At 38.9% G+C, this 267,878-nt stretch overlaps 5 protein-coding genes across 7 annotated transcripts; 1 reads left to right on the top strand and 4 right to left on the bottom strand.

Moving 5' to 3' along the window:
* Window positions 1-12,619: 12,619 nt before the first annotated feature.
* polrmt (polymerase (RNA) mitochondrial (DNA directed)) lies at window positions 12,620-91,374 on the top strand. Of its 2 annotated transcripts, XM_041791976.1 has the most exons (21): window positions 12,620-12,809; window positions 14,011-14,100; window positions 15,856-16,688; window positions 18,898-19,031; window positions 27,390-27,576; window positions 32,664-32,813; window positions 35,851-36,018; window positions 36,495-36,665; window positions 37,511-37,750; window positions 40,584-41,369; window positions 41,693-41,815; window positions 48,205-48,327; window positions 52,894-53,073; window positions 54,155-54,241; window positions 56,520-56,633; window positions 72,089-72,141; window positions 76,247-76,345; window positions 79,509-79,581; window positions 84,105-84,196; window positions 87,234-87,307; window positions 90,560-91,374. In XM_041791976.1, exons 1-21 carry the CDS (start codon window positions 12,671-12,673, stop codon window positions 90,607-90,609), a joined length of 3,966 nt encoding a protein of 1,321 aa, XP_041647910.1. In that variant the 5' UTR covers window positions 12,620-12,670; the 3' UTR covers window positions 90,610-91,374. The 2 variants fall into 2 exon arrangements, with proteins under 2 accessions (XP_041647910.1, XP_041647911.1); XM_041791977.1 differs by lacking the exon at window positions 14,011-14,100.
* A 15,352-nt stretch (window positions 91,375-106,726) lies between these two features.
* On the bottom strand, window positions 106,727-179,319 carry hcn2b (hyperpolarization activated cyclic nucleotide-gated potassium channel 2b). Its single transcript, XM_041791906.1, has 8 exons — window positions 178,496-179,319; window positions 176,611-177,034; window positions 162,663-162,824; window positions 145,445-145,663; window positions 122,090-122,236; window positions 120,367-120,607; window positions 114,610-114,774; window positions 106,727-107,688 (listed from the first exon to the last, which is right to left on the bottom strand). Exons 1-8 carry the CDS (start codon window positions 179,317-179,319, stop codon window positions 106,727-106,729), a joined length of 3,144 nt encoding a protein of 1,047 aa, XP_041647840.1.
* A 3,219-nt stretch (window positions 179,320-182,538) lies between these two features.
* bsg (basigin) lies at window positions 182,539-195,034 on the bottom strand. Of its 2 annotated transcripts, none has more exons than XM_041791034.1 (8): window positions 194,811-195,034; window positions 188,140-188,308; window positions 187,232-187,320; window positions 186,967-187,103; window positions 186,528-186,804; window positions 184,803-184,815; window positions 184,640-184,712; window positions 182,539-184,499 (listed from the first exon to the last, which is right to left on the bottom strand). In XM_041791034.1, the coding sequence occupies exons 1-7, from the start codon at window positions 194,872-194,874 to the stop codon at window positions 184,652-184,654; spliced, it is 810 nt and encodes a 269-aa protein (XP_041646968.1). In that variant the 5' UTR covers window positions 194,875-195,034; the 3' UTR covers window positions 182,539-184,499; window positions 184,640-184,651. The 2 variants fall into 2 exon arrangements, with proteins under 2 accessions (XP_041646968.1, XP_041646967.1); XM_041791033.1 differs by having other exon boundaries at window positions 184,803-184,827.
* Window positions 195,035-199,663: 4,629 nt separating this feature from the next.
* LOC121512755 (E3 ubiquitin-protein ligase RNF126-like) lies at window positions 199,664-208,712 on the bottom strand. Its single transcript, XM_041792188.1, has 9 exons — window positions 208,600-208,712; window positions 207,070-207,128; window positions 205,633-205,693; window positions 204,959-205,194; window positions 204,762-204,830; window positions 204,591-204,660; window positions 203,872-203,965; window positions 200,934-201,049; window positions 199,664-200,800 (listed from the first exon to the last, which is right to left on the bottom strand). The coding sequence occupies exons 1-9, from the start codon at window positions 208,672-208,674 to the stop codon at window positions 200,615-200,617; spliced, it is 966 nt and encodes a 321-aa protein (XP_041648122.1). The 5' UTR covers window positions 208,675-208,712; the 3' UTR covers window positions 199,664-200,614.
* A 21,681-nt stretch (window positions 208,713-230,393) lies between these two features.
* On the bottom strand, window positions 230,394-234,895 carry fstl3 (follistatin-like 3 (secreted glycoprotein)). The gene is made up of 5 exons (XM_041792136.1): window positions 234,661-234,895; window positions 233,997-234,182; window positions 232,137-232,352; window positions 231,818-232,045; window positions 230,394-231,713 (listed from the first exon to the last, which is right to left on the bottom strand). The coding sequence occupies exons 1-5, from the start codon at window positions 234,728-234,730 to the stop codon at window positions 231,661-231,663; spliced, it is 753 nt and encodes a 250-aa protein (XP_041648070.1). The 5' UTR covers window positions 234,731-234,895; the 3' UTR covers window positions 230,394-231,660.
* Window positions 234,896-267,878: the final 32,983 nt, after the last annotated feature.

A 267,878-nucleotide genomic window follows, 5' to 3' on the forward strand; every position in this document is an offset into this window, starting at 1 on the left:
CAGAAATGTGTTTGCACAGGAAGCTGAGAACTTGGATGAGCCATTTTAAAACTATTGCTGACTTTTGTTATAGAATTAAATCAAAAGATTGATTTCAATTTCCAAGTCACCATTCCATGAATGCAACAGCAATGCAAACTGACCAATTCTGTGATCTGTGTGAAATTTGCAATCTTCTGAAGTCATTATAACTTTTCTATAGTTTTCTTGATAAATCCTCTCACTTAAAGACATTTATTTTTAGAGGCTCTTAAAGTAAATAACCTCAACTGAAAAACTACAAAAATCTCTTCAGGTTAATTAAGTGACTGCATTAATATGTATCCTCCCTTTGAAGTGACTGACCTAATTCATCAGAGGTCAAGCCAACTGGTGCAGTCTTACAATTAATGAAATGGGGATCAGCTGAGTGAAGTGAATTTGTCTCAAGTGATCATAGTATTAATACACCTTTGTCAGGAGGGTCCAGTCACTGGTTAATCAGTATTCCTGGCCACCAGTACACCATGAAGACAAGAGAACACTCCAAGCAACTCAGAGAAAAGGTGAAAGAAAAATATAAGTCAGAGGGTGGATACAACAAACCTTACAAGGCACAAAACATCCCCCAGAGTTCAGCTAAATCCATCATCAAGAAATGAAAGGAATATGGTACATATGTAAATCTGCCTGGATCAGGCCATCCTCACAAACTGAGTGACCATGCAGGAAGGAGACAGTGAGATAGGCCACCAAGACATCTACAACTACTCTGAAGGAGTTACAAGCTTCAGCAGCAGAGATGAGGGAGACTCTGCATACAACAACTGTTGCCAGGGATCTTCATAAGTCAAAGCTTTATGTGAGAGTGGCAAAGAGAAAGCCACTGCTGAAGAAAACTATTATTATATCTCGACTCGAGTTCTCCAAAAGGTATGTGGGAGACTCCATGGTCAAGTGGAAGAAAGCCGTTTGGTCTGATAAGACAAAAATGGTGCTTTCTGGCCATCAGACAAGATGCTATGTTTGGGAGACACCAAACACTGCAAAACATAGTGGTGGCAGTATCATGCTGTGGGGATGCTTCTCAGTAGCCAGCCCAGGAAAAGGAGGACAATCTTATTTTTGTCTGCAAGAGAACTATGGCTTGGGAGATTTTTTCCAGCAAGAAAATGACCCAAAGCATACAGTAGCAACAACATGGTAATGTTTTAAAGACAACAAGGTGAATGTTCTGGAGAGGCCGAGTCAGAGTCCAGACCTCAATTCAACAGAGAATTTGTGGCTCTTCTTGAATTAAATTTCTTGAAAAGGGCTATTCACGCCAGGTCCCTGTAACCTGGCAGAGCTTGAGCAGTTTTGCAAAAATAGAATGGAGTAAAATTGCAGTGTGCAAATTTGCAAGCCTGACTGAGGGTGCTTTCCCACTGTGCCTGATTGTTTTGAACCACGACGCATGATTCCCACCACCTCTATCTCCTCCACTAGCTTGTTTTCAAACTAGCAACATCCATCTGTGCCCTGGCCCACTTGCATATGTACTCAGTCTGGTACAGCAGGTGGCGGTGTGTATGTAAGTGGTTTGCAACCTGTCAAGAGGGGTAAAGAAGAAGATACCATGGCAACCACTAGGGGTAGGACCTGGGCAAAGATTGTTTATGATTTAAGCCGGCAAAAAGGTCCATCCTGTCATGCTGCGCCAATACCGTGGTTTATGAGGTTACTAAAGGTAACTACATGGTTTAAAAACCTGCAAAGCTATCATTAATGTTGAATAACATTAATTTCAATTGATGGTGGGTTATGAAGTTCCTTCTTCCTTCTAGAGAAATATATACACAGTCTTGTATCTTGCCTTTTCTCCATTTTTGAACATTATTTCTTGTTCCTGATTGGCCAGACGCTAAGACAAGTGGGGCATATTTGAGCTTTGCCTGATGACAGACATGGATTCTGGAGAATCCATTTGCTTTGCAAGGTTAATAAAGTGCAGCTAACTGTGATAAGGTGATGTGTGGGCACTTGCACAACACATGAACTGAGGAGAGAGCTTTCAGTTAAGCAGGACAGAAAGCAACAGAGTATTTCTGACCATCTCTATTTTGGATTCTTAGCAAATTGTGGTTGTTTTTTTTTACTTTTGTAACTGAGGTGAGAGAAACAAAAAATGTCAAATTCATTTTTTAACTGTGTTTCAAAATAAAACATCAGATTGTTTTACTCTACAGCATCCCTTTTTCTTCATATGGATAAAATGTTCATTTGCCTTTTTTAATGTACAAAATTTCAATTTATAAATGGAAAATAATAATAATAATTGTGTTACAGCTTATAAAGCATAAGACCAAGAATGGAGAAAAACGCACATACATGAAGCAGGTGTTGTTGTGATCAGTGCAGGAATGGTTTGATGAGTCACAAAGTCTTAAGCTCTGGTTGCGTTTCTGAAGACAGGGAAGAAGATAAAAATCAAATTGTGAGGCAAAGAACATGCAACAATCAGGATCTAAAGCTCAGTGCAGTTTTTATTTCCAAAGAAGCACAGAGGTTGAAAATGTAGAGAAAAACAGACTGAAGGTTCTCAAGTGTGGCTGTCCAGTTAGTGCTGCCAATGACCTCCTTTTTACAAGAGTCACTGTTTCAATTATGAGTACCACCCTGAGGCAAAGCTTGTCCGGTGCTTTAAGTGTGTTTGTGATGTATGTGCTCAAAGAGGGTGACAGTCACTTCACACTCTTTAGCTTGTTAACTGCCCCCAGAGACTCGCTGTCCCCCTCACCCCTATTTAAACCATACCATCATAAAAACCTGTGAGAAAGACACCAGTCCCCTTTCTCCAAACTCCCTGCTCCAGCCCCTATCTCCCCCAAGCCTTTTCCGACTACCTGCCGCTATGTTCAAGTCTTTGGTGCCCACCAGGCTCCTCATCAAAGCTACTTTCAGCATACATCTATGTGGGCCCTTCGTAAAATTCACCCTCTTTCACCCTCAATTAAACTACGCTGCCGTGTCTGTTAACTTCCTCTAGTTTTCCGGTCTTAACTTTTCTCTACTCTGCCTCTGTCATTGACAGTTTCAGCCACTCTGCTCAGGATAGTTTCTACTCATAGGAGCTTCCCTAGTGGGTTTCAGAGAAAGAAAAATGGCGAGAAATGTCAATGTGTTTTTTGTTAGTGTTGTATGAAACTGTTTCCCCATCTTCAAGAAAACCTCAACATGTAAATAATTTTCAGGACATCTGGCCGCTTGGAGGCTTGGCCCTGTAACAGAGTTAGGCTCCATCTCTCCATCAGTAATGTAAGAGGAAGTAATTCTTCTTAAAGTTGTTTGAATAAGAGCTGAAATGCTTTATGATAAACAATAGTATAAAATGTTGTAAGTGGAATATTTGAGAAAAATGAAGCAGCATCATCATCATCATCATAGCCAATCATTTTCTAAGTAACCAAGACATTATTGTTTCTTAATAAGTTAAATTTCTTAAGCCTAATCTTAAATAAAGTTATAATTGAAAGTTTATTATTATTTGTGCTTCTTGCTCAAAAGTTGCTCTGTACCACTGAAGTAAAATGCCTAATTTCCTAGATAGGACTTCTCATTCTTATAGGCTGATAAAGTGCATTTTTATTTTTCATGTACAATGACAAGTTTAAGTTAGTTTAAATGAACTGCTTTCTAGGTTAAAAAGTGTCAAGGAGTCAGTGATAAATGTCAAAGATGCCATTTAAATGCCTTTTCCCCACTAATTACCCTGAAATTATATGGCTATGTTGCTATTTAAAAAACTTAATTTTCTATCAATCTAATTCAAGACCAGTTGTATTTTCCATTGGAACGGTGTCTCTCAAACACACGTGTAAACAATGGAACACATGTTCCAGTCGCCCTTTCTCCTCTGAAATTCCCTGTAATTAAAATCATACAGTCATTCTATGTACTGTAACTCCTCAAAAATCAGATTGGGCCCTGAGGTCAACAACAAAGCCGGGGCCTCATGTGAGTATCAGATGTGGTGGCAGATTGCTTTGTGGCGTCGGAAGCAAATGTTAAGGCTCTGAGCTCACTGTGGAGTAGAAACAAGGATAATGTATTTCTTTGTTAAATGTTATGTGTAGTGTCTTTCAGATTTACAGTCAGCATCTCTAATGCTGAATACTGCAGTGATTTACAAAACCTGATGGTTGTAACACAAATGGTTGCTTTAAGCTTACTAGATCAACAACTGTTTAGTTAATTTTTAAATAAAGTTTAGCTGTAATGTATTGTTTAGCTTCTCATGATAGTTAAAAACAAAACATATAAGGCTAAAAGCTTTTTGAGACTCCAAGGGCCTGTGTCCATAGCGAGAAGTGGTGTTGAAAGATGTTGCTAATGTACTAGTACAAAAAGCTGCAGTTCCTCAAGAGTCCACTTGAGGCTGGATGCAGAGAGCGTCACATTTACATCCCATGTTAAATTGCCCATATTTGCAGCAGAAATAAAGATATACACGGCCTCTGTAAAAAAAAACTAATTTGACTTAATTGGTTCATGTCTTAAGGGGTTGTTTTTTATTTTTAAATTGTCTGTTTTGGTTTTAAGAAAAATACAGACAATGCAAAATCAGTGACCAAATGGCTGACATTAGAGTCCTGCAGGTCTGCACAGCGTCGCAGGGGTTAGTGCTGTTGCCTTACAGCAAAAGGCTCCTGGTTCGCTTCCAGGTCAGGGCCTTTCTATGCAGAGTTTGCATGTTCTCCCCGTGCACGTGTGGGTTCTCTGTGGGTACCCCGGCTTCCTCCCACCACCAAAGACATGCTCGTTAAGAAATGGGTGACTCTAAATTCAGTTTAGTTTTAATTAGTTTTTACTGCTGGTTTGTTAGTTAAGTTTCAATTTTTCAAAAATACTTCATTTTAGTTTAGTTTAGTTTCAGCGTTAGTTTTAGTTGTTTTGGATACATGGCAGGGCTGAGTGACATTATACATTTAAAAAAAAATATTCATCACTTATCCTTTTATCTATTTAAATATTATGTTTGAATACAACTCCAGAAGTAAAACTACCACTGTGTAAAGTCTTAGCCAATCAAATCAGGCCATTTTACATGCCAGAGACGAATGACATTTCATCTCTATTTTTATTTTATTTTAGTCAGTTTTATAAGCACACTATGTGGTTTTAGTTACTTTAATTTTTTTGGCAAGGCTAAGTTCGTATTTATTTTCAGTTAACTAAAATTATTTTCATCTTTTAGTTTTGTTTATTTAGTTACTTTTAGTTAACTATAATAACCTTGCTGGACGGATTCGGGTATTAAATGGGGAAAACTGCAGGTAATGGGCTGGGTCTCAGTTCTGAGCCCTATGGGTATGGTTGGATGTGAGTTTCCAAAAGTGGACCTGTGCAGGACTCTGGCTAATGTCACTCAATCTTCACCCAATACTTTATTCAGTCCATGGTTCATAGCCACTGTTTTGAAGTGCTCATTTTCCATACAAAACCAATGCATTTCAGAGTTTAGAGCACCCCACATCCTGAGCACAAAAACCACTAAGATCAGCTGTTCAGGTCCAGGGCTGCTGCTTATGTCAGGTCATGACTCCTTCGCATCGTTTCATGTTTTCATTTTTTTTTTTTTTTTTTTTTTTTGTTTCTTCTTGTTTCTATTTCCTTGAGCAAGACATTGACAGTATTGTTAAAGACAAGCTAATTTTTCAGCAAAGTCTTTGGTCTGTATCCTCTGGGAGTCATGAATATATGTCAGTAAGAAATTGTAAAAGACAGTACACATAACAGGAATTGCCATTAATGTGCTTATAAAATTACCTTTGAGGCCATAGTCAATGATTTATATATATATATATATATATACACACACACACACACACACACACACACACACAGTGCTTAACAAATTTATTAGACCACCTGTCATAAAAATGAGAAAACATAGCCTAAATATTTTAGAAATCTTTCAAAAACTTGTTTAAAACTAAAAACATTATTATTTATTTGGCAAATAACAAACTGAAACAACTAAATAGTCCTTTTTCACACATTATAACCAAAAAACTTCATATTTTGTATGGCCTCCTTTGGCCTTGTTAACAGCTTGCATTCTTGCTGGCATTGTTTTTATGTACTTTTCCACAGTCTCTTTTGTTATTGAGTTCCAAATAGTTTCTAGCTGTTCCCACAGACTTGCTTTAGATGAAACTTTTTTGCAATCAATCTTTGAATCTACTAAATCCCAAATTTGTCTAATAGGATTCAAATCCGGACTTGGACTTGGCCAGTCCATCAGTTCCAGTACTCCATATTGCTTTTTCTTGGTCAGATAGTCTCTGCACAGCTTTGAAGAATGCTTGGGGTCATTGTCTTGTTGGTATATGAACCCATGACCAATCAGATTCAGTCCAGAAGGGATTCTATGATGCACTAAGATGTTGTGGTAGACATCCTTGTTCATGATACCGTCCATTTTCACTAATCTGCCCACACCGTATCCACAAATGGAACCCCATACCATAACCGTGTTTCACTGTGGGTGCAATGCATCTGGCATCAAAATGTTCTCCAGCTTTTCTGCGGACATAAACACGACGATGCTGACCGAAGAGTTCAAACTCGGACTTGTCCGTCCAGAGTACCTTCTTCCAGTCATCAACAGTCCAGTGTTTGTGCTCCCTGGCAAATCTGAGGCGTTTCTGGATGTTTGCAGGCCTCAATAATGCTTTCTTAGCAGCTTTTCTTCCCTTTAAGCCTTGTTCCGTCAGTCGTCTGCTTATGGTCATTCTGGAGACTTTCTCAGACTCTGATCTAGAAGCATTCATCTTGGCCTGAAGATCAGCAGTGGTCTTCCTTCTGTCTCTAGTACTTCACATCTTGAGGTGTCTGACATCTGCTTCAGTTAGCTTTCATTTCCTGCCTCTCCCTTGGCACATTTTGTAAGTACCAGTCTCGGCAATTGACTCCAAAGCATACTTGGCCACACTGTGAGAACACTTTATGTCTCTCCCTATTTGTCTCAGAGACCATCCAGCATCATAAAGTGCTTTAATGCAGACTCTCATTTTCAGTGAGCTCTCTACGTTTTACCATTTTGAACAGGAATGAGGAATTTCAAACTGAATTCACCTTTTTATACCCAAATTTGAGCCGGCTCACTGGGCTTAACAAATTTATTAGACCACCCTAACCCTAACCCTAACCAAAGTAAGGTTTATGCCACAGCTACCCTAAATTAACAGCATTGGTAATTACTAAAATCATTTTTTATGTTTCTGCAACGGTTAATACACCAATATGTAGAAGCTCTTTAACCCAAATGATAAACATGTAGCTTTAAACATGTAGCCTAAAAATATTGCATGTTTGTCTTGAAACTTTCAGTTTGCTTGCGATTCATCCAAAATCTAAAACAATCTGCTATTAGTTGTTGAACACGAATTCTTCCATCTGTATTTTATCAGAATGGGAGGGCTTTGACCCCTTGACATAGAGATATTTAGACACACATCTTGCACAACTCCACTTTTGGTGTGATACTGCCATTTGCAAAGATGTGCAGCTAATTTCTCTGGCTGCAATTCATTGTTTTCTCTGTCCACCACAGCACACCCGGTACCTGATTGGATCTTTATTCTCTGAGTTGAGCTGAGCTGAATCAAGTGGAATCGAGCTGAGCCATGCCATCTGGGTGTGCCCTGAGCTGAGAACACTGCTCTGTGAGCCAGGCACCCATGGATGATGTTCTCAAGTTGAGGAACCTAATCTGTCCCAGCAGGAATCCAAGCAGCTCTGTAAGTGTATGAATAGAGATAATATCTCTATAATGAGGCCTGTTTTGTACCATCAAAGTCTTCAAAAGGGCCTGAAACCCGACCTCCCTCCTAGCACTGACAATCCCTCAGTAATAGCTCCCCATTATTAATTGTTTTGCCTGTTTGCTAAGTCCTTGTTCCCCTCTTTCACTCTCTTGCTCTTATGGATGTGTGTTTGCTGCTCACCCATGACCTGAAGCTTTTAAGTGTGCGGACCTTCTGACAGTTTTGCCATGCATATTTGGTTTACTTGTTTTATTTTGTTTTATTTTTTTTTTTTTTAAGAAAATGTATTCATTATACATGTCTGGACTACACTTAATATGAAAACTGATGAGACAATTATTCACAGCATGTCACACGTGGCCTGTATAATGTGTAAGATCCAGCACAGGTGTGCATGAATTATGAAAGCTGTGTGTTGTGGTTGGCTAACAAACATCCGGGCGTGGTTGAAGGAACTGACCAGGCCACCAAAACTCAACCCCACTGTCAACACAGCCCTTTTGCATATCCTGCTTCGTGACCATTGTCTATTGTCAGCGGCAGTATGATAAGTAGAGTCGTCTATCTGATGCTGTGAAGCGTTCTGAGACCCATCCTCCCTGGTTCTTCATAGGACAGCAGGCAGAGATCGAAATGACTGATACTGTTTGATGACAAAAATGTGACTTGTCAGAGGTGACTGAACATCCAAGCAGTGCTAATCTGAGATCAGGGGGACAAAACAGAGGACGCAGATGGAAAAGGATGGTGGTGAGGATGGGAAGGCACTTTTACTGTACATCCTTGCTGCCACGAATTTTGCTGACTCAGCAATTCTCCATATTCCTGTATGTGCTGAAGCTTTTACTGAATGTTGAGGCTGTCCTCGCATCATTCTCTCAGACTATCCTATTAGGATACAAATTGTAGCATGACACATCTCTACCGTTTCACTGAATGCATCTTAGGTTGCTTATTTAAAAGAATCCTGTAAGAGCTGTGTGAGTCACAGCATCCAGTAAAGGCCTGAAGGATAGCTCTGATGTCAGTCTTTTAATGGACTGTAATGGATGTAAAGTGAACAATACGATGACTAATGATTCATAATTAAAGTTTGTATCAGTGATTAAAATGTTTACTGCAGGCTTTAAAAACTACTCATGTGCTGCATGTCTCAGCTTGAACCCACAATGACAACGTTTCCAGATGAGACTGCTAGATAAAATCTCCAATTTCACATAAGTGGAGCCTCCAAAGGCAGCTTCTTAAGAAGCATTTTTTCCCCACATGGTGACAGGTCACTAATTCCCTGTAAGTGATGCAGAGACGCACACAAGAGACTCACACGCACACACAAACATATGCCAAAAGCATTTACCAACACAAGCATCTCACAGAGAAGTATCTCCATCAAAAACAAGCCCTCTCTCCATCTGTTAAACAAATAGGGAGCCCCTACAAAGGTGTGCAAAAGAATCCCCATGATCAAAGTGTATGAGAATGGCAGCCTTGTCCCGGCCTGGCCATTATCAGGCCCCATGAATGCCTGTCTTCTCCTCTTTTGTCGGCCGGGGCATTGACAGTCACTCACCCGGCAATGACTGTCACACCAGCGCAAAGAGCCAGCCGCCGACAGGGGCCAACCACATCAAACGAGGCTGTCAAGGGGCCCTGCTCATGAACCGTGGCAACAAACACCTCCTGATCCTCACCTACAGCAGCAGCAGACACCCACCGCTGTGCTCTCAGCCACTGCCTCCACTGAGAAAAGATGTACTGCCTGGACCTCATTTCCCTCTCTGCACCCCCTTAACCCCACCCTCTTTCTCTCTCTCTGTCAAGTAGTGCTTGTGTTAACCTCCAGCCTGCTGAAACATAAAAAAAGGGCCGCTCAAATATTTAAGCATGCTTTATGGATGCATGACAAGGAGAGGCTGAGGCTGCTGGGGGTCAGAGAGTATACAGGATATGAATGAGATACAGTTTTAGTTTCAATTCAGGGCTGACTTACACTTGAGTGAGAGTGAAAGATGCTTGAAATTCAGACGTTTATTAAAAGAAGAAAAGCATCATTTTCATTAGTCAGCACGGAGGCTTCTTGCATGCATATTCTTCCAGTTTCAGATTTACTTGATGGAAATACCTTTCAGCTCCTAGGCCATGTAATTTTTTAGTTATTGAAAAGTTTATATTAAATTCAGTAATTACAATGCAATAACTTAGAGTGTTAAATAATTTTTTTGCACAGTCAGTACTTCCAAAACAAGTTCAGTAACTCAAAAATAATCGTTTATCATTTTCCAGCAGGAGTATAAGATTTTTACTGGATCAAGAGCTTGATCATAACCTTTTCTGTCTATATGTATGCACCACACTAATTAATTTAAATTTAAAGACCAAACTATTCAACATCTTATCAAATAACATGATTATGTGTGCTGTATAATACACAAATATGACATAAAATATTTTTCTTGTTTCATGTAAGACATTCAGTCTCTCCATGCACTGTGGTTTAACCATCAGTCTTTCTCTGTTCAACTTTGGTTAGACTGCCACCTGCAGGTTAAACATAATTCACTGTCCATTCCAAAGTGTTGTGGACATGGACATCTGAGTCAAAGCAGAATAGATTTAATAGTCCACCATGCTGGTATATTTAGCAATAAGACCAGCTTTTTCTCCTGTAATAAACTGAAAACAGATTTTAAAAATACGACTACATCAATATAGTTTGGCCAATAACATCTTTTTTGTTTTAAAATTACTTACCTGTAAATATTCAACTTGAAGAAAGAAACATCTGCAGAGCAGCAAGTAAAGACAGGAGTCCCAAAAGATCCTGGCTGCAGACAAAAAGGCAAATGTCAATCAAGTAAGTAAGTGAGGTTTATAAAGCACCTTCCACAGAGCAAGGTCACAAAGTGTTTCACAAATTTTACCATGACGGTCCTAACAATAAAAGCCTATAAAAGACGACAAATAAAATACAGAAAAAAATACTGCACAAAGTTGCATCACAATCTTACACCCAGATTTCATGTGGTATAAAGCCAACTTGAAAATGATAGTCTTAAGATGCTTATTAACAGCAGTGTGCACAGGTAAGAAGTTTCAGAGACATAAAATCCAAAACATGATTGCCTTGGTTTTAATCAAACACGAAGAGTAATAGATAGACTTTTGTCAGGATACCTGAAGGGCCGACAGGTGATGGAGTGGTGGAGTTGTTCAGTGATATATATGGTTTTAAAAGTAAGGATCTTAAAATAAATCCAACATTTCAGTTGAATGCAGAAAAAATAACAGGTGTAATGTGGATTGACCTGCTGGAATGAGTTTACAATCTTGCAGAAGTAGTTTGGATAATTTGTTGAAATCAAGGAAAGACTTCCTTATACAGGTGAATTGGGAACTGTGGTCAAAGCAGGAGACACAAGTCTGTATTAGTGCTAATTTGGCTTCTAATACCACGGGTTTAAATGATGTTTCTGATCAAAAAGCATTCCCTGATTTAAAAAAAAAAAAAAAAAACATACAGTACCGTGCAGAACGTCTAGGCATGTTTTGGCCAAAAATTGAGGCTGTAGTAAGGTATAGATGTGGCGAGTACACCACCTGAGGGCGCCATCTGGCATGAAGGAGGACTGTGACAACCCAGGTCATGCTCTGAAAGTCCTTGCAAATTGTCAAGGGCATGGGAAAATAAGCTGCTTAAAAGAAAAAGTCTACACCTTTAGGCTGGCATTCATGGTTGATGTGGCAAGTAAGCATTACCTAGGGCACCGTTCGGGGGAGTAGATGCTATAAGCCCCAGGTGCTGTGGATGTTCCAGGGGCTCAAAAAATGCCAGTGGTTTCTGGGTGTATCACCAAATGCTGTTGAACTTGAACTTAGCTGCAGAGTCACAGATGTGTGTGTGGACATGTGTCCAGCTTGACTATGCCACCCTCCCCCTCTCTTATGCCCTGGGATGTGGCATATTGTCTGGGATGAATCCTTGATGCCCTACATGCCCAAAACTTATGCACATGTACATAAATACTAGTATATTCAAAGATTTTGGATATTTGAAGGTAGAAGGGATTGAATGGTCATTCACATCACGTGACAGCTAAAAAGGGGTAGCTTATTTTGTCACTTAACAAAAAATTTGGCTGAACATTTTTTTAAAAATGGCTAGGCCTTTTAAAACTACTTTAAACTAAAAAGCAAAAGAAATTCCTGCCTTTCAAAATGTATGCTGACATGTTCATTTAAAATAAAACAATAAATTAAATAACATTTTATAAAGTAAAACAATCAAGTATCTTTTTTATTTAGTGTTGCCTCTTGCTTTTATCCCTTGTATCAGACAAGAGAAAATGTACAACTCTTGCTGTATTGCTAACCAGCAACTTTTTATAGTTTACTGAGTTTAAGTCCCCATACAAGCCTGTTTATGTCAGCTGACTAGTATTCGTTGATATGTACCAATAATACTTTTGGTAAAACCAATAACAAACGTTCATTATATACTTTGACACCGGTGTCGACTTACCTTTCATATTTTATTGTACGCTAACCCTTTAAAACCGTTGCAAGCAAAGACCTGCTAACCCCTGTGGTCATAAGTTTGTTGAGTTCACATCATAAGCCACATTGTATCCATTTTTAAGAAGAAAAAAAAGTACTTTCTCATTATCAGGGATTCTCGCACCGATAACATGAAAAGTGGTTTGCGCAGGGCTTCAGGAAATCATAAAGTAGGCTAATATTAGAGTTCGGAAAAATCGATTTATCTTTAATCTACTAACAGTGTCTCAATATTTGACGATCGCTCCTCTCGACTAACCATGTCTTATTTAAGATGGCTGCCTAGTGCTCGGTAGTAACGCGGTTATGGATTATAACATGTCAACATGTCACTTCTTCGTGTATCTGCCTTTGCTAAATGTCTAAATCGTCGCAGTTTGTTTGAAAAGTGTGCTATCCGCGTGTCTTTAGCGGACTGCTGTCAGTGTGTGTCTTTAAGGAGCGGGGCTGTCAGGAGAATCTCAGGTGAGCCGAAGGAGACTGCCTCACATTAATATCACATCGAGTACTATCACTGTGATCGACACGTTGGACTAGTTTAACCCACGAGTCAAATGTCTTTCTACTAACATTTCCATTAAATCAAAGCTATACTGAATAGTGTGTATGTAATGTTTGGCAAGCACATTGCAGAGTTAGCTTATGTAGGGATTTTATCAAAACTCTTAAATGTTTTGGTTTGACGAGTGACCCTGTTAACTGGTTACTTTGAGCCTAATGGCCACGTGGTTGTTTCAGCAGTTGAAAAGTCTCTTTTTTCATACCCTATGAGTATATTTTGACATTATTCTAATGATAATACAACTTAGCAAAGAGACATTTGTGATGACCCTCTGTTTTAACGCCTTTTGTAGTGGCTGAATATCCCCGGTTAACATGGTCACTGGTTTAACTAAACATCTGACTCAAACTGACAGTGCACGTGTATGTTTACAGTTATATGAAAAAATATGACCTCATAATATTTTCACATATCTAATATTCATATATATTACACTTTAATTTGTATAAGTTTTTGAATTTAAACATAGACGAACATTTAGATATATTTAATAAAGGTAGAGAAATCAGCCATCAACTTATGTTGTTGATAGTATGTCTATGAGAAGTCTAATTTAAGTATAGTTAAATATGTACTATAGAATTACACAAAATTATGTGTTTGTTAGTATAAATGTGTTTTAGATCTATATAATGTAAAAAAGAAATATTTTTTTGTTTATATCTATAAGGAAGCTGGAAAATTAATGATCGATGAATTATGTAGAGAAGGTTGGAATAAATTAGTCCACGCTTCTCCCCTCTCCTTATCAGATATGTAAAGCAGGGTTTTGCATTTGACATTTTGTATTGTACTGTCTCATTTTTTTTTTTTGTTTTAGGTTATTATTATTATCATTAGTAGTAGTAGCAGTAGTATTTTTTATTATTATGGTTATTATGTAAGACCTTTTTTTTCTCTTCTCACATACTAAAATTAAATTTTAACATTTTCAGTAAGATTTGAACAAAAATATTAGGTCACTGTAAATTGCTAGGAATACTTTAAACATCACTCTTGTCTGTATTGTTGAACACTGTCATCCTAGTTTGTCATAATAATGCATAACCATTGTCAATCCAATTTTAATATCTTGTAACATATATAACTGTTTTTGGTTTTCAGAGACTCCCCTCCAGCTTCAGCGAAGGAATGTCTCGTTAAAAACAGAGGTTGGAAAGAAACGTGTGCTAGAGCAGTATCAGCTGTTAGATGGTATGTTATTGTAGACCTGTGGTTCTCATCTGGTCTAGTGTCAGGACTCACAACCGTCTCCTTAATAGCAAAGCTCTTACATTTTGCAATCATAACTGTTTTGGTACAGCTTTGCTCAGAGATGGAACAAAAGATGTAATGAAGCCAGGGTTCCTGAAGATCCTTGAAAAGTCTTAAATAGTCTTACATTTCATTTTTGAAATTTTGTGTTTGAAATTTTACGGCCATAAAAACTCTTAAAAAGTCAGTTTTTTACCAGTTGGAGGTCTTAATTTTTTTGGAGGCACTTAGACTAAGACATTTCCTTGTCTATTCTTTGTTTTTTAGCCAACCTTTACGATTTTAATCATCTTCCTCCAAAAATTGTTGCATGAATATTGATAATTCAGGAATTTGGTGTTGGGAGGACCCCCAGACCCCTCTCTGATTTTGTCTGACTCACTGTAATTTAATAAACTCTGTACTGTTGTGAAACATTAATCCAGTTCTCTAACATCTGGGCTCCTAGGTTGCAAACTTAAAATCAAACTTATTTTAACAGGTCTTCTCTGAGAAAAACAAATTATTGTGCTTGAAATAGTTAAAGTCTTTAATATCAGCTCAGCACACCTGACAAAGTGCATCAGTATTCATATCACCATATACCATATTGATAGAATAGAGGCATTAAATATGCCAGAAATCATCAAATTTGGGCGTTCATGAGTCAAAAATGCATTTTGCCCTATACCATTTGACATTTCTTAAAAAGTTAATTAAATCAGAAAACTCAGCCCTGGTCTTGTGCACTGAGAAATCTCATGCCTTCCATTTTTGACTGTTTACTATGCATAAAGGGGTCATAATTTTTATCAGTTCAGGTCTTTAAAAGGTCTTAAAAGTCTCAAATTTGATCTCTAAAAGTGTATGAAACAAATGGATTGAGAAATATCCTTCAAACTAAAAGCACAGAATTTTTGGCACACATTCGTGACTTACTGAAAAGGGCTTCACGACCCTTTTGGGTCCCAACCCATCAGTTGACAACCAGTCTTAGAGACAGTAGCCAGGCTGGCAAACTACTGATACAACTTTCTACATGTTGCAAAAGATGTTTTTGGAAAGTTTCTCGTTACAAATAATTTAGATTAGATTTTGGAACAGCCTGTATGTTTAAAGAAAATCAAAATGACAGACAAAAGTCCTTGTATCAATTTGAACAAATAAATTCAAAATAAAAGATAAGAATAACCTATAGCTTTCATGTGAAATAATAAATTAGTTCAAGTTATTTTGCTTTGTATTGTTCTATTAAGTATTATTAATAAAGTAATTTCCATCATTAACCTTGTTAATTTCATGCATACACTTATAAACAAACTTGATAACACATTAAGAGGATTTGTCTTGATAACGGGATAAAGATGATTAGTCCATCAAGGAATGTAAAACCTTTGGAGCATGAAGTAATCTGATTGCAGAAGGGTTGAACAGTTTCCAAGTAGGTGAAAATTGGCAGCATCCTGATGGAATGTAATGGAGAAAAAACTTCATTGCAACTTCTCTGAAACAAATCAATATTTTTTCTGGAAGATCAGCAATTTAAAAAATTTGATTTTTTTTTTTTTTTTTTTGCTAATACTATGTGAGATGTGAAAACATTGCTTGATCTCTTTAGCTTATGCACCCAATGAATCTTTCTAACATAACATTTTTTTTATTTAAAAAAGTGACTTTATTTGTCCACTGATGTCAAATTTCCTTTTACTCTGTCAGTGCTCGAGGCCAGAATCCATCAACTCCAAGCTGACATCGTTCTAGATGTCCACCATGCAAAGGTGCAGATTGTTAAAGCCCCTTCTTCTGGAAGAGGGGGTTTCCCTGGTAAGGGTCCTAAAATTGGCTCCCCAGAGAAAACTGGCATTACACAGTCAGAACAGACTGTTTCTAAAGGAGCCTCTAAGTCTCAGCCAAGCCGATGGATGGAAAAATTATCCAAGGAGAAGAAAACCAAACTCAAGAAGCTGCAGAACATCCAGAGGAATGCTGACAATAAAGCAGCCAACAAATCTAAAGGAAATACGAGCAGCTCAATGCTCCCTGGGACCTCACATAAGATTATTTCAACCTCAGCTAAAAAGACTTCACCATTGACTAAAAAAAGCAAGGGCCACAAAAAATTGGCTGATGAGATTCCTGATGTAGTTTCTACGTCCACCGCTGCTCCTTCTGCAGCAGCGCTGCATAAAATGTCTAGAGAGAGACCGAAGCAGCAACAAAACCAGATTCACTCTGAAGAGACACAAACTGTTACTGATGCAGAGAGCAGGGCCAAAGAGCTGGCTGAGGTGGAAGAGCTGGAGAGGAGGCTAAATCATCAAGCAGGGCACTTAGTTTATTCAAGGAAGTCACAGCGCCAACAGGACACTGAAGGAGTTGTGTGTAGGAACATGCAGATGAGCATCCATTCTTACCTGGAGGCATGCGTGTTTGCAGGGGAAATTGAGAGAGCTCATAGTTTCCTGCTCAACCAGCACAGAATCGTGACTCGGCGAAAGTTTCTCAACGCAGACATCTACAACATCGTAATGAGGGTGTGGGCCAAGAAGGTGAGTCCAGTCGTCACTGTTTTAAAACAAAGAAAAACACCTTTTCATGGTTTAATGTCATTTTCATCAGATAATGTGCCAGAGCCGTGGGATAATTTGCTGGATTAACTTTGGTTCTCTGGCAGTTTATGGTGTTCTATTTTGAATAGGACTGTCCAAAGATTAAAATTTCTAATTGTGATTAATCTCAGAGTTTCTGCTGTTAATTGTGATTAATTGTATCCACTATTTTGCATTTAAAACCGTTTCTTTCATTTTGGAATTTTCAGCTGTCTTAAACTAATGGTAATTTACTTCCTGTTTGGATACAGATGAACTTAACCCGCGAAAAGGAAGCTGTTCTAGATTGAAATGGTAAAAAGGGGACTGTAAAAAGCTAAATGTGTGATAGCGCAAGGTGCAGGTGACTTTTGACTTGTTTACTGAGCTGTCCAAGTTTATTAAAGTGGACTTTTGTTGTTAATGCGATTAATCTTGACAGCCCTAATCTTTAGCTATTAATTGTCATGGGGGAGGTATTTTTTAGCCAACTCAAATCCTTTCAGTTTCCTTTTTTTAATTGCTGTCTTTTATATCTTTACAGGTCAAATTAATTGGCAAACTAACATACAAATAGCTTTATAGACATTAAGAACTTGGGTTGTCTCAGTGCCAGAATCTTAAACATCAAACACAAGTCAAATCAAACAATATTTACAACAGTTTCGATATCACAGAAAAACACTGGGAAAACAATATGATGAACTTTGTTTTTAATTACCAAATGTTGCTAGCAGATTTTACACAAAGCCTTAATCAGTTTAGACAGTGCCACTCCCTTTCTTAGTCTCCATGTGTTAATTAGAAATCTAACTTTATTTCATTGTTGGATGACAGAAGGGCTTACTATTTTTATAATATTCACAGGATACCATCTAAAAGGGTCTGTGGCAGTGAGAGGATGTTGTGAGATCCATCTAAAAGTGAAAGTACTATGTAGTAGAAATAAATAATAAGAATGGCAGTAAGCAGTGTCAACATACAAATAGTATATACATGCCAACCAATGCCACTGCAACTTCTCTTCTCAGCTAAGTTTGGGCAAGTCACAAGACAGAAATACTGACAGCCTGACAATAACATGAGTCACATATACAGTCATGTGCACGAGTTTTGAGCATGTAGGGTGCTAAAGATCCAAGGTCAAGCCCAATGGCATCTCTTCTGTCTGGACCTTTTTACCCCTGGTAATAGCTCGTAGACCACTGGCCTTGGGACATCCCCATCATGACCAGGGCCTCCTTGCAACCCTACTACCCATCTGTATAGTACCCCAGGCCATACTTACCCACCACATCCACCCCTTACTTCGTCCTAAATGTGTCAACTTTGTTATTTTTTAAGCAGTTTATTTTCACATGTCTCTGGTAATATGGAAGGACGTCTAGAGCTCGACCCACGTTGTGTCAGTCCTCCCTCCTGCCTGGTGGTGCCCTCAGGCAGCTTACTCACCACATCTACATGTTACTTCAGCCTCAATATTTGGCCCAAACATGCCTACATGTTCTACACAGTATTGTGCCTCTCTGAGTTGTAGTGATTGGCTGGTTACATGCAGGCTAATCCAGATTGACTGTTTGATTCAGACCTGATAACATTTAAAACAACAAATACAAAGAACGCCCCTACAGACAGGTAGCAATTTATTCAAAAGACATATTTTTTGTTGTTAATGGCATGCCATGGTCAAAATCTGTTATTTTAAACAAAAATGTGATGAAATAATTTTAAAATTGAAGCAAAAGAGGCCTCATCTATTGATCATTTGTTGTGCATAGTTGTATGTATAAATATCAGTGTCATAAGATCTGGATGAGTTTGTGTGAAGTTCAGGTGTGTTTCTCATGTTCTCTTTGTAAATAGTTTGTCAGCTTCATGCATTGGTTATAGATATTTAACAAAACCTGCATCGTTCCTTGTTATTCATTTTAGGAGCCTCACAAAGAAAGCCGTGGAGTTGAAAGTCATTCTAATAGAGCCATGACCTGTTTCCATTTTACATAGAAGCATAGAGCTGCATTTTTAAATTAAGTGTTATCATGGTCAGAAATTGAGTTGAGTTTAATTGCTGCTTGTTTCCTTGGACACCACATTTCTTGAATAAGCATTGGTTTTGTGCATGCATGAAAGCAAAGTCTAATTGCCCTCCAATGCCTCACTGTGTTTACAGGGCACATTAAACCAGATCGGGCGCGTGTTTATCCTGTTAGAGGAGGCTAGTCTGAAGCCAAATCTGGGATCCTACTGTTCTGCCCTGGAATGTATGGGCCGCATTCCCAACTGCTCCCCGAAGATTGTCAAAAGGTATGTCTGCACAATCAGAATGCGTCCTCACTCACAAACACACATACCCACCCGTCTGAATAAGGTTTAAGGAGACCTGATTTTATGTTCTGAATTTATAAATGTTTGTTCAGTATCATTTGGAGTTTACATTGTTGCATGCAAAGGAATAGACCACAAAGTTCTGAGGAGGGACAATCAAAATACAAAATGATAAAGAAGCAACACTATTCTGTTGTTGAATGTTTTTTAATCATTTTTATTTCCTTTTTTAGTATTTTGGTCATTCTGTCACACTGGTGGGGACTGGAAAAACAGTGCATCTACTTAGTCTTTTTATTTATGCGGATATATAGAGAAAATGACAAATGGAATCTTAAAGTCTAGATTTTGAGGGCAGTTGTAATGCAAATAATCACCAGCAGAGATCATCCTTTGTCCATCCTTGGTACTCAAACATTGCATCTCTTTAAGAAGTGACAGAGTATGTCTCCAGGTTTCTGCTTTTCTGTTTAAATTGGAAACAGCAAATTAGTTTACTAAATTAAAAGCTACCTTTGCTTTGTGTGTTTCTGCTATTGTGAAATTAAATCCTCCTATTTGTTTTCCTCTAGAGTTGACAATAAGAAATAGGTTAATGGACTTGACACATAATACTGGACAATAATCTCATTATTCAGCTATATGCAAAAATAATCTTATAATAGTAAATTTATGTGTATAAATTATAGATAAGCAGCACAAGATTGCACCACAGTGCACCTGCCACCACCATGTTTCGAAGTGGAAATGGTGTGTTTGTGGTGATGTGCAGTGTTTGATGTACGCCAAATGTAGTGTCTTGTCTGATGGCCAGAAAACTCCATTTTGGTCTCATCAGACCAAAGGACTTTCTTCCATTTGACAATGGAGTCTCCCACATGCCTTTTGGAGTACTCTAGCTGAGATTTAATTTGAGTTTTCCTCAACAGTGACTTTCTCTTTGCCACTCACCCACGAAGCTTTGACTTATGGAGAACGCTGGCAACAGTTGTATGCAGGGTCTCTCTCATCTCAGCTGCTGAAGCTTGTAACTCCTTCAGAGTTGTCGTAGATCTATTGGTGGCCTCTCACACTAGTGCCCTCCTTGCACGGTCACTCAGTTTATGAGGATGGCCTGATATAGGCAGATTTACACATGTGCCATATTCCCTCCATTTCCTAATGATGGATTTTGTCTTCATAGTGTAATGGTAGCCAGGAATACTGATCAACAATACTGATTAACACTACTGATGGGCCAACCATTTCTCTCACATTTGACCATGAAATCAAATCAGAGTTGGTCAAACACGTCACTTTTTCTGCCCTGTGGAAAAACCTCTTATTTGATTCAGCAGCTAGATATGCCAGATGCCAGCATATAATTGACAGGACACCATAGATCAACACTGGTAAAGGAGATCTGTTCATGCATGATATTCTATTCTGTTTTATCATATTCTGTTGAGGGAACATGATATTTGATTTTTGGTGATTACAAATATGCTGATATTTACAAAATTATTTGCGCTGATACCTACATTGTACCAGTATTGAATGTATTTCAGACCTAAAACTTCACTTCTTCAAACACACCATTTAAGTTAAAGTATGAGCAAATTTACAAATATTAGTCCTTTTAAAAGTAAGGACTGATGATGAATAATGAAAAGGACCTCAGCTGTCAAGGCTAACTTATTTGTTCGTACAGTCAATACTTATAGCTAATATAGTCAGATTTCTAAAGCCAAAATATTGGTTGTTAATTTTTGCAAAGTTTTCATATCTGCCAATAGTGATATTATACTTAACATATTGTGCATCCCTATATTCTATTTCTGAACCCGGACCTCAGTACCTAATTTCATTCTACTCGTGTGTAATTTTAAATGTTTTTTGTTGTTGGGTGACCAGATTATCTATTTTTTATGGAATAATGGACTCCTCTGCAAGAATATGATCTAAAATGTGGTGGTCAATGTGTTTTTTGTCAGTTGGCCTGTACTCTGATCACTCTATTAGTGAAGTTTCTTGTGTACGGATCAAAAATGAAGGCATATTGTCTTTAACAAAACCCACACACAGCTACAGTTTTAGTGACTATTGTTTCTCCTGTATTGAGTTTAAAGATAAAGGTGTTCCCAACACTTGGCACCTTGTTTGCAGCTCCTTTTCCCCTGCAGCTGATTTTGTCACCATAGCAACCCAGCTTCAAATGTTTTTTTTCCTCTACAGTTTGTCAGTTGTGGAGGTTTCTGTAATAATAGTAATCACTGCATGCTTACAGTGTGAAGCTGGTTCAGACTAACCAGTATGTAGAGTTGTGCATGGATGGTGCTTTATTTATTGTTGTTTTGTTCTGACAACCTGAAAGTTTTTGCAACTTACTTACTCAAGTGTGACCTTGACACCCAATAGTTTGGTCTGAGTTAAAACCCTCAGTTTACTTATTGAGTAGTTATGTTACAGCCCTATACGCAGACTGATGACAAGATATTTAACTCACAGTCTACATCTTGTGCACAGATCACCGAGATGACCGGACAGCCGCATGTGTCACAGAGACGGAGTGTGTGTTTGTTTGATGGTAGCCAGCACAATGAGCTGGCCTGCTGCCCAGGCAGGAGCAGCTCTCATTGAATTTCCTTTTTTCTCCCTGAGGGTTTGAACATTAGTCTTTAGTTTTAACCATGTGGCTGCATGTCTCCTTATCAGAAATGTCAGGCAACAAGCAATGATGGACCTTTACACACAGAAAACTCAAATATTAATAAGTGTATTTGTCTAAATCAATGTCAGATAATGTCATTGCACTTAAAATAAGCCACCTTCACCTTGCAGACCCAGATAATTATTTCGTTTCAAGATATTATGAGCAAAAATAAGGTCACAAGTACTTGGAACAAATGTAGCATGCAAAATGTACAGGTGTATCGCAATAAATTTGAATATTGTGGAAAAGAGAATTTCTTTCAGTAGTTATATTCAAGAAATGAAACTTGTATTCTGATTCAGTAGGCTACATAGACATGGGGAAGACTGCTGACTTGACAGTTGCCCAGGACAGTCACTGACACCCTTCACAAGGAAGGTAGGCCTCAGAAGGTTATGCTACAGAAGCTGACTGTTCACAGAGTGCTGCATCCAAGCACAGTAATAGAATGTTAAGTGGAAGGAAAAAGTGTGATGGAAAAAGATGCACAAGCAACAGGGATAACCACAGGCTTGAGGGGATCGTAAAGCAAAACCTCGTCAAGAGTTTGGGGGAACTTCACAAGGAGTGAAAGTCAGTTCATCAAGAGTCACCACACAGACAAGGCATTTGGCTAACTGTTGCATTATTTGTGTCTAACCAGGAAATTTTAGATCACTGCATGCTTCCTTCTGCTGACAAGCTTCAGGGAGATACTGATTTCCTTTTCAAGCAGGACATGGCACCTGCCCACACATCCAATGCACCAAAAACTGGTTCAGTTACCATAATATCCATGTTCTTTATTGGCCAACAAACTCGCCTGGTCCCCTTAGAGAAACTATTGGGTATTTTCAAGATGAAGCTAAAGGACTACACACAAAAATGCAGATGAACTGAAGGCTGCTATCAGAGCAACAACAGGCTCATCACCTCCATGCCACACTGCACTGATGCAGTAACTCATGGATTCAAGGAGCCCCAACCAAGTACAGAGTGTGTGTAAATGGACATGCTTTTCAAAAGGCCAGCATTTCTGTATTATTTTTTATTGGTCCTAAGTAATGTTATATTTTTTTGAGGTACTGAATTTTGTGATATCACTAGTAACTAGCTTAATTAATAAGCCATAATCATCAAAATGAAACATCTGCAGCTAGGAGGAAGGGTCTGCTAATTAAAGACCTGAAACACCCTATGACCCTGGATTCAAGCGCTGATCACGTGTCCAAGCAGCAATAAGAGGTGACTTCTCAAACAATAGACCGTTAATTTTACTTTTTCTTAGGTCAACTTTACCCAAAGTAACTACTTGGACATGAGTACAAAGGTCTTATACTCTTTCCACCTTTGTTTAAACTGTTGTGTGCATAATTTTTAGGCATGTAGGGTGCTAAGGATTCACAACCTGGGACAGGCAGAGTAATTCTCAGCACATGTCGACTCAACACATTTGTGTCTCTCGTCAACTAAGGTCAGGCTTGATGACATCACTTTTGTCTGGGCCTTTTCACCCCTGGAAACATGCCCAGATATTTTCAGCAGTTTTCAGGCCTATGGACATAGACAGGGCCTTGTGGCAACCCTACTACCTTCCCAGATGGTACCCTATAACCACCTCTTAATATGGACTTTGTCATTTTTTAAACAGATTCTTTTTCCATGCCCCTGGTAACATGCAAGGACATCCAAAGCTTAACAAGGGTTGTGTCAATCCTCCTCACCCTTTGATGGTGCCTAAGGCGGGCTTACTCGCAATTACATGCTTTACTTCACCCTCAATTTTTGGCCCAAACATACCTAAAATGCTTCACAGTACTGTATGTTTAATGATACATTCTTGGCTAACTGTGGGAAGTACATTTGCTCTAAACTTGGTTTAATTTTTCATGTATTTTGTTGACTTTTGAAGCATTAACAGGAATAGCTCCTTTTATTAACACATTTGAGTTGAAATAAAAATTATATTATCAGTCCCTGCTGGCTTGATCATATGTTTAAGAGCTTTATCAACCTCAGTCACGTTGATTACTGTAGCTCAAACCACTCACAGAGACTGATATATCACCCTATACAGCATGGTCCAATAGCGGGACAGGTGGCAGGGCTGAATGGTTGGCAGTAGGTATCAGGTTGGCCAATCGATCACTGTAAGCTGATGCTTATATGACATTGTTGTTCTGAAGTGGTGCATTCATGCTCAGCCGCTGACCAAGCACCCTCTCTTCCATCTTGTCTTCCTCTGTATGATTATTTTCTCATGTTGTTTTTTTTTGTGTCCTTTTCTTAACTGTGTTGCATCCTTGTTTATTACGGCCAGCACTTCTTTAAATCACACTTGCTTCTGAAGTGTGATTGCTGTGTCCTTGCCCTCTATGGACCAGTCTGTTCCCCTCTCATCTTGCTCTCTCTCTCACATGCACTGACTCACTTATCCCTTCAAGTTTTCCCCTTTTGTAAGTGCTCTGTCCTCCAGAGTTCTTTGCTCCCTAGGGTGCAGCAGAGCAGTCACCAGGCTGATTATACTCTATCTTTCAACCTCTCTGCTCTCTTTCACTGCCAGCACCCAGACTAATCCTCTCTTTGTTCAAGGCTCCCTCATGTACTCGGACCAAATTGCACATTGCATCACGAGAGACTCAGGGCACAAGTGAAAATACTCAGAAATTTAACCTACATGGTTGCTTTGAAATACTCCTAAACACACATTCCATCATTTTAAACTACAGACAGGATATTGTGATATAATGTTATGTTCATTCACTTAATTATTGTGTTGCTACCTTCTAAATAAAATAAGTTACTTAACCAAGGTTTCCTGCAGATGGTAATTAGTGTGCAGTTATTTATAATTGCCATGAGGAAAAGATGTGCAGGGTGAAGCAGAGCTCTCTCATCAGCTGTCCTCGATGACAAATGAGGTTTTTCCTCACTTTTGTCCTCTGGCTTAGTTGTGTAGTTCTGCTGGTAACCTCTAGAGTGCAGTATAACCAAGCATGATCTGCAGGCTCCTTAATGTTTACAGGGTAAGGGCTTCCTACTGCTATGCTTCTTACCCAAAAATACTTTAAACTAACTAAGTGAACTGTTTTTTGAGCCGGGCCAGGCTCAATTTCTCTGAAGGTGTCAATCAAAGCTGAAGCTGTGGGTGTAATGACGCTGAGAATGGGCAGTCATAAATGGGCCAAGTCCATCCAGGGTTTCTGCCCCCACTTTGTTAAAAGTCATTTTGATTTGAGGGAACAGATTTCAACTTTATGAGCAGAGTGCGGGTGCAGAGTAAGGGTCAGCCGATATTGGTATTTCAGGGGAAATATTGATTTTTAGTAATGAATGTGACCGATGACCAATATTTGGAATCAATATTATTTTGTTATCTCAAATAAAATGTACTTAATATGGCAAAAGTAAAACTGCACATTAAAAATCTAAGCAATATAAACAGTTTAGCACTAACTTTGTTAACATGAGAAATGGCACAGAGCAACACTGTAGCAGCAGGAAACAGGAAGTGAAATAGAAAAATAATCAAAACCAACATTTAGAGCCTCTAAAACTGACATGAAGGTTATTTCTGTTTTGTCCCCCTTGTAATTCTTGCTCTATTTATGCGCCGTCTCCTTAAAAACACACTACTGTGTAGTCATGTAAAAGGCAGCCAGGTGTCGTAACACACCTTGCCTGCCTGGAAACCTGAAATGAAAAGAAGTAGTCAGATGACACCATCCCATCCAATCTGCTACACAAAAGCGCCATGGAGGAAAACTCAGAACACTAAGCTTACTGTGCAACACTGCAGCACTTTTCATGCTGCACCCACTGCAATCGACCTGCTCCTGAATTCACAGCACTCTTCAGCAGAGGAGAAGAAACGTTATGTTCTTATTTTTAAAAATGAAAACCTGAGCATGTGAGTGTATATCAATGATTGATCTATATACAGGAAATATTGGTCAGTATTGCTTATTATTGGATACAAAACATGATAAAAACTCCTTGAATCCACAAACCCTGTCCGTCAAGGCCTAGGAGATAAAGGCAGCCAGGTAACCTAAAAGATTTTATCAGTGATTAATTTTAGTTATTTGTTGGATACTTCATTTGGACAGTGTTTAACTACTCATATTCGAGGTGAAAAGTTCTATTAATTGCGATTATAATTTTTCCCATAATAACCCAGCCCTACCCTCAGGTAAAGCTGAGGTCAGACTATGCACCCTTTTTGTCTGATATGGTGGTCTCTGTGTCACATTAGGTGAGAAAACCCCACTTAGATAACACATGTACCTTATAAAGAGATAACACAAGTCCTCACAGGAGCTTTACCAATATTTATGACAAATTTAGGGAAGCTAAAAAAAACAGTATCTTGGCCCCCAAATCTCAGTTATCATAAACAGGGCCAACAATCTTAAAGCACAAGTCTTCATAGGTATTGTAAATCAAATAGAGATATGGCATCATCGCATTATTACATTTCTGATTTGTATTCCAGGAGCTGCTCAAACTTTGGCATTATCTGCATTCTGCAGTCCACTCATGGACACTGCTCTGTCTCTGATATCTCTGGGAGATTCTATTTAAATAAACATTTCACTGATGTCGCCAGAGCTCATCTGCCTTTGGATCAAACTCATACTCTGTGTCTGGCAGAAAGGGCTGTCGATGCAAATGCCTGAATTAATATTCTTCCACAGTCACTCAGGGTGGAGGAGAACTACAGTATACAAAGGTCCCACTGACAGGGGATTTTTTAACTGAATAATCAGAGGCTTAGATATTTATGTTATTATCTTAGTCTCATTCCCACATCAGCAGGCAGGTCAGAAGATTTTGATCTCTGAACTTGTGGTCAGACTCTGAGTCTGTTCCATCATAATAACCATAATCTCTGACATGGACGAAAATAGACTTCCTCTGTTGACCAGTGGACTGATGAAGCAGACTCATTTTGTGCTAAATTTAAACAAGCATTACTAACCTGATGGGAATAAAATGTATTGGATTACTGTGTGCAAAAAGACAATATGTAGGTGCAGGTTTTTAAATGTGTTGAAATATTTGTAAGGCTACAGGTGAAACCTACCATAGGAAAGAAGTTGATCAAGTTTTGTTCTGCCAATAAACTAGTCCATTTGACCCTAAGGGATTGTCAGAGACCTCATGGTGGGACTCTGAGGATGTCATATTAAAGGGATCTTTTAGTATTTTTGAGGTTGGATTGTGTCAGGTACTTGGTGTTGATAGAACCATAAGCTTTCAGAGATTTCACCGAGCTTTGCTCCTTTAAACAGAATGCACTTGAGAAAGTTGGGCTAAATAGCAGCACAGATGGATATGGTTGCTCAGCGTAATTTAGCAAGTTTTTATTTAAAAATTGGCCACGAATGTGCTGGCTCAATTGCATGCTATATTGGAAATCTCTCAGTGTGTGGCAATATTTTGCAATGCAAGCTTTAGCAACCGGCTACATGATCCTCTACCTTAGCGTAAGTGAACAGCTGTTTGCGTCTGAAGGCTTCATCAGAGAAAAAAAAAAAAAAATCAAGCTCAGACTGTTTATTTGAGCACAGTTTTCAACTTTGAAGCCTCTGTGTCTTATATAAGTATCCTCAGAACCCACAGAAGAAACATTTCTGTAGCACCTGGTCTGTCTGTCCCTACAGGTGCCTGGAACAGATGAAGGAGGATGGCCTATCAGTTGACGACATGTTCAACCAGTGTGTGTTTCGTCAAGATGAGAGAGATGTGGCACTAAAGGCAATTCGCATTGTCCAGCCAGACTATGAGCCCAAACTCAACAGCAACACAAGGGAGTGCTACCCACCCCTGGTTCAGGACTACTACACACAGGTATCTCAATTTTGTCATTAACACTGAAGAGTTAGTAAAAATGATCAAATTGGATTCTTTAATGTTAATACACATCTTGCACATCATTTTAATTATAGATGACCCTTTCTGATTCATACTGATCACTATGATCTAGTGCAGTGGTGTTTAGAAGTATAAGACACTTATTTTCAAGTTGTTTTATCATACAGTTTTATTAAACATGATAAAGGATTTATATCGTCACTACTTTTTTACATCTTTACAGGGGTTGTGGTTAAAGCAATCTTTAAAATCAAAATTTGATTTGATTTGATAGCTGATTTTGATATCAGTGTCCTTTTAATATTTCTTCGTAGTTCTTAGGGTCTGTTTCTCAAATGAGCTGTGATAATTGATGTATTAGCATTACTGACAGTTGTCCCTCTTTAAATTATGTCACTGGAACATGTTCAGGACTCCCAGAGTGCCAGCATTTTCTTACATATTTGCCCATGAAAGCACATTTGTGCATGGCACCTGCTGCCCTCTTGTGTCATGCCAGGTGACTTCTGAATCCCCATTGAGTAGTTAGCAAGCATTAAATTGGACACAACGGATACTGACATAGGTGCATGGTAAATGATTTTCCGATAGGTCAATATCAGGTGTATTGAAAGAGAATTTTGAACTTTAGATTACCTTAATAGACCCAGAAGTAAGCCTTATGGTAGCCTAGAGTGTTTAGAGCATCATTGCTAAAAACAATTGTTTTAAACCAGGGGTGTCCAAACTATGGCCTTGGGTCCAAATGCAGCCCGCAGTCCAATTTTGACTGGCAAATATTAGAAATAAAATGAAATATGCCAAAATTTGAACATGAAGCGTTTACTGTACTGTACTTCATAGTCTCAGCATAAGACAGTACTACTGTGCTAATTCTGTAAACAAACATCTTGACAAGAATTTATTTATGTTTTTGGGACTAAATTGAGACAACATTCTACAGGGTAAACATATTGGCAACCAAAATAATAATATCTTGTTTTCTAACTCCCTGATGGCTACGGGAGCAAATAGCAGTACCAATAATGTTATAGGGGCAGAGCCAGTGGTAGCTAGGGCCAAACAAGGTCCCTTGAAATCTAATTGGTATCCCCAAACACCTGGAAATTATTGTCTATTTACCTTGTCATCCATTAAATCGAATATTTAGCGTTAGTTAAGGCAGGCTGCGGGATCAGGCTTTGCCCTGATCAGCTGATTCAATGCTGGCCCTCATCAGCTGATGGCCAGGTGATTTGCTCTAAGCTCACTATTGACCAATCACTTTCATGCTGCCTTATTTAAACTGCTCTCACCTGGCCACACTCTGCCACTCTCTCTGCAAGCTGCTAATGCAACCCTCCTCCACCCCAGCTCCTTCTTTATTCTGCTTCTGACTTAATCAATGTCATATACCTCACCTTGCGGATATTAAAGTGGCCTCAACATCCTTATATATTTCTGTATCAGTGGAAAGGTTTGGAAACCCCTGTTTGAAACAACTTTATCATACATTTATGGTTGATATTTTCCAAGTTTGTAAATTGTTACTGCATCATTAAGCTTGTTTTTTTCCTTAAAGTCTTAAAGGAAATCTTCTGAAAGTGGAACTACATCCACAATGAAGGTGGCAATTTTATCTAATTTTTCATCACACTTGTTTCTTTCATTAAATATCAAATGAACTAAACAAGGAATGTAACTTACAGTGAGTCTACATGGACATGGACATGGTTTTAAAGAGTGGTTATGTAAGACTATAAATAGCTACAGCAGTTATTTATTTAAGCCTTCGTCTTGTGTATGTTTTGAGAGTCAAAGCGACTGAGAGCTGGTGAAGCTGTCAGGAGGCTCCAGCATGACTACCAAAGATTCGATTGTCACCCCTTCACAGCCAGACAGGCACTGCCCTATTTATAGTGAGCCAACTCTGTTTTCTAATGGGTCTCCTGCTTTCATTGCCTCTCCATCTCTCACCTCTCCTTCCTTTTCCCATCCCCCACCCCAAACTCCTGATTCTCACCAGATTCATCTACAGCATCTTGTACAATCACAGTAGTTTTAGTGATTACACCATACTTAATTTGGTCTGAGTGAGCAATTTTGGTCCAGTATAGGTTATTGTTGAACTCAAAGTAGGATGGTGGCAATCCACAGGTCTGATATTTTCACCTTAAGTGTGTATCTGAAAAAGGTCCACTTTGTAAGAAGGTCAGCTGTGACTTCACTGTTACTTTTGCCACCCTGTGCATTTGGAGAGTTGACTGACTTTCTGGCTAGCGATCTAAGTATGACAGTGATGTTTTTGGTGGGTTGATTTAATGACTGAAAGGCTGTCCAAATAGCTGGTCGACGAGATAACAGAGGAGCAGAATGGAAAGTCTCTGTAGGTTTTTGAGTCAATGTTAGCTGCAGACACAAACTCTAATTAGAAAAATGTTTGTTGGGGTGAGATGGAATTTTGATGACTATGATGCTCGTCCAAATGCAGTTTAATCTAGTTTTAGTTGGAAACTTGCCTGTATTTGCTCCCATTTTCTAAAAAAAATGAAGGAAAAGGAAAAAAAACATGTAAATTTGCTTTCCTGCAATTATAAAAATTCCTCCTCAGTCTGCTGGTAAAACTTGATAATCTCTTTTGTAAACACATCATTTCTCTGCATTTCTATGACAAAACTATTACTATGGTCTCATATACAGTGCCTATAAAAGGATTCACCCCCTTGGTTGTTTTGCACATTTATTGATTTAATAAACCTATCATGATCAATATAATATGGCTTTTTAGACTAAACAAGACAAAATAACCTTTTAATCTCACAGTGAAAACAGATTTCTACAAATTATGTCAATAAAATTAAAATATATAATGTGCATTAAGTGACTGCATATTTACCCCCTACAAAGTGGCTGACCTAATTCAACAAAGGTCCAGTAGAGTGTAGTGAATGGGTCTCAGCTGAGTGTAGTAAAAAGACACCTGTGTCAGGAAGGTCCAGTCACTGGTTAGTCAGTATCCCTGGCTACCATTACACCATGATGACAAAAGAACACTCCACGAAACCTGGAGAAAAGGTTATTAAAAAGTATAAGACGGGGGATGGATACAAAAAAAATCATAGGCATTGAACATCTCTTCAAGTTCAGTTAAATCCACCATTAAGAAATGGAAGAAATATGGCACATGGGTAAATCTGCCTACATCTGGCTGTTCTTACAAACTGAGTGACTGTACAAGAAGGAGACTGTGTGGTCACCAAGACACCTATGGCTACTCCGAAGGAGTTACAGGCTTCAGCAGTTGAGATGGTATAAAACAACTGTTCCCCAAGTCTTTCACCTGTCAAATCTTTATGGGAGAGTGGCAAAGAGAAAGCCACAGTTGAAGAAAACTCAAATTAAATCTCAACTCAAGTTCACCAGAAGGTATGTAGGGGACTCCATGGTCAAGTAGAAGAAAGTTCTTTGGTCTGATGAGACCAAGATGGTGCTATCTGGCCATCAGACAAGATGCTATGTTTGGTGGGCACCATCCCCACTGTGAAGCATGGTGGTAGCAGCATCATGCTGTGGGGATGCTTCTCGGCAGCCAGCCAAGGATGGCTTGTAAAGGTAGAGGATAAAATGAATGCTGCAAAATATAGGAAATTCCTGGAGGACAATCTTTTTCAGTAATAGAACAAAAGCATTACAGCTTGGGTGAAAATTTATTTTCCAACAAGACAGTGACCTGAAGCAAGCAGTGAAAACTACCAGAAATGGTTTAAAGACAACAAGGTGAATTTTCTGGAGTGGCTGAGTCAAAGCCTAGACCTCGATCCATTAGAGAATTTGTAGCTGGACTTGAAAAGGGCGGTTCATGCCTCATCCCTGTGCAATCTGACTGAGCTTGAGCAGTTTTATAAAGAAGAATGGAGAAAAATTGCAGTGCCCAGATGTGCAAGCGTGATTGAGACCTAGCTCCACAGACTCAGTGCTGTGATTGCAACCAAGGGTCGATCTAATAAATACTGAGGAGGTGAATATTAATCAACTCATTTATTTAACCTTTCATATTTTTATTCAGTTGACATTACTTTGTAGAAATCTTTTTCACTTTGACATTATAGAGGGGTTTTTTGTCAAAAAACGTCCAAGAGGGTGAATACATTTTACAGGCACTGTGCAGTATTTTGCATAGACAAAAAAACACCATAATCCTGTCTTCAGACCCTGTAGTGTGTCTTTGTAGACAAGAATTGTGCCAGCATATTTTCACCTGCTATCAACTTACTTCATCTTTGTCCACTGATGATGAGCTGTTGGTTTCTTTGCTTATTTATTGTTCCACAGTTCAAGTATTTAAAAAACTTGTCTGTCTATGTGCCATATTAACTTAAGCTATGCTTGGCAGCTTTCTTTGCATCTTCTTTCAGCAGTGTGATTTACAGGCTTTCTTGTCTAATTAATGTTCTTACTACAATGCAACACTCACTCATGCCTATAAACCTTTCACATTGTGTACAGATGGCGTTCTGTGGTTTCATTACTTTGTCAAGTTCACAATGTCTATAAACAACTGACCTTTAAGGCACTTTGTATTTCTTTAAGCAAGCTGTCGGTGTCTGAAATGTTCCATCCTAAATATTTGCGACCTTGTGTGTGCATTCAGTCCTGGCAAATCTGAAAAATTATAAAATTATCCACCAAGGGTTGTCAAAATACTATATCTGATTCTGGAAGAAATAAAACTATGCTAGTACCTATTTTGGTACAATGACAACAGAAAAGTTGTCTATGTCAGTCCTTTTCAAAAAAAAATTTCATTAAAATAATTGAGATAGCATCACTTTATAATACATGATATCAAAAAATTCTAAAATACCCGTTTAGCAGATTGCTTAGCATTCATAGTTAGACAAAGTTTGAAAAAAAACCCCTTGAATTTGATCAAGTGGCTACATTCAATGCACAAGTGATCAAATTTAAGATCAATGTCTATGAACCTTGCTGCTTTTCTTAAACATGGTTCAAAAAATACCTGTAAGTCTTTCGTATGATGTAGTCATGACTTTTGTCTACCTTTGGCTTTTTGTGTGTTTCAGAGAGCAGACCACCAGTACCCCAAACTGGACTTCACTCGTGAGGAGCTCCAGGAGCGCTTCAGCCGTCAGCTCAGTATGGAGCAGGCCTGTACGATCACCATCGACTCTGTGGAGGGGTCCAAGGTTGTCACTGAAAACATGGCCAAAATGGTAAGAAAAAAATGGTGCCTCTCCTAATTTTCTTGCAGTCACAGAACACGAGACTTACTTGAAATTTGTAGTATTTGCAGTATTTACAGCCGATATAGGCAAATCTTTGCCTTTTTATCCATAAGTTTTTAAATAGCAGCAGAAATTTTCATACTTGCTGAAATGTAACTCTATAAGGGTACTCACTTAACAGTAATTTTAGGATTACCATTTCACATTGAAATTTCTCATAATGAGGAAGAAAAGCTGTTAAAAGTGGCCTTCTGGGTTAAGGCAAGTGATCCCAGAATGCATTTAACAGGAAGGTTAAGCAGGATTATGGGAACTTTATCCATGAATATGTATTTACTGTTTAGTAAATACATTGTTTGGAAAGCACTTTCTATTGAACAGAGTCTTCAGTGTAGAAGTAAGCAAAGGAGGTGGATGGAGCTGAACAGCACGTCTGGTCTCTGTGGGTGGTTGGGAGTTCCACGTTATGGGGTCGTGGTCAGTCATAAGAACAGAGCAGCAGCCTCCAATGGCAGTTCACTCTTCCATATTTCAAAGTCTTTTGCGTAACATCCATCGTTTCAACAGCAACAGTAAACATTGTTTTTATTATCACAGCTCTGTAGCTGCAGCTGCTGTAAAACATTATATCTTTAAAGTGCAAAAGAATGAATTCAAGCAAATAAACATGTATTTATTATAAAGTTTAGTTTTGCAGACTGTAGAAGATGCATTTTATCTTGGCTCTTTTCTGCTGATGATTATTGATAATGTTTGATATATAAAGCAGTTTTTAATGCAGTGTTAGATAGCCATGACCCTAACACTTGAGCCATGAATTAGTTTCTTTTTTCCTCTGATTTAAACTTTGCAATGACATGCATTTGGGCCCTGGCAGGTTCTAGAGGTAACATATTATTCTTGTGGCGTGCCTTCTTTCTAACTCTGGCATTTACAGTCCAGCCTGGCTCGTCTGCCTCTGCAGATGGGCTACGTGGGAAGCGAGCGGGCTGAGAGTCCCTGGTGGTCAGGAAGCATTTACAGACAGACAGGGCAGAATAATAATGTATTGTAATGGAGGCCCCTGGAGAGATTGCAGAGTCACCTTTCCATTCCACATCCAGACTGTGTCTCTTATTCAGTCACACCAAGGGAAACTCTTCAACTGAGGAGTGAGCATTAGCACAAAGTTTTGCACAGAGTAAATGCATAACCACAGTACCCCAGGAACAAAACTTCATACCAAACTACAGATTGTCATCTTCATCAAGTTCTTCATGTCAGGCATTGTAATATATTAACACTGTTTGATATTTCACAAATTATGCTAAATCGCTTGTTTGTTTGGCATAGTCAGATTTTACAACTTATACAGAATACTTTAAATTTAAATATGTACCATATGTAAAGATCCTAGAAAAGATTTGGTAGAATGTTGTACTGAGTCAAATGGTCACAGTCAAGCAGTGGTTTTGTTTGACTTCCTGGTGAAGGCTTGATGCCAAAACGCATTAAAGTGTGTTTTTTAAGGTCCACGCGTGACCGTGCTATGAAAATAAAGGTATTTTAATGCTTGAAGAGAGTGCCTTGGAGTTTTTTTCTTGTTTTTCATCAACTTTCTGAATACCATTTCCAAAGAGAACCTCAAACAAACTTTTTATTGAGTCCAAGAAGCACTCCCTTCTATAGTTTTTTGAGAAAAATGTGATTATCTTGAACACATTTTTTAAAAGTATAATGACAAATAATATTTTGCAGCGTTTTACTGCACAGACTGGAGTAGACCCTGAACTAAATGGTAAATGGATTTGAGTTTCTAAAGTAATTTCTATTCTTTTGACTAATGGAAGCAGTGTTCACACCAACGTTTGGGGTTCAGTGTCTTGATATGTGTCTGCAAGAGCAGGGGATCACACCTCCAGCCTTTCAGCTAAGCCCATAGACTTTACCCCTATTCATAGCTGCATATTAAGTATGCACCATTCTGTAATGAGTAGAGAAAGTCCTGTTCCAATCTGAAATCCTTTTTGAATTGAATCATGAGCCCAAGAATCTACTTCTGACTACAAGAGCATAAAGTGGGACTAAATATCAATTAAAAAATGATTTATTGTTGTCCTGATTGTGTGATATGTTTTGAAATCATTGTTGCCAAAGATTGATACCTCTAATTTCAACAAAAAGGTTGAAGCCCTTTGGATAGATTCCCCTGTCAGTGTGACTTACAGGGTAATGGCTTCAAGACTTCCCGTGGTGCTGTTTGTGACGATAATGAGGCCAACACGAGCAGGGATTAATTGGTCAAAGAAGAAATTGACAGTTAGATGATGTTAGACAACGGTGAAAAGAAGATAAGAGAGAAAGCATGATAAAAAGTGAAACTGATGCTAAATTGCATTGAATAAATGCATCAGTCCTGCACTTTGCCTTTAAAAGGCGTTCTATCTTTTTTAGTTTATCAGATATATTCACGTTTCATAGGACTGCATACCTCTATATCAGTTATGGCAAAATCATTGTAATGCAATATTATTGTTATTGTAGGCCGAGTGTACGAGTGTATTACATTTCATCATATACTATCCTATCTTATCACATCTTCTTCTATCATATCTTATGGCATTGTATTGTATCCTATTGTATCCTTTTGTGTTGTGTTACCAGTTCCTTCACCAATAATGTAAAGACTGCATACAAACTGCAATGTTTTGTTGGGAACCATGCCCTGAAAGTGGGGTGTTTTTACTTTTTACTTCTTTTACTACTAAGAAACAAGTCTTTGTCTGATGGTCTGTTTTCACTCTTCACCTGGACTTATCTGTGCCAAACCAGCCTAACCATCAAATGTAATGCAGGCTCATGTTGCACACTATATATATCCAGTGGGAATTGGCCCTATCTATCTACTGCTCCACAACTTATGATGACCATTGTGTCTATGCGGCATGTGATAAACAAGGAGGACATTTCTATTTTATTCCACACATTCTTAGAGGGTTTCCTCCTGGCAGGCACAGGCATGAAATGGATTATATTGTCCTTTCAGAGGAAGCTGCTGGCAGATCAGCGGGCACAGTGGCAGAAGATCCTCCTCCAGGCCTTAAGGGAGAGCAAGATGATCCAGCCTAACCCCTGCAACAGGAGCTACAAGCTTAACCTTTATCCCTACCTCTTTCTGCTGGAGGACAGGGAGTATGTTGACATCATGATACAGGTAAAACAAACCGCCCCACTCAGCCAACTGTTTAAAAAAGAAAAAAAAAAAAGAAAAGAAGATTTTTCAGCGTTTAGGACAGACAGGGGTTTTACCAGCACCTCATCACAGCACAAAACATATGTAGAAGTGTCCCTGATGTGCTCCTTAGTATTCAGGACACTGTTATTGTGCAATACAACCCAAACCTCAAAACCAAATCAATTGGCAGAGAGTGACAACAGCTGCAAAAGAATCAGGCTTTATCTTTGGCAGCAAAGGAGAGCACGCTTTGATCAGACACCTTTTTGCTTCCATTACAGACAGATACACAGGATGCGACTTTAACTCTAAAGAGACTATTCTCGCTTTGTTTTTCCCTCTGTCTGGAGGATTGCCTTTCTGTTAAAAGAAAGCAGATCTGCTGTTCATTACATAGTTTTATTATTAATATTCACTTTGTTTTGACCTGATGAACTGTGTCTTCTTTTGTCTAGAGTGTTGCCAACATGCCTCCCAGTGGAGACGCACTGAAGACTTTTGCCAGTGACCTGGGCAACAGGGTCTTCACCAAGTACTCTGTGCGGCAGAAGAACAAAAACCAAATGGTGGAGAAGCTGGGCAACATTTACAATTGCTATGTAGACCTGCTGGCCAGAGATCATGAGGTACCGTAATCATCATGCCTATCTTTCTATATGTTCATTTAAGAAATGTTTTAGTTTTTCAGGTACAAATCTGCTATGACAAAATATGAAAGGCAAACTTTAACATACTGTAATTGTTGCTGTATTGTGTAGACATGCCAAATTTGAAGTTACCAAGCTTCTAATGACAAATTCTAAAAGTCCCTTTCCAGAACATAGATAAACTAACCATGGTGAGACAAAAACTAGCTAATAATTGATTTTTCAGCTGATGTTATACATCTAAACAGAGTTTACCAGCTTCTTGGCTTGATTTTTCTTTTTTTCCAAGTGAGTAAATAAAAATGTTCCCTAAATGGGCCCACACCGCCAGTATCTCTCATCCAGTGTTTCTCCAAAGTTTCTAAAGTCATGGCATCCTAAGAAAATACTAAAGTCATCGAAATGATAATAAGCAGGAGCTCATTAAACTGCTGTGACTAGTTAAGCAAGAAGTTTGTTAAGGTGTCTGCATTATGCAAGCTATTTAACATGCAGCCCTTTGTAGTTAAAATGGCAACTATTTTTATGCCTTTGGTTGTTGTTTTGACAAAAGAAAAACATAAATCAAGCTTTGAACTTGAAAGGTTTCATAAGATACCTGCACTCAAGGCTCTTGTTTTGAACAAATTTGAACACACTTATGCATCTGCACAATTGATTGGACAGAAAGACAAGGCCTGTTTGGCATATTAGTTGACTTGCCACATGTTGACGTGCCGTCCAAACTGTGAAGCTTTCTGTATTCAGCAGTGACTCAAAATTTCTGCTAGGGATATTGATACCAAGGTAAAAATGTAACTTAAACCTCTTTCTTCTTCCTGCAGGCCTGTGATGCTCTTCCCAGGGAGCTGTGGTGTAACCTGGAAACGAAACATAGTCCAGGACCTACACTGCAAGGTGGAGAGATTCATTGGCCATACACAGTAACTCTGGAGCTGGGCACCTTCATGGTGGATTTGATGATTAAAAACCTCAAAATTAATAGTGACATCCTGGACTCGACTAACGACAGGAAGTTAATCCCGATTCTCTACCACATGTACACCTTCCGCAGCACACGACAAGTATGTTATGCACAAGCCTTCAGAGGGCTAACTTTTTCTGTTTTACAGGGATTATGAAGGAATTACCTACCCTGTAGGTGGGGTTGATTATTATTAAAGGTGATCTTAGCAAACAGACTTAGCTTTGATAACCTCATAGCAAGATTCTTGTACATAAAACAAATTGAACTTTTGAAGTATAAATGTTAAAGAATTTTATGTATAATAAGAGGTCTATATGATGCAGTCCAGTGAGCACAAACTGGATTGATGTTGGTATTTAGTTGGCAATGGGCTAAAAGGAAGTCTAAATGTCATAGAAGTCCTTGAAACCATTTTTAACAATTCAATCGTTTCGTAAAACACTTCATGCTTCCAGCTTCTGAAAAGCTTTAGGGAGATACTGATTTCTCCCTTTCCAGCAGGGCTTTGCCCCTGTGAAGCCAGAATTACCAGAAACTGGTTAGTAACCATGGTATTACAGTGCCTGATTGGCCAGCCAACTGGCCTGACCTGAACCCTATAAAGATTCACTGTAGAAATGTCTAGAGAAGGATGAGAGACTTAATAGTAGAGATGAGCTGAAGGCTGCTATCAGAGCAAAGCTGGCAGATAGTTGGCAGAACACTGAAAACAGTGGCTAACAATGATGCTTGATTCAACACCTGTACTCATGCTTGCTGTTTTTTTCATTGGTAAATGCAAGATGCAGCTCATTTATATTATCAGTTTATCTGTTATGAGATGCAACTTGAAAATCATTGTGTATTACTGGTGACAAGACTTATGGCTGAAGCAGATTTCCCTTTCGAATTTGGTGCAAACAGCCATCACAGACTGTTGAAACAAATTTCTGGTTGGGTCAATCAAGGCTATCTAATCTGATTTAGTCTGAGTTACGTTTATTAGAAAGTGAGAGAAAACACTTTCACTTTTTCAGCAATTTTGTCTTTTCTGCATTTTATTAGCATTAGCTGATATTTAAATGTATTTATGACAAAAAAAATGCTCACTGGGATGTGAAAGAAAGTGTTCAAAAGCAAAACAATAAACCTAGTGAGCTGTTCATTATGAGAGCCCTTCATCACTCAGATCTTAATGTGATATAGTGGGACTTTTTCAAATTGCATTTGATTAAACGATTAATCAAGTTCACATTAAGTTTTCAGAGGGATGACATTTCCTTTATTAAGGAAAGAGCTTTAGTGGAGCAGAAACAAAGTAAGAACCTTAAAAAGTTGACCTTCACTTCAGACAAGTAGACTGTCTGTCACTCCAAAGCCTATTACCTGGTACACTTGTGCAGCCGCCTATCCAGTCTGAAGCTGCAAAGAGTGTGAATTATAAAAACCATTTCCCCCTTGTGTGAATTGGCAGAGGGAATAGTCTATAAAGATGAATAGGTTCCAGGATAATCCCTTTTTAGTGTTCCTTTAATTGGCTCACTGATTTACCACTGTGGTACCCTGCAGGAGGGTGAGCCGACCGTGTCAGGGGTTAGAGGCACAAAGAGACGGGATTGTGGACTTCTGGACTTCAAGCACTTTAGAAATTGGCTATGCTGTTGCAGAATCTTGTCCTTGTGTTTTTCCTTTCATATCTGTCTTCTCTTGTCTACTCTATTTTGCTCTTATTCTCTTTTCTTCTGTCTTTGGAGGTCAGCCCATCAGGGGAGCATCCTAATGATTTTACAGCACAGCATGAAAGCTTGACTCATGCAACACAGAGGTGTTTTTTATTTTTCTGTCAGCTTACTGTATTGTTTTATAGTCATACATGATCTTAATATGCATTAAACTAGGACACAATATTTTTGTTGTAACAACGGGAAACATCATCCCTGATCTGCAACCCTGACAAAAAAAAAGCTGAAAGAGCTGGTTATGAAACAAACAAATGAATATTAATGCCTTTTTATGACATTCAAAAGCAAAAAACACCATCAGTTTTTCTTTTGTTTTCTTCATGCCTATAAATATTGTCACAAGGTTGGTTTTAGACAAGTCAATTGGTAATACCCTACCAAAACGGGCTTTCTTTAAAAAAAAAAAAAAAAAAAAAAACATTTTTGAATGTCCACTTGAGGCTGGCTGCAAAAGCCCTGAAAGTCCCAAACATACTGTATTGAAATAACAATTTATATAGCAGAAATAAACACGTTTACAGCCTGGTACAAAATTTTCAAATGAACAGAAAGCCTTTGGCGGGAGGCCAGGATGGGGGGTATGTTCGCGTTTTTTGAGTCTCTCCTTAAAGTCTAGTGTAAATTCTGATTATCTGTAAATGTGCAAGGGAGGCTGGGTAAACTCTGATATAAAGTGTATTCCAGTAGTCCAAACATGATGAAATTAAAGCATGAATTGCTTACACAGTTAACAACAGAAGTTAATCGTTAAGTCGATTTTAAAATTACTGTTTATTTAACCCCAAGATTAGTAATGACAGTTTGGCATAAAGTAGCAGAGAGTCCAGGTCCCTAAGAGAGGTACCACAAATTCCACAGGCGCAAAACACAATGACTTTAAAGATACAGGATGTTAAATTTCTGCTCTGAAAAATCTACATGAAATTAAAAAGTAACCATTCCTTTGTTCTTTTATGAAACTGAGGCCTAACAGTGTCTCAGATATTAAGCAAACTTTTCAAAGACGGATAAATTCTTGATTTTTATAATCGTGAGGGGATGGATGTTTTTATGGAGTCTGCCACAGGTTGCGATTTGAACTAACAATAGGGATCTTTATACTTCTCATTTTTAATCATGTTTCCACAATTATTTAATGATATGTATTATTGTTATGTTTTTAATGAAATATAACAGATATAAAATGTGACGTGATGTTTCACTCTCCAGGTGGGCTTCATCAAACCCCACCCCATCCTGACTCAGATGCAGCAGGAGGCCATGGAAACCAAGCTAACCTTCGACTCTTATGTGATGCCAATGCTTTGCCCTCCCATTCCCTGGACCTCCGTCAAATTTGGAACATACCTGCTGACACCCACCAAGCTGATGCGCTCAGTGGAAGGGGCCACACAACATGAGGTGTTGCTGGAAAAATGCCAGAACCTCCATGCAGTCCTTGACTCTCTGAACCAGCTTGGCAACTGTGCCTGGAGGATCAACAAACCCATGTTGGATATAATGATCTCCATCTTTAATGATCGAGGCAGCGAAAAGCTCGACATCCCTCCTCCTATGTCAGAGGCCCCGGAAATTCCTTACTTTAACCCCAAAGATCCTGTTTACACTGCAGACGAGAAAACTCACATGAAGAGGGAAGTGATCAAGGCCAAAAAGAAATGCAGTGAGATGCACAGCCTGCGTATGGATGCCCTCTATAAACTCTCAATCGCCAACCATATGAGGGATGAGGTCTTCTGGTTCCCTCACAACATGGACTTTAGAGGACGTACATACCCATGTCCCCCGTACTTCAATCACCTAGGAAGTGATGTCACAAGAGCTATCCTTGTGTTTGCAGAGGGGAAGAAACTTGGTCCAAAGGGCCTGGACTGGCTAAAGATTCACTTAGTAAATCTAACAGGTCTGAAGAAAAAGAGCTCAATGCAGGGACGTCTGGAGTACGCCAACACCATCATGGATGACATTTTGGACTCTGCGGACAACCCTTTCACTGTTAGTTTTTCTTTATTGCTCTTTGCTGTTCATTGATTGTGTAGTAAAACTTAAAAATCATAGATCCATTTTGCACTTCCTTTTGGAACTGCGTAGCTTTTAAGAAAACAGCTAAGTACATTGCACATAGATAGAAAAAGGGGCTTCCATTTACTGAAATATGAAGTGTAAAGCATTGTCCATTTCTTTCTGAATAAGGGAACTTGCAGTTTATGCAGTTGAAAATCTAAAGGGATATAAATGTCTGGCAAAACAAGAACTGGAAATGCTTTTGAGCCAGCATTTATGTATTCAGGATTACGTGTCGTGTTTGTCTTTCTCAGGGTAAGAAGTGGTGGATGAATGCAGATGAGCCTTGGCAGGCTCTGGCCTGCTGCATGGAGATTGCCAACGCTGTGAGATTCCCTGATCCAACACAGTTCATCTCTCATTTCCCTGTTCATCAGGTACTGAACTCTACTTAAATTGTTGCATAGTGATACAAGTCTCACATTAGATCTCCTAGCAATGTAGACTTTTAATGGTTTTTAATTGCATACTACATATTCCATTCTGGAAATGAATAAATATGACCGTTAGCACAGATTTACTGATCTATGAAATTATAAGTTTCCAGGTTTTAATCATATGTCACCACTCTCAGCAAATTATAGTCTCAGTTTATAGTCCCTCTAAAATAAGGTTTGCCTCTCAGTCATATTTTATGGAGCTATTTCAGAGGGAACATCAAAGTTAACAAGGCAAGACCTCCCCAGCCATCTGGGGCCATTTTGTGTTATTCACCATAAACCTTTAGCTGTAATCTTACCAACCAGACCACTGCTTCAGCCATCCTTCACTGATAGCAGACATTTAGCCAATTTAAAAATACCAAAGCAACAGACAAGCCCTCCAGGGCAGTTTGAGGGTTGGTTTTTTATTTACTACACCTTGTTGCTCACTAACTGCACAGCGATATGTCAGGAATTCAGTGATGGGTTCAAGAATAATCGCTGGCTTTCCTAAAAATTGTCATGGAAATTTAATGAAGGCATAATCAGAGTTTTTGTTTACTTGGGATGTTTTACCCTGACTCCAGGCTTAAAACATACTCTGAGGAAGAAGATAAAAATGTATAAAAGCATTGGAACAAAGCATATTACAAAAGTATTATAGCAAAAGTACTTATCTTTTCCTTGTCCTGTTGTGGCAGGACAGTAGCCGAGAGGTTTTTCCTCAGTCTCCTTGAACTTGCACAAGTTTGGTTACTTTTGGCTGAATCTGCCATGTGGACATCAGATTGATAGGAATTCAATTTCATTTACAACCACTGTTGCTCTTGTATGAAACACCCTGAGCTGGACCCTAAAGAAAGTTAAAAGAAGACATTTAACTGAGAGCCAAAAATGAAACAAACAAATCCATACATGGCAGGGCTTTTCCCAACTTTACTCTAGTAATTATATCATACTGTTTCTTTTTGCCTTGTGACATAAACATAGGGTTATTTTACCAATACTCTGTTAAAGCTCCAATAAGGAGTTTCACACTGATTTCATATCCTTAGACTTTTTAAAACAGAATGGAGATGAGGAGAAGAAGAAGATATTGGTGGGTCACCCAGCTTTGCTGCTCTTACTGCAAGTGATCTTTTCTTGTTGTGTGTTTTGTTGAGCCAGCTTCTTCCTCTTTTTTGTTGGTTGTTAAATAGTGGTTGGCAAACACTCAGGAGCATCACTACCACCTAGATTGGTGGGTAAAATATTGTCCATTTTTTTTCCTTTCATAAATATTTTGATGTACTCATTGTGGGACTACATGCTCCAAACCATGACCATTTGGGACGAATACAAACACTGTTACACCCCTACTGCTAATGTAGGTTGATGAAAGGAACTTTGAAAATTAAATGGTCAGTACAGAATAACAGCGAGAAATTGCATCCCCGGGAGCATTGTTTATGTCTGTCAGTGAGCTGCTTTGCTAGCAAAGTGATGGACAGGCTACTGTAAGCAGGATGTGCTTACTGCATGTAACAGCATTTTTGCATTTTCATGTGGACAAAGATTTTTTGAAAATGTTGCATGGATTATTTTGAAGATGGAGGAGGAAAACTTCTGTTTTCAAAAAATTTCAGCCCACAAATTTGTCCAAGGCACTCAAAGATGCTCCCTTTTCTAACAGCTTTTGATTTGTCAGGATCAACACCCAAAATATACTAAAATATCTCCCCTTAAATCTGGAACAGCTGGTCCCTGTGTCCCTGTAGCTATCTCTGCTAGCCAAAGCTTTGCTGACCAGTTGGGTGCAATTGGATTAATAAATAAGCCCTTCACGTGTACCTTGCTAGGGTTGTTGAAATAAGAGCTTGCAAGAGAAATGCATAAAAAACAGCATGAAGCCAAGCATGAGCCAATATGTCCATCTCGAGTGGCACATTCTGATTGTGAAGGGAGATAAATGGACTGACACAGGAGAAACCCTGCACTGCTCCCAGACCAGACTCACAACCCTTCGGTGAGGTCATTAGTCATCAGTATAAGGTAAAGGGGCTTCCACCATGACAGGTCTGCTCCTCTGCTCAGTGTCCCTGGTACAAGGGTTGTTTTCAGATACAAAGTGTGTGCTGCTCCATACAATCAGTCTGTGCCAGGTTGTGTTACAGAAGGGATTTCAGCTCCCCTTGTCTGTTGATAAAAGTCACTACAAACAGATGATGTCCCCTTAGAAAAGGGATCAAATATTTCAGGGACAGATGAAGAGTGAAGAATTCCAAGTAATATATACAGATGAGCCACACATCAGGCTCCCAGGTCCCGTTTGCTGCTTCAGATCCCCACCCACACCTCAGCCTGATAGGGAGGCATCTGTTGTACCACTTTTTGCATAATATTACTCCTATGGGAACTTCCTGAGTCAGAAAGCCCACAAATCTCCTGAGACTTAAAACATGTTGCATGGGCCACGGTGACTCACCCAGCAAGAGCCCTGTCAGCATGGATATAGCCTATAAGAGGCCACCCAGTGTGCCTTTCATATGTGAGCATCCCATTGGCACTACCACTGGAGCTGAGGCTATCAGCCCTAACAGCCTTTGACAAGGTTTGAGAGACACATATTTGCCCCTTTTAAAAAGGGTCTCTGAGGGACTGCACCCATTCTGCTGTTAGTCTCACTCTGTCCTTGGCTGAGTCTATTAATAGTCCTGTAAAGGAGATGGTTTCTTTGGAACCTGGAAATACCTCGAATAAAAAAAATGTTCCAACTGTGTTCAGGATGGTTGAGATATATCGCCCTTTTTCCAGCAGGAAGGAAATTTCTTCCTGAAGGAAGTGGGCGCCTCACCTGAGGCTTGTGACTGCATTACCCCCTTTACTGTGGAAGCATTACGACAAATTGAAGCCAGCATGCCTTACTCAGTGTTCTCAAAATCCTACCTAAGCTTGTGCACTCTGACCAGCTCACCGTTTTTACAGTCAGCAGACTGACAGGCCGATCCTTTATACATGGAGTAAGGGCCCCCTTAAGTGGCCTAGGAGCATGGGAATGCCTCACTGTGAATTGTGCATGAACTGGACAGATTGTCTATGAGTGACCAGACAGTATTGCAACAAAGGATTAGTTCTTTTTTGATTGTTTTTAACTGCCCTGATCAAGCTTTTAGGAGAACTTTGATTTTGATTGACAATATGAAGTACTTATGAGACATGTTTCAGGGCCACAGTCAGTTTGTACCTGCTGAAAGGGTCTCTGTGTTTGGAACATCCTGTCATCCATACACCAAACTCTACTGAACTTTTAGAACAGAGCAGTGGGAGCGGGTAGAGTCAGAGACACCTGTTTCAGGCAGGTTATCAACCCTGCCAGTTCTTCCCCCTTACCTTGTGAGAGGACAGATTGGTGAGATTTAGCTGGCTGGCTCTCTCCTGCAAAACCATCAACCCCATAGCCTTGCCTTTGGGCTTGACTGACACCTTGTGTAGAAGAGACTGTGATGGGTGAAGTACCCCTCCTTCCATTAGGCAGGGTCAGGCGAACCCATCATCTCCACCTCTAGCTTGGCTTGATCCACCATCAGGAGGAAGATGGTTTTGATAGTCCAGACTGACAGGGCAGCAGCTGTTAATCTTTTTTCTGGATTAAGATTAGACTGGACGTGGTCCACTTTGGAGGCAGTGTCAAGCCCGGTAATGAGAGGTGTCTTCAGGTTGGAATGGCAGGCCACCGTATACTCAAAGGGGGGCATGATGCAGTGAGAGTGGCTTTCCATTCCTTTGTATTCCTGCCTGCAGTAGGATGTTTTTCTCTGTAAGGTTTCTTTTGCCTTATTTAATCACCCATGAAATTTGGGAAAGTCAGCAGAAGCTGTTTTCCAGTCGTCTTCAATATTTGGCGACTTCTTCCCATCACAATGAAACCTTGTCACCTCAACTTGCTCTTCAGGCTATTAGATATTAGGTTTATTAGCAGTGCGTTAGCACACATCCTATGTTTAGTACCAGAGAAGATGAAACGCTATCTCCTGCCAGAGCTGCCAATGGGGGTTGGGGCATTGTAGCCCCGCCAAAGGGCAGCAGGTTGATAAGGTGGAGCTTCAGTACAGTCCAGCTTCAGCTTCAGGAGAGAATGGCTCAGCCTGATCCATTGGTTCTCAAGCCTTCTTTGGTAGAAACCATGATTTGGTCACGACTCGACAGTTTGTCAGATGAGCCAGATGGTGACAGAGCAGTTTGAGGGAGAGGTGGCCACAATGTGCACGCTCATTCATGGACTTAAGGGCAGCCTTGGTGTACTTTTAACATATGTACATCTGGAGAGTGTCCCAGCTTGATATTTTGATATCTTATCCTACAAGGACAGTCTCACTCCCTAGTTTCTCATCTGTGTTAGTAGGCACCAGCCATGGTTGCAGGCAGAGTTTCCTGCTAGCTGTGCCACTAATAACTTCTACTAACTGCTACTGCTAATCTGGTTTGGCTTTGAGACAGTGGGCCAAGTTGGTTTCATGACTCCCAAGTGGGATACAGCTGTAGTATTGCCACTTTGCTGTGTGTTATGGTATTGCTAATGTAGCATTGCTGACAGGTCAGTTTAGCCTGAATTATTTCTGCTTCAGTGTGGTATCTCTGCCTCAGAGTGTTGCCACTCCATTCAGCTAGCTCTTAAAAGTTTTGCAACCGTAACAGTGAGAAGCTCAAAACACTGTTTTGTGACAGGTTAGTTTTGGTTCACTCTCAAAGAACTGTTCAGATCATGAATGAAGTGTCCACACAAAGTTGTGTTAAGAAATTGAGTTTCCAGTCTTTTCAATGAACAGCTAAACTAATTCCAGGAATGACAAGAGGGTAGAGGGTAGAGAGCCTCTGCTTGTAGCGAGAAGACTTTCTTTAATTACTGGTAGTGTACCGGCAACCCCTTTTATAGGGGTAGGGTCATCACCCATCCAGACGCCTAATTGCTAATTATGGCTGGTGAAATGGAATAGGAGTTTCTGCTGAGATCATGCCATAGGTGTTCCCAATTAACTTTGCAAAGCCAGTGGATTGGTTAGACTCCATGTCTGTTATCAACAGATTTATCTTGCCAAGCTTCAATCTGGATTTGTGCCTGGTCTGAGAAGGTATAAACCAGTCAGTGTCATTTGAGGAGAACAAGGCAGTAGCTACATATAGGGCTTAGTTTGTGAGCCAGTAAGCAATAGTGACAGGGGAAGAGATCAGCTCCAATGTAGCTATAGCTGCAGTTTTATCAGAACTGGACAACATCTCTTTATCTAAAGAAGAGCAAAGAACCATTCTGAAAGCATTTCTTTGTGGAAAGGATGTTGCTCTTTGGCTTTCACGTGAGTTTAATTTACCAACAGGCTCCACTGATAGTGAACATTGATAAATGGTGCCTGGTTGGGCTCACATTGTGTGGTTTACTCTCTAGGGCTGTGAACCCCCACTACATCGTATGTTTTGTTGCTCTGATTGAATGAAATGAATGAGACAGACAGAACATACATCACATCATCCTCAGAGAATTATTTTTAAAGGTTCCTGCCCTTTCCAAACACTGTGTATGGGCTGTTGCCCCTGTCTCTATCTGGCATGTCAGGTTACTTCTGACATGAACAGATTTTACTAAAAGAGAACAGCTATTGTCTACATTTTTGGCAGCATATATACCCAATGATTTGCTTTTTAAAAGACTACAAGGTGTAATTTCTGTTAAAAAAAAAATAAACATTTACAGAACAACTATCAGCAAAGATGTTAAAGTACAACTTTTTCCCAGGGGACGCCAAGATCATCCCAAACTGAAGGTTCCTTACAGGAGCTTCAATCTCATTTAAACTATTTAGGCAGCATGTAGCATTACAGTGTTACTTTTGTGTTTTTGGAAAATATTAAACCATTAAAAGTCCAATGATGATCGGATCAATTACTTTGGATTTTTACTAGACAGTTTATCAAAAGTCACTTGGGTACAGCCTTACACGTCTTTTTCTAGGCCAATTCCAGTCCACAGAATTTTTTATTGATGCATTACAATTATGATTCTTTAAGATAGTGTGATGGTCTAGCATTATGAGCAAAATTCCCATTGTGTCAGAGGAAAATGTGAATATAGGTTTTCAAGAACCAGCAGATTTATTCAGACACCCCCCCACCCCCCATGTAATTGCACTTTCACTCTAGTATCTTGTCTTTTTCTCCTCTTGAGTTTGTCTGTCAGTATTTTATAAATTATCTGTCCTTTCTTTGTGTTGCTCTCCCATTCAGTCTCTGTAATTCTCTTCCTGTTTTCTGTTCTTTCCTCCTCCATGTCACCACTTTAACCTTCCCTCTCTTTCTCTCCACCCCTCTTCCAGGACGGCTCCTGTAATGGTCTCCAGCACTACGCTGCTCTGGGTAGAGATGTTATCGGTGCCACATCAGTCAACCTCATGCCCTGTGATGTGCCCCAGGATGTGTACAGCGGAGTAGCACAGCAGGTCAGCACCAGCAGGATATTTTTGGTTTGCACGGTTTTGTTCCCGTCTTTGAACAGCATCGACCTGGAAGTTGCACAACAACCCTAAGAAGTGGTCGAGTTTAGCTTCTTGGCAGTTGCTCAGTTCTTAATATTCATGTGAATCATCATATCCCCAGACAGTGACAGACTAGGCATTGATAATTTCTTTGAAGTTTCCTACTTAAAAATCAGAATTCAGTAGTGCTTATTTTGTCACATCCACTGTTAAAGTGAGAGTTAATTGCCTGCCATATCAAAAGGAACAAAGAGCAAGTGTGCATACAGTATTTCAGAAGAGACAGGCTGCAGTGAAGTTGAATATTTTGAATCCATTTAAAAATCATTGTGGAGGACTGGCATTTGCTCAAACCTTTGTGCAATGCTGAAATAGTCCACAACTGAAAGTTTATTGTAGTTATCATTAAGTCCTGAGGGCTGACAGAGCTGAGTGCACTTTCCTGAAGGACTCTCTGCTTTATTTTTACTTCTGAGCAGTACGTTTTCTTTTTTACAAGATACTATAGCAAATGCTTGCTATCAGGATGACCATGATCTACCTAGTTAAAAAAACATTTTTTGTACTCATAACAACAATCTCTACAGTAGTAGAGACAGTTCCATTTGTCATTGAGCTGGAGACTGTTAAAACTAGTAGAGCTAGAATGTTGAGAACCAAGGCATATTATCTGATCAACATAACATTTAAAGTCATGGGTTTATTCATGCTGTAGGCAGAAATAGTCAGATTTTAAAGTTCCAGAATGGCTGCACATGTCAAAATCCAAGTTATGGAGGGTAAAACACAAACATGTCACTAGTTTATTTTGGCTCACATGCTTTCAGCAAAAGGCCTTCATCAGAGTTAGACTAAATCTACAGATTCCCTTTCGAAACCAATTAACCAGCGCAGAGTCACTACACAGCTGGAGGCTGTGTCCAATTAGTCAAGAACCAATCACCTCTCTGTCATAGCTAAATCTGCAGGTGCTGATAACAAATCACAACAAAGTTAACTTCCACAGCACAACAACAGTACAAAATCAGTCAGTACTGGGGTTATTCATTACATTGCACCTATTCTGAATCATTTCTCTAAGAAATAGTCTTACTCTAAGAAACATTCATCATCAGGTCCATTTGTCATTGTCGTATTGAGAATATGAATCCAAAACACTTCTCTCTAGATAAGGCTCTTCAGGATATCACCTCCTCTATTAGACGTTGTGATTTTCTCAATCCCATAAGACAAGGAGGGTGTTGTGTTGGGTGTAGTGTTGGCAATTACATTTTCCATGTTACCTGTGTGGATAGCTGTTTTGTGCTCTGATATCCGTTGTTTGAGGGCTTGTTTTGTTTGTCCAGTACATGCTAAGCCACAGGAACATGGTAACATGTAGATAACATGAGTGGTTTTGCAATTTATAAGGCCTTGTCACCTCCCTGTATGGGGGTGATTAAATGATTTTGTTTTGTTGTTTTGTTGCACTTAGCACAATTACCACATCTGTACATTTCAGTGTTGTCAGCCATGTGTTTTTCTTTTCATTGATGTTTCTGTATGTGACAAGGTTTTTAATTGTAGGTGCTCTTCTGAATGAAAAGAGGGGCTGGGATTTAGATGTCCGTCAAATATGGTTCTGCTTCTAGCACATGATGGTGTCGCTTAACCACCTCTTTTCTTTGAGAAGTGCAGTGATTATATTCAGTACGGAAACACACGGTCTGGAGTCCTTGTTTTGCTTGCGAATCTGTTTTAAAAGGGAAACTTAAGGTTCCATCCAGCAAACGGTCTAATGAAGGCCTTGTGTGGAAACGTGTAAGTTTATGTTTGTTGTGATGTAAGCCAAATGAACTAGTAAATGTTAGTGTTTTGTCATCCATATCTTTGATTTTGAGATGTGCTACCTTTTTTTTTTTTTTTTAAGCGATTTTTGAGCTGAGACTCAGCACACTATTGATGTGAAGCACAACCTTTCCCTCCAGCTGAGAATTTATTAAGTGCAATCTGGTTTTAGATCCTGTGAGAACTTGCTGATTCTTCATTTCTGGTTAACATCTTTTAAAAAGTGGTTAATTCCCCTTGGTGTTTAAAAATTTTGATTGAATTTCTTTTAGTTACTTATGCCATGGTTTGAAGCTGACAGGTAAAAATCACAAGGTAACTTGTGATACAATATGTTACCATGCCATACCATACCATGTTTTTTATTTTTTTCTAGATTTATTTAACCAAGAAAGCCTCACTGAGATTAAGAATCTCATTTTCAAGAGTGTCCTGGCCAACACAGGCGGCCTAACAATTAACAGAGTTGCAGACAAGAAAAATTAAACATAATAACATAAAAACATTTTTCTGTGGGTTTTATAGCTCTTTTCATGATCATTTTTTACAGTGTTAGTTTTGGCAGCTATTTAAATGTAGTCTTAGTCTTTAGAGAAAAGTCTTCACTAGTTTAGTCATTTTTTTTGTCAATTTCCCACTTTAAAGTTTTAGTCTGGATTTAGGTAATAAAAACTTAAAAACCTTTAATCCAATTTTAGTCAGTAAAAGTAGTTACATTTTGTCATAACTTTAATTCAAAACTTTTATTCTCTTTGAACTTAGTTGATATTTGAACTGTAAAATTAATATGAATATAAGGTGTCATATCAGTGCGTCATAAATATTTAAATTCACCCTAAATAAAATGAATACTGACATTCCTTTTGGACATTTTAAACCAGTCCAGCATAAACAGTTCAGTCTTGTTTAGTCTCCATCATGAAAACTAAACTTACTTTTTGTCACAATTTTCAATATTGAAGATGAATTTTAACCGCTCATCCTGTTTTCCCCTTGGAGGGAAGGTTGTAGATAAACATTTATCCACAATAAAAAGTGTTGATATCTCATTGTTAAACATTCCAGAGTATAGTTTTAACTCCACTCTGAGTGAAATGGCCTTCAGTGTTGAATTTATTTGACAGTGTCGATTCATCTAACTCTGTAGGGAGAGAGGGTCAACTGATCTAAGCTTCGCCCACTGACATTTCAAATGTGGGGATATGAAGGCAGAGTTTTCCCACCATGCCCTTGGGCAGAGTGTTTAGATGTGTTTAATTGTGTTTAAGATGTGTTCTGATGTTGCCTATTTTACAGTGATTGCTGTTGGGATTCCTTTGCTCATGTTTGTGGTACATAGTTGTAGTTTCCAGTGACGCACAGTTTTGCGACATGAGGAAGGTTGTTCTCTGAGTTAGTGACTTCCCACGTGTGGTGGTGGTAAAGTAAATGTGTAAGACAATAATTGTCACTGTGTGGATGAGTGCCTCAAGAAAATGTGCAAATCTGTCTGCACCATTCTTACATGTGGACTCATGGATTTGATTGGGTAATGTCATTTATGGGACAGACTCAAAGACCTATAAGATGTGTTGCAATCTTCAATGTACTTCTACATTCAATACAACAATAAAACACCTCAGCTAAAATTGAAATGGTAATTTAGTGTTAAAAGAACCCTTAAATGTGTAAAGAACCTGGAACCCACAATAACTGACTCATAAACTCATAGTTAAGTTTGTTAAATTAAACACTATAGGAGTTGAATTAACACTGATGATTTTGCAGTTTAGAGTTGATTAGGTAATTAACACTACGGAGAGTATTTTTTACAAATTCAGAGTTTATTAAACTGTAGTGTTATGTTTAAAAGCACAGTGTGAGCAAGTGTTAGTTTTTAACTCAATTTATACCTAATTCAACTCTAAAATTTTACCACCAGGGAAAGAAAACACCAGTTGTGGTTGGGACCATATACGCTTGAATACAGTGTTGAATTTAACTCTTTAAGTGTAACTTTAACACCGCAGAATTTACAATGCAGTCTTTTTTATAGTTAATGAAATTAACACCATTTAATACCACTTACTTTGTCTCTATTTTCATTTTATTTGTTTTGCCATATTTATGTCTTTACTTTCAAAATTTTCAACTCTTTTATATTTTTACAGCCTAAAATAATATCTTGAATCTTGATACATGGACAAAAATGACAATGGCATCAAAACACAGTGAATATGCAATTTTTCATGTATTGCAAGAGAAGTAAACATGGATACGTCACAACCTCACATGAACCAAAGGACTTTTAATGCCACTAAAAAGGTTTAGGTGCAAGGTGATATTTTTTTCCTGTGACTTTCTGTCATTTTCACTTTTTTGACGTATGTCATCTCCTCCCCTTTTTGATGCTATCCTTCTGTCTTATTTTTGTTCATTTTTATCTTGTTGCCAGTATCTTCTTTGAAAAAATGAAGTCTGTTCACTTTACTCTTATTCATTTCATCAATGTCACTGTGAGGAGTCATTAAGTGATGAGTCAAATTAGCAGGAAAATTGATTTGAGGCACTTTATTTTTCTCTGATTAAAGTAACAATATTTGGCATCAGCAGATAGATAATGACATGAGTCAGAACAATGATAAAGTGTCTTATTGGTGTTTTGCATTAAAGTATTTCATGTACTTCGTGTAACAATCTGACTACTGTCCACATGTGATTTAGGTGGAAGAGTTCCGAGCACGGGATGCAGAACAAGGTCTGAAGATTGCCCAGGTCCTGGAGGGCTTCATCAGCAGGAAGGTGGTCAAACAGACTGTGATGACTGTGGTGTACGGGGTCACACGCTACGGGGGGCGCCTCCAGATAGAGAAAAGACTGAGGGAGATTGATGAGTTCCCTAAGGTACAGTAGTGGTGGAAGATGGTGGATGAAGGTTTCCCTCGCTGAGTTGTTTTTAGCGTTGTAACAGGGTGGTTTGACAGAGTGGCCTTTCAGAGCAGGATCTCCTCTTTATGGAGCTCCCCTTACACCTTCCTCTCAGGCTATACATTTCCACACACACATTAATCATTGGCAGACTCCTAATGAAGTACATGATCTATACTGTAGTGTATTCTCTTTCGTTTCTTTTGCTCCCTTGTCTCTTGTATGTGCATAAAGACATTTATCACACTGCTGAGACTGACTAGATACGATTCCAGCTCAGTTGATTGCTCAGAATTTAAGCACCCTTGACCTTGACATTAAGTGTCTTTAAACCTGTTTTTAGTTGTGTTTATTTGTATATTATCCTTTAGCAGAGAAATAAGATATTGCAAGATTGTATTAGTGAGTCCATGAGTGTAATCCAACAATAGGTGTACCCAGTATCCAGAGCACAGTCATTATGAATCTATTTTTAGCTCAAACCCCCTGCACTTAGAATTGGTTGAGCTTAAATGGTTGTTTGATAAGCACACCCATTCTGTGGAATGACTCCATTGCAGGAGAATAAAAGCATTTAATCTTCTCACAGTGCTGTAGCTCTTATTATCTGCCCCATAGCCGTATAGTTCCTTACAATAGTTGGACTTAATCTCATTGTCTGTATAGACTGGTTTGGTATGATCCTGCTGTCACTGTATCTACCATCTCACTGCCAGAAGATTGTGTTAAATGACTTCTGCAATAATATCCCTAATTGTTTAAGCAGGGAATTAGGGAGGAGTGTAATTGTGAATGATTACTGAGGGGATGGATGGGGGATGAGACAGCTTCTAGCAAGGAGATCTTATCGCCATAATAAATGAGAAAATCACCCTTCTTATTCAGTACTGAGACTTAAATCAGTAGCATTTGTATTCTTTTTTTATTCTTTAGGATAAACACTTTATATAAAAAAACCCTATACCGTTTTGTTTTTATGTAGAAATACTGCGTGAAAAATACATGTAACAGTGTGAAATAATAATAAAACATGCTGTGTCATGTTTTGTTTTTACAGGACTATATATGGGATGCATCTCATTACCTGGTCCGTTTGGTGTTCAGTGGCTTGAAAGAGATGTTCACAGGGACCAGAGAGATCCAGGTAAGTCATTTCACCCTCTGAAAGTAAGATATGTACGGACATGGATTCTAACTAAAGGGCAGACAGTCTGTGGAACTATTTGTGTATCCTTCAGCAATTGGTACAAAATAAGACATGTTGTGTTACCTTTTGGCTCTGCTTCCTTGCTATTTCTATTTTCCTGCATTTCCTGTCATTTGTGGTAGCTTCTCCAGAATTTTTAAGTACAATGCAATCTGGTTTGAACTATGGGGTTGGGACCCCCAGGGGGTCGCAAGACACTGAGAGAGGGTCGTGAGATGACTTCTGAAAAACAAAAAATATTTATAAAAATGGTTTGAAATTGTACATTTGGCCCATTCTGTAAAAATCAAATACTTAAATTTGTTCGGTTGGAATAAAAATATGGTCATTTGGTGACCAGTTTGCACATGACTATTCTTGAGTGTGCATTGCTGTGTTCAACTGTATCTCAACACATCTACGGGCAATTTAGAGACAGCAATTTATCCATCAGGCATGTCTTTGGGACTATGGGTGGAGGCTGGAGTACCCGGACCCCACACATTCATGGGGACAACAGGTAACTACGTAACATGAGCTCGACAGGTAGTCACTATCGCTGTTAACTATCAGTGGAGCTAAGAAGAGCAAAAGAAATCTATTCCACCAGAAACAGCTTTCAGCATGGCTCTTTGCTCTTCTTAATAAAGAAAATGCACTACGGCTACATCCAAGCTAAAAAACATTTCTTTTAGAAACTTTGTAAGATGGTTCTTGCTGCTACAGATGCTGCTACAGATATATAATCAGGCCAGCCCATATGCTTTTCAAGATTACCATCAAGTCTAAGTGCAATTTGATATACAGTAGATTTAACTCACCCAGTTTAGCTAAGACTTATATCAAATAAAGCATAAATAAATACTAAAATTCTCTTAACAAAAAAACTCTTGTGATATTGAATTTAATCCTTTATTTCTCTTCAAAAGAATAACAAATAAATAGCTAAATGTGAGATAATCAGATTATAAAATAGAATTTTAATAGCTCCAACTTTCCTATTCTATTCCTTTTCTACCCATTTTTTCCACTAAACAGGACAGACTTGTTTACTCCTATTTCAGGTTATTGACTTGCTACTACTACCTACTAGGATGTTTTTTATTTCTTATTAATGACTATTTACTTCACTATTACCCCAGCAACAGCACCCATTCATCACACAGACTCCATTTATAGATCGAGGCTGTGCAGCTGGCAGGGGATTGTACATTATCTCCATAGGCAGAGAGGAGTCTGGCGAACAAATAGAAACACCTCCCACTGCAAGTGTGTGTGTCCTCTGGGAAGGTGTGGGGACGACCCAGTCTGAGATGAAAAATCTCCCTCCTTATCGTACCTCGGTGCTGACCCGCTGCTCTTGTGCGTGCGTGTCTGTTTGTTTGTGCGTTGGTGCCCTTTAAATAGGTCACATCCTCTTAGATTGAGCAGAAGAGAGTGAAGTATGATTGAGAGGGAGGAAGCTAATCAATCTGCAGCGCTGTCATCCCTGACCTCTCTTCTTTCTTTGATTCCAAGTTATTCAGTCAGCACTGATGTTCTCTCTCATCCTGTCTCTTATCAATATATTGATTGATCAGTCACTCTTTCCAGCTATCTTGTTAGTTAATCTTTCACTCCTCTTTCTGTTATCTTCATTTTATTGTACCTGGGGGAAAAAACAGTGAATGTGATGATAAATGGAGCAGCTTTGGGCCAGACAGCTTTTTCAACTTGCTGGGACATATTTATCTTTACTACAGCTCTCTGTGTTCCTGCATGTGTGAGGAAGCTCTGGTGGGACTTTACAGACCTTCTATTCTTGGAGATAAACTGTGCCAGACTCATGCAAACATCGCTGTTGCTCTTGCAATTTTTAGAGAGCGCAACAACTCCTCACCTGTTCATCTTCAAGTTTGCAACAATTGTTTGCCACTCCAGGAAGCAGAACAGCAGACCTAAATGTAGAGATCATCTGTTAATACAAGGGAGAAAATGTTCCTGTTTTCTGATTGTTGTTCCAAATACACCTTGGTGTCTTTATATTCATATCCTGATGTTATTGAATCCTCCTATCATGAAAACATACAATTTTAATCACTACTCCATTCCTGCTCACTGATTATAGCTTGATTGCGCTGTTTTCACGCACATTTTACACATTACATTGTTGATTTGCTGTGCATACATTTCTGAGTTTAGATTTCTACCCAGTCTGTACCCCCGCTTCACCTCTGCTGGTGCCGTTGTGTTGCAGGATTGGCTGACGGAAAGTGCCACGCTCATCTCCAAGTCTGGCCACACTGTGGAGTGGGTGACACCCCTGGGTTTACCCGTCATTCAGCCCTATCACCGTACACGCACCCATGTGGTAAGTCTTATCCTAAGCTGAGATGGCAACATGTCATTTCCAAATCTAGTCTCAAATCTTCTGGCCAAGCTAAAGTCAGGTCCCAAGTCTTTTGAGACCTGACTTGAGAAACACCAGAGAGCCAAAAACGACTATGTCATTTGCAAGAGGGACAGAATCAGCATACTCCAAAGCACAAGAACCCAGGCATCAGTTGTTGTATGCAGAGTCTCTTCCATTTCAATGCTGAAGCTTGTAACTCCTTCAGAGTAGTCATGGGTGTCTTGGTGCCTCTCTCACTAGTCTCCTTCTTGCACGGTCACTCAGTTTGTGAGGACATCCTGATCGAAGCAGATTTACACGTACTATATTCTGTCCACTTCTTGATGGATTTAACTGAACTCAGGGAGATGTTCTGTACCTTGGATATTTTTGGGGAAATTTGTGTGTATCCATGCCCTGACTTTTACTTTTCAATAACCTCTTCTCTGAGTTGTTTGGAGTGTTCTTTTGTCTTCATGATGTAATGGTAGCCAGGAATACTGATTTACAGTGACTGGACTTTCCAGACACTGATGTGTTGATACTATAGTCACTTGAGACACATACACTGCACTCAGGTGATCCGCATTACACTAATCCTGATACTACTAGCACCAATTTGCTGGACCTCTGTTGAATTAGAACCGTCACTTTAAAGAGGGTGAATAATTATTCAGTCACTTATTTTACGATATATATTTTTGTTCAATTGACAATACTTTGTAGAAATTTGTTTTCACTTTGAAATTAAAGAAGACTTTTTGTTTTTTTGTTTTTTTTTGTCAAAAAAGCCAAATTATATTGACAATGATTGATTTATAAAAATAATAAAAGGGAAAAACATTCAAGAGGATGAATACTTTTCATAGGCACTGTATTAGCTTAAAAGGTTAATTATAGGTATCAGCAAATATGAACATTTCTGCCAATATATTCAAAAAGCTGTAAATGGTGGCTGTAACTTAGTGGAGGTTTAGACAGGGCCAACAGATCTATGTCCGCTTAAGTCTTTTTCTTTATTCATCCTCATTCCTCACACTTTATAGTGTGTTTTAAGAACTATAATCTGTTAAATTCTTCATACTTAAACTTTAAAGAGCATGTTTTAAGGACAGAAGCCTTTGGTCTGAACTACATTTAAATATCAGTATCAGCTTAAACATATTTGTAAATATCGGCATATCGAATATCAGCAAAAATCCAACATTGTGCATCCCTAAGTGTGAGTTTGCACTCAGGTCGTGTTATTTGACAAAAAAAATTATAAAAAGATCTAGGTAAAGTTTACTTTTTGGAAACACTTGATATGACCTTAGTGATATTTCTCATATAGACAGCAGCCTGATGAAAGGAAGAACGTTTCTGAAGCTCCCTCAGGTCTGCCTGCGGTTTATAACACATTTTTCTGGCTACGGTAGTTGATATAATCCAAAAAACTCAATGCTTCCTGCAGTTAGGCCGGATTGGGTTGAAATGGACTTCACCAAAGTGTGAATTAAAACAAATCAAGACCCACTTTTCTAAGCACTTTCGGTCTGGTTGTTTGTTTTGCACCAGAGTTCAGCAGTCAACTTTTTCACACCAGTGCAAATGAGGCAGACTAACTCGGCATATGCACTCAAGTTCATTTTAAATGCGCTGAACAGGTTAGAGTGAAACCTGAAGACCTGAGTCTCTATCCCTGATCCAAAGAGGTGTGGTGGTTCTCTTGAAGTCTGTGTAATTGAGGATGGCTAGTTTTAAATGTGAGGAACTAATCTGCTTTATGTTAGCTGTTAGACTGGTAAGTTTTTGTGTGTTTTTCACATAATTTCTTAGCAGTGTTAAAGAAAATGTATGCGTGCTGTTTCTTTTCTCACTTGATAAAAAATGTATTTAAAAGAAGCTGTAGAATTTTTATTCAAAGCTCCCCACCTCTTCTTGGTAATGACAGTTTCATACTGCTCTTGATGGACAGCTCAGACAATAACCAGCTCTCCTTAATTTTTCTGCATTTCAGGAATTCAGCTGCTGACCTTTCTGAAGTTCCCCTCATATATCTTCACCTGTTTGTCTTGCTCTTCTGCGCTCTTTGTCTCACCCTTCATAACACTGTCAATAGCCCCTGAAACTGACCTTTTCACAGCACCCACTGTATACGTTTTTAACTCACATTAGTACGAAGATAAACAGAATTCATTAATCTCATATGACACAGGGGCTAACAATAGAACCCCCTGTGCATGCCAGCGAAGTGCTGCTGCAACATGGTAAAGATTAAGATCAAGATTTTCCTTTATTCTTATTTTTATATGAACAAGGGTCATTACTTTAAATATGTCATTATTACCACACAATGTAATTTCAAATGATTTGGTCTCATGAGACTTTGATTGAATTTCTGATGAAATACATAATATATGAGAATGGCCAGTTAGCTGTGAGACAAAGGTTTTAAGTTGGAGTTATAAGTATGAGTCAGATTAAAACTAAAGGCAAGATCATCTGGAACAGCGATTCACATAAGGGCTCTCAACTGAAAGAAAACTTTAAATCTCGTTAAAACTTAGTGTTTTATCCAGTCATAACAGGCTGCTGTCCTCACACAGCAAACCCACAAATTTTACTTCTAGTGTTGTCTGCCAAGTCTACACAGGCATTTGATTGAATTAGTGCCACAACAGATAAATTTGATTTGACATTTTTCAACCATTTGTATCCTCCTCTTGGCTCAGATTTGAGCATAACTGGATGCTATTATTACTCACCTGCCTACCAAGGTTTTCAAAGAGGTTTCAGGATTTTTACATTAGAAATTGAAGATGACTTTTCTGGTTGTTAAGGATGCAGGATGTTGGATTTTTGCAGCTATCTGACATGCCGCCATTTGCAAATGTATTTAGGCAGATACTCATATTGGCTAACCTGACATGCCAGATAGATTTTTTTCACACATCCATCTCGTAAACCTCTCATAGACAGCTTTTGGGAAAGAGGAGAGCCTTTGAAAAAAACTGGGAGGGTAATTGGATGAATTTTGTGTCTGTCACATCTTTACGGGCCAAGGGCGACTGTAGACATGTTAGCACATGACTTTTAAAAGAAAACAACTCGCTGCTGTTCTTTGTTCTTCTTTTAACGAAGAAATGTCACCAAGTTCTGATAAAACTGACGCTTTAGCAGCATCCAGGCTAATCTCTTCCACCATAATTGCATCAGCCTCTTATTGCTGTTTGCTTACGTTACGACTCCGCCTCACCAAAAGTACTGCCCCTCGTTGCTGATTGGGCCTGTCACTTTCTAACCGGGCCCAAACTGTTCAGATGGGAGTTTTGCAAGATGGATTCGCCATCAAGAAACAAGGAAATGGGCGTATCCATCTGTTTTGCAAGGTTAGATATAGACACAAATATTTATATGTGTAGTTCAGACCAAAAATGTCAGTCCTGAACATGGTATTTAAAGTTTAAGTATCAACAAAGAAACAAACTTTTACTTAAAGTTTGAAGATAAATCCTGGTGAGAGGCCGTTTGAAATCGAGGTTTTTGGCACGGGCAGCTCACAGGCTTTTCATCTCAATGGCGCTTTCTGATACAATAAAGGATAAAAAGGTAGATTCTTTGCAGATGGCGTCACACAGCAGTGGAGAACATCCCTTGGGGTCAAGAAGTGATTTCTACATAGAGATACCACGTACCAGGCCATGTTTTGAGCTGTTTATGACTATGCCAAGTATACAAAGTGCAGAAAATAAAAACACTCTTAATTTTTAGGCTATCTTCTTTTCACAAAAGCAGTGAAATATTCAGGAAAAAAATGATAAAAAGGTTTCAAAACTCAGAGAAACTGCAGCAGGCAGGAATTTTAAAAGCCTCCATATTAAGCCTGGATGAGTAGTGTCACAAAAAGTGGTTTGGTTTGTTTCAGTACAGATTTGTCACATTTACCCTTTAAAGCCTGATACCTGAAATAAAAGGCAGAAAATTCTTCATTTTGGAACTGAGGTATTTATGAAACCTTTTACCAAAAGCCCAAAAAAGAAAAATTGTCATAAAATTTCCCTTTTCTTTAAGTATCACATTGTGATTGATGCATTAGGCAACTGTGGCAATTGATAATCAGCTTAATGTTAAAAGGGCTCAGCTAACCTCTGAGTGTAATACAAGACTCCTCTTGTCTCCCTTTATCTGGCTAGATGATATTGATCGCCTCCATGCCAGGTCAATCCCTTTAACAGTGGTAAAAAATATTTTTTTTAAAGTGCAGGGATCGAATTCAAAGTATGTAGACATTTTCTGATGATAAGTTCAGCATACAGATCCATTTAGAGCTGTTAAGTACAAACTTCCCTCCATTCCCTTCATTTATTATGGCTGTCCCCAACTTCCTGACCCCTACCAGACATGCTGGATCATGTGATTGCAAACAACATAAAAGAAATCGAAGTACAGGAAGGAATCACTGATTCTACCAAAAATAACAGATAATTAAGCTTTTGTATTGTTTTTTCCCATATGTCTTCAAATGGAGTTATCTTTGCTCTTTTCAGTGGATATCAACTTTTCCTTTTTTCAAAAAATAAAATAATTTTTTTTCCCTGTATTTTAGTGAATGTAGGTATGTATTTACAAGGTTTTGAAACATTTTTTAAAAATAAAATAAATTTAATTGAAGAAAAAAAACAACATATACACAACCATCCTTTTATTCATGCCTGACTTATCTGCAAGGGAAACCCAACCCTCTAAACCACCTGAAACAGTTTTTTCTTGTCTCATACTGGTTGTTTATAGGACAGCTGACCTATCATGAAGCGTTGGTGCTGCGTGTGTTGTAAGTGGAATTTCGCAGCTGTTCTTTCCAAGTCTTAGTGGGTTCGGTGTAAGAGTGTACTACTGATGGTGTAGTGTGATTACTGTGGGAGACCCAACTTTAATGGAGCTCAACAACGTAATTGCATTTGTCTGTCACTATGGAGATCCTGACCACAGAGCACCATTCAGATAACATGTCAGTGTGCCAGCACATCTGCAGATAACAAACTTGTTTGTGCATAGAAAGAAAGGGTCTGTTTATGTCTTTGTGACTGTGCATTCATGTTTTCTAAAAAGATGAGACACTGTGTGAAATGGCAATATAAACAGAATACGATGATTTGTAAAACCTTGAAAATAGCTTGAAAAAAGTATATCAAATGATGAGTTGGAGATATTTGTTATTTTTGGGGTTGTATGAGCTAATTTTAGCTTCTTAAATCCTTAACCTCATAGCCTAATTGAAAGAAGGAGACTGATGTATAGCGTATGCCAAGCACAGGCAGACATCTAGCTCATAGGCTAGCGCTGCATGATGCCTGCTCTTTTAGGATTACATCAAGCAGAGGGTTGGCTTAGAGGGGCAGCAACACCTCACAAGCTCATGCAAGAGGGCGATGGTGACAGATGGTTGGTCCCCTTTGGATGAAACTCTCTCTGCTGCTAAAGTAAAGTGTGTTCCCTCGGTTTGATCAGCTTTTTTTAAATGTCCAGCCGGGGCCAGGAAGCTGATTAGCCTGTGCTTTTTTTCAAAGGCTTGGAGGGTAATAAATGAATAAATGTGGCAGTGACCTCATGGATGAATGAGGTATTAGCTTACATTTCACAGATAACTTTCTTCATCCCCAGCTATAATTCTCTAATCCAGCATCATTGCGCAACAAAAATGAAACTAACTTGCAGAAAGGTCACCTTTTCCTGCATAGCTGGATTAAATTCAATCTCCCAGTCTCCTCTCAGCCTCTTAAATCCAAGGCCACACTGTTTCTGGGGGTCATTAGTAATTAGACTCTTGATAGAACAGGACAATGAAGAGCAAGATAAACAATAAGGGGAGGAAAAGTAGTTCAATACCATCACATTATCAGACAAGACTGTGTGTTTGCAGGTTATGCAAGTCTTTGTGTTTTAATTCAGTTTGCATACAGGGATAAGAGCAAATGTCCACCTGTGCATTTGAATATTTTTTGTTGCTGAAGGGAGACGGTAAAATTAAAGTGGGGGGGAGTAGCTGTATGTAACATGAACATACATCAGAGAGGTTGCTTTACAGGATTGGGCGATACTAATCGGATCAGAGGTCACTCTGGCTCATTCCTTGTTTATTTTTCATTCAACCCTCCAGGAAAGGTTACAGTGAAATCTTGTTCTCAGCGGGGGGTGACACAAGGGAGCCGTGTGGATTTGTGAGTTTATAGTGTGACTGAAAGCTCATGATCTATTGTCCTCTATGCATAAAAAAATCTGTTTTTTAGTGGAAATTTCCCAAGACACTTAAACGTTGTGCATAATTTACTACGAGTACAGAACTAAACATGGAGCACAGTCCTTGTGTGGCAGTATTTCAATGGCTCTACTGTCACCTCTAATAAATTGCTTGATATGAAATGTTAGAAGCACTCGAGTTTATGCCATTGTATATTATATCTATATTCTGTATACAAATATATCTATAGAGCTACTAAATATGCGATTTTTGCCAATATGCCAATATTTTCAAAGTAGTGTTAGCCAATACTGATATCAATAGCAATATTTAAAGTAGCTCAAACCTAAAACTCAAGTATTTACAGCCTCTGCTAGTACTCACATTGGACTTAGGTCAGATGCAAAAAGATTGAATTATTTGACCAGCTGTCAGCAAAGAGGAAAGCCCATTGAAGCAGTGACTTTCTTCAGGACTAGAAACAATATTCCCCCTACTTATAATAGCAGGTCTTGTCTTGCAGCTGATTGGTCATCTATTCAGTGCTTCATTTTGTCCTTTCCACTGGGTCTAAGCATTTCAATGTTGGAGGTTTCTTCTTGTTTGATGGTTGCTTCATAGGTAGATTATATGTCTCATCCTATATGTGCTGAAGTGGAAGGGAACGACATTTTCGGAATACAACTTCTGTTCCCTCAAGGAGAGAAATAAGATGTGGAATTAGGTTGACCAACTACACAGCTGGGCTGAATGAAGAGCTTCTTTCCAACCAAAGGAAATCTGAAGAGGATGGGGGATAATATGCACAATTTAAGGGCATTAAGATCTTACAGAATGCTAATATCTCAGTAACAAGCCCAGTGAACTATATCAACCCTCCCCCAGAACTACAAATGAAGACCTGGAAAAATGTGACGTCGACATTTATTAAACAAAAAAATTTCTGCAGTCCATGCATTCATGTAGTGTAAAAGTACTTTGAGTGGTCAGAAAAGTGTGTGTATGTACAGTCTGTTTACTATTTTGTTTCATGGAGGTGCTTTTCTATTTCTGGCCTCCTCTCAATCTGCTGCATGCTTCGTCTGTCTGCCTTACTTTTCCCCTGGTCTAAATGTAGGATAGCAGCAGTCTTAAAGGGGTTCTTGGGGCCTTTACAACCAGAAGGAGTCTGGTTTTCATTCTAATTCTGGGGAACTATGTATCTCTAAATGTCGGAGTGATGCCCTCCATGCCCCCTTTTGCCTTGGAATAGAAGTGAGACGTTCCCGGGGGGTAGAATGGGGTTTCGTTGATCTTGCAGAATCTTATGGCATTTTGGGGATGAATTAATAAATGCAGTTTGAGTTTCAAGGACAGCCCCAAGTGGTAGAAAAAGAAAGTTTGGTAGAAGAAAGTGAGTCTGAAAAAGGTCAGCTGAAGTATGGCGAGACTCATGGGCATGTGTGACTATGAGACTGCAGCTGTCTCGATCTGTCTTCGAGGGAAGAAAAGGTAGACGGCCAGGTGACCTAGAACATTGAAGAAAGGAAGTGTAGGCGGTGTAACCCTAACAACTGGAGTAAGACATATTTTAATGCAGTAGTTGGGCGTACATAAGCTTACTGATTGCGGATGTATCCATGACCAAGTGCTGTAGCCCACAGAAGCATATTCTCAAAGACACACAGCAGGGTTAACCAAGGTTCCATCCATCACAGCCTCCAGGTTTAGTTAGGTCCTGTACACAAATCATACTCTTATGCATTATAATGAAGAGGGATACAGTGCACAGTAGTGACCTCTTTTACAGTATGGCAGTCCATTACTCAAACCAGACATAACTACATAACTTCCATTTCTTTCACCTCTCACCTTTCTACGTCCCATCTTCTCCTTTACCCTCCTCTAGCAGCATTACAGCATCAACATTAGGACACATAGAGGAGATGATGGACAGATTCTCCCTCCTAGAGCAATGATGGATGAGATAGCAGCCATGGAAGAAACTAATGGGGTTTTACTACTCCATCCTTCTATTTTTAAAACCATGTCTCCGTAATTGTCTAATCCAGTCATTCATCATCTTAAAGCTTTTGACTTGAATCACCAAACACCATGAGCTTGGCCTTCACATTTGTCCATGTGGACACCCACCCATTTTATCACTGGATAACCTGGCTTTGTATGCATGTGCCTTATAATTTCAGCAATAAACAGGGCTGCCAGAAAGCCCTTTTGTTTCTTTTTACAACAGTCAAAAGGACATGCCATGGGAGCTAAAACCTTTTAATTTAATAAGAAACATATGTTTACTTCATGTCATATAACTTGAAGGTCAAGCCTTTTCTTTAATACAAGTAGACAGAGTAAACCTTATAAAATTAGAAACCTATATAGCCTAGATAATAAACTAACTTACTTAATGGCAATTTCTTTTTTTAGGGATACAGAAGAATTTCTTCACAACTGCAAACTGTGTATTAAAAGCAAACTGTATGTTTTCCACAGAAATGTAAAATATTTTAAAGATAGTTCTGCAAATTTAATATGTAACATGATTTAGAAGCTTTGAAAACAATTTGTATCCATTGTTATATTCCTACAATCCCAATTTAAAAAAGTCGGGGCACTGGGTGAATGTGAATAAAAACATAACGCAATGATTTGCAGATCTCATAAACCCATATTTTAACTACAATAGAACAAAACATAGTAGATGTTGAAACTGGGACATTTTACCATTTCATGAAAAATATTAGCTCATTTTGAATTTAATGGCAGCAACATACCTCAAAAAAGTAGGGACGGGGCAACAAAAGGCTGGAATAGTAGGTGTTACCAATAAAAAAACAGTTGGAGGAGCATTTTGCAACTAATCAGGCTAGCAACAAGTCAGTAACATGACTAGGTATAAAAGGAGCATTTAAGAGAGGTAAAGTCTCTCAGAAGTAAAGATGGGCAGAGGTTCAGCAGCCTGCAAAAACATCTATCTGAAAGTTGTGGAAAAATTTCTTTAAAATGTTCCTCAGTATAAAATTGCAAAATCTTTAAATATTCCTCTATCTATCAAGAGAATCAGAGAATCTGGAGAAATCTTTGTGGTCAAGGACCAAAGGTGATTGGGTGATGGATGCTGGTGATCTTCGGGCCCTCAGTCGGTACTGCATTAAAAAAAGGCATAATTATACTTGAAATCACTGCATGACCTTAGCAACACTTCCAAAAACCTGTGTCTTTCAACACACAGGACATCTGATATGTTGCTTATGTTCTATTATGAATTTATAAAAATCTGTAAATCATAACATTCTGCTGCCATTTACATTTCACACTATGCCCCAATTTTTTTGGAATTGGGGTTGTACTAGTGTCACTTAAGTTTACTGAAGAAAAAATCAACATGGAAATGTTAGATGGATAGTCATTGTTCTCATGGAAGTGCATTTGATTACATAAGCTGTGCCCCAATTCAGGGGTAGCAGCCTTGAAGAACACAGCCTGTGAATAACCCAGTTTTCCAAGCCAGTGTTGACGAGGTCGCACTGAAATGGGGTTGTCTAGTCTACAAAGGATTTTCCCGCACGATTCAAGCTGCTCCTAACCTTACCCTGTAATTTCTTAATGCTGCTTAGCAAGCTCTACACCTGCACTCAAACTAGCTGGCATTGAGGTCACCTAACTTTACCTATTATTTTATTGATTTGAAGGTTCACAGCACTTTGTTCAACATTTTATGCTAGTTGTTTGATTGATTTGAATCCCAGTTACATGCATTAACAGGTGGATCACAAGTTGCCGCAGGGTCCGCCACTTGGTTTGAATCCGCTTGTAGTTAATGTGTATGTGCAATGGAAAGTAAGCAGCATTTGTTAGCTGTATTTCAAGTAGAACCCGACCGATTGATCGGTGGGCCGATTAATCAGGCCAATTATAGCGTATCATGGATTAATCAACATCGGCCAATATGTAGCCGATATATTAACTTTTCTGCTGCGCGGGGATTTTGTCGCTCTGCTCCTGTGTGTGTCCCTGCTGAAATCAGCCCGAGTGCCTGGACCCTCCCCCTCACACACAAGCTGCTCTTTCTCCCCGACTCAGGCCCCATCCAAACAGAGACAAATTCAGGAGTATACGCAAAAGTTTTTTCGTATTGGCATTTCATCCACATGGACACAGCGTTCTGGGTGACTGTAAACGATACTTTTTGAAAACAGGTCCCAGCGTGCATAAATCGGTAAACGACTGCCATTTCTTCTCCGTGTGGACAGCTATCCACATCGTTCTTGAAACGAACGTCACACTCAGTGTAGCTCTCTGAAGATGCCTGCGCTGTGTTGGTGCTGCAGAAGCTACTGAGCTTGTTATGGCTTTTACAGCAAAATCTGATGCTCCTTTACCACCACTGCTAAATGCATACACCATATGTTCTTAAATCCAACGCAGAGAACAACCACAAGGGCAACTAGAAGAAAGTTTGTGTCAGTTTTCTGTGCTCTTCTTCTTCTCTTTTAGTGCATTTCCATGGCAGCAATACAGCGCCATGTACAGGCTTGGCATATGCACTACAGTGTTTTCAGTCGTTTAAGTTGCATCTTTGTGAAATAAAGATAAATGCAACTGTTAATTCACATGCCCACCATTCTCTAATAAAAGACTATTATACAGCATTTTAACGTTGTCCAAGTTGCATCTTTGTGAAATAAACAAAGATAAATGCAACTGTTAAATTAGTATATATCCTGTGTATATCAATGTTCTTATTTCATATATCGGCCCATATATCAGATATCGGCTTTTTTTTTAGTCCCCAATATAGGATATCGGCATCGGCCCCAAAAATCCCATATTGCTCGGGCTCTAATATGAAGCCTGCAGACGGAGACGGCATTCAACACTCTGCTGTTACCCAGTTGGTCTTGACCTTCCAAGGATGCAGAGCTTGAATTGCAGCATAACGGTATACACTTATTGTTTTCTTTTATTGTTTGATATGTGCAAATATGGTTGATTGATTGCTACAGATCAAACTGGAGGAAGCTGTACCTGCTTTGGAACCACTGAGTAGTGGAGCATTTAATACAATGCTTGCAAACACAGTAATTTTTAAGGATACCAAGACATTTATTCACAGCTATAACTCTTAACATTTAAATACAACTCCCCTGAATGTAATATCTCAAACAAAGATTCTTTTATGGCTGATGCCCTTATAAATGGGATGCCAAGGTTCCATCTCAGCATATTTGTTGGCGCTGACTTAACAGAAATGAAGCACCAGAGTCATTTACATAGCACACTTTCATTTCTCTTAGACAGTGTTAAATTCCTCCCCACTGTGGCCTATAAGACATGACCATTCTTTTAAATCCAGCAGCACCCCAGAGACCATCTCACATGAAATATCTAGTTTTCAGCTCTCCACTTAGTCATTATAAATTTTCAGAGGGCATAGAGTGGAGCTAGAGGTAGCAACAGCTTGAGCAGTTTTCCGAAGATGAATGCAGTAACATTGCAGAGTCCAGATGTGCAATCCTGTTTGAGAGCTATCCAAACAAACTCAGTGATGTGATTGCAGCCAAAGTTGCAAGGGGGTGAATATTTATGCAATCACTTATTTAACATTACATAATTTTATTAAATTGATTTGGATTTGTAGAAATCTGTTTCCAATTTGATATCAAAGAGCTTTTTTTGTTTGATTTATGTTTGATTTATAAAATCAATAAAAGGATAAAACAAGGGCGGTGAATACTTTTTATAGGCACTGTAAGTGTTTTAAACCCTCTGAATATTATTTAATTGTAAGGACAAAACATTTCTGTGTCCTCATGTGCGCCCATTAAACAAAGAAACTGAACTGGTTTTCCATGCATTCATATTATAGGTATATTTTCTTCAGAGCAGTAAACAACAGTAATTATGTCTAATGCTTCTACATAATAAAAGCCCTTCTATTCTTTGGAGAATACATAGATCTAAGTGTTTGCAGCACTCTGAATATGATAATGGCCAAAAGTTTCTGCTTCAAAGCTGCTTTCGATCGACAAAAAAAGAAAATGTGTTCAAGGAGAGTAGCTGATTAGAGATTCTCAGATACATTAGTGCAGGCTGAAAGCAAGGTAAACAGACTAATGCAAAGTGCTCACATTGATGAAGAGTTGGCCGCTTACTGCCTCTCATATCTCTTCTCTGATAGAGGCTTGTCGTTGCCACCCAGGCATGGATCCAAGGGTCAGGGAAAGACTGGCCTGCCTCGCATGCCTTGGCACGGCTGATTGGAGGGACCCTCGAGGCTCAGGAGATTAGACCACTAAGTCTCCCTTCACTATGAACTGAAGGCTTTACTTTTAGTCTGACAAAGTGTGTAAAAACCTGATGGAGTAAAGAGAACAGCTTAGTTCAAAAGGAGGTATTTTCTTCTTCTTCAGGTGTGGATAGACTGGCTAATTGCCTGCTGTGCTTAATTTATCCCACTGTTTCCATTGGTTAGCCATTAAGATCACCTTCTGCAGCTGTTATCTAAAGAAAAAGGAGGGAGAGTGTAATTAATAAAGTTATATATTGTGCTCATTTTGTACCCATGGCCACCCAGCTCCCTTTCACCTTTTCTTCATTTAATTAAATCTAATAGAGTCATGAATCACTATGATTGATTCCCACCTACTGACTGTAAGCTCTAATTCTGTGGCATACTCTTGTGGGGATTGGACATTTCTCGTTCTTTTTTCCCTTCTTAATCCATCCTCTCCATGTAGGTCTCTTGTTTTTTGATGCTTTCCTCTCTCTGATGTGTAAGTGCATCCCATAAACACGTAGCCTATCGCTTGAATCTGTGCACTTCTGTAATTCATTGTGCATTTTGCATTGTGCACTGACCTGTTGCCAATTAACCCAATTAGCTGCTAAATTCTCCTCTAGCTGTTTTTCATAAGAACCACTAACTTTTCAAGCCTTTGGTTGCCCCATCCCTACTTTTTGAGACGTGTTGCTGCCATAAAATTAAAAATGAGTTGATATTTTTCACAAAATGGCAAAATGTCTCAGTTTCAATGTCTGATATATTGTTTAGTTCCTTTCATAAATAGAATGTGAGTTTATGAGATTGAAAATTTCTGCATCCTGTTTTTATTTACATTTTAGGGTCTGAACTGTTTTGTAATTGGGGTTGTATCTCTGTTACATTGTAAGAGTTGTACAATTTGAATTTGTTACATAAGAAATAAAACTGAAGCACTGACATTTTGGTGGTGGCAAAATCAACTCATTAATCAATATAAATTTAAATAATAATATTCTGCAGTCTCTCTCCTGTAGTGCAGCAGCAGTAGTGTCCATTTTCTTTTTTTTTATTTTTGGATTGCTAAAATTTTCATTGTTTTAATGTGACAGAATCAGACAGCGAGTGAATTCTTTCCTTTCCTGTAGAAGAAGTATTAAATGCTGGGCTTAACGCCCACTTTTACATGAACACACGTGTCTTTGAGCAGAAACTAGAAAGACAGAAAAGATATCTGGCACTAGTTGTACCTAGTACCTTTGGAGCTTAAAGCTTTGTCAAATCAAAGGAAGCCTGACTATGGGGCACTTGCCATAACAGCTGGCTCTGAGCAACTTAGAAAGCATTCTGTACCACAACAAAAACCAGGATGGCCACTGTCACCACCTTTTTTCCCTCAGTATCATCATCTATAACTGTGTGAAAACTGGTTAACTGTTTGGTAAGTGCATCTTATGGAGTGCCGTTTTTACAGAATAGCGTCCTCAAATCAAACCAAGAAGTTGTGGAGGAGGACAGAGCTGAGCAGCATGTCTCTGATCGTCATCTTTTGTTGTTGCTTTGTTTGGGGTTCCTCTAACAGTAGGATTTACATACTGTCTGTTAATAAAGCTGTATATTGCTTGTATGAAATAATGTGCTTAAACTTTATTTACAGTGTTTCATGACTGAACAAAATGTTCAGGTGTCTTGTCTTTCAGTATTACACATTTTAGACACGGTCCCCCACCTTGGTCTCTCAGACCACATCTCCATTATGCTAGTACCTGCATACTGCCCCCAGCTAAAACGGAATAAATCAGTAACAAAAGGGCCGTCACCATGTGGCCCAGTGATGCTAGCTTTTTGCTACAGGACTGTTTCAAGTGCACAGACTGGGATGTTTTCAGAGAGGCTGCTACACAGGAGGGAAAGGTGGACCTGGATGAACAATCTTCTACTGTCCTCAGCTTCATCTCCAAGTGTGTTGAAGATGTCACCATCACCAAGAAGGGACAGACACCGCCCTCCTTCCCTTCACATCGGAGGAGCAGCCATGGAAGTGGTCTCCAGTTTCAGGTACCTGGGCATTCAACTCAGCAATGACTTCACCTTGAGCAACAACACTTCCTGCTTAGTTAGGAAGGCCCACCAGCAGCTCTACTTCTTAAGGAGACAGAGGAGTGTTGGACTCAAGGGCACACTTCTGTCCTTCTGCACATGTGTGGTGGAAAGTGTTCTCTGCTCCTGCATCACTGTGTGGCATGGTAGCTGCTCTGCTGCAGAGAGGAAGGCTCTGAACAGGGTGGTGAAGGCTGCACAGAGGATTGTGGAGCGTAGCCTCCCCAACACCACGGACATCTACAACACTAGATGCAGAAAAAGAGCCACCTGCATCATGAAGGACTCTATCCACCCTGAACACGCACTCCCGTTGGGTAGGAGGCTGCAGAGCATCTGGAGCAGGACCACCAGACTTAGAAACAGCTTCTTCCCAACAGCTGTAAGACTGTTGAACTGTGTTGGTGCTCTGTAGTTGCCCCCTACAGGGGTAGGACAAGATGGGCAACACAACCGGACACCCCTCACTACTGCTCTCACTTCACTAATGACACTGAACGTAACTGCTTCCACCTGCACATTTCTTATTTCAATTTTTAATCCTGTTCATACGGTCACTGTGCTGCTCAGTACTGTCATGTGTATATTATGCTTTACTTCATGCTTATTATTTATTTGTTTTTTGTTTTGTAAATATACTTTACAATTTCGTTCTTTTTTTTTGCATGTAAATGTAGACTTTAATGGCAATAAAATTTCTTTGAATCTGTTGAATCCTTTTTTATTTTATAAACTTATTAAATCTCAATGCAATCTAAAGACTTCACTCCTTTCTTTTTCAGTTAAAGACATTAGCTTGGACCATACCACCATAGTAGATTCTCATGTTTTTTTGTATTTGTTTTTTTCCCTCTCTAGTTTAAGAGCGCCATGCAGGATATCAACCTCCAGATCAGCTACGACACCAAAGAGTAAGTAATTCTGTACTTCCTTTCTGTTTCTCGACTCATACTATCAAAAACCCACATTCAGCAATTCCTCTTTATCCTCCCTTTGTAGTTATTACAGTTTGAAGATATTTTCATGGCACAAGAAAAAATCTGCTTAGGGCAGGCCTTTTTTGCTTTACATTTAATGAGTTTGCAGTCACTTGTTTGCAAAATGTGCTTTCAGATCATTTGACAGCTCTCTGTTTCGCATTTAGAGGTGAATGGAAGTAAACAGTGAAGATCCCCTGAGGCTATTAGCTTACATTTCTAAAACATTCAGCAGAACAAAAGCATTTTCTCCTGGAGGTATTTTCACTAATTGCCCACTCAAACTTGGCCGTAACTTTGTATTTGATAGAAAGTATAAAACGGCATCATGCTGTGAGTGTTTGGAAAATACTGTGGAAGTGTAGTTCTGGACTCCAGTTTTAGAGTCTTTTCTAACAGATTTTTTCTCCATAACAAGATAACATTTCTTTTTCCAGAAGTCTTATCACAACATATTTTACTGTAAAATTACATAAGTGCCCAAAATGGCTCAAATTTAACAAGGAAGGCAGATTAAACAAGACAAAGCAGTCATGAGTTGCAAAACTGTCAAAGACAGAGAAAGAAGAAAAACAAGAAACTGTTGAAAATACGTTTGACATGTTTTCATATTCAGAGTAAAGAGTGACTGCCTTACTCCACATCATTACAACAAAACAGTATGCTAAAATAATAAATGTAAATAATGTCCATGAATTGCTCGTTACAAAGATTATTGATTGCAAACTGTAATGAAGACATATTCATAACAAATATCAAAAACGCTATATTATTTTAATGCCAATTGGTTTGACAGAGGAGAATTAACCTGCCAATTTAGTAAGAAAATATTAAGTATAGGTAATCTGGGGTATCATACTCTTCTATAGTACATTTGTGGTCCAAGAACATTACTAACCAATCACCTTATTAGCAGGCTTTGTCACATACAGGAAATACTTTCCATAGAGAGTCCAAAAGGTGCAAAGTTCAAGGCATGTTAATGACATTCAAGCTTCTATTGGTGGTAATCCAACAAAGTTTTATTCATCTCTTTAAACAGATAAATGCATGTACGTTTAGATAATAATCCATTTCAGATCGAAACAAAAATTAATTTCAGAGACAAATCTGATTGATGTTGTGTATGAAGAAAATCAGTATTCAGATTTTCAAACTTCCTGAAATGCATCAGAAATACCAGAAGTGATGAGACCTTCACTCAAGAAACAAGCCTCTAAAAGTTATTTTCTACTCTACGCTATTACAGCAAATTTATGATATTCTATAGCAAGTAAATGGGTAGAAAATTGCCTTCTTTCTAGCTTTTTACTGTTCTGGTTAGTCAGAGTAAAGCATCAATTTAACATACTCTTCACAGTTAAAGTGAGACTCGCAAGAAACAGATAATCTTGCTAGGGTTGTGCTTATTTAGCTGGCTAAACGTTTTAACACCCGGTCCCTTGTTAGTATGAAACAGAATTACTAGGGAGTTAATCTTATTCTTGAGTTCTGGCTGTAAAGGGCATAGAAAAGAAAGTCTTGGCTAGAAGCTGTGTATCACTAACTGCTGGCTTCTTCATAAATACAGAGTAGTTAGCCATCACTTCCAATAGCATAAATCATAGCCAATGAATTCAGAGACTGCACTACACTCCTCCTTTTGCCGGTGATGGTGATTGACAGTCTGCTTTACTAGATGATATTTGACCTTTCAGGACTAAGCAGAGAATGATGTGTTGTTTTCTCTGAATAAGTGCCGGTTTGGGAAGTGTGAATGACTGCTATTTTGGGAAGGCATGAAAAAAAATGTGTAGCCGGGGTTTATGAAAAGGTAGGGTGATGGAGGTGAGAAGAGGACTGAAAGAGACAGAATGAGAGACGGCAAAGCAGAGTCGTGGGTAGACAGAGCGAACGTACCACAGACAGAGATGACAGAGACTGACAGCTGTCCTCCTCAGTCTGACATCTACAGTACAACACACATCCAGCAGCAAGAATACCGAAGAGGGATGAAGAAAGTAAGCGTGGAACAGGAGAAAAGATGGGGGCAGGATGCCGCTGCTTAGAGGCTGTCTTCCCTGAAACTTTAAAATGCACTGTCAAAAAAAGCATCAGAGTTTCTCAAGCTGACATTCTGAGCTGTTCTTGAAATCTGCGACCGCAGACAGCTGATTTTCCTTGTCGACACACGGGCAGGAGAATACACAATTATACTTGCTTTGATTAAAGATCCTAAAAAAGCTCATCCTGCCTCTAAATATGTAAATGTAGTCACAGACAGACTACTGACAGCCTTCAAGGCCTGTTTTTTTTTCCCCACACTCTTTTCTTTGTCCCTCTTGTATATAGAGAAATGATTAAAAACTTCTGAAGGCTAAGCCCTATCCCATCTTCCTGGATGTCTTGTGATATGAAAAGAACTGTCAGCTCTACAGGGAGAACACTAACACTTCAGAGAACTGTGGTTGCTAACCCTCAGAGTCCTGACTGCGCACCTTTTCAGTCAGTCAGACCTCTGGGATTTCAAGGTGCCATATTTGTTTTTTTGTTTTTTTTTTCGTGAGCATAGATATGAGACAAATTCAAACAAAAAGAGAAAGAACGTTTTGTTCTGAGCTTAGATGGCAGTGTGCTTGGCATTTACACTTCCATGAATATTGTTTTTTTCTGCTTAAACCCAAAAATGCAGAACTAAAAGCATTCTGATAAAAGAGTAACGTTTCAAAGCCAACTCTGAAACGGACAGAAGGAAAATGAGACTGACAGACAAGCAGCGTGTGCCTGTGTGTGTTTTTTAGCTCGGGCCAACCTCTCTCCGCTCTGCCTGCATTCCCATTAGAGGAGCGTTCTGGTCTGCGGCAGCCCAGAGGATTTGAATGGCACAGGCTCAGGGTAATGGGAACATGGGGATGCAGACAGATTGGCAGGATGTTTTTTTAACTGCCAGGTTCATCATCAGTAGCAGAAGCAGGGAATTTTTACTACCTTTTACTGTTTCTCTTATTTTCTGTTCCATATTTTATGCTTACATGTCTACATTTTTTAGCAACTGTAGAGCCAAAGACTCCTATATTGTCACATACTGGACCACAAAAATTAATGTTGAAGTCAACAGGCATTGAAGGCATTGTTTGAGCTAACCAGATCCTGCCCCTTTAAGTATAGGCTATGCTGGTCACAGTTACCCTGATGACCACTCAACATTCACTGTTACTCTGATGACCACTCAACATTCACTGTTACTCTGATGACCACTCAACATTCACTGTTACTCTTATGACCACTTAACAGTCACAGTTACTCTGATGACCACTTAACAGTCACAGTTACTCTGATGACCACTCAACAGTCACAGAGTAACTCTGATGACCACTCAACAGTCACAGAGTAACTCTGATGACCACTCAACAGTCACAGAGTTACACTGATGACCACTCAACAGTCACTGTTACTCTGATGACCACTCAACATTCACTGTTACTCTTATGACCACTTAACAGTCACAGTTACTCTGATGACCACTCAACAGTCACAGTTACTCTGATGACCACTCAACAGTCACAGAGTAACTCTGATGACCACTCAACAGTCACAGAGTTACACTGATGACCACTCAACAGTCACAGAGTTACATATTTTGCGTTCTTTGACATAGATGGACCATAAATAAATGACTAGGCTGGCTTATTTCTCATTTTATGGGTTGGTAGATACTCCAGATACCCATATAACTGGGCAGAAATACTAAAAAGTGTTTTTTTCATGTTTCCCTTTAAAGCACTTTGAGATTTTCCATGTTTGAATGATGCTCTACAAATACACTTGCCAAGCTTCCAAGTAGTTCACAAATTTGAAAAGGGAATCGTAATGTAGTATTTCTGTCTATCTCCCAGGAATTCATCAGCACAGCTCTTATGTTCAATCAGGCCATTGAGTGTAGCGACTACTTTGCTCAAATGTCTGTTTTATTGAAGAAATCTAGTTGATAACTACTCAGCAAACAGAACAGAAAATTCGACTTGTTTTATATGTTGTGTGTTTTTTGTTCCCTTCACAGGAGGCCAGACACAATGAAACAGAAGAACGCCTTCCCACCAAACTTCATTCACTCTCTGGACTCCACACACATGATGCTGACTGCCCTCCACTGCTACAGGTATCATTGAACAACTTGAACACTTCCAGTTAAACATAGATATAATTGATTTTATCACCCACTGTCTGTTCTTTGTTTCTTTTCTAGAATAATGTATGCATGACCTGAAATGGCTTTAGGAATCTACCCTCAAGTCTTGAAAATGCAATTAGCACCTTAGCTTTGCAGAGTATGTTATGCATTCTGCTGTAGTCTCCCAGAATCAGATCCTGTCATGGTAATTCAAAATACAGCCCATGCTTTCTGTGATGGAACGTCTGCCTTTGTGTGAGATATTAGTGTTTTTTATTTATTTTGGGTCTTTTTCGTGCCTTTGTTAGATAGAGGAGTGGGTAGACTCGGAAACAGGGAAGAGAGCGGGGAGAGACATGTGGGAAATGGTGCCACAGGCCGGACTTGAGGCCTGCGTACATGGTGCGCGCCTTAACCACTCGACTACCGGCACGCCCCATATTACACCTTTTTAGAGTATTTTTAATTGGATGAAGTGTTTTACTCTTCTCTGTTTCAATCCCTATTCCCTAAGTGCATTTACATGCAGTATTTGTAAGTAAAGTGACTGTCTTAGTCCAACTAAAACTTGACTTAAAAAATGTTTGAAAACATCTTAGTCCAACTGCAATTGTATAAAAATCAAACTTCTCAAAGTCAGAATAACACTTCTAGCTAATGGAGTTGGCAATCTGCCTATCCTCTGCGGTCTCTGCGCAGGGCTTTTTCCCAGAGATCAAATGGCAACACTTCGCAGCTTTCAGGCTTCTGATGTGTCCAAATGGGCACTGTTTTGGAGAGGGATGGTTGATGTAGCTCATAATGAATGCAAGTCTGTTACAGCAGGAAATCTAATCATGCCTGAAATATTCATAGCGTGCAGAAAAGTGAATTGATTGGTCAAGCCATTGAACAATCAACAATAAAAAGTCACACATGATTCAGAAAACTCCCCAAATGCTTTATCTTTTGTAAGACTACTGCAATTCTACCTATAAAGAACCAGCAGTTACATTCGTATTCAAGGACATTACATGAGGTTATCACAAAAGCAAGATTACAATTTTGCATGGATGGAAGCATGTTGGATTTACTTTAGAAAATGCAATTCTCATGTTTGTGTTTTTTTACAACTTAGCCAGCACAATAATTTCATAATTTCAAGAACATTTTTATGATTGAAGGTAATGTAGCATTCTAAAGTATTCTGGTAGGAAAAGCTTCACTTTTTATTGAATCAAATATCCTGGATCCTTAGTATACAGGTGCAGCTCAAAAAATTAGAAAATCATGAAAAAGTTAATATTTCCTATGATTTAATTTAAGAAGGAAAAAAATTCCATATATTCTAGATACATTTCTTACGGAGTGAAATATTTCAAGACGGTTTTGTTTTAATGTTGATGATTACGACTTACAGCTCACAAAAATAAAAACAATCCATTAAAATATTGGAATATCACACATCGGTCCATCACAGGATAATACAGAAATGTTGACTTTCTGGAAAATGACGCTCATTTATGCACTCAGTTGGAGCTCCTTTTGAACAAATTATGGCATTTATGAAACGTTGACATGGAGCTAATCAGTCTGTGGCACTGCTGGGGTGTTATGAAGCCCAGGTTGCTCTGATGGCAGCCTACAGCTCGTCTGTATTGTTGAGTCTGGTGTCTCTCATCTTCCTCTTGACATTTCCACAGAAATTCTCTATGGGGATCTGATCAGGTCAGTTGGCTGGCCAATCAAGTACAGTAATACCATGGTTAGCAAACCAGGTTTCTGGTAGTTCTGGCTTCACTCTGGGCAGGTGCCAAGTCCTGCTAGAAAAGAAAATCAGTATCTCCCGATATCTTCATAGCAGATAGAAGCATGAAGTGCTCTAAAATTTCCCAGTAGATGGCTGACCTCGTTGACTCTGGACTTGATAAAGCACAGTGGATCAGCAGCAGCAGATGACATGGCACCCAAAACCGTCACTGACTATGGAAACCGGAAACACTGGACTTCAAGCACCCTGGATTTTGTGCTTCTCGGGTCTTCTTCCAGACTCCGGGACCTTGAGTTGCATATGATATGCAGAATTTGCTTTCCTCTGAAAACAAGACTTTTCAATACTGAGCAACAGTCCAGTTCTTTTTCCCCTTAGCCCAGCTGGGAAGTTTATAACATTATTTGTGATTGATGAATGGCTCGACACTAGAAGCACAACACTTGTAGTCTATTTCCTGGACTTGTCTATGTGGTGGCTCTTGATCCACTGACTCCAGCCTCCAATCCTTGTGAAGCTCCCCTAAGTTCTTGAATCAACTTTGTTTGACAATCCTCTGAAGGCTGAGCTCATCCCTGCTGTGCGTGCACCTTTTCTTACCACAATTTACCTTTCAAGTCAACTTTCTATGATACAGCACTCTGTGAACAGCCTGCCCTTTCAGCAGTGATCTTATGTGGCTTACCCTCCTTGTGGAGGATTTCACTGATTGTCCTCTGGACAATAGTCAGTTTAGCAGTCTTCACCATGACTGTGGTTGTGTGTACTGACCCAGGGTGAGAGAATGAAGGCTCAGAAAGTCTTTACAAACTGGACTTTTCCACAATATTCCAATATTTTGAGATAGTGGATATTTGATTTTCATGAGCTGTAAGCTGTAATAATCAAGATTAAATCACAAAAGCCTTAGAATATTTCACCTTATATGAGATAAACCTAGAATTTACAAAAGTTTAACTTTTGAAGTAGATTATAGCAAAAAAATGAACATTTACATGATACACTAACTTTTTGAGGTGCACCTGTATGATCATAAATGTCTGACATTAGTGACAATACAAACAGCTTCAAAATTGATTCAGCAAGACACTACCCAGCGTTTGCTTTCATAGCCTTACAGCTGTTTTGAGCTGCAGGAAGCTCCTCGAAAGTGCCATCCACAAGGACACAAGTTGCATTGCTGTCTACCTTTGGATATCACCATAACAGAAAGGGAAAGCCTGTATAACAATTGTACCAAGTAAGGCGTGTAGTTTGTTCAAAGTGTACAGACTTTTTCAGCATTTTACCACTTAACATACAGCCATTCAGCTGCCAGCTTACTTGACTGCAAGGCTCACATGATGAAAGTCCACAGGACTCTCCTGACTGCTCCCCCTCCTTTCCTCTCTCTCCTCTCAGTGCTGGCCTGACATTCGTCTCAGTTCATGACTGTTTCTGGACCCACGCCCTCACAGTGGACACCATGAACAAGGTATCAACTTCCAATGAAAATTTTTTTTACCTCCCTAAGCTTACATTCTTTCACCATTTCTCATCCTCACAATCCTTTTTGAACTGTTTGATGTGATAAAATCTGAGTGTGCAATTCCTCTTTTCTTGGTTATGACTTGATGCTTGATGTTATTTATTTGTCCTGGCTCTCTTGCTTTCACATTCAGAATTTTTAGTTTATTAGAAACCAAATACATGTTTTTAAATCACTAAGAGCTGAGATTGCTTTGGTACTTGTACATTCTAAAAGTCATGATGAATATTATGTATCGTAGTGCTTCTGATGAGGCTAAATCATCCATATGATGGAGCCAGTAAAACAAAAATTATATTTATATTTTGTTCAGTAATAGTCGGCTGTTTGCAGGTAGCACAACCCAGCAGAGGCTGTTTTGCTGAATGTCTGTCTGCCCCTGTCTGCTAAAACGAGCTTGTCAACAAGCCCAGACTGTGACAGAGCATAAAATAAAATAGATCAACTTACCATAAAGCCCCAATTTTCTGTAGATGCAGCTTTACAGCCAAGTCAGTTTTATGTCTTCAAACAATCTCAGATGAGTTAGAACTAATGAAGCAGTTTCCTCTTTGTGTATTATTCCCTAGATTTTTTCTCTTAATGTTAGAGTACGCTTTCCTCATGACACAGGTAGTTGGACACAAAAGCAGAGAGTGATATTAAATCTCTTAGTCAACATAATAAGCAGGAGAGGGTCTTTAATTTAAAGTTGGAGAATCTGATTCTCATCCAAACAATTTTTGTCAAATGCAGTAAATGTGTCCACATAAACTGTAGCTGTCAGTTCTGTCCAGTGTTTGTGCACAGCCCTGGCTTGGTAAATTGGAAACAAACAAAGTGGGCAGACTGAGCCACACAGCACAATTGAAACAAATAAACAACAGGTAGCTGCACAGACATCTGTAACTGGTACAAGCAGCTTCATAGTCCAAAACATGCAAAATAGAGGTTCACCATGAAAGTGAACCCTCTCTACCTTAATTAGGTTAAAGGTCTACTGGACAAGTCCCAGAAAAATTACTCCATCATCACTTTTCCCTCCACTTTTATTTGACCTTGATGAAAAATGTCACACTATCAAGAAAAGAAGTAAGAGAAAGGAAAAGAGAACAAGGTGAATGTAATGGGTGTCATATGGGTGTCATATGGGTGTAAACCGTCTACAGAAGTTGGACAACAACACATACGTCAGTTGTCTGGTCACATGTTGTTTAATTCAACCATAAAAACCTGAACCCTCTGTGCAGTTTTCATTGTGTTGAGTTAAAACAGCCTAAAATGTTTGTCAATAGCATTTTTTCCATGAGGAAGGCAGGATTATAACAGGCCAAGATCTTTGATAATAAAGACTCAGATAAAAAGTAAGTTTAGTTTTCATCAGGGAGACTGAAATGTTAGTGCTGGACTGTTGGACATTCAAAACCATTGATATTTCTTCACTGTGTTTATAATCTGTTAAAAAGCAGAGGTGTGAAAAGGGAGCAGGAGAATTTGTGTGTGCTTGTCCGTGTGCATTCCTGCATGAGGCAATTTGACTGAGAGAGCATGAGCTGTTAGGTAGGTTGGATCTGAGGGTAGTATTTGCTTCAAATTTAACCAAAATGTGCGCCCTAGTACAAATAACTCAGCTCTGCATGCTGGTGGTAGTAGAGTTCAGACTCCAAACATTAGCTGCAGCTGCAGGACAGTCTTCTTCGTGATCCACTCAAAGAAGCCATGGTAAACACACCCAAACGTATCAGGTCTGGTTAGTTGACTATATTAAACCAATGTAGCAATCTGTGTTGAAACCAGCAGGATAATATTTAATTGGTTAACTAAAGGAGGTGACATGTTACATTTTGATTTGTTGAGGACTGGCTCAGCAAGGAACTTGAATAACTTAAATTCTATTAAATTGATTAAAGTATTTGTAGTGTATAATGAGTGTGTTAGATTTCTAATAATTTTACAATTTGGCAAATCAAATTCATTTAAAGAGAACAAAGTAATGCCTTAAATGTAAGGACTTTTTATTGGCTAAAACTGGACTTAATATTTTTGAGTTTTCATCGACTAATTCTAGATTACAATGTGAGTGAAAATGACTTAAAATTTACTAAAACTAATGAAAATTTAATCTTAAGACTAACACTAAATTTCAAATAGCTTCTAAAATAAACACTCCATTGCGGTAGGTATGACCTCTTTTAGGCTTTTCTTGAGTTATTTTAACATTTATTGAGAACAGAGTTGAATCATTTTCTATTACAGCATGGTTACAAGATTACCTGTTTGCTTTTTCTTAAGGAAAGGGAAATAAAACTGAGAAATAAAACAAATGTATATAACACAAGAATTAAAGAAAGAATAATAAATTAAATGAATCCCAGTTTTGGACTTATGTTTTGTGCATTTTTCAACACATACATTTTTAGCATTGTAATGGTACAGTGATTAAAGATAAAGAAAAACACAGAGGTATTGTATGGATAAAAATGTTGATGAAGAGGAATATACAGGTATGCAGCATACATTTATAAACAAATGCATGTACAAGCAATTGAATTGTGAATTTTTTAAAATCTACTCTACTATAATGTTGATCGCTCCTTTTGATGAATGGATGAAAAGTGTCACCTAAATTTTATTTGACACAAGGGATTGTGGGTCATGTATTCTTCTCTGCTTTAGTAAAGGATGATCCAGTGAATTATATAGTAAAGGAGATGATAAAGGAAGCAATGAAGCTCTTTTTCTTTTGGTATAGAGAATTTAAACAGCTCTTATCACGACTGCCTGACACATACATACTTTGGGGGTTTATTCACTTAGTTAGGAAGCTTCCTGACCAATAAAGACGACTGGAGCATCCCCTAGAATCCTGATTCTGAGTTAGTGCTTCTGAGTAAACGCCTAAAGTGTTGTTGCTCTTTTGCTGATAGGCGTATGAAGAAGTAGAGGAATGCATTTGTGTTGGCCAGTCTCACTCCAGAGTCGCATAACTCGCTTGTTAAGGTCACTGATACTTTGTTTCATCATTCACCCTCCCCCATATCTGACCAGTCTGTCCAGGGGGTATGAACTGATTATACAGCCCTACCCAGGTTGGAGCCAGGGTACAACAAGGACAGGATTCTAATAAGAAAGGTCTCTACATCATTGTTATTGTGAGAACTATGTATATGGGAGGAAAGAGAACAAACCAGAAGACTGACAATTTTAACATGAAAAGTAATGGAACATGGTTTAGAATTTAAAAAAAGATAAAACCTTGCCTTTGCTCTTACTGGCATGCAACTGGAGAATTAACTTCAACAACTGTTCATCATAATACATTAGCTTATAATGATTAGTGTAATAGTCAGTGGGCACTCAAAGTTACACACTTTTGATTCCTTTCGAAGCATTGTCTTTACACACACACACATACAGTATAATACCACACTATAGCATATCTGAAAAAAATATTTTGCTCTGTTTCCTATTAAACCATTTTGTCTCACTTGAACTTAGTGTCTTAAAAAGCTTGTAAAACATCAACCCTGTGGGGCACAGTTGAGCTCTAAACATTCCTTTTTTTTTCCAGACAACCTGGGCTTTTAGAGTTTGCTGTAGTAATGTCACTTGAAGTTTAACAAAGTTATGGGACTATAATGACAAAGGAAAACACTAAACAGATATTACAACTCTTTGCACAGACATGTTATCCTGTCTTTTGGGGACCAAAAAGTGAAAAAATGTATTCTGTGACAAAAAAATCTTGAAAATATTCACATGTTTACAAAGCCCTTGTACCTTTTTTGTATCGACAGGTATTTGTGCCATTTCTCAAATCAGTTCCTGTCTGCAGTCACACAAAGGGCTGCGCCACAGGCTCTCTGTCTTTCTCTCTCTATTATGAGATATTCTGGCCATTTTCATCATGATCTAAGTGTTTAAGCACACACAATTTGACACAGTATTATGTAATGACAGAATAGGCTGCCATTGGTTGAAAGCCCCATTGTGTTGAGCATTAGATGCTAGCAGGACAAATGATTGAAAATTGATTCAAAAATGGACAAAAAGACATTCACTTTCAGATTTTACTGGTGTGAATTCAATCTTTAAATACCCTGAAAAATCACCTAAGTTCCAGACTCACTAGAAGAGCAATCGTTAGGGATTTTAAAGCAAAGTGGCTACCTTTAAGAGGGAATGAAAAGCAAGAGGCTACAATTTACAGTTCAAAAGTTGTGTTTGATGATAGCTTTTATCCAATGACAGCCAAACCGGTCATTTTTATAATTACATTGGTAATGACAAAGACTGCACAATGGCAGATTTGTTGAGACAGTTTTTCCAGATTTGGTGATAGCTTGGTGCTTGTTTTCTCCTTCCTTTGCTGTCCTCTTCATTCCTCTCTATCTTTCCCTGGTCAGCTGTTAGGTAAATGTGTCCAAAATACTGTTGTGCCAATTTTTTTCACCAGAATGACTAAAACTTTTCCTTGTACATCCTACCAGATCTGTCGGGAACAGTTTGTCGCTCTGCACAGCCAGCCAATCCTTCAAGAGCTTTCCACCTTCCTGCTGGAGAAATACTGCAACAATGTCCAGTAAGTGTTTGAATGTACAAACTGCATACTGTTTCTATCAATGATATCAGATTTATGTTAATAAAAATAGTTATAGCTGTCTTTTTTTCATATAATATCCCTTTCATGTAAAATTATACCAGCAAAATATAGCTTCAAGTAGTTAAACACTAACCTTGCAAAGCAGATGGTTATGCCTGTTTCCTTGTTTCTCACTGGCGAATCCATCTTGCAAAGCTCCCATCTGAATCATTTGGGCCCGATTAGAAAGTGACAGGACCAATCAGCGATGAGGGGCAGTACTTTCAGGCGCAACAGAGTCGTGACGTAAACAAGCAGCAGCAAGAGCTGGTGCAGTTATGGAGAAAGAGAATAGCGTGGATGCTGATAAAGCGCCAGTTTTATCAGAACTTCTGTCAGAACTGTTCTTTAAAAGAAGAACAAAGAACAACAGTTAGTTGTTTTCTTTTCAAAAACGACAAAAGTTGAGTACTTACATGTCTATAGTCCTCACGTTTTGCGTTATTCCTCAGTAGCTGCGCACGTGCAGCTTGATAGCCGCTACATCATGTGTTTTGTTGCTCTGATTGGCCCGTAGAGATGTGACAGAACATTCACCCAATTATACACCAAGTTTTTTTCAAAGCCTGTGCCTTTTCTCAAACATTTCCTAAATGGATGTGTGAAACAAATCCATCTGGTGTGTCAGGTTAGTTAAACACAGTATAAAAGTCATTTAAAAATGTCAGATTCTGATACTGATTGACCACAAAACCACAGTTTATAGTTGTATTACTCTTTATGATGATGTTACACACAACAGCTATCACTGCAACGAGTCTCTGTGATTCTCCCTGTCTCTTTGTGTTCACTGTTACTTATCTTTATGGTCTTTTATGGTGTAGACACAAGCCACCATACACTGAACAAGCAGCTTTTACATGCATTATAAAGGAAAGGTACACACACGTTCATTATTAGATTGTAAAAATTATATAAGTGTGCTCTGGTTTTTCTTCCACTTGACTGTGACTTTAGCTATAAAATTATTTTTTCTGTCTATCTTTCTCTCTCTCTCTGAACCTTCCTCACTGGCCTCTGGCGGGGTTATGCTTGTCATCGGACTATTTTTCTTTCTTTGGGATAATTGGACACCTCTTCTACAGCCTTTACTTCATGAGCCCTCAGACTTTTTTTCTTTATCCTCTCACACACATTATTCTCCCCTTTGCCATGCTAACACATCATTTATTACTGCAGGCAGCAGAGAAAAAGACACTGGGATAAAGAAAGAAATAATTTTGGACTCTTTCACTTGTTGCATGAGTGAAGCCAAGCAGATTTTAACCTTACAATTTAGGTCTGAAGAAAACAAAAATATAGAGCCTATTTTTTCAGAGTTCAATTGGATTTCCTCATTTAAATGATGTGTTTGGCCCTTGATTTGGCTTTACTGATGTCAAGAGGATGTTTAAAGCAATATGTGAGAAAATTCATTATCATTTTGTGTGTTCACAAGTTATCATTAGAGCCTGTTGTTTATACATATTACACATGACCAGACCGTGGCAATGACTGCATAAAAAATGTTTTATGTGTCTTTGTGTAAGTTGTCTAAACAAACATAATAACTATTGTCAGCTTTTCCTGCAGTCAGTTGCACAAAATACACCTATGTTTAACACACAAACCAAAAACAGCACCTAGCTTCACATTAGCACCGGTAGCTCTAAGTTAGCCCATGAGCTGCTACCATAACTTAGCAGCTAACAACAGCTAAATACCATCCCTCCACTGAAAACACCAACAAATCACCTCAACAAATAACGAACCAGTGCTCTGTTAACTAGACACGACCTTTGAACTCCACATACAAATGGAAATTGAGTCCTACTGTCAATTATCCCATATTAGTCCTCATAAACAGATGATCTCAGCTGTAACCTCTGCTAGAACAGTCAAATGTGTTTGTGTTTTTTTTCAAGTAGTCCCAAAGAAACACAAAATCGTCCTCTGGGATTGTTTAAACATTGCATCTGTGTTTACGCCACTTAGCTACGTGCAGTTCCCTTTGTTTTGGATTTTTCTTTTTCTGCCATGCCCTGCTGCCTGTTTCATTTACCAGTCACAAGTCTGTTTAGGATCTTATTAGAGCTATTGGAGCTGTTATTAGTTGCACTTGTTTTGTCTATTTGCCCAGGTTTGTTTGAAAAACTAGAGTGCAGAAGATGATGACCGTTAGGCTGGAGTAGGTTAACAAAAAGTATTAAACCATCTCGGATTTATGAAACCTCTCTCGTTTTATGGAGTCAGACTGCAAACTATGCAAAACAGCTTGAAGAATTTGTAGCACGGCTGTGGCTGCCTCTCAGGGTGACATTTAAGTTATTTTTAATCATTGAAATTCACAGTACTACATTGAGGTTTTGATATCAGTCAGAATCATTGTGATTACAATTTTTGACATAATTGAACAGCCCAACTACCTACTGTACCACATGACCCCTTATATGTCCTATAATTCACCATGAAACTCGATGGACACACATCAACAGAGTGTGACTAAGTGGGCCCCTCTCTCACCAGTGTTTTGTAAAATCAGGCCCCTGACACCTCTGAATAGGCCAGACCCTTAGCTCCTGTTTTCCATTATACCCACCGACAGGACTGTTCTGTAGTCCTTCAGTATAACAAAAAACAAACAACTGGACAAAAATACAACTCTTCCTGGTGCTGTCATTACAAAAGAGAAAACAACACAGAGAACAGTCCGTAGAGAGATGAGAAATGTAGACAGGGGAATAAAGAGTGAGGATGATAAAGCCTATCTCTGCTAGAGCTCACACCCTCCAGGTTAGACTGTATGCCCCCCTCCCCCATTGTGATCACCGAATTGGGTGTTTGTTCTGAAAAAGAACAAAAATGTTACCTAGAAGAAGAGAGTTAAAACTTCCAGGGATGGCACGGGAGGTCCAGTTGAGTTTTCTATTTTACACCTTCAATCACACAAGCATTTTCGTCAAGTCTTACCTGTTTATTTCCTCCTTCTTTGTAACAGGGCGGAGGCGAAGAACAAGAAGTACCAGGCGTACAGGAAGCTGATGTTGCTGCTGGCCAATGTGCCCCAGACAGGTCAGTATGTGTGCAGCGGTCTGACTACTAAACCCCCGAACTCACCAACCCTCAGTTATTGTTTGAGGTCGCCAACAAACTAATTGGGTTATGGAGGACTTCTGTGTCCTGAGGCTCTGTTGCAGGTTAGAGGAAGTATCAGGAATGGTTTTAATTGAGTCCTTGCACATCTCTCTATCCTGTTTTGGAAGTCATCACTGATGGTTGCGTGTCATTTTTAATTTATTCCACTGAGTGCTCTTGGTTGTCTAGCTGTGTTTTGCCTAGACATGGTGTTGTAGCTGATATTCAACAGGAAAACCCTCTCATTTTGGCCAGAATTTAGCTCATTTTACAGGTGATTTTTTTTCCACCTGCATGCCCACTTTCAAAACTAGACTCCTCTGTTCCCTTTGACACAACAGTGTGTGTCTGTCTATTGCCATCCACAGTGGAGGTACAGAGGAGTCATCTCTGTCAGGTGGACGGTGGCTTTGCTGTTATGTAACCTCTCCCTCTGTCTCCATCTGTATTCTTACCGTCTGCTTAGCACCAACAGCTGTGTTGTGTAAATTGATTACTGTTAATTGTGTCCCTCCTCTGCATAATCAGCTTATGTGGCCGAGACCAGTCAGGTGTGCTCCTGAGGTTTGTCTGCGTGTCTATGAGTGTCCCTAAAAATCCACTGTGTCCAGTTTCAATATGAGAACGAGTGGATCTAGAAAATCCCCTCTAATCTCCATAAAGGACCTTTATTAAGGTGAATTGGGTTTAAATGTGTGTAATCCAGCAGGTGATCTCTTGTATGACAGAATCAAAGAGAGAAAAGGCTGGAGTTTTGTTTAGGGAGTGAATGCTTGAGATCATTTAGTGCTTTTAAGTCTAACTGAGCTGCTTAAAAAGCTGCTATGATGTTGTCCAAAGATGAGTAGGAACAAAGTCTGTTACCATAACACCATAGTCTTTTACAATACATAGCAAACAATAGTATAAAAATTAAAAGCAATAAACATGTTTTTACGTTAAGTAGATCAAAACTTTCAAGGCCCTTGTTGAGAGGATCAGCACAAAATCTGCCAAAATGTTTGCATCAAAACCCAATCTTTTTTGTTTTCAAATTTTCAACAGAATATTTTAATTTTATCAGGGTTCCTGCAGATCCTTAAAAAGTCTTGAAAGATGAAAAAAGAAAGAAGTTTAGATGGCACATTGACTTAGTTGTGTCTATCCAATCTTTGTTTTCGTACTACATGTATTTGAGTTTTATCATTCTTTTTTGAGTATGTGCTTGTTGGATATGCTATGATAAATATCACTATAATGTACAGTGCTTAACAAATTTATTAGACCACCTGTCATTTTTGTCTCAGAGACCATCCAGCATCATGAAGTGCTTTAATGCGGACTCTTTCATTTTCAGTGAGCTCTCCACGTTTTACCATTTTGAACAGGAATGAGGAATTTCAAACTGAATTCACCCAAATTTGAGTCAGCTCCCTGGGCTTCTCTGAGAAGTCAGAAATGAATCAAGCATAACATTCAACCACTAAAACTAATTTTTCTGTTCAGGAATGCAAGTAAATAACTATAATTTGACATATTAAAGCAAAATTATTAATATACTGTACTATTTTTTCAGTTTTTTTATAAATCAGTACATTTGAAAATTCATGGATAACAATATTAATTAAATTTTAACATTAAAAATATCATTTGGGTTAAAGAGCTTCTACATATTGGTGTATTAACCATTGCAGAAACATAAAAAAATGTTTTTGGTAATTACCAATGCTATTAATTTAGGGCATCTGTGGCATAAACCTTACCTTTGTTAGTGTAAGGGTGGTCTAATAAATTTGTTAAACACTGTATATTCATAGAAAAGAGGCATTAAATGTGCTAGAAATTATCAAATTTGGGCATTTATGAACAAAATAATCCAAAACAGATAATTCAGTGCAGTGTACTGAGGATTATCACATGCCTTTCTTTTATGACTGCCTTCCATACACAAAATCTGGTATTAATTTTTTAAAAAGGTCTTAAAAGTCTTTAATTTGATTGTTAAAAGTGTTCAAATATGTCATTCAAATATGAAATCAAAATCCGATTTGTCATTAAGCATCCAGAAAAATCAGAATGAAATTAAACATTCGTAACTCAGAGAAAATCCCTATAAATAGCCTATTTGGCTGTTTAGATCCTTAGTTCTCAACTGGTGTGTCTGGACCCATAAGTTGGTCATGAAGCTGTTTTCAGCTGTAAGAAAAAATTGGGGCAAAAAGTCTAGGATGCACTTTTATTTTGAAGGATTTGTCTCCATCACTTTGTTCTTATACATGTCTTGTACCATCTCAAGTCCAAACCACCCCATTTTTCATCAAAAACATATAGTCATGATTAAAAACTCAAATAAGGGGGAAGATGGCCTAGCAGTTGGGTCACTCCTCATGCACTAAGGCAGCATGGGTTCAAGTCCGGCCGTCGGCCTCTTTCCCATACCTATCCCAATCTCTCATCCCTGTTTCCGACTCTATCCACTGTCCTCCTGTGTAAAATAAAGGCAACAAAAGCCTCAAATTTACCTTTTAAAAACTTGAAGTATTTTGGTAACAATTTGCATTTAAGGAGGTGGTGATGGGTTCTTACACTAGACCAGTTAAGAGCACCTGGTTTAGACTGGTTTAGGTGTCCATGAAATGTTTGGTTGCAATATTATGGTAATGATGGAAATATGCACCCATTATCTTGATTCACTCAAAACATTTTTTTTATTGACTTCTAAAATATAAACACACCTTCTTCCTCTCTACCCCTTATTCATATAGTGGTGTTAGTCCCCCTTCTCTCCTCTCTTTTTTGTGCCACACATAGGGTCATTCTGTTGTGCCTTATCCCTTGTATTTACTGTAAGAAAAAATGCAAAAAGCAACCAGCCCTGAACTTAAGAAGGAACTGTCATAATAACTTATTCCTAGCTTATGAGTATCCACCAGTTATACTGACCAATACTGTAAATTTATATCATTTTACTGTTGACTTTAATAATTTTTGTATGTTACTTCCTACCCTTTAAACTACCTTGGCAGCATGAGTAGGTAAATCAAAGCCATGAACAGGAAATACGTTAATGCTGTTTTTTACCAAATTAAGTTATAGAAGCATACAATGACAGATTTTGGTTCGGACATGTTTGTCTACACTATGTGTAATGCACTGTGTCCGCTCTAGAAGACTTAACCTGCTCTGACACTTTTCCTCTCATCTCTCTAGGTGATTTTGATCTTAAACAGGTGAAAGAATCCACTTTTTTCTTCAGCTGAGAAGCTCGTGAGGGGAAACCAGTGGAGGGAGATGAGTGGAATCGACAGAGTGCAGCATGGAGGCTAAAGCCCCGGGGTTTCAGCTGGCTTTGTCTCCCTCAGACATCAGTACATTGATCCAGCGGCGCCCTGCCTGCCTCCTGGTCTGTAGGCTGGCTGGAGCTGCTGGAGGCGTTAACACACACTGAACCTGCCTGATTAACAGACTGCTGGGCTGATTGGTGGAAACGGTGGGAGGCAAAAGATGAAGGAATCAGCCCCAGGGGGGAGTGTGGAGTGTCCAATCAGTGAAAGAAGAGCTTTTATAACCTCATTCAGGTGCATGTGTGTGTACACACCTGAGTAGTACTGACACGGAATCACATGTTAACTCTCTCTCTGTTTATTTTCTTAGCACATGAACTGCTGTAAAGTTATACAAAGCAAAAGTGGTCATCTAAAACTGTGAGTGCAAGCAAATGATTGTTTTGTGTGTGTTTGTGTGCATATTTTGATGTGAAGGCGTCCATGGGTGCATAACAGATTGAAAAATTCTCTGTCATTGTTCAAACATTTCACTTTTTCTGAAGGTAAAAGAAGAGACTTTTGAAAACAAGTGAAGGCGTACTGTACTGTAACAGGAGATGGAGGACTCTTATGCAAGGAGAATCCTTGAGCTGTTAACCAAGGGGCTTCATACATATATTGTTTGCCAGTGTGCTCTCCTTTTTAGCTTCTCAGAGTGACTAAGCACTTAACAGTTACCCTAAAATAAATATGTTTCTTAAATTGTCTTCTGTTTTCTTCAGTGGTTCACAGAAATAGCTTGTACCCTTAGTATTCTTAAATAGAATGAATGAAACAGCCAGTTATTTAATCGTATTCATATTTCAGTCATATTGTGTATCATGAGATGAAGGCCTCCTCTTTTTAAAAAGCACCACAAAGGCTTTGAACACTTCAGTAATCAACTTCGATCTCATTTTTCTGGGCCAGTGCTGCATCTCGAATTAAAAATAGCAGAAGTGTTATCTTATCGTTGTTGGAAACGTTACAGCAGTTTCAGACAAAAGGTGCTGTTGATGTTCAAAGGCAAATGTAGTCTCAGCCAAACAAAACTGGCTGAGAGCCAATCTGATGAAATGGAAATAATCTACGGAGCATAAATAGAGTGCTGATTACATTAGACTGTTTGCTTTTAAGATGATTTGCATGGAAACCTGCTCTTGAAGGTGCTCAGTATATTCTCACTTGAATGAGATGTGACCTGTGACTTTCATCAGTTAATTTATTATTAGTTTAAATGATTAGTCACTCTATTATGAATTCCACGTTACCAAGACTGTGCATATTAGTATGCAAGGCACTGTACGGCTGACGGCTTGGAAGACACTCCTCTTAGTGCCATGAATCTGTCATATGATCTTTGTCAATGTAAAATTTTCCCAGCCAAGGCAGTCCCACAATCAAGAAACTGTGAACTTTATTCTTTAAAAAGAAGGGTTTTTGCAATCTCAGGTAAAAGGATTACGCTACCCATAATCCTTAAGAGTAACCTGAATTTCTATGAATAGAGGATCCTGTTGTTACCCGCAAACTTCATATATCAGCTGCTACTACTGAATTAATGTTCGTTTTGGTAACACTTTCTTGTAGTGGGACCTAATTACTTAGTAATTCTATAGTAAGGAGTGATAATTATCTAGTAATTTCTCAATAAGTCATAATTGAGTTGTAATACATTGGTATTTGACCAAGTAGTGCTAATAAGTTGGTATTTTACCCTCACCTTTAACAATTACTCAGGAAGGACTCACTTTAATTTTGTGGACCAAAATAAAGAAATGATCAAGCAACTTATGTTAAAAATCATCATCTTATTCCTGAAAAATTACTCAGTAAAATACCACCTAGTTAGCAGAGATTTGCCTCAGTATTACAAGGCATTACTTGATAATATATATTTACTATGTAAATGTTTGATTAATATTACAGAGTTATTTCTTGGACAATTCCTACCTATTATTGGAATAACTGCCTTGTTACTATAAAATAACTAGGGTAATTAGGGCCCACTGTGATAAAGTCCCAGTCCACACACCAATTCAGGTGGCAATAATGCTCCTAACTGTTTGGCAACTGCTAGTAAACCACAGACATGCAAGCGTAACAAAACACACAAAGGGGAAAGTTACATGCTGTGGCAAGAAGACAGTGGAGCTATGAAACCTGCTGGCCTCTTCACATCTCCTCTGCACAGTTTTTAAAAAAGCCTCTGGATGTGAAAGAAGAGCGGGCAAAGACATTACCCATGTTATTACATTTTAAAGGCTATGTCAGCACATACACCAGGAGAGGAGTCTGGCTTTAAGTGTGTAGTGAAGTGCTCAAGCCCTTATGGTGTCACTTCCTGTGTTTTCAGAAAACCAGTTTGCAATTGTTACTGGCACTCGATTTAGCACAAATAATCACTTTGACATCACACTTTATAAATCATACATATGATTCTTCTCTCATAGATAGATAGATAGATAGACAGACAGATAGATAGATAGATATTACAGCCCATCAAATGAATCATTGCACCATCATCTCATGTCTCTCAGTTGTCTGCCAAACCTTGACACTGATGGAGGTTAATACTGAAGTGCAGCAGTAGCACCCCCATTTCTGTCGCTAAACTTACCCTAAAGGTGTCTGTTTCCTCCAAAAATGAACTGCCAAAACACATCCATCTTCACTTTATGCAGCTTTTGTCAGAAAATGCCCACAGCTCAACACAAGCATAGATCATTTCAGTCTAAAATCCGGACTGTCCCTTAAATGGGCAGTGATGTTGTCTTAAAGGGTAGGGTTTTTTTTTCATTTTTACAGGTAGTAATTTAAGCCTTAGTGTTTTAAAAAGGTTTTAACTGTCATTTCAACTGTTAATACAAGAAATACAGATTAGTGTGAAAGCTTGTGTAATTCATTCATTTAACTGGAAATGTCAAAAATGTGATGTCAAAAATCAGCATTAAAAACTCTGAAAGAAGCTTTTCCGTTCATAAAAAAAACTTTGTCAAGATGGCTTGGCCAGCTGTGCAAGTCTTTAAAGGTAACTGTTCAGTGCAGTTGTGCAAAGGCTGTGAAAATCCCTAAGGTCTTAGTTTTTTAAATGGTTCAGTTCACTCTCACTAAGCCTTACTTGTTGTTATAGCAAATAATCATGCATTCTTTTCTTTTAAAATTGAAATGTAAAAGCAAACTATGGGCCAAGATGTGTCCTTTGTTTTTGTTTTTGTTTTTTTCCATCTTTTTGAGTCACACTGTCAAGGACAGATCCTTCACCTCTTAAGTGCTTCAGGATCTCACATACTCAACACATATTACATTTCACAACTTAGCTCATGGCGCGTGGCAAAGAAAAAAAGTGTTACACTTGATGATCTGAGATTAACACCAAGGAGTACGGCTGGTTAGATGGATGGGTGGTTTAAGTGTCTCAATCAATACTCATGATGTTTGCGAGAGGCAGATATGTATCGGTTTAAATGCTGTTAATACAACGCTTTGAATGACAAAATATGAACTCGGAAGAAGAGACCTGTCTAACCTCTTGTCTGTGATTTTTTTTTTTTTTTTTTTTTGTGCTTTTTGCATAAGGTCTACTGTCTCTGGCAGAGGCAGCGAACAGGATATTGAGTAAGTCTTTGATGGGCCTGTCTCAGTTTCTCTGAGGTGATTCCGAACATGTCTGGCGTTACATCAGAGTGCTTCACTGGTCCAAGCTGCTATAATAGTCCGTAGCAGGAGACAGTAAGATAGTATCCATTACAGAGCCTCTCCAGAAATTATTTTGTCAAGCTGAAGATGATTCTCTTTCAGGGAAATCCAAAGTGCAAAGTAATGTAAATTGAACAAGAATATGTAATGTAAAATAAATATTCACCCCCTTTAAAATGGCTGATCTAACTAGCACCAATTGGCCCAGCCAATAGTATTCTCACAATTAGTTAAAAGGGGATCACATGAGTGAAGTGAATGTTTCTCAAGTGATTGTCGTATAAATACACCTGTGTCTGAATGTCCTGTCACTAGTCGATCAGTATTCCTGGCTACCGTTACACCATTAAGACAAAAGAAACTCCAAGCAACTCAGAGAAAAGGTTGTTCAAAAGTCTAAGTTAGGGGACAGGTAAAAAAAAAAAAAAAACTTCCAAGGCACTGATCACCCACCAGAGTTCAGTTTTAATCCATCATCAAGAAATTGAAGGAGTATGGCACATGTGTAAATCTGCCTATCAGGCCGTCCTCATAAACTGAATGACCGTGCATGAAGGAGACTAGTAAGAGAGGCCCCCAAGTCACCTGTGACCACTCTGAAGGAGTTACAAGCTTCAGCAGCTAAAATGGGAGTTTGCATACAACAACTGTTGCCTGGGTTCTTCACCAGTCGTAGCTTTATGGGAGAGCAAAGAGAAAGCCAATGTTGAAAAACATCTCATATTGAATCTTGTCTTGAGTTCACCTAAAGGTGTAGCAGACTCCAGAGTCAAGTTCTTTGCTCTGATGGGTCCAAAAGGGTGGTTTTTTTTGGCCATTAGACAAGACACTATGTTTGGCAGACATCAAACACAGCACATCACCACAAACAGTGAAGCACGGTGGTGGCAGCATCATGCTGTGGGGATGCTTCTTGGCAGCTGGCCTTGGAAGGCTTGTAAAGGTATATGGTAAAATGAATGCAGCAACATACAGAAAAAATCCTGGAGGATAATCTTATTCAGTCTGCAAAAGAACTTGGGCTTGGGAGAAAATTTCTTTTCCAGCAAGGCAATGACCCGAATCATTCAGCAAAAGCTACACAGAAATGGTTCAGGGACAACAAGGCGAATGTTCTGGAGTGGCTGAGTCAAAGAGGTTTTTTTATTTTCTTTTTCAAAAAAGTCAATTTATATTGACCATGACTGATTTATAGAATCAATAAAAGGGTGAAAAATTTTCATACTTTTTTAAACTCACTGTACTCTAATCAGCTGAAATCAGTTTTTCAGGACTTTTCTTGTCTCCTTTCAAGACATGGTCAAAACAGCAAAATGTCATCTTTGAACAAAGTTTTCTAAAATTTGACATCATCCAATTCAAAGCAGACTCCAAATCATTGAAGGAAGCCAGATTTTAACAGGGTTATTTGCAGTCTATTATTTTTTCTATTAAACAACTTATTTGGTCAATAAAACTGCAAGAACAAAAGAGATCTTAAATGTTAGCCAAAGTGCAGGAATTCTAAATCCAGGAATGCTTAACTGTACTTAAAGAGGGGGTATTATACTTTTCCGATTTTTAAAACATAAATATAAAGTCACAATGTTGGGTGTCCATACTCCATGTATGCAAATTTTCAAACTGCAAGATAAACGTATGCGGCAGTAATCTTGGAATTAGCATGTAAACTGATGAAAACAGTTCGTTGAAAATCTCTGAAATTCTCCCGAGACGAGATTTCAGAGGAGCAAACTAATGAGGTCATCGCAGTAGGCTCTCCTGACTGGTTTGTGGTTCGTACGTGCTGCCAGCAAAGCGGAACAGACCGCCCCCCACAAGGCCTTTTAGCCATTTTAACACAGTAATTAAACACTTACCAAACAGATACGTCCTGCTCTATCCTTTGCTGCTGCTGGTTTTCTTCCCCCTCTCTCTCCAAACTATGCGAAAACAAAGCGTTTCAGACGGAGGTTAAAACAAGGACTCCAGTGTGAGAAACATGAGCAGTTTTTTTTTAACTGTGAACCATGTAATGCTACTACGTGGGTATCAGAGAGATGCTGTAAAGCCTTGAAAAAAGGTCCCCACTTTAATGACTCGTGAAGTAAATGTTAAAATGTGGTTGTGAAAAAAATACCTTCACCTCTGAGAAGTTTGGTTCTTAGTGGGCTAACATTATGACTATTTCAAGACTTTCATCTATAAAGTCTTTCAAGCTTTCTTCTAGAGTTTTCAAACAAATTTCATTTCCTCCTCATTTTCAGTCTTCACTCAGAAGTCTGTGAGATTCAGATGAATGCTCTTAGAGTATTTTCCTGCCTCACATTCAAGATTATAGGTGAATTGGTGTAGCATCAGCAGTATAGCGGTCTGTTGTGGTAAAGAGAGAGATGAACCTCCAGGCAAAGCTTTCAGTTTAGCAGTCGATCTTCGTTCTGGCCCTCGGCTTTGAGCTTTGGGTAGTGAATGAAAGTTGAGATCGCCGATGGGATTTCTCAGGAGAGAGGCTGGGTTCAGCCTTGGCGATGGGGTGAGAAGTTCAGACATCAGACATAGGGGTGGAGCTGCTGCTCCTTTGCATCAAAAGGGGCCAGCTGAGGTGAGTCAGGCATCTAATCAGGGTGCCTCCTGGTCTCCTCCCTTTTGAGGTCTGCTGGGTCTCTCCATCTGGAAAGAGACCCTGGGGCAGACCAAGAACACACTGGAGGGATTATACAGTGTATCCCATTTGGCCTGGGAATGGCAGAGTGGACAGACAGATGGATGGACATCCAAAGCCTCCTGCCATAGACTCCTGCTGACCATGACCAGAAAAGACATGGCATGGACAAAGTTAAAAGCTCATGCTCCTTTTGAAATCTATCAAAAATAAATACATTCTACAAAACATCCTGAAATGCCACTGTTTCTCGATTATTACACTATCGCCTTTGTCACATCTCTAGCTGTTTGTGAGCTTAGTATTCTGGTCATCATGAAGTGGACACTATAGAAGTGTTGGTCACTATCAGTAAGGCATGCCAGAGCTGGAGACCCCTTTTTGATAGCTGCAGCACTCACTCTCAATGAGAGCACTTTGATTCCCATGCCAGGATCCTGGGCTCTCCTGGTCTATCTGTGGCCCCGTGGTGTCATGAGCACCCGGCACTCAGCAGGAGGAGCAGGGGGACAGAGTGCTCAGACAGTCATGGAGGGAGCCTTTCATTACTGATGGTAAAGTACTGAAACCCTCTGTACTCTGTAAGCAGCTCAGGAGGGTTTTTGGCTCAGTGTTGGTAAGTGTGCAAGTCTAGGAAAGTTTTCTGACAGGCTGTGATGAGTTTATCTAAACCTGACCAAAGGGTGACTTCTTTTGCATGATAATCTTATGCTCACATTTTTATTCAATGCAAACATTTTCTTTGGGGTGTTTTAGACTTGGACTGTAGAAAAACAGCCTGTGAATAGTAGGCTGAGTGTTGAATCTACAAAGGACTCCTCAGTCATCTGTATAAAAATCTTTGGATGGCAGATACTCAGAATATGTGTGTGAAGTCTTCTTAGTTCCCCTGTTTTAGATCATCTCTCCAAACTGTGCAGAGAAAACCTGCTGCCTGTCCAGCAACACAGAGGAAATAGCTCTCCTTAGAAGTCTGTTCAAGGATCATTAGTCCTAGAGAAAAATGGATTCAGACACATTTGATGGAAATACTGAGCTGTTTCCGAATTGTGCAGCATTTTCTTTTTTATTTACCATTATTCTTTTTAACCCTTTAAAGATACCAAAACTGATTAGTCTTGTTCATCATTCATTAGGGATACTTCCTGTTTCAGTCCTTCTAAAGCCATATACAAATGCACTGGTGGACTCAGAGGTGGGGCAGGGAGCAATCCCCTCCACAGTGCCCTTATGTTTGAAAAAAGTGCGCTGAAAGTGCCCTCTTGGTGGGTTATTTTTGACAATATGCCCTCTATGGTACCCACTAATTGGACAAAAATTGAGAAAGTGCCCAGCATGGTGCCCATTCAGCAGTCAAAATAAGATAAATTTGCCCTCAGGGTGCCCTGTATGGATAAATAGTTAATAATTACTCATCTTACAGAGTATAGTACGGTCATAATAGTAAAACAAAACTTTAATCTTAACTAGGTTTTCTAACTATTGTACTACACATTAATACAACTTATTTTGTGCTGTTGCAACACTGCATGACACAGGTGCCCTTTTGTATTGCCCCTGCCCCTGAAACATTCTGAGTCCACCACTGAGAAAATGTATATCCATACACTTTATCTTACTCCATTTTCCCATCGTAACAAGTACATTTTGGTTGTTTTTTCAGGATATCGATTGATCTTCCCAGGATAACAATACTATTTATCCCATGATAGTGAGTTATCTCTCAAACTCTAGAGAAAACAACTGATTTTAACTTTTCAGAATAGGAAAACCTGTTTTTTTTTGTTTGTTTTTTTTTATCTCTGAGATAACAAGAAAACAACAGAATTTTATTTGTTATTATGGTAACATAGAATAAAATTGAATGTAGGCTATAAAGGCTGATTGCATTGGTGAGGGTTAACACCTCCCCACATAACATTGTTACCAACTTAGCCTTTAGATGCACCAAAAGTAAAAAAACTTTATCAAGCTAGCTAATGCTAGCAGAAGGAATAGCAATGGCATCTCTAAAAACGCATTCTTCTGTTAGTATACTTTATCACAAGGCACTTAAATGCTGTACAGTGCAATCTCAGCTGGTTAGTATCGTCCCAAATTGCGCACTGCAGTTTTGCACTTACAGGAAGTAGCGACGTTTTACCTGCGTCTGTTTTCTTCTTCTACTTCTGCTAGCAAGTTACAAAAAGACGATGGGTGATTATAATCAAAATTTGAAGCCTTTTTTATCTCTCTGTTAAAATCATGTAACTTGTATCTTATTTTAACATTATTCAATCAAAACAAATGAACTTATTTGGCCTTAAATGCCTTTTTCTTCATTAATATGGCATTCATTCTTTAGTATGCCAGTAGTAGCTTCCACTACATTTGAGTAATTTTCAGTGTGAACACACTTTGGCACTCAAAATATGTATGATTTAGTACATCATTATATGATTTGGGACACACCGCAGTATTAAGTGCTAGCTTAAAACTTAAGTTTTAAACAAAATACAGGGGTTTATGTTTTTCTAACTGTAAAAAGCCATCATTCATGTCATCATTCATCTTCACATTCTCGAAAGTGACAAGGACTGATGTACTTAAAGGATGTTTAATAAGAAATTAATTATACTTTTATAGCAGCCATTGTCTTTTAATGTCATGCTAAGGGTGAAAGCCTGCATGTGGTGCTGCTAGCTGTTTCTGTGCCAAATGAAGGACATGATATTGTAGTCTTGAGCTCAGCGTCACAGCTGTGTATCTATGAGAAATGTGTACTTGATCTGACGTTTTCTAAAACCTTTTATTATCGAATTAATAAACCTCTTCATAAACAGGACCCATAAACTGAAAAACTATACCACATAAGTCTATTTGAGAATAATTTTAGATATTCAGTAATTATCAGAATCAGATTTATTGCTAAGTAGGTTTTTTACACTTACAAGGAATTTGTTCTGGTGTTCTTTGGTGCAAAATACGCTTACATGGTAATCAAAGAAAGTAAGTAATACCATAACCAAAAAGAAGTCCCATTCTAGATTAATTTTAATCTTTGATCCCTTTTAATCCCTTTTGACCTCTAACAGTCGCTAGTTTTCAATTTAACAACTGCTCTAATAAACCTTAAATGAAAGACAGGCTATATCACAGGTTGCTTGGAGCATTAACAATGAGAATAAAACACAAAAAAGTATTTTAAATCCAAATAAAAGTCATGACTCACCAAGTTCATTTTTCCATGGATATTACCTGCTGGTCATGTCAGCTTTGAGGAGCCTTTTGTTCTTTTGTACAGCCAGAGAAAAGTCCTCACAGCTCTGTGCTGCACTGGCAACTTGGTTGCTAATGTCACAAAAAGTCACTGATATTGCTTGCATCTTTTTCTCACAAGGTCATCTTTTACACCTCATGCTAACATACCTAGCCTACTGAAAACTCTCAGTGGCACAAAGTGCAAAAAGCAGTTGGAGAATCCAAACTGTGCTTTGCCTGATGTTACAGCTACAAAATTATTTGTTTCAGTTTTATCAAGTTTATTATTCACATTTGTGGGCAAACTGAACAAAATCATCTATACATAAAATTTATATCGCAGAGATTTGAAGATGAGTAATAATGTTCCACGGTGAATCAGAAACAGTCAATATTAAAGACAAATTTAGTTAAGACAGAATTACAGAGTTAGTGTGTAAACAGCACAAAAGTGCTGCATACAAACATTTCAATATAAATCTTTCCTATTTTAGTTTATACTCACTCAACTAAAGCACAGAGCTGAGTAGGAGAACGCCACACCTGCAAATCATCCGGCAGGTGGACAAGCTTTGTCCAACTGAGGGATCCAACCTCATAATACGCATATCTGTAAGTAGTCAGCAATGCATGGCATGTAACTTCAACATTGTGTTCACCTCATCCACACAATGTTAGATTGTTTCAGAGCGATCATGAATGCTTAGTTGATATTTTGTTGAGTTTAATTTATATCTAAAGAGAGTGTGATTTTAGCTCAGATTCAACCAGGCAACAGAAGATACCTAAGAATGACACCTCCGGCCATTGAATGGATTCATTAATCCAATCTTTTATATAAAAAAAAAAGAAGAAAAATCTGACTGTATTCTGATAAGTTTACTAAAGTATTATCCTTTAGTAATGACTATACCTAGGACATTCCTGTTTAACATAAGCATCAGAGTCTAAAATCTGCACATTTACAGCATTGCAAGCATAAGAAAAAGGATTTTTCCCTTACAAGAGCCCCCCCCCACACCCAGTATTTTTATATCAATAACCAGACAGATAATGGCCTAATGTAAACAATCAATGACAAAAATTCAGTCAGCTCTGTGACCCAAAATCATGAAACATAACATCATGACTGACAGAAAGCAGAGAATTTACCATCACATGCTTTTATTGCATTAAGAGGTTATACTTCTATAAATAATATGCAAACTTGTTAACCAGTAACCTGTTTGTGCTTTTCTGATATGGAGCGTCGAATAATTGTCCTAAACATAAAGCAGTGGAATCACATGGTATTCAAATACAGTTTATTTGTTCTCCTTTTTACATGTATTGCAGTGGGATATAACTAACAGTGATGTTTCCATTGTGAGGAGCTTGCATTTTTTGTACAGCCACATAAACAATATACTTAGTACATGTATGTGGAGGCTATAGGATATGCTAGGCACTAGGTATGCACAGTACATGTTATGGGATGTGACGACTGTAGACTGCTTCAGTAAAAGAAAATCAGGTCCCTGATGCAGAAATGTTTTCACTGCACTATATTTGCCCGTAGTGCTTGCTTATGGATGAGTTTTGGTATTAGAGTTGGCTTTATACTGGGTTATTTTCATGTCATTTTTCTGCCATTTCACACGTGAACATGTCTGGGACTGAGGAAAAAGGGGGAAGAGTTAGGCCAAGAACAGAATAAAAGGGAACAACAAATAAATGCTGAATGACTGCAGTTACATATTATTGAATCCTGTAAAATACAAATAAAAAAGTGGTATAAAAAGTGCATGACATTTGTCATTGATAGGGAAAGAGAGAAATGATCTCAACTAATTTTCATGGATGTATTTGTGTGAAAAGTTGAAACAAATGACATCTTTGCTCCCTCAAAAGAAAAGAAAATAACAGCCCTTGAATGTAAACATTTGAAACTTTTTTATTCTTCATGTCATACCATCAGAAAGGAATCTAAAGACACTTTTTGGAAAACAAAAATAGTCTGTATCTAGAACATTATATGAGCAAACAGTGGATTTGAATACAGGAAAAAGATCATCAAAAAAAAAAAAAAATTAAAGCACACAACTTGGGAAAACATATGCTTCTATTAACGTTGCGGCTGCTGCATGTTTGTGGCGCAGATGTCTTCCTGAAGCCTGAAGGCTGTACTGAAAAAGCCGAACAGCTGAGCTGTTAAAACATTTACATAACATTTAATATGTTTGTAAAGTTGAAAAAAGGGTAAAAGGCATTTACAGAGTCCTGGGCAACATGCTACGTAGATGGAGGTAAGGGAAACAAAATCAAAAAGCCGCAATGTTTAAAGCACAAGGATTCAAAAATAGAGCGGGATGTAATAAATAAATAAAAGACACAATAGAAGAAACCAAGCAGACCTCACAGCGACTGGCACGGGCTTATATACAAACTGTGGGTGGTACTGTGAGCAACTGTTGGAAAAAAAGTGATACATCCTTTGCTAGGCAAATCCTTTGTTCTGCTTTAAAACTGTTCATGCTCATGTAATAGTTCATACCAAATAATAATAATGTGCATTTTGTCACAGATTAAAAAGACATCCCATTATCAAAGATTTTCATTTTTAGTATGTTTTTATAACAGTGAACTAAGATCAATAAATAAAGCTTGGCTTAAACGGTAGAATCTGTTTCCATACATATAACACCCATCTCAATAAAGGCATTGTCACTACATATAGCTCTGAAAAATCTGAAAAACTCTCTTAAGACCTTCAAAAAACAAACTTTAAACAAATTCAGAGTAAAATTTGGGAAAATGAAATATTGCATTTCATCAATAAAACAACACATCATCTGCATAGAATGACAACATTTTTTTGATACAATTATTGCTTTGTCTACTTTATGACTCTTCAGACAATACGACTGATTGAGTGTAGCAGAGTATTTTCTGATTGGTACATGTCATCCATGTCTTAACATATAACATATTTGCATACACAACATTTCCTATAATTCCCTCTTTCATTTAAATAAAAATTGTGGGGTCACTTGTCTCATTATCTGTTATTTCATCCTCTAGTTTGAGGTTTCCAGCAGCTAAATAATACATCTAGAATTGTATTATGTCACTTTTAATTTGTTTTCTGTTAGCCAATGAATGTGAAGTGTAGTCAAACACTGTTTTCATAACAAGCATCTATATTTGTTAGTGTGGGCATCTAAATAGGTTCCACAGGGCATCATTTGGTGATTACAACACAATAGACCTCAAAAACACTGGGTAAAAATACTGTGCAAAAACCTTCAGTTTGATCCCATTTGGAACTTTCAAGGTGGATAGCAAAGCAGGAACTGAAACTAAACAAAATGAAAATGCAAAATGATCACAGAAAATGAACTCATCATTGGCACTGTATAATAAAATCCAATCGAAGGAGGATAATAAAAGTCCTAAACAGGCCACAGGGATTCCAATTTCCGCTCTCATTACTCGGTAATGGTTCGGGCTGTAGTGAGATGAGGTGAAAAGAATGTCAGGTCTGGGAGGAGAGGGTCCCTTCTTAATTCTTTGGACACAAATTGTCGGCATCCAATGAATTCTTATAGAGGAATTAATGATAGAGGCACACAGCAGCGCACATTCTGCAAAGTCTCTTCAGTGTCCTTGGCTTCTGATCAAACTGTAGCATTTACAGTTGGGGTTGAGCTTTGCAGGAGTCTCATTATCGACCGACTGGCATAGACACAAATTGCCATTACAACTGCTGCTGTAAGGAAAGTGAGATTAAAGTTTAAAAAAGAATGGATTTATAATTTGAATATGCACATTTGAGTGGATTTACATTTGAGTTGTATAAAGTCCGTTGTAACTGTCTGGCAGTGAATAAAAATGTCTACAATAGAATACTAATGTATTCATTCAATACACATAAAAATAGGGGATATTACAACTCACATGGCCACAGTCCACAAACAAACCATTTGCTTTAGAAATCAAATAAGCTGTTCTAAGGAATTGTCTTTAGTCTGTTTTATTTTACTTGGATCATGTGAATCTTAAAGCTGCATTTATCAATTAATCTATTTGCTTTTTTGATGTGGGGACATCAGGCAATGTTTGAAGAAAAATTAGATATTGGTAACTGAGTAAATAAAGGCTAAAAAGCTCCATAAATATGCATATTTGAGTAATCATTCTTCAGTTCATCACTCCCTTGACTAGAGATGTTTCCAGGCAACTAATTTAATAGCTGTTAACATACTAATTAAAATTCAGACATGTCAGCTAGTCTCAAGTAAAAAGAGTCAAAACTGAGTGTAATTTAATTAACACCTTAGACTAGGGATCCCAGCATCTGCTGGTCATCAGTGTCAAATAGTTAAGCCAAGTGTATCTAATGTTAGCACTGCCAGCCTTCAGTCCTCCGTGCACATAAACGTCCACATGCCTGAGCTGGTTATGCTTTGAAATGGTCGACACAGGAGTTTAACCTGATGCAGCCTACATACAACTTTAATCGTTTTTGTTATACAGTAACACAAAATACTGCCAAAATAGTACTGAATGACAAGATATCATCATTTCATTGTACTGCACTGTAAAACCTAACAGTAGAAGGTTTTTAAAAAACCCGAGTTGTATCAACTTAAAAATCCAATATAGCTATTTCATCTCCATTTTTCTGGGCTGATAATACATATTTTTAGTTTTAGGTAAACAGTACTCAGTCATTTCAAGGTTTTTTTTGTTACTGTACTCAAATTATTTGACAATTTTCCCTTAATCTGTGTGCTTTCCCCAGAATGTCTTTGGGCATTAGACACGTTAACGCAAGTGAGGTTATCATGTGGTCCTGACTGTTGGGACCATCCTCAACATAGCAAGGATAAGTAATTGTAATCTGTGGAAGAGCAGTTTCTGGGCAAAGGGCTCCTTTCAGTCTTTCTCTGTAAGAGAACAATTGGAGGTTGTTTAAAAAATGAGTTGTTGTAACATTAAAATCAAAACAACTATTTTACTTCATTTTTTTCTCAATTTATAGTACACCCTTTGTAGTTTTAAGTAAACAGTACTAAATCACTTGAAGTATTTACTGTAACTGCACTTAAAATATTTGACAATCATTCCTTAATCTGCAGAGTTTTCCCAGAATTCCCTTGGGCACTGTGCCCTTTTTCACCACAAGTGAAGTTGCTCACTCAGTTAGAGAAGTCCCCCCTGTGGAGAGCGACCGCAATATACCGTGGATGGTATACTGAACATGATAGAAGAGGACTTACTGGTTGGGTGTGCACCTTTCAGTTATTGTCTCTTGCAGTCATTAAAGTTGGTCCACCATGAGTGATATAAATGTTAAAGATTAAAATGTGTAATAGAAATAAGGGAGAGTTTCAGTCAATGAAGAACATATAGTGTAGAAAAGACCTTTGTTGTTTTGAGTTGGATTTAAACAAAATTTGCCATTAACCAGAGTTAAAGCCCAGCTTAAAGCAGACGGCTGCTTAGACTCAACATTTAACCAGTGTTGTGGACTTGAATTGAAAAAAAAAAAAAAATCACAGTAAGTTTAACAGACTGTAAATTTTAAAGTATTGATAAATGCAGCTTTAAATACACAAAAATACAGACATCTCCTTTAGAAATTGATGGCTTGGCTTTAAACAGACAATTTGTCCAACAGCATTAAATTCAGAGTAGTGGAAATTTATTACCTGATATTTAATCCTGGGAGCTCAGCTGATTTCCTAAAAGGTGTATTAAAGGCAGGGAAGACTTAGAAGCTGGGTCAACTTGCTCTGCAAAAACCATCCGAATAATTCATTCATTAATCTGTTTAAGCAAACATCCAGGGGGAATATGGCTTTAAATTTTGAAGGAAAAAGGTCAAATCAGTGTTTTCCCCTATTATTTAATAATAAAGTTTTGGCTGTATTATTTAGTTCTGTGCTTAAACATTTGGTCAAACAATTCTCTTTAGAAAAAAAAACCTTAATGAACTTTTATGAAATCAAAAATATGCCTTTGTGAGAAGATCGACTTCCTCAAAAAATTCAAGTGTCAGCTTACATTTTTTGTCAACTGCTGACATCTAAAGTAGGTCCCTGATTTTCTTTTAGTCCCATCCAACTCAAGGTTTTCATAAAATGAGGAGAATGATGGGTTAGTGAAGCATAAATATACCAACATGGTGTTCACTAGAGTAAAAATAAAGTAAATAAGGGAGTCAGAGAAGGGAAGATGCTACTTTACCACTACTGATTTGTGCAACTACTTTGTCTGTAAGTAGAAATATCTCAATGCTGTAGAATCAAAAGTCACCATACAGACTTTACAAGATAAGAAAAGTCTCCCTTTAGTTTTTCCTACTGCCACTCGCTCAGCATTCATACATTCGGATAGTCAAACTGGAGTGGGTACAGAGAAGAGGAACTGTAAGAGAAAGAACAGAAATAGCCACTCCTGCAGTCAAACCCCTGATTAGTTCACTCCTCCAAAAGAGTTTCATTAAGATCACAAGTTTGAAGATAGCCTGGATCTAACTTTGACATGTTCGGTCTCAGGGAGACTCACTATGGAGTCTTTCTTGGGTTGCCCCGAGTCCCCATGACCAGTTCCCAAACCCCCTACTGCCAGTCCTGCACCAGTCCCAAAGCCCTGCATAGAACCGGGCAGGGATGCTACAGGGAAGGACAACTGGTGGGGCAGCACCACCCTATGTGGTATAGCGCTGCGAATGCCCGTGTGACTTGATGGGGTCTGAGCTGGTCCAATAGAAGTGGAGGAGACTCGTGTCGACTGGGTTGGGCTCGGGGCACCTGGTTGAGCTCCCTCATGAGGCAGTGAGGGTTGAGAGGCAGACAGTGCCCTGGCGTCTTGGCTCAGACTATCCATTTGCAAGGAATGGGTACTCTTATGTGTGCTGGGCCGGTGTGCAGGGCTGGCAATGTGCTGTTGGGCTAGAGAAAGCTGGGAGCCTGAGGCTGGACCGGTCATGGCACCGGCTCCATACTGGAATGATCGTCCTCCGACTGCCAGTGGGCTCTGAACAGCGGGGGTGGGCAGGATAGGAGCAAAGGCACCAGAAGCAAAGAGCTGAGACTGCAGTGAAGAGGCTGAGACGGGGCTGGATACACTTTCCAAAGCCTGGAATCTCCTAACCATCCTGGGGGACTGCAGGTTCCCTCCTCCTAGCGAGTTCCCTTGTCCTGGGGGACAAAAGTTCATGGCTACAGCCTGCTGCAAAGTGGCAATTGCGGAATTTGGTGGCAGGGTGGAGGAACCTGTGGGTGTAAAGATGCCACCATGTAAAGGTGGTGTCATGGACATGGCCCGCTGTCGTGGCACATCAACTTGCTGAACCATCTCCCGATCATATTTAACAATCTCCTGGATCATCTCATTCTCACGGTTGTTGAAGACACCCGAGTTCAGATCATGCTGGACTTTGTGCATTAAGATGGAATTCTTCTTGCCTGCAGGTGACCAGAGACAGGAATGAGCATTGTGGCAAAAGTACAGTAGAAACTAATCATTATTACCTGAAAACATCTGAGGTTCTACAAAGAAAACGCTCTCCTTGAGAAACTGGAATACCTACTTCTACTGTCAGTTCTTTTTGTCAAGGACATAATGGCTTTTATGTTTTACTTTATCGTTTATCTATTCCTGGCCACAGTAGTTACAGTAGACTAAAAATGGAACTATCTGTCATCTTCCCTAAGCACAAAATCCTGACAAGCACTCAAGCAAACACACACTTAAAGAAATAGTGTCTTTTCTCTCTCACTACTTTGCTGTTAAGAGGAATTGACCAGTATTTCGCAGAGTCACCTCAGTTATGACAACAAGGTAAAAAGCATTTCTGTTTCTAGGGCATTTGTTTATTTTCTGCTTTTATTTCATTGGCTATAAAACCAGTATGTGATCATATGGATTTATTTGTGCATACATATATGTTTTTGTGTGTTTGGAGTTGAATACCCCTGGCACTTGGTGTGCTTTTGCACTGTGGGGAAGCTCAGCATTTTCTGAATTCAACTACAGCTGTTGGAGTTTGGATGTAAAGGCTCAATGACTACTGCAATACTGCCATAACAATAAATGGTAAATGGACTGAACAGTGCTTGTCTGGTCTTCTGACCACTTAAAGCACTTTTTACACTACATGACACAGTTATACCACATTCACACACTAAAAGCAGAGTGTGCCTTGTATCGTGCCTATCAGTATTCACTAATCCTATACATACACTGCTTGCTGTGACATCAAGAGAACTTTAAAGCTGAATGTTTTGCCAAAGGACACTTTGACACCATGGGACTGAACCATCCTTTAGATTGAATGATTGCCAAATCTACCACAGAGCAACAACTGGCAGTCTGTTCTTCCTCTTCCCTTGATATAGCACCAGAGAGAACTTGATGCACTTTCCTCTGAATTTATGGTGTATGCATTACAAAGGCACTATGAGGTCTAAGCTACAACCCCGTTTCACAAAAGAACTGACAGAAAGTGCTCAAAAGATACATGGCAAAAGGAATTAGTAAAAGTCAGCTCAGGATGAGATGTCTTTGAGTAGCAATATTTATTTAGTAACTCCGAAAACTCTATGTCAATGACCATATCAGTCCCTGAACATCTTCCCATTCAGCCCCCAGAACATTATTAAATTCATAAACATTATGATTATGTTTATGAACATTATGGTATTGTTTTTAATCCATACATCTTTGAAAAAAAGAGAAAATGTCTGAATTGGTTTAATGATTGATCCATTTTACAGAAATCCACCTGTCAGCTATTAATAGCAAATAGGATGCATGATAAACACATACTTATCAGTTCTTTATTGATTAAGACTGTGGTTTTCTGTGTATCAAACTCAGTGACTAAGAACATAATAGCCCTAGAAATATTCAGCTAATATATCTCAATCGCCCCCTTGTGGCTGGCTTCAGTACAGGGACTGGGCTTACTTGAAAAATGGTGAACATTTGAAAGAAAATAAAAAAACAATAAATATTTTTAAGAATATGTTATTAGACCTAAATGTTTCTATTTTAGTTTATTTGAAAGTCCAGTCCCCCAAGCATCAATCAAGGACAAAATCTGGCTCTTGTACAAATGTAGTTGATGACCCCTGCTCTAGGTGGTCCAAAGGTGGACCTAATTGTATGAGACTACAGTAGATCCAGCATCAAGAGTTCACAAGTAATTGAGCATTTCTGTTCCCCATTGCACCATACATGCATTGGCCTGCACTAAGTTATTTAAGCAAATAATTTTTGTGACATCCCAAAAAAGACATGTAATTTTAGGACTTGCAAAAAAAATGCCATGGAGCACTGCCATGCAAAAAGGGATGCATAAACTTTGACTTTACATCAAGAATACACAACAAACCTACAGCAGGGGCAATGCCTCCCTCCTGAAAGAGGTTCTAATGAAGATTCAGCTGTATGCCATCCTGACATCACTTTACAAGCAGTTTCCCAGCTGTTCACACCAATATTGAAGTGACAGCCTGTAAATGTGATGCTCTCAGAGTAGGAGCGCATCTGAGCAGAAAATTTGGGCCCACCTGAGGTGGCAAATCAAGGGAACCGAAAAGAGGGAACATTTTAGTTTGATTGGACTGTCACACTCAACGCTAACCCTTTTCACAACCCTTAAGAAAATATTTTCAAAAGAGGGAGATGGAGAAAGGGTGACACGTTCAACAATGGCCATGTTGTGAGGTTCTAACTCTCACTTCAGTGAAGATGAGTGTGGTAGAGGTTGTTTTAATAATACTAATAATAATATCTTGGATTTATATACAACCTTTCAAGGAACCCAAGGATGCTTTACAAGAACACATAAGACATACACAGACTATGTGATGGATAGGATGAGTGTAATGGGTGGTTAAGTGAAGACTGTTGGCTGTGGTGAACAGATGGTGCTTAAAACGTTGTATATATTCACATCCTCCTTTGTGACATATGAGTGATGAATGAATTGGTAGTGCTACTGGTGAAAAGGATACTTTTTCCTTCATGATGAAGAGAGACAAATGTCAACTCTAGGGAAATGTTATCTCTTAAAGGCCACATATTTTACCCCTTTAACGGATGTGGCTCTCCTGATTCTCCTCTCAGCTGGCATCTGAGAGGAGAATTGGGAGAGGAGGGCGGAACTTTCCTCTAAGCAGGGAAGGCCAACCAAACCTGGGGGCATTGCTAACTCCCCACATGACATCATGAGGAGAAAATCTGAAACTGGCTTGTTTCAGCACACATTTTCTGAAAGGTGTGTGTGTGTGTGTGTGTGTGTGGGGGGGGGGGGGGGGGGTTGTGTTTATTAGGGGGATTGTGGTTAGGCCAGGGGCACATCTTTTTGCAAGAAAAGCCTGACAGTTTTTTACAGCATAATATTTGACCTTTAACCAGTGAATCAGTTGATTTGACAAATGAAGAGAATCAAAAAATGGTCAGTTGAGGCATCCAGGCCATAACCTGCTTTTTTAAAAAGGTGGGGTTAGAGTTAGTCCAACTAATGCTGGGTACAAACTGCAAGATCATCCACACAAGTTTTGGCCAGATTCCTCACTTTTGAGACAAGAGCCTGTTGTGTGAGTAGCGATCTATATCCCACAGTCTGTGTGGCTGCACTGATTTCAAAATTCATGATGCATGTTGTCTGCCAGGTTTGTTCACTCTGAAGTCACATTTAACTTCAGGTCAATTTTAGTTTTGTGAGTCAGGACTGCTTGTATGTGAATCAAAGTGTGAGGTTTGTTGTTTTGGTCATATTGTTCTTATTAACCCATTATACCAAACTGTTGGCATGTGGGATCTTACATGTTTGACATCTGTTAAGATTAAGGATGTTCCTAAGCATCTATTTCCCTATTTGGCTAAACACTCATTTACATTTCGTTTAACCGACTAGTCTAAAGAGGAGAAAACCCCTAGAAAATGGTCAAATTCCTCACAGGGTCATTGTGCCAGCGGGTGGGATGTTAGCCTGATATACTCTCTACATAGTGGCTAGCATTAAAAGCTAGCACCGCCCGCCTTCGTTCCTCTTTGCAGATTAATACCGTGCTTTGGTATTTGGCCTCTTTTCACTTCGGGTGAGTAGTTATACATGAGTTCAACTCTCGACAGCCTACATACCACTTTATTTCCATTTACAACTTTAGGAAACTGTTGTACCATGGTCTTCCAACTACACGCTAACAGCTTAGCCACCGCTGAGCTTCTCATGTTTACATCCGGTGAAGTGCCAGAGAGGAAGGCAGCAGCAACTGACTGAAGCTATTGCGGCCTCTAATGGGGGGAGGTTCATTACAGTTTAAAAGAGAATTATAGACCAGGATTTCAAGCACATGTTCATAAAAAATGATTGGTGATTAGTTTAACCGACTAGTAAATCCCACGCCGGCTAATTTGATAAACCTTTACCTATTAACCATGTGCATCCCTAGTTAAGATCTTTAAAACTCTTATGTACTTAAGTGGTGGTGACTAAGAGTATATTCCTTTGGGGAAGTTGAACTTTACATCAACCCTGTTCGTGGCATTTTTGCAAGACTGCTGAATGTGATTGGTTAGCAACTTCTACCCAGGCTTGCATCCAGCTGATTAAACAGAAATCTTTGCATATTTGAAGCAGACAGCCAATGAATGGTAACAACGATGAAGGAGTGATGATGATGATGATGATGCCAAAGGCTAGTGAGGCCTATGCTCACTGCTGGGGGAAAAAGGTTGGGACTTCAGAGAGGAATCCAGCTGCTTTCTGTCCTTCTTAGCAACATCCAGATGATCTACCATATGCTTCACCTTAGGGACGAAAGGATTTACAGCAGACTGAAGTGTGCATGAGCCTGCAGCAAACTTTAGTAGTGCATATTGCTCCTCTGCACTACAGTCATGGACAGTCACTTTGGTGCTGTGATGCATCATTGTTCTTGGATATTGGCAAGAAAGACAGGCTCTTAGTCAGCCTAACAGCCTGTGTGATACCTCATTTTATCAAAGAGGCCAAAAGGCTAGTCAGGAACATGCTCTACTCTTGTACAGGCAGCCACCTGGCCTTAAGGAAAAGAATAGGAGGAGGCAGATCAAGACTATAGTGACTTCTGCGCCCTTAGCATCTTGCCAGTCGCCATCTGTCAACCAAAAACAGTTGGTGATGAGTGCAACTGTCTCTGTGAAGGGAGGCAGCAGAGGAATCTCCATTCAAAGCCTCAAAAAGACTGGTGGTTACATTAAAAGGGTTCCATTTATGAAGCACTACAATTCCCACCAAGTCTCTGTGTGGGTAAGTCAAGTTCTTCCACAGTGAACTCATCAAACCATGTCTTTATAATCCTTGCTTTGTACACTTGGTACATGTATGTTGGAATAGAAAAGGGCCTACTCCAAACTGTTGCCACAAAGTCCATCTGACTGCCAAACAGAGAAGCGTGATTCATCACAGACCATGTTTCCACTGCTCCACAGTCCACTGTCTGTCTGCTTTACTCCACTTCTTCCAACGCTTGGCATTTGGCATTGGACTTGGTGGTGTGAGGCTTGCATGCAGCTGCTTGGTTAATGGAAATCTGCTCCGTGAAGCTCCCAAGCACATGTTTGTGCTTACATTAATGCCAGTGGAAGTTCAGAACTCTTCAGCTATGGAATCAGCAGGGCGTTGGAGACTTAAACACACCATGCACCTTGGCAGTCAGTGGCCCTGTTCTTTGATTTTACATGGTCTTCCATTTTGTTGCTGAGTTGCTGTTGTTCCTAAATGCTTCCACTTTCTAATAATATCATTTACAGTTGACTGTGGAATATCCAGCAGGGGTGACATTTCCTCAACAGTCTTATTCTTGGAAACAGGACATACATTTAATTTGCTGAAGCATTAGATTTTTGTATTTGAAAAGAGGATGTTGCTAAAGAGTTTAAAATAAGGATCTTAAAAAGACACATCCACAAGTCATTTTTTTATAATTAATGTGAACATATGTGTAATTTTAAAGCATGTATTTACATGTCAGATTCCTAACATGGCCTTTCACCTGCTTCTATGTGTTTGATACTCTCTATGATAAGCCTTATCAACAGAGTCAACCAAAGAAGCATCTTGTTAGTAGTTATTATTCATCACCTGTGCAGAGCTGACTGGTTAATTTTGGTTGGAGGTTAGGTCATAAGCAAACACTTCATCTGTGGAGATGACTGATTGAATACTGCTCTTGTGTGGAAACTGGCTACCATGGAAACATTTTGCAGGTGGCGGATGCGGGGCTTCTGTAAACATGGGAAGTGTGATCATGTGATGGCAGGTGTGACATCAGTGGCTGATCTTGGGGGGGCAGGCTGAGATGGGAATGTTATTTGCATTGTGAAAAAAAGTGTACCTCTTATTACTAAGGGTTCCCAAGGTTTCAAAAATTTTCCATGCATGTTTGCGTCAGTTATTCTGAGGTCAAAGCAAACATGATTAGACAGAGTCTCAGTTGAGCTGATTTTCATTTTGAAGGTTAATCTAAAGGAAAGACTGAGATACCAAAGAGAAAGCTTTTCAATATTTTCTGCCGTGTTAGTCTTGAGTGGGTAATATGTCAAATAACAATATTGTAGAGTGACAGGTATCCCCAGGATGCACCCATTTCCATTGATAAAATCACACTCTGAAAACAGGACAAATGACTCCCATAAATACATCCTCAGTCACAACTCCTTCCCTCCATTCTTTATCTCTGTTGGATCATTCATACAACACATAACAGCTGTCAGCGCAGTGATCTGACAGACATGCGAATGAATACAAACACTTTCCATGTGCTTCGTCTCATGTAATGATGGACTCAGGTTTATGTAAATACCATTCTTTTGGCTTTTATCAGTGAGGCAGAAGGCTCATTTTCTCTGACTAAATCTATAGGATATGTTTGATACATTTAATCTGATTGGAATTATTTTATTTTACTGTAATGAAACATTAAAGGGACAAAAAATTAACATTTATGGGCATGTTGACAGGAGTAAGACCAGGAGGTCTCTGTCTATGTGAGACTGAGTTCAAATCTGTTTGATTTTACAGGTTAATTATGCATGTGATGATATAGTTTTCTAAAAAGTTGACAATTTTGGAGTAAACTTTGGGCTAGCAGATACTTGTCCATTTATTTGTGTATACATTTATTGACATAATGTGAAATTGGCAGAGTTGAAACTGGTAGTAATACAACAAAAGAAAATCTAATTCAGAATAAAACAATGTTTTTACATGTGGGTCACACTAACTTTGCAGACATAACTTTGGACGATCCTACAAAGGTCTCTAGCTTACTTTCAACATGTTAAATTAAAAAAAAAAAAAAGAAGAAAAAGTTAGATGTTTGAGGTCCTACCTATTCTGTCCAATCTGTCAATGGCAACTGTTTCAAAGGCCCTCCTCATCATGGGATACTCCTCCAGCACCTCATTGAAATTGTCCACAGAGAGAGAGTAGAGGCGACAGTAGGTGTCTGCTTGCACACTGGCCGTCCGTCTGCCGCGGGTCAGCAGACAGATCTCTGATGGGGTAAGAGAGAGACCAGACAAGAGACAGTCACATCACAAATGGCAGACTGACAGGCACATGGACAGAGAGCAGTACAAATACAATGACCATATTTATAGGGTAGCCTCAATTTGATATCCTGGGATTTACAAACAAAAAATAACATAAAAACATCTTTCATTCATGACTGTAAAAAAATGTGATTCAAACTCTTGGCCAAGCAGAAACCTTCAAAGTCGAAAAGTGAAGCCATAGAAGAAGTGGCAAAAAAACTGCAGTCCCTGTAGTGTCCATTTGAGGCTAGCTCCAAAACACATGAGCACACACATCAAACACATCATGAGTACATCCTTTCTTTCTCCAAACTTTAGCCTTTCCATCACTTTGGTAAAGGTTCATCTTTGTGTCATCAGTCTGTAATACTTTGTCCAGGAATTGTTGAGGCTTGTCTCTGTATTTTTTGGTAAATTCCAGCCTGGCCCTCCTGTTCTTCTTGCTAATGAGTGGCTTGCATCTTCTGGTGTAGCCTCTGTACTTTTGTTCATAAAGTTTTCTGTGAACAGTAGATGATGATACCTTCACTCCTGTCCTCTGGAAGTTATTGCTGATGTCACTAACCGTTGGTCTTTCTTTACAGCTCTCACAATGTTTTTGTCATCAACTGCTGCTGTATTCCTTGGCTATGGCCAATGTTTGTGAAATGGCTCTGATTGATTTTCCATCTTCTCTCAGCTTCACAATCACTTGTTTTTCAGCCATAGACAGCTATCTGGTTTCCATGTTGGTTACACCTTTAATTGCAGTCTGCACAGGCAAACCCCAAAACTGAAACTGAGTGTGGACATTCAGCGCAATTTACTGTTTGAATAATCAATAAAATAGAAAACACCCGGGCAACAAAACGCACGTTTTAGTCACACGTTCCAATACATAAAAAATGGGTGGGTTCAAACAAAAGGTGCTATATTCTAAGTTCTGTATCTGATCCAGATGTAAATACCTGGAAATAATAGCTGAAATGTTGATCTCTTGTCTTGTATTTAACACTTTTGGAGGGGAGTGCACTATGATAACACTCAAAAGTTTTAAAAAAGGCTTCAATCTATGGGCATTACTATGAAAGATCAAATATAAGTGTAAAAATCCTTTGAAACACCAGCTAGTATGTGTAATAAATAGATATTCCCAAGTAAACTCAAACGTTTTGCTAATGTTAGTAGTCTGAATGTGTATTTTTTTAGTTTTGGGACGGTGATGAGTGATTAATTTATGGGTGGTTTATTCATGCAGTGGGTGTGTATCCAGTTTAACCTGCTGCTGGTAAAACAGAGCATTTCCTTGAGCACTATTATAGCAATATCAGGTGTGTGATGGAAGCACTCTCTATATTTGGAGATGTGCAGCTATGCTCCATTTCATTCAGATGTCCCCCCTCCTTCCTTCTGTACAATCTTCTATCTAGCATTTTTCCTCAATGGGCTGGAGCTGAATGTTGTCTTGACAACCACATGACCTCCTTTTCCCTACCTGAAGGGCTAGCCCTCACTGACTCTGTGGAAAAGGAGAAAAATAAAAAAAACGTAGGAGGCTTTATTAAGAACATGTTCTAGAGCACGGTGCAATACAGGACCAATGCTGCCATGATTAAATAAAGTGATTTAAAAGTATAAATAAGAGCAAAAAAAAGTTCAATTTTAATGCACAACAGACAATAAAGGATTATTTAGAATAGTCTGAGATTTATTTGAGAGTGAAATTTCTTTGTAAGCAGAGCCAGGCAAGCTGTTTCTTCCCTTTTCCTGTCTTAATTTCTCAAGATAAAGTGGGGGCCTGCCATGGCTTCAAATATACATTACAGATGTGAGAGTATAACCCCCCCCATATCATCCTATAATGTTTAAACATTTTCACAGTTCAAAGATCGTAGACAGAGCATGGAGATAGGATTGAGGCCACAGCTGTGTTTCTTCCCACAGACACTGTCTCTATAGAACAGATGCCCACTGTACACTCACAGTACACTCAAATAAATACAGGATGTACTTTAACTGCATGGGTTTGATTCATGGTATTGTTGTATGACCTTCACTCTGGCCATATATTCTCCTCATTTTAAAGGATTTATATTTCCCCAGTTTATTAATACATGTTAGCCTGCGCCCATGACAGATGCTTTACAGCTTACTATTCTATATTTTTGTTTCAGGTGTGCTTGTGTAACGGAATCAACAGCCGTAGCGTGCACTGAATAAAGCCCTTTATCTGAACTATGACAGCTGGTCATCATTTCACTCTCTGTTGATAAAGGATTAGGTGATTTTGAGCGTTGTTGTACTCGTCAAATGTCAGTGGAGAGAAAAGTGTCGTTTATAGGAGGATTTCCCCTACATATCAATTTCTTACCTGGCATTTTTATTCTTATTGTTATTTGGGATTCCTGATCTTAAAGCATTCTGGGATAACTCACAGCATTAGCCAGGAAGGCCATTTTAAACAGCTTTTATCCCTCATTGTGTAAAATTTTTTCTATGAAACAAGAAACTATTTAGTACACCTTGCGGGTGTGGGCTTCTATTGAACACAGCCCTTAGAGTCAGGGGGTGAGGGTGAGACAGATACTGCTGCAGCTCAGAGACCTCTCTGGCACAGCCCTCTCCCATACAGACCTCCGGCCTCTGTCTGATGGCAGCAGGTATTTACAATGGCAAGATCACTGTGTCAAAAATGCGAAAAAGCTAATTGGAAATGATTGGTTTATATTGATGTGGGTGGGGGCTGTTATTATTTGTTTTATTATTTGTATAATATAACCTTTCAGTTGGTGATTCATGGTGTTGTACACATTTAGAAAGTTTGCTAAAAAGACAAAGAAGTAGTAGAATAAACTGTGGGCTGGGGTAAACCTCTTAAGTAACCAAGAAAGAAAAAAAACATTTTGTTTGTTTACCAAAAATGGAGTCAGAGGTCATTAAGTAGCTACAAGTAAATAAGTGAGGTTGGTGAGGTTTGGGAATGGGGGAGGAGTTATTATTCATTATGGTAGGGGCGTACAGCAGATGGCAGAGAGTAAGGTCTATCACAAGTACGCAAAACATGAATATCGTACAGCAACAGAGCAGCAGCTTCCATTAGCACTTTATGTTTTGACGTTACATCTACTGTTTCCTCAGCATCAAGAAATTTACCATGCCTGTCATAATACAACAAAATTCAACAGACTGCAGCTTTAAAGAACATGAAACTTGGTGCATTGTTCTGCCAGAGAGCAAAAAAAAAAAAAAAAAAAAAAAAAAACCCATCACAATCTACTTCTTTCTCTTACTAATTTAGACGTTTGACCACAAATTCACACAGCACTTCGACACTGCTGTGGTTACATCCCGGTACCTCTGTGAATCAAACCCACTAATAGTTTTTGTATATAAATAGAGACCAGCAGAGTCCTCCCTGTTGGCAGGATTACTCTGAACCATCCATGTTTGACATTACTAATGGCCGCTTCATCACAGTTGAGCTGTGTTAATTAGCTGTTATTAATTGGCTGTTGGTATGTGTGGTGTTTATGTGCCTCTGTGAGTCATGTATCTGTGCCACTCTGCAGACACCCTGGGATTCTGGCACATTAGGACTTGAGTCTTCAGGAGAGGACACCAGATGTTAAAAAGGCAGACAAAACTGTCAACCCACATGACTGAAATAAGTGTTCAGGTTTGTGTGTGCATGCCTGAGTGGGTTTAAGTCACAGAGACACCACATATTTCTAAACAGCCACAGAGATAGGCTTCGGTATCAAGGCTTTTGAATGCCTTTTTCTCCATACACTGTCTGTGTACTGCCCAGTTCACATTCATTAAAAAAAGACAACAATAAAAATATTTTTTAATATGCAGAGGAGAGGTATGAAACCTCTCCAACAAGATTAAAAAGAATCAAGAAGATTTCATTCATAAAACAAGATAATTCTACTTTTCTATGTTTTGATACAATGTGAAAAGAATATACAGGTGCATCTTAACAAATTACAATATCATCAAAAAGTTGATTTATTTCAGTAATTTAATTTAAAAAGTAGAACTCATGTCATATAGATATATTACACACATACTGGTATATTTCAAATGTTTACTTCTTTTAATTTTGATGACTATGGCTTACAGACATGAAAACCCAAAATTCAGTGTCTCAGAAAATTAGAAAATTTCTTAAAACCAATAACAATTATTTTTAACACAGAAATGTTAGTCTACTGAACATGTAGAGCACTCAATTATTGGTCAGGGCTACTTTGCATGAATTACTGCAGCAATGCAGTGTTGAATGGAGACAATCAGTCTTTGGCACTCTTGAGGTGTTATGGAAACCCAGGTTGCTCTGATAGTGGCCTTCAGCTCTTTTAGGTTTGCTGGCCAATCAAGCCCTGGGATAACATGCTCCTTGAACCAGGTATTGGTGAATTGGCAGTGTGGGCAGGTGCCAAGGATTGCTGGAAAATAAATCAACATCTGCTTAATCTTGATAATAGCAGAGGGGAATGAAGTATATGGAGGGTATAAAGTGCTTTACAACTTCCTGGTAGATGGCTGCACTGACCTTAGGCCTGATAAAACACAATGGACCAACATTTGCACATGACTGGCTACCTAACCATCACTGACTGTGGAAACTTTATACTGGACCTCAAGCAACATGGATTCTGTGCCTCCCCACTCTTCCTCCAGACTCTAGAACCTTGATTTCCAAATGACATGCAAAATTTACTTTCATTTGAAAAGAGGACTTTGGACCACTGAGCAACAGTCCAGTTCTTTTTCTCCACAGCCCAGGTAAGACGCTTGTGATGTTGTCTCTGGTTCAAGAATGGCTTGGCACAAGAAATGTGACATTTGCAGCCCATGTCATGGATGCAACTGTGTTTAGTGGCTCTTGAACCACTGACTCCAGCTGTAGTCCACTCCCCAAATTCTTGAATGGGCTTCATTTCTCAAGCCTCTCAAGGCTGCGGTTAACGCTAATGCCTGTGCACATTTTTAAAATATTTTTTACCACATTTTTTCCTTCTATTCAACTTTCAATTAACATGCTTGGTTGGATACAGAACTCTGTAAACAGCCAACTTCTTTAGCAATGACCTTTTGTGTCTTACCCTCCTTGTGCAGGGTATCAATGATCGTCTTCTGGACATTTGTCAAGTCAGCATTTTTCCCCATAATTGTGTAGCCTACTGACCCAGACTGGGAGACCATTTAAAGGCTCAGGAAACTTCTGCAGATGTTTGGTGTTAATTAGCTGATTAAGTGTGACACTACGAGCCTCCACTATTGAACTTTTAAAAAATATTCTAATTTTCGAAAATACTCAATTTTGGGTTTTCATTAGCCGTAAGCCATAATCATCAAGTTAAAAGAAATAAACACTTGAAGCATATCAGTCTGTGTGTAATGAATCTTTATAAAATATGAGTTTTACTTTTTGAATTGACTTACTGAAATAAATCAACTTTTTGATGATATTCTAATTTATTGTGATGCACCTGTAAGTCAGTAGAAAAAGAGAATGAAAGAACTGTAACAGATGAACTTAAAATGCAAAAGTAAATGAGCAGTACCTCCGAAGTAGGAGCCATCCATCAGCTTCATCCCGGTGCTTCCTTTGGTGAGGACACTGACCACCCCGTGTTGAATGAAGTACATCTTCTTTCCGATGGTACCCTCTCTGATGATGTAGTCTCTGGGCTGGAAGACTTCAAATCTCAGTTTGGTCAGCATGGCTGTCACAAAGTTTGGATCAGCGTTGGCAAACAGAGGCATAGACGCCACAAGCTTACGGCAGTTAAAGTTGACAATCTCCTACACAATGTTGGGAAAAAGAAAGGGATCATAAGGTTGTACTCGATAAGCTTTAGGTGTGTTATACAGATACAAGTTTAAAGGCCTCAACTGCATTCTGTTGACAAGTGCACCATTGCAAAATGTTTTTTTACAGTAGTTTAAAAAAATAGAACAGTTGATGAGATTTCTCTTTGTTTTTGGTTCACACAACCAGTAAAGCCCTCAATATTAGAAGTTACTTAGTGTTAACACATGATGGTTAGTGCTAATCATTCTTATTTTTATGTCTGAAATAACCTCCAGCGCTTGAAAAGAAGCAAATGAGGAGTAGTAAAAAACCTGCTGTTCCTTGAGCCTCCACTTGAGGCTGGCTATAAAGCCAAGAATTCCCATCAGGGCCCTTATTAAAATGTCTGGTTTTATAGCAGAGATAAACATGATTACTGTGCGGTACAAAAATAAATAAATAAATAAATAAATAAATAAAAAGGCACCCTACAACAGTTCATTTTTAAGAAACTCTTCAGATAATATTCTTTTAGTTATTCATCTGTTTTGATTTGATAAAGTCTCAGAGTTATTCACACATTTGCAGAGCTGAGGGCATGGCGGGGCTGATTGACAGGTGGGCACATTGTAGCTGTTTGCTGGAGGCTTAAGGCCAGCTTCTGTTCCCTCTGCTTGCCTTCTTCCAGACCAATCAAAAATTAGGCTGAGACAGCATTTCAACTGGAGCTTAGATTCTCTGCTTGAGCCCGACCCTGCCCGTGGCCTGGAGCAGGGTCAAGCCAGGATCTAACCCCTTTCTTTGGAGCCCTTGGCACCCTGTTGGACAAATCAGCATAGCTAGATTTTACCCTCTATTTTTGATATTCTATTTTCCCTTTATTAATAATCCTTAACATTCAAATTAAGTAATAAACTATGTATTCAGGTCAGTTTGTACATGCTTCCATCTTGCACAAAGTCAGGTCTCATCTGAGCATATTTCTCTGAAAAGGGTTAATTTGTAAAAAGAAAAAAATTGCATTGACCATGACTGATTTAAAAAAATCTATAAAAGGGTGAAACATCCAAGAGTGAATACTTTTAGCATTGTATATTTAGTTCTTTTGTCACTTAACTTGAACTGCTCTTGAACTTAGATGACTTTGCTTACTGTTAACTGCACTTCACAGTTTTTGTAGGTTGCAGAAATCACAACTACTGAGTGTGGCAAAAACAGTTAAAGTAAAAATAACTCCTAACCTTTCAGTTGCTTTCTTTTATTTTCAATATATTGAGGAAACAATTCATTAACTCCCTCCCAGTGAGCAAATGTGTTAATAATAGATACAAAGGCTTGGAATGACCTTTCAACCACTGAGTTATGAGAAAGAAAACCGTAACAGAGCACCATAATGAATTTATTCCACTCCACTTACTCGCTGGAGATTTGAGAAGTGTGTGCATTTGTGGGTGAATGAGCACATTATAGAGGATGCTCGGGTGTTTTCATACCTCTCGCAGAGGCTCATTAAGCTCCTCAAGGATGCTCTCCTCATCGAACATCTTGCCTTGGTATCTGTGCTCGTAGTAGTCATGGATTTTCTGTCGGAAGTCGGCCGGTAGCTTGTGGAAGGACATGTACTGCTCCACTTGTTTGTACTAGGAGAAAGACAGAGAAATGAGAAACAGAGATGACGATAAAAACAGAAAGTTATACCAATGAAAAGAGGACTCAGCAAAGATTTTAACTGTGGAAGACGTTTGTGACAGTTTTCATATAATTATCATGATAACTTTACTATTTAAGTCAGACTTACAACAAGCACCCCTCATTTAAACTTGAAAACTGCTCTTTTTATGATCAACTATGCATCTGTGCAGTTATTAAATTATACTCCTCTGCCATTTAAAAGATCCTTCGACCCATATACCTCATAGCTTTGAGAGGAAAAACAGTGATGAAGCTGTTAAGAAAACATGGCAGCTCTGCTAAGACCATGAGGATTCATCATGCTCTGCTGTGTTTAAAAAAGATGCAGCTATTCTCTTTCTATCTTTTCTTCTTTATTGAAGGGTAAACCTACAGACGTTGTGGGTAAATGTCTCTCTTACCACTGTTTATCTTTTATGAGGAATATTGATGTGAAACAACTCCTACACCATCTATGATAAAAAGTCACAGGTAAATTATTAAATGGAAGCAGTGGGCATTTCTGCACATGAGCTACTATTCTTAGCTGGGATGATGTTTGTATCGAATGTTGAAATAACAAAGACCTTATTATGTGGCTAGAAAAGGGCTCAAAATGGAGCTTGGTTGCAGAACATCATAGTGTTTGCTCATCCCAGTACTTCACATTATCATATATATTCACAATGTTTATCTCCATCAAATGCAGCCTCAGTGTCCACCTATCTCTACGCATTATGATGCCCCATAACACATTTCATGGCTGAATTCCCTGTGAAAATAGCAGCCTCTGGATCTACTGTATAGGATGTAAAATTGCAGGGCACTGTGTCAGCTGAGTGATACAATTTGCAATCATTGTCCATCAACTGTACACCAGTACAGCAATGGGTTTGATTTGGTTTATTTACACTAGCAGATTGGGATTATTACGTATTTTTCCACGTCACACCCCTCTTACTGACATGACCTCTCCTATGGTACAAACAGACACTAAACATCATGAAGTTGACATTGTGGCATTACTTTAAGCTTCTGTATTAAAGAGGTGATTCGTTTTTGTCCCATCAGAAAATAAAAAATAATAAACTAGAAAAGCACTCAGAGAGCGCAGACCTCCGCCATCAGCCCTATCTCCCCAATAGTGAAGAATCCTTTAAAAACATTCCTGGATCCAGACAATGATCCGGATATCTCCCAAAATCTAATTTGCCAATTACTCCCTCCCCAGTGGGGTGGAGACACGGTGAGGCAAAGCACTGGTTTTGCTACCTATGAAAGTCATGGCAGAGGGTGAATATTCCTCCATTCCTCCAAGCATTGTGAGTATTCTCACTACAATTCGCTGTCTTTCTCTCTGTTACGCTCTGACTCGTCTCCTCAACCGGGCGTGCATCTGTCAAACTCTATAAACTCCAAAACTTTGGACAAGTTACTTATGTCCACCATCTCCTGGTGTAAAGTGGTAACAGCGCAGCCCTATCTCCCAATAGTACAGAATCCTTAAAAAAAAATCCTGGATCCAGACCATGATCCGGATCACTCCCAAAGTCTACTCAGTTCTTTCTTATGCCATTTCTGACATTTCCTGAAAATTTTCATCAAAATCTGTCCATGACTTTTTGAGTTACGATGCTAACAAACTAACAAAATAACAAACTAACAAACAAACCCACCCGATCACATAACCTCCTTGGCGGAGGTAATTATCATAGAATCTTAAATTATTAAATACATTTGTAATGATGGTATCCCTCTACAAGCTGCATCCATACATCATAATATCCCATGGTGACTAGCTATTTCCAGTTGTTTTCTCATGACCTTGACTCTTCTATCTCAATCCCCCGAGCTGCAATAGCACAAATGTAGCAATAGACTATTTATCCATAGCAGATCATAGTCTGGTTCATCACAGATACCATGCTTTTCCAATATTGCGAGAAAATTATCCCACTTTTGTGAGAAAACACACTTTTTTATTTGAGAAAAAAAAAAAAACAAATGTATGACTTGATGAGAAAACCTGAGTTTATCCTAAGAAAATGACATAAACAAGTCAAGATCTTGAGAAATCAATTGAAATTAAGTCATGATCCCATGAAAATCAGTGCTGTTATAAAACATAATTGTGTAACAATCTCGCAAAAGATGGAAATTACAAGTTATCATGGGAACATAGAATTATATTTATAATTATTAAACTCCAAAAACAAAACAAAACATCAATTTAACTATGTTGTTGTTCACTGTAAACTGTTCCTTAAATTTATGTCAAACTATGAATCAGACAAAAATCTATTCTGCTGTCTCATTTTATACCTGATAGCCTAAGGAATCTAAAAGAACTTCAGAACTTCACTCACTTAAGCTTTGAGCCAATCCCTTTCAGCCACAACCTCTCTCAATCCAATCATCCTGCAGCTGCCATATTTTAGAATCTGTTCTCTTTCCTTCACAGTCAGTCCGTCGTTTCAGTGCGATCGCTGCAACCCTCCTCCTCCCCAGCCACCTCCATTACATCTCATCAGCATCTGGGTCAAGCTCCTCTGAAATCTACTCCTTGGAAGTCTCTTACTCATCTCATCTTATCTTACTCCTTCCATCACCACCACCACTCCAGGGGGATATCCTATCCTGCTGTCCACCTCACTATCCCCTCAAGTTCATAAAGACATCACGATGGAGTCAATACACGAAAGACATTTCACAATTCCAAATATTGCCAAACATTTCCAAACTTGTAAAATAAATCATTGTTAAACTCGTATAGGTCTCTCCAAATTGAATTAGTCTCAGTCGTCTTAAGGGTAAAATGTTCATTAGTTCTCATCACATTTTAGTTATTTCTACCCTTTGTAATTTTAGTCTAGTTTTGGTCACAGAATACTAAAAAACATTAAAGTCTTGTTCTAGTCAATAAAAAGTCCTTACATTTAAGTCCTTTGTTTAAGTCAAACATTTATTCTGGTAAATCTGGTGCCAAATCAAACTTATGTGTTCTGTGTACGTAGTGAAACCTGAGATCCCTGCTTTCTTCAGCTGAGGAGCAGGAGAGCTACAGATTAGTTACAGTTACCTTTAATCCTTGTTTTAGCCTCATCGATGAAAACTAAACGTACTTTTAGTCAGTTTTTGTCACCAAAGATAAAATTTAAGCTAGTCGTAAGGTCTAACCCTGCACACTGAGTCTGCTGCGTTTCACAGTGGTTTCACTGTGAAAACTCGTAGAACATGAAAATTGTTTTGTACTGCGACAAAACTAAGCGTGTGGCTCTGTCACTCCTAAAAATCACACTGGGTCCATATGCACTGACAGAGAGCTTCATACGGCACCAGCTCCTACATCATAGCCCTGTGCTTAGTTGGAGAAGTGGAAAGCAACTTTTTAATTCAGTCTCTGTTAAGTGGCTGTGAGTAAAAATGTATGCCTTTATCTATTATATACTGTGGTTGATACCCACATAATACAAGGGTAGTCACAGTGTTTAAAGTGAGGTTTTAGTGGAAGAGAGGGAGAGGGAGAGAGAGAGAGGGGAGTGGGTTGAGGGAGTAAGTTGGAAGGAAGCAGCAGGCCAGGCACTGATCAAAAAAAAAAAATGGACAAAAAGTTTGGTGTCATTGTGAAAACATGTTTAGAACAACATGAGATCATTTTTTTTAACGTGCAAAAAATTTGGTTGGAAAAAAACTGATTCAGTATGCAAAGGCCTTTAGTCTTGTCTTTCTCTGGGAAAAAAGGTTGTTGATGAACATTTTAATTCATAGTTTCAGTTGAAGAAAATAACACTGGTACACCATGATTAGGACAGCAAAGATTGGAGATACCATTTTGTATACAGATGTGACAAAGATCAGCACAAACCAAATTCTCATGTGATTAATTCAGTTTGTGTTTACTTTGGCGCCCCCTGTGGACAAAATGGTACCCCTTCATCTCATTATCTTTGCAGGTTTTGTCCAGTTTTAGAAAAAAATCCTTTCTCTAAGGAGTCAAACAGATCACTCTGTATTAATCTTTTCTGTCTTGTCTGGCTTATTGGCTAACCATAAATTTCTTTATCTGGCAAAAACCCCTAGGAATTTGTTTGGCATAAATAAAAAAATAACTGTATATTAAAAAACAAAAGAAAAACAAAAGCCAGTTGCTCCTCTTCCTGATGGTGTTGTTTCAGTATTTTTGTAGTTGATTTAGAGGCATCAGAATTTATTTTAGTCTTTTCCATTACCAGCCAAAAAAGTCACAGACTGATTGCAGCCTGTCAAGCAAAGCTATCATTGTTTAGAGCATACCTGTGGTTTTTGATGTCTGTATTAATCAGTAGAATGAAAACTGTTTCTGCAATCCACTTTAAAGTCAGAAATGCTGTGGCTGGCAGTTTTCATTATTAAAGTAGTAATATTTAAAAGAAAAGTTTTCGGAAGTTAAGCTATCAGGAAAATAAACGTCATAACTACAGACAAGTTGAAACAACAGCTGTAACAGAGACTGGTCAATATGGTGGAAATCCTATGATTTATGTAACAATAAAATCCTTTGGTTCTACTGTAACATTATCAACATCTTGATCATGATATTGATCATGCAATTTCTGGAAAACCAATTCAAACATAGGATCAGTGGCAGCTAGTGTATTATTCTACAACAGGGGCAGAATTACTCTCCTCCCCAGCATTTACATCTGAACCTGTTAGCTTCACGCTAACACATAATGTAAATTGCCATTAATGGGCTAACAGAATTAGCATTGCAATGGATGTAATTTTAACTTAAGAACTGATCAATTTTATTTAACAGTGTTGATTAAAATTGATGGTTTCTTAAGACAATAGATGCTAGGTTAGTTCTTCTTCACTACAGCAGTCTCACTGGTGAAATTATGGTGCAAAGGCTGAATAAATTTAGGTCAAATGATCAGCATGCCACCACACGTGACACTTATTTACACTACTATAAAAGAAGAGGAGGATGGTACAGTTTTTGGTCTGTGAAAAATAAGCCTATTTATGATTTTTATAAAATAAAATCTTGTTTAGCCTGTGGTGTAATAGAACACAGCATGGTCTTTAGCTGCAGCCTCAACGTACTCAGGAATTCAGGAGGAAATCTTTAATCATCTAAAGTGCCGACACCTTCCTGCTGGTGACTCACAACCGACAAATCATGAGGACACGCCATATATGGAGGAGGAGCAGAGGGGGCGCTTACAGTGACCTTGCCTGTTATAGTCGATGACACATGCTTTGGGTATGATGTCCAGCAAATTACATTTTGTCACACTGTAAGGTGATGTATGGGTTAGAGAACAAAATGGAGGCTTGACCCTCGTGGCTCTGGGTGACACAGCAAATCACTGTATCCTTAATACAGCACAGAGTGGCTGTCAGGGAAGGACACCATTAATATCGTGTCCTTACAGGAGGATTTAACCTCTGTTATATGAAACAGTGAGTATTTATTCATGAAAAGAAAAAAGGAACTTTAACTTTTGACTCTGGTGCTCATTTTTCTTTTAACGTTACACTGTTTAAGAGTTTTTTTTGAGGATTTTAATGATGATACCCACAGCAACAGGCCTTTTTTAAAGCAATTTATTAGAGATAAAAGACATCAGCTAAGGCTTACTATGGCACACACTGACATTGTTTTAGGTTGGACCAGCAGCATGAGAAGCATGGAGCGTTCAAAATTAGAGGCTGCATTTTAGATGTATGTGCATGATAAAGACAAAACTCTGTAAGATGGCTGCTGGTAAGTCCTAGGATTGAATTTTGACCAATGCATATGCTCTGCCTCTTTAGCTCTTACACACTGACTGATTCCTATAGATCAGTGGTTTCTAACCTTTCTTTTGAAAAGCTGAGCCCCTTCAATGACCCACACAGAAAAGTGATATATTACTGTCAAAATTCTACATCAATTTTAATAGTGTCATTGCTGAAACCTTAAGAAAAAAGTCTAAACACGTTCTCGCTAAAAAACAAACTACTTAGCAAGTGCTATTTCATAAAGGAAGTTGATATATGCTAATTAAATTCTGACAATTTTGTTGGTAACCCCCTTGGGCACTGATAATCAACTGGCAGCCCAGGGCCAAATCAGGCCCCTCAAAGCTTCCTGTCTGGCCCCAGGAAGTTAACTTCAGAAAAGCAGGAAAAGAAAATGTTGTGGTATTAAGATTGTCTTTTGGCTTTAAATGTCTGCAACTGTTAAATCCACCCCAAAAACAATTAATATTCAAACAGTTGGCCAGATAAAGTGGTGAAAAGGAGTTAGAGAGTGGCAAAAATGGGTGATTAGCATCCAAACGGTTGTGGAGTGGCACAAAGGGACAAAAACTTGCAGGAAAAGTGGTGAAAAGAGGTTAAAATGTGGCAAAACACTAGTATAAAAGGAATGAGGGGCAAAAATTATATTAAAAAATGGGTTAAAAGTGGCACAAAAGGCGAAAAGAGTAATGAAAAGTGGCAAAAACAGACAAAAGTGGCAAAATGGATAAAGGAGGGATATGACAGGCAAGAAAAGAGGTTTAAACGAGTTAAAGAATGGAGAAAAATTGGTTAAAGAGGCAAAAAAGGGCAAAAACTATCAAAAAGGAGTTAAAAGTGGCACCAAACATTGCAGAAATGGCAGAATGAAGCACTGAAGTAGTGAAAGGTGTGAAACATGAGTTCATATTGTTGCTAAATCATAATTGTTGAGGCCTGTTCTCTGGGATTTTCAGGAGCCTAGCCAATTCTGAGGGCATGCCTGTCTCCTTCTGGTCTAAGGCATTACAGATAGGAATAGATCTCACTGGTTATGCCTAAAAATGTCCTGTGTTTTGAAAGAATATACAAATACTAATAAAATAATATGTTAAATAGAGGAAATATTGATTTAATTTTTCTTTATTTGGAAGTCCGGCCCCCAGAGACTCTGTCAAGACTACATCTGGCCCTTGCCCTAGGGGGTCCCAGACCCCAAGTTGGTAATCAATAATGTCAACAAAGCTTGTTGAAATGACTGTGGACAATATTTCTTGGACTACAAGTGGAAATTAACTGGACAGTCTGGCTGCAGACTTCACCCTCATACGATCTCTCTTCCAAACCATACTGTGAAACACCTCATCTGTCAGGTAGGAAAAATATGTTCAAACTTTAAAACACTAACATTTTAGGGTAATGTTAAAGTAAGGGTTAGAATAAAGAAAGTTAAAAACTGATTTAAAAATGGTTTATAAAGCCTTCTAAGAAATCTGCTTACATGAAAAAATTGTCCTACACAAAAACACTATAACGCAGCTAACATAACTAAGGCTAAAGCTAATGAGGCTAAGTTAGCTATGTCAGCTTTAGGATATGCAGGTAATCTTGTTGAAGACGGTACACCTTTTACAGTTTTGAAAGTCTCATAAACCCATAAATGATTCACATAAAATAGCTACATAGCTGAAGCTAAAGCTGATGAAGCTATGTTAACTTATGCTATGTTTGATAAAGCTAACTTAGCTGCATTAACTACATAGCTATGTTACCTAAGTAACTACCTACGTAACTACCTATGTAGTTACCTACATAACTATGTACATAGTTTGATAATGTAAACTTAGCTGCGTTAGCTACGTAAAAATTTTACCTGCATAGCTTACTTCACTACATTACCATTAGCCATTTTAGCTAAAGATCACATTGCTAAAGCTAATGCAGCTACACTGGCTTAGAAGTAGAAGTAATGTTTACTACGTAGTATCGCTAGCTTAGCTTTAGCAATGTTAACTTTAGCTAACAAAGCTAAAGTGAGCAACTGTTCATGCAACTACTTCTAAAATGGGTCTATACATAAATAAAACTTTAAAAGGACATATGTTGTAACAGGATTTACATGAAATTAAAGCTAAAGGCCCAAAACTGTATTCTTGATCACATATTTTGTGTTCACTGTAGTTGTTCCTTCAATTACATTAAAGCTTGTCACTGAATCTTTGTAGTTTAAAGATTTATTTCTCTCCTCTTGGGGTGTTGTTAAGCTGCTGAAACCCCATGTTTCCTTATACCACTGTTTCATTAAAAAAAAGCATTTCAACATCATAGCAATAGGGGACCGTGATTGTGAAGAGATTGTAAGAAAAAAATTTATCATCCCATCAATTTCACTCCAGGAAAGCAACAATTAGAGGCCATTTGTATATAGCTATGGTGTTTGAAGCTGCTCAGTTGCCCACAGGTCACAACTAAAGCCCACTTCTTTCAATCATCCTGGACTTAAGACAGGTGAGTCATAGCTGAAACACATGTTTAAGGAGGCAGATTTTTTAAATTGAGCTGCAAACCCTTCCAGCCCATACATGGGTTAATGCAGCAGTACCCAAACGGACCAGAAGAGATGCACTGCAGGTGAGAAAACACATTTCCATGCCGTGCTGCGATTTACCTTCATTGTAAACACTGACACCCACTGACACATGGTAGAGTTCAGCTAGTGAAGGTGTAGTCTGCCTGGCTCTGCTCTACTTGCATGCAAAAGACCATGGAGCTCAATCTGAGCTGCTGTGTGTCACAAATCACTCTGTTATACACATCTTTTATTTATGTGCCACTGTGGCTGGTAGGTTGAGCATCAGTTGCATCAGAGCTGCTTTGTATTTGAACCATAATTAGATGCATTTTGACTAGTAATGGCAAATTTACCAAAATCGTGGCATGGCAAAATGTAATACCAGTGATGTAATACACACAGAATCTATTTCTTTACTCTGAAATAGTAATGAGTAAAAATTTTTGAGCTGCCTTCTCCAAAATACAAAAAACCCTCACACATTTCACTTCAACTTCACCAGTTCCTCCCAATTGGTCATGTGTCACTTACAATGAAGATGCTGCTGACTACAATATCTGGCTATTTCAATCAAGCATGGGGATAAACTGGGAGGCTCATATTAAATGCCTCCTGCCTCAGGCCTTAGAGTGCGGCACTCTCAATTAGACTGACATGACATCTCTCTCTCTCTGGTCTCCTTACTTATTTAAAAGTATTTGTTGAAGGAGTTCAGTAGAGTTTTATTAACTCTCTGATTTTTCAAGCATTAGCTTAGATTAGCGACATTGTCACTCAGAGTCAGGGGAGCCTTCGACTCTCAGGCTCTTGGTTAAAAAAAATATAAACACATTTCGTGAAGCTAAAATTTATGAAACATAAATGAAAGGAAAACAAAAATCTACCGTTCATGCTGAGGTAACACTAGGTCATGCTTGTTGTTGTATGGGAATAAAACAGAGAGGATGATAGAAGAAATGATGGGTGTCTAGCACCCGATTAGATAATGGTCTGACTCGGTGACACACGTGTATGAAAGCTCTAAGCTAATCTTCATACTTTCAGCCAGTGGATATTTACCATTAAGACAGCAAGTTACCAGGAAATACACCTCAAAGTCTTGTCCAAATCTTATTTATCCACCTGTTCAATCAAAAACAAGTAAAGATCAAAGCTGAGATAGTCTGCAAATGTATAAAAATGCACTCTAATAAGGCTACACCCTTCTTTCTGTACTTGAATAAACCAACAAATGCATTACATCTCTTGAATCCAATCCCTTTTCTTAGCCTGTGGACTTAATTCAAAAGCGGGGTGGGTAAGCAGGGAGCGTTTTTATGGGACATAAAGCCCCTCGTTGGTGGCTTGTGAACATGATGCATGGCTGTCAGCGTAAGCTGCCACAGAGGAGAGGGAGAAATTGAATTGGCCCTCGTATTAATGGGCCATGTCACCGAGCGTCAGAGCTCACGATGTGACAAGTCTTATATCTCTGTGTATGTGGTTGTGTGTGTGGGGGGGTGTGTGGGTGTAATGTCCTGAGTGTATAGGACCTCAGCTGACTTCAGTGGTATCTGTTAGCTCATTGGCTGAAGACTGGAGTACACACACATAAACAAACCTTTAGGCAGAAATGCGTCACAAACACGTTCATGCACTCGCTACATTTCCTTGTGCGTGCTTATGACTGCATGAAGGGACTGAAAAATATAAGCACAGCTTAAACAAACAAACTATTTGAGACACTTTCTTTTTCGTGTAGGGCAATGATGACATGATATCCAAAACTACAAAAATATTAGTTTACTGAATAAAAAAAACATCAAAGAAGAAAAGTGTTCAATGCTTTGTCAAAAAGACAAATTTAAAAATGTCTATTTTAATTTTACTTGGGGCGCGCAGAGGGTCGAGTGGTTTAAGACACACCATGTATGCAAGCGGCCTGGGTTCGAATCTGGCCTGTGTCTTGTTGCAGCATGTCTCTTCCCACTCTCGTCCCTGTTTCCGAATCTATCCTCTGTCCTCCTCTATCAAATATGTCTTCCTCTATCAAATAAAGGCACAAAATGCCTAAAAATAAATCTAAAAAAAAAAAAAAAAAAAAAATTGACGCTATTGGTTGCTAGGAGTAGGCTAGAACAGTGGTTCCCAACCTGGGGACCTGGCACCCCTGGGGGGTGCCAAAGATCTCAGGGGGGCAAGGGACCCTGTCTACTTTGAGGTTTAGATTTAGATGTACATATATATCTTTTATTGAATTGTGATTAGCAACATAATGTATTAGGTCCAACCTTAAAGTTTTTTTTTTAAATGAAGAGAATCTGTTAATTTTTAAGCAAAAAGTTAATTTTTTGGGGGGGGTAAAAAGTTTTTTATTTACAAGAAAAAACCTCAGAAAGTCTGAGTTTAAAACATACGTTATTCACAAGAAAATGTGCTAATTCCAAGTTTATAAAGTCTTAAATTTGAACAATAGAAACTCAAAAATGCCAAATTTTAAAAATCCTACATTAACAATAGTGTTAGGCCAATAATTTACAAGAAATCAAACTGAGAATAATGATTGAATTTTTTTTTTTTTTTTTTGGGGGGGGGGTATAATCTAGAAAAAACAAAGTTTTGGTTCACTTACATTTATAACTTTTAAAGTACAAAAAATATCTACTTACTTGTAAATTGTCAACTTTTGCAACTTGAGAATTTAGAGATTAACAAATCCTCTTTATTGTTGTTTTTAAGAGTGGCCCTAATACACTTGTAATGATGAATAGTTTATACATTGATTTTTGTCAAGAGCAAGTGTATGTGGACCTTTTATTTACAGATTCTGTCAATGAAAACAATTAAATCTGATTGGAATTTTCCAAGTGGGTCCTGGGGGGCTTAGCTTTTCCAAGGCCCTGGTAAGGGGGGCCCTAAGGAAAAAAGGTTGGGAACCACTGGGCTAGAACATGGATGTGGCACTATAGTCATCCTAACTCATGTTGGTGGTGCCAGCTTTTGCTATGTAGCATTAAAAACAACTTCAGTCCCCTAAGATTTTAAGGGTTTCCCCCATAATATCATTAATTCTTGATTCCTCACAATGATGCTTACAGTTTGATTGAAGTTAACATGAATGGAAGCTAAATGGCTTTATAAGAAGTTAACAGGGGTATAAAGGAAAGAGAGGATGACGTCTGACAGTGATGACAAGGCATAAAGAGATGAAGTTTCCTCTGGCAATCAATGGATTGTCTTATCATCTGATCTTAAGAGGTGAAACTGACAACAAACTGTAGATATAAATACATTAGTCCTGCATTTAACCTTTTAAAGAATTTTTAGAGTCTCCAGTGAATCAAATAACATAATGTACCATTAAAGGACTGTCTGGCCTTACATCAATTGTGCAGAATCATTGTAATGTGATGGTATTGTCACATGGATTGTATAATATCATATCTGTCGATGCATCTGTTCAGACATAAATGGAAAAGGCCTTTCCCCACAGACCGTGTTCAACTAGCGGCCATACAGTTGTGTCAAGAGAGGCCACCTTGTCCAAAATGCAAAGTAACTTAATATTCATTCAGGTCTCACTATATATTTGTTAACAGATTAAGAGAAGCAAGCTAAGGATTTGAAGTGAAATGTATCTTCATGGACAATATTGCTCCCATTGCAGATTATTCTTTTTGATAGTGTTCTTGGTTTCCATCAACTTAAGTATTATAATGCATCGTTATATGACCTTTTTTTTAATGTTTAATGTAATTTTTGTTATATATATACCATCAACCTGCCAGGAGACTACAGATGGACATTAGCCCATTGTTACAATCTGGCACTTTAACATGTTCATGTTCATTAATGTGCATTGTCCCTTAGGACTGAAAATAGGATTAGTCACAATCAACCAGTCAAACATCAAGTTGATCTTTTCCTTGAAATGGCATAATTATTTTAGAAATTATTTATGACTGTTTATTTTTTTTCCAAGTCAAAAACTTCAACCAAAAGAAAAAAACAATTTACATTATTATTACAAATACATTATTAGTCTTGTAAATAGCAGAAAATAACTTTAACTTTGAGTCCTCATGCTCGCTTGTCTCTTTCTTGAGCTTACAACCTTATTTGACTCACTTTCAACAAGGGCTGAGAAAATTCCTCGAATTATTCAGGTGATGTGATTCTTTGTGAATTGAAAAAATTCTTGAGGCAAATGATCTGCCTTGAGGCTTCACTTAAATCAGTCTTGTATTCATATACGCAGATCTCTGAGTTTACGCGCTGCCTTCATGACTCGCTGGTGTGAGACAGTGCTCAGTTTGTGTCTGCAGACTTCAGGGCATTTCATAAACTTTTCTGATTGACCCGACAGTTTTACAGAAAACCGTCAGGCATCACGATTCAAGTCCTGCTGTGGTGCATTCCCTATCTCCCTCTCTTCCACATGCACACGATATATATTTAATCATAAATTATTTAAATTCCATGCACTGACGTCTTGATTACAGCGTATTTTTCAAAATGTTTCAGCATCCTGAACAATTTGATAAGACTTATATTGATACTGAATTGACACTAATTAAAGAGAAACATGCTATTGCCACAGACAGTGACTGAGACTAAATAGGTTCAAGTTCATCGGCATACAGTCAGGATTCAACAGGTCATAGAAGCAGCGTTAACCCTTAAAATTTGTTCTCCATGTCAGTGGATGGTCTTAAAAGCTCAGATTATTATGGTGGATGAACTCACAAACAAAAATGTGCAAAAATTAAAAGTGAACACCCTTTGAAAAATAGACCATATTCCTGTAATCTAAAGGTTCACCTTTCAGACATCATCAGACCGCTGTGTGAATGATGGAGCTTTATTCTTGCTATAATGTGAAATATTACATTTATGCATAAAGTAGAGGATGTTAAAATGCTTAAGTGTCCCTTTACTTTAATGACACATTGGAGAATAGAAATAAAATACAATAGAAGAAATGAAGTGTCAGAACCAAAAATGTCCTGGGAGAGGATCCCTAAAACCCCAAATATGGCAAGATCTAATGTAATCATTTAACTTCCTTTCCTTGTAACTTTAGTAAATGTAAATTGCCATCAGAACTTCATTGCATGTTGTAAAAAATATTTTCTTTAGAGAGTCTATTAATATCAATTTTTAATATAAAGTAGTCCATTTAAGGGGCCCAGCTTCTTATCTCATTTGTCTATTGCTACTTCTCTTAAAAAAGCAAAAGTGATTGGTAAAAAAAAAAACTGCAATATTTCTTATTAGAGTACGTGATTAATCACCAGAAGAATTGATAGAGTACTCGATTACAAAATGAATCAATTACTGTGGCCCTACTTTCAACCATAACAAGTTCTCTTCACTCCATAAAAAGCTGTTTCTCAAGGCACCGGTTGATGTGTCAGGGCCCTGTGGATCTGCAGTCACCACCAAAGGTCCCGGAGGTTACATCTCCCTCCTCTCGGACACTCGCTTTGTTGCTTCAGAGAGGGAGGAAGTGATGAAGGAGGAGTTACAGGAGCGCAGTTACATAATAGCTAATGCCTTCGGTCCATGTGCAGTGTCTGCTGGCAGATGGTGTATTGCCCAACAGTCAAGGGCAAATGGACGGATGAAGCAGGAAAGGGATGGAGGGGTGGAGAATGGACGAGTGTTGTGGAGCAACATGTAATGAAGGCACCAGTTACCTCAGCGTGAGAGAGGGGATGACAAAGGTACACTAAGCTGTTGATATGGATTTATTCTTACTACAGTGGCCTCCTGTTTGTGAGGATTTTGGAACTATAAATATGATATGGCAATATATCACCCCCGTGATACACTTATCATACTTTTGGTGTCAAGTATCAATAATTCAGTAGAAAACAAAATACAGAGCTTCAAAAAGATTTACCTGCCAATTTGACTCACCAGGACTCCAAACAAAGATGCTCTTGACATGAATGAGAATGATATGACAGAAGTTGACTGGTAAAAAACACATTTACAGCCAGATAAAAGAAGACAACAGCGGGAAAATGTCAGCCAATTGTTAAAAGAAGTTAAAGGATGAAGTGTGACATGAGGTGAAACTGACACCGACTTGCAGTGACTTAATAAATTAATCCTGCAGAATTTACTTTTTTAGGGGCTTTTAATATCAAATCTTTGCCATTATATGATTGTCTTACAATATTGATCAGAGAATTAATGTGTCATGACATTACCTCTATCATGGATCATCTGCAGCAGCGGTATTCAACCTTATTCCACCCAAGAGTCACATTGTCTTAAAAATACTTTTGCGAGAGCCACAACCCAAAACCAGGACTTTAAGGTAGATCAATGGATCCACAGTTGAAATGAAATGAAACAATGAATTGGAGGATAATTGTGTGCTTAAATGGGATGCGATAGGCTGCATAAAAATGTCTCTATAGTGTCAGAAGAAAGGATATGTCACTAATAATGAGCATATATATTTTAGATGAATGTAGGTTGGCCTCATGCAGTTATCTCAATCTTCACCCTGGCTCAAGGGGTCTTAAGGTACTAGGTTTGTGTCACTACCTTTGCAGGTTTGGAGAGATTTGATGTGGCATTCTCAGCAGACAGAGTTGATTCTGGCTAGGGCAGAGTTTACACTTTACTGGGACATTCTTACTAGGGATGCACGATATTATCGGCCTGATATTGGTATCTACAGATATTAGCTAAAAAAGGCAAATATCGGTATCAGCAGCTGCCAAAATTTCTGCCGTTATTTACATACATTTACATATTTTGGCCATGAAAATCAGTGTATATCAACTGTAAAATTTGGCCATATATACTAATAAATTAGTGGAGTTTTAGGCTGGACCAACAGACCTATGTAAGTTGAGATTTTTTTAAATTCATCCTCATTCTTCAAACTTTAAAGTGTGTTTAAGAAAAAAAGGACTGAATTTTCACCTCCGCCAAGGAAGTTATGTGATCGGAAGGGTTTGTTCGATTGTTAGCAACATAACTCAAAAAGTTATGGATGGATTTTCAGGAAATTTTCAGGAAATGTCAGAAATGGCATAAGGAAAAACTGATTAGATTTTGGGAGTGATCCAGATCACCGTCTGGTTTCAGGAATTTTTTAAAGGATTCTGTACTATTGGGAGATAGGGCTAATGGCAGAGGCCTGCTCTCTTTGAGTGTTTTTCTAGTTAGTTACGTAAAACATATTTAAATATCTGTATCGATATCAGTATCGGCTAAAATGAATCTGTAGATATCAGCATATCAGATATCGGAAAAAATCCAATAACATGCATCCTTAATTCTTGCTCCCGTTTTACACATAGCTGATGATTTACAGTGATGCAAGTAATGAGATTATTGTTTTGCAGTAGAATTAATGTGGTTACTAAATTAGCAGGAGTAGCGTGTTAGACTACTGCGTTACAGACGTTACGTGATTATAGTAACACGTTACTTTGTACCGCATTATACCCAACACTGCTGCCTAGCCTGCTGGGCTCAAGGGTAGTCAAAGGCATCTGATCATACGGTTAAATATCAGCATAACTGTATTTTACCCCTGATTATGGAATTTTAGTATTTTTCCTCTAACTCCCTCTAACTGTGCAGACCCACTGCACAAATTAGAACTAGTAACACACCGACCAAGCCACTGCTTCTTATGTGACTTGAAGTAAGCTGGTTTTTTGATAAAAAATGTAATCTAAGTATAATACAGAGCAAAACAGATGCAGAACATCAGAGAGCAGAGGTAGGATGCATCAAGGGACTGAGGCCCCAGGATTAGAACCTGCGAGCAATCAGAGGACAACAGCCTTTGCATATGAGGCACCTTTCCCTTCCATTATGGCTAACAAACAGATAAAACTGACTTAAACATAGATAGAGCATCACTCTCTTTTCTCTCTTGTTGCCATTTTTTATATTCCTGTTGCTCTCTGTCAGACACACAGCTAATCACCCTGACTTATATTATGCAGAAGAATAACCAGTATGTAATGTCTAACTCCTGCACTCACATTAGCAGTCTTCGGAGCGTGCAGACAGGAGTAAATGCTGAGTGCTGGAGCTATTATGACATTTCTGTCCTGACCCTGAGCGTGATGCTAACTGTTTACTCTGTCTAATGTCAATACCAGTCCATGCTGTCGCTAACATTTACACTATCTTAGACAAAGAATCTGTTTTGTAACCGAGGCGAGTTCCGACCATAGCTCTGTCTCCAGCCTACTATCTGATGTCAGGCCTTAAGATGGACTGCTGTGCAGCGTGTTCAGAACCGTGGTTAATGAAGAATAAACAGCCAGGAGGGCCCCGAGCAGGACAATATGCTGGATACCGTGACTTTGTCCAGTCTAATGAAGTGCTGCCATTGTTTTTTTTACTTTACAAGCATGCATCATGTAAAAGGAAGAGAATAAGACTGGTGACAAGAATCAGCATAATAGACAGAACAACTATTCATAACTGACACTGACCAGACTCCAGCAAACATTCTCTTAGTTCTTTCCTTGCTCCTGCTGCCTGCTGCTCTTATGTAACAGTGTGACTGTCTAAAAGAATAACATCTTTTCACACCAAAAGTGGGTGTGGCTTTAACTAAGAGACCATTTTCAACCAAGTGTCTTTATACAGAGGTGTCAAGATGTCAGAAAATGCGTAAAATACTGTAAGAGGATATCTATATCCCATATCAAATAAACACATTTTTTTTCTTAATCCATGTACATCCTGAGAGTATGGGTAGTAAGTTGGTAGCAACTGGTAACAGTATTTGTGGTCAGCCAGTCCATTGTAGCTTGTCACTGCATCTGTGGTTTTAAGATTTCTCTCCTGATGAGTTTTGTGAAGCTGCAACTAAAAACACCTCATTTCCTGATATAACCGTTCACAATAAAAGTTTTCCAACAACATAAAAGTAGGCACTTAATTGTGAAGAAATTGTTGGAAATAACATGTTTATAATTGAATTAAGTGAGCTTTAGTGGAGCTACAATTAGAGAACAGTTTACAGAGTTAGTGTTTACAGCCACTTCTTTGACCACAATCAGAGACACAGCCTGCTTCCTTTAATCACCCTGGATTTAAAACAAAATCACCACAAACCGAGTTGATCTATTCTAGCATGTAGCCTGTGTTAAAGCTCAAGATCTACTGACAGAGACACCCTTCAATGGATAACACTCACCTGATGTTGCTGTTTTATAGACATCAATCTTGGAGAGGAGAAACTGTAAACATGAAACCTTCTCTAACAAGAGGAGGAGGCAGTGCTGTTTAATCAGTGAGCATATACTGTAGGGTCATTTGACTCTGCTACTTAAATCTCAGAGCAAAACAGGCAAAAGACATATCTTTACTGCTGTCTGCCATAAATCACTGTTATATAACAGTGGTCCTAAAATTTGGGGTCAGGGACCCCTCGCTGGGTTGTGAGACACTGAGGGGGGTCACCAGATGCCTCCAACAAGACAACATCTGTAAAATACAACAAATGTGAAAAAATGGAAGACTCCCTCAAAGTCATACTGAAAGTAACTGTAATACAAAAAAACATTTATGAGTGAATTTTGACGTATAGTCAATCACTGGCACTGCATTAGAGAGTTCTATGGGCAAAGAAGTCTGCAGACCCAAGGTCTAACAACTTCACCACTGATAGACTCTTCTGAGCATCTTTTAGGTAAAAATCCTTGTTTTTCAAACGTCAGGAAAGCCAGAAACATAACTGATGAGAAACTGGGGTTACACAATGCATAGCATTAATATGTTGTTTGTGCATCGCACACATTCATGCACTGAGCTCAGTATACTCAGTGGTTATAAATGGCGTATCCTAGATCTATTGATAATGTATACATCCCCTGCTGCTTTTACCATGCTCATGAATATGGTACATACATAGAGAGTAGCTTCATTACTTTTAAAGGCAAACACAACCTCTCCCAGCGGGGAACTGGTCTGATATAAGCTCTACATCATTATGGAAGTGTCTTGATATCATGACCTACAAAATAAAGCAATGGTGCACAACCAAGTCAGGAAGAATCAGTTATGAATTAATAAATTAATGAATGCATGAGCAAACAAATGAACAAATGAATGAATAAATAAACCTTTTGATGATGAGTTTGATGTGAACCTGACCACCTTTCGTTCTTAACATTGGCCAGAGTCTCCATCTGAACTACAAAGCTGGACTGCTCTCTGACGTCTAAGTGTGTCTGCATGCATGTGTACAAGTGACAGATAGTATATGACCTGTCTACACCGGCCAGGATCTAAGGAAGCAAACCAGACTAAAAGCAGCATTGACACCCTGACCTTAGACAGCAGGAGGGTGCTCCCTTGCTGGCCTGCAGAAACCAAGAGCTTTGATCTGCTGTTGTAGGCAGATGACAAACAGGCTGAAGCTGGGTGAGCTGAAGCCATGAATATTGAACTAATGGAACAGATGCTGTTCCTATCAAAGAGTGTTGGAATCAAATGTGCAAACCCTCTCTATTTATATCAGATCTGATAACCTTATCCACATTGTTTTAGAGGACAAGCTCTGTTGATTAAATCTCTTCATGGCATCTCACCATGAGCTTGACAGAGAGGCCACCTGTGTGCGAGTAAGGTAAGCCTCTATGTCACCCTTTTTGATTCGTTTTACTGGTGATGGAAAGACAGACTCCAGTGAAAACATCCCCCTTTTTTCGCTACAGCCAGGTTTACTATTTATTTGTCTAAATTGAAGGTTTGATCCACCTAAATAAAGAAAACACCTACCACTGACACTAATAATTATCAAAAGTAAAATCCATTTCCAGAAAGCCTGTCCCGGCACTCACACAGAATACAAACTCTCAAGTTTACAGAGGGATTATTTTCTGTGGTAGAAAGGACTTCCAATGACAACTGTTGAAGCATGGACTGTGGATAATCCAGAGTATCCAGGACACTGCTCCTGAGATGAGATGTTGCAGCTGGATTTATCCCAAAAAGTTAAGATGATAGGAAATGGGCTCTCTGTTAAATTTTTAGCTGTACATGAAGACCAGACACATAAGGATATAGCTAAACAGTCAAAGATGTTATACTGTATAGAAATACAACTTATCTTTGTTGCATTTCTGTCAGATATTACAGTTGATGACTGTGCTAAGGCTAGCCATTTTCATTTGCTTCTCATCTTTATGCTAAGATAACCTACCAGCCTCCTAGCTCTTTACCTTGCAAAGCCGATAGGTTGGCTAAACTCCATGTCTGTGATCAGAAACAATGATGCCAGGTCTCCGCAATTAGGGAGAATGAGGAAGTAGCTATGGACAGCAAGTCAACTAAACTTGGATGTAGCTATAGTAAGGCATTAGTTTTTATCAGAACTGGACCATATTTCTTATTACAAGAAAAGGAAAGAACCGCAGTGATAGCTCTTCTTGGCAGAAAAGATATCTTTGCTCTCTTTCCATCCAGCTTTGGCATGAGTTTGCAATAAACACCTCTATAATACATTTCACTTTTATTGCAAAATGGATATACATTTTTACTTGGTGGAGAAGGCTCTGCTCAAAAGATGCTCCCAGGGTTAGTCAAGCAGCACTTTGAGTTTCTAGGGAGTGCATAGCTAGAAACCCCCAAATGGATAGATACATTAATGACAATGCATACTGAGTACAAAAGCAATTAAAACATAGTAGCGTGCATCTCAATATAAGAGGGCAACAAGTTTATGCTATAAAAGAGAAGGCTGGGGGGGAGGAGGTTAAGCTTTGCCAGCAGCAGTGTGGTGCATCAGCATTAATGCAAGCAGGGATTAGTGAGAAGTATGTCAAATTTAAATGCACCGATGTGTTGAGAGAAAGAGCTGTGATTGGCTGTGGGAGCTGGGCATATGACTACTGTGTCCTGCATGAACTAACACTGGGTTTCATTAAAAGGGGAGCAGAGAATTACACTGAAAGCTTTTCTTGCTTGTTTTCTAATCAGCTTTGTCACGACTTTGATTCAACGACTGGCCTCAGCAACCGTAGCAGCAACGCAAGTTTACTCTGAATCTGAGCATGCCCACTATGTGATATGCTTCATAGCTCTGACTGGTCTGTAATTTATGAGACAGGCAGAACATTTATCTGATCAGATGTTTTCCAGGTTCTGCCCTTCCCACACACTTTCTATGAGCCCTTGCCCAGATGGATGTGAGACATACCCCATGCAATGGATATGTGAAACAGTCCAACTGGTGTGTCAGGTCACTTAGCTCTGGCTTTATTCCCAACACAAATGACAGAGTAGTGTAGTTTCTTTAGTCTTGCATCTAAAAACCGAACAAGATTTCAGTTTCAAAAAGTAGATATGACAAAAAACTTTTGCGTATACTCCTGAATTCGTCTCCCTGTGGACAGGGCCCTAGAGAGTAAAATAACTTTATTTTCTCCGTTAGACTGCATGCTACTTTACCTCACAATCACTACTTAACTGGCCATTTGTGTGTTTGTGTCTCCCTGTGGACAACGCAGTTTGTCTAATCTCTTTGTTTATTTAGTCCCATACATGTGAAAGTCCTGTTTTTTCTAGTAAATCTCAACCTTCTTTTCTCTTTCAACAGTTTTAAGACACAATGGATTTCTCATTTAGACTCCTTGCTTTGTAAACTGTAATGAAAGGCCAGGGGCCTAGTAGTTATGTCAGTGTGCCCCATGTGCAGAGACTGTTTTCCTCAAGGCAGGTGGCCCAGGTTCAAATCAGCTGGTGACTCTTGTTCTGCATTTTGTTCTCCACTTTCACTCTCTCCCTAATTTCCTACTCTATCCGTCACGTCTAAGTGGAGGCCCAAAGGGGAATCTTACAAGGTAAAAAAGGCTGTAAATCACTTTTTTGACACCTATCTTGTGGCAGGTGTTTCAGATATTAAAATGAACAACATGGAAATAGTCAATCTCTGCAGCTGCCCCTTTTTGCTATTGTATCAGTATTAATATAAGGCTGTTTCATAACCAGATAAAAACTCCTTAAAAAGCTTAAAATGTACCAGCAGGGGCAGTGTAAAACTTTTGCAATGGAGAATAACCAGTCAGTAGAAACAGCAATGCAAGGTAGAAGACATTGGTAGCTGTTTGTAAAGACTGCAGGCATGGATGTTCACCATGTCCACAACATGGGAGCATATAAGATTGAATTCAATCTATCAGTTCTCTATGGTACCAGTCACCCCTGGCTTGTTTGTGTTTGTGTGGGCAGGGTGATGATGGTGGTGTACCTATCAAACTGAGCAGGGCATTCAGGAGGCTGTGTGCCAAAAAAAATCTATTGTAAAGGCTGTTATTCCCAAAGTCTGATTCCCCATGACAATGAAAATGTCTAATTATTGTGCAGTACATACAAATAAATGCAATGTGTTTAACACAAAGTTGAATACACAGCACTGTTTTGCTAAAACCTGGGATACCAACATGCACCCCCTATGTTGGGGAGGACATAAAAAAATGAATCCACTCAAGGTCTCAGTTTCTCTTTAGCCGCTGCTCTGCCTGACCTCCCCTTTTCTGCTCCAGATGTCTTTCCCTGTGTCCAGGCAAGCTAACATCACATATGTAGTAGTTTCTAACAACCCAAGTAATATTTAGCCCTATAGATCTCAACAGTGCCTGCCAATATCTTTGGCAGCCTTGATTCCAGAAATAAAAATTCAGATCCTCCACAGACATTTCCCAAAAGGATGAAGGAACTACGTATCCCACACTTCATGCAATTTATTTTATTTATCGTTAAAGATAGTTTTTACAGTTTCAAACCTTTTATGTGCCTTCTTTCCACATTTATTTTTATTGTAGTGTTTATGTTTACATGATTATTTAACATATATCATAGTTTGTGTAAATATTGCTTGTTACTACAGTGGTATGTAGTAGGCCAGGCATACACTGTGCGGTTTTAAGCCTACTGAATAATTTACAATGCACAACCATCTCACACGATTTCTGTGCTGACATTATACAGTCCGATGGTTGTGCGAGACCTGAGAACTCACACTAGTAAATCTGGGACAGACTGTAGGAGTATACTTTGCAAAAGTCTCACAATGAGGTTGAAGACGTATCCAGTCACATCCTCACTCACTCTCACTCTCAGGTGTCTCCATGTGCACAGCACGGCAAAAGATGCCCAAGTTGAATGAAAGTGGCTGCGACTTCCAGGTGAATGATGTGACTCAGAATTCGTCGCTGAACCAGATGAAATCCACACAGTCTGTACCCAGCTCTAATGTTATAAACAGTTGATAGTCATTGTTTGGGGTGGACATTTCCATGGTTATCAGAGACCCCACACCAATCAGAGACTTCACTATCCGACTCTTTGATTGTGGGTACTGTAGTATTTCTGGCTGAGATTTTGAATAAACCATGTTTTTCTTGAAAAGCCATCAATATCAAATCAAGTTCTGTCATCTACAGGAGCATATAGCATTGTTTCACACTTAGGTACCTCCTTGTAAGTCTAATTTGGATATATGTGATAATATGGCTAAAATTTAAATCTGCTGAAGAGAAAATAAAAATGAATTTTACTTCCAGAACCAGTCTTTTGAGCTTTATTTCCTCAAACATTTCCACCATTTCTCAGTCTTCTAATTCCTTGTGTTTTGCTGGTCTTGCTTGACCTGCTGGTTATGCTACTCAACAGTGACAGTGCAAAGTTTGGTACGCATTTCTAAAATTCTTAAGAACAGATTCAAATTTAGGGTACAACAAACACAAAGTACAGACAAGAGGTTCTGTCTATATATTGAGTGAACAAGAAAGGCTCTTTCACTTGATTCAGTAATCCAGTCTCAAAGATTGCACAACTGGTTAAAATGAAGCTCTGAACATCCAGTAAATCTGACCCTTACCTTTTCTTGATATTGTCGTCTGGAGGAGTCCAGCGACTGGATGAGTGCAGTAGCGTGGCCGATGAACATGGCATAGCAGGTGGCTCCGACGATCATACTGAGCATGGTCAGCCAAATGTCGGACATGCTCTCTGGGGCTTGTCTTCCATATCCGATGCACAGCATGTGGCTCATGGCCTTAAAGAGTGCGAAGGAGTAGAGCTCGCTCCATGAGTCATTCTGTACGGAGAGATGGAGGGGACATGGGGCAAATTTAGGAAGAAAACAAAATATATAAAGAGATCAGAGTAAATTAATGTTCTTCTGTCCTATCTTTTGTGTTTTTACTTTCATGCTACAGTAATTTTGCCCTGGTGACCTCTGCTGAAGGTACACTGATGAAGCACACTGCAGAAACCATTTGGCAAAGCTGGATTTTATCAGAAGTGGTGAAAGAGAGGGATAATTAGGAATAAGAGGGTGAAAGAGTTCCATATTCTTGGTGAAGTATACACAACTCTGTGTCTGGTGATTGTTTCAGGGTTTGGCGGAGAGCCTCATCATCATCTATGAGCAGGCTCGCCTTGTTTTGGCAGAGCAGAAGGAGCAGAGGAAAAATCTTGTGTTTAATGAGGAGCCTGTACATCTGCCTGCTCCCGTCTGCCTTTGATTGGAGCTCACACACTCAGTCAACCCCAATTCTCCCATGTTCAACTCATCAGCGAGTCCTCCACGGGTGCTGCTGAACCTCACATCCTCCCCTTGAGCATCTGTGGTTCACACACTGTCCAGACTTCACTGCTGTGTTTGTGTGTGTCATCTGAAACTCCTCCTGTCCCTTTCTGGGACGAGTGCAGTCTACACTCACTGATTGGTTGCATCTGATTTGTATTTTCCAGGGTTATTTGCATTTTATTTGAGATTCAAATTAAGGAGGTAAAAGAGGACAAACCAGCTGGAGGCTGCAATTAAATGTTTGACTACTCCTGTTTTAAAGTTGATTTGAAGAGCAGTAAAAGGAGCTGAGATTTTAAAGACACTCACTGCTGAGTTTTATTGTTTTCCTGCTTTTGAGGCTGTGAGCTTGGCTTTAGTTTCATTTCCGCTTTGAGCTGTCAGCTGGATCCATTGTTAGGATTTTTCTTAGGAGATAAACTGCACCATGTAATCTTAGATAAAAGACAGACGATACATCAGCAACAATTTGAAGCTTTAAAGATTATGAACTTTATATATCCAGCTGTTATTTCTGTTCATAAATGCAGTCCTTGTCCCACTGTCATCCACAGCCATTATCACATTTCCATATTTCCCAAAAACCCCTAACAGGACATTTAATAACACTCCAGCCCCAGACTGCACCTCATCTCCGCTGCCCCGGGTGGTTAACAGACCTGGAGCTGAATCCTCCAGTAAACCATCAGCATGCTGGCCACATTGCAAATGGGTAAACAGCAGGATTTGGGGCCCCAATCCACAGAACAAACACTTATGTAAGCCATGGCTGCATCCGTCTGTCTGTTAATATACAGTATTAAAGCTTAAAGAGCAAAGAGTTATGTCTTTGATTTCACCAGGATCTGTACAACATGCAGGGCAAAGAAAACTTTTGGGGATTCTGTGAATTAAAAACCAAGGAATGGCCTACCAACTTGTTAGCCTGTGATATGACACAACTCCTGGTAATAAAGCACCACTGATATGGCAAGTTTTCTGGCATTTGTGATATACTGTCAATACAGTACTGTGCAGAGGTTTTAGGCATGTAGAGCTCTAACGGTTCTTCACAGGTCCTGATGTTCCAATACCCCAGGCTGAAGAGAGGAGGAAGGGTAGCCAGAATCATTGTCGACACATTTGATGTACGTGTGTCGCTCAGCAGCCAAGGTCGAGCTTAACAGCATTCCTTTTGTCCGGGCCTTTGCACCCCTGGTAATACGCCCAGCAACCACCAACAGTTTTCAGGTGCTTAGAACATACACACAACAACCAGGAGATTGTGGCAACCCCCCTACCCATCCTAACAGTACCTTAGGCTAATTGAGCACCACATCCACCCATAACTCCGCCCTAAAGCCGTGGTTTTTGTTTTGTTTTCATCATATTATTTTCCCATGCCCTTGGTAATGTACAAAGACATCCAGAGCATGACCTGGGTTGGGTCAATCCTCCTTCCCGCCCGAGTGGGCCCTCAGGTGGGCGTACTCGCCCAAACATGCCTAAAACTTCTACACAGTACTGTATATAGGTTTAGAATGATTTCTGCCTTAAACAGACACCAGTTTATAAAACTTAAACAGCTGAAGGAACTTTATACTGGACATGTCTAAGTAAACGAGAAAGAGCTGGTAAGAGATGTCAAGTGGAAGTCAAGTCAAAGCCAAGTTTAATCAAATGAAAAGTCTGACTTTGTAAAGTTTATGGTTTCTTTCTGTGACCTTCACAAATACAAACATTAACCTTCAAAACATTACCTTAGCTAGCATAAATACTTGAGATGCACTGGTCAGGTGTTGTGGGGCTAATAACCAATCACTGATGATTGAGATTGGCCACCAACACTGAAACTGATGATATTTTTTTGTTTTGATAGATCAGCTGGTTTAGGGGTTGATCAGTATTTAGTTTTCAATATGTCTTATTAATTTGGCTGTACTGTGCAACTAAGAACAAAAATTTTACCTCAAAATAACTACCTTTATTCAAGTTTCACATTAAAACCCTTTTTTATTAACATTATATCATGGACATTTTACCTTTATTTAATTGTCTTTTTTACTGAAGGGGCCTTAAATGTATCAAGCCCAGTTTAGACATGGGTTTACAATACAGCAAGATGGTTTTAGGGCAGTGCAGCAGTCTGAGCCAAGCCGTTGCAGCTTGAATCAAGCCGTCTGATGCTGTGGCCTGCAATTCAGCTTGTCAAGTCACAGGTAGCTGGCTGCAGGAAGATGCAAGCAGGAAAATACAAAAAAGAGAAATACAAAAATTATTTTGAAAGGCCATAAAAGCCTGTTTTGATGGATAAAATCATGCTATGCATTTCATGCTATGAAGGAGTTTATTGGCTGAAGTTCCCATGTGAAAACTTTGAAAAAAGCTAGATGTATCATTTCCAAGAGGCAAATAAATGTGAAAAAGGGAAATAAAGATAGTGTTGTAACAAAGCTCTTGTTTTTGTGCTCGTAAGCAGGACACACGGTGCTCAGAGTATATACAGAAAATCTGACATTAAACTTAATACTTTTTAAGACCATTTTCTAGACACTCAGTATGATTTAAGCACCTATTGCATCTTTTAATTTCTAACCGGTTACAGTGGTGACGCAGTTAAATGTGAACTTAGTCAAGAAATTGTTATCACAGCACTGCCAATAAAGCTTTCTTTGAAATGCTTGCAGTGGTAACATTAACAGACTCTGTGCTCGTATTACACTAGGCAAAACTGCTTTTTATCTGAAAAATCCTGTAAAATGCGACTAGTATCAGTCCCAGCCTCAGCTCCAATGCCTTATCTCCCAACCACTTCTTAAGGAACTTGCATTTACCTATCATTTACATGCACACATCACTTGATTGCACAGTTAGCTTGCTAGCTAGGGGCACAGTTTATGCATGTTAATATAAGCGTGTATACTGATGTCAGATCTGGTGGAGTTCTATCAGGATCCCACTTGTGCTAAAAACTAAATGTAAACACAAAAGCAGGAAAAACTAGCTAACAACCTCTTCTGACAAATATAAAACTTGAGAGCAGATTCAAAATATAAGACCTTATGTTTCTAATTGCTAATTGCTAAACTGATAATCAACTTTCAATACTTCTTAAGACTCTGCATACACCCTGGGTGCTATATAACATAATAAATGAGAAATTTAAGACTGTAGGAGCTCAATTTGTCCTTGCGAGCTTAATTGTTCTCAGTCGATATCTTTGATCTAACAAGACTGAGCATTTTTGTGTCTATAAATGCAATGAAATTTCACTGCCACTACAATGTTGATGACAAAGGGGATTTAGTGATGAATCACTTTTGTGCACCTAAATGTAAATATGCAGTACTGTCCCTAATGTAGAGACAGGTTTATTGTGCAGTAAGTTCAGAGATAAATCATTTTAATTGAGTGACTGTGGGAGATGATGCTAAAAAAAAACTGTGTAAGTTTCAACTCGTCTCGTCACGAATCTTTGGTCTGAATTAGACTTAACTCAATAACAGATAAGGTGAATTAGCTAGCAGGTATTAATCTGCTGGTTTTTACAATGAAAACCATTGTAACTAAGGCTTGCAAACAATTAAATTTTTTAATTGCAGTTAATCTCAGAATTTCTAAACTAAATCACAATTCATCTCCCTTTTAAAATCCACTGTTTTGCATTTAAATATTTTTGTTTCATTTTGAATACTGTACTACATAAAACTAAGGGTTATTGGCTTTTGTTCAAATACAGACCTGCTTTTATTTTGAAAGATAATAAGGAACTTCACATCACTGTGGCTGCAGGGAGATGTAGTGTAGTGAAAAGGACAGTAAAGCGTGCGATTGGTCACAATTTTGAAAAATGCACTATTGTGGTCTTTAATTAATCTTGATTAATCTATTTTTTCTTAAGGGATTCAAAACAAAGTTCAGTAGTTTTTAGCAAATCTGCTTCAAGTGGAGGACTGAAAATCAGCAGGAGTAACCAGGTGATCACATCAGTGACTCTCAGCATTATTTCAAATATGTGATCATGTGTTTTTTAAATAAATGTCGGTCAATTATAATTGACTGCCAATCAATATGGGTATCCCTACTATAAAAACAGATAAAGGTAAAAGCAAGAAGGGCTATATCCACATAACCCATGACCCAGAACCTCTAAATAACACTTCTTTATCCAATGTTTGTGTTTAGCATGTAATGTAAAGCACAAACACTGAATATTGTCTTTGACTATTATAGCCAGGTAAGCACAGTGATCAAAAAGTTATTTGTACCTAGAAAAGCTAGGGGTTTCTACCTGTCTCTAGTCTTTATGCTAAAACAAGCTTACCAGCTCTAGGAAAGTTTCACATATGAAAGCAAACAGACTTATAATCTTAAAACTGACACAGAGAGCAGATACACCAAATGTATTTTAATGTCTATTTTCTTCACATATGACTGTATGAGCATGAACCCTCAGAGACAGGGACATCACATCCTGACCGGCTGTAACTGGTCAGGATGTGTTCAAGTTTGAGATAATAGCTGATTAAAAGTGACACAGTCTACAGCTGCCTCTTACAGTTGAAAATTACAGCCTTCAAAGTAACACAATAAAGTCTTTCTACAGGCATACTGCCCAGTGTGAGGGGGGAGAAAAATAATGAAATTAGCTCTTGTGTTCATTTTATCTGCTATGGCTCCTTACAGCAGGATGATGGCTAATTGAACATAATACATTTAGAGAGGAACCCAGAGGGAGTATGGGACATCTATGATGTATGATGGCGTAGGTAAAGAGAGTTTCAACTGGCACCATCAGGTAATGTTTGAATAAAGTTAACATCAGGATAAAATGTTTTATTTAGAATCAGAGGGTCAGTGTTTGTATTATGTAACCTGAATAGTGCTGAAAGATAGGCTGGTGTTTGATGGAAGAACTTGCAAAACCAAACCATGAGGTCAAAGGAGCTGCCTGCAGGGCTCAGAGACAGGATTGTTCTGCTGCCCTGATGGTTCCCAAGTGCAAAGTGGCCTCCATAATTCTCAGATGGAAGAAGTTTGGCACAACTCAGACTCCTCCAAGAGCTAGACGCCCTGCCAAACTGAGCAATTGAGGGAGGAGAGCCTAAGAAAGACAGATGACAAGAACCCGATGGTCCCTCTGGCCTCTGACTGATCCTGTGTGGAGATGGGACAAAGCAATAATCACTGCAGCCCTCCACTGATCTGGGCTTTGTGGCAGAGTGGCTCTCCTACGCAAAAAATACATGAAAGCCCACTTGGAGTTTGCAAAAAGCTCCCAAAGGAATCTCAAACTGTAACGAACAAGAATCTCTGGTCTGATGAAACTAAGACAGAACTGTTTGGCTCAGTTCCAAATGTTATGTCTGGAGGAGACCAGGCACCACGCATCACCTGCCAAATACCATCACAACAATGAAGCATGGTGGTTGCAGCATCATTCTGTGGGGGTGTCTTTCAGGAGCAGGGGCTGAGAAACTGATCAGGGTTAAGGGGAAACCTCAATGGAGCAAAGTGCAGGTCCTCAGACTGGGCCAGAGGTTTACCTTACAGCATGACAATGAACCTCAGCACACAGCCAAGACAACGCAGGAGTGGCTTAGGGAAAACTCTGTGAATGTCCTAGAGTGGCCAAGCCAGAGCCCTGACTTGAACTTTACCAAACATCTCTGGAGAAACCTGAACATGGCTGTCCACTGACAGTTACACCCAAGCTGACTGAGATTGAGAGGTTTTGTAAAGTAAAATGGCAGAAAAACCCCCCAATCCAGGTGTACAAAGCCCTTTACTGAGAAAAGGGTCTCATGTCAGTTTCTTGAGAGTTTTTTCTTTTTCGTTTCATTTTCACATCTATTTTCCATGAATTTCTTTGATAAAATATTGACTTTATTTGACAGATTTCGTCCCTACTGTATTTTTTAGTAGAGGAGCCACGATTCATCGATATATTAGCAATCTGTCTCTCTTTAAAAATAACAAAAATCATGATACACACATGTTAAGTACATGTGCCGTCCTCTAATAAAGAATGAGCAGAGAATAAGACCATAGCATTTCTTTCTCAGTGGATCTGTCACTCTTTTGCAGCCTTAAAAGCACAATTTAACATTGAAAATGACTTCACGCCTCTAAAGCACTTCAGTTGGATGAGGCTGAAAAAGACGACAGGTTTTTATCCTTTAATTTGATAAAAACACTCAAAACAGTTTGACGTCGCTGCAAAGTCCAAACAGTCTGTGTGGCATTTTTAAAACATGAACAGATTGCTCAACCAAAACACTAATTATCTTAGACTAGAGTTAAAAACTACTGCCTGAGCTTGATAAGATATGTGAGACAGATGCTAATTTAAAAGGGAAAAACTGAAAAGTTACCTGAGATGACTGTTTTATTATTACCCCTGCCAATTTCATCAGCAGGGGGTTATGTAAAGGGTTCCGTATCTTTCTTTCTTTCTTTCTTTGTATGTGTACAAAATAACTAGAATGGAAAGTTGGATCTTCACCAAACTTTCAGGGAATATTGGGATAGTGACAGGGAAGAATCGATTAGATTTTGGTGATGGTCAGCTCACCTGTTTGGTTTTTCTCAGACTTTGAATTTTGAACACCATAGTAATCGATGGAAGCATGAGTTCCTCGGTGGCGCTGCTTAAGCGTGGGTCTGCTGCGTCAGACGGCCATTCTAGTTAGACAAATACATTTTAAGTGTCAGATAAGATATCCACAAATAATTTTAACCAAATGCCTCTTCTACTTCATGGCTGTTCTCTTTATTTTTTACTGTACAAGTCTGAAAGAGACTGAAAGAGATGTGATGTTTTTATAAAAATTCAAAATATGCACTATCAAAGGTACTGTAGGTGAAAATGTAAAGTTCACCCTCAATCCAGAAAGTGTAGTGTGAGCATGGTTAAGCTGATAATACTGATGTTGATCAGACTGTGAATGTGAAACCACATCAAACAGAGCAGGCAGGGGTACGTCGAAGAAGGAACAAGAGACTCTGAGACTGATTTTATGATAAATAGTTTGCCTATTGGTTGTCTTTGACAAAATTTCTGCAGTTTTGAAATGCCTGCTAAATCAGCACTCCGTCCATATTACCTTCAGCTTGGTGCTAATGCTAGTAGCTACTGCTGTTTCATATTCTGTTAACAGTCTGTCATTAGGATGATGACTCGTGATTCAAAAGATTCGGAGCATGCTTTACAAACACATTTTTAATCTCCTCTGAACCACTGAAAACTCCCATGCTAGAGGTGCCACATTTAGTCTGCGCTTTATTCAGATGAGGCCACTTCTTCTTCTTCTTTTTTGGGCCTAATGGCGGGCAACATACTGTGACGCCACCTTTTGTTTCTGAATGTGTGGTCTTCTAAGGAAGTAAAAAAAAAATGCCTTTATTATCATTATGTTACCTGTAAATATTTCATATTTCAATATTTCATTGAAATAACAAATTCATATAAAACATTTACAAGATTGATTGGTACCGATAATTATCATGCATCCCTAATATGAAGTCAGCTGAAGATCTTGCAAGAAATTGATTAATTAATTAAAACAGAATTTAAAAATAGGGAAAAAAAACTTTTAGGATTTAATATCTTTTTAGGATGAAAATACATCATTAAAAGGTATTGCAAGCATAAAGAAAGGCAGAAAGACAGAAGGTGAGACAATATTTGAATTCTTGGCTATTTATCACATGACATATTTTCATCACAATATTGAATGACATAATCGCGCATCGTACTTTCTACTATTAAACTAAAAGATTTTCTGAGGACATGGTTCTTTGTGATGCTTTATCTTTTATTGTTGAAGGTTACTTTACTGCTTTTTTAAAATACAGTGACAATGATGTTTTTGTTGAATTTTGAAATTAACTCATTGAATGCCAGCCCTTTTATAAAATGGAAAGTGGCTTGTGCTAGTGTTTTTTGCCATTTAGGGTCATCTTTCAAGACCCACAGAATATTTTGAATTATGACTCTGAAAACACTGAATAGATCAAAGAAGAAACTCTTTATTTTATCAAGCAAAAAAACGTTTGTTGCTTGTTCCATTCTTGATTTATTTGAAGTTGAAGAGAGGCTAGTTTCACCAAAAAGACCAATTTTTTTTCTAGAAAGCTGAGAAAAATGCATTTTGTGAAAGAGAGTCTGTCAAGCAAAACAGTGATTTGAATGTTATAATTTTGCCTTCAGTGACATAAAAGACATCTGAAAATTGTATTACAAATGATATTTTAATGTAAAATAAATAAAATAAATAAAAATAAATACAAAATACGGCACAATACAACTGGATGGCCGCCACGGGACCCCTGATACGCCCACGTCCTCTCCTGCTTGCGTGTCCCCTGGCACTGCCTGTAAATTATATAAGTAATATAATATAAAATATGTTACATAGATTATATATAATCTATAATATAGAAATTTGTTTGTTCTCACCTCTTTTTCTGCCCACAGACGGTGTTGTAAAACTGCATGGGGCTTGCTCTTCTCTCAAGTCTGCTTCTGAAATCACAGAGCAGGAATGCATGACTGATGGTTTCATTCGATAAATTTGGCTGAATAATCAGTGGGTTCCTAACGTTAACTTACCTCCATTGCTCTGAGATGGAGACAAGATCCGCTCCGCTCACTCAGCAGCCATCCCTCAGAGTCTGGGTCGGAAAAGTCCGTCTCTGAAGAGTCGTCACTGTATCCATCCAGCTGGATAGCGGATGCCTTTTCTCTCTGATGCACGGGGGAGACCTCACGGCATTCTTTAGCCTCTTGGCCGGCCGAGGCAGATGAGTGAACGCACTGATCACTAGATTCGCTGTCAGTTTCAGTGAGTAACCGATATCTCACACAAAAGTTTAGAGTTTCCGCTGGTGAAACTGGCCACTTGACCCCCTCAGTATTTTGGGGGGCATTTTGTGTCGATACTGAATATTTTAGAACTTTTAGCTTAGATTACCTCCATCCCAGCTTCTCCGCTTCTCTCTGATTTCAGTGGCTTTGATCTACCGTCTCTTCCGTGTTCCGACTACGTATCCCAGAAGCCCCAAAATTGCTCACCTGTGTGAGAGCGCCCCCTTGTGCCAGTTGCCGAAAAACACACTTTGACGTATACATCAATGGCACTCAATGAGTTAATGATAAAATCAGCAGTTTAATGAGAGTTAACAGATGCTTCGTTTTGAGACGTCTGTCCAAATAGTTTACTTTAAAGCTTTAATGCCTGAGCACATCCACACAACACACTGAGGCCTCTCCTGGACATGGTGAAGCCAACATTTATGAACTCTTGTTTATATTTTCACTTTGACATCATAGACAACACAATTTTAAGTGTCACTCAGACTCACTCTCTCCCTAATGTGCAGTCAAGCCAGACTGTGCGTGCAGGTGTCACTGAGGATGGCATGAAGACGATGGAGAAAGGGACTAAAAGTGACAGCTCCTCACACAGCATGCGAAGCAAAAAGAATACCCATTCTGTTTCAATTAGGAAAGGAATTTTTTAGGCATTTTACCCTGCCAATCACCATCATGTAAAAGCTCAGGAAAATAGCAATTGCTGTGAAATAGCAATTGTATTCTTCTCTGAATGCATGTCATGCCTGTGTATCCCCAATGTTGGGCAGCACAGATCATGACATAGTGAACTCTACTGCACTGTAACCTACTTGAAATTTTCTATGAAAATTATCCTTGGTGTGTTGCAGAGATCTGTTACACTTTGTAGCACATGTTTCTAATCTGTACTCAAAGAAGCTGTTGAATCAAAGGAGCAGTTGTCACTCACTCAGCACACCCACACCTTCACACATGGACATCTCACACTATAACTGTCCATTATTCTTATGAGCTCTGACAGGCTGGCCTGCCACTTGGATCACACCAGTAATTGAATGACTTGAGGATATCTCCATTAATCGTCAAAGATGGGGGGGGGGGCGTTCTTGGAAAGCACGTGCATGCATACAGTGTGCAAGCACAGATTATTTTTTAAAAGTGCACAAGCTGGGGAACTTATTCAGCTTTTTTTCCCCACACACAATACCAGTGAAGATGATTTTGGTTCCTGCTGCAGGAGCCAACAGTTAACATCATCGTCTGCTGCATGCGTGCACTTTACAAGTCACTGTCATTGTTTTGAAGTGTAGATAAAGCTTTGAAGCATTGCTGAACACATTACAGGAAGGAAAAGAATGGAAAGAAGGCTTTCTTTTGATTATTTCCTCTTCTTCTGTAGACAGACTTGCACATAAAAGCAGTTATCAATGCTTATGAGGGCACTCTGTGAATAAATCACGTGTTTCTATCTAGTTGAGGATCTATATCCTAAGTGCATGGCTGACGTAAAAGGAAAAGTAGGGTGGGGTCCAGTAAATGCTCAGTGCAGGCAGACAGGTGGGGGGAAGCATGCAGACAAGGATTGTTCTTACTTTCGTTTACAGCAGTTCTAAAGAGGATCTCTGACCTTGATTAACCTGAGACAGAGAGCAGCAGCACACCAGGCTGCCACACCCACAGGGGGGGGCTCCTTGGCACTGTGGTATCTCACTCAACAAAAAAGAAAAAGAAAAAATAGTACGCACACATAAACTAAACAGGCATCAAACAGTAAAATGAACATAAAGATGGAGGGGGGAGGAGAGACATGAAAGGAGAGGATTCATGGATGACAGCGTAAGATGTATATCATTATACTTCCTGCATTCATAGCATTAAGTTAAAAAATTACATTATTGTGCTATAAATCTGATGCCTGTCATCTAGGATTAGAAAGCAACACACTTTTATAGAGAGTTCAGGATTGGAATTGAAATTTCAGTCGAAGTATTTCCTTGTTAAATCTTCTGACATCTGTGAGCCAGAACTTAAAAAAACAGAAGAAGAGCACAGACTATTCTAAAGCCTCAATAAGTAACACATTTTCTCTGGCACTTTACCTCAGTTTAGTTTGGTACTTGTTCTTAAATTATTTTATATTTCTGCTACTTGAACCCACTGGATGTAAATAAATAGTGGTGATATCTCCAACTCCTTCCACTGTACAAAAACTAAGCCAAATTTCCTTGCTACTGGCACTGGCACACTGGGTCAGTGAAGTTATTTGGAGGTAGGACATATGCAGAAATGGTACTGTAACTTGTGTTTTAATTTATCAGTAAAACATAAAGATCTGCCAGGTCACTACAGTCTACAAAATATGAAAAGGATTTTAAAAATACAGCAAAAATCAAAGGCACAGAAAAACTTTTTCATGCTATTTATTTTAGCGGGATAGATTACTCTAACAGTCTTTTCACATGTCTACAAAATTCATGCATCAGACAGCTGCAGCTCATCCAGACCACTGGATGAATTAGGTCTTTTTAACACTGAGAAACTAATAACCAGAATCACCACTATGCTTTCAATGCAAGGTTAATGGACAGTAAAAGTAGAGTGGTGATTAAAGAAGAAGGGCTGAAAATGTTTTGTGTCTTTAATGTTGTAGGTGCACCATTTGTAATAAACGTTCAGTTAAATGAGCTAGTTAAGTGTATGAGGGTCAAACTGAGATATTAAATTATGATCTTTGTTCTCCAGAGAATAAGAGAAGGACAGATTCTTGAAATATTATGCTCACAAGATTTGAGGTCACAGTGACCTTGACTGTTGACCTCTAAAATGTAGTCAGTCCATCTTTCAGTCAGAGTAGGCATTTGGGAAAAGATGAGCCCTCAAAGCATTCTTTAGGTATCATAACCACAAGAAAGGCATGAACATGAGCTCCAGTGACTTTAACCTTTGAAATCTAGTCTGTTAATCCTTGAATCAGAGATGAAATCTGGGCAAATTTGAAGAAAATCTCTCAAATTCTTCCTTCAACATCAACTTTATTTCTCCCCAGCACAAATCAGGTCCTGGGCCCCTCAACCAAAAAGTCTAGATTCACCCCGCTCTGAAACTAAAGATCCTGTATCAAGTGTGATAGATTGACACCCAGCTGCATGGCAAAGAGGTCCGTTGATTGGACAGAAAGGACAATATCAACAACAACAGAGGATAAAAGAGATTAAACTTTGACCCAGGTAAAAGACAGACAACTTTTCTCTCCTTCATTGTTCTGATCCACAGAAACGCTGCTCCTGAGAGCGTCACTGTATGCTTTCAAACATTTCATAAAGAGACTGGCAAATCCAAGAAACAAACATAGAGAGGACAGGAGGTAGTGCTTACATTCGTCTGATCATGTATAAATGATCTTTTCTGCTGAGACGATAGACTGCACAGGGTGTTGGTTCTCGTTCATCAAAGGCCATTGTTCATGGATGATCTTTCCCTCCCTCCTGCCGTTATAATTCTAAAGCAGTTATAATATATCCAGATTAGCACTGAAATGATTCATCGAATTATTCGGGTGATTTGATTCAAAAAGTTCCTTGAGGCAAATTATCTGCCTCGAGGCTTCGCTTTTCAGTCATGTATCCATATATGCCCATGCTATAAGCCTGGACATCGTGCCGTGTGTTGCACAGCGTGCTGTGTTTCGCACAAACGCCTATTTGTGTGGCAGAGTGCATTTGTTTATTCCTGTTACTGTAATGTATTATGCATGATGCGAGATGTGAAAATCACAAGAGAAGAGAAGTTGATGCAATGATGTTTACAGGCACACGTCCTGCATTTTTACGCATCCACTGCCCTACGCAGATCTCTGAGTTTACACGCTGCCTGCATGACTCGCTGGTGTCTGCAGATTTCAGGGCATTTCATAAACTTCTCTGATTGACCCGACAGTTTTACAGAAAACTGACATCATCAGACCCCTGTGTGAATGATGCAACTTTATTCTTGCTATAATGTGAAATATTACATTCATGCATAAACTAGAGAATGTTAAATTGATTAAGTGTCCCTTTACTTTAATGACAAACGGGAAAATAAAAACAAACTACGACAGAAGAAATAAAGTGTTGACAATGAAAAAGTCCTGGGAGAGGATCCCTAAAACCCAAAATATAGCAAGATTTAATGTAAATGTTTCACTTCCTTTCCTTGTAAGGTTAAGAAATATAAATTGCAATCAGAACTTCATTGCACTTTGCAAAATATATCTTCTTTAGAGAATCTGTCAATACCTATTTTTAATACAGAAGTAGTTCATTTAAGGGGCCCAGCTTCTTTTCTCATTTGTCTAGTACTACTTCTTTTGAAAAAAGCAAAAGTGACTGATTAAAAAAAGGCAATATTTCTTATCAGAGTACTTGATTCATCGCGAGAAGAATCAATAGAGTACTCGATTACAAAAAGAAACGATTACTGCAGCCCTAATCCAGATCATTAGAAAGAGGATATTTTTAGAAACTTAATCAAAGTGATCAGCACTATCAATACTAGTGACATGACAAAACATTACTACAGCATGCCGTTGCTCCTTTTACCAAAGTAAAAGACAGTCCTCCCACCAGAGACAGAGAGAGAGAGGAGTGTTTGCGTCAAAAAGAGAGAAGACACACTACAAAAAGATGGCCCAAGACAAAAAGAGAAACAGGAGCTGGAAAAAACAGAAAAAACACCAGTGATGTCTCACATGGTCAGTGGGTGTGAGATCCATCTGTTCCTGGAGACACACAAACAGACAGAGACACACCTATACATGCAGGCACGCACCCCAATGTGTCATCAAACACAGTGTCGTCGCCCAGGCCTCAGTGCCACTGATCTTTGTGCCAAAAAAGAAAAAAAAAAAAAAAAAAAAAAGCATTCTCATCTGCAGCAACAGAAAGCTCAGGAAACGGTCTGTACCTGAGAGCAGCACAGGACAAGAATTATCCAGTCTGCTGAACTTCCACACATATAAGACTGATATATGTGATGATGCCTTAAGAAAACAGTGTAATTTGCAAGCCAGTGACAATGATTTTCAACATCCCTGTTACATTAAGCAGCAGTCAACCACTGACATTATTTAGCACCTACTTAGATTGCTTCAAAGGTCAGATGGAGCTGTTGTGAACCAACTAGAGTATTTCTAATGGTCTCCTCATCAATTCTGATAACCTGCTAAATAACTCAATTATGAGAAAACTAATGCAATAAATCAAAATTATTTTTTATCAGCATATTAAATAGTTTTGTGTTGTTGGTCTGATGCTGCATCAGTTACTGTGAAAAGATCAACAAAGGAAGGATGGTCAAACGTCTTTGAGAAGTTTGAACCCTCTTCTTGGCCTTTTCTATCCCATCAGAAAACTCTGCATAGATTCATCAGCTTCATGACAATGAATAAAATGCAAAGGCCTAATTGTAAGTGCGTTTGCACAAATTTAACTGGCAGGGACAACAATTCACAAAACTGGCCACCCAAGCCCTAGAAAGTGTATATGATTGACCAAGAAATCAAATAAAGTTAATTCAGGCCTTGAACTGCATTCAAATATCAAATAAGAATAAATAATACATTAAATTTTTCTTTAAAGTTGTCTGATTTTTACATTTGAGAGGGGTCTTGCTACAGACCAGGGAGTCCCAAAGACCGTTCATCTGAGACACCATATATTTCAGAAAGGAAGTGATTTGATTTGCCAGTACAACGTATTTTGAATTTCACATTTTTATTGTCTAATTAAGTTTAATTTATAAACAAAGTCTGGAAGTTGCATTAATAAAATAACCACGGTGCAAACATAACAGACCAAGCAACATTTCATAAATAAAATAGAGATTAAAACAAAAGGTCAGAGGTCTAATCTGGGATTAACATTGCGCATAGATCCATTTTAGAAGTAATTACTCTAACAATTGCTCGCTTTAGCTTCGTTAGCTTTATCAGTTGAGCCAATGTAGCTAAATTATCTTTTGCAGCATGAGCTTTAGCAAATGTAGCTAATGCTAATGTAGCTAATAACATATCTACATAGTTTACATAACTGCTTTGTGAGTTTAGCTTTAGCTACATAATCTACATACTTCGTTATCTGCAGCTAAATTAGCTTTAGCAACTTGAGCTATAGCAAACGTAGCTAAAGCTAACTTGGCTACACGATATATGTAGCTTACACAGCCAATGGAGCTATGTAGCTACGTTTACTGTGCTAGAATGATTTCATGGAGCTTTTTTCCTGTAAGCAGACTGCAAAGGTGGCTTTATTAAACTTTTTGTAATCAGGATTTTCGGGTCAGGTTTTAAACCTTAAACTTTTGGCAACCTAACAGTCACCTTAACCTTTACCCTAACCCAAAACAGAAGTGTAATCTGATTTAATTTTAAAAATGTAGCGTATATTTCTATTCTGAGATATAAGGCTTCTCAGATTAACGGTCTGTGAGATTGATCGTCAGAGATTGATGGCAGTCTGCAGCCAGACTGTCTTGACTTTTCTTGGCCTTCTGGGCCCTTGACAAGTATCTGGTATTACAAAGAAATGAAAACTAACAATACAACTAACAAGCTAATTAAAGCTAAGCATTTTCACAAAATAAAATTTAAACTAAAGAACAAACCAGCATTAAAAATGAACTTTAACTAAACTGAACTAACTGAAATTTAAACATAAAGACAAAACTTAATAAAAATAAAAACTATTACATTGGCATGGGTGCATGTCCTCTTATGGCTTCAGTATTTATCTGACTTATTGGTAAAACAACAAAAAAAACTTTTCTTTAAACATTTTATTTTAACAAAATTTTTGTTACAGATTCATTAGGTAAAAACAGCCACATAAAGAGGGAAAAACAACAGTGTTATTATAAATCTTGTGTTGATTATTGTAATTTTCTAACGAAATGCTGTAGTTTTTGGTCATGACAATTTAATTTCATTCATTATTACAGTGTGATGATGTGATTGGATTTTTTTCTCATTCCAAAGCTACTTAACTGGGGATTTAAAGGTTAGGGTTCAAGAGGTTGACTGAGCAAGTGAGTCCTTTAGAAGTTTGAAGTGAAATGAACACACTGTTAATAATGCGTGTTCATTAATTATCTGGTGACATAACAGTTTTTCATAAAGCTTGAGTGTTGCACAATTTGTTCTCTAGGGTGTCATCCTTTCATGCCAGACATCAATTTGTTAAAAATCTCTTCCTCATGGTCTGCCAATGAGCAGATGGTTAGAAGCTACCTGCCAGGTAAAAAGAAGGAAGGACATCTGAAGAAGAAGTGAAAAAACAAAGAAGAAAACGGCAACAGAAGAGACTCCATGAAGTGCTGCATTAACTGAGTGAAAAATGGCTCCTTTTTATTCCTCATTCCTGCTTTCTGTAGACTGGCATGTCTCCTGGGTTTAACTAGAGAGGGTTTAATTGAGGCTGGTCCAGTGTGTGTGTGTCAATGTGTGTGTGTCTGGACTCAACCTTAAATAAATCCTATTCCCAGATCTGCATAAAACACACCTTGTTTTTCTCCATGGGGGATAAATTTTACTCTGTTTTTGCAGTCCTTGTTCTGCCTGACTTATGTGACTTGAAAATACCTTCCACCCTTACAACACACACACAAATACACAAACAGGAGAGTTTTGCTTACCACCATCTTGTTGAGGGAGACCCAGCAGTCAGAGGGGAAGTCCTGCAGCATGGGAACGAGGAACTGGAGACAGCCATCCCAGTGACACAGCAGCAGCATCATACCAATCAGGTTGAATATTCGCATCACAGCACTGGCCAAGTCATAGGTCATGTGGAAGATCTGTCAGGAGGAGACGAGATGGGCAGACCGAGGGAGAAAAAAAAAAGAGAGATAGATGTGTGAGGGGAATAAAAGACACAGTTTCTCTTTCTACAGACAGAGGGAAAATCTGAAACAGTTAAGCTGTTTGGATAAACAGCACATCCAGCACATTCTTATACTGGGAACTTTGTTTAATGGCTCACATTGTAATATACTGTAAGTATTTGTGACATTCTGAATATTAAAGGTATAATATCAGCTGTCACAGTGGAGCCCTTTAGATTCTCACTTTAGCACTTGTTCTCAACCCTGGTCAAGTTACACCTGGCTGCCATTTCTACAACTGCACTCTATTCATAAACTCAGTCTAAAATTGATTTGGTTCTTATTGATTTGAAGTATTTTATACCAATAACAGTAATTTCTTCAGTTTTGAAAATATTGTTGGCTCTCCTTGAATTGTACCTTCTTAGGACATACAGTCATGTGCATTGGTTTCAGGCATGTACGGCACTAAGGATTCATCACGGGAACCGATATGCCACAACTCGGGACTGGAGAGGGGGATGGGTCAGGCCCACCACATTGATACATGTGTCCATCAGCAGCCAAGGTCAAGCTTGACAGCATTTCTTTTGTCTGGGCCTTTTCACCCCTAGTAATATGCCCTAAGACCACCAGCAGTTTTCAGAGCCTTGGGACAACCATAGTACAACTAGGGGCTCATGGCAACCCTCCTACCCACCCTGACAATACTCTTGGCTGTGCTTACTCATCACATCCACCCCTTACTCCACCCTAAAGGTGCAGACTTTGTTATTTTCTCTACAGATTATTTTTGTGCCCCTGGTAATATGCAAAAACATCCAGAGAAGACCAAGGTTGTGTCAATCCTCCTCCCTGCCTGATGGTGCCCTCAAGCAGCTTATTCGCCACATCTACGCCTTACTTTCTAGCCCAAACATGCCTAAATGTTCTGCACAGTATTGTACCTCTGCAAATCTGTATCTATTATAAGAGTCCCTGAGCCTTTCTGTGAGAGCTTTATGTCCCTCTTTACTTGCTATAGATGCCAGCAGTGGATGAGGTTATCAGGCAGAGCATGAGGAGGAGGATAATTCTCTGACAGGCCATGACAGGAACACGAGTGCTGTACCTCTTCCTTCATCACCTTTAATTATGTGTGTGAAAGACAAAGTGAGTATAAAAAATAGACATATTTCTCCTTGTTCCATAAATAACCTGAGCTAAATGTAGCTTGAATGATAAAACTTCGTTAGGCTTTATGCCATTTTGTAGCTTTTAGCTTTTGCTAACAGTGCTAATTCTGTTGCCCATCAACTGTTATCTACCCTATATCAGTGTACATTTCTTCTTTACTAAGATGTCTAATCTCTGGCTTTATTTTCACTCCACAGCCTCAACAAAATTTCCTTTGTACAACACAATCTGATTGGCTAGATGCCACATGAATACCAGCCAATCAACGTTTAAGCCTGGGTACCACTAACACAGCGACCGTATGTTATTACTTTCTGTTTTCCTCCATACTGTGTTACTTTGTACTGTTTTTCATGCTGATAGAGCCAGGGATAAACTGTTTACTTTCCTTCATTTTTCTCATCATTTATTTGGCTGTTGCTATGTTAAGTACATTTCGTATGTCATTATAAATGCATATCAGGTTCAAATATCAGTTTTCAGTGTCATGAACTACTAATTATCAGTTGGCCCTGCGACCAGTATTGGTCTACCGCTAATTCCAATAATAAAACATTAATTGACAAAATCCACTGATAATAAAGCTATTTGTTCACAAGACTACACATTCTGAAACAGTCGGTGGCATTCTGGTAAGTGACACTCCATTAAGCCCCAGAGAAGGAGAGTCAAAGATGCAGCAGCAGCACATCACTGGTGTGGGAGTTGTCCAGAGTTTCAGAGGTGTTTGTAAAAAAAAAATGCTCCACAAAGATCCCAAAGAGAGGAAAAAAACACAACATATCTTCTCAGTCTGATCAGCAACATCAGGAACACGTTTTCTTTTTAAAAATATCTTTTGGGCTTTTCTGTCTTTGTTTTGATAGGACAGCTGTAAAAGAGAGGAAATACGGGAAGGAGAGAGGGAGGAACACATGCTTCATCAGCGCTGAGACCAGTAGGTTGAGGATTTTAGCCTCTGCATATGGGTGCCTGCTCTACCTACTGGGCAAAACCGGTACCTGTACTCTACAGATTCGCTTCACATTTTTACTTTTTTATGTTGCAGCCTAATGCTTCAGTTGTTTAAATTTATTTTTCTCATTGATCTACAAGATTAGAAAAAACTGGATTTTTGAAATTTATGAGATAACACATCGACATAAGTATTCAGACCCTTTCCTCAGTACTTAGTTGAAGGACCTTTTGCAAAAATTACAGCCTTGAGTCTTTTTAAATATGGTTAAACAAGCTTTTCACATCTGTATTGGGTGATGACTTGCAACTTTTCACATAATCTTGTTTCAGATGTTTATCAGTGTGCACTCGCTGCTCTCACAGACTCAGGCTGGTTAAATGGGATGGGAGGAGCTGGGGAGGTATGGAAGCAGGAGGGGAGGTGGGAGCTGAAGGGTAAAGGAAGCATGTCCAAAGAGAGTGTTTCTTTTGGCCTGCAAATCTGCTCTAAACGTCACACAGTAAGCCTTTAAAGTTACTTTCAGTGGCCTGTTAATTTAGACATATTTTGACAGCATGTATCCTGTGTCATTATGTCGTTTAATTTGCAGGAGGAACTCATGATGAAAGTCAGATCTATCGAAGTGACATGTTATTCCTTATCGTGTTAGATACCAGCTAACAGCATAAAACACCATATGCTTTCTCTACGGCCACTGTGGTTCTTTAAACATCTGTCTTTGAACGACAGTTTTTGGATTTATTTGCCTCTTCTGTGCAGCAGAACAAATTGGAGCTACAACACTGACAGAATGTTGTGTAATTCGGTTGATATGGCAGTTCTGTTCTGTGTAACATGCTGTGCTCTATTTGTTTAGCAGTATTAACATTCATTCAGAGTTGTGTTTCTGGACACCTGGCTAATTATTTACAGTATTCACATTTTTCCCTCTATTTTTGTCTGCTTGTTTGCTTTGTTTGTGTTCGCTTTGATGCTAGTCAGACAGTACACGGAGGTTTTTAAAATAAAATAACAGCTGTCTGCTGTGTCTGGGAAAAAATATTTTAGAAAATTTTTAGATTGAGCCAAAACAGTAGAGCCTAAGAGGAAATAACAAAACAGTTGGCTAAAAAACATAAAGAGGAGTAAAGATAAAGGGATTGATGGTGAGTTACAGATAGTTACCATTCGCAGCAAAAATATCAGCCTTGAAAGGTGATTGAGGGAAGTTTGATACTGTACAATGCAGAAGGGCAAGATGAGATACACCATAAGGACAAAAATATGCAGCCACCTGGCCATTACTTCAACAGGGACTGTAATGGCATTGTATTCACATACATGTCCTTTAATATGGAGTTGTCCCCCTTTTGCAGCTTTAACAGCCCTCAACTCTTCTTCAAAGGCTTTCCACAAGATTTTAGAGTGTTTTTTGTGGGAATTTGTGCCCATTCATTCTGTAGAGCATTTATGAGGTCAGGCACTGATGTTGGGCGAGAAGGCCAGGCTTATCCAATCCTTCAAGGTGAAGGTGGCTGTGGTGCGTGGGCTTTTACAGCTCAAACAAAAGGACCAGCCACCTGAACTTGTGGTGGAATCAATGAACGAGGTCAGCCGTGGGAGTTCAAAATGGAGGACTTCAACGAGGAGGATGTAAAAACTCTTCCAAAGCTGATTAGGGAGATCAACAACAGCATGCGGAAGAAGAATGTGGAGTTTCAAGCCAAATAGTGGCATGACTCGTCAGAAGACATCCCTCGCACCTATAAGGAAGATCAGTACATCGTCAACCAGGCTCATAATTATGCCAAGTACCTGGTGGAGCAGCTACAGGAGGCTCCAATCCCAAAACAGCTGAGGCAACAAAAGGTTGTCCTGGATGTGGCACCCAAGATCCTGCAGGCACTTTGGGTGCCTAAAAAGACAAAATCCAGTGACATGCCTTTCCAGAAGCTCTCTGAGATGGCAGTTAGCATCACCAAAGTCGTCCTGGATTGAGTCTCCTCTTTACTGTCAAACACTCTCCATCAGGTGATGCTGATGAACATCCTTTCTTCATTTCTTTCATCCTTTCTCTACAGAGACAGCTACAGGTTCTTCTTCTGCAGCTGGAAACCTCTGCCGTCAATCAGGCTGCAGAAGAAGAACCTGTAGCTGTCTCTGTAGAGGTACACCTGACACTACCTCACTGCTTTTAACCTCACCTACAAAATAACCTCTCATGGTTTCAGACCTGGGAGGTGAAGTGATAAACAAGCAGCCGAGGAGAAAACCACATGTTCGACCCCCCCCCAGTGCACTGCAGGGTGATGCATCATTAGACTGGCAGAAGAGCAGCTCCTCATGTCCAAATGCAGGATGAGGTCTCAGAAACTGGAATTCAACTCTTCTACAGATGGTTTGAAAAATTAGTCTCCTGGTGCATTCAGTCTAAAAAAAAAAAAAAGAAGACTGAGAATTTATCTGTTTCTTAATGCCAATTTATTTAAAATAAATGTTAAAATTAAAATAATTTTTCCATTTCAGTCTATTTGCATCAGCCAGTTTGGTTTTTAATCAGTGTGTTGTTGCTATAACTTAAGTTTTAAGTTGGTTATTATTACTGAATGATAATCTACTGATAAATCAGACTAACAGGTATCTCAAGTGAAAAAGTCTCTGGGCTTCACAATGGCCATGAACGTCTTTGTAACACCTCAGACAAATCATCAAATCATTTTAAATGTATTTCTGTCTTGTCTCTTATGATTATGTCCATCTGTTGCACAATATGACACTTATGTTGGCTTTACAAAAGTGCCATATTGGACTGGAAAAAGGGCGCATCCTACCTCCATTTGTACATGCTTGACTTTTTGGGGAAAATACAAAGAAGTTCTTGTAAATATGTCATCATAACCATACCAACACTAAGGGTGGGAATCTTTAGGCACCTCACGAATCGATTCAATTACGAGTCATACGGCTACGATTGGATTCTTAATCGATTATTTATGCATTTGGATGCACTTGGTTTGTTTTTACACTTCTGTTGTTCTCACTGTGTCAGACATAATAAAAACATTACATTTGTGTAAAAAAAAAGGGAAAAATTAAATTTCCACTATCCTCTAACGGGAGATGTGTATAAACTGGAAAGTTACAGTTGCACCGAAGCAAAGGTAGCAGCATCATTTCCTTGTAACATATCTGAAATTACAAACGTAGAAATGTCCTTTTTTATGAATGAACAACTGGTAATCTGAATCTTGCTGTTATGCGCTGTGTCAGAGTTCCACCTTTTTGTTCCTGCCATTCCACAGTATTAAATATTTAAATAATTATTACCAATCATCAATTATTGGGCATTTATAAATTGATTCAGAATCTTCCACCTTCACATCACGATGCATCTAAGAATTGATTTTTTTTTTCTTCCACCTCTAGTGAGTATGTTGCATAAACTGCAGATAAGGCTGAATTTCTCGCACATTTGTGTGTAGGTAACATGTGTGCAGATGTGGGCAAGATGTATGAATCATCTGCACACATTATGTACATCCAGTCTACCTTATGACAAAAAGAGTGACTGAGGTCAGGTTTATTTTCAAACAATACCAACATGCAAAAAAATAATCAGAAACAAAACAGCTGACTTTGTTCTTGATCAGGTGAGCTGTAAGTCACTTTACCATTTTAGCAGAATAATGTGTCAGGATAAGTTTCATTATTTCTTTGTAGGAAAATGACCAAGCATAATCTTTGGACTGTTGTCATTAATTATAAAACTCCCAGCTTTAATTAACAGGTCGGCCGGACCTCTTTCTTTCCTTTCTTAGATTTTCCTCCCTCAGGTAAGATGCCTCATTTGTCTGGAGCTGCTGTCGTGGTCACAGCCTCACCAGCCAAACACTGTGGTGGTGCTGGCTGCTGGCCCAGCCTTGTTACCACTGTGTGTCTGAGTATAAAGGGAGATTTACATGCATGTGTGTGCATTTGTGTGTAATCCTTGCTTAGCTGGGCCAACTGGAAGCTTCGCTAAACTGTAAGCAAAAGCACACTTCGCAAAAGCACTTCTCACTAGGGACAGAAAACTGTCATACAAGGGAAGTAGGCCAGAAGCTGCACACATATATGAATATTATATAGAAATATTCATGAATACTGGGAGTAGATTTATGTGCCAATTTGGTGGTTTCTTTTATTATAAAAAGCCTTATTCTCACTTGAGACCAGAGGATTGTCCTGCATGTGAACTAGGCCAGATAGTGTGAGTGTATGTGCGTCTGGAGATTTGAACGAGCGCTGTCTGCAGTGTATTTACAGTTTTTTAGGAGCGACCGAGTCGGGATTTTCGGTGACTCATCCCTTCACCTCAGAGACCTCGCTGCCCTAAACTTACTGCTCTGTTTGAATTTCAAACCCTGCCTACCACAGAACCCTGGGGTGCTGGTGTCCCCTGTTGGTTTCAGTGCCAAAACAAAGCCAGCCAGTGTAACATACTCCTCCATCCTGCCCCACCAACTCACAGGAAATTTAAATTCAACTAAGGATGCAAGCAGCACTGAACAGGCCCTCAAATCGTAGTGGACATAGGGGTTTGGTGCATCCTGAGGTTATGGTAAGGGCGCAAAATGGGTTGCACACTGGTATCTCTCAGACACTGAACCGCTCAATGGATATGAACTCCTATGTCTTTTACAGAACATTCAGTAATGTAACCCAAATTAACTGGGTTTTAGTCATTTTATTTTCACAACTGATATGGCCACATCCTTTGAGTCAAGCTACTTTGGACTTTTACTGTGAGGAAGTTGTTGGAAATAGCATGTTAATCATTGATTTAGCTTAGCTTTAGCAGAGGTGCCAGTGAGTGTACAGAGCTACTATACTTTCTGTGCTTCAATGCTTAGACATCAATTAAGTATGCTTGTTTAAAGGGGAGAAGGGGGTTTGTAACACCTGAATTTGGTTTTAAAAAGCATTATCTCGTTTTAATTTTCCAATGTAGTGATATAATGCCGTTACTGTCAAAGGCAAGAAAAATACCATGATATGAGATTTAGGCCATATTGCCCAGGCCTACTGGCATCCAGTGATGTCTAGTCAGATGAAGGTTGACAGGTAGGCTAGCAAAGCCTCTTTAACATAGGGAAAAAAAAAATCCACGGTTTGAATACACATGCTTTTAATTGAAACAATTATGTACTATCCACCAAATAAACCTTGACCGAGTCATAATGTGCCATTCACGAACAAGCCTGTTCTACACTACAGCTCTAATATGTGAGCCACCGTAGCTAGCTCCCATTTGAGTGCCAGTTTCCTTTCCTCCTTTTGTCATTTAATGCACATTTAAAAAGGCAAACTGGTACCAGTTCAAGAGCCATTAGAAGGCCAAACAAGTAGCTCTACTGAGCTGAGCCAAATGATCTGGATCCCTTAAAAGAGATGGATTTCTCGTCACAACGAGCAAGACTGGACAGACATCAGCGGAGGATCTATGTGCAAAATCACATGTGCTTATTCTTGCCAAAACTGTACTGAACAAAACTGGTCGCTTTGTGAAAACGAACCATACATGAGGTCCAGGCTTTAGACGGAGGCATTTTTAATTCCTGCCTGCTGCTGCCTCTCTGGAGGGTTTTGTTTCTTGAAAAACTTTTCTATTTACCTGAATATTTCACAACTTCCGGACACAAAAGTAGCTGTTTTTTATTTTCGCACTCCGAATTCTTGGCATAGCTGTATACAGCTCAAACATGGTCCTTTTGGTAGTGTTTCTTGATACAGAAATCACTTCTTGACCCCAACCAAGTTTACTGCTATTGCAAAGAACATACTGTCAAGGGAAACAAATCTTTTCCAATCAAATTAGCACGAAGCAATGCAAATATGTTACCCCGTTAATGAAATTTTCCATTAGGAGTTAGCATCAAGCTAACAAACTCCTAGGTCCAACTATTAAGGTCTTTGTAAAAGAGCGACTGAACTGCCCTGATTTATGATTTTGATTGAGTATTGCAGTGTTAGTTCTAATTGGTAGATTAAATCCTGGTTGAAGGATTTTAAATACACCTGTGAGCAGTTTCTGGTTATGAAACAAGCTGTTATTAATGATTTCTCTTTATGGCCTTCAAAAGCAAACAAGACCATCAGGAATAAGATTGGTTATTTCTTAATATTCATTATTTGACTCCTGTAACCACTGTTAGGGAGTGAGTGTTAGGCTGCCTTTTACATTTTCCCTGTTAAAGATTCATAATAAAGACAAGACAAATACATACTTTGTCAATGGACGTGCTAAAACTGACACAAATCAAATGTTTACCAAAGGAGCTTGAATGTAAAAGCTTTGATTAAGCAAAAGTAAGCTCAAATGCCAAAAACTTTACTATGTATAGAATATCCTGTAGTGGCTAATGGCCTTGGCTAATTTGGAGAGGTGAAAAGGTAAACACATCGTGAGGCCCTGCCCTGTGATTAGGAAACATTCCCACCATGATTAATGAGGCTCCAGGACTAATGCTCCCCCTCGACACCAGAACAGCACCTGGCCATGTGTCACTGTCACACCACAATCTGGGTCAAAGCACATTAGCGAGACTACAACTCACAGCCTGAAACCCACTGATAAACTACTTCCTAGTCCTCTCGGCTGCACATGGTTAAATACACAGTGATCCAGATAATTCAAACAGTTATTCAGCAAAAACTATTGAGCCTGACAAGTTTAATTCACACCACCAATCTCCACTGGCACTGACGTGCATATTCTCCACCCATCCACCATTTTTGATGTCGCCCATGTAAAAGGCATCCTGTGAGGGAGTGGGGAGCACTAATAGAGGCTTCCTGCTTCAGGAAATTGCTCTTGTTATTCCTGACAGTACTTTATCTCTGCTTCTGTTTTGGTCTCAGAACAAACGCACGATTCCATCTATCTGCAGATAGAGTCAAAATTACATAAGATCCCTTTGTAATCATGGTCCTAAAGCAGCGTCTTTTAGTCAGAGTGAGTAAATGTGGGACACATCATTAATATAGACACGTACTATCACTCTGACCAGCGGTCAAATTTTTAAATTACTGGTGCCGAATATTGATATTGAGGTTTCCCTGCAGTCAAACCTGCAGAATCATATTTTTTGACATGTAAAGTCCATTTAAATGTTGTCTTTGTCTTCAGCAACAACTGTTTGATCAATCCATGAAAAACTTCAATCTGTAATAATTCTATGGATAAGAATATTTTAAACGTAAACATTTTTTTCCTGGTTTCTGATCTATTTTATTGAAGTGTTCTGTGCATTTTCTGCACCACTTTAAAACCATGATTTAGTTGTGTGTCCTCTTTTTCCTCATATTTAAACATATCTTAAAGTATCAGACCCCAAAATTTATTCAATACCCAATGTTTCAGGGAAATTTTAAAATAATTTCTAAAAATTTCAGTTAAAAAAATCCCCAGGGGGGCAGATGGCCTAACATTTTGTTTGTGGCCAATGTGCATGGGCGGCCTGGGTTCAGATCCGACCTATGGTGTCTTTCCTGCATGTCTCACCCCAACTCCTGAAAATTTTAAGGGAAAGTCTCCACATTTCTTACAAAATTCCACAAAATTTCTTAGTGAGTTCGGCAAAATTTTAAAATAGATTCCTAAAAATTCCATGAAAATGACAGAAACATCCAAACACTTTTCTGAAATTTCCATGAAAATTCTATTCAAAATCTTAAAGAACACCCTCTATCCATCTTCTTTGCTTATCTGGGGTCAAGCTGTGGTGGCAGCAGGTAAATTAAGTCAACCCAGACATCCCTCTCCCCAACAACATTTACCAGTTCCTTTTAAGAGATTCTGAGGAATTCCCACGCCGGATGGGATGTATAGCCTAAGCCCTCCAGCGAGTCCTGGGTCTACCCCAGGGTTTCCTCCCAGTTGGATGTGCCACAGGGGGACGACAAGGAGGCATCCTGATCAGTACTTGAACCACCTCAACTGGCTCCATTCAATACAAAGGAGCAGCGGCTCTTCTTTGACATCCCTCCGGATGTCTGAGCTTCTATCTCTAAGGCTGAGCCCAGACACCCTCCTGAGGAATCTCATTTCAACCCCTTGAACCCATGATCTCATTCTTTTGGTCATTACTCAGAGTTCATGACTGTAGGTAAGGGTTTGAACACAGATCAAATGGTAAATCGAAAGCTGTGCCTTTTGCTGAGTTCCCTCTTCACCACAGCAGTATGATACAGCGCCTGCAAAACTGCTGATGCTGCATCAATCCACCTGTCAAACTCATGGTCCATTCTACCCTACCTTGAAGTCCTTCACTTGGGGCAAAGACTCACTCCCCACCCAGATGGAGCAATCCACCACTTTTCAGCAGACGACCATGGCCTCAGACTTGGAGGTGCTTATTCTCTTACCAGCGGCTTTGCACTAAGCCACAAATCATCACAGTGCAGAGATGAAATTTCGGAGCTCTCCAAACTGGGAACCCTTCTCCCCCTGACTGCGGCTTGAGATCCTGTCCATGAAAATCACCCCCCCCCCCATCCCGAATCAAATTCCCAAAAATGTACAAATTAATTTCCCTAATTTCCATGAAAAGACCCCAAGGATTTCCAAAGTTCAACAAATATCCGAACAACTTTCCTAAATTCCCATGAAAATGCAAAAAAAAAAAAAAAATCAAGCTAATTTCCCTTAAATTTTCAAATGAAACTGAAAAATATAAAACTTTTCCTAAATTTCTATAAAAATATTTGAAAATTTACAGGCAGATTCCCTGAAATATCCAAACATTGAATCTTCCAACATTTTCAGCAAATGACCTTAAGTTTTCAAAAGGAAAAATACATGTGGTTGTTTTATTATTGACTAATGATAGAATAATAATAATATTGATGACTACTTTTTATTTATAAAGAAAAATAAAGATGTCAGAAGTTGTCATAAAAATGCAATAAAAGATTTTATTTTCATAAATTGAATAAAATCTCAGGTCTTTGAAAAAACTGTATAGAATACAAATAACAAATGGCAAAAACGAAGTGTGAACTCAGTATTATGATACATCAATCGGATTAATCAGAAATTATAATGTTTAAAGATGGTTCTCCTGTAATAAATCATTCAAATAATCTCAAATTTGCTGAATTGTAATATTATTGTCATTTTGCCCATGTTTCCTGTATCATCCATCGTACAGTACTGTGAGTTAACCTTCCATTCCAAACCCTTGTTTGCATGCAGCTGAGTTAATCAGTAAAATCACTGCAACACTAAGATGATCTTACAGGAAAACCCATCTGAAAAGAGCTGAGCCAACCTGGGCTAAGCTGAGCTGAGGAAGGCAAAGGTGAACCACAGCCAGCCATGTTTGGATGGTGCTGAGCAGAGCAGAGCTCAGGACTAAGCTGATCGGCGCTGGGCTGAGTCGGAGCAAAAGAGCATTGAGTTGTGAGTGTTTGACTTGGTAATCAGGGCTCCCGTCAGGCTCAAATTACCACTATGTAATCATTTGAGCATGGTGGTTATTTTCACAGTGAGGAAACGCACGTTTATTCATAGATGCTGGGTTTGTCCAAAGAGGAATCCTCAGTTTGTACACACAGGCGCATGCATACAGCAGGCGAGGGTTAATTGTGTTTGTGTAGCACATAAACATATGATGGATGATGCAGCTATCTATAGACAAACCTTATTTCCTGATGTGTAATGTCATCAGAAAGCAGTGTACTTGAGTTAGCCAGCATCCATTTCCAGCTGTTAGATGTTCTGATTGGTTGAAAAGTCACATTTAAACAAATAAAGAACATAAGGAATTTCTATCAATGAAAAGTAAAAAAACAATCAGAGTGGCCCTGGTGGCTGTGCTCATTCCATGGAAAATCCCTTTACACTTTCCTACTGATAAGCACAGATGAATTTTTCATGAACTGAGCACACTGGGTTAGGTTATGATGAGCTATTATTCAGCTATCAGCCATGTTGTTATACAACATGAAAACTCCTTTTTTAGTATGTCAAGAAGTAATTATACAGTGCAGGATTTTCCTCGTGTACAAACAGAATTACTCACATAATATGAACTGGAATCCAAATATTGTTTTATCAATTCAAGCACAGTCAGATTAGTTTCTCTTTCTATCGCTGCCAAGGAGGTTATGTGTTTAGTCTGTAGGGTTTTCTGCTTTTCTTGCAGGATAAAGGGAAAATTAGGGGCCAAGTTTTTATGAGACTTGGCAGAAGGAAGGGGCAAAGGCGAGGGGAGCTCCCCATAAATGCGGGAGCAGATCCCAATCAGACAAGCGATAAAAAATGGATCTGATGCAGGCACAAGGAAAGCGTACTCCTTCTAAACATTAGGCTTTCCAAACAACTGTTTTTGATAACTGAATCTCGTGATATTTTACAAAGATGCAAAATAATTATGATGATGATGGCACATTACCATATTTAGATCCCAAGCACCAACTGGTGCGCAAACCCTTTTGAACTTGAAGGAATTATTATTTTTCAGACACTTTGTGACTTGTTTTGGGGGCCTTAAACCAAAAGAAAACTCCTTGAGTTTAGCTCAACTCATCAGTCTTGGCCAAAACTCTTGTATTCTGGTGTCCATGCATTTGCATTCAAAACCTGGTAATCAGTTGCCCCGCCCACAGGTTTGATTGACGTGCATGAAAATTGATACACATATGTATCATGACTAGACCCATAAAAAATCCTCTTGGGACCACCCTCTAAAATGTACAGGAAGTGAGATCTTGGTAGTTTTAAGTCAAATTTTTGCCTCTTTTGGTTGATTTACCGTCCATATACTGTAATCATAACTTATTAATAAGTGCAGTAAAAATGTTCAGTTAATTAATCACAGGTGAAAAATATGATTAGAAATGTACGTGGATTAATCACACAACCAGCTAAAGTAGCTTTGTAACTTTGGTTGAACGCTCAAAAATTCTCTGTGCCCCTAATTTTTTACAATTTTAAGGATAAAATCCATATTCTACAGATTAACACCATCCTAGACTGACTAGTAAGTGGACAATCTGCCAACAGTTTCAGCTTCTCCTGTTTCAAAAGCTAGTAAAAGGTTTTGATGCCATTCAGAAACATGTTGTTTCTGATTGTTTTGTTACTAATATTATCAACTCTACCAGTAATGCCATCTTTATCAAATTAAAAAAATTGTGATTAATTAATTAAGCAGCCTATAATCAATTAGACTAATTATTTTAATAGACTGACTGCACTACCATTAAAACATGGACAGCAAAATCACAAAGAATTGGGCACATGCTTTTGTGTCACTGATACTCATTTTTCAAAGTAGAAGTTCCAAATTGCCATAACAATTTTGGCAATTGCTAATGAATGACAGTATAGGTCATAATTAAAGTTAAATACCACTTAAAGTTATTGTTTAAATATTAAACATTAAACACAACTAACAACTATGTTTCTGCACTGCAATAGAGACTGTTACTTCTCTCATCAGGAATGTTACAAATGCATTGCTACGTTTTTTCCATTTGTCTCTTTCCATAAACCACTACATAATTTTCCTACTGGCAGTGTTCTAGGCACATGTTTTCACTAACTTAACACCAAAGATGAATAATGCTCTATCATCTATCCATTATTGAATCCCAACCTACCTCCTCCCATTGGTGGATGTAGCGAATGAGCCTGGACAGCCTCAACAGTCGCAGCAGACTGAGGATCTTAGTGAAGCGGACGATGCGGAGCGCCCGGGCCGTCTTGTACACCTCTGAGTCGATGCCTTTCTCCACGATGAGAAAGATATAATCCACAGGTATGGAGGACACAAAGTCTACCACGAACCAGGTCTTCAGGTACTTCTTCTTAATCTTCTCGGGGTCTAGTATGATCTCAGTGTTGTCCTCAAACACAATGCCAGTCCTGAAGTTCAGCACCAGGTCCATTAGGAAGAAAGTGTCGGAAACCACATTGAAGATGATCCAGGGCGTGGTGGTCTCATCTTTAAAGAAGGTGATGCCCACAGGGATGATGATCAGGTTGCCCACCATGAACATGAGCATGGTGAAGTCCCAGTAGAACCTGAAATCAGAGGGGATAGAGACTTAGCTAGGGTCTATTTAAACTCCCATCCCTAAACAAAACCCTGACATATCACTGCCTGTGAGGTATCCTCTCCTGGTGATGTAACCTATACCCCCTGATTCAAGCCAAGGACGAACAGAGAGACAGAGATATAACAGGAAAGATAAGCTGGGCGCAATTCATCCTAAATCGAATAACAACAGACAAAGGTACCCATAATACTCAACCTCTGACAGAGGATGTCTCAGCACTCAGATACAATTTTGTGTGACTGAGTCTTAGTTGTTTCCATTTTTGTATGAACAACCCTCACGAAGTGATCATGTCACATTTAACTGATGTCGTTTAGATCAGCAAGCAGTGTAGTATAAGTGAGAATGACTGGTTATGGAGATTACTGAAAAGTCATTAATCAGAAAATTAATTAGCAAATATGTCACACTCCATCAATCAGTACGGGAGCTGAGATTTTAAATATACTCAGGTGAGGAGCTGCAGCTGTTCTTTAAAACATCTGGTAAAGGAACTGAAAAGAAATACTGATCCGCATTATTTCCTAGCATTTTAAACCTAATAATCAACCAAGAAAACATCTAGCAGATTAACCTATGTTTAAAAGAATTCCAGTAGCAGATCTAACTGCTCTTGTCTTTGCTGCTTTTAAGGTTTCACTCACATGTCTGTCTCTGGTGGGGAAAAAGGACTGAAAAGCAATGCTGAGTCATGACCCGACTCAGAAAAAGTGCTATTGTTCAGTTTTGAATGTTCCCTGACATAATTACCCCTTTTAAACATTAAATACTATTGTATAACACCATGTTTCAAGAACAAGAGAGCTCAAAAAGCTGGATTTAAATTCCAGACGATGATAAAAGGAGCTCTCCTTGGTGCTGAAACATATGTTTAGGCTCATTCCAACCCAAGAATGCAACTTTTCCAAGTTGGAAAACTTTTCTTTTTCCTGGATGTTACAGTTAAAATACATACCATACTGCAGCTATGTACAGATATGAAAATGTGAGCAAGATTTTGTGGGATTGTTTGCTATGTAGCCTCCTTTCCTTAATGAAAAAACTTAAAGGAAAAGGACTATCTACTAACTAAAATGATACATTTTAATGTACTGAAATGACCATTAAGCTCCAGAGTGGACAAGTTTACATTATTTGGTATTAGTATGATTAAAAGTTTTGGTTTTAAGAAACAGTCAAACTCCTCTAAAGCTCCAACTTAATAAAAACTTGTTTGGATTTATTGATCTACAGTTGTCTTGTTTTACTTTTAGTTGTATATGACTTCCTGGGCATCTTCCCCCGGTGTGTCTTTATAGCCCATTCCAAAACTATTATCCTTCCAGTCTTGTCTGTGAAGTTTGGTGTGGAGTGAAAAGGTATGAGGGTTTGTGTTGTAAACTATGACCATGGATTGTGTATGAACTTAACAGAGTTTGACCCATACCTGAAGTCGCTGTATGGGTGGATGATCCAGTTCCCCGCTGACTTGACGCGCTCCTGCTCCTTCTCCACAGCCTTCTGGCTGCCAAACATGCGCAGGGAGAACTTGTTAACCCCCGGCTGAAGCATGGAGCTGAACTGCCGCTGCATATAGGTCTGATTCCCTCTGGAGTCTCCATCGTCCGGAACTATCTGAGAGCCTTCCTCCGCTTTGGAGAATGTCACCGAGTTTCTCGACTGCTGACTTGGGGTCTGCCCTTTACTAGCTGAGGCGTTGGAGAAGGACACTCTGGAGTCTTTCTTCTCCGTCGCCGCGGTCTTGACCTCGGCCCCTTGAGTCAGGGACCCCGCTGAGGTGATGTAGCCGTCCATGACTGCTGCCTGCCCCTTGCAGTCCTCCTCCACTACTCCTCCATCTGCCTGCCTCTCCTGCTTCGAGATGAGGGAGGAGAGGCTCCCTGAACTGGTCGGGTCCCTTCTACAGTCTCCGTTTTTGTTGCATATCATACCGATGGCTGCTTCTCCTCTCACTGCCGCCTCTGACACTGGATCTCCAGACTGTGAGCCGCCAGCAGCAGCAGCCCTCTGGCACAACAGAGCACAGGCTCTGCTGCCACTGCCACTGACAGGTGCGGAGTCCTCGCCTCTCAGGAGCCACAGCTCATTGCTGTTGGAGTTTTTGCGCGCAATGGTCGCGGCTCCGCCTCCTCCTGTTAATTTCTTCATCGTGGTTTCTCCACAGCTCCCATGATCCTCGCTTACTTGAGGAGGTGCTGGTCGAGGGCGCTGGAATTTGGGCTCCTCCTCGCCGTCCTCTGCCTCGTCCATCACAGGCAGACAAAGGCAGACTCAAAACACAGAGACAGACGGACACTCCCGTACCTTGAACCTGGCGAGACTGGGCGGCGGCGGAGGAGGAGGAAGGGGTGTGGAGTTCAGAGCAGCAGCAGCCCTCTGCTTTCCATCCACACCACTTTAAGGAGAACAGTTGCTATGGCTGCAACCTGGCTCCTGTTATTGTGTGTTTTTGTGAGTGTTAGTGTGTGAAGCAGTGAGGGAAAATAGTGGACACGCCTGAATAATACCAGCTAAACATGATAGAAATTAAAGAACAATAAAGCAGTTTTCAAACACAGGAAATGCTCAATAATGAGACAGTTTAAGCAAACTAGCAACTTCAACTTTAAGCTAACAATAAAGCAGAAACATTAGTCTATTAAACTCTTGAACTTACCAGGTATCACTACAAGTAGGACAAAGGTGACACGAAGGTCACAAGAAACAACAAACTTCTCCGTCTTTTCTCAGTCCCAATATACATTAAAACACAAACTCTTAGGCAATGAATAGTAGGCCAGTGGTTAGGTAATTTTTTGTAAAATAAATAGGGTTGTTTTTTTTACTTGTTTGAGGGGCCGTTAAACAGCGTCTGCCTGTTGCTTTAGGTTAAAAGTCTGTCAGGATGGTCCCGGACTACAAGTCCTGGTAAATAACTCCACCTTGTGGACAATGTGCATATTGCATGCTCAGCCACATCCTCCATTGTTCAGACAAATTCATTCAGAATTTTTTTAAGGCACCAAAACGTCTTGCCATCAGATGTTTAAAAAGTAAAAGACTATCGGGGGAAAAGTACACAACTCCTACTTGGAGCTTGCAAAAAAATCTACGAGAAAGCCTGGCAGGCTTACATGCGTTTTTCAAGCGAAGCTCATCTTAGCCACTCTGCCATAAGCTCAGATCAACGGAGGGCTGCACTGATGTTTGTCCTTCTGGAACTTTGTCCCTTCTCCACACACGATCTCTGAAGCCCAGTCAGAGTGACCAACAGGTTCTTGGTCATCTTTCTTACAACTGCCCTCTGCCCCCTTGATTGCTCAGTTTGGACTGGTAACCAGCTCTTGGAAGAGTCCTGGTTTTGCCAACCTTCTTCCATTTGAGAATTATAGAGGTCACTTTCAGTGCAGCAGAATTTTTTGTGCCTTACCCAGATCAGTACCTTTCAACAATCCTGCCTCTGAGCTCTGTGGGCAGTTCCTTTGACCTCATGGTTTAGATTTTGCTCAGGTATGTTCCTTTCCAAATCATGTCCCATCAATTTAATTTACCACAGGTGGACGCCAATCAAGGTGTAGAAACAACTCAGCAAAGATCAAGAGAAATGGGAGGAACCTGAGCTAAATTTTAAGTGTTTTTTTTTTTTTGTGAAGAATCTGAATCCTTATGTCAATGCAATATTTCAGGTTTTTATTTTTAATAGAATTGAAAAAAATCAAATCAAATCCAGTTTCACTTTGTCATAGTAGAGTGCTGAGTGTAGATCAATGAGAATAAAAATGACTTTTTTTAAATCAGTTGTAGTATCAGGCTGCAACATAACAAAATTGAAAAAAGTGAAGAGGGTCTGCATACTTTCTGAAAACAGCTGTTAAACTACACTTTTAAAATGGTTAATATTTGACAATTTAACAGCTTCAGTAAAATCTATTGTAAGGTGGGTCTCCCCTGGCAAGCACAAAGAAGCACCAACTAAGTGGATAACTTCACCCATGATGCAAATGTGACCATTAAAAATGACACTTTTGGAGTTAAAATCAACTCTGAAATGTTTAACCCCGAGATATCAACACTCCAGTTTTTGTTTTGTACAACAGCTGATCTGGGGTGTGATGTGGAATCATCCTCTTGCTATGAGCCACCATAACATGAAACTTAAATATTTACCTTTTATTCATACTTTCCATTCATGAACAGGGAGTTTCAATGCAAATGCTTTGCTATTAAAATGCATTAACATTTCTAAATAAGGTTTTTGCAGGGTTACAAAGTTTATGAGCCACTGACATTTACCTCTGCAATTGTAGTTTGTGGCCCAGATATTGCTACTCTTTCCAAGTAGCATTAATGCCTCCAAACACACTGATAAATTCTTAAAATTGGGACATGAGCAGCATGGTAAAATGGCATCACCAGTTGTAGACATAAGACAAAATAATGATTAAAAGGGGAAATTAGTTGAAACATCTGGTTGTTTTGTTACTTCTGAGACTTAGAATAATGACATAGAATCAAGTAAGTTCTGATCATTTACAATCTAATATAATTGTCTACAAAACTTTGGATCTTTATTTCTTGCAAATAGCCTCTGGGGCCCACACTTTGGGAAGCACTGAAGTAGAACATTGAAACATGCTTGAACTGTAATGACAACTGTTCGTTTCAGAGCATCGAAACTATGAAACCATTCAGTTCTGTTGTTGAACTCTCAAAGCTGAAGTTTTCTGTGTTTGATCTAGCAGTTTTGCTAAGCTCCTGTGAGGAGTTTTTCCACTTATTATGAAATAGACTGGACTCAATCCCAGTGCCATTTGTTAGCCAAGACCAAAAAAGGTGAGACTAACAGTTTCTGTGGTTACTTAAACATCTGTAGCCTCAAGAACTGCCCTCAGAAAAGACTGGGCATGACTCCTCCCAGGATGCCATTTAATAACATCAGCACATGCCAAATGAGTCTGTATCATTAGCACTTGCTCCCTGGTAAAAACTCACTTTCTTGGTCTGGTTCCAGTCAGCTTTGTGCAGAACTGGACCAACATGACTGCAGGTCTTAAGTATGGCTAAGTAAGTTAGTAGTACAGTTTTGTCCACTCAGGAGGGCACCTAATAAATGCAAGTCCTAAATTCCTCACAATAGCTTTATGTGTCAGCTTTCAACACTGAACTCTTTCCTGTACCTTAATTATTTTTTCAGTGATTTATGCCAATAATCAAGAGAAACAGTCAGCTATGTAAGGAATTAAAGTTAAAGACACTCTCATGGTAGGTTCAGATAATTGATGGCTTTCTTTAAAATTGTCTTTCTTGTATTAATTATGACTAGGCATAACCATTTTCACTCTGCATTTCTTTCTAGCACTGCAAATCCTGTAAGTAATGTTTGAAGTTCTTTGCAGCTATGTGGGCCTCACTGCACACAGGGCCTCTTGACCTGCATGTCTAAACCAACCTTTGACCAGTAAAGCATATAAACATGTAAGATCAGACACGTAAATCAAATACCTTTATTCAGTTTGTGCAAGTTGTACAACAGATGTTCCATTTACTTGGAAGGTACAACGGTTGACACAATTCTGTCTAGGTCTTTTAATTATTAGTATATAACTCTGAATACATCCAGTCACATCAATACTCAGTTAAATGGAACATATGGCTTCTGAATCGTCTACACAGTGAAAGGAACAGAGATGGTGGCCTGGCAATCGCACACAGAAGTTTTAGCTCAGGTCAGAAAAACATTAAATCTCCTGAATTCAATTTTAAATCAGTGCGGAGTATCTAAGTTGAATTACACAAAATTAACAGATGTTACAGATTTTGCATTGGTCCTTAATTATACTGTTTTATTAACATCTGGTTGCTAAAAAATCTAATTTTAAAAATGAAGACTGCAAGTAGCATTGAGGGGTCCAAGCAGGCTGCATGGATTTTTGTGTTTGATTTATGATCAGCTGACAAGAAGCCAAATGTTAATTGATTCAATGCATTCTGAGAACACATTTTCTCTTGTTCAGACTATCTTGATAGATGACCTATAACAAGCAAAATATTAAAAAAAAAAAAAAAAAAAAAAAAAAAAAGACATCCGATTCAGTTCATTTTCAGGGTACTGACATACTTTGGCAAAAGTTGGTTAAAAAAATTGGCGAAATAGTAATGTTTTGCACACAATACTGAATACATTAAGAAGTGTGATGCCACCTAGTGGACTGAATGTCTGAGCATGTGCACCAAACTTGCTTAAAAAAAAGGTGAGACTGTAATTTAAGTAAAAAGGTCAAAAGAGTAAAAAACTGAGGTGTAAAAAAAATCTGCTTTCCCTTTGGATCAGGGCAGTCTGAAAATAATCCTGAAAAACTTTAAAGATGATTAGCCCAAGGCCCTCAAAGATGTCTGCAAAAATAAGAGTGAAGCAAATTTAGAGGAAGTCATATGTACCTGTTCAAAATAAAAATGCTGGGCTGTTTTAATGAAACAATTCTGACTTCTGGTAAAGTAGTTTTGGAGATGTTGCATGTAAATTAAACCTCTGCTTTGATAGCTATTATATGCTTCCAAGAATTGGGTGAAACTTTTGACCCACCAACTAATCACCAACTAATTTTTAACTTTAGGTCCTGCAGATTCGCTGCAGTCACTCGTTTAGTACACAGTAATAGATGTACAAGCATGATTGAAAATTCCACCAGGCTTATCAGTGGGTGATACTGCTTGGACCCCTCAACATTCAAACAGAAAAAGGAAGTAAAAGCATGAGTTAAAGGGACAAACGCTTTCCTACTTAAAGAGCTATAATTTCTTACGGCAACAAAAGCTAGCAGACATTGAATCTCAGTCATTTCTGCATTTAATCTTCAGTGTCACATTTAAGTCTTGTAACAGGTAACAAAATGCAAAAAAGAAGAAGAAAAATGGTGCTTGTTAAGGCAAAGTATAACACTCTGCTAAAGGAGGTGTGTTGGTGTATGGACAGATCAAACGTGTGAAGCACACTCCAGCTGTTGCTAGAAGGATGGCAGTGTTGTATCATAGTCAAAAGTATCTAAACAGTACTTCTGCTGCTTTAAAAGTATCCATTCTTGACCGAAGAAATCAAAGCAAAGACGTGTGAAATCAGTGTAGGAAGCATCAGCATTAAAAGAAAATAACCACAAACTAAGCATTCCTCACATCAACGGTCTAATGATTTTACAACAAACACACACTTTGCTATAACAGCATTTAAACTCATGCAATATTTGCCCAATGATCTCAAGCAGAAATTATTTCACACTATGTTCTCTGGCTGCACAATATGGAGAATAATAGAGAAGAAAACTAAACAAGAGGAAATCAGTCAACTTCTTAAAACATTAACACCCAAGCACAAAAAAGGTACTTCAAAGTTGCAGGGTGCACAGTATAATGTGCAGCACAACAGCTGAGTCCTGGACTGCAGTCTGAGGGTCGATCTAGGAGAGAAAAAGATGTGTGAGGAAAGAATAGAGGAACTTTTATGATCGTACATAAGTTCCATATTCTATGTAGTGTTTCTTAAAGGTGCAAAGGAGGCCAACAGTGTAAGGCAAAACTTCATCCCAGTTTCACAAACCTGTTTCAGCTTCTAGTTAGAATTCCTTTGCCTCACATTCTTGTCTTTGTGATTTGCATTAGAATTGCTCTTCCTGAAAAACACATTTCAGCAAACATAAGTTATTCTAAAGACAAACACACACATAAAACATTTAGCGATGATCACTGCTGACTGTACTTACAGGGGAGCAGATCCTGAGTCATCATCTGGACAGCAGCGAATGACGAATGAAGGAGAGCAAATGAAAAAAAAAAAGGGTCAGCTGAAAGCAGGTTATGCGTCTGTAAGTGGTGTCAGCAACCCCCCCCTCCCATCCCTCTCCTGGTGATGGTAGCAAAAGTTAGAACATGGCATCCTCTGCAACATGGTATCAATGAGGTTATGTTTAAATTAACCAAACATGAACTGAAGCATGCCCACCCGTTGCATTTCTGATAATGAACTGTGCAGTTAAATTCTTTAAAGATCATGTATAGACAAATTCCAAACATGATTGTTCATGTTTTTAAGAGACATAATACTAAATTTAATTGTCTAAGAAAATAATTACAACTTGCCCTTCATTAACCATTTTACAGTGTTAAGAGTCACCCCTAAGCATCACAGTGGCTCATGCAATACAAGCAAAAACACCCAAGGAACACTGCAGTGGCTGTAGTAAGATAAGGAACATCTTCAAACTGCAGGAGTTAACACACAACCTGGCATGTGTAGAGGCAGTGTTCACAGCAGAGCGAGAGCACATATTCACAAGGTAACGCAGGAATAGGCTACCTCTGTGGTCAAACAGTGGATGAGACAATGTAAATGATGTACTGATCTTGAGAACAGGGTTTTTCTTTCATTGATCATGCATAAAGTACACGATGCAGAGAGCATGCACACAGAATGCTGAAATCTCTCACTTTTCAACCTGTCCAAATCCAGGTCAAACCATTAAACTTGTTTGTCTCATATGACTCTTTCATTGGCTGCAACAAGTTGCTTTTAGGAAAGATGCATGAGAAAATGTTTCAGCTTGCTCTGATTGCAGGGCCAGTGAAAGAGTGACCAAATCTTTGAGCACAATCCTCTTAGAAGTGGTGACTATGAAAGCACTTCATTCAGACTCCCATAGCTTTTTTCCACGCTGTCATCCCAGCTCAACCACTTCAGTCTGACATGCAGTTTTTTTTTCAACTTACCAAAATGCAAAATCAGCAGCGAACAAAGAAGTAAAAATGTAAATAATAAAAATAATAACTTCTCGCACAGTTTGTTTACACAAAGGTGGAAACTAACACCTGATTCTAAATTCAAAAAATAAAATCATAGCATAACTGAAGACAATAAAAATTCATAATTAATGTATGAAACTACAGTCAAAACAACCCCAACATAAAAGCTTTACTTTGTATCAAGTCTCCAAATTGCCAGGTGTATCTTTAAAAAGAAACCTATATCCATCTATATATAGACACCTGTATCTTTTAAAAACAGCTGATAGAAACTCCTGTGTTTTTGTAGCCAAAAATTATGACAACAGATAGAGAAGTACCCTGAAATGCTAATTCATCTGTGTTTGGTCAATATTTCTGGAGCCATTTATAGCAGATTTTTTTCAGGTTATAAAGGCAAATCAAGGTCAATAAAATAGGCAAAGTTGAGAAATTCATAGCTATTGAAACTGAGAAAATGGCACAGTTACAAAATAAACAAGCAGAAAACTGTGGCTGCAGTTTGGTTCGAGTATCTTTTTAGTTTAGGCATCAGTAGTATTTTTGATACTCCAGAATAAGATTTATCAGCTAGTATATATATTTTCAGTCGAAATCAGTAATTTTTCATATCTACATGGTAAAATGATCTGAACAGAAACCTTACAGTTGATGAGGCATGTAGTGTGCAGCCAGTGTGGCATACATACCGTCATTGATCTCATCAGGCTTTCTCCTCTTCTCATAGATGAAGATGATGGTCACCAGGATGATGACCTCAGCCACGATGCCAAGGAAGGGCCAGAGAGCAGCCAGGCGGCTGCGGACACGCAGGTGGATCTTGTCACTGCTTGTGCCGAGCTCATTGGTTCCAGAGCAGAAGTAGTCTCCGATGTCGTTCTCAATGCTCAGGTCATTAATGGTCAGGGTGGTCTTGTTAGGGGTGCTCTTGATCTCATATTTGTCAGTGGTGCCGTTGATGATAGGCTGAGGGTCATGTTTGAGCAACTTGTTAGGGATGCAAATACTAAAACAGACATTTTTTTTGTTTCAACATCAACTGTATAAAACATCAAAGGTAAACTAAGTTTTAAAGGGTGCTTCCTTTAATTCAGTAGTGTCAAAATTACAAACATGTGAGACCCGTACCTTCTGAACACCATCTTCCTCCTTAAACCAGGTCCAGTCAGTTGGCAGTGGGTAACCATGGCTAACACACACCATTGCACCTTTATCCTTTTCATTGCCATGCTCAGAGTGCTTGTAGGCACCAACATGGGGAAGTGCTACAGCAGAAACAACAAATGAGTTTACCCTTTTGTTAGGTCAAACTGATGTAAATGTGTGCAAGTATACAAAAAGATCCATAAAGCAATTTGAATATTGTATTAATTGTATTTATCCATGGACTTACTTTTGACTTCAATCACCTTCTTCACCTCTGGATCAGTCTGGAACACGCATTCATACTTTCCAGCAGAGCTGTGGGTGATCTTATCTAAACTGTGGAAAGGAAAGTGTACATGGTTGGAGAATTCTTTGCAACAGTCCTTGATAAACTCATGATTTCTTTTTCTGATGCCACAGCACCCTAGAAAAGAGCAGGGACTGACTTCAAAACAATAAATGGTTCATTTTTTTACTTGTCCAATTAGAAAATTCACAATCTGTTAATGTTCATGCTCAAAAATAAAGCTGTTTGTTTCTGTGGCAAATATTTCAACTTGCCCTGCAATCACAATTCCACTTTTGTTGTTGCTGTCCCGCTTGTTCTCTCTAATGGGGAATTAAGGTCATGGCAAGTGAGCACACTGCTAGGGGCGCTTATCCCTGCTGCCAAGACTACCAGCAAAGCTGCACAACTGCACGGTCCATCTCGCTGCTAATCAAGAGCAGTGAATAGCTGAATGGCGCCCCTAGCTCTGCTGCTAATGGAGGCAGCCACTGAGGAAGGGAGCAGAGTGAGAGGGGGAGGGACAACAGGCGTGCAAAAGGCAAAGTACAAGGGAGAGAACATTAGAGAATAAAGGCAGCTATTGACTGAGTAAGAGAGCCAGAGAGGGACGGCATAAGAGTCAGAGTACAGAAGGGAAATGTAAAGACTAGAAAAATAGTATGCAAGGTGATCATGTAGTTATGAGAAACTGTTAAGAGTCTTATGAACTAATGACACAGCTTAGTTATCAAATCAGTACCCCATTTTTAAGTATTAAACTCAACTGTGAAAACCATTTATTGCATTATTGCTTACCATATTAAAGATAAAACATAACTTAGATAAGACAAGTGTCCTCAACAAGCCATGGAACTGTATCTACTCACACAAGAACGATCGATGCAGAAGCCTCAGTGGACTTAGAATCCTCAATGGTTTTGCCATTGTGCACCCAGTAGGAGCCCTTAATGGGAAGGCTGGACTCAGTCAAGTTGCACCTGAGGACTGCAGAGGTCTGGTTGCTGACCTCAGAAGGTTCAGCAACGATGTTTGGAGCTGAAGATGAACAGAAGGGAAAAATAAATAACGTTCTTCTGATACATTTTTATTTCAGTTAACTGTTAACTCTGATAACTTGGACAATGTTTCACTAGAGAGACAAGACACAATTACATGTGTAAGTCAGAAAGTTGCTGACTTTGTTTTACAACATAAAAACACAAATATGCCACAGACTGGCAATTTAAGTTTGCAACAAAACTGGATGTAAAAGGTTTGCAAAAACAAAGATTCTGCACTTTGGCTATGTTACTAACCAGGCTTTGGTTCAAGCCTTTGTAGAGACGATTGAAAAATAATCTTTTACTTTATTTTACTTGAAGAGATAAATGCATCCTAATTTGTTACAGTGATTCTTTTTTTAATCTTTAGTTGGATTTATATTTCCTTTCTTTACTTTTAGCAGTTATCTGTGTATGAATATGTAATCTGATGGAACAAAATGCAAAGGCAGTCTGAAAGGACATACGACTATAGAATTGTCCATGAGGATTTTTTTCTTCTAATAGACTGAAATTTAACAAACATTTGTTGAGACAACTATTTAATATCGCCTGAAATGACAGCCCAGCTAGTATCATTTTCCTTAACTTACCACCAAGCTTGACATTAAAAAAGCAGTAAGTCCATTTGCATACTTTTAACCAAGAAAAACACTGTTAAACAAGTACAAGGTCTAAACACAGCACAGGATGTTCCAAGGACATTGAAAAGAGCTCCCCAAAGGGGAAAATCTATCTCACCAACAATAGGATAGAGGGGAGAAAAGGATCTGTACAGGAAATCTAGTGGTCTACAACAAGGTCATGAGGGAAAGATCTTTTTAATAAAAACATGCAGAAGAAGCAACAGTTGGACATAAAATGATTGGCAGAGTTACCGCCAAGCATTAAACGTCACGACACACTTTTTAGCTTCAACCAGGTGAAAAAGTTGACCAATTCTTTTAAAATGACACATAAATAATACTGGACCACAAGGCAGAAAGATACCCTATGGCTTAGAGACTATTGATTATCAATCAGTTGCTATCTTCTGTGCCTAGCCGACCATAAGTCTACAAAGCATAAACAAAGGGGCAGTGCCAATGTTAGTATCAATTAAGGAAAAAGCTACCAAGAAAGCAACACTAGTTAGATAAATCTGACACCCCTTTTTGTTTTTCTCTTAACTGTATATTTAAAAAAATATTAATTTAAAAGCCATTTGCAAATTTCTGACCTTATGACCAGTATTATAAAGAGAACAGTTTTCACAATGCTATCCAAGCCTTGAAAAATGAAAAAAAAGGCATCAGATTGAAGGCATGTATCATAAAACAGAAGTATAGGGAGCAGCCCAGCCACACTACATGACCAGGTTTGTATTCTACTAAGGGATAACCATGGAGCTGTGAAGGAGCGGGACAGTGGATACTGGGTGAGGCGGGATAGAGAGGATACTGGACCAGGAAGCATGGGAGTCGAATGTAACAGGAGCTGAATGTCCAAGACTTCACTAATGAGGAGAGACCAGCTAAGCTTGTTCCCCTCATGCTTCCTGTGCCACTCACGTTCAATCACAATAATGTTAGCCTGCGAGCGGATCCACTTGATTTTTGGCGTCTTCTTCAGTTCATTGCGGTCAGGGTCGTTGGACGCACGGCACTCATACGTGCCTGTGTCATCGAGGGTTAGGCTAGTGAGGAGAATGGTGCTGGTGGCATGTGCTATGTATGTGGCATTAATGCGCACACGGTCATCCCGTGCACCGTCAAAGAGCTGAGTGAAGGTCTCGTTGGGCTCCTCACCCACTACAAACCACCACTGCACTTCAGGGATGGGGTTCCCTATTACCTCACAGTGCAGTTCTGCGCTGTCACTGACCAGCTTCATCTGAGACAGGGGGGACTTAATAAAGCCCGCTGAGAAGCAATTACAGTCAGCCCAGCAAGTGGAGTTTAAGTTATTATGAATGTGATGGGTTTCAACCAAGACAGGTGGATTGATGATATGAGGCAGTTATGGAAGAAAGATGAGCAAAAAGGAAAAAGAAAGAAAAAAAGAAACAAAGTTAATAAAAGCACAAATGAAATGGAAGAAAATGAAAGCAAGCATTGAAAAGCATAGATCAGAGCAGCAGTTAAAACCCTGAAACATCAGGAAATCATTCCCAATGCTCTGACCCACGACACAAAAATAAGACATGCAACATGAATCATCATTGGGGATGACCAAAAAATGCCACAATCTAGCCAAACACTTGGTTTTTAATTTGCTACGGACACTGGGCTAAAATCCACAGACCCAACTACAGCAGTCTTTTAGAAATGCTGCTCTCATTAAGACTTTAATATTTAAGTTCAAACTGTTTCATTGCTTATTTCAATATTACGTTTATGTCAGGACAGCTGACTGTTTACTGTGTGGGTGATTCTCCATGATAGGCTGATCTGCTATAATTGGATTTCCATGTCATCTAAGTTTACTGAATTAATCGTCTTTATATTTAAATGCGGAGTAGCAGTTATGCAACACCAAGTGTTTGGGCTGAGGGCAGGAAAAAGGCTTTGATTAGACATCCCTAAAGACAGTTGAGCAATAAAAACAGAAAAAAAACAAACAAATGGAAAAGACAATAAAACATTTAAAGCAACAGCTAGCATTCCCATGAAGTTAGAACAATGTGACATGGATGAAAAACAAAATGAAGAGAAAGGCAGATGAGGCTTCAATGTAAAAACATAAAATGAAAATATTCAATCAAAAATCCATGAACGCCTGTGAACATTTTTTGGCAAATGCTTCTTCTCTGCTGTGCATACTGTCACCCGACTCTTGTTATGGTGTGAAAGAAGGCTAACACAGAGCCTGTTTTCCTGAAAATCCTGCCAATGATTCATGCAGGCTATGCACATGACCTCAATGTAGGCGAGTCAATGTGGACAATCTTGACTTAAAGGGGAAATGAAATCATCAGCATCACCACTGCATTTATAAGGGAATTAGAGTGGAAAAACTTTAAGATGCTGCCCATCTCTGAGTAAAAAATATGACAGAATGACAAAATGACAGTCAGAATATACTGTTGAATCCAGCTTGACTCTTTTTGGTCAGTGGTATCAAAAAATTATAACAATGCACTTAAATCTGAAATAAATTCATCTCATACTTTGTTAAAATAAATAAATAAATAAAAACACTTCAATGACTTTACTTAACTTTCCTTCCAAGTCTCACAGCTTTACACATTCACAGAAAGCAGGGTGGGTTTGTTTGGCCACTCAGTGGTGGTCTGGGGGGTTATAAACCTAGGTGGGTCCAGGGAAGAATAACTTTCTCACACTACCAGCGAAAACAAGACGAGCTCATTCCCCACCTCTCTCTACCACAAAGCAGGAAAACAGGGCTGGGTCCGGGGAACCCAGCACAATCGCAAGAATGTAATGAAAGCTGAAAAGCGTACCTCAACTCTTGTCAATTTAATTGTACTTTAGAATAAGGATAATCGTCATGAATTTTTACTTCAACCAAAAATCTGAAGCAGATAAATTAAAGACAGGGTAACATATGCAGACTCTTAAACTTGTCAACAAGAACCCTAGTGTCTACATGTAACCTATATCATGTAACCCAGCTTCCCCAACATATTCAAAGGTCACCTTCCTAGGACATGCTTTATGAAAGTTCAAAATTAAATATAGTCAAGGCAGCACTCCCAACTACTGTTCAATTTAAAGCGCATGAAGCTTGACAGTGACTTTCACTACCTATATGGCTCTGTACGTGCGTGTCAGTCCTGTGTGTACAGACTATTAGCAAACCAAATCCAGGGATATTCCCCATTTACATTTGGTGAAAATAAAATACAGGGCATTTAAAATGCACAAAAAGTCTGGAGTTGTGTCATTTTAACATTTCAGAACAAACTTTAGTGTGGGCAGATCAGAATGAGGTTTGATAAGCAAAAAAAGGAGTAGTACATAAACCCAAACTATTGGGATACATGCTTTATCTCCATAGAAAGATTGGTTTTATTCAATTCAACCTGCTGGTTATAGATTAACAGCTGCAGTTATAATTTACACAGTATTTTAAAAAGAGGTAAAGCAAAGAGCAAAGCAAGTGTTCCTACTCACCTATACTCACCTATCAAGGAATACTGACATTTTCTGGCTGAGCTAGAAAAGCTTGTGCATTTATGTTGCATGGAAATTTCATCATGTAGTAGTTGGTCAAGGTTGCTGTCTGGGACAACAACAGCAAATACAAATCCCTGAAACATCTATCTTACATGACCTGCATGTTCCTTGTGTCCTTTAACATTTGCGTATACTGTTTCATGTTTTCATGCAAGTTGCATGTATTTTTCAAACACTGGATGGCTCAGGCATGTTTACAGAAATTTTGTTTGATATGCACTGTCCCTGATTAACTTATAAAGAAAATGATCTGATGTTAAAAGTTTTGTGTGTTAATGTGGAATGCACTAATTTTAGCCTGCTTTAATGTTATCACTCAGCTGTTGCATACCCACACAGATTTGCCACAACAAGGAGGATGTTAAGCCCCACATAGACAACAGAAACAAAAAACCTGTCAGTGTTGCTGCCATTGCTTAGTCTCATGGCTTTCATCATACAGGGATAATTTAAGCAAGAGCAGGTTAAGCTGCTAGGGTCTCAAAATAGTGTTCAATAACAAAATGTGTCAACACCATTTACTAAATTACAGGGACTTAACATCAAGTACTTTACATGTGACAAGCTGGCTTTTTTCACAGAGAGCTGCCTTACCTACGTTTTTACCCAGTAACCCACTTACCCATACTGAAGTTGAGATTCCTACAGAAGAAGCTAGAACTCGAGGGAAATCTAATTTTACTTCTGATCTACTCCAGAGCTGACATTACCACAGCAGGAAACATTGTGGCCCCTTGTACCTATTTGACTTTAATGCGCATAACATCTATAAACAGAGTAGTTGCTCATTTCAAAACAAATTTCTGTTCTCATACTTAATCTACTTTTACTGCACTTTCATTTTTCTGAGTATGTATTCTTGTAAGCAGTGGGATGATGCAATACAGTGTAAGGGTGCATTTATTTTTTCTTAATTATATGTACAGCACCTCCAGTGTTAGGAATTATTAGAAAATTGAGGCTATCAAAAATGTCAATTTTTTAAAAAGGTAAAAGGTATGGATGTAAGAAGACATGCTGGACTTTGAATCCTGATAATTTAAATGAGTATTAAATGATTTGTCTACCTTTTTATCATGTTTACTATGACTTAGACTGTATTTTATGACTTTAAAGATCACTGACAATCATTTTAGTTAAGAGAAGAGTTGGGTGTGTTGATTTTCCAAACCCATCACTAAATCACTACTTTTAAAAAGATGCCAGTGCCTAAATGATACAAGATACAAAAATGAAGCACCTAAGTCTGTTGTGTAATTCGGTACAGTAGGTAGTACCGGTGCTATGTTAGTACCAGATTTTGATACTCATCCCTAGTTAAGACAGCAAGTCAAAGCAGCGCTGGAGAATCATCCACTACCTTAATGCTGGTTAAATACGACCATGAAGTTGAAAGTGTTAGGATCTGTTTAAATTAAATTAAGTTTAAATTAGTGTCAAATCTGATTGTCTTAATCGTAAAATACAGCTTATTTTTCAAAATGCCAACAACAGTGGATGTATTCATTACTCCTACTGACTATTTCAGTTAGATCAGTATTGAATAACGTCGACCAGACTAATAGATTCCTACAATTCACAAGCACAAAGATGACTATATAACATGTAAGCACGCCAAGAACACTGTACCGTGACCTGTTAATACTCGCGTAGATTGGACGTAATGCTATTGGATTTTAATCAATTTGAGGAAGCTTTGATATGGTTTATCATTACAGTCAATGTAACAGCCTACCGGAAGCTGTCAGTGATAGCGTGGTTGGTGGAGGGTATGGCGAAAGACTTACGAAAGGACGGAAAATTATTTTATCATAAGGGTAGGAAACGTGTTTCTAGTTAACCAAATGACGAGTAACAGTTATTGTATCATAAATATGGGCCCTTCGTAGACAAAACACGACATGTTTGGTTGACAACCGCGGGGTTAATCACCCACCAAGCGCTGTCGATTAAAGTAGTTCGCGTGACCTGTTACATTCGGTGAGGGTTCCGAGTCAAAACGTGATTCCATAAATACATCCAATGTTAATGCTGTTCACCCACGAAATAGCCGGTTAATCGTATGAAGGGATTTTGTAAATACAAATTAGCTAAATAAGTCACTAGCAAAATAAACGATACGCCTAAGCTAGCGTTCCTACACGAGTATTCCCTACAAGCGCCGAATACACATTTATACAAACGGCAGCTGCAAAAGAACAAGCGACAAAAAAACAGGACTTCGTGAAGCTAGTAGAACACAGAATTAACATTATTTTATGGTCGTAGTCAGAGCAAAGTCTACATCTTCAACCAACATGGCTGACACAAAATTCTTACCTGTGGACGCATTAGCTTGCCAGCAGCTCAACAGAAGGGCACCGACAGCCCACAGTATTTTCATGATTGCTGATTTATTATTTAATAACTATTCGATGAAACGCAAAGTCAGCGAAGTATGGGGGTAAATTTTCTTCCGCCGTTCCTCGCGGACTTCTTGCGAGATGTTGGAGCTCAACGTTCCCCAGTGAAGCCGATGGAGTTGGTCGTCCTCTAGTTGCACCTCACGCACACGCCCTGAGCAGCACGTACACATGACGTCTGTTTAGAGGCGTGGTTACGTCACGAGTTGCAGATCTCCTCCACGAGCTCTTCCCTTGAAACAATTTAAAATTTAGTAATGAATATATTCCTGTTATTCATTAAGAATATTACATTTCTAAACTATGAAAAACATTGAAAAGCCTTTCAAGTTTTAACTATGATGGATTTCAGAAACATCAGAATGGTAAAAATAAAAAACAACAACACAGATTTACAAATAACTAACATAAGTAATGTCTGAAGTATTCCATCACAGGGTTTATGTATATATATATAATCAATAGGATTTTAATTTTGTTAAATATAATTAAATAAATGTAACTTGTCATTAATAGATGAATAGTAAAAACAAAACAAAACAAAACAAAACAAACAAACAAACAAAAAAAAAACAGTGATATATGTAACATCTGGCTTCCATACACAAGATGCCTTTCTAACAATAAAGTGGAACACAAACAGGAAATACCTAAACTTCCTTCAAGTATTTAAACTGTGCAGAAAGAAATCATTGAGTGGTTGTCATTAAATGCTTAAGAAAGTATGTAAAAAATCTAGAATTGTTACAACATCCAAAAAACACAGATTAACTGTGGAGTTTGTTTACTGACATAGTTTCAGGACAAGAAAAAACATACGGTGATGTTTAACCATGCTTTGGGGTAGCTGTTAAATGAAGACTTGTAAAAGGAATGATCAAATAAACCCAGAACACATTCCTAACGTGCTCTCTTAGGCTCAAAACACAGCTGGCAGGCCCTCTGTGGCTGGCCATTAATCATGTTTAAATTCACTGGATTTAATTTGAGATTACAACGCCAATGTTCTCTATAAACTCCAAGAAGCTTAAGAAACCAACCAGAAAAGAGATTAGAAAATCTCTCGATCCTGATGTGCAACTCTGATGTTTCAGAGAAGAACAAGAGCACTGCAAAACCTTTTAAAATATTTTCTCTTTTGGCTGGTTTAACTTCATCTCAATACATTCAGTTCTAGCTTGAGGACACATCTTCATTTCAAGGAGCATAAATTGTAGCTCAAATCATTTGACCCATGTAGCTTTTTAATAGCTTTCTATTCTTCAGGGTTCATAGTTATCAGGGTACAAGTTCTTGCAGTGTTAACCACAAAGGAAACAATAAACCGTACAAATGAATCAGGAATTTCATATTGTTAAGTCAAGTTTTCAGCCATAACTGAATCAATCTGTCTTCAAGCTTAACTGATGTTTCCTTCCATAACAATCCCTTTAGATTAAAGGCCTTTGATCCTAAACCCCGGAGGAGAAGAGAGGTACAATGTCGAGGAAATACACCCAGGCTGCTTAACAATAAAAGGAAGCAACAGCTATCGGCTTATGGTTAACACTTCACAGGGAGCAGTCTTTTTGAAAGATTGAATATAGACTGTTTAATGTCTGCACAACAGGCCTTACTTTGAAAAACCAAAACAAGCATAGAACTGTATTATGCATTGAAATCTTTAAGAAATACTCGCTAATCATGTTATTGTTCTCTGGGTGATGCAGGGTTGTTCCAAGAGCCTGAAAGACGTCATTAAAGGGACAAATAAGTCAGCCTGGGAAACACAGGAAAGGTGAAAACTTGCAAGTTTTATACATCTGGGAAAAATAGTCCAGCTTTTTTTTTTTTTTTTTTTTTTTTAAATAATACTCCCATCTAGTGTCTTACCACAGAACAGCATCATAAGAAAGCCAACTACCCACATGTTTTTATCATGTTGAAAAACACAAAAATATATAACTCTAGATATAAGTTAGAGTTAACAACAAAAATATGTTTTTCTCTGGTTACCCTTAAAAATGCTAATGAGCTTTTAAAAATGAACAGAATCCATTTTACTGCATAAAACATTTGTCAAAATTTCCAAATAAAGTATTCTCTTGGGTCTTTAATTAGCAGAAAAAATCAACAGTGTGGAATAACATAACAATGCAATATTTTTCAGACTATAATAGGGACACAAAACAAGTTTTCATTTATTTCTAATCCAAATACTGATGTGTTTAGCTTATATAGACTTCAGAAATCAATTTTGGTGGAAGGGCAAATACAGGTGCCCATATCACCAGTCTAGATGAGAAATTATCCCGCTCCCAAACACAACATTGATATAAAATCTCAGGGCAGTTTATCTCAGTACAGTCTCATGTTAGCTGATGTCACTGCCTTCGCTGAGAGTTAAAAGCCAGCTACATGCTGTGTTTTTGCTTGTTGTGAGGTCAATTTCCCAGATCTATCAGCTGCAGTGGCCTGAAGGTCATTAAAGTATTGTAACAGAGATATTTGTTACTAGAAAACAATCAATTTAATCCCCAACTCCAGTCTCTTGGCTCTGGCACAAAGCCGTTGAGCTGTATCTGATCAGAAGCATCTTTCCAAATTTGAGAGGATCCTATTTCTCATGAGTGGGTGCGGCTTCAGCTCATTCAACCGACATGCCCACACCTTTCTAGAGTTTATAATACTGCCTTATTATTCATGATTTTGAAGCTTAATTTTATTAAGAGATATTTTCCCAAGACTGAAATCTGGCCTGCTGGTTCATAAAAGTGGCCTGTCATACAACAAACATAAATAAAGATTTTTCTATCACTTTAATTTTCTGTTTGACAAGAACTCATCATCTTAATGTTGTTTAAGCACCAGTCTGACAAATTCTGCATCTTTTTTTTCTTGACCAGTTGTTCTTTCAAGCAAATAAAGACTTAAATGAGAATGTTTTACAAACCCCAATCCCCAAAAAGTTGAGACATTGTGTAAAATGGGAATCCAAACAGTAATTGACAAATTCTTTAACATTTAAGACAAGATATTAAATGATCAAACTCATCAATTTATTTTTCTTTTTTTCTTCAAATATTCAAACATATCTTAAATTGATGCCAGCAACAGATTCCGATAAAGTTGGGACTGGAAAAGTTGTAGAATGAAAAAAAACAAAAACAAAAAACAAAAAAACAAAACTGGAAATTTCTGCAGTGATAGTACCATGTCTGGGTATGAAAGGAGCACTCCTGTAAGGCTCAGCTTTTCAATGATGGCCTAAGGTTCTCCATGGTGTGAAAGACATCGTGGGCCAACAGAGCAACCATTTATGAACAGCATTCCTTAACACGAAACTGCAAGTAATTTAGAGATTTCACCATCCACAGGACATAATATCATCAAAAGATTCTGCAATAGAAATTACAACATGGGTATGGGAACATTTAGGAAAACCATTGCCAGGTAACATAGTTGGTTACTGCATCTACAAATGCATGATAAGACTACCAGAGTTCTGTTGTTTATCTGGGATGGGACCTTAAGCTTGAGAAGTGCTGTGGTCTGATGTTTCAGATTGTTTTTGGAAATATTTGGCCTTTGAGTCCCAAAGGCTAAAGAGGAAAGAGTGCCCAGATGATCAATTTTGCACATACATTTTCAGTTAAGCTTTATATGAACTTACATGCTCAGATACAGAGGTGTCATCATATCACAATACCCATCATCATGGTTAAAGGTGGAGGTTTATATTAACTTTATTTTCTTTAAAATGTCATAGATATGTTGATGCATTAAGGACTGAAAGTTCTCTGGTCTTAAGAGTTGTGTAGTGATGATCATATATTATAACAATCCTTTCTGTCTATTGGTCCTGATTTAAACACTAGCTGATGCTATGATCCTGCTCAACACTGTTCAACAATGAATTCATGTTAAACTGCTTTAAGATACACACTGGCAACATGACTCAATAAAAGTTGTTACAGATTTTTGTCAGCTCAAAGTTTAAACACAAGCATCTGTAAAGGCATGATTAAAAGAGTGACATGCAGGTTGTGGAAAAACACGTGCCCCATCCAAGCGACAGCTTTTTCAGGGACATTCCTGCATCTTTCAGCAAGACAACACCAAACCACACTCACAGTAAAAGAGTGTGGGTAAGTTGCCTGCATCGTGTGTCCAATTGAAAATGTGTGGCACATTATGAAGCTCAATATATGACTACAGAAATCCTGGCACTGTTAAGAAATTTAAGATGTACATAAAGAAAAAAATGGGAAAAAACATCACTTTAATACCTAAACAATCAGTGTCTTCAGATACCAGACACTCACAGAGTGATGTAAGATGAAAAAGTTATCAAACGAAGGGGCAAAATATGCTCACTAAGTTTTTAGAACATTATGCATCAATCAAGTTAAAAATGTGTGTAGTTTTACATTAACCAATAAAGCTGATGAGTTCTGACATTAAATAGCTTGTCTTTCTGATGCTTTCAACTGAATAAAGGTTGAAAATGATTTGCAAATCATTGTATTCCATTTTTATTCCAATTTTACCCAACATCCCAACTTTTTTAAATTAAAAATTAAACAAAAAAGGTCGATTTTATTCAAAACACAAACCTTTCAATTGAAGAACCAAATAAAAACATTTGTTGAAGTGGTATCTCTTAATATTTTGACGGAGTCATGCATTTGTTCGCCCTTTTCGGTCCTATGACAAGCTTAATTTTAATTTGTTTGCACATTATTTAAGCAGGGAAGAGTTACACACATAAAATAAACACAGAATTCTTACTTGAATTTTGAGTGGTAGCACCCAAACATCTTTATTCTCATATCAGTTATTTATTTGGACACGATGATACTTCAAACCAATAGTTTTTCAACTGGCAACTTTAGAAAATACTTAATATATCTTTAAGTTAAAATGCACAAATGCTTTGAAATGTTTCTAAATGCTTTATGAAGAGCTGATCCACATAAAAGGCTTGCAGATGCAGATAAAAAATTTAAAAATAAATCTTACATGATTTAGTTATGCTTATTCACATCAGTATGCAAACAGCACCAGATGACTGCAGTTTGACTTTTTATTTCAAGTGCAAAACTTTTACCTGTGTGGTTTCAGGTAATCTTTCAACTGTAAAAGGATCTTGACCTTAAAGTTGTATTATTTTGTGTTGAGAAAAAAATTAATAATTGTTTTATCCTCCAAACCATGAAGTAACTTAAGTGCACACTTAAACAGTGCACTGCAGTGCACTTTGGGTAATTTCTGTGAGATATGAACGCTACTTATAAAAAGGAATAACTCTTCATTTCTTTTTTGCTTCATTGGCAAAAGCAGAGCATCCTAAGACATTCGAGTCTGAAGTTTTTTTTTTCTAAAACAGACTGTCTTTTCATCCCAAGTCTTCTTCCTTTGGATCCTTTTGTGTCTCTTCCTGTATGAGGTGATTCAGGCAGACAGAGCCTCTTGCAGTCTCCACACCCTCCCCGATAGAAGCTGCACTCCAGGCCTCCACCCTTCCTTTGTCAAGATTCCTGATGAAGGTGGGAGCAACAGGAGGGGCAGGAATACATTGTCCTCATGTATCACTTACCTCCTGGATCAGGCTTGAGCGCTCCTGACAAGATGCACTCAGGTCTCTACCCGGCAGCAGGGAGAGACTGGAGGTCACCGCTCTGAAGTACAGCAGCCCAGGAGCTAAAAAAAGCTCACAGGGTGATAGGGATAAATGCTTCTCTAGGAGTTATCAGTGGAGTTCTCATTGCTGGTCGAACTTGAGGACTGAGGGGTGGAGGAGGATGAAGATGAGGAGGAGGAGGAGGAGGAAGAGGAGGACGTAAAGTTCATCCCTGATAGTTCTGGAGGGTTTGTCGCCGTGTTCTGTCCACTCAAACTTTTCCTGCACACCGGACAAGTGTCATGCTGGAGAAAAAAAAGAGGTGACAAAATTAGGTTCTTGTGGTGTCACTTTAAATAAATCCTAAGCATAAACATAGCTTTAGTCAAAAATGATAAACATACGTGTGACCAGTATTTGAAATAGCGTAGTCAATACCTGTTCCAGCCAGGGGACTATACAGTCATTGTGAAACATATGATTGCATGGGAGCTGCCTCACATTTTCTCCAACACTGTAGTCTTCTTTACACACAGGGCATTCCAGGCCTGAAGCTGAAAAATCCAACAGTAAGATCAGTCCAATGATCACATGTGAAATAGAAATACTCTTAAAGACTTAAACCCTTTTCATGTATGCACTCCTGAAATTTTGAGAAAATATCAGGACAGGCTGTCACTGGGTCTTCCAGCATTGCTTGTTCACACATGTCACTCATGTCCCTCAGGAGATTTTGCATTTGCATGTCAGTTGAAGGAGGATTCCTCAGGATGCAAATCATGACATAAAAATGCTGGGCAAGTCAGATTCTAATGTTTACACCATACCCAAGACATGGACAAAGATACTGAGTCTGTTGCTATTGTGACATTTTGTGTCTTTATATCAACACTGTGTACTGTTGGAAAAGTGTGAAAACAAAACTTGCTTGCAAGCAAGATAGTCTATGAAGTAGCTTCAGTGGAAGGCTGAACTGGTTACAGGAAACAAACACACCCAATGACTGAATGTCAATTTTCTCGAATATTTCCTAATGCATAAACCAGTCTGACTCTTCACAAATGTAGCACATCACATAAGCATCAGGATTTCTTTGCCGTCAAAAGGCTGACAGTATTGGATGTTATGTCATTGATCTCACTTCCCTTCAGCTAATGCATAGTAGAAATTGCACAACCAACTTTAGAAAAAAAACCAGTGGTGTGATGGGCGTGATCAGTAACCAGATACTTGTAAACTTAGTTAAAAGGAAGCCAAACGGAGCCGTGTTCTCTTTAAAGGTTGCTTATAGCTTCTGCCCTCTGCATGAAGTTTAAAAACTTTTGTTTGATTTTAACCATTATTTGCAAATCTATAATTATTATTTTGTGAATCTCATTTTCTTTAAGAAATGCATTGCAAACATTTTTCCCATCTTGGCAATGTGAGTTTTGATTTTTTTTGTCTCGTGTTATATATTAACTTTTATCATTTACTGTGCTCTCATCTCCATCATATTCAAAGGGCTTTAAATCTCTAAATTCTCATGGTCATTGAATCTATTTTCTTGCAAGACACTCGGTACATTTTTCTTTATTTCAAGGCAATTTAAATCATATTTTTGTACCAAACAAACTTTATAGTATTACCATTAATACTGGGGGGGTTGACCTGTCTGCTCTGAGGTTCACTTAAACTACCTAAAATCATGATAAAACCCTTATGAATGGTTCATACCATGGTCTTTGGTGAATAACACTTGTGGTTTGGGCTATTGTGTTTGATTTAAACGCTGAAAACAATTCAAATTTATGTGTATTTTTGACAGCAATATGTCGCTTTTTTCGATATGTGAAGGGGGGGGCTCAATGGAAAAAAGGTTGGGAACCACTGCTGTAGACTATGCCATTTTGAAAAACATACTGAACTATCAAAGTCTGTCAGTTTGTTTGACAATAAATTGTCAAACAAAATGCAGTGTGTGCATGTCGAAGGCTTGACTTCTAAATGTCTTGTAGTTAAAAATTGAGTGCCTCAGGGCTCAGTCTTGGGACTGCTGTTACACTTAATACCAACAGTATCAGTCATACTGTAATCAACACAAATGTTCATTTATATGTGGATCACGTGGTAATGTAATGCTCTGCTCCTAAAGAGCACCAGGCTCTCTATTGCTTAAAGGAAGCCTTTGACGTTTTACAGGACAGAGCTAAAATTGTTTTTGAATCCTGATACAACCAAACTCATGATGTTTCAAACGCAAAGAAAAGCCTGCCCTCTATTACTACATCTCAGGGTGATGTGATTGAGTCTGCCTTCTTATACCTTGGATTCTTGACTGACAAGTCGCTGTCTTTGAAGCTTCATATTGAGCAACTTGTAAAGAAGTTAAAGTTGTGGCTAGGTTTTTATTTTAAAAATGACTCTTATTTTTCATTTACTGCAAAGAAAAGACTTGTTGCTGCCACTTTAATGCCTCTGATTGATTATAGTGTTCTCATATGAATGCATCCTCTAAATGCCTTAAGTCTTGAGATACTGTGTGCCATAGGGCGCTGAGGTTCATTACCAATCTGAAGTCCTTAACTTATCATCAAAGCGTTGGCTAAATCATTGGCAAATCTTTAATTATAAGGCCATACTTAATCTGCTTAACTCATACTTGTGTGATTTAATTCAAGTGAAAAGTTCTGGAAGCTACAGTTTTCCCTCTGTGACTCAGTCACAGGATTTACTTTCACTATCTGTGCCCACAGTAAGGAGTTTCAGGTACGCTGCTCCTGCAGCCTGGAATCTGCTGCAGACATTATGTCTTGAGGAGCTGGTCTCTTTAAATCTTTTTAAAAGTAGATTAAAGTCATAGGAGGAAGATACTTCAGGTTGTAGATGTTTGATTGATGAATTTGAGCTCTGTGACTCAGGATTGGTTGATCTGTGTTTGTAACTGCTATGTTTCTCCTCTTGACCAGGACACTCTTGTAAATGAGATTCTTTATCTCAACGAGGATTTCCTGGTTAAATAAATTCAGAAAAACAAAATAAATATTTATGTGAAACATGACCAAATTTGTAGAGCTAAAGATGCTGTTCTCAACAGCTTTCAGACAAAGATTTAACAAACATATCCTTAAGGTGGCCACCATGAAATGAACTTGCTGTGTTGTCTGAGCCACCAGCATTTTTTAAATGTATTATGCCTTTGAGCTGATTCCAGTTATTTGCTCGGGTTCAGCGTAAGCTGCTTCCACTAAAGCTTTCTCATAGCACTCACAACTAAAGCCTGCAGTTTGTGTCCATCTGTGGGGAATAAATAACTTTTATTGTTTAAACAAGAAAACAGGACAGTGTGACTCTATAAAAGTAAGATCAATATATAAGATTAGAAAAAAATACTTACCAACATGCTCATCTGTGATTTGCACTGTAGGAAGACTCTTTATTTTATCTCTATCAGCAGGCGGGGGCCCCGTGTTTTCAAATTGGTTTAACAACTGGAAAGAAGAAAGTTGTGTTTATGAAATGAAACGTCCCCTGTGTGCCTATTACTGTACATCTTATTTTTTCACAACACGCTGTAAGTATTTTTGCCACAAGAAAGGGTTGTGAATACAAGAATTTTAAACATGACATGATACTAGTAAAAAAAACAATAATAGTGGAACTTATTAAACACCACAGCAGCAAACATTTAAGTCCTATGCACCTAATATTTAGTAGTTTTAAGTTTTTGATAACTAGAAATTGGAAGCCAACTCTTGCACACTGTCTAAACTACACAAACATATATTGGCAACTTTGGGTGCCAAGATATTTTTGTATTCTCAAGAGTGTGAACTCCTCAGCCCTAGGTAAATTTTAACTTCTGCATCTTGAAGAGATGCCAAAAGGACTTAAGAAATACAAGTAAATGACTGTTCACCAGCCTGTGAGTTTGAACAGACCACTACCACTCTCTCTCCTACAGCTTTTACTAAACAAATATGACTGAAGAGTTACACTTAATATCAAAGTATGGGACATTTTAACAACATTAAAATGGATAAAAATGCTGGTACACTATTTCTGAATAAGCAGAGTCTTTGGTTTGAAATCACTAAAAAGTTTTGTTAAAAATACCTGAGTTATAATTGCATCTAATCCATTAGCACCCCAAGCATAATCCATAGGATTTGAGTGAAGAACACCCCTGCAAAATAAATAAGGGAACATTATTAAAGTTAGGAAGCACATTGCCCATTATCCTAAAAAAACCTTTTCTCATCAGAAACATTTGTTCTATAGACTTACCAGGGTCCTACACCAATATTTGGCATTGCAGTAGGTGCAATTATTCCATTCACTAATTGCTGAATGATTCTGCAAAGAGAACATAAAAAAGTGACACACATTAAGAGAGAGATTTTGAAATTGCTATTAGAGTGTGTCACTTATAAGGAGGCCTGGAATTAGCCCAAGTCCCACAGGTCACCAGAGTTACTCCTTACCCTTCTAAAGAGGGAACTCCCTCATGCCTTCCTGCTTGTCGTCTTGAACCGTGATGACTTCTGGGTTGCCTGGCACCATATCGTTGCCGTGATGCTGTTTCCCTTTCTCGCCTGTTTTCTGCTTCCCGATTATCCTCTGTTCCTAAAGTGGCCCCAAAGTCAAAGCGATCATCAAAGACCCCCAGAGCAAACTGACCATAGCCCGAAGGGAATGTAAACATGTGCTGGTCCACATTCTGGAAGAAAGGAAAAAAGAGAGATGATAGCACACAGAAAAAGCTAAGAGCCTTACTCCTGATAGCAGTGATGTCTACAAAGTGCTACGTATTTGAGGACAACACAACACACTTTAAGAAAAGAGTTTTGTTGATAGTCAGGTCAAATTACAACCAAGTAGAAAAATTGTGGTTGATATATCTACTTCCCTGTTTACAAAAGTCACAGTGTCATCAACCCCTGAGTCATTCCTACAGCATCTTGAAAATCTACCTACAATACCAGGGTTGGTTCTCATCTTTGAGTTGAGTGGCCAAATTCATTTTTGTTAGACAAAAGCAGGAAAGGACACAACATGATGACTTTCATCACATCACTCTGAGGAAACCCAGTAAAAGTGCTCAGTTTGGAAAAGGAAAGATAAGAAAGAGATGTCTGAAAATTAAACAGTGAGAAACCTCAAACGGCTGCTGGTTCTGGGGCACGCTGGATATGGAAGACATGGAGCCATTCTCAGCACTACAGAGGAGACAAATGGTTCAACAAGTTATTACTCGAAATAATCATATTAAAGATGTTCACGGTTTTGATTCATGCATTTTTATCATTCCTAAAAGTATATAATGCGTGTCTGTGTACTTTTCATCCCCTTTTTTCTACAGCCCCTGTCCTTCATTATCTTATGAAATTGAGAAGTAGTGATTTTTAGTATTTCTTTATTCAGCTTGAAACACTATGATAGTAGTTAAAAAATACAGTAGTTTTAAAAAAAAGTCAAAGGACAGTCAAAAAATACTAAAATACTAGCAATCAATGTTGCAAGTATTGCCAATTTAAGTGGATTTCCTTTAAGAATTTTAATATCCATAATGGAAGGTGCTAGTCTCTAGAGCATTTATTCCCAACCTAGGGTCTGGCAGCCCTGAGGGGTGCGACAAATATCTCAAGGGGGCATGATGTCATAATTAGATGTGCTGGTTAATTTTTTTTACATCATGATTAGAAATAAAATGTACAAACGCTATCAGGGCCACACTATAAGACTTAAAATTTAAGAAAAAAAGGTTGTAGTTTTATGAGAAAGAAACAATGCAATTTTGAGATTATAAAGTTGTATATTTATCTGAAACCAAACAGGGAATTTAAGATTGTTAATTTATGAGGAAAAAAAGAAATTTACAAATTTAAAAAAGTGTAAATATTGACATTATAAACTCAAAAAATTTAGTTTCAAGTTGAAAGTTACAAGAACCAAAACTGAAACAGTGGTTGGATATCTCCAAGAAATATGAGGATTCAGGACTAAAATCACAAGTAGTTCCTTATTGCTCAGTCCTAGTGAGAAGTATAATTTCATTAGGCTCTCAACTGCAGGATTTTCTAGCACACAACCATTTGCTTTCGACTTTATAATCCCAAAAACTGTTTTTGAGGGGGAACAATGGCTCCAGGGACAGCAAAACATAGAGCTGGGCAATTAATCGAAAAAATAATCGAAACTGACATTTAAAGCCTCTAACCTACATAAACCTGCCTTGGCAATTATTTCAATTTTTTTCCCCTTTTCTAAGAAAAATTTGACTTTTTAAGAAAAAAAAAATCATTTCAGCTGTTGTGTGTTTTGTTTTCAAATGTTTCAATAAATAACCACAAATTGTTAATCTGTGCATGTTCCTTTCAGTTCTTTGTTTTAAAATTCTACAATTATTTACAGAAGAAACCGAGTCGGAGGTTGGGAGTGGAATAATCTTTCATGAATCGTAATCGAGGTAAAAAGTTCAATAAATTGTGATTTTGATTTTTGCCATAATTGCCCTGCCCTAGCAAAACAGCAACAACAAAGCTTCTGCATACAAAAGAGCATCTGTATATAATGTGTACTTTGTGATACACACCTCCTCTCCTCCAGCAGCTCCTCAATAAACCCTGACTCACATCTTGGACATGTGTACTCCTGTAAACAAACACAACAAGTAAAACTTTTTAGTTTATAATTCATTTTTACACATTTATTTTTTCCAGTCAAAGCTTATTATTCATTGAGTGTATGGCTTGACTACTTGTATGGTTTGTTACTTAACTTTCCATCTAGCATGTCAGGTTACTCTAACCTCTCAAAGCAAAGAAAAGGGGCATGGTATCTTGACATCTGACAAAATACTGCCCTCCGTTTTATTTGTTGTGGCAATATGAGATATTTTTTCAAAGACACAAAGTATTTTATCTACCCTGGATCTCACCAAAACGTTTCTCTAAGAGAGTCTGAGAGGTGGACAAGCCTCCTTTCCCCTAATCAGCTCTTTAGGAAGTGTCCTGACTCTTGTCTAGCAGTGACACGGTCCACTGTATTTAAGCCCCTTCAGCAGACACTGAGGACATCTAAGAGGATCAGCAGGGTCCTTTTTTTCCTCTCCATTCAGAACCACCACAGAGATCTATATTTGTAGGGATGTTCAGGAAAAGCCTTAAGGTAATAGCACAAAACCATGAGGCCTGATAGCACCATAAGTAAAGCGTCTTTCTCCTGGCTGTCACAGCTTAACAGCTTCCAGAAACCAGAAATCAACACTACTATTAACTAACATAAACAAACACCAACAATTTTCACGTCATACATGTAAGTATAAATGTCTCTGGCTTCTATAACCTGATTCTAGGAGGAGTGTTATGCCTTGTTGATGTATATTCTATAGATGAATGCCAAAAAGTACACGAACAAACAGGCTACTCCAAACAACAATGCCCCAGTAGCTGCACAGATGTTTGAGGTGTTAGTGTAACCACCTGCTATTATCAGTTGCCTACAGAAACCTGAGGCTTATCTCTCACATTGTGAGGGGAACAGCATCAGTTCTGTGAGAGATCATTCTAGCCTGTGACAGGCATGTCTCATTGAATGGAAAAAACAAGAAATGAGCGGACAAGCATTGTTGCACATACAGCTTTCACTGAAGTGGTTTACAATATGGTACCTAAAATCTTAAGCTCGACTAGTTTTACGAGTATCTTATTGATAAAAATAAACATCTGGAGATGATATTCAGATGCGATACCTGTGTAGCAGTGAGCGTTGTGGCTAGTTAATGTGGCTAAGGGGCTAAAATGACTCGTAAACACACAATAACAAGCAAATCATCCAGTCAAATACTGTTGCGAATCGTAAAAGAAGACTGTGTGAGTTCTGCGTGTAATGACTAAGCAGTTTATGTTTATAAGCTCACAAATCCACCACCAAGATAACAAGATAACTAACACTTGCTAGCGTTAGCAACATAGACGGGACCTCGTAACTGGAAGCTAGTGCTGTTAGCACGCTAACTGTTGGCTCCGCCGTTACAACCGTTTATACCACAGTAACAGCAACAGTACTCTGTTTTTCAAATTCAAAACGGTTTACGTTGATAGTTTCTGTTCTTCGTACTTACAGGCAGCCGTGGACTTATCTCTGCTGAGCATCTGTGACAGAAGAACCGGCTGGGCCATGGACGAGCTTCAGCCATCTTTAGCTACTAAACGGGTAGAGAGGGGGAGAACTACGGAGCCCCGGAGTGGTCAATGTTAACCCCCTAGAAAAAACGCCAACCATGTGATTGACGCGACTGCGCTGCATCGCGGAAAGAATAAAATATGGTCTATGGTAATGGATAATCTCTCTTTACCTTAACACTTAAGATATGTTATAGTTGTATGATACAAGGTAGTTTAACAGTATAAACGAAAATAGCCAAATGAATTAATAATTTAATTTAATCTATAACTTAACAATTGTTGCATAAATATAGATACAATTAAAACAAGTTTCAACCTTGCGATTTTAACACCAAGACATTGAACTATTATTAATGCGAATTTTATACCCTCAACAAGTTTTTACGAAATATTGCCACATGGTGGTGCTTTTGTGCACCAATTTTTGGTGAGTGGGGTACTATAACCAGAAACACACTGCGTTTTGATACAACACTCTAAGCAATACTATGACGTCTCCAGTTTAAAATTTCCTTAACCCATACCTGCATTCCAAGTTTGAGTGATTTATTCAGAATAATTAATATAATATCCTCTCTAACACACAATGTCTTCACTGAACTCATACCTTTATCCCTGCTCATTTGGGGGCCTCTGATCGCTTTTTTTCACATGAAAATCAGAGATATGTTTTTGCAATTTGACATTTCTGTGTATTGACATGTTACTTTTCCATTGGATTCTTGTCAGTGACCACTTGGGCCCAAAAATCTGTTATGAGCATCTCAACGAAGTTGAATTTGTAGTTTGTCCTTGATCATTTGACAGAATTTGTTGGAACCATTTTATCAAATGTCATATCTGAGATATAAAACAGTAAATAAGAAGCCTAACACATGGGAAAGATATCGTCTGGTTTGATGTGAACACAGCCAAGTTGTTGTTGGCGTCTATCAGGCGACCCTGAGATAGCTGTGAAGGTTTCACAGAAATCTTACATAAGAACTGGTTCAGAAAATGATTGATTTTATTTTGTTTTCAGGTCTGTCTAAGTTTAAAAAATAACCACTGATTGATTTATTTTCATACTGGACAACACTCCCTAATGTGATTACCATTACTGCAGATTGACAGCTTTAACGATGTAACACAAGACTTTTGTATCTCTTTGCTTGGCACCACATGTTGTGTTGGAGTTCCCATCTGACTTTCCATTAGCCAATCACAGCTCCCAAGCAGTCTGGCCTGATTTTTATTTACAAAGGTTCAGCTCAATGCACTGCCCGATTTTATGTTTGTGTTAAAAAAATTCAATGAAGTATATCGAATGGATAAGCCATGTATTCATACTGTGTAAATCAACTGGCACAATACTTTTCTTCAGTATTGCACAAAAACTATATTCTGCTCATACACTGGTAACTAAGAATTATCAGTGAAACTAAGCCCACCCCCACACAAAATTTTGGCGTGCACAAAATAGATTAGTTGTACTAAGACTGGATGTTTCCCAACAACAAAGCTCACAGTGTAACCTAGTCAGGTTCCATCCCTCTACTCTAGGCGGGCAATGTGTCTGATCCTGCCATGTGGGAGCAGGAGAGACACGGCTGTCCCATGGACTGAGATTAGAGAGGGTCTGATAGCATTTAGGTTTGCTATGTCTGCCTGGCTGAGGTAAGCTATTGTTGTCTCTCTGCACCCAGTGCGTCACCGCCATCCCAGTCGAGTGCTCAATGTAGCAATGCAGTCTGGGGAGTGAGTGACTTTGGGTCAGAGACAGGTCATGTGAGGCGCAGACAACAACTCGGCCAGACAGAGGGACCTTGTAGTTTTAGGTCAGCAGTAATAGAATGTGGTCAAAAAAATGTATTGTTGTTTGAGTGAGCCACACTGCTTTTCTTGTTGTGATGTACATTAAAGCAGTGGATGAATGGTGCAAAACATCCAAAGGGTAAAAGTAACTGATTGTTGTCCATCCTGACATGATCTAAGTAACTTTAGGACTGTATGCACAAGCACACATGCAGTGCCTTAAATGGAAGTTAATGGAAAAAGAATCTTTTTTTTTTCTCAGCCCACTTTGACACCACTCACCAGAATACACAAAATCCATTTTAACATAGATACTCCTAAAAAATTCTGAAATGTTTCAGGACAGCCATAGCCACGCTAGCTATGTAGCTCGGTTATCTGTAGCTAAGTTAGCCTTAGCAATATGAGCTTTAGCAAACTTAGCTAAAGCTAACTTAGCTACTCGGATAATGTAGATGTGTGGCTAATTGCTTTGTGAGTTTAACTTTAAGCTACATTATCTATGCTGCTTGCGCAGCTAACAGAGCTACATAGGCTACGCTAGCTGTGTTAGAATGTTTTCATGGACAGCAAGCTTTTTTCCTGTAAGTAGACTTTTTACCCAGCTTTATTAAATGTTCTGTAATCAGCTTTTGCAGGTCAGGTTTTGACTTTAAACCTTTGGTTTACTAACCCTTACCCTAACCCCCCACGGACGTTTAAGACAATTTTTATTTCGAACACTTTAGCACATATTTCTGTTTTTGAGATGTGTGGTATCTCAGATGAACAGAATGTGAGAGTGGCCATCAAAAAATGAACAGTCTGAAGCCAGGCCGTCTAAAATTAGCTGGCTGGTCAAACACAGTAGTACCATGGTCAGCAAACCAATTTCTGGTAGTTTTGGCGTCACTGTGGGCAGATGTCCTGCTGGAAAAGAAAATCAGTATCTCCATACATCTTCTGAGCAGATGGAAGCACAAAGTGCTCTAAAATCTCCTGGAAGATGGTTGCATTGACTCTGGACTTGATAAAGCACAGAGGACCAACAGCAGCAGATGACATGGCACCCCAAACCATCACTGACTGATCCTCTGTGGTCTTCCTCCAGACTCTGGGACCTTGATTCCTAAATGAAATTCAAAATGTACTTGTATTTGATGTCTGTGGTTCAGGAGTGACATAAAGAAAACAACACTTGTAGCCCATTGCCCAGACCCATGGGGTGAATCTTGATCCACTGGCTCCACAGCCTCAGTCCACTCCTTGTGAAGCTCCCCTAAGTTCTTGAGTCTGCTTTGTTTGACAATCCTCTGAAGGCCTAGCTCATCCCTGTTGCTTTTGCACCTTTTCTTACCACACTTTTCCCTTCCTGTCCACATTCCATAAACATGCTTTGATACAGTCTCTGAGAGCAGCCTGTCCTTTCAACAATAACCTTCTGTGGCTTACCCTTCTTGTGGAGGCTGTCAATTATTGTCTTCTGGACAAATGTCAAGCCAGCAGTCTTCCCCATGATTTTAGTTGTGTGTACTGAACCAGAGTGATGCAATAAAGGCTCAGGAAACCCTGACAGGTGTTCTTATTAACAACCTGATCAGAGCTCTTTTAAGGACTGAAATAAGAAGAAGAATGGACTTTTCCACAATATTCTAATATCTTAAGATACGTTCTTTTTCAGTTTACATAAGCTGTAAGCTAGACTCATCAGGGTTAAAACAAACAAAAAAAATATAAGTATTTTACTTTATGTGTGATAAATATAGCAGCTACCTCAGGGTCGCCTGATAGACGCCAACAACAACTTGGCTGTGTTCACATATGGAAGTTTAACATTGGGAGTTAAATTTTAAGAAAAATGACTGACTTTTTCACCAAATTCATTTTTTTTAGATGCACCTATACATGAAATGCTGCAGAAATCCAAGAATGTGGACAAGGGAAGGCAGTATGGCAATGTAATGACAGTTTATTGTATTCATACCAATATCATTGGGTTTTTTTATCACAACATTAGAGTGGAAAAGAAAATTCTGGTGAGCAGAATAGGGTAGGAGACAGCTATATTTCACACATGACAATCTGCCATTTGTGCAATACAAATGATATCCCCTCTGCCTGCATGCTCATGTTGAATTCCTCTAAAGATTTCCTGCTGTGGACAGCATTCCCAAATTTCATGCAGAAATTTTACCAAGGAGTTGGTGGGAAAAGCAAGAGTAAAGTCGGGGTGAAAAATTTGGTTCTGAGAAGTGTAAAATCCTCATAAAAGGCAAGTGTTGCAGCCAAGGCAGCAGACTGATATGCTGCAACAGACACTACTGCTTTTGTTACTCCATAGAGTTTTCCCAGACACTCCAGCCGGGATTGCCCTACAGCTCACACAGTCCCTCTGGGCCCCCGAATCACACTCTCACACAGACAGGCGTAAACACACACATAGACCTACTACACACCCACACACTCAGCAATAACAGCCGCCTGCTGGAACTTCCTGGGCCTCTTAGTCATGCGTCACTTGTTTTCAGTCCCACCCATCGAAGACTCTCGCTCCCTTCAGACACAATCTGTATGAGACCATATGTCACAAGAGCTGTAGATCACACACAAACAAACAAATGAACACACCCACACAACAAACCCTAAGACGGTTATAAAGGTCAACATTTGAGATGGACCAACAACACATATCCACAACATGAGCACACATTAGAATCAGAGCAGGCACCCCTTTTCTCTTAGCTGTGTTTTTCCACCTCACTTGTGTTCCTGGACAAAAACAATCAACATTACATTGGTATATAACCCCTTAGAAATTATATCACTAGGCAACGTATGTAGCATGTACAACTTTTGTTGTGGCATATTATAGTGGTCTGTGATGGCAGCTGTTCCATGTTTAATTTACGCATTGCTCCTACAAAAATGGCATCCATATCTAACTGTATTATGTAGTTCAAGTAGGCTACAGTTAAAACGGACTGAATTAACAGTATAAATTTATAGTTGCTGCCCAAGACCAAATGTGTTCAAAGCTATCCTTTAAAATACAACATTAGCCTATTTCAAATTATATTTAAAGTGGGGGTATTATGCCTTTTTTCAAGGCTTTACACCATCTCTCTGATACCCACGTAGTAGCATTACATGGTTTACAGCTCAAAAAACTCCTCATGTTTCTCAAGCTGGCGTCCTGAAAAACCCTTATTTCAACCTCCGTCTGGAACGCTTTGTTTTCGCTGCTGTCTCTTTAACACCCCTTGCTCCACGGACCTGCTTTCCTCCGATTGGCCTATTTTCTGGAGGCTGGCCGGCGGCAGGACTCAATGTTTTGTGCCCACCCTCTCCAATGTGGCTAATGTTGATATGCTAGTTGCTGTAAACTTTGAATGAACTGGTCCGACTGAGTAAATATGGCAAATTTTGATATACGTCCGTACGTGTTAGACCCGGAGTCTGATCCTGATAGTTTGGAGACAAGGGGGAAGAAAACCACCGAAGGATAGAGCAGGACGTATCTGTTTGGTAAGTGTTTAATTACTGTGTTGCTAAATGGCTAAATAGCTAAAAGGTCTTGTGGGGGCGGTCTGTTCCGCTGGCAGCACGGACGAACCACAAACCAGTCAGGAGATCCTATTGTGATGACCTCATCAGTTTGCTCCATCAAAATCTCATCTCAGGAAAATCTTGGAGAGATTTTCAACAAACCGTTTTCATCAGTTTACAGGCTACTTCCAAGATTACTGCTGCATACGTTTATCTTGCGGTTTGAAAATTTGCATACGTGAGTATGGACACCCAACATTGTGACTTTATATTTATGTTTTAAAAATCGGAAAAGTATAATACCCCCTCTTTAAAGGTTGTAGTTAGAAAAAAATAGCACAATTATTTATTTATCATTCCCTGTAAAATGCGTGGTCCTATATAGTGTGAGGTTGGAACCACAAACTTTTACACTCAAAGTAAGTTGTTATCAATGAATAGTCCTGCCCACAGAATTGGCTGGACCCTTGAAAAAACCCAGTGAATGTGATTTATTGATAATATCAATGCACATGTGTTAGACCAGTAGCATTGGTGCTAGTGTCTGGGCTAAAAGTTACTTTATTTACTTTATAAAAAGTGTGTCAACTGTTATATGACCCCTTTGAAATTCTTTTTCTGACTGTTTTGCAACATTTTTTTGCCAATCTCCATCCATTTTTGCAACTTTTTTTTTGCCCTTTTTGCTACTTTTTGCATCCTTTAACCTTCCTTTAACCAGTTTCTTGACACGTTGTTGCATCTTTTAACTCTTTTTGCCTCTTTTTAACCCCTTTTCATCACTTTAACTTCCAATTTGTGCCTCTTCTAACCCATTTAGGTCATTTTTTAAACCAATTTTTGCAATCAATTAATTATTTTCTCCTTCAAGTTGTATCATTTCCTTCTACTTTATTCTCTGGCATCTTAACATTTGTGCAAATCATGGCTTAGCTATGAAGTCTGGCATAACAGTACTTTCCAAATGGTTTGGTTCAATGTGCCCATCCACATTGTTAACATTATAAAAAGAAGTTAATTCTGTTTTATGAAAGGGGGTTTACATTTTATAAAAGGCAGTTTTACTACTGCAAAAATAATAAAATTCATGTTTTGTTGATTTGACAAGTGTTGCTATTCCAGTTAAATATGGAATATGGTTATCACAATTTAACTTTATAATGGACCATATATTACTGACCTCCTCATGGCCCCATTTGGCTGGTTCCCAGAAAGTTCTCCCCTTTAACCCCCCTTAGCCACCTTTTCGATAAATAAAGCTAATGAGAATCATACAGACTTAAGCTGTTGTTTGTATTAATGTTAGCATATGTTTGAATGGTACCAAGTTTTGCGAAGATGATAGGTTTGCTAAAAATCCTATGATTCTGTACAAAATACTTGTTATTTTGAGTGCATAAGTGCACAAAGAATGAGAAAAGGCAGAGTAGTCTACTATGGGCCCACTCAAATGGTCCAAGAATTCAGTGTAGAATGGCCTACATCAATAGACTCCATACTGGTGACTTAGCAGGTCTGTAACTATTTGGTATCATTAGCATCCACTCGCTAGGTAACGTGCAGTCAGTAAAACAGTTAGTTAGCTGTAAAGTTGGCTAGCAACAGCTAGTGTTTACTTCAGCAAGTTGGATAGATGAATACAGCCACAATGGGCCATTGGGGAAAGAATTAGAAGCAGAAAAAAGGGGCAGTTTAACTGTCACCACTTCTGGTAAGAGCAAAACAGCAGTGTGGGATTTTGGAAAACAGTACTTTGTTTAGTTAAGTGCAGGGTACCTCTTTGAATATACTCCAGTCATAATGCTGACAGAAATATGCAATTTGGGAAACACTAGATGAAAAGGGTGGACATACTAGTAGCATATTGCTACTGTGAGGAAGTTAGCATGTTGAAATTATCATGTAGCTTCAGTTGCATATCATGATAGCGTTCGATAGAGAATATTTGCTACAGTACAAGCTTAATTAAGAGGGTGAAATGTGCAATTCATAGGCTGGTCCTACTTGCTAATTAGCACTGTCATTGTGAACAAGTTAGTGTGTAAAAATGATCATTTAGCCCTCAGCCTGACATAATTATTGTAAAATAGCATTAGTTAGCATTCTTTCATGCCTAACCAAGATGGTAAACATGACATGGTCTACGTCAAAGCTCACTTGCTAGCCTAATTAGTACAAGTATTTCCATTGTGAACAGGTTTCCATGTTAAAAACGACGATGTAGCCCGTATCATTTGTGGAAATTTGTTCAAGTTAGCATTTTCAAATGCTCAACAGGGATTAACTAATTATGTCCATATTGTTTGCATTCATTGTGAGCAAGCTAGCATGTTTTAATTATACTGTAGCCCTCAGCTGTAGCCTCAGTCATGATAAAGAGTAAATAGGTATGACTTAGCACATACGTAACTAAGATAGTGTCTGTCACACATGATATTTATTTGCACTGAAATTGTTGTGAACAAATCAGCATGCTAAAATTGCATAGTTGTCTTTACTTACTTTCTTAAGCTACTGCCTAGGGGTCAACAGACAATGGTTTTCAGGACCAATACGGTAGGCTACCATTTGTAAGTACTTCATGAAACCAATAACCGATATTTGGAACTGACATGCATTTATAATGATGTACAAAATATACTTAATGTGGCAAAAGTAGAATTGCATGACCAAAAAAATTAAGAAAAAATCAAAAATTTTGCCCAAAGTCAGAGAAATGTAGTAGCAGCATGAAAACAAGAAGTGATACAGCATGCTTAGTGTGTCAGTGGCGCCAAGGATTATGTCTTTATTGGCTAGTACTCAATGTGACATCTCGTCAGTCGGACTGTGCTGTAAACAGGTCATCTGGTGAGACTGTGAGGGGTGAAAATAAAGCCATAGGGGAAGACGCACTCTGCAGTGGAACCACAGAATCACACTTTTTAATTTATCAATTTCATTGATTATTGGCAAAATTAAGTGCTGACACTGATATCGGCAAAATACCAAATATCGTCCTCAGTAATAGGCCAGACCGATAATTGGTCCCCTTCTACTGATACTGATCCCATATATGACACTGACTAATGCCTGGATGAGCTCCTTCAGTTGCACTTTATCCATGGCAACATGTTGTGCTTTTTCCCTGACAGGATCAGCTTTTCACTCTCCTGTGTCTGTTTTTTGCCACGTGGTTTTGGGCCTCCGTGGATTCCTTTTGCCTGGTTGTTTCCATCTTAAGGTAAATCTTGTGATCCTGTCCTATTCCACTTGGAACACATGACCTAGCCATTTCAAACATTTGTAAGCTTATGGGACTTCTTTGACCGCCCTCTGGCTGCCTGTTTTTTTTTGTGGAGTTGTAGAAGATGTGGGAGATCGGTCTGAAACATCTGTCATGAAAAGCTTCCACTCTCCCCATGTCAGTTTTGACCACTTGCCAATTTTCTGCTCTGTACAGCAGAGCAGATTTGACAATGCTACTATAAAAAAGCGTTTTAATTTTAAGATTACACCACTTGGACCAGACAGAGCTAAATTGGCAGTAGGCAGCTTAAACCTTTCTCAGCCTTGCTTTGATGTTTCTTTGGACCCCACAGTCCTCTACAATGAGGCTGTCCAGATAGTCTTCCACGGACTCAAGTGCTGACTCATTTACAAGAATGGGTCCTGTATGGGCAGTGTTAACACATACCACTTGCGTTTCGAAAGTGTTGATGATAAGACCCACCTGTCTGGCAAAGTTATTAAGCCTGTCAGTTTTAGTCTGCATTTTGGTTAAGAGGGGGGTGAGATTGTTTGAAAAGTCAGGATCTGGTTCTCCTGAATTACACTGGGTTTACCTGCTGTCCTGTTGATGATGACTAAGTCTATAGTAAACAGAAAAAAGAAAAGAAGGGAGGGATGGAACACCCCTGTCACACAGAACAGCAAACCAGTTGGACAGAGTGTTACCAATGATGACACTGCACTTGAAAATGTTCATTCAAATTGTTTATGATCGTGATGATCTTGGATGGAATACCATAGGCATGATGAGTTTTCCACAAGGTGTTTCAGTGGACATTGTCATGACAAAGGCTTTCTTGAAATCTACTCTGTGTTTCATTCCAAGTACTGTTCAATGAAAAGCACAAAAAGTTATTGGCTTCAAAACAGATGTGTCAAAGAATAGATATCCACTAACATCTGCCAGAAATTTCAAGAAGAGAAAGTGAAGATAATGAACTCAAAGTCCCTGACTCTTTGAGGACTTACGTCTTTGCCCCTAACGACAGGGGATGCAAACGAGCATCAACTTGTTGACACTGATTCCTATTGCAGTGTCTTGGCAGCAATGTGCCGTTCCTCTCTGTCTCATGCTGAGATGGGAAAAGGGAAAGGACGAGGTATCAGGTCGGATATGGGTATTTCCTTGATTTTCTATCATTTTCCTCATTCAACAGAGCTTGTAAGCTTTTCTTTTAACAAAGTGGAGGAAGTTTAACATTAATCATATCCATATTAGTATTTTAAACATACTGTATTAGGCTCTGACTTGTATCAATATGGAAGAAAAACTATTTGGCTCAAAGCTGTCAAGGATTCATCAATACAATGCACCACGCTTCTGTGTTTTAGCATTTAAAATAAAATGGATATACTATTTACAAGGGGAACCGGAACCTAAAATTCACAGGACATCTCTGTGGACAGAAAGCATGTGATGCTGACAGGCCTGCCCACAGAATTGGCTGGACCCCTGAAAAACCCCAGAGAATGGGCCCTCTCCAACTGTGATTTATTGATGATATCAGTGCATGTGTGTTGGATCAGTAGCATTCATGCTAGTATCCTGGCAAACAGTTATTTTATTTGGAGCTAAAAGGGGGTTAAGCAATTATTTAGTATTGATGTTCAAAATAGTTATTTATATCACTTTTTAATTCCTTTTTATCACTGTTGCCACCAACTTTTGCCACTTTTTAAAACTTGTAACCCATTTTTACAGGTTGTATTCCTTTTTTGCCCTTTAAACACAATTTCTTTCACTCCCAACCCATTTATGTCACTTTTAACTAATTTTTGCCTTTCTGTAGCCACTTTCATTTTTGGTCTGCCAATTTGTGCCAGTTTGAACCATCTTAGCATTTTAAAACTCTTTTCATAATTTCTAGCCAATTTTCATCCCTTTTTTGCCTTCCTTAACCTTTTTCTTTTTGCAATTATTTCATTATTTTTTTCCTTATAGTTATTCCAGTTTCTTTGACTTTATTTCCTGGCACCCTGGCAGTGGTGCAGATTATGGCTTATCTATGAAGTCTGACATTTCTTTCCTAAACATTTATATTAGTGTGCCCATCCACATTGTAAACATTTATAAAAAACGTCAATCTTTGGAGCCCTCCCTACATGTACCTAACAAAAGTGGACCCCCCAAGTGTTCAAGAGAGAAGAAAAAGTGACACACTGCGGTCAAAAATCAACATAGATTTTAATTGTTTCACTGATAAAACCTTAAAAAAGGCCTACGCATGCTTTTCTTATCAAAAGACCTTTGTATAAACTAATTAATAACTGCTTTCTCATGGGCCCCAGGTTGGGAACCAATGCACTTCAGCATAGGCCTTGGATGCTGATGCTGTGAGGACACTGTGTCAGGCTTTAGACAGGAGCAGGCTTCAGAAGGGGACCAGAACTTCACACTACCACAACACACGATGTAAGATAGCTAGCTTCTTCTCAGCCCATGCGAAATGGCAACAGGAACCACAAGCCTCCACAGGAGACAGAGTTTCTACTCATAAAACAAATTATGTGAAATGTTGATCATACATAGATAAATGCAAGGAGTGAGTAAGAAGATATCTGTTAAGAATAATCTCTACTGGAGTACTGTTTTTGGCATTAATTGTGTTTTTGAAGCTGTCTTTTTTTGTGTTCGAGAGAGAGAGAGTGGGCGAGCACATGTTTGTAGTCGTTTTGTGTAAGCGTGGGCTGACAGAGTGTCTAATGGGAATATTTTGCGTGCATTAACATAATGTGTGTGCATGTTTATGTATATGTGCACACATTTGCATGTCTTGTAGCCTCAATAATCCATCAGCAGTCGCTCCTCTAATCCTCAAACAACCATCAATCTGAGGATGATGCGCAGTCTAGGGGAATAGATACCAGATGGGCCTCATGAGTAAATTTGTGGTACATTTCAAGCACTGGATCTGCAAACATATTATTTAATTTGGTGTCTCAGTGGCTATTGTAGCTGCTAAACTGAAAGAAGCTGCTGACAATGGGAGGGGGAATTTTTGAATTAAACCCAAGCCAAGGCACTTTTTCCACTCTCATTTGCTGAAAAAGCATACAGTTATGCTTGACAGCAACTTAAATGTTCAACCAACTTTCCATTTAAAACTAGCAGGTATCATGGCCAAAGCCTGTAAAAAAAAGGAATTCCTGTCTGATGCGAGCACCACCTGAGAAGTTGATGTGAAATTATGGTCACAGTCTGGGATATATCCAAGCCTCAAACTGCTAAAAGTTGGATTCAGACAAATAGGAGCTGAGAGTGGCTAAATTATCGCACTTCATTGACCTTTTTTTTCAGTTGTGTGGTTTGATATTTAACCACAAACTCAAACCAAACTTAATTCAATACCCTTCTCAGAAGCTAGGAAAGCTACAGTTTCATACTAACTAGTCTCTAGCACACATGCTCCCAAATACATAAAAAAAACAGGGGTCTTGGAGTTTGCTTCCATTTTGATCAAATAACATAACAAACTGACAGAGTCCCAGAAAGCTTGTCAGTATATGGTGTATTCCTGGAAAGTGTTTCTCCTTTAGGACCATACATAGAGGACGGACCACACACAAAGCCAAAAGAGAAGCTGTCCTAGTAAGGCTCTAATGAGGAAGTGAAACAATCCTCTAAGAATAATTTAGGACAATTATCACTTGCACAACTCCCTACTTCAGTCCTCTGCTGACTTGTTAGTGATCTGATCCTCAGTGAGTAACGGACAAACACGGCAGAAATGGTGCCTGGATTTTCTGTTGTTGCACAAAGATTGTAATCTCAGTTTTCTGCAGAGTTTCCCTGAGCAAATAAATCACCAGTTTTGTTGACAAGTACAGCTGTTGGACATTTGGTAGTGTGCTGTAGGCTCCAAAACATGTAGTGTTGATTTATACTGCAATGAGAGTGCAAAATTCAGTTTGTGACACTTCCTACACAAACAATCTTTTAATTTTGCCTTCATTGTGTCTTCTCTAGATTAATATACTGTTTATCCTTGATGAAATGTTGGCTGATAGCTTATGTATCATAAACCTCAATGAAATAAACTCAAATTCCAAGAATGCTAAGATGTTGTGTAAAATGTAAACAAAGACAGAAAAGGCCTATGAGGATTTGCACATTCTTTCCAAACTATATTTAATTCAATATAGTTTGAAAATATAATTATATATAATTCAACACAAAGACAATATGTTAAACATTAAACTGATAAACTTTTAAAAATATACACACCCTGTGAAGTTGACACCTGCAACATGTTCCAAAAATAGTTGGGACAGGAGAATGTTTACTGTTGTTTGACATCACCTTTCCTTCTTTCAACACTCTGTTAACATCTGGGGACTGAAGACATAAATTGTTGAAGCACTGAAGTTAAATTCTTTTACCTGTTGTATTTTGGGCTTCATAATGGGCCATACACATTCAGAGGGAGACAGGTCTAAATGAAGGCCACTCTATAACCCAAACCAATGCAATGCTGTTGTAAGTTATGCAGAATGTGGCTTGGCATTGTTGTCTAGAAATACCTGAAATGGGTAAAATGAGTTTCAGGCATGCTGCTCCTGCAGCCTGGAATCAACTACATGAGATGGGAGCTGGTCTCTTTAAATGTTTTTAAAAGTAAATTAAAAAAGGTGGAGGATGATGCATCTGGTTGTAGATGTTTGACTAATGAGTGATTGCTCTGTGACATGGGTTTGTTTGATTTGTGATTGTGCTACTGCCTGTCTGGCCATGACTTCCTTGTGTAGCTAGGCTCAACTGCCGTTATTTAAAAACAAACATTGTAATGTGGACACATCAGACGACAGCACACTTTAGGTCAGTCCATCCAAGACGTCGTCTCGCAACTGGAAAGCCAGGGATTTAATTTCTAGGTCCAACAGCCACATGTCAGTGTGTCCTTGAGCAAGACACCCGACCCCAAAGAGTCAGTGAATTTGTATGGATGCCTATGTATAAAATTGTTCAAAACTTATGGCCACTCTAAAAGGCAGCCTTCACCATCAGCATGTGAATGTGGAGTGAATGGGTATTGTGACCCTCTTTGAATAGTCAGACCACTGGAAAAGTACCAAACAAGCTCAATTCCATTTACAGTCTTCCACAAACCGGAGAACCTTGCATCATCCTTGACTGTGAACAGCTGAGCCTTTTGTGAGTAATCCTTTTCTACCTGGTCTCTTAACTACCTAACCTGACACCTCAGTTAGACTGTTTCATATACTGTATCTGTTGCATGGATATATTTCACATTTATCTGGGAAACCTCCCATGAAAGCATTTGAGAAGGGCAGAACTTTTCAAAAAAAATCCTGGAAGGGGATCAGACAGATGCTTTGTCTATCACATTCATGATGAGCTAAACTGAGCAACAAGAAAAAATGAGGTAATGCGTAGCTCCAGCACTAACCTGAGCTGCACGCTAGTACTGCTGTAGTTTTGGCACAGAAAATTCGCCACTGACAATCAGGAGGCATGCAAAGCATCTTCTCTGCTAAAAGAAGCTTTTGGTGTGGCTCTTTGCTCTTGTTTTAATAAAGAAATGTGGTCAAGGTCTGATTAAACTGCTGCTTTTCTTCAACTACAGCCAAGATACCTGCCACCCTGGCTGCAGCCATTGTATACACTTACAGCTTACAGTACAACTTAACCCCAACCGTAATGATGGCAAACTCATGCAGAAACAGGTCAGCAGGATAGCAAAAACATCTTTTTCCATCATGAAGGCTTTCAGTGTGGCTCTTTGTGCTTGTTTTAATAATGAAATGTGGTCCAGCTGGTTTAATTGTCAGTATATTGTAGTTACATCCAAGCTAACTGCTACAGTGTTGGCAGGCATTGCTATTGGCTTCCAGTACAACTAAACCATCAAATGATCAAATGATAGGAATTGGTCTGAACTGTTTTTCAGTTTGGCAAAAATGTTTTAGACTTGAGCTTTTAAAGATGGATATGCCTGATGACATAAAAGAAGTCTGGCAAATCCATCTGCTTTGCAAGGTTATATATCACCTGTTACAAATTAACCTACTTACTCCTTTGAGCATTCCACAACCTTCCCAGTCTTTTCTTACCACTTTTCCAACTTTTCAGGAACATGTTACAGGCATAAAATTCACAATATGTGTATCTAAATAACAACAAAGTTTATAAGTTTAAAACATTTTGTGCTGTATCCAGGATTTGTGAACGACTGCGCTGTTTTTCTTCCCAATTTACACAACATCCCAGCCTTTTCAGAGTTGGGGTTAGAACATGGCGTCAGATCAAAGATCACTAAAGGTACTTCCGAGAAATCCATAAAAATGTCATCTGTAGAAGCACAGGCTGTAAGACTAGTGTGGGCTGTTGTGTGAGTAAATTATCAGTTGTCAAAGGAAAATATCAGGCTTATGTGGAAAATTTAAATACTTGCCATGTAACAAAGGAAGTCTGGGAAATAATGTCTGAGGCAGAAATATTCTGATGGAGTGATGGATCTGATATCTATTAGTTTCAGCTGTGGGACTGAGCTGTTTACAATCCAGTGGCGAGATCCAGAGAGTGGGTGGTCTACAGTGCTTGCTCTCATCACAGCATCATTTCAGATCTAAATGTTGGCTGTTAACTTACTGGAAGCTCTACGGCAACTTGGCGGAAATGATAGCATGTGGATGCTGTTGAGAAAGAGGCTTTACATATCAGAGCGGGACGATTACGCATCCATGAAATGCCGGTGTGGGAGTCGCATCATACTGTAGCTTCATGTGTTTGTGGGCTTCTTAACATCTCTGCCAGCGTGCTGTGATGTAATGTGTGTGACTGATCTCCTGCTCATAACAGGTGAGATCAAACAGGAGAGCACCTATAATCACACCCACACACTGAAGCATAGGGCACACACGCAAAGCTGTCTCTCTGTACCCACCACGGACCAAAACATGGAGAAAAAAAAGACTGGTAAAGTGGGCAGAGAATTCCTGAGGTCTCGTGTTTAGTGCAATTAGAATAGCTCTGAAATGGCTCATAGGTTTACTCTGTGGTTATGTCAGTACCACCACTGGTGTGACATTGGCGCATCATATCCGACATCAGTCAGAGGGCTGTGGGGTGGTGATGTACAGCTAGTTCATGGTGAAAAGATTAGACAGTCCTGACAACAACAAATGGGATTTATTTTGTCAAACATCTTAGGATGGTTTGTCCTAATATATGTATCAAAAGTGCTGTCACAATGTATTTTTTCAGTTGTGTATTTCACTGTTAGACCACACTAGTTCAAGATATGCACCACAAATGCTTGATTTTAGTGGGTGTTCACTTCAAATTCCTGTGTGGTTGCCACTTTTTAAACTATGGCAAGAAACACTGCTGAGTTTACTGTGTGGGTCACAAAAGAATTTATAGATGTCTGGCACTCATGAACATATAAGTGGTTTTAATATTATATTTTCCACTTCTTAAACAATGAGGCATAAATGAAGTGGTTAAAGTTTGGCTGTAATATCTGGAATATGTTCTTTTTCATTTAACCTTAAAGACAGAGCTCACACCAGGCACGTTGGCTGTCATTTGAAGGAAGTTGTCTTTGTCGAGACTAAACCAGTTGGACCCTCTGAAGTCATGTCTGTGTGTTGATGAGCAGTATAGTCTTAGAAGAATCAGTCATGTCTTGTTTTCTACACAATGTACAAAAGTATTTCAAAATGGTGTAACACAACACAATACAATTTGCATAAGACAAGAATAAAGACTTGAGGCTTAGTTTTATCAGCATTGTACAGCAAGATACAAAATTACAAAGTCATTTAGTGGACGCTTTTGTCCACAGCAAGAGTAAGTAAAACAAGCAGAAATCCAGACAGTAGGAAACAACATCAGGAAGTACCACAAAGAGCTTCAAGTCCAATTTGACGCAAGTGCTGTCATGCAGAACTAGAGGCTATGCACTTGGTGTTTTTTACAATTAACATCAGCAATGAAACAACCAATCATTCATCAACATCAATTAAAATGTTTTCACCAACAAAAGATGAACAAAGTACCAAGTGCTGGGTCACTCACAAAGACCTGGGTGCAACCCCTCCAAAAAAGAGTGTGACAATGCGAGCCAGCTTTTCCCGATGACATCACACAGCAGTGGACAGCTCCTGTTGGGGGGTATTGGGCGATTTCTGCATAGAGAAACTCTATCAGAAGTCCATGTTTTGAGCTGTTTACAACTACACCAAGCATTCAGAATGTGAAAATAAAAACTTTTGTAATTCTTAAGATACTTTTGTGTCACAAAATAGGGAAATAATCAGGCAAAAAAAGAAAAATAAAAAAAAAAACTTATGGAGAAATTGCAGCAGGCAGGGATTAAAAAGCCTCCATCTAAAGCCTGGATGAGCTTGTGTATGGTCTGTTTCAACAACACGGTTGGCTTTGGTTCAGCATGGTTCTGTCAAGGTTTAGCTCAGTACACTCTGATCCTACCCCTATTTCCTCAGCTGATGTCTGTCCAATCTCTCTCATCGGACAGGGAATCAGTCTTTTTAGAGATCCAGATCATCTGGCTTGGCTCGGTACAGCTGATTGTTTGGCTCCTAAACAGTTCTTTATTTGGTACCAGTTTGGCTTTTTAAATTGGGATTAAAAAATGTCAAAAGATGGAGGAAAAGAAACTGACATTGGCAAGGTTTATTATGTTTTTAGAGTATCACCGTTTCAATTAAAGGATGTTTGTGACAATATGAGGAATTATTTTATATGTTAAAGAGGCTCAGTACTAGATTCCTGTAGACTCTTGTTTCCCTTCATCTGGCTATACAGTGCTAGAGACTAGAAGGTCTCTAAAGCAGCTGGGTTTTTAGCATTCTCTTGAAAATAGAAAGGAGATCTGGAATTGACTGGAGCAGCATTGGGGAATGACAGAGGAGAGGAGTCGAGTCAGTGACTTAGGGCCCTGATGTAATTGAAGAACCAGGTGCCTTTCATTGGCCAAGTGTTGTTGGCAAGGAGTGTAGACCAGTGGGGCTTTTCCATTACATGGAGTGGCTCAGCTCTACTTGGTTTGACCCGGCACAGCAGCCAAGCTAGTGCTTTTCCATCACAACCTAGCTACCCATTTAAGGGCACGTCTAGATCTAATGACACAGTGGTTAAAACCCTCATTGATCTCATCCAGTCTTACACTGTCTGATCTGTTTGACTTAACATTGTTTAAAAAGGAGACTGACAGAGACTGACAAAAGTAGAGTGACAGTGCTGCATGACACTCTTTTTCCTCTCTCTCTCTCTTTCTCTTTCCACAATCAATAAACAAACTACAATTCCTGCTTATCATCACAAAAAAGAGAATTTTCCTACCAAGAATTTAAAGAACAGTCCACTGAGGATAGAAAAGGAATCATATTTTTGGATTGGGCAACATGGATTGGGTATGCTTTACCAGCATCAGTTAATAAATTAATAACGGTTAGTTGTTACATAGAAAAGACTGTCTCTATCAGGTGCTAATGTTTCAAACATCTCCATCTTATTTTTCAAAAGTTAAACTTTTTTTTTATCAGTAGACACAGACAAACTTGTAATCCTGGCACTGTGCCTGGTTCATCTTGATTTCACTCATCAGTGTAAGAACTCAGGTCTTGCACAACTATCGCACAACAGTATGAGCACATTAATCTTAAATTTTGTCTTATGTCATAAATGTTTCAATCACACCGTGAATACTGACATTAGACCACCCCTGTTAAAAAGTTGGAGTAGTGGTGCAGAAGCAGAGATAAAACGCATCTCCCTGTGGGCTGAAAATCCATCATCAGAGGGCAGGATATCAGAAACAGAAGGGGAGGGTGGATCTCTCTGGCAAAAGGACTGGCACGCTTTGGCCTTGCTCCAGAGCAGGACCTTTCTTGGTATGGCAGAACTTGTAATGGAAAAGTAAATCAGCATGGCTTCGTTTGGCTTAGCATGGAGAAATGTCATAGTGGAAAAGCCCCACTAGATGAGGGATTCCAAGTCAACAGGAGTAGCTTTGGATACTGCTTTGTAAACAATGAATAGAGTTTTGAATTTGATGTGAGCTGCAAAAAAAAGCCAGAGTAGAGAGATGAACGGAAGAGTGACATGTGCTGTCTCAGGTTGGTTGAAGACCAGACATGCTGTAGCATTCTGGATCTACTGCAGTGGCTACAGTGAATGTGCCTGCATGGATTCCTGCCAGTAATCATTTGCAGTTGTCAATGCGTGATATTAGAAGATCCTGCACCAGGAGCTGTGTTGACTGCTCTGTCAGGTAGGGTCAGTTCCTCTTGATATTATAGAGAGTATATTGGCAAGACTGAGCAATCGAGGCCACATGAACCTTGAAGGTTAGCTGGTCATCAGTTATGACACCCAGATTCCAGGCAGACTTGAGTTAGGCATGAGTTCATTTCATCCATTCTAGATATTGATCTTACAGACAGCAGTGCAGTTTCAGTAGAGTGGCCCTTCCTAAAGTAGACTATTAATCACAGGAACATGCCTCAACTTTGCTGACGTTCTGACTGGAAATTTGTTTGCTACTTTGAAATAGCTTTTAATGCTGCCTGATGTAAAGAAAGCTTTAAGCGTTGAGATGCTTTTATATTGTTGTAGCTCTATGGGGGCAGAATTATGCTAAGAAACCCCTGTGCATCATTGAGCTCCCCATTTGGCCCTGCCCTCCCGAAAAACTGAATCTAATAAAAAACTTTTAAATGGCATAAATCCATATATAGTCAAACATAGTCCTGTCTTTTCACATGCTTACAGCGATGTTTGTTCATCAATTATAATGAGTTAAGACCAATTTGTGAATTTACTTCTGACAGATTCATGACTGAAAAAGATGACTTTGTGTGTTTTAAGTGTGGGCACAGCAACAACCCCTCGGTGGCATTGTTATTTGCCCTGTTCAAACTAACAAAACATCTAATTCCATTCCCAGTGTAATAAAAGGGTACTTGGACAGGAATATAAACATCTCACTAAAGTTGAACCAGATGCTGCTGCATGGTGGAGCACAGGATTCAGAGGAGAGAGAGAGAGAGAGAGAGAGAGAGGAAAGACAGAAAAACAAGGGAGGTACTTACACAGGAAAGTGAGTCAGTACCCAGGCCTCAGTACTTTAAAACATTCATTGCTTCGTTCCTTCGCCCTCCATCCCCTGGACCCCTCCCACCTAATTTGGAGCAGGGGGGATATCCCTGAGGAGACAGGAGGTGAAAAGCCACCCAGCCTGGATTTGATTGTCCGTCGCCTCTCAGATGACGTCTTCAGAGGCCTGCCATGGAGGCAACTCTGCCGCCGCACGCACAGGAGAGGAGGCCGAACCACTGCACGCACGAACTGAGTGCTTGACCCACCCCAGCATGAGAGGGAAGCCGTCCAGTTCCCTTTAGGGTGCAAGAGTGATCTCATCTGGCTGAAACCAGCAATGAGTAAGGCTGTGACACAGTTCAGAAAAATCCAAATATTTTAAAATGAATGGCAGACAGTTCCAAAGTTGTAGAGTACAGTGTGTATTATTCTTAATCTATAAAAGCAATATTACACTCAGGGGGAGTGATGTGCTGTTTCCATGGCCTTGAGCAGAGATAAGCTCAGCAGTGCTGATATTAAGAATTACATATGAACTAATGTGTGATATTCCATCCATCCATCCATATTCTTCCGCTTATTCCGGGCAGCAGGCCAAGCAAGTCAGCCCAGACATCCCTCTCCTGAGGGACATCTTCCAGCTCTTCCTGGGGAATTCCTAGGTGTTTCCAGGCCAGATGAGATGTGTAATCCTCCAGCGAGTCCTGGGTCTGTCTACCCAGGGCCTCTTCCAAGTTGAACGTTCCAAAGGGAGGAATCCAGGAGGCCTCTTAATCAGATGCCCGAAACCACCTCAACTGACTCCTTTCGAGACAAAGGAGCAGCGGCTCTACTTTGACATATCAAAGCTCCTCACACTATCTCTAAGGTTGAACCAACCACCCTCCTGAGGAACCTCATTTCAACGGCTTGAACCTGCAGTCTCATTCTTTTGGTCGTTACCCCGAGTTCATGACTATAGGTGAGGGTTGGAATGAAGATTGACCAGTAAATCAAGAGCTTTGCCTTCCAGTTCAGCTCCCTTTTCACTACAGTGGTCCAGTACAATGTCTGCAATACTGCTGATGTTGCACCAATCTACCTGTCAAACCTCATGGTCCATTCTACCCTCACTTGTGAACAAGACCTTGATACCTGAACTCTCTCAGTTGGGGTGAAGACACCCTCCCCACATTGGAGGAAGCAATCAACCATTTTCCTCCTCCCCTCTGACTGTACCTCAAGATCCTGTCCATGAAAATCACTTATATAGAATCCAAGACAAAGGGGAGCCTTGATGGAGGTCAATAAGCACCAGAAATGTTTCCAACATCGTACCTAGGATGCTAACTACAGCTGTCACTTTGGCTATACAGGGACCTGATGGCTCACTGCAGTGTCCCTGGACCCCATATTCCTTGCAGCATCCCCCACGACTCCCATAGGGACACGGTCATAAGCCTTCTCGAGGTCTACAAAACACATGTAGACTGGATGAGCAAAATTACATGCCCAAGAAGCCGTGCGAGAGTAAAAAGCTGGTCCACTGTCCCACGACCAGGATAGAACAGGAATTGTTCCTCCTGAATCTGAGGTTTCTGAAGTTTCCTTCCCCACCAGAGAGATGTCATTCCAAGTCCCCAGAACCAGTCTCTGACAGTAGGGGTCAAAGCACCTGGGTCCCCACCTTCCAACCCCTGTACCTTGCATCCTATCCCCCCAACCCATGACCCCCAGACTCCATAGGTTTGTAGCCTCAGTAGACATTTCCAAACAAGTAGAGATCAGATGCAGCGCTCAGCTCTGCTTACCTCTGTTGATTACTTGTTGATTGACTCGGTTCAGCGAAAAACTGTATCTACCGAGCAGTAACTCAGTGACCATGAATTTCACATGAGGGTGTTAAAGGTTGCTTTCCTGGTTAACACTGCAAGCTATCCTAAAATGCGTGCAGTGTTAACCAGTACACGTCATTGTTTATTATTGTTTTGATTGAGAGCAAAACATTATCCCCCACCCATGGTACTTTCTTTGTATCCATGGTTATCACAGAAAACAACAAGAAAGGAGTCAGAATTGTGACAAATGTTAAACTTTATGTTGTTTTGAAACGACAGTACAAAAATACAAAAATATGTTAATGTATTTATCATTCAAATTTCACAGTAGGTACACAGGTAGGTACATATGAGACTTTTATTTACAGGAGGAGTTGTCTTTCATCTGCTTTGACTTGGGAGATTTTATCTGATCTCTTTGACATTTAAGTAGACCATTTGTTTCATACCTCCCGAGTTTACCAGCATCATCAACAAACAGACTGTCTCATCTCTAATAGCAGTACAATCTGGTACATTCGGGTGGCCTTAACTGCAGCAGATTCTCAGACAAATTCAATTATCCTTTCAATCAGACATCTCTAATTACATTTGACTGTCCAGAAATATCTTCAGAAAGTTCCAATCAAATCAAAGCAGGCAAACAGCAATGGAATGAAATAGAAAATGCATTCAGAAAAGCCAAGTGCTCAACAGAGGAGGTATTGCAGAGCACTTGAGGTCGTACCAACACTCTTCTTAGATGCCTACAAACAGTTATTTATAGTGATCAGTTGGTTTCTCAGTTTGTATGAGGATCCAGAGTAAACATGTTTAGACTACACAGGTTTGTTTAGGCTGAATCAGTTACTCACCTCCACACAAAAGCTTGTGTATATACAGTACAACTGTCCTGTTATTGTTTGTGGTGAACTGAAACCACATCGGCAGACTGAAGTGGTACCAACTTTCCAGACAAATTGGTGTTGCTTTCCATCAGTTTAGGAGGGAAAACTGTTTGTATTGGGGGGACTGGAGACTGTAAAAACTGTATAAAAGTTGTAGTGCGCCAAAGCACGAGGCCCTCTATTGTACATACAAATAAAAAACACAATAAATACATTTTTTTCTGTCAGCTTTCCCAAGGATACATGGATTTATTGCTAGGATAAAAACATAAATAGAGTTGTTACCTTCTCCAATAAATAGTAGTGGTGTTCTATTTACAATATCCACACATCTACCAAAGAGCTCAGAGATATCTCAGTGTTCATCTGCCTGTACTTTCCAAACTTACACAAGATGAACACTGATTGCTTGCAGATTTTTTGAAGCTCTTTTTGAGGCAGTTACACTTAGGTATGTCTTCCAAGAGAGGACTCTCATATCAAACATGTCATTCTGTATACAAAAAGGGGAGGGGGGAGTGATTGTCATAAAAAAAGAGGTCATCATGGGAAGCTTGTGGTGTGGCACTTGGAACTGTTTGTCGACCAGCTTGTCTCTTGACAATATTAGGTGTCCTTTTAGACTGCATTTTCCTCACTGGCGTGGAAATTGTTGGATTTCCGAGGGGGACCTGCCAAAACAAGAGTCAGAAGGTGCTTTAATAAAAAAGTAAAGCCTAAGCCTGATTTAAAATATAGATGATCAGAAAAAGGAGAAGTGTTCATAAAGTCTTACTGTTGCAGTGGCCGTAGTGGCGGACTCCTATGGAGCGTCCGAGGAAGCAGGTGGCTCGACGGAGGTGGCAGGCACTGGGGTAAGTGATGTTGTCATTGCCGCAGATCGGCTGCTCAGATGGCAGGGGAATTGGGCAAGGAGTTGTGCGACACATGACACAGTGAGCGCTGTTTGTCTGGTCGGTCACACATGTATGGGTACCTGGACACACCACATTGGAGCACGACTCTGGAGTGCATGAAGAAAGAAGCAAAAAAATATAAATATTTGTTTTAACGCAGGACAGAAAAGCTTGGAAGTAAAGATTAAACTTGCTCACTCTTGCAGTCTCCTTGGTACATGACCTCCAGGTCTGGATGTCCCATGCAGCGAGCCATCAGAAGAGCACACTCATCCTTATATGACTTCCCGTCGCTGCCGCACACAGCATGCTTCCGGGTAATGTTAGAGCAGTCTGGATTGCACACACACTGGGGCCTCCCCAACTTCATTTTGCAAATCTTCCCGGGGCTGCATTTGACTCCCTCGCATGTTTCTACAAAAGCACAGCCAATGGTTTCATTTTAGTGTGACCGCTGCACCATATCAGTGTAATGTTACTGTATTAACAAAACTGCAGACATCAGGTGACCCACAGGCATTTTCTCTCAAAACAATCCTCATATCTGGGGTTTTCCCAGACAAAAATGCTATTTTCACCCCGCACAATATTTATAATAATCACAACTCTTTATTGACTGTTACACACAGGGGTGTCTTGCTGGATGGGATCTGAAACCGGTGTGTTTTCATAACATCTAATGTGTACGGCTGCACACAGACTGGGCTAAGCTCCTGCAGAGGGATGGAGGCGCTCTGAGGTAGACTGAGTTCAAATAACTGTCAGAGAAGTTTACTGGCTGAGAAGTGAGGAAGCCCCGGGCTCCTCTGAAACCCTGCTGTGTCAAAAGCACAGGATGAACTGTAATCCTACACAGTGCCAAGGCAACTTTAGACAACACACACAACTCCTCCCAGGACCTTTTTTAGTCTTAAGAGATGATCAGGAGTAACAGTCCTGAGAATTCTGTAAACAATGAAGAACTTATTTCTTATTTCCTGTCTCTACAGCACTTCAATATCCTGCTTTATTGCAGTGTTTTCCTCCAACTCTCCTTGTCTCCACTCTCTCCCTCTCCTGTTGTGTACACATTTTTATGATAACTTAGTCTTATTTCCACAGAATTCCTAATGATGCAGAGAGTGTTGCACACCATGAGTGCCAGACATCTGGGCATGTGGCAGGCGTTATTTCAGCCTGCAGGAAATGTTTCTTTGTTATTTTGCTCTTGGAGGCAATCAAGGCTCCTTTTTAACTAGCTTTGAAGTAAGTCAACTTATAATGAGAGGGAAAAAAGGAGGAACATGGTTTCTGATTGTACTGAATTCATTCATTTTCCAAGCAATATAGTTGTTTACTTTTTCACTTTACTTCACTTTGACTCTCCTCTCTCTGCCTGTGTAGTTTATCCTCAATACAATCAAGTTTTGGTGTATTTTACTCATGAAAAGGGTCATGGCTGGTGTTGTTGCCAAAAATGATTGTAGCTAGCTTTTCCTGGACTTCACAATTCTGGCCATTGATAAAATAGTGCAAGTGTGGCTAATAAAAACAGAATTTATCTGCAAGTGAACCTGAATGAACCTTGCAGAGACTTTTTGGAGGAGAAGCTTCGTAAGACAGCTGGGTGGAGTTAAGTGGAATGCGTCTCCTGAATCCACGTCTGCATTTTGTTAGAAGGCTGCACTGGGAACACATTGTGTTGATTCACAAATGACGTGGTTCAAATTAACTTTCACAAACTTCAGACACAGAAGATATTTTGTTGAAAGAACCGCCAGTTCTTTAATATGTTAAACCTTCTGTTTTGAGTCTGCAATTGATATCCAAGCAGTGATTTAAAAGTTCAAAAAACCTTCTTTAAAACTACCTTTGACACTTTGTCTCTTACTGGAGTCCAGCTTTTTATTTTTCAGACTGTTTATTCACAGTGGGTCTGTTGTGAATTAAACTTTGAGTTTTAAGCTTTTCAGCTAATTTCTGGTTCCCATGCAATGACGAATATAACCCCACACAGTGATAAACGAAAACAAACAAAAGAAACCGATTCCTCCTTCTTTAAGTGGTTTGTTTGTTTACCTTTGCAGGGTTTACAGGAGACAATTCCCAGGAAGCCCAGCAGGCTGACCTCATTCATTGGCAGGCTGGTGTTAGACCAGGCTGTGTCCAGGCGGCCCCCGGCACAGCACTCCTCTCTGGTCACCCCTCTCATCAGTACCATGTCACACCTCTGGTCCTGACTCTGCTGCAGCCAACACATCCCAGCTGAAGAAAGTGGCACACATATACAAAATACAAGTCAACTTTTATATACATATACACACGTTAAGGTTTGTGAAAACAAATGGTAAATGCAAGGGTTAGTTTGACTTCTTCTGGTTTCTATTCAATAAAACTGTCTTATTTTAACTGTACAATGTTTGTTGTCAAAACAAAACATGTCCAAAAAAACAGAAGCTGTCTACAATAATGTTTTCAAAACTGTTAATAAAACACCTGTAAGTATCTGGAACTAACTGCAAAAAATATTTATATATTTTTTGACATAAAGATATATATATCCTCAAAATCCCAGGAAAAGTGCATAAATAAACACGACTTTTTGAAAAAAGTACAACAAAACAAGTATTTACTATATAAGAAATAGTCCCTTTGATATAATAACTTTAAGGGCTTATCCATGCTGTTATTTTTAGAGCTTGTGTTTCTATTTTCCTGTGATACAAAGAAAATGTTTACTTACCACTAGCAGGATTCCTCCCAATCTGATAAAAACAGAGAACCAAACAAAAAAAGTAGCTAAAGAAGCTCATTGTGCCTGTAGTTAGTAGGAAACTTTTCCTGAAAGCTTGTTTCAGCAGATATCAGTCAGAAGAAGTGAAGCTCCTTTAGGAAAACCCAGCAGATCAGTCAAACTCCGCTCTGGAAGCAGCTCCCTCTCTCTTATGTGAATGAATGTGTTGTGGATAAGTGATGTCGTTCCCCCTCTGTATAAATATTTAGCCCAGATGGAATTATGCTGCTGGGATGGGCGATCCTCTCAGCCAGTAATAAGCCAGGGCAGGACACAGTTTGACTCTGACTCAATTTCCAGAGTCGGGAAATGATCCATGCCCCGCAGCACCAGACGCTGGGCACTTATATGACCTCACAAAACTTTTTCACACCAACGGTATCAGACTTATTAAAGGCTCATTAAGGGCTGAGATAACATTATTGAGTTAGGTTTTTTGATAAAGTTTTTCATGACTCAACTTTGAGATAAAATTTTTCCATGCAGGAACTGATTTAAAGAGCTGCTCTCATTCTTTGGAAAATACATTATTGCATAATAATCTCTAACGCTGACCTTAAATTAAGCAGTTCAAGGCGCTCTTTCATCACCACTGGGTCTCAGATGTATTTCATTTTATTATCTTTATCTTTTTAAAATCCAATATAGCTCTTAGGTACTTCACCTCCTAGAAATATTTTTTTTTAACTCTTTGACCACTTAGGTTTCCCATCTGTAAGTGGATCCCTGTGGTTTTGGACTTGAAATAGTCCACAGAAAATGGAAACTTGATTTTTATGTTGATATTTCTGTTCAGCCGGCAGTTGCGATCCAGCACTGACCCTAAATTTCGCCTCTGCGGTGTAAATACAGAGAAAAGAAACAACCACCAAAACCAAGTAGTTACAGTATCTCCTAAAGTGATTCGTAAAGTGGTTTCCGGCCATATCACATCATCTTGGAACAATAAAAAGAACTTAAAATATGAATAATAAACAGCCTCAATGGAGTCATTTTCCTCTCAGGCAATGTCATTCCTCATTTCATTGTCAGTTTGGTTTTATCAATGAATGCTAATTCATCAGTCTACAGCTGGCCAGGACATTACTAAGAAAAAAGGGGGGAAGTGAGAGAAAAAGGGGTCTGCTCTTGAGCAATATCTCAAGCTTAGATACCACAACTGCTTTGGAGCTTATCAAAAATGTTCATGTCTACCAGCTCAAACACAGACAGCCATAACAAGGGAGGCCAAAAAGGTTAAAGTATTTAATATAAAATACCTGTTGACCACTGGAGCAGCATGATATAATCTTACATATAACGACTCACCAGAGATGATTATATATTCATCATGTTTGATAAGAACATCTGCAAAGCTCCTCTATCTCCTTGCACTCATTCACCCTCTGACACTGAGAGGTATGCACTAATGCCAGAGTAATGAGCCGCCCCATCTGTCTGTCACCGATTTTATTTTATGTTCCCTTTTGATCGTCGCGGGGAAAATGAAGGTAGCATCTGCTGTAGTATCTGTGTCTTTGTGAATGATGTTCCCTTCTTCAGCAGAGATCCCCAGGAGACCGAAGGAATGCTGCCTGACTGAAGAGGGAAGGGGAAAAACGAAGAGAGCAGTGAGCATCGGCTGTGGGTGGCCTGCCTCTTCGCTGGGACTCTGCAGATCTGCTCAGCCCCTCATATGGTTTGGATCATCACTGCCGAACCATACAAATGAATACAGCATGGCAAGGACTTTGGAGCACTCACTAATGTATGATCTTTATTAGGGTACAGCTTACTGTGTCCCATCTTTTAGAAATGAAAAATATTGGTCTCTTTTAAGTGGTCAGAATCTGAGGGGTAGCATGAAATTCAAGGAGCACCGTGGTCAACTGTGTCTAATGAGAAATAAACTGAATGTATCTCTGACAGGGCAGGTGTGGAGCTCAGTCTGTCATACTGTACAGTTGTTAATGAAAGAGACACAAACACCACTGCCATCTAGTGGATAAATGAGCAGGTTTAGGCAAAAAAAAAAAAACTCGTAAAAAGAAAAGTTGGGCTTCTTTTTGTCTTATGCAATTTAATCCCACAGGTAACTTTATTAGGCTCTGGTTTTTTGTTATTTAAAAAACCATGAAAAAATATTTATTTTAATATACTACATGCAAATTGTATTTCCTTGAAGGGGACTTTAAGATTTTGATAAAATGTTACAAAAGTAGCCCTATTGGAAACTAAGGAAAAACATGCTGTTTCCTCTTATGTCACATATGTGGTAATGGTTGACATTAACAGGAAAAACTGATCATTTGAAGCAGTTACTTCAGAATTGAGGCATAACATGATGAATTTCTTTATTTCAAAAACTGTGTTTTCAGTGAGTTTCAATGGGGCATTGTTGGTCACCAGCACAACGAGGGTACAAAAAGTGAACAACTAATTATTGACCTGATACAGGTTCTGATATAAAATTTTACAATTCTATTGAAAAACAGTAAAAATCTAACCTGACATGCCAGATGGATTTGTTTCACACATCCATATGGAAAACGTCTCATACACAGCATTTGGGAAAGGGCAGAAGCTTTGAAAAAAAAACTTGGAGGGTGATTGGATGAACGTTCTGTCACAATTTTTACGGGCCAATCAGAGCAACAAATCGCGTGACATAGCCGCTACCAAGGAGTAAATCCATAGAGAACTGCAAAATGTGAACCATGGCAACTGTAGACACAGTACAGTCAGTAAGAAAACAACTCACTGCTGTTCTTTGTTCTTCTTTTAACAAAGAAATGTCAAGTTCTGATAAAACTTAAGCTTTAGCAGCATCCATGCTAATGTCTTCCGCCATATCTGCACCTGCCTCTTGTTGCTGCTTGCTTACGTCACGACTCTGCTGCGCCCGACACACTGCGCCCTTGTTGCTGATTGGTCCTGTCACTTTCTAACCAAACAGTTCAGACGGGAGCTTTGCAAGATGGCTTCGCCAGTGAGAAACAGCGTATTCATCTGCTTTGCAGGGTTAGTAAAAATATTGAATTAAAAAGAACGAAATTCCCCCAAGCCACAAAATGGCCTCAACACCCTCTAGTGGTTAATAAGCCTTTAGCTATGTCCTGTTTGCTTTATTTCTGTTATTACAATAAATAAAGAGTTGTAGTCAGCTTATCAAAATTTGACGATATATTATGTTAAATAAATAAGATAGGGAACATAAATTGCATGTAAAGAGGTAAAAGAAAGAAATAATTTTTTAAAAAGTTAAAAATGTAGAATTTGAACTTTACACAAACACTTTTTACCTTTTTTTCCTCCATCTGAATTAATTAGCCGACGGTTTTAGCTAACACTTAAGCTAGTAGCCTATTCTGTTGACGACCCATAAACATCCTGGAAACATTGCTAACTCTCAGGAATAGATGGAAGGCCGTTTGGTTACTAAATGGACATTTGTGATATTGTCATGTGTTCAAAATCTGAACCAAACATTTGATCGTTTTTTTCTTGTATAGATAACACTTTTACTAACTTTGACATGACTATCTTCTCAAGAGACACGCTATACTTACAAACCAAATAGAAACTCCATGTGGTGTACTTCTATAGGCTGCCAGTGTATTACCTGTCAGTGTATGTCATGTCATATTGCATTGCTACCACTCTAAGCTGTGCAGTTGCTACTGGAATTAACCATAATGACCAGATGAGGGCGCTGCTGTCCTTCCTCTTTTTCTTGTCTCCTCTTAATATTGTGTTTGTGAATTGCTACAGCCTGACCCTCCTTAAGTCACCATATGTCCTCATTTAATGAAAAGCTCAGCCTTTAATTTTGGACATCAAAAACATTCCTTAATATAATTTCTACTTGTTTTCTCCCAGATGAATCTGTCTTCTTTAGAGAGCCGTGGTTGTGACATGGCCTGCCCTGTGGAATGACAGCTGTTATGAGTCAGTAATCTTACAACGTGACTGCTAAACTCTACAGTTATTTCAGACTCTGAGTTATATTACAAAAAGACATGTTAAAAAGATTTCCCAAACTATTAAAGCTAATCTTTGCTGTCACAAAATGTTAAGAAACTGCTCGACAATTAATTTTGCCTTTATGTTTTTAAACTTGGTGTAAACAGGAGTAAAATACTTTAACACCTGTCCTATGGTTTTACCGTCTACTCTAAAATCAGCCAGTCATCAAGTTCAAGTGTTTCTACAATCAAGCTCTGAAAATCCTGGATTAAAAAAAAAAAAGACATAATTACTGCTATGTTTTAAGTAAATACAAGGTTTAAAGTTTCAGTGAATGTATTCATTTCCAGTAGAGTAAAGTTTAAAGTTTGTGTTCAAATGTTTAACTAGGCTTGCTCCACTGCCATTCTGCACCGACTGTAAATGATGAGACTACAGGGCTGCAGCAGATCCTCCAGAGCAGCTTCTAATGAAAACTGTATCATTTCATTGAGTAAAACATCATTTGCCCACACAGACACAAATTTCCTTACTTTTGTCCTAAGTTTAGTTTGCTTATGTCTTCTTAAAGACCTGTTTTCCTCCTTAAATCACATAGCTATTATATGAGGCATACTTTTTTGTGCTTGTGACTATTTCAAATGTTTTTATATCCCGATGTTCCAAGGGACTTTCTACTATTAGTGTAGAGATAATCTGATATGGATTGGTTAACCAATCTTGACGTCAGCGGTCCAAGTGCATCGGCCCGCGGAGCCCTAGATCGGTAAAAATGCAGCACAAACCGGTCTTTGGACCGGTTTTAACTCAGTTCAATTCAATTAAATCCAACTTTATTTATATAGCACATTTAAAACAACCATGGTTGACCAAAATGCTTCACAGTATAAAAGCAAAACATAAAACAAGAACACATCACTATTAAATAGTAAAATTAATAAAAATAGAACATGATACAGTAATAGTAGAAGTAACAGTAACATCCAAACGTTAACGTTAGAGATCAGTTCATTGAGGCTCTGCTTCTTGTATTCATAGCCAGTTCCACCATGCTCAGGCTCAGCAGCTGTAATCTTGTGCGGCCTGTGGTGACCTTTTACCTTTAAACGAGAGTTCCATTGGCCATAGGTACTCGCTAGGTAGCTGGATGTGTTTCACCTAAATGTCTTTCAGTTACAGTTCTGCACCTCAGGAAAAAGTCATGTAGACTTTATATGAAGGAAGGATATCTTTCTAAATGTCTACCCGTCTGTACGCTTTGGAAAAAAGCGATTAAGAACTACGGCAGCTCATAAATCTCACCTGTTGAGACAGCGTAGCTAAAGTTTAGCTAAGATGCTAATGCACAAACAAACCCGAACATAAACACTTTTCTGAGTTAAACCTCAGAAAAGTCTTCCGTTATCACTGTAACAACCGTAACGTGTTGTTGGGAGTGATTGATTTGGTGACGTAATCAACACATCTGAGCCCACTGATATGATATTAAACAGAGAGGACTTCAGTGAGCTGTTCAGCTGTTCTCCAGTGAATTAATTCAAGAACGAAAACAATCAAGAGCGGTGAGACACGCAGAGAAAGGAAATAACCATGTTTTTGCAATATGTGGACTAAAAGAGGAATTATGAAAGGAAAAAATGTATAGAAAGCTGTTTTAATTTGACTGGTTTCATTACTTTAACCCCTTGTTCTCCTGTACTAGCAGACACACAGAGCTCTATCCAAATCTCCTTGTGACTAAATTCGTTTTAATTTGTGCTTCTTGGGAAAATTTGATATTTAGTTTGTACTGTTATTGGGATTAATAATGCTGAGGAAGTTACAAGTACAGAAGAACGAACATGTACCAGTAAAAACTCATTTTAATATTTATCTTCCAATTTAATGTCAAAGTAAGACACCTGGGTGTGATGAAAGCTTTCTTAAACACAACTTCAGAATGTTAGAACAGGAGGCCTGGCATTTAGTCTGTTTTATAAATAAGATCAAATAAACTTAGATTATTATGAAATTATCTTGTTTTCCCCTTTTTTTGCTCATTTTTGTTAAAGCAAAAAGTTATTTTGATTCTATAATCACATTGTACCGGATCAAATCTGACCTAATCGTTCTGTATTTTAATGAATTGTCAGTGAATCGAATGGTAGTCTGTGAAACGAGATTTGAATCTAATCGTCTTGAGAAGGAGAGATTCACACCCCTACTTTCTACCTTAAGTCACAAATCATCTGTTACTGTGTGAGTTATTCCTTTGATTTCTCATTAAAAACATGCACTCTTGTTACAGGGAATATCTTTGTTACAGTGAACAGGAGACCCCATGTTTTACTGCTATCAAATAGGTCTATCTAGGGTAAAGAAATACTTCCACTCTATTACAATCCCCCCACTGCTCTATGTGAAGTTATAGTGCCGGTGTGTACGTCACATGGGTAAACAGGTCTCAGCAGTGGTAATTGCTTTGTCTGCCCGGGACTGGCTGAAAGCAGCTGCATCATCTACCACTCAATTTACTCCTAATGTGTGTTACTGATTGAACCGGCAATGAGGGCAGGGAAAGTGACAGGGCCGGATAGAATCACCCCCTCTGTCCTCCTCTTCCACCTCACCCTCAGCCTCGTCTTCCTCGCTTCCTTCCTGTGTTTAGCTTTGCCCATGTGAAGTCCCTCCAGCTCTTCATTAATGGGGAAGGTTAATGTGGATGCACGCACTACTCATACAAACACCCCCCCCCCCCCAACCTTATTCCCACCATGGCACCTTTTCTGCTCTCTCAAGCCCTCTGAGTGTGAGAACAGAGCAGGGCACCGGCGTGGTCGTGACTGAGGGTCTCCCTCTGTGTCACACCAGCTGCCATTTAGCTCCGGATCTGTGTGCTGCTCCGGATCTCTCTGCTCGTCCCTGGTGGGCAGGAATTACCCCTGGTGTTCATCTTCATTGTGAACTCTGCTTGCTTCTGTATTCATGAGGGCTTGTAAAGGCTCTCAAGTGTTTTTATTCAACTTGACTTACCGACCTGAAATCTCCAGTCTTCATTTTGAGATAGAAAGGTGTGGAATTTCTCAGAAGCTGCATTTTCGAAGTGTACTTACATCATGTTCATCCGATGATATCCATGTATTAATGTCATTTCTGGAGTATATTAACAACAGTTTATCAAACATATTGGACAACAGAAGAAATCCTTCCAAAATGACTGTCGTTTAGTGTGATCAGAGTGTCTAATTTGCCTTTTTATGGCTAGTAACTGGAGCTGATTGCCTCAGTAAATTGTTTGGGTATGCTTATTTCAATATGCTTTCCAGTAAATCCCTTATCCAGGTTATTAAGTGTTGGACCATTGGGGGTTTAGGATACCTGAAAACATTCCTGTTTTTCGAGGCCCTTGGTACACATTTATTTTATTATTGTGTATCCATTATTGACACTGTATTTGTTGTTTTACAAGCAATGCCAACAGCAAAAGGGTGATATTGCTTTTTTTTTCATAACTGGTTGACTGGCACTGGTCCCTAACAGCAATTAAAAAACAATTTTGTGTTTTGGTGATTTATGGATTTGATGAAATGGAATGAACATAAACTGACAACAGACTTTTGCAGTACAATGTTAAGTATGGGACTCTGACCGCTCATTGACAAACCTCCCTAGTCTGTTAACCAAAGAAAGTGCTACACTTTTTTAAAATTTTAATGCTAAATGTTCAGTTGGTAATAGAAGACATCCCTGCAAATGAATGAGGTTAAGAACACCAGAGTGAATGGAAGCCTTGAAGTTGGATTTGAGAAATTACTATTTGGATAAGTTGTATGTTGATGATCCAAATTTTTGTTCACATTCTCTTAATTATATAATGGGGCAATCCACTATTTTCCAGCAGAGGACAACAGCCTCAGACTTGGATGTGCCTCACTTTGGTCATCTTTTCTGATTGCTCAGTTTGGTGGGGCACCCAACTCTTGGAACAGTTGCTGTGCTAAACTTCTTCCATTTGAGAATAATAGAAACCACTGCGCTCTTGGAAACCTTCAGCACAACTTTTTTGTAGCCTTCCACAGATTTCTGCCTTGCCTCTGAGCTCTGCAGGCAGTTCCTTTGACCTTATGTCTTTGTTCTCCCCTGATATGCCTGGTCAGTGGCGAGGCCTTCTATAGAGAGGTGTGTGCCTTTCAAAATTGTGTCTAACCATTCAATTTACCACAGGAGGACTCCAGTCAAACTGTAAAACCATCTGGAAAGCAAACTAATCTATCAGCGGGGAGATAAGTTATTTCTATTAACCACAAGGTCATTTACAGCACCCATCAAAACAGTCTTTTAAAATTTTCTGTCCCAGGCACTCATAATGTGTGATATTTGATTGTGAAAAGGCAGTGAAAGTTCCTCACAAGGGCTTCAAATAAACTTAAAGACAGCTAAACTCTTTTGAAAATTAGTGTGTAGCTAAATTCCAGCTCAGACATGATCACAGCTTTCCCTCAACCATATTGGCCCACATACGTCAGCCCTTCCAGTGGGATGAATTTGCCGGCTGTCATCGTCTGTCTTTACACTTCATATCACCTTATGTTGCAGTCAGAGCTCTCTTACTGCAACAGAGTTTGTCAGTGCTCATTTTAATCTCCCACATTTTGTACTTGTAATTGATATGCAGCCTTATATGACTCACTTACTGTAGGCAGGCAGCCACGACCTACTGTAGTCACTTCCTGAATAACTGTGGCAGCCTATCCCAGACCCTGCAGAATGATGTAATGTGGCCAGAAAAAATATCTTTGAAATGGATGATGTTGTTTACCAAACACAGGAAGTTTGTACAAAATAATAGCAGAGAAAGTATGTGATTTTCTCTCTGCAGGAACGGAAAGAAGAGCAAAACATTTGGTCATTACAGTGCAAATCTTCTACTAAAACACTAAAAAAATGAACTTTTTAGGGCTTTCAAAGCTTGTTAAGTATTTTTTAATGGATGTAGATATTTGGCCATCCTCAGAAGTGCTTCATAGGGATGCCGTGATTAGGTTTTGTGCAGCCCATCTCATCATTGTTCCCCTGTGAGTGACATTGGCTGATCACCAATCATGAATACAGATCAAATTTTTTGTTTTGATAGATCAGCTGGTCCAGCTGTTGGTCATTCTTTTTGTAGTGCACTTAAACCTGCTATAGAGAAAAGGGTAAACTGATACAAGGAGTTTACAAGTCATCCTTATTCAGTCAACAACATGCTTTTACTGACTTTGTTTAACAGCAGAATGAAAACCTTCTAAGAAAGCAAGCCAACAAGTATCCTCTAGTAAGGACAGCTGAATTTATATAATGTGATGATCATTTTCAAGTCTATTTTGCCGATATTTGACACAAATTTAAAACATTATTAGGTAATGAATGCATCCAAACCTTTTTGCTATGGCAGTTGGATCATAGGGTCAAAGTGTGGAGAAGACACACTGATGCACTGATAGAGTAACATCTTTTGGTGTAGGCAGTGTGATGGTGTAGGGCGGCATCTCCATCACTGGAAAAATGAGGCTTGTCATCATTGAATGTGATCTCAATGCAGAGAGATATCGAGATGAGATTCTGCAACCAGTGGCAATCCCATATCTGCACAGTCTGGGACCAAACTCTATCTTCCAAGATGACAACAGACAGAGCAGGATTTATCAGAGACTGCCTCCAGAATTTGGAAGTGGAGATGATGGAGTGGCATGCCAGCAGTCACTGAACACTTGTGGGATCAGCTTGGGTGTGCTGCTCATGCCAGAGTGACCAACACAACCACACTGGCTGACTTACAATAAATGCTGGTTGACGAATGTGATGCCACCCAACAGCAGTGTGTGAGCAGGCTGGTGACCAGCATGAGGAGGACATGCCAGGCTTTTGTGGCTGTGTATGGTTCTTCTACACGCTACTGAGGCTCCCGTTTGTTAAATGGACGAACTGACAATATGTCTTGTTTCTTCAGACTTCAGTCATCCAATCTACCAAACAACACCAAACAAGAGTCAGTGATGGAATAATCTGTTTTGCATTGGCAGAGAAGATTTGGCAGTTTCTTCTAAGTCAGTCTTACAGTTGAAAGAAGATAGACATTTAGTGTGTGTGTGTGTCTCAGAGAAATGCAGCAAAGAAGAATTTTGAGGTCAAGATGTCCTTTTTATCCTCTTACCATCCATGTTAAGTATCGTGGCTGTGAAGAACCACGAATTGTTAACCATCTAAATGCTTGGAGATTGGCATTAAAGTGAGGGAAGGAAGTCATTTATCAAGAATTTATTTTCACTCCAGTTGTGAATATCGTCTAGCAAAGTCACAGCTAGGTGCTAACTGGATATGAGTCACAGGTGTGAATGTGTGCCATGCAGTCTGTTCTCTGTGAGGGTTTCATTTTCATTTATGTTCATGATTTTACCTCCAGGACCGTTTTAAGTCAGTCAATCATGAGTTAGCAGCCAGTATTCATTCGTTTAAAGGTGATAGCTGGTGGGAAAACATGAGAAACTGAAGAACCTGGTGAATACTGTACATAGTTTTCACCTGCTGTCTGTTGTGCAGTAGAGTATTTATTTAGCAACAGTACCTATAGGTATCATCCTTTTTCCTGTCCCTGTAGGAGGACAGACATTTTGACCTCATACGCATCTACAGTATATTTAGAAACCAGTTTCTGTTATTGCTTCACATGAACTTTAACTAACCATTTTTTAGCCATAACAATAAATAATAAATATTTTATAGAATTTTAAAGGAAGTACTTATGTATGATTATCAAGAAAAGCTATTACATTCTGAGTAATGCCAACAAAAATAGAGAAATCTGACACGTTAATTTAAAGTATGCCAAAAAAAAGAAATTGGTGGGTCTGACAGATTCCCAACTTCATCAGATGCTACTGAAAACCAGCATACTGAGTTGAAACAGCTTTGTTATTGCAGATATTACTCCAGATTCTGAGAAAAACCAAGAATCTGTTTGTTGTTTTTCCTTTTATTACACCAGTATCAGAGTCCCATTTCTATTGTTGCAGGTTGTATGAGTCTGACCCCACAGACAGCTTTGTGATAACAGATCACACATCATAAACAAGTAATCATCCTCTTGTTTACCTCTGAGCAAGCAATTTTACTCACCAACAGACCTGTGAGCAACAAAGTGCAGACTGTAATTTTGATAGTAGCTACAATGTTTTCAAGGAAACACATTTAAAGGTTCATGTAGATTTAAGAAAAATAGCTCGAATTGAGGTTTGTGTTCCACCTTTTCTGCTGCAGTTATCAGACTATATTGTGTTTATTCTGAGCCTTTCATCATCATCTGCCTTGTTTACCTCGCCTGTTTTGTGCAAATGGATTTGTTGGCAGCACAGAGCAAATTGCTGTCAGACCTGTCCTCGTCAAAGCGCATGCAGTGATCACAACCTGATAACAGGTGCAGACGGCACAGCATCCAATCTCTCAAATGTACAAGTCTATCAAACATCATCTTTCACTGATATTTGCATGTTCATGAAATATTCTGAAAGAAAGAATAGTGTTTAGGAAGAGGTTTAAGATGACGCATCAGCGGTAAAAATGAACAGCAGGTGACTTAAAGCGTGCATATCCATGAACTGTGAGGGGATGTTTGTTGTCAGACAAGAGTAAACATAGCTTTAGCACCTCTTCCAACTCTCTAGCTCTGCAAGCTATCCCTGTAAAGACTCTTGACTGCACAAGAGCTGATGCTTGTGCTGGTAGCAGTTACCATGGCAACAAATGACTGAAGGCTATGGGTTGCCTGCTATTATGTGGAAAGCTGTCTGGAATGGATAAATAAAACAACAGAAAGGAGGGAAAGTTTTGATTCTGTCTTTCATGATTGATGAGCATATGACGGCTGTGTAATCGTGACTTTGATTCTCTGCATTCATGGAAAAAAATCAATAAAAGAGAACTAAAAGTGTCAATTATATACAGACCAATAGTTCTGTCATTGTTACAGTGTATGCCAATATGCATTTATCTTATAATTATTCAAATCTGCTTCTGTGGTTTGGTGTTAGATGAATGTTCTTCATTTGATCACCGATCGGAGAGCAACTGTAGCAAGACTACTGCTGGCCAGACAAACTTTTGCCAGAGCCAAGGATCTTTATGAATAGACCCTTTTGGTTAGGAAGGTTCCTAACTGAGTAACATGACCCAGAAGCAGTGCTGGGTGATAAACTGAAAAATAATCAAAACTGGTGAGTCAGTAAGATAGCATGAATGATTTTACAGTTATTGATTTTAGCTACTTATTGAAATATTTCATAACTCCTTCAGGATTTAGAGAACACAGCTGCAGTAAAATTATTTGTGTCTATGATTTGATTTATTCGTAAGTTACGTTAACATTGGGGTTGAACAGGGTGCTAAAAATGACCGTTTACATCTAAAGAATGGGTATCAGCTGATGCAGAGTACCAATCTGATACGGGTGTAAGCCTTCTGGACTAACTGTGCTGTGGAAAACTATAATCATTATTTTAGCCCTGCCATGAACTCAGAACATAAATAAAATGGTAGTGTGCAACCTCTCTGTGACATTACTATTGTGACTTTTAATGCAAAAAAAAAAAAAAAAAAACCTAGAACAAAAAGTTAAGAAATAGGGGTTTGGCAGATTATGTCTATGTTGCAACAATACTCCTTGGCATTAAATCTTATAACACTGCATAGCCTGTTTATTTCCCTTTTCAATGGTGCCACATTTGTAAGGAACATGCATTTCTGGGATGAGCAGCAGAGCTGAGTATGTGGGCTGTACCCTTGAAAAATGGCAAATCTTCTCTGCCACTGCCAAACAGCTGATTCTGCCATTGACTCTTGTTTGGTGGACTGGGTGATTTAAATCTAAAGAAACAAGACATTGGCAATTTAACATTTTTTTCATTTAACAAACAGGAGCTTTAGTAACTTGTGGAAGAACCATACACAGCCACAACAGCCTGGCAACTCCTCCTCATGCTGGTCCTCAGCCTGCTCACACACTGCTGCAGGATGGCATCCCATTCTTCAACCAGTATTTGTTGCAAGTCAGCCAGTGAGGTTGTGTTGGTCACTCTGGTGTGAACAGCACGCCCAAGCTGATCCCACAAGTGTTCAGTGGGGTTGAGGTTGGGACTGCTGGCAGGACATTCTATCCTGTCCACCTCCGAATTCTAGAGGTAGTCTCTAATACCTATCCTCAAAGGGTGTTTTGGCTGCTCTTATGTGTTCAGTGTGAAGTGGCTGATGGTAGGATTAGGAGAAGTCTGTTCAGTGCTACTATCTATAACCTACAGAGACAGTGGATTGTCAGCTTTAATCTGCTTCTCTCTGGGTTATCTTACCTTGATGGGGTTGTCTAGAAGAATAACTGGGCTTATTCCCTCCCCAGTGCATCCAGCTGAACAACAAATCTTTCATCATGAAAAACAAAATAAAATTGGCTTAAAACAGGTAGGTGGCAACTGAGACCATCAACTTCTCTATAGGGAACCGCAGTAGGAGGCCGTTCTTGCGCACCAGGGGGGTTGTTAAATTAGTGTGACATTATGTGAAAGCTCTAGATACTGGGTGGGGACAGGGCTGGACAAAGGGTCAATTGTATACTTCTCTATGGTGAACAACAATGAATGACAGAAAATGAAATCATTCTTATGCTATTTATAGTAACTGCTACCTTAGAGTGTGAGGCAAAACGGGCAGCAGTGAATAGGGTAACAAAAAAGCTCATTGCTGATTAAATATTTAACCAAGCAAAAGGGCAGATGGGTCTCTAGAATTAATTACCTGGCTCAATGTAAATATGAACATTAGGAGAGACTTACTATCAGTTCAAGCTCTGTGCTGGTGGCTATGCATTATTAATGACCAGCAGGAAAAGCAACTCACCTCTTCCAATGGAATATGCTCACTGGCTCCTGGTGCTTGCAAATGTAGCGTACCTGTGAGAAAAGCCTTTTAATGAACCAATACCAGTCCTAGATGAATCCTGACAATAAAGGAGGAGGAAGAATATGAGCCTACGTTACCTACGTTAGCAAGACTCTAGAGAAGGAAATGTCTGTTTGAAGGTTAATTGGTGATTGGTTGACTTGATCTGTAATATCTCATCACGTACTGCATAGATCATCATGAAAGATTGTGCCAACAGTTTCACATGGCAAAGGCAGAAGCTAGTTATAACTCTAAGAAAACTGTCTTTTTCTCTGGTGCCAGTAAAAGGTCAAATAAAAACAAAAAAAGAATGCTTTGACACTAAATGAAGAAACAGAAAGTCTCTTCTTTGTGTTTAGAGTGATAATTGTGGATTTTATCATGCTACCACATTAATCTTAAAAGCCACACTAACCAAAAAAGTCTGCTAAATCTTGGAAGGCTCAGATTGAAATCATGTGTTACATTATTGTGTTCACTGCATTTAGTCTACAACACTGATAGCTGCCAGTATGGCTGACTCTATGGGTACCACCATTTAAGTGGTGCATTCTTTGGAGTGCATGTTTGATGGCCAGTTTTTACATAGTGGTATGTTAAAAGCTGTCTCATTTCAAAAGCTCCTTCATGTGGAAAAAACAGACAATATAAAACAGCATGTTTCTTTGCCTTTACAGGCTAGATTTACTGTTATTTTTCTTCTTATTTTGACATAGTGTTGATTATGTGATGTAATGAATGATCTATAGTCTGCACCTGGTGTTTTATTTTGAAACTGAGCAAATTCTCCGTGTACCCTGTGTGTGTCTTCCTGTTTGGATCAAGACAGTCTGACTGCAGACTGTACATCTCTGACGGCCCCTCTCCCAGACTGTTCAAGTGAGATGCTGTCTCTGTCAGAGCAATAACACACGCTTAACCAAAGAAATAAGATCTGATTGAACTAACGGGGTTAGGATACCAAAAGTTAAAAGTTAAAAACCTAAACTGCAAGACCTGATTACAAAACATTTATTGAAGTCAAGTAGACACAAGGAAAAAGCTTGTCCTCCTTGAAAACACTGTATCTTAGCAAATGTAGCTTATGTAGTTCTGTTAGTTGCGTAAGCTACTTATATAACATAGGCACGTAAGGTAGCTAAGGCTAAGCTCACAAAACAATTGTGTAGGCTATGTAGCTATGGTATCAGTTTTACCTATATTTCTTAAACTTCACGTAGCCAAATCTAACTTGGCTACATTAGCTTAAGTAGTAACCTTAACTACTTAGCTGTGTTAGCTTGTAACAACTCCTGTTAGTTAAAAATATTAATCCACTGTAGAAATCCATGGTGGAATCAGCAGAATTGAAGTTAATTAGCGAAGTTAACGAGCTGGAATATGGCACTTTCACGTAGCATCAGTAAATTAAACAGTAACGTCATGATTTGTCAAATGACACAAAAAAATTGAAAATTCTGTTTTTGGCAAAAAACTTCAATAAATGTAGTTTTGAATTAACCTTACAAAGCAGATAGATTTACTGCGCTCCATCACTGTCATCAGGAAAATACATCTTGAAAAGCTCCAATCCACAACCTTTGTGCCAAACTGAACACTGTTTGGACCAATCATCATCATTGTAGGGCGGTAGCGACGGGCGGGGTTTAATTTTACTCAGAGACATTTGCGATGGCTTCTTCGATTTTGATGATTAGCTCGGATGTAGTTCAGTTTAGGGTCAATTTTCCCAGAACTTGACCACATTTCTGCATAAAAGAAAAAATATAACACCATTAAAAGCTTTTCATGAAGGTAAAGATGTTTTTGCTCTTCTCCTGACCTGCTTCGGCATGATTTTGCGAGAGTAACAGGGGAAGTGGTTGGTTGTACTGTGAGTGGTTGTCTATGATGGTTGCTATTGGAGTGATTAGCTTGGACTTAGCCACAGCGGCAGTTTTGTCAGAACTGGACCACATTTTTATATTCAAACAAGGATGGAGAACAACACTGAAAGCTTTTCATGATGGAAAAGATGTTTATGCTCTCCTCCCTGTCTGCCTTGGCATGGGTTTGTGATTGATATGGGTGGGGTTTGCCAGTGTATCTAATAGCTACTGCCACAGTAGTTACTGGCTCAGATGTAGCTGTAGGAAAGCGTCACTTTAATCCAAACTGGACCACATTTCTTCTTAAATCAAGTACTGACTATCACACCAAAAGCTTGTCTTGGCAGAGAAAACATTTTTGCACGTCTTCCGACCAGCCATCAATTTTTTTTCACTGAGAGGCTCCACCGTTAACAACCAACCACAGCGATAGCCCCTCAGCCCAAGAGTAGCACATGCGCAAGACATCATTGCGTCTTGGCACTCTGGTTGGCCCGTCATGAATATGACAGAGTGAACACTCCTCCAATCATCTTCTGAAATTTTTTTTTATAAAGTCTTGCCCTTCCAAATGCTTTGTATGGGAGGTTTCCCCAGATGAGTGTGAAATACATGCATGCAATGGATACATGAAACACTATCTGGCGTGTCAGGTTAGTTTTGAATATGAGGAGTGTGTTTGTATTTGAGGGATGTAAAATAGATGAAAGAGACTGAATCATAACTTTTTTAACTCAAGCACTACGCAGTTTAGATCCCTTATGTTGTTAATATTTGTCATTTTGTCTTTCCACCTAACTAACAAAAGTACTGATAAGGACTCAGATTGATAAGGAGTATCTTTAACTGTACCAATACCAATAAAAATGAATGATCTCCATCCCTAGATGTGTGTCTCATAAAGGTCAAACTACAAATATGTCAGCAGAAAGCTTTTAATTGTTTTATTGTGAAAAGAGAATGAGCTGTAAATTTCCCCACTTGTACCGTTTTACTCTGATTTTTTAACATCAATATGTATGAATTATATTTTTATTGAATGCATCAGTCATTTATTTGTATTTTGGAAATGTAATCCAAATCCACAAGAACTGACAGTTGTCATTTTAGTCAACTTGCAGTTAGGAGAGCTTGAGGATAAGGCTTGGTCATCTTCAGGCTGTGATGTTACTACAGAAATATTTCAAACATAAAGTCATTATCAAGGACAGCATAAACCTGAAACACAAAACATCCTCCTGTTTAAAATATTTTCAGTTCAGTGCTTAACGTGTTCAAAGTCCCTGATAAAGGCCCCTTTCACTGTTTTTTTATGTAACTACAGTGGTGGAGGTGGCGGAGAAAGATGAGCTGTTTAATGTTGGAGAATGGGAGTGGGTAGAGGAGCACTCAGTCACAGGAAAAAGAAAAAAAAAGCAATTTCTGGAAAGAATAGATATTGACAATCATGGAGAGAATAAAAGCAGGAAGATAACAAGCCAAACAAATTTAGTGTGTACATGTGACAAGAGCACAAAGAAAGCAACATTCACCGTACGTCAGTCTCTTAAAGTACAAGAAGGCACACACACGCACCTCCCACGCATCACACACTCTTCACTACACTAACACCTTTCCACACTCGCTCCCACACAAACACACACACCACTTTACACAGATGGGTTATAAAAGAACACAGCCAGTCACTCACAGCTACCTACCTGATGCCCCTGTGGCTCAGCTGGCATCACTCGTGCTCTCTGAGCTGTTACAAAACAAAAGGTCTTCATCCCTTCATCTCCAAACATTACTCACTGCTCTTACAGGGAGGATGCTGTGTGTACATGCAGTGGGCTGATCTATTCAATATTTCTGGTGATAGGAAGGACATGTGGGCTGTTTCTGTCTCCTGGACGATACATAATCGGAGCAGGAGACGGCCACCGACTGAGGACACATGGAGTATTACAGTGACGGTGAATACAACCATTGTGAAACCGGCTATTATAAAGCCTCCCTGCTGCTTTTGTGTGAATCCTTGGATGTTTTATTCCTATTGGCTGAAGGCCGTCAGAACCACATTGAACACCAAGATGAGGCTTTTTTTTGTATAAATTTACGTCATATTTTATGTAACAGGTAGCTCAGGCAGATGAGAGAGGAAACTCATATTTTTCCTTGTGGTTTCTCAATAAGCTCATATTAAGCATCTGTGATTAAAAAGCCAATGTTATATTAAATGTCTCACTAAAATATTGTTAAAGCTGGTTTTGTCTTAATGACATCACTCCGAGGCTCAAACAATCAAATAGTTTCCAAAAACTTAAACATCCTCAAAGGAATAAAAGTAACTACACTATCTCCATCATATTTGACATCCCAATCCCACAATTTCATTTCAGCCATGGCTGACTCATTTGATGTCTATTACCTAAAGAGTGTACTTGTATTCTATCTTTAATTTAACTTAAACACAACAAGGAACCATATCATTTTGGTCAACTTCTGACGTGACCCACCCCCCCAAACTCTCTGTGACACAGTAGAACCAGAATGATTTTTCTTAGTGGAGATCAGTCAGTGACATCACAGTATCTGACCAATCAGCAGTGGTCCAGAGCATCTCAAACTTCCTGTTTTCTTCAGAACTCACAAAAAGCAGTGTTACGTCTCTTTTGGTCCCAAACAAATGACTCTAAAAATTATAACTAAACATGATAAGTTGGTGAAACTCACACATAGAGATGATGAAACACTACAGAGATAAGTGTCATACTTTACTGACAGAGAAAGACACTGGAGATGAATTTTTTTTTGCAGGTGTAAGTCTTTAATGATATAAAGTTTATACTAACAATAAAACACCTAAGGGTTAATGCCCGACGAGGTGTCCAATTATCAGGGATTAATGGACGACGTGGAGGCCTGAACCATCCAACGCGCAATTGAGGACAGTTGTCTCTGCGAAGTCCATTAATCCCTGATAAATGAACACCTCGAAGGGCATTAACCCGCTTATACCATGGTCACTTGCCAACGAAAATAATTAATAAAACTAGTAATTTATAATTTCATACGTTTTGTGATCAAAATAGAAAGTTTTACTAAAACAACAATTTCTTTCACCTAGCAATGCCTGGGGGCTTGACTAATAACTGCAATATCCATTCCAATCCCATAACGTTCTTAGGGAATGTAAACATAGTTCAATACTCCAATAAGCAGGGCGGGCCATAGATACGAAGTCACAACTTTTACAAAAAAAACTATTCCACTCAGCGCACTTTCTGAATGGATTTGTCAATGAAAAGACATGAAGACAAGTGAGACGGAGAGTCATCTGTGATCAGACTATAAATCTGTAAGTTAACATAAACAGTCATTTGATATAAAGCTTGGTTTTAGCAGACCAGCTGTTTGTTTAAACAGAACAATTCCCCCTTCTGCACTACAAGGTCACAGACATGAAACTGAGCTATCCATGCCCTGCAGGTGCTGATTCTCCGTCAGACACACCAATATTTATCAGATATTATCATGCCAGTTTATCAGAAGCGTTTCCTTTGGCTCTACGTAGAAATAATGGCTTCTTTTCTTTTGTTTGTGTTATTTGAATCCTCTGACAATAGTTTATAGCAGTTGGAGGGGAGAGTTGCGCTTCACATCAATGTACACCGTCAGTGGAAAGCTAAGCCCAAGTTCAAAAACCATTCAAAAATTTCAAAAAAGGCAGCACATCTCAGAATCCAACTTATGGAGGACAAAAGATCACCATTATGACTTGTTTATCTGGCTCACATCACAAACAAACGCTTACGCGTTTTGGCACAAGGCCTTCATCGGAGCATTTGTTAGACTGAATCCACAGATTTCTTTTCGAACAACTCACAAGAGCAGAGTCACTACACAGCTGGAGGCTGTGTCTAATTAGACAGGAACCAATCATCTCTCTGTCATTGCTAAATCTGCAGGAGGTGGTGATGACGATGTTTTGTCCTCCATAATTTTGATTCTGAGATGTGCTGCCTTTTTTGAAATTTCTGAATGATTTCTGAACTTGGCTTAGCACTCCACTGACGGTGTACATTGATGTGAAGCGCATCTCTCCCCTCCAACTGAATCTTTGTTTTGAAGTTGCTGCTCTAATATATAAGTGGACAAAGACAACCCCAATGGCTGCATCATTTGAAGAATTGAACCAACTCACCAAAGAAAGGTCAGACACTTTTTGCTATACTCAAGCAGATATAGACAGCATTCTGGTGCCCCATACTGCATTTGCGAACTTACTGCAAACAGAAGACCATGCTACAGACTTAAAAAGCCTTTTCAGTAAACTTGAAGAATTGAAAAAACAAGAAACAAGACTGTGGTGGCATGCTGTAACTCTGTCAGAATACAGAAGACAACAAAGAATTCCCAGAGGCCTTCGTATTAATAAAGCCCCAGCCTTTGGTACTGATGACCCTGAGTTTATGAAAAAATGGGAGCAGATCCTAAATAAATGTTCTCTGGACTTAGAGGTATTACTTATTGAAAAGTCAAAGGCTGAGCACTCCAAGAAACTTGAGACAATAAAGACTCTGGAATCCCAGGTCAATGATTTGCAAAAATCAGAGGAAGTCACTCAAATGGAAGAGAAAATGAAAAAGTCATTGGAATCATTCAGTGTACAACTCAAACAATACAAGATGAAAAAATACCAACGTGATGTGAATGATTACAAAGAGAAGGCAATCTACCAATGGCCGAGGCCAACCTACAAAGTGAGACAGAGAATCAGAGTCAACACAGGTGCCTCACATCAGTCAGATGATTACCCCTCTGCTGTGAGTGACAGATCAAGCACACAAAGTGAGAATGAGGATCTTCCAACCAACCAAAGAGCTGTTTTTTTTTAGCCCCACCCTGCCAATACCAACTGGGAAGAGGAAAACCAGGCGTGGCAAACAAGGGAAGAGGACAGCCCAGGAGATCTCCAAGACTTTTCAGTCACCACTAGTGAATTTATCCAAAGCTCCTCTCACTCCATCTCAAACTTCTATTCTGAGCCGAGGTCTCTCATTTGACAAATAAAGTGAATGCTTTCCAGCTAAAAGTTGACACATATAAATTCATGAGACAGCTCCATTTAAAACATTACTTCTCTCAATAGAAGTGTACAATACTCCTCTGAACAACCATTAGTAAATGAAGAAAATGAAATTGGGTTACAAAAAAACTCCCCCTTTGCCCCAAAATCTTCATTTTGCCCTTCAACCAACTTAAGTCCTGTGATTGTGACATTTAACAAACTAGCTGAAAGGGATCTGGATGAAATGGTAAAGAAAGATGAAGGCCCTAAATACTCTAACTTAAATCATGAGGAACACAGAGCAATAAAGGAGATAGAGACAAATCCAGAGATTACTATTCGTCCTGCTGACAAAGGAGGAGCTGTTGTTGTCCCAGATAAAAATATTACCAACGAAAAATGCTTGAACATTTGAACAACAACTGGAAAGTACAGATGTGGTAACTGTGCCTGTTGCAACAATACAACAAATACAAAATCATTTAATCATCCCCATACTGGAAAGAAAATCCCAATCCGAGGCCTTATAAACTGTAAAACCACTCATGTTATCTATATGTTACTATGTCCCTGTGGCTTAGCATACATTGGACAAACCAAACGGCCTCTCAAACAATGGATATCAGAGCAAAAAACAGCAATCCATACAGGTAACATAGACAATGCAATTGCCAAACATTGTCATGAAGCTAGCCATGGTTCACCCTCCTCATTAAAGTTCTATGGGACTGAGAAGATCACAATGCCCAATAGAGAAGGAGACATCCTGAGGAGACTATCTTAGAGAGAAATGTTCTGGATCCATACTCTCAACACAGTGACACCAAATGGACTCAATGATGACTTCAGCTTAAAATGTTTCTTAAAGTAATATGATGGACAAAATAAGTGTTTTGATTAATGATAACAGCATTGATTGAATTTGTTTCTGTTGTGTTGCAGAAGTTAACTTGGTTGTGAAGTGTTATCAGCTCCTGCAGATTTAGCAATGACAAAGAGGTGATTGGTTCCTGTCTAATTAGACACAGCCTCCAGCTGTGTAGTGACTCTGCTCTTGTGAGTTGTTCAAAAAGGAATCTGTGGATTCAGTCTAACAAATGCTCCGATGAAGGCCTTGTGCCGAAAGGCGTGAGCATTTTTTTGTGATGTGAGCCAAATAAACAAGTCATAATGGTGATGTTTTGTCCTCCATAAGTTGGATTCTGAGATGTGCTGCCTTTTTTGAAATTTTTGAATAGTTTATAGCAGTTAGAACAGGAGGGAAGTGAGTTTTTTTGCAACACCTCTCAGTGTTAAGGTGAGCCTGGAAACAAGATATACATCGGATATAGAAGATAAGACTGTCTTACGTTACTGGTCTTAAACCTGGAGTCTGTCATTTTATTTATGTCAGTTAAATGACGGTTGATGCCGGTCAGCAGGCTCCTTAGGCTGGCAGCGCTGTACTCCCTGCTCAGAAAATATGACTGTCTCAGGTTGCTATAGTTACTCCTAACGGAGTAACAGCTAAAGGCTGCTGCGGATTAATTTGGAACAGTGAGATGATTTTTTGACCGAAACTACTTGTGAAGTTTGAACGGTGTCCATATATCAGAAGTTAATGGACACTAATGGAATTTCCAGAGCCAGTCAGAATCAAGTATTCACCAAGACCACAGTATAGTAACTGTTAATGAAGTGTTTATTCTAAAATTTAAAAAAAGCTGCAGCAGGTTTCATGAAAATTTCTAAGTCTCCTCAGACAGGTGTGTAAGGGTCTTATATGTGTAAAATTAAGCTGAATGTCTACTTTCGTGTTCCTGTTGTTTTTTATATCCGTTAATTATCAATAAACAGCTCATTTATCATATTCCCTGCAACTAAAGACGTGCCAAATGTTTAAGTAGCGCTCTCTCAACAACACAAATGCGGAGATTTTAACATTTATTTGTTCCCCATAAACACATAGTATTAAGGGAATATTTACCAAATATAGCGCACACCCTTGGCTCACATGGGCGACAAAAAGAGACACAGCTGGAGGACACACACACAGTGCTGACGCGATGGTTCTCTGTGGTCAGAGAGGAGCTTTAAGAGGAGAAAGTTCAGGTGTTTATCCTCCAGAATTCTAAAACTTTTTCCCTCAACAGATAGAAGCCTGAAGTCTACACTACCGACATGTTAGCGTGCGTTTCAGTGTAGGTGTGTGCGTGAGCGTCGTGTTTGTGTGTCATTGTTATGCAGCATGAAAGCAGACGAGATGAGAGGAGGACGCTGCTGCATTAAAGACACAAACGGTCAAAGGGAAGGAGATGATAGGAGAAAGAATGACAGGGGGACAGATCATGATGGAAAAATCAAAAACCGAAGGTTTTTCAGGAGTTTCAAATTACGAGCTCAAATCAAGTACAAGAACAGTGGTCCAGTTCCAGTGGTCTTACAGCAACAGCCAAGCTAACAGCTAACGCCATGATCATAAAGCCATGCCAAAACAGAGCGGGAGTAGAGGGAGAACTTTTTTTCCGTCACAGAAGGCTTTTGAGTGTCGCTCTCTGCCCTTGTTGGGATGAGAAAAGATGTCTGGTTCAGACAAAAGCGCCGCTGCTGCTCAGTTCCAGGTAATGACAGGCCTGCTAGAGTCATTAGCTGGGACACAACAACTCAATGGCTGTATACAACAACTAACCCTTTCCCTGTTACTATCACGTAATCATGCCAAAGCAGGGTGGCAGAAGAGTGACAACATCGTTTTTGGTTGCAGAAAGCTTTCCTTGTTGCTCTCAGTGCTAACTGTGATGAAAAAATGTGTTGGTCCAGCCAAGGCAGAGCTAACATTCGGCTAGCAGCCATTGCGTACAAGCACAACAAGTAACCCTTTCCCCCTTTAACTATTATACACTTACGCTAAAGCGGTTTGACAGAAGAGCAGAAACATCCTTTCTGTTACAGAAAGCCTTTAGTGTTGCTGTCTTCACTTGTTTTAATCAAGAAATGTCCAGTTTTGACTAAGTGCTGCTGTGATTAATTCAGAGCTAATCGCTACACGAGCAGCCAGCGTACACAAGCATTCACTCAAGAAGTTACCGTTTCCTCCTCAACTATCACATAGTCATGCCAAAGCAGCTCAGCAGAGGAGTGAAAACATATTTCCCAACATGAAAAAGCTTATAGGGTTGTTTTTATTCTTTGTCATACAGAAATGTGTTCTAGTTCTGGTAAACAGGGGCCATGCTAAAGCTATATCTGAGTATTACAGCAATGGATGCAGCCATTAGAGGGCTTTCAGCACATGTAAACCCCGCCCATAGCACAACTCTGTATGTACGGCTCTAGTTAACACAGTGGAGGCAGCCACCACTGCCAGCATTCAGTACAAGCAAACGCAACTCTGTATTGTAAAGCTTATAAATTAGCGTCACTTACTCACAGTTACTTACTTACTTACTGACTTACTTACTTAGTCAGATACAGACATTGCCATGTGAAGAGCAGACCTCAGCGGTCAGCCAAAAAATGTGTCCAATTCACTAAGTTACCATACTAAGGGTATTTTCTTAAAAAAATTACTCATGACATAAAAGATATAAGTGATATTAGTACAGTAAACTCTATAGTTTTTATTACCTCTGCCGAGGAGGTTATGTGATCGGCAGGGTTTGCTAGTTTGTTTGTTAGCAACATAACTCAAAAAGTTATGGATGGATTTTCAGGAAATTTTCAGGAAATGTCACAAATGGCATAAGGAAGAACTGATTAGATTTTGGGAATGATTCGGATCACCGTCTGGATCCAGGATTTTTTTTTAAGGATTCTTTACTATTTGGAGATAAGGTTAATGGCAGAGGTCTGCGCTCTCTGAGTGCTTTTAGCCAAGTCCTCTGGTGTAAGGCCACCATTAAGACAAGATTTTAGGTGGTCTACGTAGCCCACTTTTTGCAGAGCATTTCAAAGCGATGTTGGTACATCAAGTATGTATTATTCATGGCAGTGTAAGATAGTACAGCTACAGTGTGGATTTAAAATAGAAGTCTAAACCAGCTTGAGCTTGTGTTTTGAGCAGTGTGTCAAAGTTTGTTGACTGTATCATTACTTATTGACAGCTGGACCAGTTTTTAACATAAAGAAAAATAAGACAAGCCTGCACAGTTACTCAGTACCTGACAGAAAAGTTACAATTTAACCAGTTCTCTCCATCAGATGATAGTCATCAGAAAATAGGGCCACACTCCAGAGATATGCCCGTGGCTAGACTGATAAGAACTATGATGGCAGAAATCAAACATGCAGACCTTCGTAATGTGAGAATTTTTTTTTTGTCTACAAAACACAATTTTGAACGGGAAATAAAACTTGTATAACTAATGAAAATAAGGGAATATGTTTAGCCATTAAAAATAGAAAAGAATTAAGGCTAGTAGTGGCTTTGAAGTTCAAGATGTGCACTCACAAGTTTGAGGGTCTTTCCACAAGGAAATAAAATGTAGAGATAGAAATGTGATCGTGGCATCAACAAGAAAACAAGCACCAAAGGTACATATACCTGGTACTGGTACTGGTACTTCCTGTAAAACCATATATTCATTAAAATCAGTCTCAAAGTCAGTCAACTCAAATATTTTAATAAGGAAACCAAGAGATATGCCAGAGTCTAAGTGGGGAGCTGGTTTTTTTTTACTTTTCATACCATTTTAGCTGGTCATTGTTCATAGAGGATTTGTTAGAGGTGGGTTGGGACAGCTATAGTCACACTGTAACTGTAATACTGTCCCTGTATGTTCATTATAATTTACATGTTCAAATAACTGAAGATGGAAATTACCCTGCAAGACTAAACAGTCTTGTGACTTCACAGTACGTACTTCCTTTTCTTCTGATTGTTGCAATAGTGACAACCAATACGCTTGCTGAGCAGCAGACGGAGAAGGGGACAGACCCAATGGAAGTCCCGGGTTACTGAATTATTGTTCATTATGGTCGACACACCGTTGATTAAAGCTCCACGTTATCACACGCACAAACCTTAACATACAAAATAACTTCAAAATAGTATAATACAGACTCAAAATGTAAACATGTAACATTACTATATTGATCTGTTTCTGTGTTAATTTTTGTAAAGTGTTTTTATGTTCACAGTGACTGAATAAACAAATCCTCTTGTAAACATCAGATTAAAATTATGAAATGTTAAAAAAAATGTTTTAGTGACATAAAGTCATTCGAAACTAAGTTCCAGTTAAGTAGCCCTTTGGGAGTTTGTCCCAAAGCCAGCTGCTGTATTTAAACCATCCAACTTAAGCGGGGGAGCTTCATCCGTGACGTCCAACTGAGTTTACTCAGAGTAGGAGTGACAAGGGAATAGTTTGGGAAAGGCCCAAAGACTACACACTAGGGGAAGGAAGACAAGAAGACAGGTGGAACACTTCAGGAAATCTCAGACTTGAGAGACACTGGGTGAAGCACAGGAAGTGGAGGACCTGAAACAAGGCACAGTATGTTTACATACAGGCATGATTCCCACACAAGCAAAAGGGAGTGCACTTTTGGTTTTTATGGCCTTACAGTCTTTATACTAACAATGTTATTAAAAGGACATTAGCAGAAAAATGTAGTTTCTGGTTTGCACGCAGAACTTCCTCTTGCTCATGAGATAGTTTTGTGTGCACATGACTAAGTTTCTAGTGCGCATGAGAAAGTTTCATGTGAGCATGAGAAAGTCTATGTGTGCATCAGAAACTCCAATTTTTTTTCAGCCCTTCTCCCTTAAGGGGCTCCTTATATTAACGCTCTGATTATTTCTAAAGGTTTTACCTATCTTTTTAAGTCTTGATTTTAAGGAGGAGGAATTTCTAAAATTTGTTTATTTCACGTCTTCATGCTGATAAAAGCCGAAAACATGAAGTTTTAGGTCGTCCATCAGTCAATCTTTCTGTCCGGGGACAATCTCATTAATTCACTATTTTAAGAACGATTCTCTTGAAAGTCTGCAAATGTTTACTCTGACTCATGAATAAACTAATTACATGCTGGAAGGGTGTGACTAGATCTTGTGCTACAAGATACTGCAAGAATAAAACATCAAGAGATTTCTTGTTGCAGTGAAATATTTCTCACAAGATCGACAGGCTGGACTACTTCATTCATCACTGGTCTATAAACTGGTCCAGTTGTAGAGGAAAGCACTTTGCTCTTGCTTCTGACACTTGAAGTTGCTTGTGTGACAGAAAAGAAACAGAGCACAGCTCATCCTCTGTCTGAATCACTGCTGACGGTGAGCAAATGTGTTATTGACAAGCAGATTTCTCTGTGTTTGGTTATATCCCTGAAAGAGGATGAAAAATAGTTAAGACTAATTCAATTGATACAGTTTTTTAAAATTTCAGTCTGTTTTACTCACATTTCAGAAAATGTTTTTCAAAATATAAAAATAGTTCAGACTAATCAAACTGCTTCCATTACCTGTATTTTTGTTGGGACTGTGGCAACAGGAAGTGAAGTAATAGTTTATAGATAAAAGTTTTCAAAATGGACCTGCAGTCTGTATTTTTTTTTCTTTCACTTGAATTAAAGAATTCTTTCTAGTCACATATTCTGAATCAAAGTTTAATAAAACAGTGAAACAGTGAGCCAAAATCTCGTCTCGTCTAGTGTGCAAGGTGTCCTGTCACTGCCCTACATGCTGGAGGTCAAAGGTCAAAGTCACTGGGCTTCTTTTTATCCATTGTATACATATGAAGTCTTCTTTAGACTTTGCACAAATGTCCAATCTGACTTCAGGATAAACTGACTAGATTTCGGAGGTCAAAGCATCATGTTTTCTACAAATCACACACACACACACACACCCACACCCACACACACACACACACACAAAAACCCCAAAACAAAACACCACAGCCCTTCTACTTGACCTACCAATGTACTTTCACTATTTGACAATTGTACAGTTGGGGTTTATATCTGTTAAGTTTATGTCAATTGTCAAAAAATGATTCCTAAATACTTTGTTTTCTCACTGTATTCATGATTTATTTATATATTTTGACTCTAAAAATAATTTTACACCTGCTGTTCTCCTACTGCCCTTTAAAACCCTCTTGGCTGCTTCTGGTTTACACGCTGGGTTGAGATTACAATTTTACAAAATGCGACAAAAAAATGGAGGAAAACGGTTTCTTACTCATTGATTAGTCACCACTCATTCATCTCTCCCTTCTTTGATTCTTTCACTCTTCACGCTCTGTTGATCAGATGATTATAGGCATTCACTCTCTTCTGTACTCAGCTTATCAGATTCTGCTGCAGCCTTATTTGACCAATCATCATGCACCTGTCGTATCTTAAATCAGCCTGGCGTTTCAGTGTGGACACTGTAACCCTCCTCCACCCCAGCCGCATCCATTCATTTCATCAGCTAGTCAAGATCCCTATAGGTCTCCTACTCGTCTCATCCTGCATACCTCAGTCTTGTCCTCCAAGCCACCTCATTGGTTCCTGGTCTAGCTTCTCCGAACTCTACTCCTCCTCTGATCCCACATTATTAACACCACCACCAGTGTATAGACTTAATGGAGGGGCATCCTATTCCTACCATTTGCCTCGCTACTCCTTTGAGCACATGAAGTCATCACAATAGAATCTAATCGCCAAATACTTAACACATTTCTCTTTCATTAATATTAGTAAAAAAATTATTGTTAAACTCAAATGAAGTCACTCCTGATTAAGATCAAAATATATTTTAACACAAACACATTTTTTTGGTATTCACTCACATATGTAGGACTCTGTGTTTGTGGTATAAGACATGCTTTGAGATGAAATGCTGTGTGATGTTGTAGCAGGATCATGCTGTAGTAGTGTCAGCAGCAGCTTTGGCCTGCAGAGGGATTTACAGGCTGTACAACAGAAGGTGCTAGCAGCGCTCAATATGTCTTTGTCTCTTGTTTGGCTAATTGCAGCATGGTGCCGGTGTCAGCCCTTTGGCAAGCCAACACATGCAGACACTCACACTCAGGCACACATTCACATGCAGACTCCCAGATAGACATTACCATATAACTGAATGCAGAAGAAATAAAAGGAGATAGCATTAATATTTTTGTGATAACTTGTCGATTTTCTTGAATCTATTGTGATAAAATGATTTTTAATAACAGCAAACACATAAAGTTAATGCCAAATTTAACAGAATAATGTTGCGATTTAATTTCAGTTTTGGATTTACTTGTTTACAGGATACAGTAGCATCTTCAGTGAGTCTTCCTCTTCTGTTAAATCTTCATCATACTTATGAAACAACTTTTTTCCATCTTTCACTTCCATTGCTGTGACTCCTCAATGACTCCGTCAGCATGTTGTTTCAGTCGCAAATTTAAAACAAAGTAATCTCTTTATTCTCTGCTAGATCATTTTCATCCACCATATACAGCCCACTCCTCCTGAGGTAGGAGCCAGTGTTTGGGGTCGCAGGGGAAATTATGCCCTTTTATTTATTGGCCCATGTTTCTTTATTGTGTTAGCCTTCCAATTGGAACATTTATTTTTCCATAGTGGAGCTTAATGAGCTGCCTGGCACTGTGGTTGTGTCCACACAGGACCCAATTAATTCAACAAGGGGACCATCACTCTTCCTTCCCCCCACGTTGGGGTTTTGAGTCTCAAACACTTCCGGAATAGCGGAACATGTAGAGAGGGACGGTGACTCATTTTGTATTGCTGCTTGATTGTAGGTTAAGTATGTCAGAGGAAACTCGTGTTTGTGTGTGGGGGGGAAATTGGATTACTTCCTTGTCAAAGACAAAACAAAGGCACATTTTTAACACAACTTAGGGACTGCACACAAATTAAGGAGAGGATGAGTTCATGTAATGGTAGCGGTCACATCTTTCTTCTTGTTGCCAAGGAGTGGGCAGTTGGCCTTTTGAAAGAACACAAACAGCAGGAATCTAAAAAACTATGAGATTGTTATAGTACTGTGCTTTATCATTTGCAGGCGAAAAACAACAGATGTTGGCTGCAGACATCAAACATCCATAAGCACATGCTACGGCCCCAGTCTTTTCAATAAAGAAACCACACTTGATTATCAGTCTTATTAACAAATAAATAAACTACCGATGTCAATTTATGAATAAATTTCTCACATTTAAGGAAAAAAAGACACCTCAGTTCAAAGAAGATAGTTAGCTCTCAGGCACTCCCTCGTGCAGACCACTGATGTGAGATGCTACCACTGTCAGGACAGAAATACATGTTAAACAAAAATAAAATAAAATTAAACTTTCGGTTAGGGTAAGGGTTAGCATACCAAAAGTTAAAAGTGAGAAACCTAAGAACAAAGTACTCTTGGAACAAAGAGTACAGTCGCTGCTCCTTTGCATCTGAAGGAGCCGGTTGAGGTGGTTCGGGCATCTAATCAGGATGCCTCCTCTGCGCCTTCCTGTGGAGGTATTCCAGGCATCCTGCTGGGAGGAGACCTCCAGGAAAAAAACAGAATGTGCTGGTGGGAGTACATATCCTGTCTGGTCTGGGAAAGCCTTGGGATCCCCCAGAAGGAGTTGGAAAGTGGTGCTGGAGAGAGGGATGCCTGGGTTGACTTTCTTAGCCTGCTGCCACCGCGAACCAACCCTGGATAAGCAGAGGAAGATGGATGGATGGTGAAGGTTTAATGAGAAAGAATTAAAAAATGGAGTTCAGTGGTCACTCTGTTCAGTATTCAGCCACCAAATCCTTATTTACTCTTCTTTGTGCAGTACAGGAGCTTCTATTCACTCACACTTACAAAATATCTTTCACAGAGAGTCAAGTGATAAATCCAAGGTTTTTTCCTCATGTTTCTTTCTTTATACTGTTGTAATGACTGAGTTAAATTAACTAGTGCATTATCCCCCTACAACTAAAATGTTTCCTTGGAAGATGTGTTGTTTTTATAAGAGCATATGAATAACCGGAATGATCCTAACTGTTTTTCATTTCCAATAATTAATTCTAAAGGTCTTTTTTTAAGTTTTGTGGTGGAATGCCAGACTTCATCCTACATGGCTTTTGCTTACCAAGGGCATCTGAGCTGAACACCCACACACATCAGTCCAGCAGAGAGGAGAAGAAGGAGCCGCTGGGTTTCTCACTGCAGTACTGAGGGAGAAGGAAAGAGAGGGAGATGTGCTTTAAGTCCACTATTTAGTCTGTGTTTAAACCGTTTTTTAAATAAATAAATATAAATGCTTGCTTCATGCGCCCATACACTGCCCTCTAAAACCCCTCAATGTCCCTCAATGGTTTTTCCGGAAACATACATTTTTTCCCCCCCGTTAACTGACAGCCACCAGCAGATGAAATCGCACATTAGAGGAGAGCTTGTCTTTAGGTTGCCATAGCAACTGGGTGAGTCATTCTGCTGCAGTCAGTTTAGTCACACTCGCACTGACTGTACGTTTCCCTGTTTCTCTATCCTCTGTCTTCACCGATCCACACAAAAACACACAGACACATGCACACACTTTGCATACCTTTAAAGCATGCATTTAGTGAGTCTATTTAGGCTCAGAATGCAGCATAGAAACGGGATAAAAAGGGATCAGATAGAGCCGTGAGTGCAGTGGTGCTGTGTGTGAGCAGGCTGATAATAAGGGCGAGTGGAATGTCTCGATCTGATTACTTATTTATGGATCAGGCTAATCAGTAAACCAACAGCTGAGAAGCACACTGTGAAGAGGATGGGGGTGTGTGAAGAAATAAGGGAGGCAAAACAAAGAGTAAGGGGGAATTTCACACTCTTTTTTCCTTCAAACACACTTGTTAGCTCTGATTTAATTGGCAAAATCTGCAGAAAACACGACTGCCATTTCAGGAAATGACTTCCTGTTTTTCTCATGATAGGACATTGCAAGTTTACAGCTGTGGCTGCTATCATTAGCAGAACGTCCCCCTGCTTTAGAAATGAATCATCAAACGCCTCATTGTCACTTAGTTGTCACAATACTCAAATTCATATGATCTACATTGGAGAAAAAGAGCTTTAAGATGGTTAATGGATGCTGTTTACTTTCCTGCTTAAAGCTAAAAAATATCGGCTTTCATCAAGACTTTTAAAAACTTTAGTCCTGTTCTTGTCAATCCAAAAGTAATGAGCTGCATTTGATAAGAACAAAACCTAAGAGAGCATATCATGATATAGGTTTATGATATGATTTCATGACCACTTTTTATAAGGTTCTTGTTTTCATTAAGACATAAGGAGAGATGATTTAACCCTCTGACAAGAACATGCAAAATATTTACTTATGCCCTATTTGCACAGGACTAGTATTACCTAAGAAACTCTTGTGTTTAATATCTTGTGTAAATCGGCCTTGTTTGTAATTTTGTAAAAATTCCAGGGCAAATTATCTACCACATTTCAGCATACACAGGGGTCCACGAATGATTCTAATCCTGTATGAATAGGCATCTCAAATATTCGCCAGACATTGTTAACTAGGTTTTGACCCGTATAGGTCATAAATAGTGCTTCTCTTTCATTTAATTTCAGCATATGTGCAAAAATGGTTTTCTTTTACTTAACTTATTTATTTGAATTCTATTGTAAAATGTGCATGCTCACACTGCTGCTCTCGTCATATGCACAGCTCTCGTGCTCTTCCTCTTACAAGTGCCAGATCTTATATACGTGTAATTTAGCCATACATCTCATGCATAACACAATTTACAATTTAAACGTGTCGCTCGACATTCAGGAGTTAGGCTACACCAGCTGATCTCCAGGAGGGTTGTTGTCATGTAATGATCCAAAATGTATAGAGCGCCGAATAATGTTCATAGCATCAGCTGCTTAAAAACTGTTAAAAGTAACAGGAGAGGTTCATAAATATAAAACAAAAAGTGAGGAAATTTGTGTTTGGTACATTATTTCTTTGTTGTAACAATGCTTCTTGACAATAAAATTTATACTGTTGGAAAGCCTGTTTATTGCCACATTTGTAAAGAACATGCATTTCTGGGATGAGCAGCAGAGCTGAGTATGTGGGTTGCGCCCATGAAAAATGTGCCAAATCCTCTCTGCCAATGCCAAACAGCTGATTCTGCCATTGATTCTTGTTTGGTTTTTCGTGGATTGGATGATGGAATTTTGAAGAAACAAGACATTTAACAATTTATTCATTTAATAAACAGGAGCCTCAGTAGCGTGTGGAAGAACCATACACAGCCACAACAGCCTGGCTCCTCCTCCTCATGCTGGTCACACACTGCTGTGGGATGGCATCCCATTCTTCAACCAGCATTTGTCGCAAGTCAGCCAACTTGGTTGTGTTGGTCACTCTGGCACAAACAGCACACCCAAGCTGATCCCACAAGTACTCAGTGGGGTT

Source organism: Cheilinus undulatus, linkage group 7 (assembly GCF_018320785.1).
Source record: "Cheilinus undulatus linkage group 7, ASM1832078v1, whole genome shotgun sequence".
NCBI classification, from domain to species: Eukaryota; Metazoa; Chordata; class Actinopteri; order Labriformes; family Labridae; genus Cheilinus; species Cheilinus undulatus.

Bases quoted from the DNA above. Each gene is read 5' to 3' on its own strand.
- polrmt (XM_041791976.1), top strand. From the start codon at position 12,671: ATGTCACTTCTTCGTGTATCTGCCTTTGCTAAATGTCTAAATCGTCGC. The intron at 76,346-79,508 runs GTATCATTGAAC...CTCTCCTCTCAG, and splicing joins ACTGCCCTCCACTGCTACAG to TGCTGGCCTGACATTCGTCT. The intron at 87,308-90,559 runs GTCAGTATGTGT...TCATCTCTCTAG, and splicing joins GGCCAATGTGCCCCAGACAG to GTGATTTTGATCTTAAACAG.
- hcn2b (XM_041791906.1), bottom strand. From the start codon at position 179,319: ATGGACGAGGCAGAGGACGGCGAGGAGGAGCCCAAATTCCAGCGCCCT. The intron at 145,664-162,662 runs GTAAGCAAAACT...CTCTCCGTACAG, and splicing joins TCTCCCTCAACAAGATGGTG to AATGACTCATGGAGCGAGCT. The intron at 122,237-145,444 runs GTAAGGGTCAGA...TCTTTCTCCTAG, and splicing joins GACGACAATATCAAGAAAAG to TACAAACAAGTGGAGCAGTA.
- bsg (XM_041791033.1), bottom strand. From the start codon at position 194,874: ATGAAAATACTGTGGGCTGTCGGTGCCCTTCTGTTGAGCTGCTGGCAA. The intron at 188,309-194,810 runs GTAAGAATTTTG...GTTCATCTTCAG, and splicing joins GCAAGCTAATGCGTCCACAG to CTCCAAACATCGTTGCTGAA. The intron at 184,828-186,527 runs GTATGTATGCCA...GCTGCTGTCCAG, and splicing joins GCCTGATGAGATCAATGACG to ATGATGACTCAGGATCTGCT.
- LOC121512755 (XM_041792188.1), bottom strand. From the start codon at position 208,674: ATGGCTGAAGCTCGTCCATGGCCCAGCCGGTTCTTCTGTCACAGATGC. The intron at 207,129-208,599 runs GTAAGTACGAAG...GTTTGTTTACAG, and splicing joins AGATAAGTCCACGGCTGCCT to GAGTACACATGTCCAAGATG. The intron at 203,966-204,590 runs GTATTTTTAACA...TCTTCTTTCCAG, and splicing joins TAGATGCAATTATAACTCAG to TTGTTAAACCAATTTGAAAA.
- fstl3 (XM_041792136.1), bottom strand. From the start codon at position 234,730: ATGAGCTTCTTTAGCTACTTTTTTTGTTTGGTTCTCTGTTTTTATCAG. The intron at 234,183-234,660 runs GTAAGTAAACAT...CACTTTCTTCAG, and splicing joins TGGGAGGAATCCTGCTAGTG to CTGGGATGTGTTGGCTGCAG. The intron at 231,714-231,817 runs GTAAGACTTTAT...TTGTTTTGGCAG, and splicing joins CCACTACGGCCACTGCAACA to GTCCCCCTCGGAAATCCAAC.